Here is a 288,358-nt window from a genome sequence, read left to right on the forward strand (position 1 = left end):
AATAGACTTTCTCACTGTCTATTACCGGAGTGTACTTCTGTCTGGCAGTGTTTCACAGCAAATCATGCAAAACATGTTGAGGCGAGACACAAGATGCACGCAAAGGAGTTTCGAATTTTGGAATATTGACAAGGAGCAGTTGGGATGCATGTGTGCGTCATCTCAATCCTCATTTTGCCCCAAACAGTGTCATTTCAAAACCATGTATCTATCTCTGCTGCATCCCTAGTTGTAAATGATGTGGTTTAACTGTATGGATAAAAGGCAACATTCTGCTGCTCTTTTCATTGACCTGTCAAAGGCTTTCGATACTGTTGATCACTCGCTGCTAATTCAGAGGCTTTCCTCAATTGGCCGAGACCAGGCTGCATTTCACTGGTTTCAAAAATGACCTGACAGATAGAACCCAATGTGTATCTATTGATGGTGTTTAATCAGGTTTCCTGGATACTACGAAAGGTATCCCGCAGGGGCCGATTCAGTGTCCTGCACTGTTTACATAAAAAATATTGACTTGTCTGTAAAAAACTGTAACCTGCACTTGTATGCCGATGATACTGTTGTGTATACTATTGCCCCAATAGTTGACCAGGCTCTATCTGAGCTACAGTCTGTCTTCTTTGTATTACAGAAAAACTTTATTGACCTGGAATTAGTATTGAATACAGATAAAACTAAGTATATGTTGTTCTCTAGAGCGCATACAAATACGCTTATGTACTTTGGATGGTGTCCATATTGATCATGTCCCTGCTTACAGATATCTGGGCATCTGCATAGATGAAATGCTGTCTTTTAAAAAGCATATTGATGAGTTAGTAAAGACGCTGAGCTTTAAAAAGGGTCTTCTTCTATAGAAATAGGTCCTGCCTCTCGCTAAACAGTAGGAAGCAGATTATTCAGTCGACGCTCCTATCGGTCCTAGACTATGGCGAACCTCATCTATGTGAACACAGCTGCCACTTCACTAAAGCTGTTAGATGCAGTTTATCACTGCATTCTCCAGCAGAAAGTTGGTTGGCCCTCTGATGTCACATAGGTTGATTAACGTTGCTATTTTTTCCATTTTTACAAAAAGCCCTTTTACAAAAAGTCCCACTGTACCTAACATCTTTACTTTAGACATACGAGTTACCGCCGCCGGTCTCAGGGATGGCTAACTCTAGAAATTCCTTTGGTCTCTAGGGAGTTATGTAAATCAGCTTATAGTTTTCTTGCACCTTATTTGTTGAACGATCTTCAACATGTTCTTGAATTTGATGTTTGTGTGCCTCTCAGGCAAATTCAGAAAGCTGATTGAGGACCTTATTACTGATGAATGTGTTTTTTTTATTTTTATGACAAATTGTATTTCCTGTCATTTATGTAATTTAGGGCTCATCTGTAAAAGAGACCTTGGTCTCAGTTTGACTCCCTGATAAAATAAAGGTTAAATGAAATTAAAATAAATGTAGCCTACTAGCCAAGTGTTGTGAAAGGTAGACTACACAAATAGAATAATATGTTTTAACATTTACTGTACATTAAGAAGGGGTGGTGGCTTACTGAACTGTTAGAGTTAGACCAATGGTTTTAAAGTAATACAGAAAAATATTGGTATTTTGAGTTGTGATTGGGGTATATTGACCGAAATATCAGGTGTTGGATTTTCCCTGTAACGTTCACCAGAAACAACCATTTCACAGCTACGATAGGCTATTTGTTTAAATAAATGCCCCAGGATCCCTCATTGACCCTGACCCCAAGTTACACCATTGGTTGACTTACATAACCCTTTAAATTCTAACCAAACATAATTTGCCCTGTGGCTGTAGTTGAGAGATCAATTTTAGCACTCCAAGATATCAAAATAAAAAATTGTATTTAGCGCAATACTGTGCCTTATTTTGTGCAAGGATCACTTGACCTTACTGACAGTGTAATGTTTTGACAATTATATGTTTATACACCTATTGTTTTTTTTGTTTTTCGTACCTCCATGTACTGTGAGAAGAGATAATACATTTGGACAAACTTACAAAAATGTATTATATAGATCATACATAACCAATATATATATTTTTTTAGATATTAGGCTTATGTTCTACATGCAAGGTGAAAGGTCAGTCCGTTACTGTGAAAAACGGATTTACCGGTTCTGCACAACACAACACTCCCACCTTGGCCGATGGCCATATAGAAGGAGTTACTATCCTTGTAACTCAGGCAGCTCATCATTTCACAGCAAACAAGGAGGTGTAACTGGAGCGGCTGTTGAGTTGAATGGAGTTCAACAGACCCAAAGGTATTGTGATCTATGCACTTTTAGTGATTTTGATTACCGATTACCGACATATGTTTAAAGCTTTATTTGGTGTAAAAATGTAATGGGTCTCGTTTTTTTAAGTATGTTCCCCTGTAAAAGTAACAATAATTTCTCATTATCACCAACTGTATAATCTACTCCGTTCTACTTTATGCGTAAATTGGGAACATGTAGATATATGACATTTGAAGTGGTGCACAGTTGTGTAAAGCTCTACAAATATTTGTCTTTTTTGGGGTCATGCAGGGGCGTGGTCAAAATAAACCTGAAGTAAAAGTCATGCAATTCTGTGCTGTTGTTGTCACTCAACAGGCATAATTCCGTTATCTGTCAGTTATTCTACTTATAACATACAATATATAGATAGTCAATTTGTTTTGTGCGTTATGGCTACAAATGTACTCTGAGGTGAATGCATCATTACATGGGATGGAGTACAGTGTGAGAAATAAGGAAGTGCATTAGATAATGTTTTATAATATGAATAGACTTTTATGCCATTCACACATGAACAGTAGGCCTATGCATTTGACACTCTGGTTCTAGTGTTTTGGATTGTATTTAATATTGTTTGCACTGCAAAAGCTGTAGGTGATTGGTACAATAGGATACTTGTCTAAGACAACTGAACAAATATTGTAACACATGCAATACAATAAACATTGATTTGTGAATGGAAAATATAATTGTGTATTCATCTGTGCTGGCTTGTGTAGTTCCAGGGCCTGTAGATGGAGCGGGGGGAGAGGAAGGACGAGTGGTCCTGAGCCCGCTGGATGAGATCCAGCCTGGGAGGAGTGAATGGGTGCTTGCAGAGCATGGAGGGTTAGGAGGGCTGTCTGCAACAGACACCACTAACGCAGCCAAGACAGAGCCCAAAGACCCTGCAGGAGGATCTGGAAAGGTATGTCGGAGAGGGTCAGGTTCAGTGGGAGGGCTGGGGAGACAATGAAAGTAGGCCAAAAATGTTGTGATAGGGGGAGAATATAGTGCACGTTTATATTTATGGTTTAGTCAAAGACTCTACAAGGAAAGCAACAAAGGGTCAACTAGTGTGTGCACTAGTGCATGCGTGCAGTAAGAAAGCAATAGTATATTTAACATCTATTTTTACCCCGTCATATCCATCTGTCAGTTGTAACAATTACAGTCTCTCTCTCTCCTTCAGGTTGCCCTGTACTCATTTGACAGCTCCCAGACAGCGAGGATGAGGACAAAGCCAAGAAGGAAAAGAAAAAGGAGAAGCTAAAGAAGAGGGAAAGGAAGGTGAGTCGCCTAAGTGGTTCCAGTTTTAACATTCTTTACTTGGAATCTATTGCTCACTAGAGCCTCTCAAATGTGGTAAAAAGAGACCCGAACGTAAATGCAGTGTCATGTCAGTGTGCAGTTTCAGAACTGTACACTCTACACTACTCGTTTAGGGTGTAGTCGCTCCACAGCTGAGGGCTGATTTTTTTTATTTGACCTTTATTTAACTAGGCAAGTCAGTTAAGGACAAATTCTTATTTACAATCACAGCCTACACCGGCCAAACCTGGATGACGCTGGGGCAAATGTGTGCCGCCTTATGGGACTCCCAATCACGGCCAGTTGTGATACAGCCTGGAATCAAACCAGGGTCTGTAGTGACGCCTCTAGCACTGAGATGCAGTTAGACCGCTGTGCCACTCGGGAGCACAAAAATGTTGATCTCCAAAAACATAGATGCCTATTGTGTTTGCAGTAACCTATTGGAGAGTGGCTCTCTGTTACCTGTCTGTCAACTCTAAGTATGTTATCTAGAAATATTGTTATTTAATAGTGGGGCCTTCTGTAAGACCCTTTTTAAATTCAATAAAGAAGAATGTCCATTACATTCACACATGAAAGGTAAAGTAGGAACTAACCAAATAGGGGAGGTATCTACTGACATGTACTTTACTGGTGTCAATTATGCAATACCATCTTTGTTTTTCTTGTACACAGGATTCCAGTTCATCCTCCTCCTCCTCTGACAGCAGCTCTTCAGACAGTGAAGTAAGCTAGGCAAATCTCTTAACATGTGACCTAATGTTCATCAGCATCACATCAAGATCTGGGCTTGATTGAGCGTGTATTGTGCATTGGAACAAATAGAAAAGTCACACAAGTGTGAACCCTGCCCATCTGGCAGTCCAGTCTAAAGCTGCCTGTTTGGAATGAGTCACTGAACAAACAGAGAGAGAGAGAACGTTTTGGTTGGATTGGGCTGTGCGTTTAGTCTTAGAAAAAATAATCTTGTTCATGCGAAGCCAAAAGGAGACTTGAATCCCCCAATGAAACCATTAAAGTGAAAGGAAGCCAAATTGCTTTATAGAGAGTGTTTTGACAAACGCTGGTATCTAACCTGAAACCAATCCAATGTTGCTTTAATCCTGGGAATACTCTTGTCAAGCGTATCCAAATTCGGTTCCTTGCCATGACACACAGCTTTATAAAGTGGATGTAGTATCGTCTTACTACATTGGGCTGGGCAGTTTTTATTTGATAAAAATGTGACTAATGAAATGGCGTTATTTAATCTTACTCTTCTCACTTTTAGATGTCCAATCATTTAGATTTGTCTTTCATACACAGATAAAAATGTGAAACACATTTTTGGGAAATTTGTCTTGGGAAGAGTGTGCACCTGTTTATTTGAATATGAAATCAGTTAATTTGTTAAGATTTGCTTTGATTATGGATTGCAGGTACTTTGACGTCACAATAGAAACTCAACCGCCAGCACTGTATGCTGGTCTGGAACAGCGGCACTATGTTCTGTCGGCGTTAGTAAGCAGGAGAAACAGGTTTGCATGCTTGAGATATGTGGGGTTGAAAGACTAGCTGAAAGACTAAAAGCCACAATGAAACCCATACGGTAGGCATGCTGTGACCCTCGGGACCCAGATCTAAGATAGGCATAGGACACCCAGTCGTAACCTGTTGAGCTGGTGCCCACATGATCAGGGATCAGAGAGGTCCCTTACCGCTCTTGTGCTTACTCTCTGGAATATGCACCGATATGATCTGTCAAAACACTCAAACTAACAACTATGCATGAATAATAAAACGAGGATGGATACCCCTGGGCTGGTTGGAACCTGAGAACCCATTCTTGTAGATGCTGACTTGTCATGCTTGTTTATTTCTGTTGAATGACCCTTTTTTTTTGTCACGGCAGGTCCTGGAATAAATCTGTGTTAACTACCCAATATGCCTTGAAAGGAAAGTACACCCAGTGATCTAAAAGGAGATGCAGCCAATGTTCCTGCAGGCACTTTTGTCCAACCTGTTAGGGTATTGTTTTGTTCTGATATGTTAACGTTAGGTGAAGGAGTCAAACTCGCTAGTGTAGTAACTTCTGTCTGCAGGAAGAGAAGAAGAAGAGGAAGAAGGAAAAGAAAGAAGACGCTGGGGATGTCATAGTACACAGTGTAGCCTTCATATCTGAGCCTGGTGAGTGACGCCTGTGTTTATTTTTGATGTATTTCACCTTTTATTTAACTAGGCAAGACAGTTAAGAACAAATTCTTATTTTCAATGACGGCCTAGAGAACAGTGGGTTAACTGCCTTGTTCAGGGGCAGAACGACAGATTTTTACCTTGTCAGCTTGGGGATTCGAAGTCCAATGCTCTAACCACTAGGTTACCTGCCGCCCCATGTGTGTTCGTGATGGTGTACTGAAAACTACGCACTGTAGTAAATGACTGTCTTTATACACAAATGACCCACCTTGTAACCAGTGGTGGAAAAAGTACTCAATTCTCATACTTGAGTAAAAGTCAAGATACCTTAACAGAAAATGACTCAAAGTAAAAGTCCCCCAGTAAAATACTACTTGAGTAAAAGTATTTGGTTTTAAATATACTTAAGTATTAAAAGTAAATGTAGTTGCTGAAATATACTTAAGTATGAATATTTAAAAATGCCTTATTAAGCAAACCAGACGGCATAATCGTATTTATATTTTTTATTTACGGATAGCCAGAGTCACACTCCAACAGTCAGACATCATTTAAAAACAAAGCATGTGTTTAGCGAGTCTGCTAGATCAGAGGCAGTAGGGATGACCAGGGATGTTATCTTGGTAAGTGCGTGAATTGGACCATTTTCCTGTCCTGCTAGCCATTCAAAGAATGAGTACTTTTGGGTGTCAGGGATAATGTATGGAGTAAAAAGTACATTGTTTTTAGGAATGTAGTAAAGTAAAAGTTGTCAAAAATATAAATATTAAAGTAAAGTACAGAAACCCCCAAAAAATGACTTAAGTAGTATTTTTTTCCTTGAAAGTATTTTCCTTACCTTTTTCTTTTGCTTCTTCTTCTTTTTCTTCTTCGTGCCATGGATCATCACTGCAGGCTTCGTGCCATGGATCATCACTGCAGGCTTCGTGCCATGGGTCGTCACTGGAGGCTTCGTGCCATCACTGGAGGTCGTGCCATGGATCATCACTGCAGGAGGCATGGGTCGTCACTGGAGGCTTGCCATGGATCATCACTGCAGGCTTCGCCATGGATCATCACTGCAGGCTTCGTGCCATGGATCATCACTGCAGGCTTCGTGCCATGGATCATCACTGCAGGCTTCGTGCCATGGATCATCACTGCAGGCTTCGTGCCATGGATCATCACTGCAGGCTTCGTGCCATGGATCATCACTGCAGGCTTCGTGCCATGGATCATCACTGCAGGCTTCGTGCCATGGATCATCACTGCAGGCTTCGTGCCATGGGTCATCACTGCAGGCTTCGTGCCATGGGTCGTCACTGGAGGCTTGTGCCATGGGTCGTCACTGGAGGCTTCGTGCCATGGATCATCACTGCAGGCTTCGTGCCATGGATCATCACTGCAGGCTTCGTGCCATGGATCATCACCATGGATCATCACTGCAGGCTTCGTGCCATGGATCATCACTGCAGGCTTCGTGCCATGGATCATCACTGCAGGCTTCGTGCCATGGATCATCACTGCAGGCTTCGTGCCATGGATCATCACTGCATGCCATGGGTCGTCACTGCAGGCTTCGTGCCATGGGTCGTCACTGGAGGCTTCGTGCCATGGGTCGTCACTGCAGGCTTCGTGCCATGGATCATCACTGCAGGCTTCGTGCCATGGATCATCACTGCAGGCTTCGTGCCATGGGTCGTCACTGCAGGCTTCGTGCCATGGGTCGTCACTGGAGGCTTCGTGCCATGGGTCGTCACTGCAGGCTTCGTGCCATGGATCATCACTGCAGGCTTCGTGCCATGGATCATCACTGCAGGCTTCGTGCCATGGGTCGTCACTGCAGGCTTCGTGCCATGGATCATCACTGCTGGCTTCGTGCCATGGATCATCACTGCAGGCTTCGTGCCATGGGTCGTCACTGGAGGCTTCGTGCCAGGATCATCACTGGAGGCTTCGTGCCATGGATCATCACTGCAGGCTTCGTGCCATGGGTCGTCACTGGAGGCTTCGTGCCATGGATCATCACTGCAGGCTTCGTGCCATGGGTCGTCACTGGAGGCTTCGTGCCATGGATCATCACTGCAGGCTTCGTGCCATGGGTCGTCACTGGAGGCTTCGTGCCATGGATCATCACTGCAGGCTTCGTGCCATGGGTCGTCACTGGAGGCTTTGTGCCATGGATCATCACTGCAGGCTTCGTGCCATGGGTCGTCACTGGAGGCTTCGTGCCATGGGTCGTCACTGGAGGCTTTGTGCCATGGATCATCACTGCAGGCTTCATGCCATGGGTCGTCACTGGAGGCTTCATGCCATGGATCATCACTGCAGGCTTCGTGCCATGGGTCATCACTGGAGGCTTCGTGCCATGGATCACCACTGCAGGCTTTGTGCCATGGGTCGTCACTGGAGGCTTCATGCCATGGGTCATCACTGCAGGCTTCATGCGTGGAGCAGGCACAGGACGTACGAGGCTGGAGACACGCACTGGAGGCCGGGTGCATGGAGCTGGCACAGGATATACTGGGCCGTGAAGGCTCACTGGAGGTCTAGAGTGTAGGGCTAGCACAACCCGTCCTGGCTGGATGCTCACTTTTGCACGGCAAGTGCGAGGAGCTGGCACCGAGCGCACAGGGCTGTGAATGTGCACTGGAGACACAGTGCGTATCAACGCATAACATGGTGCCTGATGGTGCCTGTCACACACTCCTTAAAGCGAGTGCGGGGAGTTGGCTCTGGTCTGAAACCTGGCTCCGCCAACTACCCTGTGTGCCCTCCCAAAAAATGTTTTGGGGCTGCCTCTCGTGCATGCGTCGTGGTTGCGACCCCCGGAGTCATCGTTGATGCTCCTTGGCTGCTTCCGCCTGCATCCCCGGCAGGCTTTCGTATCTCTCCAATACTTCCTCCCAAGTCCAGGCTATTCTCTCCTCAACCTCCTCTGTAGACCAGGATGCCATCTCCTCCCAGGCACGCTGCTTGGTCCAGTTGAGGTGGGATCTTCTGTCACGTTCATCGATGGAAGGAGTAGACCAAGGTGCAGCGTGATAGGCGTACATCTTTCTTTTATTGATGACACCGAAAAAAAACTAACAAATACAACACGAAATGCACAGTTCTGTAGGGCTGGAAAGCAACAGTACAAAAACAAGATCCCACAATGTAAGGTGGGAAAAAGGGCTGCCTAAGTATGATCCCCAATCAGAGACAACGATACACAGCTGCCTCTGATTGGGAACCATACTAGGCCAACAAAAAAATAGAAACATAGATTTGCCCACCCAAGTCACACCCTGACCAAACCAAATAGAGAATAAAAAAGTCTCTCTAAGGTCAGGGCGTGACAGGTAGTGTATATACCCTATTCCATTCTGCCTAATTTTAGTTTATGCCACACCAACATTGCTCATCCTAATATTTATATATTCCTTAATTACATTTTACTTTTAGGTTGTGTGTGTTGTTGTGAATTGTTAGATATTACTGCACTGTTGGAGCTAGAAACTGGCAACTGCTTGGCATCCGACTGTAAGGTTCTACAGAGTGTAGAGTGTATGGCCCAGTACATCACTGGGGCCGAGCTCCCTGTCATCCAGGTCCTCTAGATCTTCGTGGGCTACACTCGGCCTTGTCTCAGGGTAATAAGTTGGTGGTTTGAAGATATCCCTCTAGTGGTGTGGGGGCTGTGCTTTGGTAAAGTGGGTGGGGTTATATCCTGCCTGGTTGGCCCTGTCCGGGTGTATCGTCGGACAGGGCCACATTGTCTCCCGAACCCCTCCTGTCTCAGCCTCCAGTAATTAGGCTGTAATAGTTTATGTGTCGGGGGGCTACGGTCAGTCTGTTATATCTGGAGTATTTCTCCTGTCTTATCCGGTGTCCTGTGTGAATATAAGTATGCTTATGTAGGCCCACGGACATCACATCATTGGGCTCAAATCATGCGGTCAATAAGGTAGCATGGTCCATTTATTTGCAAATTATGGTGGAAAATAAGTATTTGGTCAATAACAAAAGTTTATCTCAATACTTTGTTATATACCCTTTGTTGGCAATGACAGAGGTCAAACGTTTTCTGTAAGTCTTCACAAGGTTTTCACACACTGTTGCTGGTATTTTGGCCCATTCCTCCATGCAGATCTCCTCTAGAGCAGTGATGTTTTGGGGCTGTTGCTGGGCAACACAGACTTTCAACTCCCTCCAAAGATTTTCTATGGGGTTGAGATCTGGAGGCCACTCCAGGACCTTGAAATGCTTCTTACGAAGCCACACCTTCGTTGCCCGGGCGGCGTGTTTGGGATCATTGTCATGCTGAAAGACCCAGCCACGTTTCATCTTCAATGCCCTTGCTGATGGAAGGAGGTTTTCACTAAAAATCTCACGATACATGGCCCCATTCATTCTTTCCTTTACACGGATCAGTCGTCCTGGTCCCTTTGCAGAAAAACAGCCCCAAAGCATGATGTTTCCACCCCCATGCTTCACAGTAGGTATGGTGTTCTTTGGATGCAACTCAGCATTCTTTGTCCTCCAAACACGACGAGTTGAGTTTTTACCAAAAAGTTCTGTTGGTATCATCTGACCATATGACATTCTCCCAATCTTCTTCTGGATCATCCAAATGCTCTCTAGCAAACTTCAGACGGGCCTGGACATGTACTGGCTTAAGCACGGGGACACGTCTGGCACTGCAGGATTTGAGCCCCTGGCGGCGTAGTGTGTTACTGATGGTAGGCTTTGTTACTTTGGTCCCAGCTCTCTGCGGGTCATTCACTAGGTCCCCCCGTGTGGTTCTGGGATTTTTGCTCACCGTTCTTGTGATCATTTTGACCCCACGGGGTGAGATCTTGCGTGGAGCCCCAGATCGAGGGAGATTATCAGTGGTCTTGTATGTCTTCCATTTCCTAATAATTGCTCCCATAGTTGATTTCTTCAAACCAAGCTGCTTACCTATTGCAGATTCAGTCTTCCCAGCCTGGTGCAGGTCTACAATTTTGTTTCTGGAGTCCTTTGACAGCTCTTTGGTCTTGGCCATAGTGGAGTTTGGAGTGTGACTGTTTGAGGTTGTGGACTGGTGTCTTTTATACTGATAACAAGTTCAAAAAGGTACAATTAATACAGGTAACGAGTGGAGGACAGAGGAGCCTCTTAAAGAAGAAGTTACAGGTCTGTGAGAGCCAGAAATATTGCTTGTTTGTAGGTGACCAAATACTTATTTTCCACCATAATTTGCAAATAAATTCATTAAAAATCCTACAATGTGATTTTCTGGATTTTTTCTCTCATTTTTGTCTGTCATAGTTGAAGTGTACCTATGATGACAATTACAGGCCTCTCTCATCTTTTTAAGTGGGAGAACTTGCACAATTGGTGGCTGACTAAATACTTTTTTGCCCCACTGTATATATTTTCCATAAAATAAATGTTTGAATTTACAAAACTAGATTTCATTGGGAAGGCAGATAATGCATTGTTATAAAAAGCCATTACCTTTGCATGTGAAAACCCATAATCCTACTCATTACTACACGTGCTTGACCAGTCACGTTCGTGGTCGGCCAGAGCTGGGCCCCGGAGGCAGCCGTGTTCCAAAACGAAAGCAATCACGTTTCCCCCGGTTCAAACTCTTCGGGACAGATTAGCGAACCCCCTCCGCGATTGCAGTCTCAGACCAATTTGCCTATGTAGCGGACGACACACTAGCCGAATAATTTAGTTTTAATCGTCATGCTACCGGACTAATGCTCCACCAGGTAAATTCCACACTGGCACTATAAAGGTGTCTCTTTCAAAACCGTTAAATAGTCCCCCTATCAGATAGTCCCTCCATTAAAAACTCATTTTCCAGTTTTGTGCCTCCTGACCAACACGAACGTGTTTTGGTCACGTGGTTGCGGGGTGGGGTTAACATGTAGGCGCGTTGCATGAGTTTTTCCGTTTATAAAGTGCAACATTGCACTTGCTGGTTGTCACTACTGCCGTGTGCTCTCAAGACATCATGGATTTCGATTTGGCTTCAGGTAAATCTTGATTTCTTGAATCAAAATTGCATTGAACTCTAAAATATTGTCTGAAATACAGAAACTACATTGTATGCATTTCTCAATTGATTTGGTGGTTATTAGTCTGAAATGCAGCCTAATATTTTCCTATTATTTGAGCTGATTGAGTGCACTTCACACCTATTAAGCATTTATGTATTCCAAAGACTGCCTTAGTTGAGACTATGCTTACATTATTAATGGCAAATGGACAGGTGGAGTAGGCCTTATGTCCTTTCAGTTGAAGAACGCATAGTGCCACTGTCTATTTATTGCTATTGAGGATGGTAACCTATAATTTTAATGAAAATGTTCTGGTTAGTTTATTAGGCTGTGATTGTTCATGTAAAGATAACTAAGCCTACATGGCCTGTCTCTTATTTTCCACAGCTGTAGGTAAAGATGATCAGGTGAAAAAGGATGATGCCTCTGGCCAGGAACAGAATGCCCTATTTGGGTGGGGGAAGAAGAAGGACAAAGATGGGGATAAGGTAAGAAACATACTGTTGCCATTACCTAAACCAGTTGCTTGATGAGTGTGTCAATTGTATTTCAGCCATGAATGGCAATTTGTGTGCAATTAATGCTGACAATCATACACACGCTGCATACAAAGTATTCTGACTGTATGCCAACTTCCAGAGTGTGTCCAAGGACAAATCAAAGGACCATGACAAATCAAAGGACTGTAACAAATCAAAGGACCGTAAGGACCATGACAAATCAAAGGACCATAAGGAGGACAAAGACAAGTCTAAGGAACATAAAGACAAGAAACATGGTGACAAGAAGGACAAAGGTCACAAGAAGAAAGACAAGAAGCCCAAGGAGCATAAGGACAAAGATGATGGGTCATCATCTTCCTCTTCCAGCAGCGACGAGGTAGTGCACATTAGCCTTGATTTGTTATTTCTGGTGATTGTTCCAAAGAATGTTAATATATGACTGCTATAGAATGGGGTCCAACAAGTCGTGTTGACAACCACACCCTTTGGTTCAAGGGTTACTTACTATCAAGATGGGTAAGGCCATAGAGGCTGTGCAGGTTATACCAGTTGTGTCAGTTTTTTATCAGGTTAAACGCCCTAGTTATGTAGGTGTGGTTGTTGCCATTTATAACACTTGAGACTCAGAACTTTTACTATCACATGTGGTTCCATACACTATCAGCTAGTAAAACATCATTTTAGAAACGTATCTCCTTTCGCAGTCTGTATTCATGCTACCTCTTACTGTAATGGTTCTGTTGTCGCTAGGTATATTAGTAAGACTCATAACCTTGGCCGTGCCTTACTTCAATGTAAAAGAGGAAATGGACAAGAATGCTCCGAGTTACTAGGTGTGTCTGTGAAAACAGATCAGATAGGAGAGCAATAAAAAGGTGTTACCTGCCCTACCTACCATGACAAGTGTTTATTATTAGTACATGTAATGGTTCATACTGGCACTTTAATGTGGCACATAATCACCAGGGATAGTTTTTATTAAATGTATGTCTTTTGTCATTTTTAGGATGAAGGCAAGAAGAAGCATCACTGATTCTGGTGCTGTGAGGAGGTGCTACTGCCAGTGAACTCTTACCATGCAGGCAACACTGCAGTACAAAACATTGTATTTGCTGTGTACTGTTTCCTTGTTGTTCCTGATCATGTTTTGATGTGCCAGACTGTAAAGTAGTGGTTTTACAACAGCACATTAAATAACACAACAACCAGGCTATGTGGTGGATTGTCAGACTTCTTTCCTCTGTAGTAAAAAGTCTAATGTCCACCAGAAGGGGGAGGTGTTCTTCATTGAATGTTTATTTAATATATTGAATTCAATTGCTTTGTTGAAGTTTTTTTGGATAAATTGTCCAGTTCAAAAGATTGAATTGCATTAACTTTTGTTTATTTTAACACAACTTATGGGGAAAGCTCAATGTTCTTTAGTTTGAAATAAAAAGCATAAGGGTGCATATAGCCAAAGGTTTTCTCAACCGGGGATAGTGTTGGGAGTGGGACATAGGTACCGTGCATGTTACTTCAGTACATACGTATTGTATTCCAACTATGCAGAGTTAAGATGGCAGTCCATTCCTTGTCTAACCTGAATGGACGTAGTGAGCAGGTGCACTGGCCTTGAGTAAATTCATTCTACAAAAACTAACTGGGAAAAGCAACGCTGCACAAGACTGGGGTACACGAAATGCATGACATTGCAAAGCCAGGTAGTGTTTCCTTGAACACTGGCATCAATATTGAAGTGGACCTGAACTCTAAGATGGGTTGTCAGGAAAGAGGAATTAAAACATTTAACATACGGAACTTGTTCACATACTTAATATTTTATACCGGGCGGAAAAAGAAAATGGAGCGATTGCAAAATGTATCAATAAATAAAGTGTGGATGCTGCTATTGCTGTACTGTAACTCCTATCACTCTAGGCTGTATCCCTGTTGGGATGCAGAGGAGGGGAAATGAACAGATAATCACCCTGTCTTTCTAGTTGATCTAGTAAACTTGTCAGCAGAACTAGATGGTCACTTTTCATTGATGCTTTCATGGTTTATGAAGTGAAACACAAATGGTATGCTCATATGGTGTATTGGCTCCTAAACTAAGAAAAAAAAAAACGTCCTCTCACTGTCAACTGTGTTTATTTTCACCAAACATAACATGTAAATATTTGTATGAACATTAGATTCAACAACTGAGACACAAACTGAACAAGTTCCACAGACATGTCACTAACAGAAATGGAATAATGTGTCCCTGAACAAAGGGGGGGTCAAAATGAAAAGTAACAGTATCTGGTGTGGTCACCAGCTGCATTAAGTACTGCTGTGCATCTCCTCCTCATGGACTGCACCAGATTTGCCCGTTCTTGCTGTGAGATGTTACCCCACTCTTCCAACAAAGCACCTGCAAGTTCCCAGACATTTCTGGGGGGAATGGACCTAGCCCTCACCCTCCAATCCAACAGGTCCCAGACGTGCTCAATGGGATTGAGATCCGGGCTCTTCGTTGGCCATGGCTGGTGGCATTGTCATGCTGGAGGGTCATGTCAGGATGAGCTTGCAGGAAGGGTACCACATGAGGGAAGAGGATGTCTTCCCTGTAACACAGCGTTGATATTGCCTGCAACGACAACAAGCTCAGTCCGATGATGCTGTGACACACCGCCCCAGACCATGACGGACCCTCCACCTCCAAATCGCTCCCACTCCAGAGTACAGGCCTCGGTGTAATGCTCATCCCTTCGATGATAAATGCAAATCTGACCATTATCCCTGGTGAGACAAAACCGTGACTCATCAGTGAAGAGCACTCTTTGCCAGTCCTGTCTGGTCCATCGACGGTGGGTTTGTGCCCATAGGCAACGTTGTTGCCGGTGATGTCTGATGAGGACCTGCCTTACAACAGGCTTACAAGCCCTCAGTCCAGCCTATTGTGGACAGTCTGAGCACTGATGGAGGTATTGTGCGTTACTGGTGTAACTCGGGCAGTTGTTGTCATCCTGTACCTTTCCTGTACCGTTGTCATCCTGTGCAGGTGTTGTTACATGTGGTCTGCCACTGCGAGGACAATCAGCTGTCCGTCCTGTCTCCCTGTAGCGCTGTCTTAGGCATCTCACAGTCTGGACATGGCAATTTATTGCCCTGGCCACATCTGCAGTCCTCATGCCTCAGACACATTCACACAGATGAGCAGGGACCCTGGGCATCTTTCTTTTGATGTTTTTCAGTCAGTAGAAAGGCCTCTTTAGTGTCCTAAGTTTTCATAACTGTGACCTTAACTGCCTACCGTCTGTAAGCTGTTAGTGTCTTAATGACCGTGCCACAGGTGCATGTTCATTAATTGTTTATGGTTCATTTTATTTATTATTATTTTTTTTTTTAACCTTAGTCAGTTAAGAACAAATTCTTATTTACAATGACGGCCTTAACAGTGGGTTAACTGCCTGTTCAGGGGCAGAACGACAGATTTGTACCTTGTCAGCTCGGGGGTTTGAACTTGCAACCTTCCGGTTACTAGTCCAACGCTCTAACCACTAGGCTACCCTGCCGCCACTAGGCTACCCATTGAACAAGCATGGGAAACCGTGTTAAAACCCTTTACAATGAAGATCTGTGAAGTTATTTGGATTTTTACAAATTATCTTTGAAAGACAGGGTCCTGAAAAAGGGACGTTTCTTTTTTTGCTGAGTTTATATATATATATTTATTTTTTAAATTGTACCTTTATTTAACCAGGTAGGCTAGTTGAAAACAAGTTCTCATTTACAACTGTGACCTGGTCAAGATAAAGCAACGCAGTGCGACACAAACAACAACACAGAGTTACACATGGAATAAACAAACATGCAGTCAATAACACAATAGAAAAAGTCTATATACAGTGTGTGCAAATAAGGTAGGATAAGGGAGGTAAGGCAATAAATAGGCCATAGTGGTGAAATAATTACAATATTGCAATTAAACACTGGAGTGATAAATGTACAGATATACATTCTCACACTTGTGTCAAATGAATTTAAGAATAACTCAAGGATTAGATATCTGTACCTAAAGTCAGGAGTGACAGACATATTCTTTGGAAACGCTGCCAACAACCCCAGGCAGTACGGAAGAGCTGGTTGAAGCGCTGGCCCTTGTCATGCCTTCTCCTCTTCTCTCATACATTTTGAATTTCTAAAGTCTAAAAAGTTGAATAAGAGAAAAAGTATTCATCAAATGTTTGTCTACTAAGCCTTGACAGATTAAAACATATAAAAGTAATGTAAATCTATATTTGGACCAGAAGTGCTCAGGCTCTATGCATGCAGTGTTTAGTGAGACACAGGGAGTATTTTGTGCTGAGCTGTGGTGAGATCACATTTTGTTCAAGAGAACACATTGGCAGTAGCCTCCCTTTGAGAGCTGTTGTTCTGTGATGCTGGCTCTCTAATATGGGCAGTGGTGACAAAGACAACTGTGTTGGGCTTGAAAAACAACTAAACAGTGTTGGTTTGCTGTTACATGCATGCAGAAGACAACTTTTTGAAATTGAATTTGGCTTAAACTTTCTGAAAAGCTTGTCACTTCTGCAGAATTAAGATGTGCATGAAAGCTGGAGCATTCAATCAAACAAAACTTGCAATAATCCAGATAAATGGTAACCTGGCAAGTCCATAGACTTTATTTACTTGATATCAGCTTTTATTCAGCACGTGCATTGCATTGTATGCATAATGCATTACATCCGTACACATTGGAGCTGGCTTGGAGCTGGCAGCCGTACAGTTGCTTTTTTTTTTTTTTTACACCAGAGGGGGGCATTACTACCTCTAGTCTAGACCGGCGTCACTGGTCTCCTGGCAACAGCCCGGGCGAGTTCTCGATCAACGTTCCAAATAGAATGCTGTACAGAAAAGGAGTGCATGTTTCGCGTTGAGAAACATGGGCCAGCCTTGTACAAGAAGAAACAACTACCCTCCAAGAAAGTGTACTGTTTCATGTCTTCTATAAATGTGTATCTACAACAACAAGACTGCCGACAATTTTCAGAACGTGCGTAAATTAATTTAAGGTAAAATACCAAGTGCTGTCAGCAGGCAAAATAGTGCAAGAGTGTGCGACCAACAACAAACAAATAACAGTGAACTACGAAAAGATAGGACGACCAAGAAGAAGCAAAGGTTTGGGGTGGTGGTAGGCTATGAGGAGATGCAACATTTTGTTACTCTTTCGACTTTTAGAAAATTAAACATTTTGTTTTGCGACGTTAAACGCATCTGATTATTGCGTAAACCACTGGGACTGTATTCATGTATACTGTTTCGAGAGACCGTCACTTTCCATCAAATAAACTGTGAAATAACGATTTATTTCATCAAGGCGGCACACAAAACGACTTGCCAAGTAGTTACGAACCATGATGAAATTCCATAATTCGGACCTATGGATTGCTTGGCTGGTTTCATTTTGCATGGAAGGTAAGACAGTTATTTATTACTTGAAACCGTTTTTAGGCCTAGATACTTGAGTGACATTAAACTGTCCCTGCCAGTCTAACACCATGACAAAATGTGATGGAAAAAATAATTTACCACTATTGACATTCATTTGAACAAACATAAAACCGGACTACACGACTTTTTTTTTTTTTTTACATGAGATGTTGTATTATATCAATGTGGTCATAAGTAAGTGATTGGGATACAATATTGCATTTATGTAATCTAAGATTGCAATATAGGCGACTATGGAATTACAATTGTGCCATGGAAGCAACCTCGCCAAGAGCGCATGCCATGCTTACGTTTGATCCTTCCCTTAATATATTTGAATCTCTCTGTAAATCCCCTCCATTTCAGCACAATCTAAAGCAATGATTTAGAATTACTTTGCTTAAATAGTTTTTCACATATCGCATGAAAATCACTTTTGATTGTTTTCATATGCACACGATGTGCGTTGTTTTGAAACATCGGACAGGGAGCCCAAATCTTTATTCTCTGTTATTGCCAATGCCATGGATACGGACTGAAACATGTAGTGGAATATTCAGTGTTTGTCTGAGATAGAAACGAAGATCCGTCCAGACGACAAAAGGGTTGCATCCAATAATCCGCGCGATTAAGAGCACTCGATTCCCTGTGACGACGCGCCCTGGCCGCCTTGTCGTTGTGGCTGTACAACCTCATAAGAAGTTTTCAGAATATATAGATGGGAACTAGGCGGGGGTAGACGACAATAATATACAAAGTAATCTTTATATTACAACAAAGTATGTGCAGAACAAGTTGAAATGACCAATGCTTGTGTAATATATTCCCAATATGAACCTGCACCCTCTGAACCCTTCTCCCTCACATGGTTGTGTATCACAGATAAGTGTCACTTTGAATTCTGGTTTGATCCAATTGAGTGCTAGGTATTTAACATAACACTATACTTTGCTATATGTTGTGTGCGATGTCTGATGTCATCCCTATTAAATAGTGGACAGAGACAGAGCATCCTTCTCCCCATCCCATCCAAGTCTACTCCTGTAATCAGGGTCTCACTTTATCTGCTCTGTACTTAAAGTGATCCAGTGGAAAATGCAAGAGTTCAAAGGGTGAGGTGCAGCAGTTCTCCCTTGTACTCCAAAGAGATGACCGTGAGTGGTTCGTACTGTACAATGTATCCAAAGAAGACACATGACTGAACACAAGTTGTTGATTTACTTTTCAAATATGTCCTCTTTCTATCTAGGTGTTTGTCTCTAAATACAGTGAACTGGCAATAGATGTCTTCTTGTTTCTGCTGTATATTGATATTGACCTCCCTTGGGTGCAATGTGCATCTCAGGCATCATCACTCAGTTATGTGAATTGATCTGATCAACTCATTATCAACTCCCTGAGTTAAGTCTCTAGTATGGTGAAGCTAGCTCTGTTGATATGGTACTACTGGTTTGTTGGGGTAAAGTGTTCGGGTGAAGAGGAGAGATACAGTGCACTCTATTGGCCCGCATTACTTCAGCGTCACTTCCCACTGGGCACAAACTGGTTGAATCAACGTTGTTTCCATGTCATTTCAATGAAATTATGTTGAACCAATGTGGAATAGACATTGAATTGATGTCTGTGCCCAGTGGGTTGTCTCCCCGTGCTGTGCTGTGCTGTGCTGTGGTATCTCTTTAGCTGACTGTGGCCGTTAGTTTCCGCTAGATCTCCCCTGTGTCTGGGAGAAACCGTGTCACAAGGGAACTCTCTCCACACAAGTGACGCCGGACATAGTCCCCTTCACACTGTCGAGTTCACTGAAAGTCCCTTCAAACTGTCAGCCTTAGTTGGAAAAGTAGCCTGTCCTCAAGCCTTCCAACATAAATGTTGCATTCCTGTCAATTAGCTAAGGCCAGAGAGACAGAGTACATACATTCAGATACATGCAGAGCACAAAGTGATGCAGAAAAAGTTTTATGTTAAAACATTTTTTTTTCAGAGCTGGTTCAAGGGACTTTTAAAAGGACAGAATAAATGGTGGATTGGTTCTGCTTGTGAAATGATGCCCAGGGCCATACCCAGAGTGTGTCTCTCCGTGGCCGGCTCTAAAGATTTCACTAGATAGCTGGAGGGCTGGAGAACCAATCCGGCATGCTGATCAATTCTGCAAATTAAATTCATCTGAAGTGGTATCCCTGAACTTTTCAACTAGTTGTTGTTGAATATAATGCATTTTAAATTGCCCGGTTCCACCAGTGCCCCGATGTAGTGGCTTCTCGTTTGAAGTTCTCCGCACCCCATGAGTTAAATGCTGTGTTGGGAAGATGAAGAGTCGGCCAAGGCGAGACGTTAAAAAAAAAGCAGCAATGGAAAAACTCATAATAGCAGTAAGGTACTTTACCTGCATCAATTTAACACTGATTTCTTGGCAATAAGAGTTTCAATGCAGGGACTGTAAGCTTTAACCCTCCAGACATCAACAGGCATTCAGAAATACCATAACCCGGGCAAAAAGTAGGGGTGTTAACCGGTGTCTTGGCTGAATTTACTATCCTGGCCCCTCATAATGCCATGGCCGATTTCCTCTACACGGGTCATTTAGAATAAGTTCAATCAATTTACCTGCCAAAATCGAGGTAAACGAATAGAACAGAATTGAACAGATAAATACGACTGACATGGCAGAGGAATCTCTGAAAAGAGAAGCACTCGGGTGAGAGAGCTGGGAAAGCCGTGCTCAATACAAAACACACAATCTCTGTAATCATCTGTGGTCCTTCAGGATGAGTCTCCCTTCTAAATGATATTGAATATATGATTTCAATAATCAATTATTCTTTAAAAACACATTAGAGTACGATTTATACATTAAATACGTGCTGAAATCATTTGTGTTTTCTCTGGAAAATGTATGCGAAAATAAAAATGTTCATCACTAAAAAGGAGCAGCTGGAATGTGTGTAGGACAGATGGATGTTTCCACCTCGGTTATTTTAAAGCTAAAAATATCTTCTCAAAAATTAAAAGACCTTTGGGACTACTTGCAAAGTGCATGAGCGACAGAGATGAGCTAGGAGGACAAGCCTTCAAAAGACGACTGTGATAGCTGGTTTTGGGGAAATGTATAAATTAATGACAGAGATATTTGAGAGAGCGAGAGATACCACTGGCAGCCTGCTCAGGACACACTAACAGCACCCAAAAGAGAAGCTTGAGGCGATTTGAGCCGAGGTCATGCCAACCACCTCAGTGCAATGTTTGGTTATGGCTGCTTGGATTTGGCGGTTTGGTAGCTTAGCTGTTCAGGGCGTGGTGCCACAAACCAAAAGGTCGCTGGTTCAAATCCCCAAGCTGACAAGGTGAAAAAATCTGCCGATGTGCCCTTGAGAAAGGAACTTAACCGTAATTGCTCCTGTAAGTCGTCCTGGATAAGAGTGTCTGCTAAATGACTAAAATGTCAATCTCATTAGTGTCATCAAACTAAGCTGTGAGAATACACACATTTTAATTGAATAGAGATCGGAGAGAGTTTGTGTCAGAAGGGAAGTGGATTCGAACCCTTGCTGAGACAGTATATGTGTTCTGAAGGTTGTGGCTCTAACCACTAGACTGCACGCATACGATATGAGCAGGGTTGGGAAGTAACGTAATCCGTAACATGTAAGGGATTACAAAAAAAAAGGTAACTGTTACATTACCAGCAAAAATATTGTAATCAGATTAGATACTTTTGAAAGACTAGATGATTACTTCAATGACTTTTAAATTCAGAAAGGAGTTTTGCTAAAACAAATCTTTGACACTTCTCTGTTTTCTCATTGACATTCAAATCAGCATTGAAAAAAGGCGCACGTTTAAATTTGTTCCACCTGAGAGTCTGACCACAAATCAAAAACCACTATGATGACACACCAAATGAGTTTGATGGATCGTGGGAAAGAGCAGGAATAGGCTTTTGTAGGCTACAGTCCAAGCTATGTCTTCCAATGGTGCGACTGCTGTCAGCATCCAAAGATTATCCAATTTGAAAATACGCTTGGAGCTAAGGATGACTGCAGTGATGTAGTCTACGGCGATATGCATATCACTCATTATTGATATCTACATAGCGCATTGATGTGAATCACACTGCTGCTTTCTCATTTAGCTATTTGCGCCTCATGGATTGTGGTTGTTGTGGATGGCCATTCACAAATCGAAATGTGTATCTGAACCCAATAATGGTTGAATTCAAGAAGTTTAAGCTGCCTATCAATCATTGTTTTTGAAACCAGTGGACAGACAATGAAAAATGCGCTCTTGCAATAGCTGCATAGCGCGGATCCCAGCCGATAGAATAAACTTTTTCTTTTTATTGCTCAATCTAATTCAACTACAGATCGCCCTTTTAAGTCTATCACCATGAATTAGATATATATCTAATATATATATATATATACACAATTGAAGTCAGAAGTTTACATACACTTTAGCCAAATATATTAATCTCAGTTTTTCCCTATTCCTGACATTCAATCCCAGTAAAAATTCCCTGTCTTATGTCAGTTAGGATCACCACTTTACTTTCGGAATGTGAAATGTCAGAATAATAGTAGAGAGAATGATTTATTTCAGCTTTAATTTATTTAATCACTTTCCCAGTGGGTCAGAAGTTTACATACACTCAATAAGTATTTGGTAGCATTGCCTTTAAATTGTTTAACTTGGGTCAAACGTTTCAGGTAGCCTTCCACAAGCTTCCCACAATAAGTTGGGTGAATTTTGGTCATTCCTCCTGACAGAGCTGGTGTAACTGAGTCAGGTTTGTAGGCCTCCTTGCTCGCACAACCTTTTTCAATTCCGCCCTCAAATAAATTTTCTATAGGTTTGAGGTCAGGGCTTTGTGATGGCCACTCCAAAACCTTGACTTTGTTGTCCTTAAGCTATTTTGCCACAACTTTGGAAGTATGCTTGGGGTCATTATCCATCTGGAAGACCCATTTGCGACCAAGCTTTAACTTCCTGACTGATGTCTTGAGATGTTGCTTGAATTTATCCACATAATTTTCCTGCCTCATGAAGCCATCAATTTTGTGAAGAGCAATAGTCCCTCCTGCAGCAAAGCACCCCCACAACATGATGTTGCCACCCCCGTGCTTCACAGGTGGGATGGTGTTCTTTGGCTTTGCAAGCCTCCCCCTTTTTCCTCCAAACATAACGATGGCCAGTATGGCCAAACAGTTCTATTTTTGTTTCATCAGACCAGAGGACATTTCTCCAAAAAGTACGATCTTTGTCCCCATGTTCAGTTGCAAACTGTAGTCTGGCTTTTTTATGGAGGTTTTGGAGCAGTGGCTTCTTCCTTGCTGAGCTGCCTTTCAGGTTATGTCGATATAGGATTTGTTTTCCTGTGGATATAGATACTTTTGTACCTGTTTCCTCCAGCATCTTCACAAGGTCCTTTGCTGTTATTCTGTGATTGATTTTCACTTTTCGCACCAAAGTACGTTCATCTCTAGGAGACAGAACGCGTCTCCTTCCTGAGCGGTATGATGGCTGCGTGGTCCCATGGTGTTTATCCTTGCGTACTGTTGTTTGTACAGATGAACGTGGTACCTGCAGGCATTTGGAAATTGCTCCCAAGGATGAACCAGACTTGTGGAGATCTACAATCCATTTTTCTGAGGTCTTGGCTGATTTCTTTTGATTTTCCCATGATGTCAAGCAAAGAAGCACTGAGTTTGAAGGTAGGCCTTGAAATACATCCACAGGTACACCTCCAATGACTCAAATTATGTCAATTAGTCTATCAGAGGCTTCTAAAGCCATGACATAATTTTCTGGAATTCTCCAAGATGTTAAAAGGCACAGTCAACTTAGTGTATGTAAACTTCTGACCCACTGGAATTGTGATACAGTGAATTATAAGTGAAATAATCTGTCTGTAAACAATTGTTGGAAAAATGACTTGTGTCATGCAAAAGGTAGATGTCCTAACCGACATGCCAAAACTATACTTTGTTAACAAGAAAATTGTGGTGTTTGAAACACTTAGTTTGGAGTCATTAAAACTAGTTTATGTAAACTTCCGATTTCAACTGTATATATTGATTCTTGAAGAATATAAGTTATAAATCCTTCATGAGCTTAGTTCTACTGTCACACTCCATGAGAACCCAAAGTATTAGTTTGTTTTTCTCCAATGTTTGTAAACATTGTAAATGTAAACAAACGCTATATAACCTCATAACATGGTTCAAACAATACTTTTGATACCATGGACGGTCAGTCCTTGCATCCATAGCTCTGTCTATTAATCTGAGAGTGGTTACATTTCTCCAGGCCCATCCCTCAGTTTATTACCAAAACAGAGGCGGGGCAACTGTTTTGTTATTGTTTCATCTGTGGAATTGCCCTTTAAACAGCCTCATATTACCAAGATAAGAAAATGTCGCCAACAAAAAGGTAGACAATAGGCCTATAGCAAAAGCAGCATATGGCATTCATTTTTCACATGTAAATGGCACTTTTCAGTCGTGCTTAAAGCATGCCAGTCCATGAGCGCAGCATTTATTTTTCAACTCGGATCAATGAGCCCAGTCAGTCCTCAATAACAACAAAATCATAAACAACAGAGTAGGGCTGGCTAATAAGTCCTTAGTTTTGGGGTTATGCTCAGATAAAACAATTTGGCTAATCAATACTTCCATGTTTCCTATTCTTGAAGATCAAGGGGTATAACATTTATTGGAATGGCTGGAATTCTGATAGACTTTGGGTTTTAATGTAAAGATATCATTTATGTATATGTAGTATGTAGTAGAAAGCGATGGGTTAGAAGATGCCTACTTAACAAACCCATAAAGTAAAAGGTAACATATGGCCAGCTATGTAAACTTTAACATGGATTTATCCTGCAATAGATGTCGTTCAATTGGTAAAATACATTTTTTGTCCTTTTCTAAAGCCTCTTAAGGAGAAAGTAATCTAAAAGTAACTTAATGTAATCAGATTATGTTACTGACTTTGGGTAATCCAGAAGTTACATTACCGATTACAATTTTGGACATGTAACTTGTAACTGTAACGGATTACATTGAGAAAGTAACCTACCCAACCCTGGGTATGATCGTACTGCCACAACTTCCTGTTGTGAAACTGTTGGGAATAACTTTCTGTTGTGACACTGTTGTGAGTGAGGAGAGGGACACATCTGTCGTTCACACACTAACCTGTCTTTAATGTGGATTTCCTGTCCCTGTGCGTTGCTCCCAGGGTTTATGCATCTTTTAGGCGGATGTTGCCCTGCTGTAGTAGCATCCTGAGAATGGCCTCAACTTGCAGTTTTGATTTTCGGCTTCAGTGGCTTGAAATTTGATGGCATTGCAGGGGAGGGTTTAGAAATGTTCCTTGTCTATCTATCTGTAATACAGAAAAAGTCTTGTATCATGCTTTATGAAGATGGCTAATTTAGTGCTGTACCTTGGTTCTCCATTTTAACACCAATGTAAAATGTAAAGCTTGCATGGCAAGCGTTTTAAAGCTATCATTAAACCTCCCAGGTGCAGTTATTATGCATAAGCCACATTCTATAACATTCAAACCTACAACACCCATAAGACACCTTGCCTCCTTGTGCGTTAGCCTATTATAATCCTCCAACAGTGTCTGATAGAGGATTATTATGTATCAGGGCATTAGCAAGGATTGTTTGTTTATAAACCGACGGGTCAGGGGAATCAATGGGTCAGAAGGTATAGTGTGCTCTAATTCCCTTTGGCATGGCAGTGAGTGAGCATCCCAGAGGTTTAATGCTCTCCTGCCCTGGTATGACCACATAGCTGCTGTAATCCACCTCACATACTGGCCACCAACCAGCATCACTTTATGTTTGTATAGTGTTTGCATGTGAGCTTTTTCTCAGGTACAAGCATTCATTCAAACTCAGCTTTTGTTGTATAGTGACATATACGTAATATATCACCATAGTGCCAAAAAAAGCAATATATCACCTCAAGTGACATGTAATTAATATGTCAGTATAAGTGACATACAGGTAACTGCCAAAATAATAGTAACACTTGAATAAATGAGGCATATAAAGTATATTGAAAGCAGGCGCTTTCACACAGGTGTACTTCCCGAGTTAGGGAATTAACATCCCATCATGCTTAGGGTCATGTATAAATATGCTGGGCAGGCCATTATTTTGGCTACCATGGCTATGCTCGCATAGCATGACAATGCCCCCATCCACAGGGCACGAGTGGTCACTGAAGGGTTTGATGAGCATGAAAACGATGTGAACCATATGCCATGGCCTTATCGGTCACCAGATCTCAACCCAATTGAACACTTATGGGAGATTCTGGAGTGGCGCCTGAGACAGTGTTTTCCACCACCATCCACGAAACAAAAAATGATGTAATTTCTTGTGGAAGAATGGTGTTGAATCCCTCCAATAGAGTTCCAGACTCCGAGCATGCGTGACCAACTGGCAAGTGTCTTCACTGACATTTTCAACCTGTCCCTGACTGAGTCTGTAATACCAACTTGTTTCAAGCAGACCACCATAGTCCCTGTGCCCAAGAACACTAAGGTAACCTGCCTAAATGACTACCGACCCATAGCACTCACGTCTGTAGCCATGAAGTCCTTTGAAAGGCTGGTTATGGCTCACATCAAAACCATTTCCCCAGAAACCCTAGACCCACTCCAATTTACATTCCGCCCCAACAGATCCACAGATGTTGCAATCTCTATTGCACTCCACACTGCCCTTTCCCACCTGGACAAAAGGAACACCTACGTGAGAATGCTATTCATTGACTACAGCTCAGAGTTCAACACCATAGTGCCCAGAAAGCTAATCACTTAGGTAAGGACCCTGGGACTAAACACCTCCCTCTGCACCTGGATCCTGAAATTCCTGACGGGCCGCCCCCATGCTGATCCTCAAACCTGGGGCCCCTCAGGGGTGTGTACTTAGTCCCCTCCTGTACTTCCTGTTCACCCACGACTGCTTGGCCAAACACAACTCCAACACCATCATTAAGTTTGCTGACGACGCAACAGTGGTAAGCCTGATTACAGACAACGATGAGACTACAGTATAGGGAGGAGGTCAGAGACCTGGCAGTGTGGTGCCAGGATAACAACCTCTGCCTCAACGTGATCAAGACAAAGGAGATGATTGTGGACTACAGGAAAAGGAGGACCGAGAACGCCCCCATTCTCATCGAAGGGGGTTTTATGCAGCAGGTTGAGAGCTTCAAGTTCCTTGATGTCCACATCACCAACAAACTATCATCGTCCAAACACACTAAGACATTCGTGAAGATGGCACGACAAAGCCTATCCCCCCTCAGAAGACTGAAAAGATTTGGCATGGGTCCTCAGATCCTCAAAAAGTTCTACAGCTGCACCATCGAGAGCTGGTTGCATCTCTGCCTGGTATGGCAACTGCCCAGCCTCTGACCGCAAGGCACTACAGAGGATAGTGCGTGTGGCCCAGTACATCACTGGGGCCAAGGTTCCTGCCATCCAGGACCTCTATACCAGGCGATGCACAGCGAGCGGTACCAGAGAGCCAAGTCAGGGCCCAAAAGGCTTCTTAACAGCTTCAACCCCTAAGCCATAAGACTCCTGAACAGCTAATCAAATGGCTACTCTGAATATTTACATTTTCCTCCCCCCCCACCCCCTCTTTTACGCTGCTGCTGCTCTCTGTTTATTATCTATACATAGTCCCTTTACCTCTACCTACATGTACATATTACCTCAATTACCTTGACTAACCTGTGCCCCCGCACGCACATTGACTTTGTACCGGTACCATTTTTTTATTGACATATCTATTTATTTTTTTACTTAACACTTATTTTTCTGAAAACTGCATTGGTTAAGGTTAAGGGCTTGTAAGTAAGCATTTCACTGTTGTATTTGGCACATGTGACAAATACAATTTGATTTGATTCGACACTTGTAGAATCCATGCCAAGGTGCATCGTGCTGGCCCACCGCCCTATTAAAGCACTATGTTGGTGTTCCCTTTATTTTGACAGTTGCCTGTACTTTGGTTAAATGTCACTATTTTGACATATTCAAATGGGACCATGTTGCTTTTGTATACTGTAGGCAGAGGAAATTCCAACATAAGCACTGTGAGTGTGTTCTTGTTACCATAAATTCCCCTATAGACTAGAAGGAATAGAGACATGACCTCTTGAACCTGGTAGAGCTGAAAATTGGAGGTTATGCCCCTGGCCATAGTAATGGCTTCCAATTCCGAGATATTATGTGGTTGAAGACTATTATGTCTGTTATGTTTGTGACAAAATCACTGAATATTACACTGCTCTAGTGAAAACAGGTAGACCAGGAAAGTGTCTTGACCAGATAATTACGATTCTCTAAAAATACATGGAGGATAATTCATATTATTCTGAATGTAATTTAGAAAAATTGCACATAGTTGCACCCAGCGTGTCGTCTGGCGCTCTGTAATGGTGACTTCCGCGTTTCCTCCCTCGAGGTACGGCTACGGACCTCCGCTTTCATGTGCCTGGGAATTCTTTCACTTTGATATATTTAGTGTGCCAGCGTGAGGAGTGCAAAATTTAAATGCTTTGAAAAGGTTTTTCTGCTTACTGGCATTTCAATGTTAGAAGCTTTTAAATGTGAAAGGGAGGTGGTGTGCTCTCAACTGATGGCTGTTTAGCTGTATGTGACGCAGCCAGTGGCTAGCGTGTATGTTTTCTTTTTAACCCAGAAAACCCAACTCGGGGGACACTGTAGTACAACGTCAATCACTCGCCACTGTACTACAAAATTCGTTGTTTGTCTAGATTCTCATCCTCTGGAGCCGGTCATTCTATTGCAATTTCATGCTGTTCCTCTGACATTAAGCACAATTAATAGATATTCAAACCACCGTTCAAGTGTTTGGGGTCACTTAGAAATGTCCTTGTTTTTGAAAGTAAAGCATTTTTTGCCCATTTTTAAAATGACATCAAATTGATCGGAAATACAGTGTAGTCATTTTAATGTTGTAAATGACTATTGTAGCTGGAAACTGACATTTTTTTAATAGAATATCTACATGGGTGTACAGAGGCCCATTATCAGCGACCATCACTCCTGTGTTCCATTGGCACGTTGTGTTCGCTAATCCACGTTTATCATTTTAAAAGGTGAATTGATCATTAGAAAACGCTTTTGCAATTATGTTAGTACAGCTGAAAACTGTTGTCCTGATTTAAAGAAGCAATAAAACTGGCCTTTGGACTAGTTGAGTATCTGGAGCATCAGCATTTGTAGGTTCGATTACAGGCTCAAAATGGCCAGAAACAAATAACTTTCTTCTGAAACTCGTCAGTCTATTCTTGTTCTGAGAGATGAAGGCTGTTCGATGCCAGGAACTGCCAAAAAACTGAAGATCTCGTGCAACGCTGTGTACTACTCCCTTCACAGAACAGCGCAAACTGTCTCTAACCAGAATAGAAAGAGTGTGAGGCCCCGGTGCACACCTGAGCAAGAGGACAGGTACATTAGAGTGTCTAGTTTGAGAAACAGATGCCTCACAAGTCCTCAGCTGGCAGCTTCATTAAATAGTACCTGCAAAACATCAGTCTCAACGTCAACAGTGAAGAGGCGTCTCCGGGATGCTGGCCTTCTCTGCAGAGTTCCTCTGTCCAGTGTCTGTGTTCTTTTTCCCATCTTAATCTTTTCTTTTTATTGGCCAGTCTGAGGAATGGCTTTTTCTTTTGCAACGTTGCCTAGAAGGCCAGCATCCCGGAGTCGCCTCTTCACTGTTGAAGTTGAGACTGGTGGGGTTTTTTTTGTTGTAATTTTCTGATGCTTAGTTTGAATAAAATCTGTAAAGGAATCATCCAGAGAGATCTTCAGAGAAGCAGTGGAATATAGAGACACTACTGCATTAAACATGCCACAAGTTTATTTTTTTTTACAGCCATAGGTAATTCATAACCTGACAGGGTGTTATCTCTCCATCTTTCCATCTCCATCTCTCTCTCTCTCTCTCTCTCTCTCTCTCTCTGTTGTTTTTGATGACGTGCTTCATAGAGCCATCGATTCGCGTCCACCTAAGAAGATGTATGTTTCTAAACATAGAACTGATGAATATACTGTACATCGTTAAAAGATCTCAGAATATGTATGCAGCACAGGTTCAGTCTGGCAAAAATGTGTTTAAACTAAACATGAATAAGGTTGTAGCTAAGTGATGGACAGCGACTAGCAACGGTATATTTAACATACAGTAGAAGTTTATTACATTATATTTTACTTCTCCACCAGAGGACAGCCAGGTGAATGTGTGCTGAGTGTCTGAATTGATCCCTAATGGTGTGTTGTCTACACAAAGTTTTCACCAGTTCCCTTTCCTCACCAACTTAAACAAGAGCCAAATGGCTTTCCAAGGTCGTGCAACATTACTTGAGTATGAATGAGCATGTCAGGTCTGATGCGTGTCAGAACTGCAGAGTGAGGCTTTGTAAGCATGAACAGTGAGCATGCAGGAGATCCCATCTGTACATGGTTACAGCAGATTTCACTGGCCTCATAGCCGGGGCCCCTGTCATAGAAGGGAGAAGGGCCACTGCAATGTGCGTATTCTGGGGGGGGATATAGCCTACTACATTTAATTGGTCATACGTGCAGAGCAGGTCATACGTGGAGAGCAGCCACACACAAACCTAAGATGCAATGCCAAGAGTCGGCTGGAGTGGTGTAAAGCTCTCCACCATTGGACTCTGGAGCAGTGGAAACGCGTTCTCTGGAGTGATGAATCACACTTCCCCATCTGGCAGTCCGACCGACAAATCTGGGTTTGGCAGATGTCAGGAGAACGCTACTTGCCCCAATGCATAGTGGCAACTGTACAGAGCCCTGACCTCAAAACCATTGAACACCTTTGGGATGAATTGGAACACCGACTGTGAGCCAGGCCTAATCGCCCAACATCAGTGCCCTACCTCACTAATGCTCGTGGCTGACTGGATGTGGGTCCCCTCAGCAATGTTCCTACATCTAGTGGAAAGCCTTCCCAGAAGAGTGGAGGCTGTTATAGCAGCAAAGGGGGGACCGACTCCATATAAACGGCCATGATTTTAGAATGAGATATTCAACGAGCAGGTGTCCACATACTTTTGTCCATATGGTGTATCTATCAGCCCTGATATTAGTTGTGTCCCAGATCCCTGGTCCAGCGGTGTGTTACCTATTAGTGTGTGTTATCCCACAGCAGAAAGGATTTGAAGTAGATTCAGGCTATTGAGGGGCTTTAAGCTAGCGTGGGGCGTAATTTAACAGCCACGATTCGCAAGTACCACATGGACGCTAGACAATGTGTAAAATATTAAAGTGCTCCTCTGTTTATTTGCCCCAAATCGTTCGCTAAGACAGGCTTTTCGGCAGATTACAACCCTCAGTTCCCTATGCAGTGATTTATAGATTATAGATAGCTTTGGGTTTATGTATTCACGAGACTCAGTGGACAGCAAGCCTCTTTGGCCCTACCTCACATCAACAAATTCTCTCCTCTCTCTACTTCCCTTGTTCTCCTCTTTCCCTCCATCTCTCTTCTTCTATCTCCAGCCTCTCATCATCCCTCGGTTTGCTCTGCCCTCATCCCACCACCATCATTTCTCTTTTTCCTCCCTGTATGGTCACACTTCCTGCTCCTCTTCCCTCTCTTCCCTCTGAGCCATGCTTCACTCTTCTCCTGTGGATCTTGAGTAAAAATACAGCACAGTGTTATGGCCATGGGAATGAGCTAATGACTAGAGTTGAAAAGGTCTTTGGTTTGAAACTGTGGTCCTGCGTGCTGTCTGTTTAGGTCCCCTGTGGTTGTTTTTCAGATGTCCAATATGCAATACACAGTGTTAACAATGCAATTAACATCAATCTAGTCAATATGGGTAATTAGCCATGCACAATTAATTATTAATTCATTAATCCCTGCATGTTATCACAGCTGTAATTAGCCCAAACCAACAATAACCATGCAATTGCCATGTTGTCCCATCTCTCAATGCCAACACGAAGAGTAATTCCTGTGTTGATAGATACTGGAGGTAGTGTATGTCATGCATAACAACTGAGATATTCCCTTTTTTAAAAGAGAAAAGGCATATCCCAATAATCTCTCCTTCCTAAAGTGTGCACCACAGGAGGTTGGTGGCAAGTTAATTGGGGAGAACGGGCTCATGGTACTTGACTGGAGAGAAATTAGTGGAACGGTAACAAATACATCAAACAGATGGTTTCCAGGTGTTTAATGCCATTCCATTTGCTCTGTTCCGGCAATTATTATGAGCTGTCCTCCCCTCTGCAGCCTCCTGTGGTGTGCACTCATTCACATCTTCCCACAAACCTAAAAGCATCGGGTTGGTGTTGGAATGGGCTAGGTAGAGTACCTCATGATAAACTGTAGAGTTTTCATCTATATTTTTCGTAGCCATCTATTTACCACCACAAACCGATTCTGGCACGAAGACTGCCCTCAAATAGCTGTATAAGGCCATAGGTAAACAAGAAAATGCTCATCCAGATGCAGCGCTCGTACTGGCCGGGGACTTTAATGCAGGAAAACTTTTACCTAATTTCTACCAGAATGTCACATGCACAACCAGAGGGGAAAAAAACTATAGACCACCTTTACTCCACACACAAAGCTCTCCCTCACCCTCCATTTGGCAAATCTGACTGGAATTCTATCCTCCTGATTCCTGCTTACAAGTGAAAACTAAATCGCTCAATAAGTCAGATGACGCGGATGCTACGCTACAGGACTGTTTTGCTAGCACAGACTGGAATATGTTCTGGGATTCAACCATTTGCATTGAGGAGTATACCACCTCAGTCACCGGCTTCATAAATAAGTGCATCGATGATGTCGTCCCCACAGCCATGGATTACGGGCAACATCTTCACCGAGCTAAAGGCTAGAGCTGCCGCTTTCAAGGAGCGGGACACTAATCCGGACGCTTATAAGAAATCCCACTATGCCCGCAGACGAACCATCACACAGACAAAGCGTCAATACAGGACAAAGCTTGAATCCTACTACACCAGCCGCTTGTCGAATGTGGCAGGGATTGCAAACTATTACGGACTACAAAGAGAAACCCAGCTGCGAAATGCCTTTTATGTTCCCTTCGAGGCAAGCAACACTGAAGCATGCATGAGAGCACTAGCTGTTCCGGACGACTGTGTGATCATGCTCTCCTTAACCGATGTGAGCAAGACCTTTAAACAGGTCAACATTCACAAGGCCAGTGGGCCAGACGGATTACCAGGACGTGTACTCAGAGCATGCGTGGAACAACTGGCAAGTGTCTTCACTGACATTTTCAATCTCTCCCTGACCGAGTCTGTAATACCTAAATGTTTCAAGCAGACCACCATAGTCCCTGTGCCCAAGGAAGCGAAGGTAACCTGCCTAAATTACTACCGCCCCGTAGCACCCACGTCGGTAGCCATGAAGTGCTTTGAAAGGCTGGTCATGGCTCACATCAACACCCTCATCCCGGGAACCCTAGACCCACTCCGATTTGCATACCGCCCCAACAGATCTACAGATGACACAATCTCAATCACACTCCACACTGCCCTTTCCCACCTGGACAAAAGGAACACCTATGTGAGAATGCTGTTCATTGACTGCAGCTCAGTTCAACACTATAGTGTCCACAAAGATAATCACTAAGCTAAGGACCCTGGGACTAAACACCTCCCTCTGCAACTGGATCCTGGACTTCCTGACAGGTCACCCCAAGTGGTAAGGGTAGATAACCACACATCTGCTACGCTGATCCTCAAAACGGGGGCCCCTCAGGGGTGCGGGCATGGCCCCTCCTGTATTCCCTGTTCACCCACGACTGTGTGGCCAAGCATGACTCCAACACCATCATTATGTTTGCTGACAACAACAGTGGTAGACCTGATCACCGACAACGATGAGACAGCCTATAGGGAGGAGGTCAGAGACCTGGCAGTGCGGTGACAGGACAACAACCTCTCCCTCAACATGAGCAAGACAAATGAGATGACCGTGGACTACAGGAAAAGGCGGGCTGAACATGCTCCCATTCACATTGACATTTTCCTTTCCTGCTAAGCATGCAAAATGTGAAAAGTACTTTTGGGTGTCAGCGGAAATGTATGGAGTAAAACTTACATTATTTTCTTTGGGAATGTAGTGAAGTAAAAGTAAAAATTGTCAAAATTATAAATAGTAAAGTACATATACCCCAAAAAACAACTTCAGAAGTACTTTAAATGTTTTTTTTTAACTTAAGTACTTTACACCACTGGTCGTGAAGAGGGCACAACAACACCTTTTCTCCTTCAGGAGACTGATTTCCACCTGTCTAATGTCCATTGCTCATGTTTCTTGGCCCAAGCAAGTCTCTTCTTCTTATTGGTGTCATTTCGTAGTGGTTTCTTTGCAGCAATTCAACCATGCAATTTCTGAGGGCTGCAATTTCTGAAGCTGGTAACTCTAATGATCTTATCTTCTGCAGCTTAGGTAACTCTGGGTCTTTCTTTCCAGTGCAAGTCCTCGTGAGAGCCAGTTCCATCATATCGCTTGATGGTTTTTGCGACTGCACTTGAAGAAACATTCAAAGTTCTTGAAATTTTCTGCATTGACATTCATGTTTTAAAGTAATGATGGACTGTCATTTCTCTTTGCTTATTTGAACTGTTCTTACCATAATATGGACTTGGTCTTTTACCAAATAGGGCCGTCTTCTCTATACCACCCCTACTTTACAACCCCTACAACACAACTGATTGGCTCAAACGCATTAAGAAGGAAAGAAATTCCACAAATTAACTTTTAACAAGGCACACCTGTTAATTGAAATGCATTCCAGGTGACTACCTCATGAAGCTGGTTGAGAGAATGCCAAGAGTGTGCAAAGCTGTCATCAAGGCAAAGGGTGGCTACTTTGAAGAATCTATAATTGTTTAACACTTTTTTGGTTACTACATGATTCCATATGTGTTATTTCATAGTTTACTTCAATGTAGAAAATAGTAAAAAATAAAGAAAAACCTTTGAATGAGTAGGTGTGTCCAAACTTTTGACTGGTACTGTATACTAGGCGGTGTTAGAGGAAATATTAATATAAAAATATTTTTAGCCCATTTTCTCCCCAATTTCATGGTATCCAATTGGTAGTTGCAGTCTTGTCTCATTGCTGCAACTCCCGTACGGACTCGGGAGAGGCAAAGGTCGAGAGCCGTGCCTCCTCCGAAACACAACCCAACCAAGACACATTGCTTTTTGACGCTATTCCCACTTAACCCGGAAGCCAGCCACACCAATGTGTTTGAGGAAACACTGTACAGCTGGTGACCGTGTCAGCATGCACTGCACCCAACCCGCCACAGGAGTAGCTAGTGCGCGATGAGACAAGGACATCACTGCCGGCCAAACCCTCCCCTAACCTGGACAACGCTGGGCCAATTGTGCGCCGTCCCATGGGTCTCCCGGTCGCTGCCAGCTGCGACAGAGCCTGGACTCAAACCTAGAATCTCTAGTGGCACAGCTAGCACTGCGATGCAGTGCTTTAGACCACTGCACCACTCGGGAGGCCAGTAAATATTTTCTTAACTCTATTTCTTGAACTGCATTGTTGGTTAAGGGCTCGTATGTAAGCATTTTACACTAAGGTCTACACCTGTTGTATTCGGCGCATGTGACAAATAGTGGCCTACCACTTTGACTCTGAGCCGCTGTTGCGCTTAGATGTTTCCACTTCACAATAACAGCACTTACAGTTGACCGGGGCAGCTTTAGCAGGGCGTACATTTGACAAACTGATTTGACAAAGATGGCATCCTATGACGGCCACGTTGAAAGTCACTGAGCTCTTCAGTACGGGCCATTCTACTGCTCATGTTTTTTCTATGGAGATTCCATGGCTGTGTGCTCAATTTTATACACCTCCAGACAAAAATAAAGAAACAGAAATGAGTGGCATTGTTGGGTCTGAGGTTGTTTTGAACAGAGGTTTCAATACATTAGAGGTATGCTTCAGCTGTCTTGTTGAAATTGCCTGTTGACTTTTAGCTGTGACTAAGGCTTTAGGAGAGTGGAAGAGGGACTGTAATATGGTGGTGGGTGCAGAAAGGGATGGCTTCGCTATTAGAGGGAACACAATAGAAGGTTGAAAACGACAGAGAGCCCCATTGAGGCAACCACCCCTTTGCTCACACAGCCACAGGAGATGCTATTTTCAATTGTTAAAAATGGTGTCTAGACAAAAGGGTAAACGCTCGCTCGACCCAGCTATAACTGATTATATGGCTATATGCATGGCAAAATGAGTGCAATTTGAATTCATCCTTGTTTAACAGTAGGGTGAAAAATTCATTGCACATTGGTATGCAGATGAGCCTGTGTGAGACTGTGCTGTAGTCATAGTTAATAAATCGTTAAAGGGAGTTGCTTTTAGCTGTGCCGTTAAAGTGTGAGCTCAGGAATAAACTGCATACTTCCCTTTAGATATCTGACAGACACTCCTCAGGAGAGACCAGTTGACTGTAGACGGAGAGGTCAAAGTGAATCTTTTAGAAATGCATACATGGTTGAGAGAGTCACCCACCGAAGCACATTTCACACACGACTGCACAGCGGGTAAGGGCTGTACTGCCTCTATCTTGAGGAGAGTCAGTCAGTCAGTGTACTGGCTGGCACAGTGCAGCAGGATTACAAAGGAAGGAACTACAACACTTTGCTTGAGCTTCCTCTACCCACTCTACTTTCCTCCTTTGTGGTAACAGACCTGTGTTCAGATAATATCTGAAATCATTTAAAATACTTTAGCTGGGCGTCATTGAGCTTGCCTGTTGCAAAGGAACCAATAGAATAGCTTTGAAATGGCAAAACCTGACCATTTGGCACTCCAGGCAAATATTGGAATTTTTTCAAATAGTATTTGAATCCAGATCGGCCATGGTATCTGAAAAACAATTCTAAGTTAACATCTGGAGCATACCACCATGTCTTAAATCCCTGCTCTAACACCATTACCACTTGTTTGCATGCTGTCAGCTGTAATTTTGGGCAGAGGGTTCGAATCCAAAGGCTTGATTGTTTTTGTTGTTGCTGTAAGGTTCTGTATTTAATTTCCTTAGTCAACCTTGTGTTCTGTTTCCTTGTGTTCTTGAACGTAGCCCTGTCTTACATTTTTGTTCATTGATTTCACCTGTGTTCGTTACTCACCTGGTCTCATCAGCTCCTTATTTAGTTCAGTACATTCTGTTTGTGCCTTTGTGAGGTATTGTTCGTTTTGACTCTACTAAGTCTTTTCCTAGCTCGTTTGTGAGAACCAGTTATAGCCTTCAGTCCTAGTTTTGATTCACCTGCCTGTTTGCCTACCTGTGTATGACCATTGCCGGCCTGTGACCACGATTCCTGCCGTCTGCGAAGGCGAATTTAACACCTGCCGCGCCCTGCGCGTGAATCTACACCGTTTTCTCCCTGAGTATTCATTACAGTTGCCTGGGGAGCAGTAAAATACTTTATTTGACATTTTATTTGGTTGTTTTACACCCTGCCTACAGTGCCGAGGACTCGGGTGGACTGTGTGTATAAAATAGAAACTAACAGCGATGACGTATTTTGGAGAAAATCACACATGCCACAGATGATAATCAAAACAGCATTCCAACACAGCCTTTTACAATAGAAAATATACCAAGGGTTACTGTGTGTTTTTCTTTGCTGAAAGACAGTCCTCTGGAAAGCCTCAGTTCGTTCAGAGCTTTGTGGAATCCTTAATGCCCTCACTGTCCCTAGGCACTGTCAGGGTCCCGTTTCCAACTGGTCTCCTTGGCGATGGGTCTTTGAGAGAGGGCTAGTTGGTGCCAGGACACTGGGGGTTTTGATTGTCCTGCTGCATGGCTCATTATCATCTGAATACATCATGTTTTCTGCCACCATGTCAGGGGAACAAGAGGCCCCCTGTTCCACTGGCCAGAGCCTGGGTGAAGCCTGGGCCCAGTGTGGTTGGTTGGTTGGTTTCTTGGCAGCTTGGCTTTTCACTGGCACTTCTTACCAGACATTTGTGAGCTGCTGCTGTATCCTGTCTCCTCCATATTCCGACCTGTAGATCTGGGGCACAATATTAAAGGGATAATTTGCTGTTTTGAAGATTGAGCTTTTTCGACTTTCCTAAAGTGAACTATTCACTTTAACCTGGCTCGGTGGTGTTTCTCTGCCAAAGTGATGGTGTAAGTGCTAAAATACTTCACAACCTTAACTGAAGCCTTATTAACAGATCGTGCCCAGGGCCGGCTCCAGGAATAAGAGCCCCCGGCCCAAAGCGACCACTTTCTTTTTTTTAAGGAACTCAGTCGGGGTTTCAACTTACTGTTGAGAGTTAGAATAGTAGAATACACAGAATGTAAGTTAGAAATGTGGTTGTGCATCAGCAGTTTTTCTCTTGTGTCAGTCACTGACAGTCACTCAATTAGTCATGTCAGCTAACAATTGTTAGATTGTTAAGTTAGTCTAGCCGGTTATCTAAACTTGTAGTAATCATGGCCAAATACCAACCTCCAGGGCCCCCATTGATTTTGTTAGTCACTCTCAGTCAGATATCATTAACATGGCATAAGCCATGGCAAAATGAGTAGAATTGCATTAAAGTTGTTATAAAATTGCAACAAAATAAATCGTCCCATGGCATACAGTGCATTGGGAAAGTATTCAGACCCCTTGACATTTTACACATTTTGTTATGTTACAGTCTTATTCTAAAATGGATTAAATTGTTTCCCCCCCCATCAATCAACACACAATACCACATAATGACAAAGCAAAAACAGTTTTTTAGAAATCTTGCAAATGTGTATATATATATATATATATATATATATATTTTAAAAACGTAATTTACATAAATATTCAGACCCTTTGCTATCAGACTCGAAATTAGGTGCATCCTGTTTCCATTGATCATCCTTGAGATGTTTCTATAACTTGATTAGAGTCCACCTTTTGGTAAATTCAATTGATTGGACATGATTTGGAAAGACACACACCTGTCTATATAAGGTCCCACAGTTGACCTTGCATGTCAGAGCAAAAACCAAGCCATGAGGTCAAAGGAATTGTCCGTAGATCTGGGGAAGGGTACCGAACAATTTCTGTAGCATTGAAGGTCCCCAAGAACACAGTGGCCTCCATCATTCTTAAATGGAAGAAGTTTGGAACCACCAAGACTCTTCCTAGACCTGGCCACCACGGGCCAAACTGAGCAATCGGGGGAGAAGGGCCTTGGTCAAGGACAACCATCTCTGCAGCACTCCACCAATCAGACCTTTCTGGTAGAGTGGCCAGACAGAAGCCGCTCCTCAGTAAAAGGCACATGACAGCCCGCTTGGAGTTTGCCAAAAGGTACCTAAAAGACTCTCAGACCATGAGAAACAAGATTCTCTGGTCTGATGAAACCAACAATGAACTCTTTGGCCTGAATGCCAAGAGTCACGTCTGGAGGAGACCTGGCACCATTCCTACGGTGAAGCATGGTGGTTGCAGCATCATGCTGTGGGGATGTTTTTCAGCGGCAGGGACTGGGAGACTAGTCAGGATCGAGGGAAAGATGAATGGACCAAAGTACAGAGATATCCTGGATGAAAACCTGCTTCAGAGTGCTCAGGACCTTAGTACGGGGCGAAGCTTCACCTTCCAACAGGACAACAACCTGAAGCACTCAGCCAAGACAACTCAGGAGTGGCTTCAGGACAAGTCTCATTGAGTGGCCCAGCCAGAGCCCGGACTTAAACCCGATCGAACATCTCTGGAGAGACCTGAAATTCCCCATCCAACCTGATAGAGCTTGAGAGGATCTGCAGAGAAAAATGGGAGAAACTCCCCAATACAGGTGTGTCAAGCTTGTAGTGTCATACCCAAGAAGTCTCAAGGCTGTAATCGCTGCCAAAGGTGCTTCAACAAAGTACTGAGTAAAGGGTCTGAATACTTATGTAAATGTCATATTTCAGTTTATTTATTTTTTGTTGCAAGAATGTATAAAAAACTGTTTTTGCTTTGTTATTGTGGGATATTGATGAGGGGGAAAAAACTATTTAATCCATTTTAGAATAAGGCTGTACCATAACAAAATGTTGAAAAAGTCATGGGGTCTGAATATTTCCTAATGCACTGTAATGTGTAGAACTGTAGAAAACTTGCTTTAAAACGGCAACATTGTCTCTAAGCTCCTTGGCAAAATGTGTAGAATTGCAGGGAATTAACTTTGAAACTAAAATGTTTCTCTCCGCGGTCAAGGCAGCCGCTACATTTTTAGCTGCTTGGTGAGGGGGGCCCCAACCAAATCTCACTTAGGGCCCACAAAAGGCTAGCGCCGGCCCTGATCGTGCTGACAGCAACTAGTTCTCTTGTACATAAGACAACAGCAAAGGTCATGCCTCAGCCACGGCGGAGGGATTTCACTGCGACCAATTTAAAAGTGTAATAGGTGGATGGTGTTATGCCCAGGGCCTCAGGGGCCCCTGTGTACTGTGTGCATTCCCATCCTCCATAACACTGTTCTATACATGAGGCTATGGATGTGTAGCAGATTGAAATGTTACATATGCAGATCCTCCATGCAGATCTAGAGGAGATCTGCATGGAGGAATGGGCCAAAATACCAGCAACAGTGTGTGAAAACCTTGTGAAGACTTACAGAAAACGTTTGACCTCTGTCATTTCCAACAAAGGGTATATAACAAAGTATTGAGGTAAACTTTTGTTATTGACCAAATACTTATTTTCCACCATAATTTGCAAATAAATTCATTAAAAATCATACAATGTGATTTTCTGGATTTTTCATAGTTGTCATAGTTGAAGTGTACCTATGATGAAAATTACAGGCCTCTCTCATCTTTTAAGTGGGAGAACTTGCACAATTGGTGGCTGACTAAATACTTTTTTTGCCCCACTGTATGTGTTTTGTACTGTCTAGGGGTTTTTGTAGGTTTATGGGGTTGTTTACCATCTAGGTGTTTATGTATGTCATGGTTGCCTAGATGGGTTCTCAATTAGAGGCAGCTGTTTATCGTTGTCTCTGATTGGGAACCATATTTAGGCAGCCATCCACTTTGGGTATTTGGTGGGTTATTGTATATGTGATTTTGCATGTTAGCACTCTGTTTCTATAGCGATCACGGTCATCTGGTTAGTTTGTTTGTTTTAGTGTATTTTGTGTTTTTTTCCGTCTTTCATTAAATCATGCATTCACACCACGCTGCGCTTTGGTCTACTCCATACGACGATCGTGACAGCGCCAGAAAAATGGTGGGTTCCGTACACTTAGGGAGCAAGTGGGGGGGCTTCATGTATAATTGAAAATGGTGTAGAATCGTTTTATATCAACTGCAGATCTAGCACACTAGAGATAGAGGGTGGAGATGGTGCTGAAACCTAGGAGAGCCAGTAGGCACTGTGCATAAGCATGTATCATACACCACCCTGTAGGTTTCCTCTGTAAGCTTCCTCTTCTGTGTGTGTGCGTTTTTGTGTACAGCCAAAGGATTTAAAGCCCAAGGCTCTCTCATCTCATCCTGTAATTAAGACAAATGTAATCAGTCAATCTGACTGTTATTGTAGACTTTTGGAACCAGGCTCCTCATCACCAGTCTTGGCAGATGACCTGGATCCCGTCTTCTCAATATTTTCCTGGCTGTGTCCAAGTGGGGGTCTCACCTTGTGGGGGACTCATCATTGACCTTTGACATCCTTTTCCTTTTAGAATCCCTGTTGCTGATGGTCAATATCTTTTGATATTGGCTGACGATTTTGCAGGGAATACTATTCTGGGTGAAAATACATTTGGGGTGTGTTTTTGGATTAAATTAATGGTGGTGCTGCCGGTCCACACAAAAATAAAGGAAATATTGCACAATGTGTGTTCATTTAGGTGCAAATGTATTATATTTGAGCCATATTAAAAGGTCTGATCATCAATGATTAATAGTCGTCGTGCTGTAATCTAGGTTAGGGCCCAAGACGGAGTGGGGATGCAAAATAAAACAAACAAATCATTCTGTATAAAGAAAACCACATGTTTTACTATCTGGCCCAGATCCTGTTAATTATACAATATAAATGGACATTTGAATGACAAAATGATCAGTAACACGTTTACTGAGGGTTTCTGCATCAGACTGTCATTATTATTGTGAGACATGCTTGCTCACATGCACACACACACACACACACACACACACACACACACACACGCACACGCACACGCACGCACACACACACACACACACACCCACACGCACACGCACACGCACACACCCACCCACACGCACACACACACACACGCGCACACGCGCACACACACACACGCACACACGCACACACACACGCACACACGCACACACACACACACACACACACACACACACACGCGCACACGCGCACACACACACACACGCACGCACACACGCACACACACACACACACCCACACACGCACACACGCACACACACACGCGCACACACACACACACCACACACACGCGCACACACACACACGCACACGCACACACACACGCACACACACACACACACACACACACACACACACACAATTAAACAAACAAGTTAATACTTACTCCTGAAATAAACAGCTTAAATTTTGACTCCTGAAAGAAAACCAGGTGCAAACACCTTGGGTCATGAATTCATGTGTGAAACTACAATCACGTTGTGCTAATCTTCAAACGCTGTTGTTATTCTCAAAATATCTCCTAAGACTACAGGGAAGCTTAGCACACAGGACTGTGTTTTACAGGATTCGGGAGCTTAGTCTGAGCAGAACTTGAAAAGAACTGGAGGAATCAAATGGCAGAATCCCACACAGTAACAAGTGGACCATGGCCCAATAGCCGCTCGTGCTAGTGATAAGATAGCTTTTTAAACCAAACCAATGGGACTTGGTCATGTGCTGAACCTACAGACTCATTGTGGCACCATATGGGATGTGCTTGCAGTTGAGGGATGTGTGGTCAGATCGGTCTCATTCATTGCACCCAGTTATGAGGAGGTCAGTCTGAATGCTGAGAGAATTGACAATAGGAGAGAGAGCATATAGGCTCTTGGAAGCATGAGAATGGTCTGTTTTTAGAAATGAAGGCTGCGTGGACAGAGGGCATCAGGACAGGGCTACCAATTCTGTGTTTGTGACCTGCTTTAAGCTTGCAGGTCACTATCTGGTCTTGAGAAGACTAAGGAACTGACCCGATAGCATCTTACTGAATCTATTTATATTAACTGTACTACCACACTCTGCTGAATCCTGCCACTGCAGTTGTAACATGTTTAAGTCCACTGCCAAACTAAGATTTAAAATGGTTTACCTGGCGATTTCGACCGACAAATACCAGTAACTTTTAAACCAACTACCAAAGTACACTAAAGCCAGTGTCTTCTACCTCTCAAATTATGTCTTTCTGTGCAGGCCATTTGTCTACATTGCCTTGATTCATATGTTTTAATCTCCTTTGAGTACCTCTGTGAACCAAAAAATCAGCTAGGGGAATATTAGCAAAGGGATACTTGTGCTACTTGTGTTGGTAAATATGAAAACAGATTCTCAAAATGAAAACAAACGATGATATCATCAGTTTTGACACTTCTTAAATCATCTCAGTGCTTCGTACTTGTAGTGTGGCGAGGAGGTTAGAGCCAGGGTTGGTTCTACAGTAGCAGCCGTCTCCGTGGCAACTGACATTCTCATTAAGGTGCTTGGCTGTTAGCGGACAGTTGTTTGCCTGGGTAATTGCTTGGAATTCTCACCAACGTGCTTCAAAGGTCGGAATTATATTCAAAGGGGAACTTCAATGAAAATTGCCTTGTTCGGTTGGTATTTCTATCTACAAAGGCTTCTGTTACAGCCTGTGATTGTCAACTGTTTTCAAATATTCATGTTTGCCTCCCTGTTTGGGTTTAACCCTGTTAAAAAGCACTTTTATACATGCTACATGTAATGCGTATAGGTGTAGCAGCTAAGGCGGAGTCAGGCGCAGGACACAGAGATGAGTAATAAACGTAACTTTACTAAAAATAAAAAAAACATATTCCAAGAAGGAACATAATCAAGCTCACAAACGAGACCAACTTACAATGAACAAAAATGCACAAAACGATGGGGGACACAGAGGGTTAAATAAGGAACATATAATTATGGGAATGGAAACCAGGTGTGTACAATGAAGACAAAACAAATGGAAAATGGAAAGTGGATCGGTGGAGGCTAGAAAACCGGTGACGTCGAACGCCGCCGAACAAGGAGAGGGTCCAACTTTGGCGGGAGTTGTGACACTACAGTAAGCATAAGACTGACTCACATTAAGCATAAGACTGACACACCTGAAATGGAACATGATGTGTATGCTGGAGTGAGATTTACACAAAACTTATTATTGAACATTAAATCAGAATTTGTGGTCTAATTCTGTCAGTCATACAATCACATCTCTAAATATCCAAACGACAGTGATTTCTTATGTTTCCTGGCAGTTATCATTCATGGTAGAGGACAGCCTAGCTACTGTATATGCCTGATTTGCACCCGGTAATCTACCGAGATTCCTTCTTTTCCCAGCAGCCAATGCTCTTGAAGATAGCCTATTTCAGTCAGAGCACTCTGGCCCAGCTTGACAGCTGATTAAATGATTGCCCCTTCGTCTCTGAAATGAGAGCACTTTAGCGATACAGCAGGTACTATTAAAATCAACGGTGATAGCCTGTGAACGTTCTCAGTATAGGAGCAGTGAGGCAAAACGTCAGCTTCACATCTCGTTGCCAGTTCATGCAGAAAATATAGAAGATTATTAACGGAGTGCGCCGTGCTTTGGGTGCATGTCCCTCTCCTGAAGCCATGGAGGGTTTCAAAATGCTCATGTACATCAACTAGGGAATTTCTGACGGGCATCAATTGAACACTTGAAGATGCCAATGTCCAGAATATCAAACTCCAACCTTTCTCCAATGGTAGATTATATATTGCATTTCACATTGTGTGTGTAATGGCATTTAAAGTGAGCGGGGAGCGTACTGCGCATTTGAGAACAATAACTTTATCTGAAATGCAGTGGATTGTTTACATTGATAACGATTTATTTGGCTGTCGACGTGGAAAAGGGGGATGGGGAAGTTGTATGTATGATGTTCCCTCCCTTACACGATACAGTAAGAGTGGAACATTTCCCGTAAAAAAAACAACTCAAGTATGACACCCACAATGGTCCTCTCACCCCATGCAGTGTTTTGATGGCATGCCTAATGAGCTCTAGTGCTGTTATTGGTATGCTGGTGCTCACTCCAGTTTCTAAGGATTCTACTCTAGGACTGTACGTTTCGGCTCGGCAGAGAATCAAAGGTTCTGTATACTGTCCCCCAGAGCAGGGTTCATGAAAGCCAGTTTTTCACATGATTCTCTTCAGTTTATTGAGGCTGCCTGGGTTAGAGCCAGCCATAGAGACGCTGTGTGTTCTTCTGGGCCGTTGGATCTATGGGAGGGCACTGAGAGAGGTCAATTTAACACCAGTGGAGAGAGCAGTGAAGATGCCACCATATTGCAATATCTAGTTAGAAACATTCTAGTGTATCAGAGGAGAAGAGCCTGTTATTGGCCAGATATATCAAGCAGCATGCAAAGCTTGAATAGATTTATCACAGAAGAGCTCCATCTCTCTCTTCAGCAGTTACTGTAACTACAAGTAACATGCTGTTTGTTATAATGTATCTCTAGATTAGGGAAATGTTAATTCCAGGAAAATAGGATAAAGGGGAATGAGAAATGGGATTTATGGAAAGATACTCCTTTGACAACATAGGTGATATTGCTTTAGCTTGAATTCCTCAGCGATGCATATTCAATTAATTGCTTAAATGCAGATGCTGTGTATGGAATACATATTTGTTATCATGCACTTTGTATACACAAGCTATGGGGTAGATAGACCCCCACACATTGACTCGGTACCGGTACCTCCTGTATATAGCCTTGTTATTTTTCTGTTCCTTTACATTTAAAAAAAACCTTTAGTTTATTTAGTAAATATTTTCTTGACTCTTATTTTTCTTAAAACTGCATTGTTGGTTAAGGACCTGTAAGTAAGCATTTCACTGTAAGGTCTACCTACACCTGTTGTATTCGGGGCATGTGACAAATATAAATCGATTTGATGTCAATACATATTATTATGATTATGAGAGCCCTCCAGGACTTATATAAACTAGACTTAATATCCCTGTATCATGACGCCTGATTTATGCCTGTAAGGTTAACTCACAATGTGGTCAATTATAGCCAATCGTAATGGCGACAGCGCTGCTGATTGTATTGGCACATTGTGGAAAACCAGTCAGTGGTGCCATCGAGTCATTTGATCTGTTTGGCATATGATTCACTCAGTGGGGCGATGATGCAAAGCTTGTTCCCCATTTGCAATGTGAGCTCTAGGGGATAATGGGGTTGATGGGGGCAGATCTATGAACTGTAATTACATTACCTACTGTACCGGGGGACCTTTTTAATTAAGTGTCCCATGTCAAACAGTATATGGAAAATAAATCGATGTATTCTGACACGCTGCAACAAATAGAGCAGGGTGCATTGAGTTTGCCATCAATGAGTGTTCCTTTCTTTTTTCCAGGGATCTAAAATCACACGCCCTTGACTACATGAGCTCTATAGAGCAAGACCAATTACACTTGACAAGGTGCCCTACCAGGAATTCACTGTAGACGGGGGTGGATTGCCTTTTGAAAACCAACAGCTGTTCACGTTCTTGAAATGCACATTTGCATGACTTTATCTTTACTATGTATAGGCCTAAGCTATTTTTACATGCATGCAAGCTTTTCGCTTCAATACTTAGCATTGTTTTCTTATTCTCTTTTCTCACGTTCAAGATTTGACCTACACACAGGAACAGGTACCTTTTCAACACAGTTTTTGATTATTCAAGAAATAAATACAATGATCGTTGATGTTGTATAATCCATCCACCAAGAATAGGGTGAAGTGGTGGAGATGCATTGAAATGCACGCCAAGATGAGAACGTCGCTCGGATATTCAGGTGTGACACGAGTAGTGTCAATGGCACTGTTTGAATTAATCCCTTTTTTAGGAATGGTAACTCATTAATTTGATTAGAAATGAGTCACATTCTTCCCCTATGCACTGTTAAAGCACTGCACTTAATATAGTCAGGTCCATAATTATTGGCACTTGATTAGGATGAACAAAAAAGACTATAAATAAATAATAGAAATACTGAGCTATATTGTATGCTACATTTTTTGGGGGAAATTATATTTTATACAAGAAGCAAACAAAAACTGGTCCTGGGGCCCTTGTTAAGGTAAACTGCATCACAAACTTTACCTAGTACTAGCACATTTTACCCCAAATCCTGACACTTGGCCACAAGTGGATCTCTTCCAACAAGAAATTGTATATTGGTTAATTGACCACAAAAGCTCCCTGTGAGGAGTCAAAGAAAATCAAAGATCTGGAAAGATTCTTTATGGAGGAATGGTCTAAGATCCCTCCCAACATGTTCTCCAATCTCATATATACAGTACCAGTCAAAGGTTTGGACACGCCTACTCAATCAAATCAAATCAAATCGAATTTTATTTGTCACATACACATGGTTAGCAGATGTTAATGCGAGTGTAGTGAAATGCTTGTGCTTCTAGTTCCGACAATGCAGTAATAACCAACAAGTAATCTAGCTAACAATTCCAAAACTACTACCTTATAGACACAAGTGTAAGGGGCTAAAGAATATGTACATAAAGATATATGAATGAGTGATGGTACAGAGCGGCATAGGCAAGATACAGTAGATGGTATTGAGTGCAGTATATACATATGAGATGAGTATGTAAACATAGTGGCATAGTTAAAGTGGCTAGTGATACATGTATTACATAAAGATGCAGTAGATGATATAAAGTACAGTATATACGTATACATATGAGATGAATAATGTAGGGTATGTGAACATTATATTAGGTAGCATTGTTTAAAGTGGCTAGTGATATATTTTACATTTCCCATCAAATCCCATTATTAAAGTGGCTGGAGTTGAGTCAGTGTGTTGGCAGCAGCCACTCAATGTTAGTGGTGGCTGTTTAACAGTCTGATGGCCTTGAGATAGAAGCTGTTTTTCAGTCTCTCGGTCCCAGCTTTGATGCACCTGTACTGACCTCGCCTTCTGGATGATAGCGGGGTGAACAGGCAGTGGCTCGGGTGGTTGTTGTCCTTGATGATCTTTATGGCCTTCCTGTGACATCAGGTGGTGTAGGTGTCCTGGAGGGCAGGTAGTTTGCCCCCGGTGATGCGTTGTGCAGACCTCACTACCCTCTGGAGAGCCTTACTGTTGTGGGCGGAGCAGTTGCCGTACCAGGCGGTGATACAGCCCGACAGGATTCTCTCGATTGTGCATCTGTAGAAGTTTGTGAGTGCTTTTGGTGACAAGCCAAATTTCTTCAGCCTCCTGAGGTTCTTCACGATGCTGTCTGTGTGAGTGGACCAATTCAGTTTGTCTGTGATGTGTACTCTGAGGAACTTAAAACTTGCTACCCTCTCCACTACTGTCCCGTCGATGTGGATAGGGGGGTGTTCCCTCTGCTGTTTCCTGAAGTCCACAATCATCTCCTTAGTTTTGTTGACGTTGAGTGTGAGGTTATTTTCCTGACACCACACTCCGAGGGCCCTCACCTCCTCCCTGTAGGCCGTCTCGTCGTTGTTGGTAATCAAGCCTACCACTGTTGTATCATCCGCAAACTTGATGATTGAGTTGGAGGCGTGCGTGGCCATGCAGTCGTGGGTGAACAGGGAGTACATGAGAGGGCTCAGAACGTACCCTTGTGGGGCCCCAGTGTTGAGGATCAGCGGGGTGGAGATGTTGTTGCCTACCCTCACCACCTGGGGGCGGCCCGTCAGGAAGTCCAGTACCCAGTTGCACAGGGCGGGGTCGAGACCCAGGGTCTCGAGCTTGATGACGAGCTTGGAGGGCACTATGGTGTTAAATGCCGAGCTGTAGTCGATAAACAGCATTCTCACATAGGTATTCCTCTTGTCCAGATCGGTTAGGGCAGTTTGCAGTGTGGTTGAGATTGCATCGTCTGTGGCCCTATTTGGGCGGTAAGCAAATTGGAGTGGGTCTAGGGTGTCAGGTAGGGTGGAGGTGATATGGTCCTTGACTATTCTCTCAAAGCACTTCATGATGACGGAAGTGAGTGCTACGGGGCGGTAGTCGTTTAGCTCAGTTACCTTAGCTTTCTTGGGAACAGGAACAATGGTGGCCCTCTTGAAGCATGTGGGAACAACAGACTGGGATAGGGATTGATTGAATATGTCCGCAAACACACCAGCCAGCTGGTCTGCGCATGCTCTGAGGGCGCGGCTGGGGATGCCGTCTGGGCCTGCAGCCTTGCGAGGGTTGACACGTTTAAATGTTTTCCTCACGTCGGCTGCAGTGAAGGAGAGTCCGCATGTTTTAGTTGCGGGCCGTGTCAGTGGCACTGTATTGTCCTCAAAGCGGGCAAAAAAGTTATTTAGTCTGCCTGGGAGCAAGACATCCTGATCCGTGACGGGGCTGGTTTTCTTTTTGTAATCCGTGATTGACTGTAGACCCTGCCACATACCTCTTGTGTCTGAGCCGTTGAATTGAGATTCTACTTTGTCTCTATACTGCCGCTTAGCTTGTTTGATTGCCTTGCGGTGGGAATAGTTACACTGTTTGTATTAAAAGCAGTGGTTTGCGCTTTCAGTTTCACGCAAATGCTGCCATCAATCCACGGTTTCTGGTTTGGGAATGTTTTAATCGTTGCTATGGGAACGACATCTTCAACGCACGTTCTAATGAACTCACTCACCGAATCAGCGTATTCGTCAATGTTGTTGTCTGACGCAATACGAAACATATCCCAGTCCACGTGATGGAAGCAGTCTTGGAGTGTGGAATCAGATTAGTCGGACCAGCGTTGAACAGACCTCAGCGCGGGAGCTTCTTGTTTTAGTTTCTGTCTGTAGACAGGGATCAACAAAATGGAGTTGTGGTCAGCTTTTCCGAAAGGAGAGCGGGGCAGGGCCTTATATGCGTCGCGGAATTTAGAATAACAATGATCCAAGGTTTTTCCAGCCCTGGTTGCGCAATCGATATGCTGATACAATTTAGGGAGTCTTGTTTTCAGATTAGCCTTGTTAAAATCCCCAGCTACAATGAATGCAGCCTCCGGATATATGGATTCCAGTTTGCAAAGAGTCAAATAAAGTCCGTTCAGAGCCATCGATGTGTCTGCTTGGGGGGGAATATATACGGCTGTGATTTTAATCGAAGAGAATTCCCTTGGTAGATAATGCGGTCGACATTTGATTGTGAGGAATTCTAAATCAGGTGAACAGAAGGACTTGAGTTCCTGTATGTTGTTGTGGCCACACCACGTCACGTTAACCATGAAGCATACGCCCCCGCCCCTCTTCTTACCAGAAAGATGTTTGTTTCTGTCGGCGCGATGCGTGGAGAAACCAGCTGGCTGCACCGACTCCGATAGCGTCTCTCCAGTGAGCCATGTTTCCGTGAAGCAAAGAACGTTACGTCTCTGGGATGTCCCTCTGGAATGCTACCCTTGCTCGGATTTCATCAACCTTGTTGTCAAGAGACTGGACATTGGCGTGAAGAATGCTAGGGAGTGGTGCACGATGTGCCCGTCTCCGGAGTCTGACCAGAAGACCGCTTCGTTTCCCCCTTTTACGAAGTCGTTTTTTTGGGTCTCCGGCTGGGATCCATTCCGTTGTCCTGGGTGAAAGGCAGAACACAGGATCCGCTTTGCGAAAGTCATATTCTTGGTCGTACTGATGGTGAGTTGACGCTGCTCTTATGTTCAGTAGTTCTTCTCAACTGTATGTAATGAAACCTAAGATGACCTGGGGTACCAATGTAAGAAATAACAAAAAACTGCATAGTTTCCTAGGAACGCGAAGCGAGGCGGCCATCTCTGTCGGCGCAAGGGTTTTTCCCTTTGCCTCCTTGACAGCTTTGCACACTCTTGGCATTCTCTCAACCAGCTTCACCTGGAATGCTTTTCCAACATTATTGAAGGTGTTCCACACATATGCTGAGCACTTGTTGGTTGCTTTTCCTTCACGCTGCGGTCCAACTTATCCCAAACCATCTCAATTGGATTGAGGTCGGGTGATTGTGGAGGCCAGGTCATCTGATGCAGCACTCCATCACTCTCCTTCTTGGTCAAATATCCCTTACACAGCCTGGAGGTGTGTTTTGGGTCATTGTCCTGTTGAAAAACAAATGATAGTCCCACTAAGCGCAAACCAGATGGGATGGCGTATCACTGCAGAATGCTGTGGTAGCCATGCTGGTTAAGTGTACCTTGAATTCCAAATAAATCACTGACAGTGTCACCAGCAAAACACCCCCACACTATCACACCTCCTCCATGCCTCACGGTGGGAACCACACATCCAGAGATCATCTGTTCACCTACTCTGTGTCTCACAAAGACATGGCAGTTGGAACCAAAAATCTCAAATTTGGACTCATCAGACCAAAGGACAGATTTCCACTGGTCTAATGTCCATTGCTCGTGTTTCTTGGCCCAAGAAAGTCTCTTTTTATTGGTGTCCTTTAGTAGTGGGTTAATTGCAGCAATTCGACCATGAAGGTCTGATTCACACCGTCTCCTCTGAACAGTTGATGTTGAGATGTGTCTGCTAATTGAACTCTGAAGCATTTATTTGGGCTGCAATTTCTGAGGTGTAATTTATTTAATTTTTATTTAACTAGGAAAGTCAGTTAAGAACAAATTCTTATTTACAATGACGGCCTGGGCTAATTGTGCGCCGCCCTATGGGACTCCCAATCACAGCCTGGATTCAAACCAGGGTGTCTGTAGTAACGCCTCAAGCACTGAGATGCAGTACCTTAGACCGCTGCGCCACTCGAAAGCAACTTAATGAACTTATCCTCTGCAGCAGAGGTAACTCTGGGTCTTCCTTTCCTGTGGCGGTCGTCATGAGAGCCAGTTTCATCATAGTGCTTGATGGTGTTTGCAACTGTACTTGAAGAGACGTTCAAAGTTCTTGAAATGTTCCGGATTGACTGACCTTCACGTCTTAAAGTAGTGATGGACTGTCGTTGCTCTTTGCTTATTTGAGCTGTTCTTGCCATAATATGGACTTGGTCTTTTACCAAATAGGGCTATCTTTTGTATACCACCCTTACCTTGTCACAACACAACTGATTGGCTCAAACGCATTAAGAAGGGAATGAATTACACAAATGAACTTTTAAAAAGGCACACATGTTAATTGAAATGCATTCCAGGTGACTACTTCATGAAGCTGGTTGAGAGAATGTCAAGAGTGTGCAAAGCTGTCATCAAGGCAAAGTGTGGCTACTTTGAAGAATCTCAAATATAAAATGCACTTTTTTGGTTACTACATGATTCCATATGTGTTATTTCATAGTTTAGATGTCTTCATTATTATTAGTAGAAATGAAGAAAAACCTTTGAATGAGTAGGTGTGACCAAACTGTTGACTGGTACTGTATATATGTTTTTAATTAAAGGCTCATTGTCATTATCCTCGCAAGGGGAGGATGCTAGAGTATTGAAAACAAGAGTGCCAATAATTTTGGCCTAGCTTTTTGAGTTTTGTTTTTTATTACTTGTTAAACAAAATCTCTTTCTCTGAGCAATTGTTTTATTATGAAATAATGTCATTTCCCTTTTTTTTTGCGTACAATTTAGCTCAATATTTGTATTATTTATTTTATACAGTCTTTTTTGCTCATATTCATCAAGGGTGCCAATAATAAAGTACCTTGCTGTACATATTCAGTGTGCAAACAGCCATAATCAGTTTAATCACATTGACTACATAGTGTTTACCATGGTGATGTTGGTTTTAGCATAGAGCTGGTCCTAATCATGGTAAATGGAGAGTGTGTTTGTGTGGACACTAGTAATAGTGCTCTAATAATCTGTAGGGACAGTCCTAATGTTTGGACACTGTTTGGAATTCCCTTCCCCTTTAGTTCCCCTGGGCACGTTATTCTCATATTATTACTTCTAGTATTTATTGTTGTAATGAGTCAGCACGGACGGTGTGAAGCAAAAAAACAACAACAACAACAACAACAGGGATATCTATAGACGCAAAGGCATGCTAGTCGATTGAACGGTTCGTCCTGCCTTTATGGGTATTTCTAGCAGATGGAGTCTTGTTGCGATTTATGTCTCTGGCCTCCCTCAGTGGATCGCTGAGTATTTTAGTCCCGAATAATCCCCACCATCTGCTGTCTCCTGTACTACGGGTTTTCTCCCTCCTTCTTCTCTCTCTCTCTCTCTCTCTCTCTCTCTCTCTCTCTGCCTCTCTCCTTCTCTCTCTCTCTGCCTCTCTCTCTGCCTCTCTCTATGCATCCATCCATCAATCACTATTGCAGATCCAGTCTGGCAAATGTAATCTGGACTCTGGTCAGGGTAGTGTTTCCTCCTGCCAACCCTATAGGCCACTTACTGTTGGCTATTGACCAGTAGCATATTCATGTGCCTGGTGCTTAAGCCTAACTAATGTCTGATGTCTTGTTACTGTTTTACCAGTAGCTAGATTTGAATTGAATGTTTGCTTAGTAAGCGTTATATTTGCTACACTATCAAGTAAACATTGTTATGGCTGTCAATGAGGAACAAAACTGTCAGCCATATGACCTTATGTGTACTGCTGCAGTGCGGTTTGCATATAAACATTCTCGGCTCAAAATATCAAGAGTCTGTACCAAATGCCAGACAGCACTCTAGTATCATAAACAATGGCTGACCATGCACAGGATTGAGTGATTTCAAACAACCAGGCATCCAGGCCTACTGTATACACCTTACATGTTCGTCCGCCATGTTCATGTTCTGAGGAACGATAAATGAACTAGTGGTGACTAGTGGGGGCATGTGAGTATTTGATAAAGCCATCTATACCTCAACAGAGATAGATGTCTCATCATCAGGCACAGCTCTGCTAATGATCGATAGACACCCTCTTGAGTGGATAGGATTCACATTTTCCACCCAAACCTATTATCCATTACCAGGACACAGTCTCTCTGCTCCGTTTCACATTGGCTTTTCTCCGGATAATTCGTTTTTTCCTGAAACGATATGATAAGCCAGAGACCGTCAAAGAAAAACATTAGGGCCTATAAGCTTTTGCAGTGCGGTGTGGATTGTGGATTCCAACTGCCTACAGTAGCTAGCTATCCAGTGAACCCATTGCAGTTTAACAAAGGCCAATATCCAAATGATGTAATTCCGCTTGCCATACAGCAACCACGAGTTAATTATCCTTACAGTCATTTGAATGCTGGATTATTGTAATAGTCATTAATCTATTGGTTATTGAAAAATATGCTCCTTATTGAATGCTGAAAGGCACTTTGGGTAATCAGCTTTCAGCTTGGAAATGTAATAGTTTGGAGATTCCTAGTACACGGAAACCACTAAATCTTTATTAGAACTCAATTCAACCACATTTCATTGTGCTAATCTGCTGGAACAATGGGCACCGCTGCCAAAGTGAAGCAGTGTTGCGATAATGAGGTGATGAATCCTCTATTCACAACATTGAAGTCAGAGGTGTCCGACAGCCGCTCCAATTAACACACTGTCTGTCTGAGGTTGAAATTGATCTGCAATAAATTGCAAATGCTCTCTGTTATACAGTTTGTATAAGCACATAAGCACATTGGTAGAGAACAGGGGAAAGCTCCGCACAACAGGATTTGATGGAAATTATACAACGGGTGGGTTTAATCCTGAGTGCTGATTGGTTAAAACCGCTTTCCAGCCGGTGTCTATTACACAACTTACCACCGGCTAAATCTATGATGTCAAAATGCTTATTAACTCTGTTCCATCTGACTGTGCAATCCACTGTCTCATCAGCCCAGCCAGGCAATTTATAAACTTGATCTCCACTATAAAAAGCATCTATACATTATCTCACATTTCTTTTACACTAACATGTAGCTTTCAACAGTGGAGGTCTCTCCAACATTTGCGACATTGTTTCAATATTCAAATTCTATCTCCAGCTGTCCAGTAGTAATGAATGTGTTGGGAGTCGGGACGAGACAGACAGGCAGGCAAGCAGCGTTTCTCAGCCAGTCATCTGGCATCATTTTTATGGATACATACAAAGAAATGTCAATTGAAAAAAACTAAATGAAGTGCAGCTTGTTTGCAGTCTTTCCAGCTTCAGTTTGAAGTGATTGTGTTAGCTGTGTTGTTGGCTAGCTCCTCTCCACAACAGTGTCCTGACAAGTGAGCAAATTGTCTATGCCAGGCGAAATCGTGCCTTATTAGCTCATTGTTATGGTTGTACCCCAAAAAATGTCACTAGAAAACAGCTTAAACTAATGAAAATGCCTCTACTTTTCTGTTATTCTGGCTGCACTTTTTGACGTGACTGTAAGTTAGCCGTAGTTGGCTAGCTAGCAAACAAGGGATAAGAACGTTGTCAGCCAGTATTGCAATGGAACGTTTGGAAAGAACGACTGGGTCGCTTCCATAGATATAGAACAAAAAGACTGAACGACTGGGTCGTGTCTCTAGCAACTCAACTTCGTCTCGGGCCTAACAACACCCGTGCCAATATGTCTTCCAAACACCGGTTTCTTGCGCATTATCACTTAGATAAAAGGTTGAAACCAGGTCCTTCAGTTGTCAGAGGAAGTGGATGATGACTTCTTAGTTAAATTCATTCCTTGGTAGCTACAAGCCCCATACTCTATCTAAATTCCTTTGCACACCATAGGTTTGTGGAACAGTGTAAAGTATTTGCTGCCATCTCCATATGAGTCATTGGTAGTCTAGCAGACTGTTAGCAGAGGTGCTACTTGGCTGTGTCTCATACCACTCATTCCTCACAACTCCGACCCATATCTGTTAGAGTCCAGCCTCTGGAGAGAAGAAATGTAGAGCAAGACCGCATGAGCCAACACACAACACAGCTGGACTTGGACTCCTCGGCGACACTAAAGAAAACGAACATACCAATCAACCAACCCAGCGCCAGATCCTACTGGAAGAGGTTACATACTGTAGAGAACAAGGCCTACATAGACAACAATACAGTTCACTATTTCCTTTTTGATTACTGCTAGTCAGGGTTGGGTAGGTTACTTTCTAAATGTAATCCGTTACCTGTCCAAAATTGTAATCAGTAACGTAACTTTTGGATTACACAAACTCAGTAGTGTAATCTGATTACATTCCGTTACTTTTAGATTACTTTCCGCTTAAGAGGCGTTAGAAGAAGATAAAAATGTGTGTTACCAATTGAACGACATCTATTGCAGGATAAATTTACATAGCTGGCCATACATGGATGTTACATTTTACTTTACGGGTTGGTTATGTAGGCTTCTTCTAACCCATCGCTTTGTACTACATATTAGAATACAATTAAGGGCCTCCCGGGTGGCGCAGTGGTTAAGGGCACTGTACTGCAGCGCCAGCTGTGCCACCAGAGACTCTGAGTTCACGCCCAGGCTCTGTCATAACCGGCCGTGACCGGGAGGTCCGTGGGGCGACGCACAATTGGCCTAGCGTCGTCCGGGTTAGGGAGGGTTTGGCCGGTAGGGAAATCCTTGTCTCATCGCGCACCAGTGACTCCTGTGGCGGGCTGGGCGCAGTGCGCGCTAACCACGGTTGCCAGGTGCATGGTGTCATCCAACCCTCTGACACATTGGTGCGGCTGGCTTCCGGGTTGGATGGCGCTGTGTTAAGAAGCAGTGCAGCTTGGTTGGGTAGTGTATCTGAGGACGCATGACTTTTGACCTTCGTCTCTCCCGAGCCCGTATGGGAGTTGTAGCATTGAGACAAGATAGTAGCTATTGGATTGGATACCACGAAAAAGGGGTAATTAAAATAATAATAATACGATTAAATTATATCTTTACATTAATATATATATTTTATAAGTCCAAAAATGGATGTAGCAACTTCAGAGTGCCCCTTAAAGTCTATCAAAAGTGTGCGAGTTTGAGCGTGTGTCCATTAGGCCTATGGATGTATTTCTTTTATCAGAGTGAATTATATTGAGCAATAAAAGTCCTACTTTTATTCGATAGGCTGGGATCCACACTATGCAGCTTCACAGGCTGTCCACTGGTTTCTAATCAATGGGCAGCTTAAACTTCCTGAATTCAACAATTATTGGGTTCAAATATACATTTAGATTTGTGAACAGCCATCCACAACAACCACAATCCATAAAGCACAAATAGCTAGATGAGAAAGCAGCAGTGTGATTCACATCAATGCGCTATGTAGATACCAATAATAAGTGATATCTGCATTGCTGTAGACTACATCACTGCAGTCATCCTTACCTCCAAGCGTTTATTCAAGTTGGATAATCTTTGGATGCCGACAGCTTGGACTGTAGCCTACAAAAGCCTATTACTTCTCTTTTCCCGCATCCATCAAACCCATTTGGTGTGTCATCATAGTAGACTCTGACTTGTGGTCAGACTCACTCAGGTCAAACACACTTAAACTTTTGCCTTTTTTCAATGCTGATTTTAATGTCATTGAGAAAACAGAGAAGTGTCAAAGATGTCTTTCGCAGACATCCTTTTTGAATTTGAAAGTAGTCCTCGAGGTAATCATCTAGTTTTTCAAAAGTATCTGTAATCTGATTACAATATTTTTTGTTCGTAACGGATTACAGTTATCGGTTTTTTAATCATCCCTTACATAGGGAACACCCCCCATCCACATCGATGGAACAGTAGTGGAGAGGGTAGCAAGTTTTAAGTTCCTCGGCATACACATCACAGACAAACTGAATTGGTCCACTCACACAGACAGCATCGTGAGGAAGGCGCAGCAGCGCCTCTTCAACCTCAGGAGGCTGAAGAAATTCGGCTTGTCACCAAAAGCACTCACAAACTTCTACAGATGCACAATCGAGCATCCTGGCGGGCTGTATCACCGCCTGGTATGGCAACTGCACCGCCCTCAACCGTAAGGCTCTCAGAGGGTAGTGAGGTCTGCACAACGCATCACCGGGGGCAAACTACCTGCCCTCCAGGACACCTACACCACCCGATGCTACAGGAAGGCCATAAAGATCATCAAGGACATCAACCACCCGAGCCACTGCCTGTTCACCCCGCTGTCATCCAGAAGGCGAGGTCAGTACAGGTGCATCAAAGCTGGGACCGAGAGACTGAAAAACAGCTTCTATCTCAAGGCCATCAGACTGTTAAACAGCCACCACTAACATTGAGTGGCTACTGCCAACACACTGTCAATGACACTGACTCTACTCCAGCCACTTTAATCATGGGAATTGATGGGAAATGATGTAAATATATCACTAGCCACTTTAAACAATGCTACCTTATATAATGTTACTTACCCTACATTGTTCATCTCTCATATGCATACGTTGATACTGTACTCTATATCATCGACTGCATCCTTATGTAATACATGTATCACTAGCCACTTTAACTATGCCACTTGGTTTACATACTTATCTCATATGTATATACTGTACTCGATATCATCTACTGTATCTTGCCTATGCTGCTCTGTACCATCACTCATTCATATATCCTTATGTACATATTCTTTATCCTTACACTGTGTATAAGACAGTAGTTTTTTTGGAATTGTTAATGTGATTTGCATACTACGCATACCACTTACAATTCACATATTGAGATTGTCTGATAGCATTATCCCATGAAACCAAAAATGGGCAGTGCTAGCTAGCCATAGACCCTCTAGGCAGTGCTAATTAGCGCAGGCAGATGCCAACGATGGCAGAGAAGAAGAAAAGAATGTCCTGATTCTCATTCTTCATAACACCTAAGTGTGTGTTCCCACCCGGGTTCAAATCCAAAGACCCGGGCCCCACTCATTAATGAGTCACAATTGGGGTGATATTTTTGCCATAGGCAACACATCATGTGCACTGTTGGAAATACACATCTGTCTTCTGATGACTAGACGAGCAGTAGCTTCTTAATCCACCCTTGTATTTGGTTTTTAGAAAAACAGATAGCAAGTTGGCCTATGTTTGTGCTTTTAGATGATATATTATGTACACTATATATACACAAAAGTATGTGGACAGCCCTTCAAATTTGTTGATTTGGCTATTTCAACCCACAACTGTTGATGATAGCTGTATAAAATTGAGCGCACAGCCATGCAACTTCCATAGACAGTAGAATGGCCTTGTTATAGAATGCCACGTTTCCAATAAGTCTGTTCATCAAATTTCTGCCCTGCTAGAGCTGCCCCGGTCAACTGTAAGTGCAGTTATTGTGAAGCATCTAGGAGCAACAATGGCTCAACCGCAAAGTGGTAGGCCACACAAGCTCACAGAATGGGACCGCCGAGTGCTGATTCGCATAGCACGTTTAAATCATCTGTCCTCGGTTTCAACGCTCACTACTGACTTCCAAACTGCCTCTGGAAGCAACATCAGCACAAGAAAAAACAGCAGCCACACACAAGCCTAAGATCACCATGCGCAAAGCCAGCATCGGCTGGAGTCATGTGAAGCTCGCCACCGTTTTACTCTGGAGCAGTGGAAATGTTTACTCTGGAGTGATGACTCACGCTTCACCATCTGGAGTCCGACGGACGAATCTTGTTTTGGCAGATGCCAGGAGAATGCTACCTGCTTAAATGCATAGTGCCAACTGTAAAGTTTGGTGGATGAGGTATAATGGTCTGGGTTTGTTTTTCATGATTCGGGCTAGGCCCCTTAGTTCCAGTGAAGGGAAACCTAATGCTACAGCATACAATGGCATTCTACACAATTCTGTGCTTCCAACTTTGTGGCAACAGTTTGGGTAAGGCCCTTTCCTGTTTCAGCAGGACAATGCCCCTGAGCACAAAGCGAATTCCATACAGAAATGGTTTGTCGAGATCGGTGTGGAAGAACTTGACTGGCCTGCACAGAGCCCTGACCTCAACCCCATTGAACACCTTTGGAATTAATTGGAATACCGACTGTGAGCCAGGCCTAATCGCCCAACATCACTGCTCGACCTCACTAATGCTCTTGTGGCTGAATGGAAGCAAATCCACGCAGCAATGTTCCAACATCTAGTGGAAAGCCTTCCCAGAAGAGTGGAGGCTGTTATAGCAGCGAAGGGGGGACCAACTCCATATTAATGCCCATGACTTTGGAAATAGATTTTTGCCGAGCAGTTGTGCACATAATTTTGGTCATGTAGTGTACATTATCAAATGATGACATAATGATGACATTATCAAAGACCCGGAGATGGGGTTGTGCATGGGGTTCACTGGGGTGAAGGTGTACAGCTAACTATCCGGCTTGCCCTCTGCCCTCCCCGCCCTGACCCCCTTTACCCCTCACCCATCCTTCCCTTCTCCCCGTGGGCCCCACCTGCTGTTGGTGCTGGCGGTGAGGTATCCCTCACAGCCAGGGCTCAGAGACGATTAGCGTCGCACTAAGGGACAGCTAATTTAGAGCCTGCCGCGTCAGAGTAATAGGATCTGTAAACAAACTGTCTCCACACGTCCCTGGCCGGCACCATTTAACTGAAGCACCTCCTCCTAGGAGAGGGAGGAGGTGGGGGGGGGGGTCTCTGGAGGCGTCTGTCTCCTCCAGTGCCTCTGTGGAGAGGCCTGGTAATGATGTGTTGCAGATCACAGCTCCTTTAGCTAGTTCCTACGCGCCTCTTCCCCCTCAGGAGGTTGAACAAGTTTGGCATGGGCCCTCTAAACCTCAAAAAGTTCAACAGCTGCACCATTGAAAGCATCTTGACTGGCTGCATCACTGCTTGGTATGGCAACAGCACCGCCCTCGATCGCATGGCACTTCAGAGGGTGGTGCTGACAGCCCAGTACATCACTGGGACCGAGCTTCTATACCAGGACTTCTATATATCAGGTGGTGTGAAAGGCCCAGAAAATCGTTAAGACTCCAGCCTCTATGCTTCCGCACGGCAAGCGGTACCGATGCAAGTTTGACACCAACAGGTTCCAGATCATCTTCTATCCCCAAGCCATAAACCTTCTAAATAGCTAACAAAATGGCTTCATGGACTATCTGAGTTGACGCTTGTATTTTTTTGTTGCACTCTCTATGCACACTATATGGACTATATACGCTCACTCACACTGAAACTCCAACACACACATAACATGCACACACATTTATACTGACTCTCCACACGCACACACACACACACACACACACACACCCTTACATACGATCTTCATTAACGCTGCTGCTTCTCTGTTTATCATATATCCTGATGCCTAGTCACCACCCCCTATACAAATGTACCTCTATCACTCCAGTATCCCTGCACATTGTAAATATTGTATTGTTGGATTTTGATCTTGCATGAAAGGCATTTCACTGTACCTTGAAACCTTGGTCATACCTTTGTAGACCCTTCTGGAATCAGAGAGCAGTTAGTGGTAAGCTAATAGCGGTGTTCTGTTACTGGGCAGGCGGTTTAGTCCCTGGTTCTTGATACCAATGTGTCGGTGATGGATATGAATCATAGGCCACTTTACGGAGAGATCTCTGTCAGATCAAGTACAGGTGAACGGGGGCTTTGTTAAACCCTGAGCCATTAAGTAAAATCATTTTCTTAGGTCAGGAAGAGTCACTCAGCTTTGTATCCGAGTCAGCGAACTCACTAAATGTTCTTACACAGACACACATGCACACAGACATTTTTGCACTCCAATGCATTTCTACAAATCTTTCATAAATCATATAATTCCAATTGTTTACATGCGTCCTACATAAATGACCAGGCCCCATAAGAAACACTGTTGTGCCACAGCATAGGTAAAACATACAGTGTTGGTGGTTGTGGTATAGCCCGTTAAGTGCCTTGCTGTAATTTCAGAAACCCAGCCAGTAGCATAAATCTACCATGTGCTTTAAGCCTAGAGTCTTCATGATCTGTCATATCTTATCTGGGAAGGAATGAGTGATGTCAGGCAACACATTGATATACTAAGTAATTATGAAGCAATTTGTTTTGGGGATGATTTGGACCACACCATGCCATAGTGGAATCTGTGAATAATGCATGTCCTCTGCTGCACAGGAGGAGAAAAGCAATAAACATTTGTATCATCTGTTATTCTTGATGGGAAATTAAAGAATATTCCCTTTGAAGCACAGACCCATGGATCATGTTTTCCAGTCATTAATATCTGCTCAAGGCAGAGATTGCATATGTCAAAGTCGCTGTATAGCGAGATGGCAATATTCTGTTTAAAATGAGACTATCCTCCTGCGGAATATAAATTGTACAGAGATTTGTTTTATGGATTCGTTTGGATTAGGGTTGAATATTTTCCCGGTATTTTACAAATGTTCCATCCTGAGAATAAATCACTTTTCTTCCAGGTAACCTGGTGTTTCCAAGCGAGAAGTTGAATTCAAACGCATTATAAAGCATATAAATAGGACACCTACTCATTCAAGGGTTTTTCTTTATTTTTACTATTTCCTACATTGTAGAATAATAGTGAAGACATCAAAACTATGAAATAACACATATGGAATCATGTAACCAAAAAAGTGTTAAACAAATCAAAATATAATTTATATTTGAGATTCTTCAAAGTAGCTACCCTTTGCCTTGATGACACCCCAAAAACATTTCCACTGCATTTCAGCCCTGCCACAAAAAGACCAGCTGACATCATGTCAGTGATTCTCTCTCTCACACAGGTGTGAGTGTTGACGAGGACAAGGCTGGAGATCACTCTGTCATGCTGATTGAGTTCGAATAACAGACTGGAAGCTTCAAAAGGAGGGCGGTGCTTGGAATCATAGTTCTTCCGTTGTCAACCATGGTTACCTGCAAGGAAACACGTGCCGTCATCATTGCTTTGCACAAAAAGGACTTCACAGGCAAGGATATTGCTGACAGTAAGATTGCACCTAAATCAACTATTTATCGGATCATCAAGAACTTCGAGGAGAGCGGTTCAATTGTTGTGAAGAAGGCTTCAGGGCTTGGACTGCTGAGGACTGGGGTAAAGTCATTTTCTCTCATTTCTTCTCTCATTTTCTCTCATTTTCTCTGATGAATCCCCTCTACAATTGTTTGGGGAATCCAGAAAAAAGCTTGTCCGGAGAAGACAAGGTGAGCGCTACCATCAGTCCTGTGTCATGCCAACAGTAAAGCATCCTGAGACCCTTCATGTGTAGGGTTGCTTCTCAGCCAAGGGAGTGGGCTCACTCACAATTTTGCCTAAGAACACACCCATGAATAAAGAATGGTTCCAACACATCCTCCGAGAGCAACTTCTCCAAACCATCCAGGAACATTTTGGTGACGAACAATGCCTTTTCCAGCATGATGGAGCACCTTGCCATAAGGCAAAAGTGATAACTAAGTGGCTCGGGGAACAAAACATCAATATTTTGGGTCCAAGGCCAGGAAACTCCCCAGACCTTAATCCCATTGAGAACTTGTGGTCAATCCTCAAGAGGCGGGTTGACAAACACAAACACAAAAATTCTGACAAACTCCAAGCATTGATTATGCAAGAATGGGCTGCCGTCAGTCAGGATGTGGCCCAGACGTTAATTGACAGCATGCCAGGGCGGATTACAGAGGTCTTGAAAAAGAAGGCTCAACACTGCAAATATTGACTCTTTGCATCAACTTCATGTAATTGTCAATTAAAGCCTTTGACACTTATGAAATGCTTGTAATTATACTTCAGTATTCCATAGCAACATCTGACGAATGTCAGCAGCAAACTTTGTGGAAATTCACATTTGTGTCATTCTCAAAACTTTTGGCCTCGACTAGATGGAGACTGCTATCATCTATGAATGTTTGAGAAATTATAAGGATCATTCTCCTCTATGTATTAGCCATGTGCCTTTTTAGGTTGAAACATTTCCAGTAATCTCACATGGAATGTATCGAGAGATGGTGTGAGTCAGTCGCTTGTATAGATGGCTGATTTGGCTCCTTTGGACTTTTCTGTTCCAGCCAGGCCTGAGCCGTGCTGTGGTGTCCCCGGCCTCTCTCTCTCACTCTCTCTCACTCTATTCATTTACATTTTCTTCATACCCTCTTTACTCTCCTTTCTGCCTTACCCATATTGAAACAATCTATCTGTCTCTGTCATATGTCTCTTATTCTGTCTCTCACTCCCTTTTTCCATCTCTCCACTTTCACCTCTCATCTCTCAATCCCCTCTTTCACTCCTCCCCTCTCCCTCTCCACGTTTCTCTATCTCTTTGATCCCTCTCTCCACATTTAATTTCACAGTGAGACCTCATGCACCAATGAGATCTTGTCGAGGGGCTGGTTTCTAGTTGTCGAGTAAGTAAGATTTAGCATAGGAAGCCTTGATTCATGCATTTGCGGTGTAGCATGCATAATGGAGCAACTTAGTTTGCCAAACTCACGATTATTGTGATACATGCTTCAGCAGTTTTTTTTGTATCTTAACTTTATTGAGTATGTTGAATTCCGTCTGCTTCCTGATCAAGCAAACACACCTCTTATCATCAATACCTTAACCCCTTCAGACACTGAACTGGTTTGATCTTCAGATGCAGTCTCTCCTCTTTATCAAACCCTCCTGCCTCTCTCCTCTCATCCCTCTGATCCTCCCATTATCAAGTTCCTCATTTGTCACACATTGAAAACAGAAATATGACAGATTACCTGCTATTTTTTAGGGAGTCTCATACAGTGCATCATGCCATGCATCTCTCTGTGCCCCGAGCCACTGTACGCGCTTTATGGTTGGGATGCAATCTCAGTTTAACCCAAGTGCACAACCCAGAAGCTTTCTGCTTTTGCCTAGCTGTCTGTAGGAATGCAAGATCTCTTAATAGAGAAATACAGACGATAAGAGATTCATACCATGTTTCTCAGAATGACACCCTTTATAGAAGTCCATGGAGAATAAGAGCACCTCCTCTCAGCTGCCCACTGCACTGAGGCTAGGAAACACTGTCACTACCGATAAATCCACGATAATCGAGAATTTCAATAAGCATTTCTCTACGGCTGGCCACGCTTTCCACCTGGTCACCCCAACCCCGGCCAACAGCTCTGCACACCCCGCAGCAACTGGCCCAAGCCCCTCCCGCTTCTCCTTCACCCAAATACAGGCAGCTGATGTCCTGAAAGAGCTGCAGAATCTGGATCCCTACAAATGAGCTGGGCTAGACAATCTGGGCCCTCTCTTCCTAAAATTATTTTCCGTCATTGTTGCAACCCCTATTACTAGTCTGTTCAACCTCTCTTTCGTATCGTCTGAGATTCCTAAAGATTGGAAAGCGGCTGCGGTCATCCCCCTCTTCAAAGGGGGAGACGCTCTAGACCCAAACTGTTACAGACCTATATCCATCCGATATCCAACGATATCATAACTACCATCGCTAAAAAAAAGTACTGTGCAGCCGTCTTCATCGACCTGGCCAAAGCTTTCGACTCTGTCAATCACCGTATTCTTATCAGCAGACTCAACAGCCTTGGTTTCTCTAATGACTGCCTCGCCTGGTTCACTAACTACTTCTCAGATAGAGTTCAGTGTGTCAAATCGGAGGGCCTGTTGTCCGGACCTCTGGCAGTCTTTAAGGGGGTGCCACAGAGTTAAATTCTCGGGCCGACTCTTTTCTCATGATATATATCAATTATGTCGCTCTTGCTGTGGGTGATTCTTTGATCCACCTCTATGCAGAAGATACCATTCTGTATACATCTGGCCCTTCTTTGGACACTGTGTGAACAAACCTCCAAACGAGATTCAATGCCATACAACACTCCTTCCGTGGTTTCCAACTGCACTTAAACACTAGTAAAACTAAATGCATGCTCTTCAACCGATCACTGCCCGCACCTGCCCGCCCGCCTAGCATTACTACTCTGGACGGTTCTGATTTATGTGAGTATGTGGACAACTACAAATACCTAGGTGTCTGGCTAGACTGTAAACTCTCTCCTTTCAGACTCATATTAAAAATCTCCAATCCAAATTTAAATCTAGAATTGGTTTCCTATTTCGCAACAAAGCATCATGCTGCTAAATATACCTTCGTAAAACTGACTATCCTGCCGATCCTTGACTTCGGCGATGTCATTTACAAAATAGCATCCGACACTCTACTCAGCAAATTGGACGCAGTCTATCACAGTTTCATCCGTTTTGTCATAAAGCTCCATCTTAACTCAGCACACTGGTCACCATAGCAACCCCCACTGGTCATCCCCAAAGCCAGCACCTCTTTGGCCGCCTTTCCTCCCCGCTCTCTGCTGCCAGTGGCTGGAACAAATTGCAAAAATCACTGAAGTTGAGACTTAAAGTTAAAGTCGGAAGTTTATGTAAACCTTAGCCAAATACAATTAAACTCAGTTTTTCACAATTCCTGACTTTTAATTCCAGTAAAAATTCCCTGTCTTCGGTCAGTCAGGATCACCACTTTATTTCGAGAATGTGAAATGTCAGAATAATAGTAGAGAGAATTATTTATTTCATCTTTTATTTCTTTCATCAAATTGCCAGTGGCTCCGAAGTTTACATACACTCAATTAGTATTTGGTAGCATTGCCTTTAAATTGTTTAACTTGGGTCAAACGTTTTGGGTAGCCTTCCACAAGCTTTCCACAATAAGCTGGGTGAATTTTGGTCCATTCAGAGATGGTGATAGTGACAGAGATGGTGTAACTGAGTCAGGTTTGGAGGCCTCCTTGCTCGCACACGCTTTTTCAGTTCTGCCCACACATTGTCTATGGGATTGAGGTCAGGCCTTTGTGATGGCCACTCCAATACCTTGACTGTGTTGTCCTTAAGCCATTTTGCCACAACTTTGGAAGTATGCTTGGGGTCATTGTCCACTTGGAAGACCCATTTGCGACCAAGCTTTAACTTCCTGACTGATGTCTTGAGATGTTGCTTCAATATATCCACATAATTTTCCTCCCTCATGATGCCATCTATTTAGTGAAGTGCACCAGTTCCTCTTGCAGCAAAGCACCCCCACAACATGATGCTGCCACCCCCGTGCTTCACGGTTGGGATGGTGTTCTTTGACTTGCAAGACTCTCCCTTTTTCCTCCAAACATAATGGTCATTATGGCCAAACAGTTCTATTTTTGTTTCATCAGACATTCATCATTCATCTTTGTCCCCATGTGCAGTTGCAAACCATAGTCTGTCTTTTTTATGGCGGTTTCGGAGCAGTGGCTTCTTGCTTGCTGAAATGCCTTTCAGGTTATGTCAAAATAGGACTTGTTTTACTGTGGATATAGATACTTGTGTACCTGTTTCCTCCAGCATCTTTACAAAGTCCTTTGCTGTTGTTCTGGGATTGATTTGCACTTTTCTCACCAAAGTACGTTCATCCCTAGGAGACAGAATGCATCTTCTTCCTGATTGGTATGACGACTGCGTGGTACCATGGGGTTTATACTTGTGTACTATTGTTTGTACAGATTAATGTGGTACCTTCAAGCGCTTGGAAATTGCTCCCAAGGAGTGGAGGTCCACAATTTTTTTTCTGAGGTCTGGGCTGATTTCTTTTGATTTTCCCATGATGTCAAGCAAAGAGGCACTGAGTTTGAAGGTAGGCCTTGAAATACATCCACAGGTACACCTGCAATTGACTCAAATGATGTCAATTAGCCTATCAGAAGCTTCTAAAGCCATAACATAATTTTCTCAGTCAATAAACTCTTACAAGGCAAAATAGCTTAAACATATTTGCCCCCCCACCAGAACAGGAGGGATCTTTTCTGTCAAAACCGGCCTCCATTTAAGCTATCATAAAATGAGGAACATATGTTGGTATTAAAATTAAAATAATAAAAAAAGCTTAACAAATGTAAAATGGGCCATTATGGCCTCATAAACTACTTAAATCTCCAAAGACATTGGAGTGACACAACTGCACACATCATCACATCTGTTTTTTCCTCTTTAGAGGAGGAGAGGACAGAGCTTTTAGGAAATGATCTGTCCTGATACATTTGTGTACGTGCAGGCCATTTGGCAGAGAGCGCACTGCACAGCTTTTTCTGAATACGGATGATTACTTTACATTACACATGGTTTTACTGTAATGTCTGTTGTTTTACAATCTCCCGTGTCTGTCCCCTATGGTCAATCAATATGAAGATAGTCAAGAGTCAGAGCTCGCTCATAACAGATGAGAATACAAATATAGGATCTTAATTCGTTCACCCTGTTGCAGGAGAACTTCCCTACAGTACAGGACAGCGTGAAACTTGTAGTGTATTTAAGGTTTAAAAAGGCATCTGAAGTTTGTAATTTCCCATTTGACTTGATTTTCCCTTACGAAAAATGAATGATCCCCTACAAAACATTGAAATGTCCATGAATTATAATCCACTGAATAATTCACATTTCCTGTTGCTGCAGGAATATTTGACTCAAATGTAGATCTTACATGTGTACTCATATTGCTCTCTCTCTATTTACTTGTTAAAACCTGTTAAGGAGGCTGCGAATTTTCGCAGCTTTTTGTTAAAAATCGCGCAACATTTCAGCGTCCTGCTACTCATGCCAGGAATATAGTATATGCATATGATAAGTGTGTGTGTATAGAAAACAATCTGAAGTCTCTAAAACTGGTTAAATCGTGTCTGTGGCTATAACATAACGTGTTTATGAGTAAAAATCCTTCGAAAAACTGTTCACCAAAAACACAAAAATAATATTCATCCGCCAGTCAATGTATTGTCTAAGGCTAAAGAAAATACATGAGGATCCCTTGTAAACGCCTACAGCTTCCACACGATGTCGCCAGTACTGGCATTTTTTGGCTGCTTTATCCTTGGTTTGATGACGTATAGGCACTTCCTTTCTTGGGGCTCACCGCAGGATGTTATGAAAGTGAAAACATGGAGTATGATTTCAAGACTTGCTGCTATCGAATACAGATCGCCCCGTGATCAATTTGATAGATTATTAACGTTTATTAATACCTAAAGTTGGTTTAGAAAAGTAGTTTGAAGTGATTTGTAAAAGTTTATAGGAAACTTTTGTCATTTTAAAAAGTGATGTTGCGTCTTGTAAAGGGGCATTTTTCTGGATCAGACCGGTCTTCAGCAAATCACATTTTGGGTATACAATGACGGATTTAATCGGGAAAAAGACCCAATTGTGATATTTATGTGACATATAGGAGTGCCAAGAAAGAAGCTTGTCAAAGGTAATGAATGTTTTATATTTTATTTCTGTGTTTTGGGTAGCGCCGGCTTCCGCAAAATCTGTTGTTTTGTTGACGGTCTGGTATTAATAGCTTAATAATAATAATAGCTTCTCAGGCTTTCGCCAAAAAGCATTTTACAAATCTGACTTGGTGGCTAGATTCACAACGAGTGTAGCTTTAATTCAGTACCTTGCATGTGTGTTTTAATGAAAGTTTGAGTTTTATCGAAAACTATAGGTGGCGCTCTAAAATTTCCACTGATTTGATCCCGCCACAGGGACCAAGTCCCAAACAAGTTAATGGTGAGGCAGCCTGTGATATTTTCCATCCTTCTTTCTATTCAGCCCACATTTAGAAAACGGGGATGGCTGGAATTTCAGGAGTTATTCCACCATATTACTCAGAGAAAGTATCACTCTGCACATCATCTTATATGCATTCTAATCCTCAAAGGAGTGTGTTAGAGGCACAGGCCAGACTGAAATGGAGAACCTCCCCTAGGAGGTAATTGATGTTATCGCATACGTTTTCATCAAACCAAGATACGGTACCGCACGCTACCCCTCTCTTGGAATCCTAGAGATTAATACAATTTCTACATTTCAAATTAGATTTTCTTTCTTTGCCAGAAGCAGGTTTTTTTCTTCCCCCCCGACAGGCTTTTGTTAGAGTGCAAGAATATGTGAGGGTGCCTGGAGACTAATTGAAGGCATAAAACTATTCCTTTTCATGCAACGCAAGAAAGGGAGCTCTGTTAGCCCTTGACATTCCACTTAATTTCATTCGTTATGGGATGCTGCACATGCACAGTAGTTCCAGCTGAATACAGGCAACGTCTACTTATAGAATAAGGTTCCTCAGTTCTCCATATAGGCTAGTGGTCAGCAGAGAGATAGTCAGCTGGGGATCCACATTCCAAATAACAGCATGGCGTATTTCAGTAAATCTGTTCACTGTAGTAGTCATTTTCTATCTGAGGGCAGAATCAGGGTGATGGATATTACTGGTGGTACAGTACATTGGCACCAACCACCGTCTATTTGTCTGCTTGGTGTCTCATGACTCATGAACACACTCGTTTGCATGCGGAGGCTGCCAAGCAGTGTCAGTTCATTTACCAGGCAGTGGAGATACAGAGAGAACCCCCCCACGGAAAATGAAAGATCTTAGGGAGGTCCATGCAGTATGATATGAAATTGGATGGAGTGTGATTGAACATTTTATTTGAATATTCGCTCCCCTGACTTTGATGACCAGACAATCCATGAAATGTATCTGTATAAATGTCCTTTATGTCCGTTTGGAAGGAAGAGCCAGAACGCAGAGTGTCTTTAGGCTTCATATTGGTCAGCAGTGTCAATGGAATCAGTGTACAGGCTATTCTCTGACCAAAAACCTGTAGTGGACAATGAAGAATACAGCTTTTCAGCAGCCAGTCAATATCAAACGACTTCCTGTCACTGGCATCCCAAAGAGTTAGGGATGGAGAGTTTGCTACTTTTCTCCATGACAACCCACAAATCCATTTCATACCCAAACAGAGATAATTGGAAATAGGACTTTGGTGTGACTCTGTCTACTCTGAACCTCGTTTTTTTTCTTCTTCATTTTGTATATTGAATGTAATAACAAGCCTAGTTTCTCTCTGTGTTCAACATACCTTAGCGGATCTTACCCAGAATGCCGATGGTCCACTGTCTTTCTGTACTGTAGTACTCTATTTAAATACCATACAGTACCACTACTGCTGCTGCTCTCCACCATCACCACTTTAAAGTCATTTGATTTCTACCACCTCCTCGGGTGTGCCATAAATCACCCTATACAATAAATCATCCTATAACGTAGGCCACCGAGGCACCGGCAAGGTGACACATATCCACCTGGCACAAACCCAGCAACACACCACCGCACTGGAGGTAGGAAGATCATTACCCGTAGAGGAGTGTAGAAGCCCTTCCCAACCCGTCTCAGTGGGTGGGTTGTCTTTCAAACAAACTCGATTCACATGTGAACATCAGAGAGATAAGAGACATGGAGTAGACTTTATTAAATCCCAGTGGGATCTATCTACCTTTTTAGGAAAATGACTTGTTTTCAGTTGTTGAATTGCAGGCTTCCTATGGGCATTAAGGGCACTGGTGCACAATAGAAGCCCGTTGTCGTGTGTTAATCAACTCTGATCTTGTGATTCTCACATTATTTAACCAGTGTGAACTACTGAACCATACAGTGTATGGCCTGTGAAGCAGGACTGTCTCTTTGCTGTATAGTTCATGTCTAACACCCATGTACACCAGTCAGTCTCGGTTCCACGCATTTAATCATTGGGACTTGAGAAATATGCTAGTTTAACCTGTTTTTTAAATTTTATTACTATTGACAAGTGAATTTTAGGTCAGTATTTCAATGTACATGAATAGCCTACTGTACAACTTGCATCACATTCACAACATAATCATATCACTCTTTTGACTGTATTTTGATCTTGTGAGCTCTTGCATCCTTTATACAATCCAAAGCAGGGTTCTACAACTGGTGGCCCGCGGGCAGAATTTTGCCCACAGTTGATTTTTTTTTTTGTTGTTGCTGTTAGACATAACAAGACTTAAAACATCACTAAATCACCTACAAGTGATTTTAATTTTGGAAATCTTTTCCCAGGTATTCCCAAGCATAATAGAGAGAGATGTGATTGTATAAAAATGTAAGCAAGGTTTGAAATGGTTATGTTTTAGTCAAATGTTATATCTGTTTGGGATCCTTGCAGTCAATTTGCAGTCTACAAATTATTACACAAATAGAAATATAACATGCAATCATTTCAATGTTTTTATTGAGTTACAGTTCATATAGGAAATCAGTCAATTGAAATAAATTCATTAGGCCCGAATCTATGGACTTCACATGACTGGGCAGTGGCGCTGCCATGGGTGGGCCTGGCTCCCCAGTGGGTGGGCCTATGCCCTCCCAGGCCCACCCCAGCCAATCAGAATGAGTTTTTCCCCACAAAAGGGCTTTATTACAGACAAATATTCCTCAGTTTCATCAGCTGTCTGGATGGCTGGTCTCAGACAGGTAAAGAAGCCGGATGTGGAGGTCCTGGGCTGGCGTGGTAACATCTGGTGTGCAGTTGTGAGACTGGTTGGACATACTGCCAAATTCTCTAAAATGACGTTGGAGGCGGCTTATGGTAGAGAAATTAACATTACATTCTTTGGCAACAGTTCTGGTGGACATTCCTGCAGTCAGCATGCCAATTGCACATGTTCTCAAAACTTGAGACATCTGTGGATTTGTGTTGTGTGACAGAACTGCACATTTTAGAATGGCCTTTTATTGTCCCCAGCTCAAGGTGCACCTGTGTAATGATCATGCTGTTGAATTAGCTTTTTGATATGCCACACCTGTCAGGTGGATGGATTATCTTAACAAAGGGGAAATACTCACTAACAGGAATTTAAATAAATTTGTGCACAACATGTGATAGACATTTTTGGAATGTTTCTGGAATGTTTTTTTCTGGAATGTTTTATTGCAGCTCATGAAACATTGGACCAACACTTTACATGTTGTGTTAATATTGTTTCTAAAAAAGTGTCTCTCCCCCCTTTCACCTTCACTCAATCTTTATCTGTGCATAGTGTGTATCTCACACAAAGTGTATATCAAAGTCAGACAATGGGAGTACAGAAACCAGCTTTCACAGTGCTACATTCAACACCTTGAAGTGTAATGAACTCAGCCCAGTAAAGGAGGGAAGGTTATGAGAATAGCTCAGCAGTAGGTAGCTATGCAATCACCACCACCTCCACAGAGGGTATTATAGTACCATTTTCACACTACTGAGCCAAACGGAGCTGAGCCAAGCCAAGCTGTACTAGGATGGCCTGGTTACGCATCCAACATAGTTGCTGAAGAGGGCGTAAAGAAAATAAAATATCTGAGCCAGCACAGTACAGTTCGGGTCAGCCCTATAGTGGGAACCAAGCACAGGATGGATGTTAAAAATAAACTGCAGACTATTCTCTGTAGTTGATGGTTGAGGGTCAGGTGGGGACTCCAGCTGGTTCTCCAGTTCTCGATGAAAGGCATCGTAGATGACAGGATATGCACAGCTGATTAAGCCTCCAAGTTTTTTCTGTTGGTGTCAGCTTGACATCAGCTCACGCATGGCTTCCTCTCAACAAGTAACCCCCCGAACTGGAACACAGCACAAAGAGCAAAGCAAGTTCTTAAAACCATTCCTCTAAAACCATTCCCATTCCTCTGTGAAGATTTTATTTTTATCTCATTGTGTTTTTTTGTTATACAGTACCAGTCAAAAGTTGACACACCTACTCATTCCAGGATTTTTCTTTATATTTACTATTTTCTACATTGTAGAACAGTGAAGACATCAAAACTATGAAATAACACATATGGAATCATGTAATAACCAAAAAAGTGTTTAAAGAATTCTTTAAAGTAGTCAACCTTTGCACACGCTTGGCATTCTCTCAACCAGCTTCATGAGGTAGTCACCTGGTAGTAGTAGTCACATTTCAATTAACAGGTGTGCCTTGTTAAAAGTTCATTTGTGGAATTTCTTTCCATAATGCGTTTGAGCCAAGCAGTTGTGTTGTGACAAGGAAGGGGTGGTATACAGAAGATAGCACTATTTGGTAAACTACGAAGTCCATATTATGGCAAGAACAGCTCAAATAAGCAAAGAGAAATGACAGTCCATCATTACTTTAAGACATGAAGCTCAGTCAATACGGAAAATTTCAAGAACTTTGAACGTTTATTCAAGTGCAGAGGAATAGTTCATTAGAGCCTCAGAAATTGCTGCCCAAATAAATGCTTCACAGAGTTCAAGTAACAGACACATTTCAACATCAACTGTTAAGAGGAAACTGTGTGAATCAGGCCTTAATGGTCGAATTGCTGCAAAAAAAACACTACTAAAGGACAACAATAAGAAAAAGAGACTTGCTTGGGCCAAGAAACACGAGCAGTGGACATTAGACCGGTGGAAATCTGGTCTGATGAGTCCAAAGTTGAGATTTTTGGTTCCAACAGCAATGTCTTTGTGAGACGTGGAGTATGTGAATTAATGATCTCTGCATGTGTGGTTCCCACCGTGAAGCATGGAGGAGGAGGTGTGGGGGGTGCTTGCTGGTGATACTGTCTGTGATTTATTTAGAATTCAAGGCACACTTAACCAGCATGGCTACCACAGCATTCAGCAGCGGTATGCCATCCCATCTGGTTTGCGCTTAGTGGGACTATGAATTGATTTTCAACAGACCCAAAACACACCTCCAGGCTGTGTAAGGGCTATTTGACCAAGGAGGAGAGTGATGGAGTGCTGCATCAGATGACCTTGCCTCCACAATCATCCGACTTCAACCCAATTGAGATGGTCTGGGATGAGCTGGATTGCAGAGGGAAGGAAAAGCAGCCAACAAGTGCTAAGCATATATGGGAACTCCTTCAAGACGATTGGAAAATCATTCCTCATGATGCTGGTTGAGAGAATGCCAAGAGTGTGCAAAGCTGTCAAGGCAAAGGGTGGCTACTTTGAAGAATCTCAAATATGTTTTGATTTGTTGTGTCATGTTCTGACCTTTATTTCCTTTGTTTTGTCATTATTTAGTATGGTCAGGGCGTGAGTTGGGGTGGGCAGTCTATGTTTGTTTTTCTATGATTTGGGAATTTCTATGTTTCGGCCTAGTATGGTTCTCAATCAGAGGCAGGTGTCATTAGTTGTCTCTGATTGAGAATCATACTTAGGTAGCCTGGATTTCACTGTGTGTTGGTGGGTGATTGTTTCCGTGTCTGTGTTTTTCACCACACGGTACTGTTTTGGGTTTTGTTCATTCCACGTTTATTGTTTTTGTATTCAGTTGTTCATGTGTAGTATTTCTTATTAAAAGAACCATGGACACTTACCACTCCGCATATTGGTCCTCTGATCCTTTTTGCATCTCCTCTTCGGAAGAAGAGGAGGAAATCCCTTACATGTTGAACACTTTTTTTTGGTTAATACATGATTCCATATGTGTTATTTCATAGTTTACGTCTTCACTATTATTCTACAAATGTAGAAAATAGTATAAATAATGAAAAGCCCTTGAATGATTAGATGTGTTCAAACTTTTGACTGGTACTGTATATTTCCTGTTTATGACAGCCCTTGTGATACATGTCTGTGCTTGCTCATGGCTTTTATTTAGCGGGCTATGGAATGGAGCGATGCCCAGCTCTGTCAGGGTGTATTGGGTAAAGCACACACAACACACGCACCACACACACACACACACACACACACACACACACACACACACACACACACACACACACACACACACACACACACACACACACACACACACACACACACACACACAGTCGTCTTTCTTGCTGTAGTCATTTCTTCTGCATGGCTTGAAGTGCTTCTAGCTTGCTCGATGGAGACATGTCGTTTTACAAATTCATTCTACGTACAATAACCCTGTATACTCAACCTCTCCTTCAAATGAGACAGACTCTAACCCAATCCCATACAGAACTCTAAATAGATCTGAACAAAGCAATTCTCTCTCTGGTTGTCTGCAGTGCGTCTGTTCTCTTCATACCACTTTTGTAGTACTACTTTTGTGTTTACATTTGATCAGAATTCTAAATGTAAAAATAGAAAATGAAAATATCAAAATAGCTACTAGCTAGAGACGCATGGACACTCTCACGTACACACACACACACTCACGCATGCACGCCCATGCACACATACCTTGAATGACTGTTCTCACCAATTACATCCTTGCTCGTTGCCTTGCTGTGTTGTGCCAGACAAATATCATTGAGAGTTTCAAACCTAGGCATTTCATGACTTTTGCTCGACAAGTGGTTCTGTTTATAGCCTTATCCCCACATGATCACACATGTGTAGCCTAGTTGACAATATTTCAAAGCAGTTTGGTTCTGCCAAGTTATTAACCAAGGCAGAATTGTAAATATTTTGCCTGATGATAGTGCACAATAATAAAGTGCCCAGAATTGGAAATGTTAGATTGAAAATGAACTCATATTTCCTTGGCATATTCTCCTGGGCTATTTAATACACACATTAAAGTTTGCACTTAAGCTGCAAGTTGTCTTCACTTCATACTTAGTTTTTCCTCAGGCAGATGCTAGTTTCTATATACAGACTGTTTCTCCTCAACCCTCAGATGCTAGACTCTATTTGCAGGCTGTTTCTCATCCATCCTCAGATGCTAGACTATTTGCAGACTGCTTCTCATCAATCTTCAAACTGGGATGTCAGTGAATTCTGTATGTGGCACGTGGTGCTCCAAAATACACTGTGGAGCTCCAAAATACACTGTGGAGCTCCAAAATACACTGTGGAGCTCCAAAATACACTGTGGAGCTCCAAACTACATTTCTGCATATAGAGGATAGTCTAAAACCACTAATTTGTACCGATGAGGCCCTACAGCTACGAGACTAGTGTGTACAGTATTGTAGAGTACATCAAAAGTACAACTGAATCTTACTCATGAAAAGCCTTCGTGGCTGTGTACAGCTCTGCCAAAGATGTCCGGGGAGGGGAGTGGAACAAATATGAATTAATTGGCAAGTGTTCCATTCCAACTTTGGAATGCACTTCAAAGACTAGGGCTCATGTGTTAAACAATTAGTGCCTAAAGTGAAATAGGTTGAGGGAGCACATACTTGAGGATGACTGCTGCGCTTCTAGGGGAAAGGCATCACACACGCGGCTGTTGTTGTTATTGTTGTCGGAAAAGCCTTCAGGAGGCATGATTGTTCTCGCTGCATGGATCATTTAACGCTAGTGAAGCGGGAGCGACTTAAAGCACTTATATTGACTTATTGGTTAACCAAATATGCATGTGGGTAATGGAATGTTTTGTGCGGAATGGTTTGTTTTAGAGCTTACTGTTTTGCATAGTTTTGTAGTGGAATTTGAAAAGGGGGTCAAAGTTGAGGAAAGTTTGTATACCGGTGTAACAGCTGCCCTATGCTATTTGACAAAGAACAACGTCCCATACAGCACTAACCCAAATATACAAAATATTTAAAAGGTCAAAACATTTAGGATACTAATGCATGCTATGATTTACATTGATTCCCGAGAATGTAGTGAGGGAGAAATGATCTACTGCACTGTACAGAGAGAACGGCTTAGCTATAGCCTCTTTTTCAGCAAGACCCAGTTCCATCTTTCAGACAGTCGAGAGGTTTCTCCAATTTCCCCACCAATAGCCTACTGTTTCTGTTTCGTGTTTCCCTGGCTGTATCTCTGACCCAGCTGTCCCATGTTCCTGGCCTCGCTCGCTCTCTGACTGTGGCTCACAGTGGCTGTGTGTTACCATCACACCTGGGTTCAAATATAATTAGAAATAATTAGAAATACTACATCTGTGCTTGTTTGAGCATGCCTGAGGCAATGACACCAATAGAAAAGTCTCAAAAATGCAAACACCGCCCACATTGCATTCCAGGCAGGGTTAAGCAAATGCTCAAAGCATTTGAAAGATTTTGAATAGTATTTGAACCCAGGTGTTGTTACCATATAACTCTTTTTTTGCTGGGCATTGGTGTACATCTATTCCAGGGATCTGAAGAAAAAGGTCAGCCACGTAATCTACAGTCTGGGCAACCAACGTGGGTCACATAATTGGTCACATGATCCCTCCTCGGTCTACTCCCCATCCAGTGGTGCCAGCTGTCGCTTTAGTGTGAAATAGAAACAGGCCAAAACAAAAAAATCTCTCTCCCTCTCAATCCTTAGTGCACGCTCTTCTTCATAGCTCACTCTCATTTCACTCTCTATTTCTCTCTCTGTCTGTATAGACTCTCCACTCTGCTCTCAATCTCCTCTTACCCATGCCTGACAGCCCCTCTCTAGACTCACTGGCTTCTCAGATGATTCTTGGTCCTCTCCCTTCTGCTCAATGCAAACTCTTTGCCTGAAACCTAATCACAGTAGAGAATGATAACTACTCAAGGGCTGGAGGGACTATTGCGAAACATTACAACATGGTTTATTTTCAAATATATTAATCTGTTCAACACACCCCAATCAAGTAAGAACCTTAAATAACAGGTTTTAACTGCATATGTTTCTAACAGTTTAATATTTAAGCCATAAATATATATTTGGACCTTTTTGGTGGTTTGTAGAGCTGGCAGATAAGCTCCAACTGATCTAGGCAGCCTTCAGGAAATTACCAAATATATCTTCCTCCATTCGTAATGGACATCCCAGGAAAAGTATCAGTCGAGACACGGTAGTGATGACACCATAGGCCTTGTTGATCTCTGCACCAGACATGATGCTCTTGCCAGCATACTTGGGGTTCAGGTTGGTTTTAGGTAGCCATTTGATTTAGTCCACATTTGTCAAACTCTACAGGTTTTCGTTACTCCCTTGTACTTGATTGATGAATTAAGGTCACTAATTAGTAAGGAACTTCCCACACCTAGACTTAATTGAAAGGAAAAAAACTATAACAAGCAGACACGCGGCCCTCCATGGAATGAGTTTGACACCCCTGATTCAATCCAACAACAACTATTCCAAAACAACTGGAACTGAGGATCATGAAGCATGTTGATCCATTATATTTCTACACATTCTATTTCTATTAAAACAAATCTATACATTCTACTTCTACACATTCTATGCTGGTGACTAGGGTTGTACATTTTGGGGAATATTCAGAGGTGGAAACTTTCCGTGGGAATTAACGGGAATATAGGGGAATTAAAGGGAAATATATGCAAATTAATATTAATACCATTTAAATATAGATGTTTTTGCATTGGATATATTTACCATATCATATGGAGACAGAAACATAAACCTTTTATCTTATCATAGGTAGACATAATTGCAAATTATTAATCCTTCCAATAGAAATTTAAAAAACAATTTTGTTACGAATTGAACTTTAATTATATTAGTTGACTCTTCACATGGGATGATTTAACTGAACAACAAAAGAAAGGGAATATTGAATGATCCCCAATGATCCATCGCATCTCCCAAAAACATTTTCAACATACATCTATCTGTAGAATGATAGTCTAGAAACTACAGCTTTGTTTGTCTTCCATGTCTTCTCCCTGGACCTCCTCAATATCCACCTCTTGAAAATCAGACTCTGAGGCCTCATCGTCATTGTCATTTTCCAACCTTGTTGAGGATGGCTTGTTGTAAAGCCTCAAATTTACACCTGTATTGGTCAGCCTGTTGCGTGCTTTGGTGTGTGTGTTCCCAAACAAGGACCAGCTGCTCTCTGAGGCGGCTGATGTTGGTGGAATTTGGAGGATGATGGAGGCAACAGGGGAAAGAGCCTCAGATACACAAAGTCCCTTCCACCAGGTGGCTGATGAGATATGTTGGCACGACTGCAATATTGCATCTCCATCCCAAAGCCCTTGCTTGGAAGTGTACTTCGCCAGACTGCCAAGAACCTTGCCCTCAAGGTCGACACACGGTAGTGATGACACCATAGGCCTTGTTGATCTCTGCACCAGACATGATGCTCTTGCCAGCATACTTGGGGTTCAACATGTACGCTGCGGCGTGTATGGGCTTCAGGCAGAAGTCTTCATGCTTTTTCATGTATTGCAGAACTGCAGTTTCCTCTGCTTGGAGCAACAGTGAAGTGGGCAGGGCAGTACAGATTTCTTTTGAGGCTCCTTCCCCTCCAGGAGACTGTCAAACATGATGACAACACCAACCCAACGGGTGTTGCTGGGCAGCTTCAATGCGATGCTCTTATTCTTCTCACTTTGCTTGGTGAGGTAGATTGCTTCTATAACTTGATGACCCTTGACATACCTAACCATTTCCTTGGCTCTCTTGTAGAGTGTATCCATTGTTTTCAGTGCCATGATTTTCTCTGAGGAGCAGATTCAATGCATGAGCAGCACAGCCAATGGGTGTGATGTGAGGTTAGAATTCCTCCAATTTAGACCAAGTAGCCTTCATGTTCGCAGCATTGTCTGTCACCAGGTCAAATACCTTCTGTGGTCCAAGGTCATTGATGAATGCCTTCAGCTCATCTGCAATGTAGAGACCAGTGTGTACGTTGTCCCTTGTGTCTGTGCTCTTGTAGAATACTGGTTGAGGGGTGGAGATGATGTAGTTAATTATTCCTTGACCACAAACATTCATCCACCCATCAGAGATGATTGCAATACAGTCTGCTTTCTCTATGATTTGCTTGACCTTCAATTGAACTCTGTTGAACTCTGCATCTAGCAAATTAGTAGACAAAGCATGTCTGGTTGGAGGGATGAATGCTGGGTGTCACGGCTGGCTGAAGGACTGGACCAAGGTGCAGCATGGTAAACGTACATTTTCTCTTTATTAAAAATGATGCCTACAAAACAAAGCACAAAACCAAACCGTGAAGCTATGTGCCTTGAACAAAGTCAAAGTTAACTTCCCACAAAACAGGAGGGGGAAAAGGGTACCTAAGTATGGTTCTCAATCAGAGACAACGATAGACAGCTGCCTCTGATTGAGAACCACACCCGGCCAAACACATAGAAATAGAAAATCATAGAACATAGAACAGACTGCCCACCCAAATCTCACCCTGACCAAACCAAAATAGAGACACAAAACGCTCTCTACGGTCAGGGCGTGACACTGGAGGAAGAGCATTCAGAAATATCTTCCAATACACATTGCCCGTGAGCATCAGAGGTGAACCAGTTGCATACACAGCTCGAGCAAGACATTCATCCGCTTTTCTCTGACTATGTTCCTCCATTGAGTTTAAAAAAATGGATTCCAGGAGGACCATGAGCTGTTGCTATCGATAACATGTCTGATTCATCCTTTTAACCTTGAATAGAAGTAGAGGACATATTCAATCAATCCTTATCCCAGTCTGCTGTTCCCAAATGCTTCAAGAGGGCCACCATTGTTCCTGTTCCCAAGAAAGCTAAGGTAACTGAGCTAAACGACTACCGCCCCATAGCACTCACTTCCGTCATCATGAAGTGCTTTGAGAGACTAGTCAAGGACCATATCACCTCCACCCTACCTGATACCCTAGACCCACTCCAATTTGCTTACTGCCCCAATAGGTCCACAGACGACCAATCACAACCACACTGCACACGGCCCTAACCCATCTGGACAAGAGGAATACCTATGTGAGAATGCTGTTCATCGACAACAGCTCAGCATTTAACACCATACTACCCTCCAAACTCGTCATCAAGCTCGAGACCCTGGGTCTCGACCCCGCCCTGTGCAACTGGGTACTGGACTTCCTGACGGGCCGCCCCCAGGTGGTGAGGGTAGGTAACAACATCTCCACCCCGCTGATCCTCAACACTGGGGCCCCACAAGGGTACATTCTGAGCCCTCTCCTGTACTCCCTGTTCAACCACGACTGCGTGGCCATGCACGCCTCCAACTCAATCATCAAGTTTGCAGACAACACTACAGTGGTAGGCTTGATTACCAACAACGATGAGGCGGCCTACAGGGAGGAGGTGAGGGCCCTCGGAGTGTGATGTCAGGAAAATACCCTCACACTCAACGTCAACAAAACAAAGGAGATTATCGTGGACTTCAGAAAACAGCAGAGGGAGAACCCCCCTATCTAAATCGACGGGACAGTAGTGGAGAGGGTAGTAAGTTTTTAAGTTCCTCTGCGTACTCATCACGGACAAACTGAATTGATCCACCCACACAGACAGCGTGGTAAAGAACCTCAGGAGGCTGAAGAAATCTGGCTTGTCACCAATAGCACTCACAAACTTCTACAGATGTACAATCGAGAGCATCAGGTCGGACTGTATCACCGCCTGGTACGGCAACTGCTCCGCCTACAACCGCAAGGATCTCCAGAGGGTAGTGAGGTCTGCACAACAACGCACAACAACGCATCACCGGGGGCAAACTACCTGCCCTCCAGGACACCTACACCACCTGATGTCACAGGAAGGCCATAAAGATCATCAAGGACAACAACCACCCAAGCCACTGCCTGTTCACCCAGCTATCATCCAGAAGGTGAGGTCAGAACAGGTGCATCAAAGCAGGGACCGAGAGACTGAAAAACATCTTCTATCGCTGCCGACATACTGACTCAACTCCAGCCACTTTTAACAATGTAAAAATTGATGAGAAATGTATCACTAGCCACTTTAAACAATGCCAATTCATATAATGTTTACTGTACTCTACACCATCTCCTGCATCTTGCCATCTTGATGTAATCCATGTATCACTAGCCACTTTAAACAATGCCACTTTTATATGTTTACATACCCTACATTTCTCATCTCATATGTATATACTGTACTCGATACCATCTACTGCATCTTGCCTATGCCATTGTGTACCATCACTCATTCAGATATTTTTATGTACATATTCTTCATTCCTTTACACTTGTGTGTATAAGGTAGTTATTGTGAAATTGTTAGGTTAGATTACTCGTTGGTTATTACTGCATTGTCGGAACTAGAAACACAAGCATTTCGCTACACTCGCATTAACATCTGCTAACCATGTGTATGTGACAAATACAATTTGATTTGATTTGAGGGATTTTTGTCTGAGTGCTGAGGGAACTTTATGCACTTGGCCAGATGATTCTGCATCTTTGTTTCCTTCTTCACATATGGTCTGGCACAGTATTTGCAAATGCACACAACTTTTCCTTCCTGCAGTTAAAATGTCTCCACACATCAGATAGTGCCCGTGGCATTTCCTGTAAAGATTTTTTTTAAATCAGTAAAAAAAACTCAAATACAATTCCATGTACAGATAAATAGTTAACTCCTTTGTAAGATAAATGTTATGAAATGAAACATGTATGGAAACAGGTGAATTAACACTCCTCAGTTAGCAGGCTCAAGCAAGCTAAAAACCCACATGGTAGCAAAATAACTAGTAGAAATGGTTAACAAGTTAGAAATGTTTTAAACACACGTTGCTCCATGTTACTATTTACTAGTTAACAAAAAAGAATGTATGTCATGTAAAATATATTCACCCCACCCAGTATTGTAATCAAAACGTACCAGAAAGCATATAGTCATTGGTTCAGACAGTGTAGTAGTGTGGGCTCAATAGCATCTCATTAGTGTGCAAGATCGTGAGAATCAGCTGTACATGTGATGGAAGAGTGGACTGCACATGTGATGCATGCAGAGGGATGCAATTCCATTGAATGGGGGTAGTTTAACCAAAATATGCCACAAGACGTAGAATTGCCTTATGTGTATCCCACCAAAAAGGTTCACTGTTATAAGCTAACTTTTTTGATGAATTTAAGCAAAATGACACAAATTCCAGGGCTTAACGTCCCTTGGAAATTTACCAGAAAGTTTCTGAACCTTTGCAACCCTAGTGGTGACCTCTCGATTGATCCGTGGTGCAAATGCTTGTCTTTTGGAAAGCACAGAGTAGCACTAACAGGAATAAGCTTCATATAGCAGACAGGGTATCAACTGGTTTCATGCGAGTATACACTGCAAAAACAGCAAAGAGTTTAATGGAGAAAGCCAGTATGGTCCTATGCATGGATTTTCTTTCCCGGCAAGCTAAGTTACCGTATGTAGCATTGCCTTTCAACTGTAATTCACAAAGTAAGTTTCACAAGATAACAGAGAACGGAGAAAGATGATCAAACACATCTCATGTCAACTAGATACTAGCCCAAAAAGAGATCAGATATTTTGGGATTTTAACTATGCCCTCTCTACTTGTCTGTGGACTTTCATCATGCATTTTCCAGCAAATGAAGTAGCATTCTATCATTGATCATCTCCTTATGTGTGACTTAGCCTAACATTTTTTTTGAGACACCTCTAGACTGTTTTTTTTGTAAGTCCCAACAGTTGTGGCACTTGAAAGATTGAGAAATTGTGTAAACAGTTATTTACAGCAAAGGGAACCAGTAAGGCAGGGATCAGACTTTGAAGGCCCGGCCAAACCACTGGGGTAGGACCAATGACTCCCCAGCCCGGCCTGTTATGTGAAGCCAGGGAAGATAGAGTTTCACATGTCGCTGAGTGAGGTGGTTATTCCAAGGATACGGTTTAATCTTTACGATGTTCAAATACCAAGGCTGTGACTGTCTCAAGAAGTGAGTTCTAATTCGGAGCCCCTTCTCAGATAGTGTCACATGCCGGTGGATGTGTGTCTCTTTCCCGGACTTGCACTTTATGAGAGCCAGTCCGAGTGGGGGAATTGAAGGTGTCAATCAGAGTGTCAAGGTGCTCTTGGTTGGTAAATATTGCAACTTAAAGTCCCGTTTTTGTCAATTACTGGATCATTGCCTTGATGATTCCTCCTTGTAATGGATAGGAGACTTTTGACATGATCCGTTCTGTTGATTGATCATTATGACAAAGCTGTGAGAATTGTTTTCTTGGGTTGATCCTCTCTTTAGGTCTTTGAGAACTACGGTGCATATGATATGATTTGCAAGCGATCGCTTTTAACCAATCTCGCTGCATAGAGAGAGGTAGTGTTATGCACCTCACGTCAGCGCCAATTAAGCCAGTGCAAACCGGAGTCCCTTAAGTGTGATTTTTCACAGAGGGAGCGTGAAATCCCGAGGATGAGATCCAAATGACACAAAATCTATATTCAGACCCTAAACCTATCTGCTGCCCTTATACCTCCCCATGCCTATGAGTCAATATTTCCCACACATCCTTGTAGAGGCCCCTCACTACCATACAAGTATATCTGCTCTGCTCTCTGGTGACACTCTGGATGAAATGTCTGACAGGTTCTATGGATAGTTTTCTAGCAGAATCACTAGATGGATATTCTCAAGTCTGTTCATGTTGGTAACTCTGTATGTAGTGTGGTTAGCTACGGTGTGAGCTGACAGTGTTTTTAGACACACAGTTCTCTCTCTATCTGATTGCACTAATGGAGTTCACACGTGTGGTATCACACTCCGAGGTGTGAATGTCTGAGCCAGGTGTGTAGACAGTGCGTGGTTCCAGCGAGAGACGGGACTCAACATGTGATTAGGAAATAAAGTGTCTTAAATGATTTCTGTACTGTTGAGTGATCGTAAAAGGCTCTTTAAATTGCGAGGAGACACGATGCCCTATTTGAAGTAGTATTAATAGCAAACAGTCTTTTAATAGTTCACCGTTGCCTGAAATAAAAATGGCCATTTGTCTCAATGTTCTGTCTGGTGTAGAGGAGGTCATATAGGCTGCAGTCTTGTCTTCTTCCTATACCCAGGGATGTAGTCATTACTGCAAACCATAGAAAATAGTTTTGTGTTGCAAAATTTGAGTTTCTATTGGGCAAATTCTGACAGGTCCCTCCCTGTTTCATCCTGTTTGGGTTCCTTTGTCCCAGTGAATACATCCCAGGACTGTGTTCTTTAAATAAGACAGCATAGCCCTGTCGAATAGACTGAATCATAGGACAGTCACGACCCAGTCTGGCTCCATGAATGAAGACTACAGAACTACTAACAGAAGAAGACAGTGGGACTGTCATGTAGAAAGAGAAATCAAATCAAATTCAAATCAAATCAAAGGACTCTATGGGTTTCTGTGTTCATTCTTCAATTAGGTTAGAGCTTTCTTCGTAATATTTGGCTGGCTTGGAAGGGCTTGGATTTCAAACCAGTGAATATGCTGTTGAGGGCTTGTCACAGACGTGTATACCACACCCAATAAGCAACAGAAACCCTTGGAAATGTGTAACTCTAATCTGCCTTATGTTGATCAAGATAGCAGTGCAGCTGATGTGCTGTTTACATAAATTCATATTACAACTGTTGATCCTTTGGTCTGCCTCCTTCTCACTGTGTAGTATGTGTTGGCCAGATTCATAATCCTCACTGTTAGTAGCAGAACTGTGACGTCCTTGAAACAGCCCATGGGTCAATCATGTGAATTGTCTTTCATTTAACAGTGAACAGTGGCCTTATTGTCCGACACCCACACATCCAAAATACATTAGTTACAGTCTACAGTCTCAAATACTTTTTTCTTAAAATGAGAAAAAGACTCTCAAACCCTTTTTTTCTTTCTTTTTTTTTAAATGGGCGGGGGAGAGAATTTAAGAGAATCAGATTATGCTAATTGATATTCTAAACTTGCACATCCCATGCCGTTGGCAAGACCAATTTCTATTTCATTATATAGGATAACTAACAAAACTTTTTTTGGTCTATCTAAGCATAACTTTAGATTGCACTACTTTTTAGCAGAAAACCTCCAGAGGACAGACTTCACTTATTTCTCTCAAGAGCGTTATCATCAAGTTTTAGGAAACGATCTTGAAAATAGTCACTCAGCAGACAAGTTACCTTACAACTGGCAAAAGCATGGCGAACAGCCAGATAAATGCTCCAGTATTGTAATACGACTTCACCTCAACATAGCCCACATGCAGTAAACAAGTTACTCTAGTTGAAGAAAACAATATATTTTCCTAGTACTGTAATGTTGTTTCCTGAAGTCTGAGAAAGACCTTCTGGCATGTCTAGAATCTTGGCTGTAGCTGTCGGCCAATCTGTGCCATTATAGTGATTTCCAACATGATCAGGAGCATGGTACAATAGAAAGGTAGCTATTTTGGTAAGACAATAAAGCCATATGGGGACAGTCCTCTTTCTAGGACTATCCCCAAGACAAGACCTCTCCAGCAGAGTCTTTCTGGAACTATCCCCAAGACAAGACCTCTCTCACAACTGTTCCAAGGTCATCCATTTTTATTTCTGCCTCGACAGCTCCGTGGTAATAATGTGGGTCAAGGTGTTCGAGCACGTGCTCAGTTTCACCTTCATTCACTCATCTGGAAATCTCATTGGTTTAGATAATGAACCCCGTTTCATTGACGTACTATAGTGTCACGTTCTGACCTTTATTTCCTTTGTTTTGTCATTGTTTAGTATGGTCAGGGCGTGAGTTGGGGTGGGCAGTCTATGTTTGTTTTTCTATGATTTGGGGATTTCTATGTTTCGGCCTAGTATGGTTCTCAATCAGAGGCAGGTGTCATTAGTTGTCTCTGATTGAGAATCATACTTAGGTAGCCTGGGTTGCACTGTTTGTTTGTGGGTGATTGTCTATGTTGATTGCTTGTTTCAGCGCAGTTCGCATTAGCTTCACGGTTGTTATTTCGTTTATTGTTTTTGTATAGGGTTTCAGTGTTCAGTGTTTTCTTTATTAAAATGAATGATGAACACATACCACGCCGCATTTTGGTCCTCCGATCCATCTCGCCTCTCCTCTTCAGATGAAGAGGAGGACGACCGTGACATATAGTGTCAAGACATGCCCTTTACCATAGACATTCTAATTCAATGTGTCCCTCTAGATTTCCTACATGTCATTGTCAATCATCCCTCAAATCTGTCTTTACCAATGGCATCTCTCATTTAGCCACACTCATTGTGGTTATTATTCATCAATGAAGTAATACACGCTGAACGGTGATCTCAACACTAGACTGTAGTGTTGATTCGTCTTCTGTCTTACCACATAATAGACATAATAGTACCCATGAGTCCATTATTAGAGAGCAGTGAATGGAGACGATATAGCCACACACATTCCAGCTTGCTTGTTTAGTCATTTAGTCATTGTTTAAAGCCGTAGATACCCGTGTGTTTACAGTAATTCAGTGAATATTATCTGTTTGTTTGTATGTTATTCACAAGTAGTGTACTTGGAGGAATGTGAATACACTATTATGGTAGTCTTGTTACGTAACCATTAAGCTCAAAGGGAAGAGTAATTTCATGTTTTCATGTGTATCTGAGCTATTGCCATTCAATCAGGCAGAAATTTGTCCGGTATGTTGAGAATTGCGATAAAGCCCCTCTCACTATACTGGAAGAGATATGACTTTAAGATTGCGAAAACGTCTATCATACATGTCAGATTTCAATAGTGGCCAATGTCAGAACAAGGTGGGTTGTCTTCTCTCGAATGAGCCATTAATCATATTTTTTGCGATATTCCTACCTAAAGAAATATGTAATTTAACAGAGGGTTCACCACATTTCTCCCGTTTGTCTGCCTCTTCAGTCCAGGGCGCATTGCATGGTGCCTTTGCATGGCCATTGCGAATGTCAGACTCCACTCTGTGAGGCACATTGATCTGCAAGTTGAACATGGTGAGACATTTGTTCCGTTTTCTTTAGAGATATATGCTTTTTGTGCGTATGGAACATTTCTGGGATCAAACATGGGACCGATACTTTACATAATGTGTTTATATTTTTGTTCAGTGTATTTTATCATTTTAAACATGTATTTTGAAGTTTGAGGTGGCATATACATGATTTTGTTCTCGTCATACCTGTCATCTATTTAGGCATATTTTACAGCATACTGCACTTTCATGTGATCCTAACTCACGAAGCATGTTCAGAGTTACGTAACCTAGAGTTAACCATATCAATTTGCAGCCTCATCCATAATCCAAAGGGAAAACATTAGCTAGCTCTCTCATGTCCAACTAGTCTATGTTCAGGCTCTCTGACTGCCTCTGCACTGTCCCAGGCAGTGGTGATTCAGAGGAGGAAACACAGGAGTAGGATGGGGAGCTACACTGAGAATACAAAACATTAAGAACACTACCTCAGTTCATGACATAGGCTGACCAGGTGAATCCAGGGTAAAGCTATGATCCTGTATTGATGTCACTTGTTAAATCCACTTAACGAAGGGGAGCAGACAGGTTAAAGAAGGATGTTTAAGCCTTGAGACAATTGAGACATGGGTTGTGTATGTGTGCCATTCAGAGGGTGAATGGGCAAGACAAAAATATATATAAGTGCCTTTGAAAGAGGTATGGTAGTAGGTGCTAGGCACACCGGTTTGTGTCAAGAACTGCAACACTGCTGGGTTTTTCACACTCAACAGTTTCCCGTGTGTATCAAGAATGGTCCACCACTCAAAGGACATCCAGCCAACTTGACACAATTGTGGGAAGCATTGGCGTCAACATGGGCCAGCATCCCTGTGGAATGCTTTCGACACCTTGTTGAGTCCATGTCCCGATGAATTGAGGCTGTTCTGAGGGCAAAAGGGGGGGGATGGTGCTAGGATGGTGCTCCTAATGTTTGGTATACTCCGTGTAGGTGTTCACTATGTCAGTGATTACACCTCTGTGTGTGTGTGTGTGTGTGTGTCTGTGGATCTGGGTCGATCAGGCATCCCCCCTACACACTCCAGGGTGACGGCACGTTCTCAGCGATGATGAGATTACGTAACAACAATGTTGCGGAACCTTGATAGTTGATAAACCCAGCTTATTGTGGATTATTTTCTACCCCCTCCACCCTTCCTCCCCTCTCTGTGGTCCTCTGTGTGGGGAAGAGGGGGGGGGGGCAGTGGTGAATGACGCCGTAAACGCTAAAGCCAGATGGGACAGGCCTAAGCTGCTTAGAGTCACATTAATCATGGGGCTAAGTTGCCATCAACGGTGTGGCATCTCATGCTAGAAGGGGTACACAGTGCACACACCCCCATATCAGTGAAAAGCTAGAGAGAGGGAAAGGGAGCAGAGCGGTAGGAAGCACAATTAACATATTAGTGTGTTAAAGAGAGCTAGAGAATGACAAAAGAGACAGTATTATGCTCATCCTCATGCTACCAAGCTATTAGACACGAGAGTGTGGGAATTACATGGTGAATGATGAAGAATGATGAAGAATGATGAAGGCCTTAGGAAATTGAGAAAATCAATATTGTTTTGTCAACAGCAATCTGTTTGGAATTGTTTTAAATTGTTTAGTTTTTTTTTAATTAAGGAGAAAAAGATGCAGTGAAATGTTCAGTGACTCTAGTCTTCCGTCCATTCCACAAATACACAGCGGACATGGAGCATCAAATCACAAGGCATGTGTTTTGGCGTGCTGACTTCGTTCCGGAAATACATGAACCGTACCCATTGTTATGAAATGTTCTCTTTCAAACATTTTCTTTTTTATCTGCACATCCACTCTGAGGGAGAGCCTTCGCCATAGAAAAGCTGCAATACCCACGAGAGTGTGTTGCATGAATGTTTTTACCTCCATCAATATTCAATAACGAGGCAGTAGCACTTCACAAAGGGAAGTAATCACTCGTTTATTTATTCGTGTTTTTGATATGCCGTACAATCACACATCCTTGTTCTCAAGCTCCCCAAAAGCAGTATAGGAAATTACCGTGGTTCACAGTAAAACTGACCGACGTAAAGACCACTATCTATACTACTGTAGCCCGCTAGATCAATGATGGACATTAGAATAAGGTTTTTATAGCACTTTTCTATGGTCTGTGTTTATAGTGACTGAGCTGCCGGAGAGTATCGTAGTCTTTGAAGGTAGAGTGATGACAACCAGTCCACTCTCCCCTCATTAAATATGCAGCTTGCTTTTGATGGTTTTCATTTGAATTCAAATGTCCTCCTGATGAAAAGCACTCATTGCCTGGGTTAAAACGTTACCATAGTAATAGTAACGCACTCATTATCCTGGAGCTATTGGAGGTGTAATCTCACATTCGTTAGGAATGTCCTCAAGCTGTCACGCCCTGGCCATGGAGAGGCTTTTATTCTCTATTTTGGTTAGGCCAGGGTGTGACTAGGGTGGGCATTCTAGTTTCTTTATTTCTATGTTTTCTATTTCTTTGTTTTTTGCTGAGTGTGGTTCCCAATCAGAGACAGCTGTTTATCGTTGTCTCTGATTGGGGATCACATATAAGTTGTCATTCTCCTTTTGGTGTTTGTGGGATCTTGTTTTTTGTGAGCTCTGTGAAGCCTGCAGAACGTGACATTCGATCGTTGTTTTTGTTTGGTTTCCTAAGTACACTTACTATGCTGCACCTTGGTCTCCTTCTGACGACAAAAGTTACACAAGCAGACATTTTGATTTAAAATCAAGAATCTATTGGAATTGGGGAACCCATTAACACACTAGCATAATGAAATTCCTTATCAGTCTATAGAATTGATCAATTAATTAATCAATACATGTTTTATTATTATTTCTGAATTGTCAATAGAAAGCCAAAGGATCTAGATGACATTGTGTGTGTATCAACATCCACAGGGCAAAATAGTGTGAAATGTCACATAGAATACCAATTGCTAGCTACAGTAGCCACATTGCTTGGTGGTTGTAAGTGGAAAGGTTGAAGTAGGTGTTCTCTAAATATAGTTAGTTAGATTTGAGGGAATGGCTTTGTCTGTGTTCAGTACGTTCCACTCTTTGTCTAAAACGACTACTGTACTCCTGGAGGTTTTCGAAGTGTGTCAGTTGACTCCTGAATTCAAACTCTATTTTTCTGTACCTTTCACCCTATGGCTTCACCCCCCCCTCCCCACCTCCCTTCATGTCCTATCTAGCCCTCAGGACTTCTCTTCCCAGCATTGTCTTCTTCTTTTCCGCATGCCTTTTGCCCTCTTTCACTCTTTCCTTAACTTGCTGCTTCATAGAGTCATTTTCTAATTGCGTTTAGGGTGCATGCTAACTTGCATTTCAACCCTTCCTCTGCTCTCTTCTCTCACTCTCTAGGGTCTCCTTCTAGATGATATTGTGGTTAAATAAAATTCCATCATATACAACGTATATTTGAAGAAGTGTATCCTTCTATAACCACAATGAATCACTATGCATGTTTGATTGTAGGAGTCATCTACAATCTACATTGTAGGCGTCATCTACATCTACATTTGATTGCAGGAGTCATCTTCCAACCAGATGGTGCTCCATCCAACAGGATATAAGGACTGTCCTGTAGTCTGCTGCACCCAAGGCTTATCTCTGACCTATATTGATACCACCTATCATCGGGTGGTGAAAGCACTCCCGTGTTCACCCCACCCTCATATACTGTATCACCTGGCATTTAGCCTTCACAGCTCATATCTCCTCCATTATGTCACCTGGGCCTCAGGATGATGGGCCCTTCCCTTTTTACCTCCATATTTCATGTTACAGTAGCACTCTTCCTGAATCTACCCTTCTTAGTCTGTCCAAGAGCGAAAGTTATTGAACATAACCGATTTTATAGTCCATTCAACATGATAGTCTTACATCTGTTGTTATTTTAAGAAATTTGCAACACTATGGATTTCCATTAGATTAATAGATGAGGGGAAATGGCAAATGAATGAAATTGGACTGAGTACTCAAAGTTGATACTCAGATTTGCTACTGAATAGGCTACGTCCTTGATATCGTAAAGACCATGGACCGTTAATTGGATTCAGCCGCAGGCTGATTTTTTTTCTGGAGCGAATGGTAGGTAGGCTGGAACATTAATTTGAAGACCTTAATTAAGAAGCCAAAACAGATATAATATTTGACAAAAACATAATAATTTCAAACCTTGCATACATTTGCACACGATCACATATTTCTCTGTTATGCATGGGAATAATTGGGATCATATTTCCAGAATTAAAATCATTTGCAGCTCATTTTTACAGTCTTTTATGTCCCCCAAAAATGATAAAATAGAAAATAGTTGGGCCCAGAAAAGTGGGGGGTGTAACGGTTTTCTAGTGGTGATGAAGGAGAGTCGGACCAAACTGCAGCGTGTCGATTGAGATTCATGTTTAATCAAACAAAGAAACACGAACACTACACAAAACAATAAACGTAGTCGAAACCGAAACAGCCTATTAGTGCAAATATGAGAGTACAATAGGACACTAAGGACAATCATGACAAACTCAAAGAAGGGTAACTGTTCCCAATTAAGCATCTGCCTCTGATTGAGAACCACTCCAGACAGCCATAGACTTTGCTAGATAACCCACTACAATCCCAATACCACCACCAAAACCCCAAGACAAACACCACAATTACAAAAACCCCATGCCACACCCTGGCCTGACCAAATACATAAAGATAAACACAAAATACTTTGACCAGGGGTGACAGGGGGCTAAACCCGGGGTGATTGAAGGAAAGACAACAAGTTTAATGTCCTCTTTGGCATATGAGACAACAATAGAATATGGAGGGTAACACAGTCACAGCGGAATAGCACTCCTGCAGGAGATGAGTGTGAATAGCTCAAGTGGTTATTGAAGACTAGGTGATTGAAGGAAAGGAAAACAAGGATTCTGAGAGATTTAAGGGCACAGTCAGCCACAGCAGTGTTAGCAACCACGGCTAACACAGTAATTGTGTCGGGCATCATACGGTCAACCATCAATGCTCTGCAGTTATAAAGTGTCATAGACGTCTTATGAGTGGTCATAGAACCCTCTCACTTTAATATCCCACCACAGTGCAGTTTATATATATTGAAACAGAAGCATGATTTGTAGCAGCACTTGTAAAAGGGTGTAACATATCACGTCTTCAACATTTAACCCCCAGATTGGATTGACTCTGGGTGAAGGCTTGGAGTCTGGCCTCATAGGGGCCTATATAATGGGATTCTCTCTGCTCTGACTGGTGTGTTTGGCAGGTGATAATCTATCTGCCTGTGGAGGCTATGAATGCTGGGTAGGGGTGGTTTAAGAGACAGATCCTGCTTTCTGGGACCCCCAGGGTCCTAATATCTTAATACCTCCATGCCGTATGTCAGCACTCCTAGCACCCGTCTCTCGTCTCCCTCATTCCCCAAGCTTTCAGTCCAACAAGCTCTCAGTCCAACAAGCTCTCACAGTCTCACTGCAGAATTAGAAGTTTATCCATGTTTCCTCAAATGTCAAATTTCTAAATGATTTTGAGACCCTGGGTTCCCCCTGCTGCTCTGTGTCGTTCCTTTTCTCCAAACATAAATGTTTCTAAATGGATTGTTCTACTGTGCATAGGGTCCTTTGAGGGGGGGTGGATGGATGGATGGCTGGATGTAATTTACACCACCTTTGTGATTAATCTGGGCTACAAATGACAGGAAATCGGAGGAACGTTTGTCTCTTTCAGAGTGGATACATCAGCTGTTGTGATGTTTGCAGCCGGCCATCATGATGCACCTGGATTGTGGCTCGGGTTCCTGTTTCTTCTCGCTCTCTCTTATCCCCCTTTCTCTTTCTCTTCTCCCTCCTCTCTCTTATGCGGAGGAGTGCTTACCAGCCCATATGGCTTTGCCACAGGCTCCGGAGCAGATGTGCTTGGCATAGGGCTCCGCAACCCTGTGCTGCACGCCTGTTACCGACTGTAGAGGTCACACACTTACAAAAGCACATACTACCCCCACTGCACTGGCTGTCATGTACATGCAGAGCAAAGCACAAAGAGCGGCTCACACTCATTAGCTAGCTTTGTAACAGGAAGCGTTTTCCCCCTCTAATAGAAGGCTATACACTGAAAAGAAAAGACAGTCAGATGCAGAAAATTCACAAGCGTGCCGTTGAGTGAGTGGTTTATGATGTACTGTAACCGGAAAATGAAAGTCTACTTTCTGTGTGGTACTCTATGGGGGCTCCATACAGTGTTTTCTCATTCAGTTTGGGTTGTAGGCTAACAGGCTAACCCACTGCTGGTGGGTATGTTTTAAAAACCATCCAAAGAAAGTGTCGGTTGTTTCCGTGTACTTAGAGAAGCAACCCGTTAGTGCAGCAAGAGAGATAGCCGAGTCAGCTTATTTGTGTTGATTTTCATCCCTGTTTTTTGCTGAATACTGGGAGAGAAGGAATGCAAATTTTGACACACTGGTATGAGAAAGTTCCCCTGAGCCGTTTGATGAGGCAGCGTTTGGCCTGCAGACCTCCAGAGCAGGCAAGGTGCTGAAAACCTTAAAAACCTCCTCATGGTCAACACATGGAAATCCAGGCCTCAATCTAACATCACTTGCTGTACAATGCCTTCGGAAAGTATTCAGACCCCTTGTGTCAAGGCTGTGGGTAACTGGTAAAAGGAGTCAGGCGCAGGAGAGCTGAGATGCGTGGACAAGGTATTTAATTCAAGAAAACACCAGTATAAGCACAATACTATGGTGGTGGAAAAATACCGGTACCATGAAATAAACGGGCATAATAACAAAACCTGGCAACAATAATACCAGCCGTCAGATACAGCCTTACAATAAAACAAACACTCACACAAACGTGGGGGAAACCAGAGGGTTAAAGAATGAACATGTAATGGGGGAATTGAAACCAGGTGTGTAAAAAACAAAGACAAAACAAATGGAAAATGAAAAGTGGATTGGTGATGGCTAGAAGGCCGGTGACGTCGACCGCAGAACAAGGAGAGGGACCGACTCCGGGCGGAAGTTGTGACAGTACCCCCCCCCCTTGACGCGCAGCTCCAGCAGTGCACTGACACCGGCATCGGGGACAACCCAGAGGGCGAGGCGCAGGGCGATCCAGATGGAGACGGTGGAAATCCCGCAGCATCGAAGGGTCCAATACGTCCTCCACCGGCACCCAGCATCTCTCCTCTGGACCGTATCCCTCCCTTTCCACGAGGTACTGAAGGCCCCTCGCCCGAAGCCTCGAGTACAGTATGGATTGGACTGCATACGCCGGGGCCCCCTCGATGTCCAGAGGGGGCGGAGGAACCTCCCCCACCTCAGACTCCTGGAGTGGACCAGCTACCACCAGCCTGAGGAGAGCCACATGGAACGAGGAGTTAATTCGGTAATCTGGTGGAAGCTGTAAACTGTAACAAACCTCGTTCACTCTCCTCAGGACTTTGAATGGCCCCGCAAACCACGGACCCAGCTTCCGGCAGGGCAGGCAGAGGGGCAGGTTTCGGGTCGAGAGCCAGACCTGATTCCCCGGTGCAAACACCGGGGCCTCACTACGGTGGCGGTCTGCTCTGGCTTTCTGACGCCTCACGGCCCGCTGAAGGTGCACATGAGCGGCGTCCCACGTCTCGTCCGAATGCCTAAACCTGTCATCCACCGCAGAAGCCTCAATCTGGCTCTGATGCCACAGCGCCAGAACCGGCTGGTACCCCAGTACGCACTGGAAAGGGGACTGGTTGGTAGAGGAGTGGTGGAGTGAGTTCTGGGCCATCTCTGCCCAGGGTATGAACGCCGCCCACTCCCCCGGACGGTCCTGGATATAAGACCGCAGAAACTTACCCACATCCTGGTTACTCCCTCCACCTGCCCGTTACTCTCAAGGTGAAAACCTGAGGTAACGCTGACCGAGACCCCCAGACGTTCCATGAACGCCCTCCTGACCCTTGACGTAATCTGGGGACCCCGATCAGATACTATGTCCTCAGGCACTCAGGGAAGTAGGGAGACTGGGCAAAGGGAGCAGACGGCAGGACTTAGGAAACCGATCCACAACGACCAGGATCGTGGTGTTACTCTGTGAGGGAGGCAGATCCGTCAGGAAGTCCACCAACAGGTGCGACCACGGCCGTTGTGGAACGGGTAAGGGTTGTAACTTATCTCTGGGCAGGTGCCTAGGGGCCTTGCACTGGGCGCACACCGAGCAGGAGGAAACATAAACCCTCACGTCCTTAGCCAAGGTGGACCACCAGTACTTCCCACTAAGACAGCGCACTGTCCGACCAATGCCTGGATGACCAGAGGAGGGTGACGTGTGGGCCCAATAGATCAAACGGTCGCGGACAGCAAACTGAACATACAGACGCCCAGCTGGACACTGGGGGGGAGTGGGCTCTGTACGTAACGCCCGCTCGATGTCCACGTCCAGCTCCCACACTACCGGTGCCACCAGGCAAGAGGCCGGGAATGTGGGAGTGGGATCCATGGACCGCTCCTCTGTGTCATACATCCCGGACAGTGCATCTCCCTTCGCGTTCTGGGAACCTGGTCTGTAGGTAAGGGTGAAAACAAAACGGGTAAAGAACATGGCCCACCTTGCCTGGCGAGGGTTCAGTCTCCTCGCCGCCCGGATGTACTCCAGATTGCGGTGGTCCGTCCAGATGAGAAAAGAGTGTTTAGCCTCCTCATGCCAATGTCTCCAAGCCTTCAAAGCCTTGACGACAGCCATCAATTCCCGGTCCCCCATGTCATAGTTTCGCTCCGCCGGGCTGAGCCCCTTCGAAAAGAAGGCACAGGGGTGGAGCTTTGGTGGCGTACCCGAGCGCTGAGAGAGCACGGCTCCTATCCCAGTCTCGGACGCATCCCCCTCCACTATGAACGCCAAAGAGGGATCCGGATGAGCCAGCACGGGAGCCGAGGTAAACAGAGCCCTCAGCTGACCAAAAGCCCTGTCCGCCTCAGCTGACCACTGCAAACGCACCGGTCCCCCCTTCAGCAGTGAGGTAATGGGAGCCGCTACTTGACCAAAGCCCCGGATAAACCTCCGGTAGTAGTTGGCAAACCCTAGAAACCGCTGCACTTCCTTTACCGTGGTGGGAGTCGGCCAATTACGCACGGCTGAAATGCGGTCACTCTCCATCTCCACCCCTGAAGTGGAAATGCGGTGCCCTAGGAAGGAGACGGACTGTTTAAAGAACAGGCATTTCTCAGCCTTGACGTACAAGTCATGCTCCAACAGTCGACCAAGCACCCTGCGCACCAGGGACACATGGTCGGCGAGTGTAGCGGAGTATATCAGAATGTTCTCGATATACACCACTACACCCTGCCCGTGCAGGTCCCGGAAAATCCTGTATACAAAGGCCTGGAAGACTGATGGAGCATTCATCAACCTGTATGGCATGACGAGCTTCTCATAGTGCCCTGAGGTGGTACTAAATTCCGTCTTCCACTCGTCCCCCTCCCGGATACGCACCAGGTTGTAAGCGCTCCTGATATCCAATTTTGTGAAGAAGCGCGCCCCGTGCATTGACTCGATCGCACTGGCTATGAGAGGCAGTGGGTAACTGTACCTCACAGTGATTTGGTGATGCCTCGATAGTCAATACACGGGCGCAGACCTCCATCCTTCTTCACAAAAAAGAAACTCGAGGAGGCAGGTGAAGTGGAGGGCCGAATGTACCCCTACCCCAGAGATTCGGAGACATATGTTTCCATAGCCGCCATCTCCTCTTGCGACAGGGGATACACGTGACTCCTGGGAAGTGCTGCGTCTACCAGGAGAGTTCTCTCACTCTGTGAGAGTGGTGTCCCTGCAGGCCAATGGACGTCCTCGCGCAAACTGCACCGGTAGTGATCAATCAGGTCCCTGCCTCAGGTGGATGAGATGTTCACCTGCCGCTCTACCCTCAGGCGGATGGTCAAAGACTGCCCAGAAGCGGCGGGTGAAATCCTCGAGGTGGTCCAACACCGCTTCTTCTTCCCCCCCATACGGCGTTGGCCCACTCCAGGGCTTTCCCTGAGAGGCAGGAGACGAGGGAGGCCACGCTCTCTCGGCCCTGACGAGGTAGAGCTCTAGCTGGAGCAAGAACCCCTGACAACCCACCTCAGATACAGCCTTACAATAAAACAAACACGCACACAAACATGGGGGAAACCAGAGGGTTAAATAATGAAAATATTATTGTGGAATTAAAACCAGGTGTTTAAAAAACAAAGACAAAACAAATGGAAAATGAAAAGGGGATTGGTGATGGCTAGAAGGCCGGTGACGTCGACCGCCGAACGCCGCTCGAACAAGCAGAGGGACCGACTCCGGCGGAAGTTGACACCTTGACTTTTTCCACATTTTGGTACGTTACAGCCTTATTCCGAATTTGAATAAAAAAGTTTTTATCCTCATTAATCTACACACTACATAATGACAAAGCAAAAATTCAAATTTATTACAAATAAAAAACTGAAATAACCATTTACATCATTTTTACATAATCAGACCCTTTACTCAGTACTTTGTTGAAACACCTTTGGTAGCAATTTCAGCCTCAAGTCTTCTTGGCTATGACACTGCAAGCTTGGCACCTGGGCTCCCGAGTAGTGCAGTGGTCTAAGGCACTGCATCTCAGTACAAGATGCGTCACTGCAGTCCCTGGTTTGAATCCAGGCTGCATCACATCCGGCCGTGATTGGGAGTTCCAAAGGGTGGTGCATAATTGGCCTGGGGTTAGCCGGGGTAGGCCATCATTGTAAATAAGAATTTGTTCTCTATTGGGGAGTTTCTCCCATTCTTCTTTTCAAGCTCTGCACAGCTATTTTCAGGTCTCTCCAGATATGTTTGATCGGGTTCAAGTCTGGGCTCTGGTTGGGCCACTCAAAGACATTCAGAGTCTTGTCCCGAAGCCTGTGTTGTTTTGGCTGTATGCTTAGGGTCGTTGTCCTGTTGGAAGGTGAACCTTCACCCCCAGTCTAAGGTCTTGAGCGCTCTGGAGCAGGTTTTGATCAAAGACCTCCCTGTGCTTTGCTCCGTTCATCTTTCCCTCGATCCTGACTAGTCTCCCAGTCCCTGCCGCTGAAAAACATCTTCACAGCATGATGCTGCCACCACCATGCTTCACCGTAGGGATGTTGTCAGGTTTCCTCCAGATATGACTCTTGGCATTCAGGCCAAATAGTTAAATCTTGGTAATCAGACGAGAATCTCGTTTCTCATGGTCTGAGTGTCCTTTAGGTGCCTTTTGACAAAGTCCAAGCCGGCTGTCATGTGCCTTTTACTGAGGAGTGGCTTCCGTCTGGCCATTCTACCATAAAGGCCTGATTGGTGGAGTGCTGTAGAGATGGTTGTCCTTCTGGAAGGTTCTCCCATCTCCACAGAGGAACTCTGGGGCTCTGTCAGAGTGACCTTCGGGTTCTTGGTCACCTCCCTGACCAAGGCACTTCTCCCCCAATTGTTCAGTTTTGGAAGCCACTGTGTTCTTGGGGACCTTCAATGCTGCCGAAATGTTTTGGTACACTTCCCCAGATCTGTGCCCCGACACAATCCTGTCTCGGAGCTCTACAGACAATTCCTTCGACCTCATGGCTTGGTTATTGCTCTGACATGCACTGTCAACTTCTAGTTCTGACAGTGCAGTAATATCTAACAAGTAATCTAACAATTACCCAACAACTACCTAATACACACGAATCTAAAGGGGTGAATGAGAATATGTACATGTAAACATATGGATGAGCGATGGCTGGGCGGCATTGGCAAGGTGAAATAGATGTTATAAAATACAGTATATACATATGACATGAGTAACGTAAGATATGTAAACATTATTAAAGTGGCATTATTTAAAGTGCCATTGTTTTATTAAAGTTACGAGTGATCCATTGATTAAAGTGGCCAGTGATTGGGTCTCAGTGTAGGCAGCAGCCTCTCTCATTTAGTGATTGCTATTTAGCAGTCTGATGGCCTTGATAGGAGCTGTTTTTCAGTCTTTCGGTCCCAGCTTTGATGCACCTGTACTGACCTCGCCTTCTGGATGTTGTGAACAGGCAGTGGCTCGGGTGGTTGTCGTCATTGATGATCTTTTTTGGCCTTCCTGTGATATCAGGTGCTGTATGTGTCATTGAGGGCAGGTAGTTTGCCCCTGGTGATGCAGTCTGCACACCACCCTCTGGAGAGCCCTGCGGTTGAGGGCGGTGCAGTTGCCGTACCAGGCTGTGATACAGCCCGACAGGATGCTCTTGATTGTACATCTGTAAATGTTTGTCAGGGTTTTGGGTGACAAGCCAAATTTCTTCAGCCTCCTGAGGTTGAAGAGACGCTGTTACGCGTTCTTCACCACACTGTCTGTGTGGGTGGACCATTTCAGATTGTCTGTGATGTGTATGCCGAGGAGCTTAAAACTTTCCACTGCTGTCCCTTTGATGTGGATAGGGGGGTTCTCCCTCTGCTGTTTCCTGAAGTCCACGATCATCTCCTTTGTTTTGTTGACATTGAGAGGTTGTTTTCCTGACACCACACTCTGAGTGCCCTCACCTCACCCACTACTGTTGTGTCATCTGCAAACTTGATGATTGAGTTAGAGGCGTGCATGAACACGAAGTTGTGGGTGAACAGGGAGTACAGGAGGGGGCTGAGCATGCACCCTTGTGGGGCCCCGTTGTTGAGGGTCAGCGGGGTGGAGATGTTGTTTGCTACTTTCACCACCTGGGGGCGGCCCGTCAGGAAGGACGGGACCCAATTGCACAGGGCGGGGTTGAGACCCAGGGCCTCCAGCTTGATGATGAGCTTGGAGGGTACTATGGTGTTGAATGCTGAGCTGTAGTCAATGAACAACATTCTTTAATAGGTATTCCTCTTGTCCAGATGGGATAGGGCGCTGTGCAGTGTGATGGCGATTGCATTGTCTGTGGACCTGTTTAGGTGGTATACAAACTGAAGTGGGTCTAGAGTGGCCGGTAAGTTGGAGGCGGTAGTCATTTAGTTCAGTTATCTTTGCCTTCTTGGGTACAGGAACAATGGTGGCCATCTTGAAGCATGTGGAGAGAGCAGACTGGGATAGGGAGTGATTGAATATGTCCGCTAACACACTACACACGCCAGCTGGTTTGCACATGCTCTGAGGACGCAGCTAGGAATGCCATCTGGGCCAGCAGCCTTGCGAGGATTAACACATTTAAATGTTTTACTCAAGTTGAACATGGAGAAGGGAGGGGGGCGCAGACCTTGATAGCGGGACGCGACGGTGGCATGGTATTATCCTCAGAGCGAACAAAGAAGGTGTTTAGTTTGTCTGGTAGCGTGATATGGCTGGTTGGTGTCCGTGACATGGCTGGTTTTCTTTTTGTAGTCCGTGATTTCCTGTAGACCCTGCCACATATGTCTCGTGTCTTAGCCGTTGAATTGCGACTCCTTTGTCCCTGTACAAGGATTATGCTTGTTTCATTGCCTTGAGGTGGGAATAACTAGACTGTTTATTTTCAGCCATATTCCCAGACCTCTTTCCATGGTTAAATGTAGTGATTCGCGCATTCAGTTTTGCACGAATGCCACCATCCATCCACAGTATCTGGTTAGGGTAGGTTTCAATAGTCACAGTGGGTACAACATCTGCAATGTACTTTCTTATGAACTCACTCACCGAGTCAGCGTATAGATTGATGTTGTTCTCTGAGGCTGACCGGAACATATCCCAGTCCGTGTGATCAAAACAATCTTGAAGCGTGGATTCCGATTGGTCAGACCAGCATTGAATGGATCTAGTCACTGGTACATCCTGTTTGAGTTTCTGCCTATAAGACGGTAGGAGCAAGATGGTAGGAGCAAGACGGGGGCATGGTCAGATTTGCCGAAGGGAGGGTGAGGGAGGGCTTTGTATGCATCGCGGAAGTTAGAATAGCAGGGATCGAGTGTATTACCCCCGCGAGTACTACAATCAATATGCTGATAGAATTTAGGTAGCTTTGTTAAAATCCTCAGCTACAATAAATGCAGCCTCAGGATATATGGTTTCCAGTTTACATAGAGTCCAGTGAAGTTCCTTGAGGACCATCGTGGTGTCTGCTTAAGGGGGAATGCACACATCTGTGACGATAACTGACGAGAATTCTCTTTGGAGGTAATATGGCTGGCATTTGATTAAAAGGAATTCTCAGTTGGGTGAGCAGAAGGACTTGAATTAGTGTATGTTGTTATGATTACACCATGAATCGTTAATCATGAAGCATAGACCCCCCGCCCTTCCTCTTCCCAGAGAGGTGTTTATCTCTGTCTGCACGATGCATGGAGAAGCCCGGAAGCCCGGTGGCCGAACCGATTCCGGCAACATATCCCGAGAGAGCCATGTTTCTGTGAAACAGAGGATGTTACAATCCCTGATGTCTCTCTGGAAGGCAACCCTTGCTCGAATTTCGTCTACCATGTCAATATACTTGACATTGGCGAGTAGTATATTCGGGAGTGGTGGGCGATGTGCACGTCTACGGAGCCTGACCAGAAGGCCGCTCCTGGTCATAATGTTGGTAAGTTGACTTCGCTCTTATATCCAATAGTTCTTCCCAGCTGTATGTAATAAGACTTAAGTTTCCTGGTGTAACAATGTAAGAAATAATACATAATAAAACAATATACTGCATAGTTTCCTAAGGACTCAAAGCGAGGCGACTATCTCTGTCGGCACCATCTTGTGAAGCTTGATTCACTCCAATGTTTGTAAACGAAGTAAATGTAAACAAACACTGTATAGCCTCAAAATATGGTTTAAATTATACATTTGATATCATGGATGGTCAGTACTTGCATCCATAGCTCTGTCTATGAATTTGTGAGTGGTTACATTTCTCCAGCCCCATCCCTCAGTTTCTCCAGGCCCATCCCTCACACATACATACAAAATATACACTGCCAATTGGTCTACCAACCAAGGAAACGCTTATTACTCACATAAACGTGGGCTTGTTTCCTTCCTTTCTGCTGTAGTGCATTCAGAATAAGGCAAATCAACCTGGAACCTTAATGCTTAATTTAATTATTTGGGGATTTCATAAGACCTACTACCCATTATATATACTATTTTTTGGGAGTGTATTTTTTTTAACCAGATTTCATCAGAACTAAACCGGATCACATCCATTGTCTGATGCTAGACCACTAGCATTGCGCAATCTAAATGAGATTATTAAAATAGCTTGACAGGAAACCCCCAAACAATAACATTGCATTGCATGGTTATTTATCAACAGGATTTCTGTATTCAGTGGAACCAGTTGTCCATAGGGTCTCATGACCTTTGCCCTCTGTACATTTGACCTGCTGTGGACGAAGGTCACAGGGGTCGTGTGTGTGGCTATGCCTGTCAACTCTTAGAGGACTAGAGGGCAGTCAGAGACGCAGTCAGCCTTCTGCTTTCTCTGCTACCTACCTTGTAATGACCACTGATCTGACTTAATTGAGCGAGGTTACTACAATACCAAATTACTTTGACTAGTTCAGTCAAGTCAGATCAGTGGTTATTACCACAATGAACGAATGAAGGGAGAAGGGTTTGTAATAGTATCTGAACAGGGCTGGTGACTTCCTTTCTGGAGTTGAATAGTGATGACCGTTGGGATTAAATGGTAATGTCCATTGTCAGATCCTTTGGTTGGTGGCGTTGCCCTTGTCTGATCAACAGTCCCTGTGCACCTTTCAGTCCTTTGACTCTCTTCTGATTGACACTGATCTTGTTCTGTAAAGTATGCACTCAGCCTCTTTTCTACCCTCTCTGTCAATTTCTCTGTCACTCAGTCAACTTCTCTTTCTCTGTAAAAAAAAATGAAAAGCTACAACCTTCGGTACGGGCATTTTCTCCCCCACTTCTCCCCTCGGTCCTGCTTTTTACATTCAGTGCATTTGGAGGCTCAGTCTAAGTTTTCCCCATTTGACAGAGCCTGGGGAGAAGATTGCTACTCCTCCTGACTTTTAAAGTAGTTTCCTCTTGTCTTACTCATGTATTTCATGCCATTGCTTTAGGCGTTCGGTAGCTAGATCACTAGCGGTTTACCTGTCATGGAAGTGAAAGCAAACAATTTCATCATGCATGCTAGGCTATGATTAGTCCATGAATGTGCTATTACAATGTGTAGAATAAGTAGGAGTTGAGGTTGAGATTGAGTTCATCGACGAGTTAAAGTAAGACTCTGATAAATACTGTTGGCCCTGACGACTTGAGCACTACTGACCAACTCACCTGCAGACAGTCAGCCATTGCTGTGAGGCTTGGCCAGCCCAGGCAGGCAGTGAGAGGGAGAGCCAAGAGGTATTTTACAGGAGAGGCTATTATCTACAGGCAGTATGGAGGCCAGCCAGAAAGGGAGGGAGGGAGGGTTTACCTGCAGCCACAGTAAGGAAGGAGGTCGTTCCTGGAATAGCCCCTTATCTGCAGGTGATGTGAAGGCATGCCAGGCCGAGAGGCGAGAAGAAGCGGCTTACCTGTCCTGTCCTGCAGATAGACAGTGTGGAGGGGAGGTCCTATCAGTACCCAATGGCAGCAGCCCCAGTCATGGAGTGGTTGGCTTGGCAGGGATACTGTCTGCCTGTCTCTGTAGCAGTACAAAGAATGGGGAAGTCCCTATACCGACCAGCCATTGGAGGAGGAGACGGAGCTACTTTAGTCACGTCGCGGATGATGCGAAAGCCGTGCTGACCACTGCTAGCTGCGAGGATAATGCTGTGCTTATTCAAGCATTGCCTCTAAAGACCCAGGAGCACATGACAACAACGCATTCGTTTTTCTTTTATTGGGTTGCCTCACTATTCTGATCCAGTGGTTGTATGCAGGCCTGTTGGTTGTATGTATTAGTTTGTATTACAGTATGTATTACTCTACCCTGTTTGTCTTCTGCAGGTGAGGCTGAAGCTTGGCGACAAATGTCGTGGTCCTATAGTGTTAAAACCTGTACACTGCACTACTGCACAAAGGCAATGCAGTCAAGGCAATAATACTCATGCACACAGGCAATTTGTGGCTGTGCTCTGTCCAAACTGCGCTCCCTGTGTTAACAGTGGTGCTAAATAGCACTAGCCTACTGCTGTGTGTGTGTAAAGCCACAGACACTCTCTGGCCAGGCTGCATGTGCGGGAGACCAAGCCATCTGTCTGCAGCTTTAGCAGTCTTCTCTTCCAGCACTAGCTAGCTGGGGTTAATCTGGCCATGAGGGGCCCTGGCCTACTTTAATGTTCTGCTCCACTCACTGTCGCTGGCCACTCACTGTCCCTCGCTGCAAGGCTCTTGTGTTCACAGTCTCACCGGTCTGAAGTGCTGAGAAAGACCAGGATAGAGTGGATCGCTGGATGCAGTCCCCTGAGAAAGACCAGGATAGAGTGGATGGCTGGATGCAGTCCCCTGAGAAAGACCAGGATAGAGTGGATGGCTGGATGCAGTCCCCTGAGAAAGACCAGGATAGAGTGGATGGCTGGATGCAGTCCCCTGAAAGACCAGGATAGAGTGGATGGCTGGATGCAGTCCCCTGAGAAAGACCAGGATAGAGTGGATGGCTGGATGCAGTCCCCTGAGAAAGACCAGGATAGAGTGGATGGCTGGATGCAGTCCCCTGAGAAAGACCAGGATAGAGTGGATGGCTGGATGACCAGTGGCCCCTGAGAAAGACCAGGATAGAGTGGATGGCTGGATGCAGTCCCCTGAGAAAGACCAGGACAGAGAAAGACCAGGATAGAGTGGATGGCTGGATGCAGTCCCCTGAGAAAGACCAGGATAGAGTGGATGGCTGGATGCAGTCCCCTGAGAAAGACCAGGATAGAGTGGATGGCTGGATGCAGTCCCCTGAGAAAGACCAGGATAGAGTGGATGGCTGGATGCAGTCCTGAGAAAGACCAGGATAGAGTGGATGGCTGGATGCAGTCCCCAGGAGAAAGACCAGGATAGAGTGGATGGCTGGATGCAGTCCCCTGAGAAAGAGGAAAGACCAGGACAGAGTGGATGGCAGATGGATGCAGTCCCCTGAGAAAGACCAGGACAGAGTGGATGGCTGGATGCAGTCCCCTGAGAAAGACCAGGACAGAGTGGATGGCTGGATGCAGTCCCCTGAGAAAGACCATCCCAGCTTTGAGCACCTGTATTCGTAAAGTGGCTAGTGCAGATAACAGTATATAGTAGGTAGATTGGATGGCTGGATGCAGTCCCCTGAGAAAGACCAGGATAGAGTGGATAGCTGGATGCAGTCGGTCCCCTTTGAGATAGACCTGGATAGAGTGGATGGCTGGATGCAGTCCCCTGAGAAAGACCAGGATAGAGTGGATGGCTGGATGCAGTCCCCTGAGTGCTTTTGGTGAAAGACCAGGATAGAGTGGATGGCTGGATGCAGTCCCTGAGAAAGACCAGGATAGAGTGGATGGCTGGATGCAGTCATCCCTTAGTTTTGAGAAAGACCAGGATAGAGTGGATGGCAGATGCAGTCCCCTGAGATAGAGTGGATGGCTGGATGCAGTGGGGCCCCTGAGGATCAGCGGGGAAAGACCAGGATAGAGTGGAGGGCGGGGTCGAGACCCAGGGCTGGATGCAGTACCCTGAGATATTCCTCTTGTCCAGATGGATGGCTGGATGCAGTGGACCCCCAAGGGTGTCAGGAGAAAGACCAGGATAGAGTGGATGGCTGGATGCAGTCCCCTTGGGAACAGGAAAGACCAGGATAGAGTGGATAGCTGGATGCAGTCCCCTGAGAAAGACCAGGATAGAGTGGATGGCTGGATGCAGTCCCCTGAGATAGAGTGGATGGCTGGATGCAGTCCCCTGAGAAAGACCAGGATAGAGTGGATAGCTGGATGCAGTCCCCTGAGATAGAGACAGTTTACAGCGAGCTCTGTCTCCTTCCACCGGGGCCTGTGTTTACACATAAACAACATCTCTCACAAAAGCCCCTCTTGTCACTGATTGTCAATAATATCAGTGAAAGGGGACATCATGGCCGAGCCCTGCACTAGAAGGCTACGTTTAACTGCAGTGATGCTTCACTGTGCATGTTGTTAGAGTGCAATTACTTGTTAGAGCATGGCTACCAGCCCTTTCTCACCAACCACCACTCTCTCTGACCTGTGTGGAGACTGGAGATGATAGCCTTCTCAGCCCTGTGAGGGCTAGCACAGTAGTGTGTGGGCTACTTTCAGTGTAGGTGGAGCAGTGTGTGTTAAAGACTGGTTGGTCAGTTGGTCAGTTGGTGCGTAGTAGTAGTAGTAGTAGTAGTAGTAGTAGTAGTAGTAGTAGTAGTAGTAGTAGTAGTAGTAGTAGTAGTAGTAAATAGGTTATGTTGAGCAGAATACTTCAGCATGTGTGGGCTGGTGAGAGGGGTGGCTGGGGGTCACGCGGGCTGGGGCCGGGCGGGGGAGGGAGGGTGAAGAGAGGAGAGGGTTTATGGTTCTTTCATTGGGCTAGGCATAGCGGGAAGAGGGTGGATTAGGCCTGAACAGTCATGTGAAAAGTTCTGGCTGACATCATCCGGTGACCAGCTGAATTCACCAGCCAATCAGCATTGCCATTGTGCAGGGCAGACTGAAGACACTAGGGCCCCGTTGTTTTGCAACAGCCCAGCCGCGGTTGTGTGCAGCAGCTATGGGGGCACCTTGATAAAATATGAATTAGTGTCTTTAATGTCGTCCCTCAGGTGGCTTCAGAGTGAGCGACTCGAGTCTCACCCCGCACTGTTCTGTTCCACACATCATGCAAGGAGCTGCATGTTCCTCAGAAACAGCTTTTAGAACACTGTTTATACATTTTGTTTTGTTCATGTCAAACATTTATGCCACTGTGCTTGTTGAGTCCAATGAGGGATTCTGTGATGAGGAATTCACAGGTTTCAAAATCAGAGACGGGATGGGTAGTCATAGTCCATTCATGGAGAAGTTCCTTGATATATAGGACATCTTAAAAGGTTAGCAAGTTAAAAAGGGAGCTTGAAAGATGTCAGCTAAAGCAGAGACAAAGCAAACATTGTTGCTTGTTAGAGATCTTGTCCCCCCCTCTGCGACGCTTTGAGTGGAGTCATTTGTAAGGTGCCAAGAAGCAGCTGGGCCCAGCTACCACCTGAGTTTCACACGGTAGGGCCTCGCGGGGCCCTCACAGGCCCTCTCTGTGAAAGCACCGCACTGTGAAGCCCCTGGGCCCCAACAAGGCCAGGGACAAATAACCCTTTGTTTGTTTGTGTGTGTGTCTGTGTGTGTGTGTGTGTGTGTGTGTGTGTGTGTGTGTGTGTGTGTGGTGTGTGTGTGTGTGTGTGTGTGTGTGTGGCTCCATGTTTCTGCCTCCTGCTGACTTTTTTTTGTCTTTGGGAACTCTTTGGTCTGGTTCCTGTCGTTCTGTTGCTGTCCAGAGGTTCAACAGTCTTGGTAAGGTCAGAATGGTGTATATGTGAGAAGAGATTGGGGAAGCAGGGATGTGCCCAACACAAGCAATGTGGTGCCATTCACATCACATCAGCTTTCCTTCCTTTCAAGAGCAGTAGAATAGCACTCATTTTTGGGTGCTGGTGAAGAAATCCCAAAAGGGACTATTTTTCATAGATGAATAAGAAAGGGTCTATGTTTCCGTAGTGACCCAGCTGAGTGATGAGGTCAGATCTTTCCACCATCCTCGAGTGCTGTGTTTGTTTTAGCCTCAGGCCACCCAGTGATGGTACAGCAGCAGTGTACGCCAGCCCAGCAGCAGTAGATCAGAGCATCAGGGCATCTGTTGGAAACAGAAATGAAAGTAGCAACATGAATAAAAGAAACCCATGAATAAAAGCATGGGCCTGTGATGAAAATGAGCTGGCTGGGAGAGAGATGAATTTAGAGTGAGGCTGACTCGTCCATGGCAGAGGTGCTACTGTGATGGCATGGAGAGCTGTACACAGAGCGAGAGAGAGAGATAAAATGACGTGTTTTCACTTCCATCCCCTATGCTCATTTGTAGCATTGCAGGCTTCCAATAGACATCAAGGGCACTGGCGCACAATAGAAGACGGTTGTCATGTCTTAATCAACTCTGATCCAATGACTCCTTGTGGATTTCTTTTGATCTCAGTAGGATATTCTCACATCATTTAACCACTGTGTGTGTGAGAGAGAGAGAGAGAGAGAGAGACATATCTCTCCTCTCAGTGGTATGGCTCCCATGCATTAATAAACAGGAATTCTTGACACTCGGCTCCTGGATGAAAAGAGGAATCTGTTTGAAGCGAGATGTCCGCTGCAGGCACTTTTAGGACTGCCTAAGGTGACTTTTTCCATTAGAGTTCCCTAGGAACACAAGCACAGCCTCACTCCCACTGTCAATGAATGGACATGTATACAGTACAGTATAGCCGGCCTCCAGAGAAGAGGGGTAGTGCATAGTAAAGCCCAGTTAGCGGTAGTAGTGGTGTACTCCACATCCTTCCAGGCTGGCTCCGGGGGCTTCAGCGGTGGAATGGAAGACAGGATGTCTATTAAAAAGTCATGGGACGAAGTGGGGTAAACAAAATGGGTGTGACATTTAGCTCATTAGCATTACACACTGTCCTACACAAGCCGAGAGAGGGGGAGCACATCGATGTACAGTACTTAGCACTCAAGCGTGAGTGGTTCAACTCCAAACTACAAGACTAGGTTTGAGCAAATATTTTTTCATAAAAAGGACAGTTCCCTTACTCTTTCTGTGGACACTTAATTTATGCATGAGCATTTCATTTTTCAGAGCTTCCCCACTGGCTACAGATGACCCTTAAATGTCTAGTTTTGGTAGAGTTGTCAGCTGACGTGAAATCAACAAAAAAATGTCACCATGTCAGTGGATTTAGGTTAAAAAAAGACTAAAAGACTCAATTATCTTGCGTTAATGACTTTTTGCAATTTCCAATCAGTTTTCCAAGTTGATTCAACATCATCACATGTCATTTTTGTTGTTGAAATTACATGGAAACAATGCTGATTCAACCAATTTTTGCCAAGTAGAGCCAGGCTGTATCACAACCGGCCGTGATTGGGAGACCCATAGGGCGGCGCACAATTGGCCCAACGTCGTTTAGTGTAGGCCGTCGTTGTAAATAAGGATTTGTTCTTAACCGACTTGCCTAGTTAAATAAAGGTGAAATACATTTTAAAAAATAAAGTAGGGCTGGTGCAGCTCTCTCTCACAGAAAAGAGATACATGAAAAAACTAAAACATGTGAAGTGGTCAACTGATTATTCATGTAGTTTTTCGAACAAACATTCACATTCTGGTGACCTTATGAGGGTTTAATAAAATGGGCCTACAGGAATCCATTGCCAAACCATAAATGAACATTTTTTCAGGTGGTACTGTACATTTCTCCTTGAGGCCTCTTATCTAAGGATGGCGGGGGGAATGGGTGTGGGAGTGGATTCTGGCTGGTATGCTGGGGCTGTTCTGACTCCTCATCAGCCCATTACATTTTAAGATACATCACTAAGTACTTTTAGTAGTCCATTATGCACCATTAAGTACTCACAAGTTTGGGTATACCATTTAACAGTCCTGGTCATGGCCATTTTCACTTTTCCACCAACAGGTTAAGCACTGCAACACTATCAGGCATGCCAGCCGATCACTTTTCCTTTCTTTGGCGTTAGATAATGTCTATCTAGCAACTCAAATGTCATTCAGTTTCCCCAATGCTTTGTGTGTTCCCAAGGGATGGCCAGGCCATGTGCATACATCTCTCCAGGCAGTAAGATTTGAGTGTGGTGCATTCTGCAGTCATGAGGGCTTAGGCTCTTGAGCACTTGTCCCTATAATCCAGTGTGTTGACAATGAGACTCCAGCTGTTCGGGGCAGAAAGATGCAGCCTTGGAGGAGTTTGGAAAAGATAAGCGCTTGTGTCTTCCATTTTGCCTCAAGGTCCTTTTTCTTCTCGCGCGACTGGCTTTCTTTCTTTCTTTGCACTGCTTTATCTACTTTGTAGAATACACTTATTATAGGGCTGAGAAAGTGTAAAAATGTATGCTCGGCCTCCCGAGTGGCACAGTGGTCTAAGGCACTGCATCACAGTGCTAGCCGTGTCACTATCCTGTTTCGAGTCCAGGCTCTGTCTCAGCCAGCCGTGCCCGGGAGAGCCATGGGGTGGTGCACAACTGGCCCAGCGTCGTCCGGGTTAGGGGACGGCTTGGCCGGCAGGGATGTTTTTGTCCAATCGTGCACTAGCGACTCCTGTGGCGGGCCGAGTGCGCAATGCACGCTGACACGGTCGTCAGGTGTACGGTGTTTCCTCTGACACATTGGTGTGGCTGGCTTCCGGGTTAAGCGGGCATTGTGTCAAGAAGCAGTGGGGTCTGGCTGGGTTGTGTTTCAGAGGATGCACGACTCTCGACCTTCGCCTCTCTCGAGTCTGAGTATGTGAGTTGCAGCGATGAGACAAGACTGTAATTACCAATTGGATACCATGAAAAAGGGGTAAAAAAATAAATAATAAAACATGTGTTCATGTCTTTTGAGTTCAGAACAGACCTGGGTTCAGATATCATTTGAAATCGTTTAAATACTTTGAGTGTTTCATTGTGGTGGCCTGGAGTGCCAAATGGGCTGGGTTGGCACTTTTGGAACAATTTCATTGGCTCCTTTTGCGCCAGGCTAGCTCACTAAGGGCAGCTAAAGTATTTGAAATTATACAAATTCTACTAGAATCCAGATTTGGTTGTTTGGGTTCAGAGGTTTGAGTTGTTCCATTGAAATGGGACCTCCATGGCTTTGAAAAAAATCTCCTGAGGTCAAGGATGGATCACCGTCACCTAAGGCCATACATAGCCTTCGTTATATTAATTTATATTCTTGTTGTATTAACTTCCTTAATTTCTCACTAATCTGAGATAAATGTAGAGATTGATTTAGAAACAGATCATTGGAGTTTCTCAATATTATGGGGACACTGCCCTGTGTAGGGTGCCGTCTTTCGGAAGGGACGTTAAAAGGGTTTCCTGACTCTCTGAGGTCATTAAAGATCCCATGGCACTTATCGTAAGAGTAGGGGTGTTAACCCCGGTGTCCTGGCTAAATTCCCAATCTGGCCCTCTAATAATCCCCAGTTTACAATTGGCTCATTCATCCCCCTCTCCCCTGTAACTATTCCCCAGGACGTTGCTGCAAATGAGAATGTGTTCTCAGTCAACTTACCTGGTAAAATAACGGATAAATAAATAAATAAAAAATTTGAGATGAATAGACTGACCATTAAAATTACTGACAGTGACCTTTTTTTAGATTATTTATAAACTTTCTCAGATTTGACCTGAAAGACAATAATAGCCTGACAGCCACATTGTAAAGTAGAAGCAAAGCTTGAGAGCAATGGAGTGGCAGTAGCCACAACATCTTAATATAGTTTGTAATATTGCAGAGAAGTGTTTCAACCAGTCCTACCTTTAAATGCTTTAGTCTATATTCCATTGGGTTTAAAGGCCAATGCAGGCATTTTTATCTAAATATCAAATCATTTCTGGGTAACAATTTAGTACCTTTCTCTCCTAGTTTTCCCTTAAAATGGTCAAAAATAAACAAAAATAACAAAAAATAATTTCTCAAGCAGAACTTTTGCTGGAACTGGTGTGAGTGGGGAGGGGAAAATTAAAAACTAGCTGTTACTGACAGAGAGGATTGGAACTCTTTGTTATTGGTCTATTCAAACTTATACCAGGCAAGCAAAAATCCTTTCAGTACATGAAAACCTGCTGATTATAACGTCCTGTGTGGAGGATCTTTTCAACCAGAAATTATCAGGAAATAACTCTGATACAATTTTTTTCACACTTTTACAAGTGTTAGTTTCAGCAGATGTACGATATGATACAACACAGAAAAAAGGAAAAACACTTTTTACTGCAATGAGCCTTTAAAACTCTGTTGCTAGCCTGTGTGGTGCACTGTCTCTCAAGACGTGCTCACTGAGATTCTCGTGTTTCTCTCCTTCTGGAGCTTGGGCTCCAGGCTGAAGTGTGCTTGCCAGAGGAACAACGCGTAGGAAGTGATTTTAGTCAGACAAGGAAGGAGCAACGTGTCAGTGATAATAACGTGGCAGCTGGCTACATGCATACTCCTACCTATACAATTGGTTTATGTCAGCATCATCATCCTGCATTATGGTAGACAAGGACTCAGGACATGCCAAATTTCTCTAAGTTGATTATGGGCATTGTGTTCCTCACTATGTCCAGATAAGATTACTCCCACCGGGCCTTGAACATAGATAGATACATTTTACGGTAGGATGTAACCCAATTGAGACTTTAATATGTTTAGCGGCTCCAGAAATAGGTTGTTGTACATCCTTTCCCCCCCCATCTATCTATTTCATGACAGCTAAACAGGATACCGATTGGTTCATTTGGGATGATAGGAAACCGATCCTACTGTTCGTATAGATAGAAAGTTTGTGGCCTATAGAGGGTCGGCAAAAGTACCCATGATATAGTCATTAGTATTCCTGCTTTTCTTGTATATATTTAGTTTGTACATATTTTTTGTGATATTTCAAAATAGACTTGGATGTTTGTTTAGCTGTGGAGAACATTTGAAAAGAGTAGCTTTGATATGACATTGTGTTTATTTTGCTGTGCAGATGGAAATGTTGAGATAGGGTTGAGTATAACGTTGTGCCATTAGATTAAACGTGACCTCAGATACAGGAAATGTCTCTCAGAAATCTCTCTCCACCCACTAAATCTCTCTCTGTATGTTTTTCTCTGTAGTGAGCGTGAGGGCGTTGGATGTCACAGTGACCCAGAGCAGCATCCAGGTAGCCCGCGGCCAGGCGGCCATCTTGCCCTGCTCCTTCTCCACCAGCGCTGCCCTCAACAACCTCAACATTATCTGGATGGTCATCCCGCTGTCCAATGCCAACCAGCCCGAACAGGTAAACCTCCTCTAAACATGTCTATGTGATCTGCGTAGACTGTGTGCCTCAAAACCGTGTTATCCCTCTGAGCTAAAGCCTAGGCATCAGCTGTAGAAAGCTAAAAATGTCTTCAGGACTCAGGCAAGGTTACCAGCCCATACACCACCATCACATCCTTCTCCACAGTCCCATACACCTACACACTCCCTAACCAACAAAATCTCTCAACACAACTTTATTGACACGCCCGACTGGTCACCTCAATGAGGATTTGTGAATATACCGTACTGTTTTCCCATGGGATCCACATGCGTCACACTCGGGACAACAATCACACTGCATGCATCTGTGCCAGGCCACCCGGGTATTGTAGTGTTTGGAGCGTGGCGTACGGCACAAACAGCACACGCCTGGCACACCAGACTAGTCCCTGTGAACATGAAGCATGTGCAGACTTTATCTATAGCCAAGCCAGAACCGGATGTAAGCGGCTGCTCCTGTATGCCCAAAGAAGGTCGCTGTTGTGTTGTAAGGCCATGAAACAAAGCACGCAGGTTTCTCCTGGCCCTTTGATTCAGTCTGATTTTCTCTCATCTGCAGCTGCAGGCGTCACAACCTCACCTGCCTCCAACACGTTTAACCTCATCCACATAACATAATAATCTTATGCACTAATTAACCTGGAGCAGCTGGTCTCGCCACACACACAGGCACACATGCACACACACACTCAGATAAACACACGGATGAGTGGGAGCACGCACACACACACTCACACAATCAGGCAGACAAGCACACACATGCGTGGACACACACCACACACACACGCACAATGAGAAGTAATAACAGGGGTGTAACTTTGGTTTTAGAAGTGGGGGGGACATAATTATATGTATTTATTTATCCAGTCAGATAAACACTCCAAACAGACTACCTGTAAGGGATTTCCTCCTCTTCTTCCGAAGAGGAGAGGCGAAAAGGATCAGAGGACCAATATGCGGCGTGGTAAGTGTCCATGGTTCTTTTAATACGAAAATGGACACATGAACAACTGAATACAAAAACAATAACTGTGGAATGAGCAAAACCCAAAACAGTACCGTGTGGTGAAAAACACAGACACGGAAACAAACACCCACAAACACACAGTGAAACCCAGGCTACCTAAGTATGATTCTCAATCAGAGACAACTAATGACACCTGCCTCTGATTGAGAACCATCCTAGGCCGAAACATAGAAATACCCAAATCATAGAAAAACAAATATAGACTGCCCACCCCAACTCACGCCCTGACCATACTAAATAATGACAAAACAAAGGAAATAAAGGTCAGAATGTGACACTACCCGACCGCTCGGAGGCGTCCGCATGGTCCTAAAGCACACTGTTGCCTCGTTTTGTATCACAATGATAAAACTGGGTGTGACAAAAATGCAATTTCAAATCAAATCAAATTGATTTGTCACATACACATGGTTAGCAGATGTTAATGCGAGTGTAGCGAAATGCTTGTGCATCTAGTTCCGACAATGCAGTAATAACCAACGAGTAATCTAACCTAACAATTCAAAAACTACTACCTTGTACACACAAGTGTAAAGGGATGAAGAATATGTACATAAAGATATATGAATGAGTGATGGTACAGAACGGCATAGGCAAGATGCAGTAGATGGTATCGAGTACAGTATATACATATGAGATGAGTAATGTAGGGTATGTAAACATTATATTAAGTAGCATTGTTTAAAGTGGCTAACGATATATTTTACATCTATTTCCATCAATTCCCATTATTAAAGTGGCTGGAGTTGAGTCAGTGTGTTGGCAGCAGCCACTCAATGTTAGTGGTGGCTGTTTAACAGTCTGATGGCCTTGAGATAGAAGCTGTTTTTCAGTCTCTCGGTCCCTGCTTTGATGCACCTGTACTGACCTCGCCTACTTGATGATAGCGGGGTGAACAGGCAGTGGCTCGGGTGGTTGTTGTCCTTGATGATCTTTATGGCCTTCCTGTGACATCGGGTGGTGTAGGTGTCCTGGAGGGCAGGTAGTTTGCCCCCGGTGATGCGTTGTGCAGACCTCACTACCCTCTGGAGAGCCTTACGGTTGTGGGCGGAGCAGTTGCCGTACCAGGCGGTGATACAGCCCGACAGGATGCTCTCGATTGTGCATTTGTAGAAGTTTGTGAGTGCTTTTGGTGACAAGCCGAATTTCTTCAGCCTCCTGAGGTTGAAGAGGCGCTGCTGCGCCTTCTTCACGACTCTGTCTGTGTGGGTGGACCAATTCAGTTTGTCCGTGATGTGTACGCCGAGGAACTTAAAACTTTCTACCCTCTCCACTACTGTCCCATCAATGTGGATAGGGGGGTGCTCCCTCTGCTGTTTCCTGAAGTCCACAATCATCTCCTTTGTTTTGTTGACATTGAGTGTGAGGTTATTTTCCTGACACCACACTCCGAGGGCCCTCACCTCGTAGGCCGTCTCGTCATTGTTGGTAATCAAGCCTACCGCTGTAGTGTCGTCCGCAAACTTGATGATTGAGTTGGAGGCGTGCATGGCCATGCAGTCATGGGTGAACAGGTAGTACAGGAGAGGGCTCAGAACGCACCCTTGTGGGGCCCCAGTGTTGAGGATCAGCGGGGTGGAGATGTTGTTACCTACCCTCACCACCTGGGGGCGACCCGTCAGGAAGTCCAGTACCCAGTTGCACAGGGCGGGGTCGAGACCCAGGGTCTCGAGCTTGATGACGAGTTTGGAGGGTACTATGGTGTTAAATGCTGAGCTGTTGTCGATGAACAGCATTCTCACATAGGTATTCCTCTTGTCCAGATGGGTTAGGGCAGTGTGCATTGTGGTTGAGATTGCATCGTCTGTGGACCTATTTGGGCGGTAAGCAAATTGGAGTGGGTCTAGGGTATCAGGTAGGGTGGAGGTGATATGGTCCTTGACTAGTCTCTCAAAGCACTTCATGATGACGGAAGTGAATGTTACGGGGCGGTAGTCGTTTAGCTCAGTTACCTTAGCTTTCTTGGGAACAGGGACAATGGTGGCCATCTTGAAGCATGTGGGAACAGCAGACTGGGATAAGGATTGATTGAATATGTCAGTAAACACACCAGCCAGCTGGTCTGCGCATGCTCTGAGGGCACGGCTGGGGATGCCGTCTGGGCCTGCAGCCTTGCGAGGGTTAACACGTTTAAATGTTTTCCCCACGTCAGCTGCAGTGAAGGAGAGTCCGCAGGTTTTGGTTGCAGGCCGTGTCAGTGGCACTGTATTGTCCTCAAAGTGGGCAAAAAAGTTATTTAGTCTGCCTGGGAGCAAGACATCCTGGTCCGTGACGGGGCTGGTTTTCTTTTTGTAATCCGTGATTGACTGTAGACCCTGCCACATACCTCTTGTGTCTGAGCCGTTGAATTGTGACTCTACTTTCTCTATACTGACGCTTAGCTTGTTTGATTGCCTTGCAGAGGGAATAGCTACACTGTTTGTATTCGGTCATGTTTCCGGTCACCTTTCCCTGGTGAAAAGCAGTGGTTCGCTCTTTTAGTTTCACGCGAATGCTGCCATCAATCCACGGTTTCTGGTTTGGGAATGTTTTAATCGTTGCTATGGGAACGACATCATCAATGCACTTTCTAATGAACTCGCTCACCGAATCAGCGTATTCGTCAATGTTGTTGTTGGACGCAATGCGGAACATATCCTAGTCCGCGTGATCGAAGCAGTCTTGAAGCGTGGAATCAGATTGGGTGGACCAGCGTTGAACAGACCTGAGCGCGGGAGCTTCTTGTTTTAGTTTCTGTTTGTAGGCAGGAGCAACAAAATGGAGTCGTGGTCAGCTTTTCCGAAAGGAGGGCGGGGGAGGGCCTTATATGCGTCGCGGAAGTTAGAATAGCAATGATCCAAGGTTTTACCAGCCCTGGTTGCGAAATCGATATGCTGATACAATTTAGGGAGTCTTGTTTTCAGATTAGCCTTGTTAAAATCCCCAGCTACAATGAATGCAGCCTCTGGATATGTGGTCTCCAGTTTGCAAAGAGTCAAATAAAGTTTGTTCAGGGCCATCGATGTGGCTGCTTGGGGGGGAATATATACGGCTGTGATTATAATCAAAGAGAATTCCCTTGGTAGATAATACGGACGACATTTGATTGTGAGGAATTGTGAGGCGGCCATCTCTGTTGGCGCCGGACGTAGAATGTGTGGGTGGTGAAAGTTGCGCCCTTGAGTAATAAATACACTCACACACACACAAACACACACACACACACACACACACACACACAGAGTAACCATACTCAGAAAAACATACAATACTGTACTTCGAGGTGCATTCAACTGAAAAATACTTATCCAAATGTGCACACGTGCACACACATGCACCATGCTCACACACCACACCTACACACAAGGTTGCATTGCACAGGTATCTACATGCACACACACACACGCAGAGGCTGTTTTGACACAGTCAAACGCACAGATGGAGAGTGAATTGCTAACATCAAGCAATCGGCTGCCTTAACCTCCTTCACGCCTGTCTGAGCACCCTTTTGGTGTAAACGGCGAGGCTCGGGAAACATTGTGTGTGGATGATTCTAGCAGGAAGGAATTATTACACCACATTCATTTGGTGACGTAGTCTCAGAGGAGTACAGATGTGCTGTGTGTGTATATGTGTGTGTGCGCGCCACTTCAGGCTTTCAGGTACCACTAAAACAGGATGAAGACAGAGTCAGCTCTAGGCTAGAACGACAACACCTCATCAGAGCTACAGTACAGTACATTATAGAAGGCACCTACACTCATCAACTTGGGTGAAGTAGTTTGAGTGCAGCACAAGCGTGTACAATTGTCCACCTGTTACAATAGATTGGTTCAAAACATGGGTCAATACCAGTAGAATAACCAGTTGTAATTACCCGGTAACACGCTAATAAATACATACAATTATGACCTAATGTACTTCCCACTTCACTTTGATAAGTACTGGGTCATTGTCTGTAGTTGACATGCATATTAAAGGGTAGTTACAGAAGTTATTCCCTAAGAGTCATCGTGGAATAGTACCAGTGATATAAAGTAATGCCGTTAACCATAACAACATTTCGTACGGGTGCAAGTTCAGTGAATGCTTCAAAATAGAGAAACTTTGCCATTGTTCCCAGTTCTATCACAAGCGTGCTAGTACTGCTTCTTCCTGTTGTCTGGTGGGCTGTCTGAAAGGTTCACTGTGGTTTGAGTGTACACCGCTGCCAGTGTTGCGACAGCGCAAGGCTACTCTGTAGGAAATGGCTGTCGTGAATGATTACGGTCCGAGCCGTACACACCGTGGATCATTTCTGAAATGATCTCATGAATGTAAGTTTATGACGCACGCATCATTTAAAAAAATCGAAAATAGGCCATAATGAAAAGTGTACAGTCATTTAAAGTCCAAAGTTATGTCACATGTGAAGTTTGATCACAGTGTTCCATTTTATGATTTTATATGATATAAAAATGATGATGTGAAATGAAAATGATTTATATTAATTTATTTGATAACTCTTTCGAAAAGAACCACAGGAGTGTTATCGCTGGAAATGTCAGGCCTCGTGGGACCCCTACTTTGAGCAGATGACGAGTCTTTTTATTCTAATGTATTCTAATGTTGGGACCGGTATCCATTGTATGGACTGAAAGGAAGCCTTTACAATGCACACTAACTCTTCCTTTCCTCACGTACCAGACATAGCCCTATGCATACTTGTTTGTTTATTAGTGCAGACTCTCTCTGACTGCTTCGTGTATTTGGTATCTTTAAGACCATCCCTGAGGTCATGAATAAGATGTAAATAAGTTGTTGATAGAGTTTCGTTCACCAAGCTTTAGATTAAACGTGAGAACATCAGCCGAGCTCCTCAAAGACTCAACACTTAGCAAGCATCAACCTTTTAGGCTAACTGACGATCATATCCCTCTGCTCACTTCGCAAAGAGAGCGCTTCTAATTCTTCTGTTTGTTTACTCTAATCTTCCATGTTTAGCCTCAGATCAAAAGGGCAGTCTGCAGTAGCTACATATACTTTGGGACGGATACAGTGGATACAGACCCTTTGCCTTTTTCCACATTTTGTTAGGTTACAGCCTTACTCTGAAAGTGATTACATTTTTTCCTCATCAACCTACAGTGGATTGTACTTTAAAAGATGCAGCGTACTGCAGCACAGCTTGCATGGTGCCGCAGAATTCTGTGGCACGTTATTTAAGTGTCAGACATTTTTACCATTAATGCTAGTTAGTGCTAGTTTGACCACCAGAGGACATATTTGAGAAGGCATTTGATAGGCTTCAATAGTGGCTGTACTAGGGAATTAAAAAAACTTTTTTCTAAGAAGATAGTATATAGGTCGGATTTTAAGAAATGTTGTACACACAATACCCCGTAATGACAAAGCAAATACTCGTTTTTAGATTGTTTTTGCTAATTTATTAATAATAGAAAACTGAAATATCACATTTACATAAGTATTCAGACCCTTTACTCAGTACTTTTGTTGAAGCACCTTTGTCAGCGATTACAGCCTCGAGTCTTCCTGGGTATGACGCTACTAGCATGGCACACCTGCATTTGGGGAGTTTCTCCCATTCTTCTTTGAAGATCCTCTCAAGGTTTGTCAGGTTGGATGGGGAGCGTGGCTGAACAGCTATTTTTAGGTCTCTCCAGAGATGTTAGATTGGGTTCAAGTCCGGGCTCTGGCTGGGCCACTCAAGGACATTCAGAGACTTGTCCCGAAGTCACTCCTGTGTTGTCTTGGCTGTGTGCTTAGGATCATTGTCACGTTGGAAGGTGAACCTTCGGCCCAGTCTGAGGTCCTGAGCGCTCTGGAGCAGATTTTCATCAATGATCTCTCTGTACTTTGCTCAGTTCGTCTTTGCATCAATCCTGACTAGTCTCCCAGTCCCTGCCGCTGAAACATATCCCAACAACATGATGCTGCCACCACCATTCTTCACTGTAGGGATGGTGCCAGGTTTCCTCCAGAAGTGACGCTTGACATTCAGGCCAAAGAGTTCAATCTTGGTTTCCTCAGACCAGAGAATCTTGTTTCTCATGTTCTGAGAGTCTTTAGGTACGCCTTTTGGCAAACTCCAAGCGGGCTGTCATGTGCTTTTACTAAGGAGTGGCTTCTGTCTGACCACTCTACAATAAAGGCCTAATTGGTGGAGTGCTGCAGAGATGGTTGTCCTTCTGAAAGGGTCTCCCATCCCCACAGAGGAACTCTAGAGCTCTGTCAGAGAGACATTCAGGTTCTTGGTCACCTCCCTGACCAAGGCCCTTCTCCCCTGATTGCTCAGTTTGGCCGAGCGGCCAGCTGTAGGAAGTGACTTGGTGGTTCCAAACTTATTCCATTTAAGAATGGAGGCCGGTGTGTTCTTGCGGGCCTTCAATGCTGCAGAAATGTTTTGGTACCCTTCCCCAGATCTGTGCCTTGGCACGATCCTGTCTCTACGGACATGCACTGACATGCACTGTCATCTGTGGGACCTTATAAAGACCGGCGTGTGCCTTTCCAAATCATTTACCACAAGTGGACTCCAATCAAGTTTTATAAACATCTCAAGGATGATCAATGGAAACAGGATGCACCTGAGCTCAATTTTGAGTCTCATACTGTAGCAAAGGGTCTGAATACTTATGTAAATATGGTATTTCTGGTTTTAATACATTTGCAAAATTTCTAAAAACCCGTTTTCGCTTTGAATTATGGGGTACTGTGTGTAGATTGCTAAGGAAATTGTTTTATTTAATCTATTTGAGAATAAGGCTGTTACGTAACAAAATGTGGAAAATGTCTTTCCGACGTCACTGTATATACCGATTGATTCTTGTAGAAAATAACTTAAATGCCTCATGAGCTTAGTTCAACTGTCGTACTTCATCGGGACTCAAAATACAGTAGAAGCTTGCTTTACTCCAATGTTTGTAAACAAAGTAAATGTAAACAAACACTACATAGCCTCAACATATGGTTTAAACTATACATTTGATATAATGGATGGTCAGTACTTGCATCCATAGCTCTGTCTATGAATTTGAGAGTGGTTACATTTCTTTAGCCCCATCCCTCAGTTTTTATGCGAAACAGTGGTGAGGAGGGCGCTTTGTTATTGTTTCAACTGCTGCTTCCCGCGTGCAGACGGTGAGGCCTGGTGGGTAGAGCCTTGGAAATGAAGCTGTCCATTCTCCTTTACTCCCTAATAAATCACTGCTGTATCCTGATGCTGTGTTTTATAGGAAGTATAGGAGATGATCCAGACCAGAGTCGTACACCAGGATCCTGTTCACTAGGCACGAAATGGAAGAAAATGGGCCGATACTATCTGAACTTGCCCAATGAGAAACGCTTGTTTTCAACATTTTGCAACGTTTTGCCCGAATGAATACAACCCATGTCATGGCTGATGAGAATGTTGGGAGGGGGGGTTGTTCATTGGTTTACAGGGAGAGGGGATGGGATAGCAAGAGGAATATGGCAGTGGACATGGTCTTTGGGTCCATGCCAGTTCTTACTAGGGATCACTGCGATTTGCACACTGGAGCGTACATCGCTCAGGAAACTGCGGCGCCGCAATTTACATGCAGTTAGGCAGCCGGTTGGAGGGAGGGATACAAGGAAGGGATGGAGGGAGGAAGGGAGGGAGGGAGAGGGGAGAACATCACGCAGCGTTACTGAGATGGTTCTGTGAATCCCTGGTTCCTTTGAACAGGACAGTTCAATGGGTGTTCTTTCAAACACAGCTGAATAGCTTCCCTGATTCCCCAGCATGCTTTTGTGTGCCTGGCTGAAGGGTTAGGTGTTTATTTATTTAGAAGGTGCGCACAAATGGCTGCTTCTATCAGAGTTCAAAGCAACAAAAAGCTTTTGAACACCTCCGACTCTCAAACCTGCAGAGCTCAAATCAACAGGAGGTTTCATTTCAATAGTACTTATTTTACGTATAGTACGTATTTTTCTGGATGTTTTTCCACTTTGGCATCACTTTACTGAGGAGAAATTGCATTGCAGATGAATTGACCATGTCAATGGGGCTAGGCTTCTTCATAGTATTACCATAGTTACCATAGGTGTTTTAGTTCCTTGTTGTGTGTGATGGAAACAGTATGTTGACTATTGAGCTGTGTGTGCCCCTCTTTTTGCTCACAATTTGAAAGCTTGTAAGCTGCTCTTGAATTCATGCTTGTTGTAATGTAACATACTTGTATAGTTCAGGATATTTTTATATTGTCATATTCTGTGTGTTATCATTCAAGAACATCTATGTTATACATGGATGGACCACCTTCCATCCTTTCAGTTGTCAAGTGATGCTTCAGTATATACTGCAACACTAGGTCGCCCTCTTGTGACTGTTTGTTGCACCTGCACCCTTCAGTATCCAGAATCCTCATCCACTCACTTGCCTGGCTGTTGATTCTCTGTTGTTTGGTTTTTATTTAACTGTGGGATGAAGTATTGCATTTTAATTAATTTAATTAAACATTGCTTGTTGAATTATCTCTAGCGTGTAGCAGAGAAAGGTTTTTGATTAACTTTCTACGATAACATTTAACCTCAGTCATTGTTTTTCCATTCACATTTAAGATATTGTCATACCCTTTATTTCCTCAAAATTAATCAACTCATTATGTTTGTACCCCAATATAAAGCTCTGCATCAATTGACATCTAGGTAATGCACTTTCCCCTGCTGACCCAGGATGGACACAGTTGGCCACAGTTTCACGAACTCGCATCCGGATGTACAGTGGACAGAAAATCTCCGATGTTCCATTGAAATAGAAGTGGTCATTCGCACATGCTAGAAAAATAACAGAAAGGCCTGCACACTGTACGTTCCTAATGACCTCCTAATGACCAACATTTCGATCCATAAGATCTTTGTTAGGTCAAACTAATGATATTCCATAGAAACGGTGTGAGTGAATCTCTGCCTTTTGTCTTTCTCATCTCAGGTGATCATCTACCAAGGTGGCCAAGTGTTCAGTCTAGCCAACCACTTAAACGGCCGGGTGGGTTTCGTGGCCACCATGCCAAGTACAAGTGCCTCTATCTTCATCAACAACACCCAGTTGTCAGACACGGGGACCTACCAGTGCCTGGTCAACAACCTCCCCGACAGAGGGGGGCGCAACATCGGGGTCATCGGCCTCACCGTGCTGGGTAAAACACACTCTGCTGCGTTAGAATTACAATTAAGGGGTTGCATACTATGCACATATAGCCTGGCAACTCTAACTTGACTACAGACCAGGCTACAGTGCATAGCCTACTGTGATGAAATGGATGCATTAAAACTAGGAAGAGTAAACGCATTGCATATTGTAAGAATTCTATTGTATGACATTTATTTTGACAAATGAGTGTGCTAAGCTGGTTTTAAAGATGACTCTTATAGCATGTTGGGACACCACAGTTCTGTATGTGTATACTATAAGAACAAGACCTGCTTTAGATAGGAGCATCTGTTAAATTACTCAAATGTAACGTAACATGTAAGACCCGATGCCTCTTCAGGAGGCTAGGACCTGTCTGTGCTGATTGCTAAGGTACTAACTATACCCCTCTATCTCCTTTCTGTCTCTCCAGTGCCCCCGTCAGTGCCCTCATGCCGTGTCCAGGGCACGCTGGACGTGGGCGCTGACATCATGCTGATGTGCAGCAGCGAGGAGGGGATCCCCACGCCCAGCTACACCTGGGTGAAACTGGAGTCGCTGCCCAAGCTGCCCCACACCGCCATGCAAGGTATTAAACCCCTGGCCGTGGGCGTGCCCTTTTGCCCCACCTTCGCTGGTAAATCAACAAGTATCTTTGGTAACGTCACCGTGGCTTCCGCCCACCCGCCCCCCAACTCTGCCCCTCAGGGTGCCACCACCCACCCTGGTCCAGTTCAGGGCTTGCATTCACAAAGCATCTCAGAGTAGGAGTGCTGATATAGGATCAGCTGGTCAACAGTTCCAGTCATTTTATTCATTATGATCTACAAGGCAAACTGATCCTAGATCACCACTCTACTCTGAGACTTTTCTTCTGAATACGGACCCAGTTTTGTGTGTGTGTGTGTGAGCCGTGCAGTGGCCTCTCCTCTCTCTCTCCAGCTGTGTCATCACAGCACAGTGTGATTCTTACCGTACTACACTACTGCTCACTTCAACACAAGGCTACCCTCCACAAGGACTAATCGGCTTAGGTTTCCTTCATCACTCCTCCTCCTGCCTGTCTGTGTTGTTTTACACAGTAGATATCAACTGTACCAACACTGCCACCATGATATCTGTCTGCAAAACAGCCCATGTTGCAGAGAAGAGGTTAGGGGTGAAATCTAGGCCAGGAATCTGGATTAAGTGCTTATGTGGTTTGTTCCAAGCTCCTATGGTAGCCTTTTCTTAAAGGCAGTAGTGTAATATAACGTAATACTCCATCAATTATCAGACGTATGAACAACGGCGCTGTAATTTAGTTTATATCAGCAAGGCACAGAAATATAATGCGAATATATAATGTACACCAGCCATTTTACGGTAAGTGATTTGGCGCCCTCTATTGGGTTTTTGCCAATAGTCCCAGTTACAGTACCATATCCTAAAGCTAGTTGAATAAAGCTGTTATGTAAAGTAACATATCTGCATAATACTAAATAAGATGTGCTCAACAATAATTTCCACTGCCTAAATGATTTTGAAATGATTTTGGTTATTTCAATTATGTAAGTAATGTATGAATGTTTTGGAACACGTTTACAAGCAAATGGTTACATGAATTATTAGTCCTAAAGGAATTTCATTCAAATTTAATCCCAATGTATTTGAATGAGATGTTTTTATGTCTTGTCTATTTGTTCTGGGGTTGTGGATGGTGTTCCCCGGTGATGTTTTAACCCTAGACTGGCATGGTTTGTGTTTAAACCCCAGACCAGATGCAAGGGACCGTAACACTGAGGAACATCAGTACCAGTACCTCTGGTCTGTACCAGTGTACAGCCTCCAACGCCATCGCCAAGAGCACCTGTCTGCTCAACCTGCAGGTTGTGGCACGTAAGTACCCAACATAATGATGACATAAGCAGGGCTTTGTGCAGTACCACTCGAAATAAAACATTTAAAAAAAAAAAACACTAATCGGAACTTATCAATGTTAAATCCTTGGACCTCACCTTAAAAATATTGATTTTATTGTTCAAAATGATTTCACTCTGGATATACTCCTCAAGGATTTATTTTTCTTTTTTTTCCTTTTTTTTTAAGGGGTAGATCAGCTTTATTATTGCAGATAGACTGGGGCTTCTATCAACGTAATTGTCTGCATCATTTACAATACCCCATATATATTTTTTGTAAATATATACAGTACAAGTTAAAAGTTTGGACACACCTACTCATTCAAGGATTTTCTACATTGTAGAATAATAGTGAAGACATCAAACTATGAAATAACATGTGGAATCATGTACACTACCATTCAAAAGTTTGGTGTCACTTAGAAATGTCCTTGTTTTTGAAAGAAAAGCACATTTTTTTGTCCATTAAAATAACATAAAATTGATCCAGAAATACAATGTAGACATTGTTAATGTTGTAAATGTCTATTGTAGCTGGAAACGGCTGCTTTTTAATGGAATAGTTACGTAAGCGTACAGAGGCCCACTTTCAACAACCATCATTCCTGTGTTCCAATGGCACGTTGTGTTAGCTAATCCAAGTTAATCATTTTAAAAGGCTAATTGATCATTAGAAAACCCAATAAAACTGGCTTCTTTAGACTAGTTGAGTATCTGGAGCATCAGCATTTGTGGGTTCGATTACAGGCTCAAAACGGCCAGAAACAAAGAACTTTCTTCTGAAACTCGTCAGTCTATTCTTGTTCTGAGAAATGAAGGCTATTCCAGGCAAGAAATTGCCAAGAAACTGAAGCTCTCGTACAACGATGTGTACTACTCCCTTCACTGAACAGCGCAAACTGGCCCTAACCAGAATAGAAAGAGGAGTGGGAAACCCCGGTGCACAGCTGAGCAAGAGGACAAGTACATTAGAGTGTCTAGTTTGAGAAACAGATGCCTCAAAAGTCCTCAACTGGCAGCTTCATTAAATAGTATCTGGAAAACACGAGTCTCAACGTCAACAGTGAAGAGGCGACTCCGGGATGCTGGCCTTCTAGGCAGAGTTCCAAAGAAAAAGCCATATCTCAGACTGGCCAATACAAAAAAAAAGATTAAGATGGGCAAAAGAACACAAAAACTGGACAGAGGGACTCTGCCTAGAAGGCCAGCATCCTGGTGTCACCTATTTTAGAAGAAAGTTCTTTGTTTCTGGCCATTTTGAGCCTGTAATCGAACCCACAAATGCTGATGCACCAGATACTCAACTAGTCTAAAAGTAGGCCAGTTTTATTGCTTCTTTAATCAGAACAACAGTTTTCAGCTATGCTAACATAATTGCAAAAGTGTTTTCTAATGATCAATTAGCCTTTTAAAATGATGAACTTGGATTAGCTAACACAACGTGCCATTGGAACACAGGAGTGATGGTTACTGAAAATGGTCCTCTGTATGCCTATGTAGATATCCATTAGAAATCTGCCATTTCCAACTACAATACTCATTTACAACATTAACAATGTCTACACTGTATTTCTGATCAATTTGATGTTATTTTAAATGGACAAGAAATTTGCTTTTCTTACTAAAACAAGGACATTTCTAAGTGACCCCAAACAATTGAACGGTAGTGTAGTAACCAAAAAGTGTTAAATAAATCAAATCAAAATATATTTTAGATTCTAGATTCTTCAAAGTAGCCAAACTTTGCCTTGATGACAGCTTTACACAATCTTGGCATTCTCTCAACAAGCTTCATCTGGAAGGCTTTTCCAACAGTCTTGAAGGGGTTCCCACATGCTGAGTACTTGTTGGCTGCTTGTCCTTCACTTCCTGGTCCAACTCATCCCAAACCATCTCAATTGGGTTGAGGTCGGGTGATTGTGGATGCCAGGTCATCTGATGCAGCACTCCAACACTCTCCTTCTTGGTCAAATAGCCCTTACACAGCCTGGAGGTGTGTTGTGTCATTGTCCTGTTGAAAAACAAATGATAGTGGGACTAAGTGCAAACCAGATGGGATGGCGTATTGCTGCAGAATGCTGTGGTAGCCATGCTGGTTAAGTATGCCTTGAATTCTAAATAAATCACTGAGTGTCACCAGCAAAGCACCACCACACCATCACACCTCCTCCTCCATGCTTCAAGGTGGGAACTACACATGCAGAGATCATCCATTCACCTACTCTGCGTCTCACAAAGACACAGCGGTTGGTACCAAAAATCTCACATTTGGATTCATCAGACCACAGGACAGATTTCCACCGGTCTAATGTCCATTGCTCGTGTTTCTTGACCCAAGCAAGTCTCGTCTTCTTATTGGTGTCCTTTAGTAGTGGTTTCTTTGCAGCCTTTTGACCATGAAGGCCTGATTCATGCAGTCTCTTCTGAACAGCTGCTGTTGAGATGTATCTGCTACTTGAACTCTATGAAGCATTTATTTGGGCTGCAATCTGAGGTGGAGTTCACTTTAAGGAACGTATCCTCTGCAGCAGAGATAACTCTGGGTCTTCCTTTCCTGTGGTGGTCATCATGAGAGCCATTTTCACCATAGCGCTTGATGGTTTTTGCGACTGCACTGCACATTTTCCATATTGACTGACCTGTCTTTAGGTAATGATGGACTGTCATTTCTCTTTGCTTATTTGAGCTGTTCTTGCCATAATATGGACTTGGTCTTTTACCAAATAGGGCTATCTTCTGTATATCACCCCTACCTTGTCACATCACAACTGATTGGCTCAAACAAGACAAACATGCTAATTGAAATACATTCCATGAAGCTGGCTGAGAGAATGCCAAGAGTGTGTAAAGCTGTCATCAAGGCAAATGGTGGCTAATTTTGAATTATCTAAAATATATTTTGATTTGTTTAACACTTTTTTGGTTACTACATGATTCCATATGTGTTATTTCATAGTTTTGATGTCTTCACTATTAATCTACTGTAATGATGTGCGCTGAGAGTCGGGAAGCAAGTTCAGGGAGTGAGTGTTTTAATAAAATAAACAGAGCATAATACAAAACAAGATCCTCAAACAACGCACAGACATGAAACAGAAACAATGACGACTGAGGAAGGAACCACAGGGAGTGACATATATAGGGCAGGTAATCAAGGAAGTGATGGAGTCCAGGTGAGTCTGACGACGCGCAGGTGTGCGTAACGATGGTGACAGGTGTGCGCCATAACGAGCAGCCTGGTGACCTAGAGGCCTGAGAGAGAGCACACGTGACATCTACAATGTAGAAAATAGTATATATAACGAAAACCCTTGAATGACTAGGTGTGTCCAAACTTTTTTACTGGTTCTGTATATTCTTTTGTAAATGTTCTTTATTATTTTCCCCTCACCATACCCCCCCTCCCCAAATTGGAGTAAATTAATGGACAACAATAATTTGTCTTCCACTTCCAGCTTATACATACTACATACATTTCATGGACAGTCAATTTTACATTAGTTATATTTTGTTTGTTTTTTAGTCCTATCCTTCAGCGACTCCAGGGAAACGTTGTTCCCACGCTCCCCCTCTCCCAATTCCACCCCTGCCAGTGGGTAGTAACACTGTCACCTGAGTTATTATGCTGCTACTGCACTCGCCTGACCCTGCCTTAGAGTAGTCAGTCGCTGACACCAGTGGCAAATTTAGTGACTGTCTCATTTGGGGTTTGTGACTGTCAAGGAGTAAATGGCATGCCACCGGTTGTCACCGTTTGTCACCCGCGGGGCAGCTGTGGCTGTGGTGAGTGCTCTGACAGAGGCACGGGGGGCTGTCTGTATGTCTGTCTGTCAGGGAGGGGACCCACTGTTAGATCAGTAGAGTGATCCTATAAAATCTTTATCGCCACTCAGCAATCCGTTCAGCTGTCAACAACGACAGCATCATTCTCCCAGCGTATGTTGCAGCATGTATGGTTAAACACCTTCCACTGTACTACTCTCTCTGATCTGTAGAACAAAATACTGACCTAAACGGCCCTCATAGTGGAAATGGCTAGTATTAATACACATCTGTTGTGGTTTTTAAAACTCACTAACACATCGTTTTCTGATAAAAGCACAATGGTACAGGTATCATAGATATTATGGTTCAGATATTATGCTAAAATTCAAACATCCTAATAGACAAATGAAATCCCACTTCAGTCCAAGTAAATCTTTCCTCCAATCCACTATGGTAGCATAATAGAGCCATTTGCATCCATGGATATATTCAATGTACTGTATTAACATATTAGTGCATGTAGCTTTGTTGGCACAAATGAAAAGTTGCCTGATCAAATAGACAGGGACCGCTGTATTTAACTCATTAAGAAATATTCACAGACAGCACAAACTCCCTGTGAACACAGCTTTTCTTCTCCATCCCTCCCTCCGTGCTTCCCTCTTCAAAGTGTTTACCTGGGGGGGGTGGTGAGTGAGGACATCATTATAGGTCCTGGAGAACCACGGGGCATTTTGTTGGCGTTCAACCAAAGCTCCTCAATGTTTTATTCATGTCATAATGCAGGGCTTACTCGAGTGGCTTCATGCCACGGATGAATAGGTGTTTGTGCTGAGTTTCAGGAGCTAGCAGTAGCTGTTGTAGAGGCATGACCGATCGTGTGTGATCTAGGTCCCGTTCATTAGGGAAAACCGAACAAAACGTTATGTATTGTTAAACAAGCGTGTCATATTTGAGAGGTTCAGGTAGTTCATTTTTTTCTGTTTTGTACTTAATGAACATGATCCCAGGACTTAGTCTCTCTCTCTCTCTCCATCCCCTGGTCCTTCAGCCCAGCCCCAGAGTGTGGGTCTCATAGCTGGCACCATCGCCACGGGCGTGTTGGCTGTCATCATCTGCTCTCTACTGGTGCTGGTGACACTCTTCTACTGGAAGAACAAGAACAAATACGAGGAGGAGGAGATACCCAACGAGATCAGGTGGGTTTTCCATTGACTTCCTGCTTTCTTCCATTTCCCGCACCTCTCTGTCCATCTATAGCAACACACTAGTCTAAACATTAGACTTTGAACTCACCGTATCTGTTCTGGTGCTACATAGACTATGTAGTCGACAAGTGTTGAAAATATACGGAGATATACTGTATCTTTGAAATTGGATGATTACCCTTTTGAAGTTAGTTTTATCCAGTTCTATCCATTTGTTAAGGTGTTCAAACTTTTCTTCATCGCACCCCAATTTGTCATTTCAAATACTATGTGAATTCTCTGTCGTTTGTATTAATGGCCTGCTATTCTTCCTCTAAATTACTTCATAAATCAATTTGAAGATAAATCATTGTTGAAATGTTTCAGCTCTGAGCGAGTGGGATAACATCTGCCTCATTTGGGTGTTGATAATGTCCCTGAATTTAAATGTGGTCTCAGTGTGGTGCCTCTGCACTTAATACCACTGACAATTCAAACAAAATGGAAACTGTGGAAGTGAATGTCACTCCTCATAGAGTGATACAAAGTTTAAGAATGGACCTCTTAAACCATTTTTTTATTTTTTATTCGAGTTTTAACCACTTGTCTTTATTTTATTTTGCAATTTTACAATCATTACAAGCACTATTCCGACTAATAGGATACCAAGTATTGCATTTATAATATCATGAAACACAACAGGCCACTGTGGCTCATCTGAGGCCAGAAGTAAATATTATCTCTCTGGCTAATGTAGGTGTGCCAAAAGGTGCCCCATACTGTAGCTGTTTAACTATACATTTGTAAGATAAGTCATGCACATTGCATGTTCATTAATAGACTGTCAGACTTAAATCCCTTTTGATATCAGAGACATCCACATCGGTATCAGGTCCACTAAGTTTTATCTGCGACGAGAGAGTGTTCAAAACAGTGTTCAATCTAATTAGTGGACACAAAACAGTCTTGGAAATGTTTTTACAAGGAACACTGACTGCTCAGACTGGTGTTGCAAATGGATTTGCTTATTTAAATGTTCATAACCTTGAAAGAAACTTTTTTTAAATTTTTTTAAACCAATCCCACTATAACAAATTCTGAGTCCATTTCCGACTAGCGTTTTCATTGACAGCTCAGTCAAACATGAAGAAGACAAAAAAGAAAACCCAGTAGAACTAATTGTGTATTAAGATGATATTTGGATGTTGCAACACACTTGTTAACGTAAAAAGCACCAAATATATACACTACCGTTCAAAAGTTTGGGGTCACTTAGAAATGTCCTCGTTTTTGAAAGAAAATCACGTTTTTTTTTGTCCATTAAAATAACATCACATTGATCAGAAATACAGTGTAGACATTGTTAATGTTGTAAATTACTATTGTAGTTGGAAACAGCAGATTTCTTTTAATGGAATATCTACATAAGCGTACAGAGGCCCATTATCAGCAACCATCACTCCTGTGTTCCAATGGCACGTTGTGTTCACTAAAAAAAACAATTTTGCAATTATGTTAATACAGCTGAAAGTCCTCAACTGGCAGCTTCATTAAATAGTATCTGCAAAACACCAGTCTCAACGTCAACAGTGAATTGGCAACTCCGGGATGCTGTCCTTCTAGGTAGAGTTGCAAAGAAAGAGCCATATCTCAGACTGGCCAATAAAAAGAAAAGATTAAGATGGGCAAAAGAACACAGACACTGGACAGAGGAACTCTGCCTAGAAGGCCAGCATCCCGGAGTCGCCTCTTCACTGTTGACGTGGAGACTGGTGTTTTGCGGGTACTATTTAATGAAGCCAGTTGAGGACTTGTGAGGTGTCTGTTTCTCCAACTTGACACTCTAATGTACTTGTCCTCTTGCTCAGTTGTGCACCTGGGCCTCCCACTCCTCTTTGTATTGGTTAGGGCCAGTTTGCTCTGTTCTGTGAAGGGTGTAGTTCACAGCGTTGTACGAGAGCTTCAGTTTCTTGGCAATTCCTCGCATGGAATAGTTTTCAATTCTCAGAACAAGAATAGACTGACGAGTTTCAGAAGAAAGTTCTTTGTTGCTGGCCATTTTGAGCCTGTATTCGAACCCACAAATGCTGATGCTCCAGATACTTAAATAGTCTAATGCCAGACAGTTTTATTGCTTCTTTAAATAAGAACAGTTTTCAGCTGTGCTAACATAATTGCAAAGGGTTTTCTAATGATCAATTAGCCTTTTAAAATGATTCACTTGGATTAGCTAACACAACATTCCATTGGAACACAGGAGTGATGGTTGCTGAAAGTGGGCCTCTGTACACTTATGTAGATATTCCATAAAAAATCTGCCGTTTCCAGCTACAATAGTCATTTAATACATTAACAATGTCTACACTGAATTTCTGATCAATTTGATGTCATTTTATTGGTAAAAAAAAGGTTTTTCTTTCACAAACAAGGACATTTCTAAGTGACCCCAAACTTTTGAACGGTAGTGTGGAAATACGATAAAGAGTGACATATTACTCTTACAATTCAAGAGATTGAATTGGATATGAAAAACTGTTAACCCTATAGTGACCTCCCTGTGCCCTTTGTGCTTTACAGGGAGGACGACCTGCCCCCTAAGAGGTCGTCTTCAGTGAAAGCGTTTCACGCCGACGCCTCATCCTCTGAGAACGACACCCTGACGTCCACCAACACCTACAACAGCCGCTATTGGCACAACCCCAAGCCCAACTACGACACCAACTCCTACACCCGCTACAATGGCGACACGCGCCAGACGTTCTCTACGGGGCAGGCAGGTCACACAGGTCAAACGGGGGGACATGCAGCGCACACAGGACACGGGACGCTAGCTCCGCCGGGCTCCGCACCCCTGGCCCGCCAGGCCTACTCTAATGGTAGCCACACACTCCCCCCGCCCAAGACTCTGGTGGTCACCACCAACTCCGCCCCCTCCCCTCCCACCATGGTGCGCAGCAATGGCTCGGTGAGCCTGAAGCCCGTGACGGTGGCATCGCATGGCGGGTACACACACTCGTACGCCGTAAGCCAGGCCACGCTGGAGCGCATGGGCGCCGTGCCCGTCATGGTGCCAGCCCAGAGCAGAGCAGGCTCTCTGGTCTAAAGTAAACTGTTACTGGGCTGAACCAGCCTGCCTCCCCACTTCTCTGATTCTCCCTTTTTAACTCATAAACAGGATTTTACAATACCGACTTCATCTAATGCCAACGTCTCCAAGTACAGGACCCCATTTAAAAGCAGCTCCAGGTGTTCTATTCCTATTGGTTGGTTTTGTATTTCTTCTTGGGTGTGGTTGTCTCGCACTGGTTCCTTGGATTAAATGGCTGTAACCAATGGGATTATCGCACAAAAGTTACACATAATCTTCGGACTTTTCAGGTGATTGTGGCTGTGGGTTTTGGACTCATCACGACAGTGAGCATTAACCGTTTAATGTCTGTTTTAACCACATCTAGACACTCCGAATCCTGCAAGTCCCCAGGGAGAGGCATCCGATCGTGCATGTATATTCCATTGAAAACTAACAGCCAGATTCTTGCTATTATTTCATATCACTCAGCTAATTGCGGTGATAATAATTGTTTCGTATCTTCAAAAAATGACAGAGATGTTCTTTGATTCACTGCAGTGGTCTTACATGAACAGAACCATGATGGTGGGAATGGCCTTAGAAGAGCAGAGAGTTACGGAAGGGATTTCTGCTGAAGTACCAAATAGCAGAGACACAGAATGGCACAACACAGTAGGCTGGTCCCGTAATTGGACAGGGGTTTTCGGATTCTGTCCGGTTAGTTCCAACTTCAGCATGTTCATTTGTTTTTGCACAGTAGCACACTTTCATCACCAATTCCTCTGAAGAAATGTCTTATTATAGAACAGTCTTACTGAATGCGTCCCCTGACCTCTACAGTGTGGGAGAGGTATACCGTAGCCGCTCCAGCGCAAACTTGTAAGGGTTCAGCATTTTATATTGATTAGATCCAGTATTGATAATTATGGTTTTACCTCAAGATTCTATTATATATCAAATAAAAAAAATTAACTTTCCCTGAAACTTGAATCTGCAGTTTGAGATATACTGACAGTGTCTATGGAAGTATGTGCTTTCGTAAACATGCTGCTGATTCGTTTTTAACTAAATCCAAATCTCACATCGGTGCTGCTTTGACAATAAAACATCTTATTTCATACATCCTTTCTAAGAAAAATGCTATTTAAGGGGGATTTCCCTTGAGAATGCTAACGGTCACTGTTCTGTACCTACTGTCAATGTTGCAACTACTGGTAGGCTAGGTTGTGGATTGAAAAGAAATACTTTTATTTTATTCCCAATGGATGCATATTTTACAACTCGTGTGTCTTAACTCAAGAGGTCTTTTCATTTCTGTCAACAGACACTGAACTGGGTTTTGTAGACGGTTGTCTTGCGTTTGTTAAGAAGGGATGTCTGTAGGAGCCCTCTGAGGGTGGAGCTGCAAGTTTGGGCTGTGCAATTCATACAAAATGTTTCGCAGAAACCCGTATACTAAAACGACTGTCTGCGTCTCTTGATAGTAATAATAATAATATTAATAATGTAACCCTAGTGTAAACAAACGTATACTCTACCAATTGTTTTCCAGGGCAGTTGGATTTTTTTTTACAGCTCCAAAATCCCAGCACTAATTATCCACAATGATAGTTGAAAATAAAGGGAATACCACCTGTTTGAAATATCTAGGTTTGTTCCAGCAGTGTTGTAAAGTGTTGCTATTGAGGTAAGAATCAGAACGTTTCGGAGGGCCATATTTTTGGGGGGACAGTTTTTAGACCTGAAAACGGCCGATTTTATGTTTTATGTGAATTTTACAATATTATCTATCCTGCTCTTTGCATCGAAAGTCCTAGTAATATTCAACTTGATCTTTCACTTGATAGACAATATTGATATTGTGTGATATTAAATAAAATAAAATGTTACAGTTCATTTTCGGGTAACCAAAAAAACACTTCACTCTTGAGAAAAAGCGTCTCCTGTATTTGGTGTCAGGATCTTTCTCCGTTCAGTCTACATAGACTGTACTCAATGATAGCTGTGTTCTCTACAGTATGAATTTGGCCATTCAGTGTGCTCAAAGCTGAGTGTTATTGAAGTTCATTGAAATACGCTCCAGTAAGACTCCATTAGACGCATTCAATTGAACCTCCTCAAGTAAATCAACGAGGATGGTGAGCGCAACTTTCCGTCCTGAAGCAATAAAGACCAACCAGGTGAACCACATTAGGAGGACTTGTTGATGTACAAGATCTTTATCAAACGGTTCCTTTTCTCTCACACTCTGCTCATTGGCTGAGGTCCCTGCTCATTGGCTTATGTGTTATGTCTCATTCCATCTGTCAGGGAACCAAGATTATATTCATGACTTAATCATTCAAAAGATATTGCTTGATTTGAACTCAAATCGGCTATGACTAAAACACTGCTGAGTATGATCAGGTAATACTCACAACTTTGGAGCGTATTCTTTGCGCATGTTTGGCGTTCGGAGACTTGTTTCAACATCAGAGTGCATCCATATGATTTATGTATGTACTCTTATGTACAGTGCCTTCAGAAAGTATGCATACCCTTTGACTTATTCCACATTTTGTTGTGTTACAGCCTGAATTTTTTGAAAAGGAAATACAGAAATATCTCATTTACATACTGTATGTATTCACACCCCTGAGTCAATACATGTTAGAATCACCTTTGGCAGTGATGACAGCTGTCAGACTTTCTGGGTAAGTCTCCAAGAGCTTTGCACACCTGGATTGTACAATACTTGAACATTATTATTTTCAAAGTTCTTCAAGCTGGTTGTAGATCATTGCTAGACAGCCATTTTCAAGTATTTCCATAGACTTGAAAGCATACCACTGCATACCAACCTGCATACTACTGCTGGCTTGCTTCTGAAGCTATGCAGAGTTGGTCCTGGTCAGTTCTTGGATGGGAGGCCAGATGCTGCTGGAAGTGGTGTTGGAGGGCCAGTAGGCGGCACTCTTTCCTCTGGTCTAAAAAAGATATCCCAATGCCCCAGGGCAGTGATTGGGCACACTGATCGTGTGTAGGGTGCTGTCTTTCGGATGGGACATTAAACAGGTGTCCTGACTCTCTGAGGTCATTAAAGATCCCATGACTCTTATCGTAAGAGTAGGGGTGTTAACCCTGGTGTCCTGGCTAAATTCCCAATCTGGCCCTCAAACCATCACGGTCACTTAATAATCACCAGTTTACAATTGGCTCATTCATCCCCCTCCTCTCCCCTGTAACTATTCCCCGGGTCGTTGCTGCAAATGAGAATGTGTTCTCAGGCAACTTACCTGGTAAAATAACAGATAAATAAAAAAGATGTTCAAGCTGATTTACTGTCAGCTGTCAGAACTATAACTTGGCCACTCAGGAACATTCACTGTGTTCTTGGTAAACAACTCCAGTGTAAATTTGGCCTTGTGTTTTAGGTTATTGTCCTGCTGAAAGTTGAATTCATCTTCCAGTGTCTGGTGGAAAGCAGACTGAACCAGGGTTTCCTCTAGGATTTTGCTTGTGCTTGGCTGAAAAACTCACTTGTCCTTAAAGATTGCAAACATACCCATAACATGATGCAGCCACCACTATGCTTGAAAATATGGAGAGTGGTACTCAGTAATGTGTTGTATTAAATTTGCTCCAAACATAACACTTTGTATTCAGGACAAAAAGTACATTGCTTTGCCACATTGCAGTGTTAATTTAGTGCTTTGTTGCAAACAGGATGCATGTTTGGAGTATTTGTATTCTGTACAGGCGTCCTTCTTTTCACTTAGCCAATTAGGTTAGTATTGTGGAGTAACTAAAATGTTGTTGATCCACCCTCAGGTTTCTCCTATCACACTAACTCTTAAAGTCACCATTGGCCTCATGGTGAAATCCCTGAGAGCTTTCCTTCCTCTCTGGCAACTGAGTTAGGAAGGACACCTGTATCTTTGAAGTGACTTGGGTGTATTGATCCACCACCCAAAGTGTAATTAATAACTCCACCATGCTCAAAGATATTTAATATCTGCTTTGTTTTCACCCATTTACCATTAGGTGCCCTTGTTTGCGAGGCATTGGAAAACCTCCCTGGTCTTTGTGGTTGAATCTGTGTTTAAAATTCACTGCTCGACTGATTGTATGTGTGGGGTATTGTATGTGTGGGGTAAAGGGATGAGGTAGCCATTTTAAAAAATCATGCTAAACACTATTATTGCACACAGAGTGAATCCATGCAACTTATTGTTGGTATTGGTATTTTATTAGGATCCCCATTAGCTGTTGCAAAAGCAGCAGCTACTCTTCCTGGGGTCGACACAAAACATGAAACATTACATAATACATAATATATGTGAGCACATTTTTACTCCTCAACTTATTTATGCTTGCCATAACAAAGGGGTTGAATAGTTATTGACTCAAGACACTCCTAATTTTCAGTTAATTAATTTGCGAACTTTTCTAAAAACACAATTCCACTTTATGGAGCATTGTGTGTAGGCGAGTGACAAAATAAAAAAATCTAAATTGAATCCATTTTAAATTCAGGCTGTAACACAACAAAACATGGGAAAAGTCAAGGGGTGTGAATACTTTCTGAGAAGGCAGTGTGTATGTACTCTGCTGAAAACCCGGGGTTGTTCACTAGCTTGTTGTGTCTGGTCAGACAGACAGACACATCTGCTCTTTATCTCTGAAAACTATTTTTAAAGAGCCACAGGTTCATGTCAGATGAGGCAAGGGTATCTGTTTCCTCGGTTAGACATCTCTTGGGGCGAATCCTAACTTCCACTTAAATGTTTACTTAGTCAAGCATTGATGTCAATGGGAGACTAAGTCAAAATTCAACTTAAAAGTTAGGATTTGTCCCTTAATGAACCTGGCCTGAAACACAACTACTTGAACTAAACCCAGACAAGTGATGGTGGATTGTCTGCTGTGGCCATAAGTTCATGTGTATATAGATATATTGCCAATAGTAAACATTGTAAATATGTAAAATATATATTGTGTTTAAAAGTTGGATTGATATGAAATATGACATTAACACTGGAAGTTGTAATTAATAAATATTGTTAATACATTCTAACTGTAGTTGTGTTAATTGACTTAGTCATTTTAAGACTTATTATTTTAGGAATACAGCTGATCTTATTGGTAGTATACACTGAGTATACCAAACATTAGGAGTGTAACAGTATAGCTTCCGTCCCTCTCCCCGCCCCTACCTGGGCTCGAACCAGGGACCCTCTGCACACATCAACAGTCACCCTCGAAGCATCGTTACCCATCGCTCCACAAAAGCCGCGGCTCTTGCAGAGTAAGGGGAACCACTACTTCAAGGTCTCAGAGCGAGTGACGTCACCGATCGAAACGCTATTAGCGCGCACCACCGCTAACTAGCTAGCCATTTCACATCGGTTACAGGAGCACCTTCCTAATATTGAGTTACACCCATTTTGCCCTCAGAACAGCCTCAATTCGGCAGGGTATGGACTCGAAAAGGTGTCGAAAGTGTTCAATAGGGATGCTGGCCCATGTTGACTTCAATGCTTCCCACAGTTGTGTCAAGTTGGTTGGATGTCCATGCCATGAGACAATTGAGACTGAATTGAATGGATTGTGTATGTGTGCCATTCAGAGGGTGAATGGGCATGACATAAGATTCAAGTGCATTTAAATGGGGTATGGTAGTAGGTACCAGGCTTGTGGTTGGCTGGGTTTTTCACACTCAACAGTTTCCTGTGTGTATGAAGGATGGTCTACCACCCAAAAAACATCCAATCAACTTGACACAACTGTGGGGAGCAATGTCAACATACTCATAATTGTTATTCACTGTGTATTTATTCCTTGTGACACTATTTCTTATTTGGTTTAATGAAACATTTTAAAAATAAATACAATTTAAATAATTACGAATGAATCTGGATCTGCAATAATTCTGAATAAGTAAGTGAATAGTTGCTGATGGATTTAGATTAGCCAAACACCCTGCAGTTAGTTTGAGTAATCAACTATATTTATATATTGGAGCAACGGCAAAAAGCATATTTAAAACACAATAATCCTCAAGGTGTTGCTCGCCATACTATGTCCTGTTCTTACCTTCCTCCTCCAAAGGAATCCTATGAGGGATGGTTTGTAACAGAGGCACTAGCTCTGCTGTGATAAGAGAAATTGGTATTCTTAGAGATATTGCTCAATTAGTGAATTTGCACTTGAGACAAGCGGTGTGAGCTATTGGGGGGGGTGAAGATTTTTGTTATTTATTGGGGACTTGGATAGCATGAAGCACAACATATGATCAACGTCCACACAACATATTACAACCTTCACACTGGGCCATAGCTCTTAAAGGGTTGGTTATGGCTGTGTTTTTATCCTCCTTGATCTCCCTGCTCTCTCCTTAACCCTTATAAATGTATTTACAGCCAGGAATGACAATCTGGAGTATAATTTAAGCACCTGCCACTGTTGATCACTGCAGAAACCTTTTAACTTTATTAAACTGTCAGAGCATGGCCAGTCTTTTATGCCTGTCCATGGACATACAGAGTTTTACATGAGATGCCATAAATGTGGCCTTGCTGCTTCTATAAATGAGACTGATGGGACACTGCATATGGGGCTTTTCTACATTGGCTGGATAAGACCCATTTTTTTTATAGGTCTCAGTGTATCATATCATATTTAAATATATAGCTCAGGATTTACAAGTAAATGACAGACTGTCTTGATATTTTCAAAAGGCTCAAAGTATGTTTTGCTTATCAATGTTGATGTAGAACCTTTCCTCACATTGAATGAACATTTAGACGACATTCTCAAAACTCTAAAGGCCCTATTGAATAGATTTTCCATGTATTTCTTTCTCAAAGAGAAAAGTTGTGTTTATGTTTGATTTGGGTTAAATGTAAATGTCATCCATCCTGAGGCCATTGGAAAGTGATGGCTGAACAAATAGAAAATCTCTTTCATCTGTTGTGCCAAATGTTAATTCTAGTGTAACTTTCACCAATACTTGAATAACATTAGAATAACTTTCCCAAACACTACCCCCAAAGCGACACACCTCACCTTCATCCATCACATGATCTCAAAAACAAATGGGTAACCAGGGACGAGGTGAGCAAATTGAGTCCATCAAATGGCCTCGCGTTTCAATTTGAATACACTGTGGTTCTCTCAGGGAAGCACTTGAACATCCATTACATGCCCAAATCCAAATTTCTGCTAGCAGCAGCTGTGTATCTACAGAACACCCAGCATGTAATAGCCTCCATTTTTATTCTCCTGGCTGGCTGGCTGCTATGGCCCTATTTAGGCCTTTGTTATTCATGACTTGGGGATGCAGAGGAAGACTGCTGCCCGGTGCTTGGTGATGCAGGGGCAAAATAATTGGCCTCTAAATGAAATTGCCATATAAGAATGCACTCTCTGAATACCTCATCAACCCACGGTGCAACCCACATACATTAAACAGTAAGGTGCATACAAAGTATAAATTGTTTTCTTGGGTGAAAAATATATTTCTTCAGTATAAGTGCCAGCTGGCATATCATAATATGTGATAATACAATGCTTTATACAAATGTGACTAGTTACAAGATCCTAAGGTGAATGTAATTTTTTTGAACAAAAACTGTTCTTTACAGTTTATAAAAGTACAGACTCAGACATTCAAAATGGCATATCATACACTGCAATCGGAAAAGGTCATGGGAAAGTTATGCTGCTATGAAAGAAGGCGAGGTCAGTACATGTGCATCAAAGCTGGGACCAAGAGACTGAAAAACAGCTTCTAAAACAAGACCATCAGACTGTTAAATAACCATCACTAGCCAGCCTCCACCCAGTAACCTGCCCTGAACTTACACACTGTCATTAGCCCGCTACCACCCGGTTACTCAACCCTACAACTTAGTGGCTGCTGCCTAATATACATAGACATGGAATCACTGATCACTTTAATAATGTTTAGATACTGTTTAACTAATTTCTAATAATAATGTGTATATACTGTATTCTAGTCAATGCCGCCCTATTCAACTATTGCTGTATACACACACACACACACACACACACACACACACACACACACACACACACACACACACACACACACACACACACACACACACAGTATTCTAACCTACGTATTCTACAGATATACTAAATACTGTATCCACATACTGCCCATAATGTCTATAATGTCGTCACATCACATAAATATATACAGTTGAAGTCGGAAGTTTACATACACTTAGGTTGGAGTCATTAAAAATAGTTTTTCAACCACTCCACAAATTTCTTGTTAACAAACTAGTTTTGGCACGTCGGTTAGGACATCTACGTTGTAATTTTTCCAACAATTGTTTACATACAGATTATTTCACTTGTAATTCACTCTATCACAATTCCAGTGGGTCAGACGTTTACGTACACTAAGTTGACTGTGCCTTTAATTTAAACAGCTTGGAAATTCCAGAAAATGATGTTATGGCTTTAGAAGCTTCTGATAGGCTAATTGACATAATTTGAGTCAATTGGAGGTGTACCTGTGGATGTATTTCAAGGCCTATCTTCAGACTCAGTGCCTCTTTGCTTGACATCATGGGAAAATCAAAAGAAATCAGCCTTGGGAGCAATTTCCAAACACCTGAAGGTACCACGTTCATCTGTACAAACAATAGTACGCAAGTCTAAACACCAAGGGACCACGCACCTGTCATACCTCTCAGGAAAGTGACGCGTTCTGTCTCTTAGAGATGAACGTACTTTGGTGCGAAAAGTGTGAAGATGCTGGTGGATACAGGTGTAGAAGTATATATTTCCATATTAAAACGAGTCCCATATATCGACATAACCTGAATGACCGCTCAGCAAGGAAGAAGCCACTGCTCCATAACCGCCATAAGAAAGCCCGACTACGGTTTGCAACTGCACATGGGGACAACAATCGTACTTTTTCTGGTCTGATGAAACAAAAAGAGAACTGTTTGGCCATAATAACCATCGTTATGTTTGGAGGAAAAGGGGGAGGCCTGCAAGCCGAAGAACACCATCCCAACCGTGAAGCACGGGGGTGGCAGCATCATGTTGTGGCGGTGCTTTGCTGCAGGAGAGACTGGTGCACTTCACAAAATAGATGGTATCATGAGGTAGGAAAATGATATGGATATATTGAAGCAACATCTCAAGACATCAGTCAGGAAGTTAAAGCTTGGTCGCAAATGGGTCTTCCAAATGGACAATGACCACAAGCATACACCCAAAGTTGTGGCAAAATGGCTTAAGGACAACAAAGTCAAGATATTAAAGTGGCCATCACAAAGCCCTGACCTCAACGCTATGGAAAATTTGTGGGCAGAACTGAAAAGGCGTGTGCGAGCAAGGAGGCCTACAAACCTGATTCAGTTACACCAGCTCTGCCAGGAGGAATGGGCCAACATTCACCCTAATTGTGGGAAGCTTGTGAAAGGAACTCTGCTTACCTCGTCATGAGCGCTACGTTGGGGACCCTGGAACCTGCCAGGTGTTTCTTTCCCAGTGCTCCTTCATCTTTGAGCTGCAGCCCTCTTCCTTCCCTTAGGACCATTCGAGAATAGCGTATCTTATAATGCTCATGTCTGGTAGGGCGCTCTCCTGGGCTACGGCAGTTTGGGAGCAACAGTCCGTCATTTTCCTTCGTTTGGAGGATTTCATGGCGGAAGTGAGGAAGGTATTCGATTCTCCGGTGTCCGGGAGAGAGGCAGCCCGAAAGCTACTTTAATTACGTCAACAACCCCGTAGTGTGACAGACTACACAGTAGACTTTCACACGTTGTGAGTACCTAGAACCCAGTGTCTCTGTTCGATATCTTTCTTCATGGATTATCCGAGGAGATTAAAGACTAGCTTTCTGCTCGGGAGTTACCCCTGGACCTCAACTCCCTCATAGCCTTAACCATAAGGCTTGATGAACGTCTACGGGAGCGCAGGAGGGAGAGGTCTGTTTTCGGCCCCACTCATTCGTCCACGGCTGCCGGCTTGCCCCCGAAGAGTGATTTGCTTTCTACAGTGCTTACGCAACGGGGCAGAGCTAGATTATCGCCTCAGGAACGACTACAGAGGCTTAACTTCAACATTTGCCTATATTATGGTGCTACAGGGCATTACAAATCTACCTGTCCAGCAAAAGACCAGACTCAGTTTTATGGACGCTATGCTGGTATCGGAGCTTGGTATCTCCACACAACCCCTCTCCATTCCCATGGATGCCAGAGCACTGGATGGATGCACCACAGGCGGTGTCACTCATTGTACGGTGCCCATTAACCTGCATTTGTCGTGCAATCACAGTGAGTTCATATAGCTTCTTCTCATTGAATCTCCCAATATTCCTGTTTTGGGATTTTCATGGCTCCAAAGGCACAACCCCGTGATTGACTGGACCACTTGTTCTATCCTGGGTTGGAGCCCGTTCTGCCACTCACAATGCCCCAAGACGTCCTCCTGCAGGCTTTGGTAAAGCCTCAGATTTCTCTGCTATTCCTGCAGAATACCAGGACCTCTTGGAGGTTTTCAGCATGATTCGCGCCACCTCCTTTCTCTCCACATCATCCCTACGATTGCGCTATTGATCTCCCCTCGGGCACAACACCACCTTGTGGGTGGCTATATTCCCTGTCTGGCCCTGAGACCAAGGCCATTGAGGAGTACATTGAGGACTCTCTAGCTGCTGGGAGCATCTGTCCTTCCTCCTCCCCTGCTGGCGCAGGGTTTTTCTTTGTGGAAAAAAATTACAAGACCCTGCGTTCATGTAGCGACTATCGGGCCTCATCACGGTGAAGAATCCTTACCCTCTACCACTCCTCTCCTCGGCTTTCGAACCTCTCCAGAGGGCTACCATCTTTTTCAAGTTGGACCATTGGATTGCCTACCACCTAGTTTGAATACGCGAAGGAGACGAGTGGAAGATGGCCTTCAACACAGCTAGGGGATACTATTAGTACATGGTCATGCCGTTTGGACTCACCAACGCTCATGCAGTGTTCCAGGTCCTGGTCAACGGTATGCTCAGTGACATGTTGAATAGATTTGTGTTTGTCTACCTCGACGACATCCTTGTTCTGCTCCCGTTCTGCTCAAGAACACATCCTCCATTTTCACCAAGTCCTTCAGTGCCTCCTAGAGAACCAGTTGTTCATGAAAGCTGAGAAGTGCAAATTCTACCGCTCCACTATCTCCTTTCTGGGATACGTCATCGCTGAAGGGAATGTTCAGATGGATCCTGAAAAGGTGAGAGCGGTGGTGGATTGGCCTCTTGGGATTTGCTCATTTCTACAGCCGCTTAATTCAGGGCTACAGCACCCCGGAGGCTCCCCTCTCTGCACTCACTTCAACAGCATGGTCCCCAGCTGTTGACAGGACGTTTTTGGACCTCAAGCATAATTTTACTACAGCCCCCACCCTCATCCATCCAGATCCGTCCCGTCAGTTCGTGGTTGATGTCGACGCTTCTGACGTTGGAGTGGGGGCCAACCTGTCCCAGCGGTTTGCCCAGGACCAAATGCTGCATCCCTGTGCCTTCCTGTCCCATCGTCTCAACCCCGCTGAGAGAAACTATGATGTAGGAAATTGGGAACTTGTCGCAGTCAAGATGGTGTTGGAGGAATGGAGGCACTGGCTGGAAGCGGCGGAACATCCATTTTTTTGTGTGGACTGATCATACGAATCTAGAATATCCCCACACCGCCAAGCACCTTAATTCTAGGCAGTCCCGTTGGGCCCTGTTATTCACCAGGTTCAATTTGACCATTTCCTACTGCCCAAGGTCCAAGAATGGTAAGATGGACACCCTCTCTCACCTGTATAGCTCCACTGCCACACCGCCTGACTCTAATACCATCCGCCCTACCTCATGTCTGGCAGCTCCAGTTGTCTGTGGAATCGAGAGCCTGGATAGCAAGGCACAACATTCCCAGTCGAACCCTGGGGGGGCCCGGCTAACTGAATATTTGCCGCTGATTAGGTCCGAGTTCAGGTCCTGGAATGGGCTCATTCCTCCTAGATCACCTGCAATCACAGCTCCCGTCGAACCCTGGCCTTCCTCCGACAACGCTTCTGGTGGCCCACTAGGGTTCCTGACGTCTCAGCCTTCGTCACTGCATGCACTGTATGTGCTCAGAACAAGACTCTGTGGCATGCTCTGGCTGGCTTCCTTCAGCCACCCCCTGTTCCTCCTCGCTCTTGGTCCCATATATCCTAGATTTTGTCACTGGGCTTCCTCCGTCTGATGGCAACACCACTATCCTGACAGTAGTGGATAGGTTCTCTAAAGCCGCCCATTCCATCCTTCTCCCCAAGATACTTTTAGCCAAGGAGACGGCGCAGCTCATGGTGCAGCATGTCTCCCGAATCCATAGACTCCCTTAGGGCTCGCTTAGGTGCCTCGTCTCAACCAACCCCACCACCTGAAGCCGCCACGTGGAGTACGCCCGGAACACTTTTCCCTGCTCGGCCATTGGGTTTTCGCCCTTCGAGTTCTCATGGGATATCAGCCTCCGCTCTTCCCAGAGTAAGGAGAAGTCAACATACCCTCGGCCCAAATGTTCGTCTGCCGCTGTCGGAGTACCTAGAAGAGAGCTCGGTCTGCTCTTAAGGCCACCTTCAGGTATCGTCGACAAGTGGACCGTCACCGGACTCCCTCTCCCTGCTATATGGCTATCTACGCGGGACCGGCCCCCCTGGGTGGAATCCTGTATACTTTACCCCCGCTTTGTTGGTCCTTTACCCATCTCTAAAGATCTTAGTCCCACTGCTGTTCCTCTTCTGTTGCCCCGTACCCTCCGTATACATTCCACTTTTCATGTGTTCAGGATTAAGCCCTTGTCTCACTGTCCTTTGTCTCCTGTTTCCAGGCCCACCCCTCCTCCCCGTCTTATCAACGGCCATCTGGCGTACACAGTGAGACGCCTTCTGGCAGCTTCATTAAATAGTAACTGCAAAACACCAGTCTCAACGTCAACAGTGAAAAGGCGACTCCAAGATGCTTGCCTTCTAGGCAGAGTTGCGAAGAAAAAGCCATATCTCAGACTGGCCAATAAAAGATTAAGATGGCCAAAAGAACACAGACACTGAACAGAGGAACTCTGCCTAGAAGGCCAGCATCCTGGAGTTGCCTCTTCACTGTTGACGTTGAGACTGTTGTTTTGCAGATACTATTCAATGAAGCTGCCAGTTGACAATTTGTGAGGTGTCTGTTTCTCAAACTAGACACTCTAATGTACTTGTCCTCTTGCTCAGTTGTGCACCGGGGGCATCCCACTCTTTCTATTCTGGTTAGAGACAATTTGCGCTGTTCTGTGAAAGGAGTAGTACACAGCGCTGTACGAGGTCTTCAGTTTCTTGGCAATTTCTCATATGGAATAGCCTTCATTTCTCAGAACAAGAATAGACTGACGAGTTTCAGAAGAAAGTCTTTGTTTCTGGCCATTTTGAGCCTGTATTCGAATCCACAAGTGCTGATGCACCAGATACTCAACTGGTCTAAAGAAGGCCAGTTTTATTGCTTCTTTAATCAGCACAACAGTTTTCAGCTGTTCTAACAATTGCAAAAGGGTTTTCTAATGATCAATTAGCCTGTTAAAATGATACACTTGGGTTAGCTAACACAATGTGCCATTGGAATCACAAGAGTGATGTTTGCTGATAATGGGCCTCTGTACGCCTATGTAGATTTTCCATTAAAAAGCAGCCCCTTCCAGCTACAATACAACATTAACAATGTCTACACTGTATTTCTGATCAATTTGATGTTATTTTAATGGGCTAAATGTTTTATTTACTTTCAAAAACAAGGACGTTTCTAAGTGACCCCAAACTTTTGAACGGTAGAGTACGTATTTGGTGCTTTTACATTAACAAGTGTGTTGCAACATCCAAATATCATCTTAATACACAATTAGGTTTCCCTTCTAATTCTGACTGTTCAGTCATTGCCCTATGAAGTCATCTGCAGCTTACGTTCTACTGGGTTTTCTTTTTTGTCTTCTTCATGTTTGACTGAGCTGTCAATGAAAACGCTATTCGGAAATGGACTCATAATTGCAAATAGTGGGATTGGTTCAAGGTTATAAACATTTAAATAAGCAAATCCATTTGCAACACCAGTCTGAGCAGTCAGTGTTCCTTACTGCAAATGTTTAATGTAATGTAATTTAATGTAATGTAGTGTGCGTGTATTTAAATATATATTTCAAACAGCCCTACTTACTGTGAAATAGGAACTCGCATCAAATTTCCACCTTCCCGAATCCGTTCTCAATGGTTTTCTTTGAAGGCAGCATTGGGAGAACCATGCTTTTATATACAGTATGCAATATATGCATTCTGAGTATCCTGGAAAGAGACATCACAGCCTACTCTTTAACTCACAGTTGATCAATTCTTCATTACCTTGTGCCTGCTTTATGAATATGGATTCTAGCTGCAATTATTCAGTGAAACGTAACACTATTCTGTAGTGAAAAATCAGTGGAGCAGAAAGAGCGTTTTGTAATTACTCTTCTTGAACTAACTCTTGTAATTCTCCCTCCCTCTCTGGCTTGTTTCTTCCCCTTAGCCTGATTGCTTCTCAGTCCAGGCGGGAGAAGAGCAGACAAATCCCTATAGTCTAAAGCTTGGTGACAGGAAGCACAGCTCTGTGGCTTCAATTGAAACAGGGAGCCGAAATGGCCGCCTAATAGTGTTCTCTGTGTATTGGGGCATTGACTGAGCCGCAGCCCTCTGGAGAGCAGTGTGAAACTGTTGGAGCTGCTGCATTGGACCGTTGCTGTGACCAGAGGCGAAGTGGTGCAAAGTGTCCAAGTATAACAAGAGCAAAACACTCATTAATCAAATGCTCTCAACAGAGTCGGAAATAATCAACTGTGGGGGCCATGTGACCGAGCCCACGGGGTAGTTTCACTGAAAATAGACAAAGGAATGATTTATCAAGAGTTTCAATTGAAACTGGAGTTTCAACACTCATTAGTGTTATGCTCTAACTACTGTGCATCTCCGAGATGAAGATGCGGTCTCCTCTTTTGTCGTAAATTACACATTGTCAGGGTCAGCACATATGCTGAATGTATAAGTATAAATCTAGGTCATGTGTTTCTCAGGCTTTAAAAGTTCCTAAGGAACATTTGATAAATCTTTGTGATACAATTTAAAGATGACTTGTGTTTATTGATGAGGTTGCTATATTAGCAATGCATTTCACAGACGCGGTATGTAAATCGCTGTATGTAAAATCAAAGTCGAGCTGTACAATGTTGAAGAGGAGGATCTAGAGATCCACCAGCTAGACAAGAGACTTACAGCCAAAGCCAAACCAAATGGCGGCTGAAGCCTACTTTCAGGGCATCGAGCTAAAGCATTTTCTGTTGCCTTCTAAGTCTGACTGACACAATGAATAAAGTGATTTAATATCAATTCACAAGCATTGTTTGCATGAGGTCATGCACCTCCAATCTGAATCTTTAATTGCTAACAGGAAGTGGAAGACAGCCATCTTTAAAAGAGGAAATCTATTTTTCATTGATAGTGGAGGAAAGATGATGAAACAAAAAAAGAGTGGGATTTAAAGAAAGCGACATCCATGAAGTCTTTAGGTGAGCTTTCCCTTGAGTTGGCAAAAAAAGGAGTATGTCTTGTCCTAATAGCACTGACTTTGCTGATAAAATGCGTTGTTGAGGGAAATGTACTTTATACGATTGTCTCACCTAGCTTGTCTCACCTAAGATGAATGCACCAATTGTACGTCACTCTGGATAAGAACATCTGCTAAACTACTAAAATGTCAAATGAACTATTAACAACCAGGAAGTCTTGAGAGAGGAAAATAATCACCATTACAGCAGGCGCAACAGTAGTTAGTGAGATATAAGAGAAGCTAACTTCTGGCTGATTTTAAAATGGCAGGCCCATGAATGCCTTGTCTCTCAAAAGAGAAAGGGTATAAAACATGCACAATGACATCAACTTGACAACAACAACAACAAAAAACATGATTTTTCAGTGATTTGATTATACGATTACGAGCAGGAGACAGATGAGTTCATGTTTTTGATTTGGAAACTGTGATTGATTGTAATGCCCAGACGGGTTTCTAGGTTTCTACTCAGAGGCAGCCAAACAACCTTCCTATAATGCCGACATACAAATGAATGTTACATCAACCAACCGCACAAGCAGCCCAGCATAAGGCCCATACCCACTCAAGTTGTACATCTGATGTACAATGCATTTGGAACAACGGTTGTAAAAATGTTTGTGTAGCTAACTCTCCATTACAAAAATATCCGTTGCATCACAACCATTGTGTCAAATACGTGGTACATCAGTTGAACAACCTGAGTGTGTACAGTGCCTTGCGAAAGTATTCGGCCCCCTTGAACTTTGCGACCTTTTGCCACATTTCAGGCTTCAAACATAAAGATATAAAACTGTATTTTTTTGTGAAGAATCAACAACAAGTGGGACACAATCATGAAGTGGAACGACATTTATTGGATATTTCAAACCTTTTTAACAAATCAAAAACGGAAAAATTGGGCGTGCAAAATTATTCAGCCCCTTTACTTTCAGTGCAGCAAACTCTCTCCAGAAGTTCAGTGAGGATCTCTAAATGATCCAATGTTGACCTAAATGACTAATGATGATAAATACAATCCACCTGTGTGTAATCAAGTCTCCGTATAAATGCACCTGCACTGTGATAATCTCAGAGGTCCGTTAAAAGCGCAGAGAGCATCATGAAGAACAAGGAACACACCAGGCAGGTCCGAGATACTGTTGTGAAGAAGTTTAAAGCCGGATTTGGATACAAAAAGATTTCCCAAGCTTTAAACATCCCAAGGAGCACTGTGCAAGCGATAATATTGAAATGGAAGGAGTATCAGACCACTGCAAATCTACCAAGACCTGGCCGTCCCTCTAAACTTTCAGCTCATACAAGGAGAAGACTGATCAGAGATGCAGCCAAGAGGCCCATGATCACTCTGGATGAACTGCAGAGATCTACAGCTGAGGTGAGAGACCCTGTCCATAGGACAACAATCAGTCGTATATTGCACAAATCTGGCCTTTATGGAAGAGTGGCAAGAAGAAAGCCATTTCTTAAAGATATCCATAAAAAGTGTTGTTTAAAGTTTGCCACAAGCCACCTGGGAGACACACCAAACATGTGGAAGAAGGTGCTCTGGTCAGATGAAACCAAAATTGAACTTTTTGGCAACAATGCAAAACGTTATGTTTGGCGTAAAAGCAACACAGCTCATCACACCATCCCCACTGTCAAACATGGTGGTGGCAGCATCATGGTTTGGGCCTGCTTTTCTTCAGCAGGGACAGGGAAGATGGTTAAAATTGATGGGAAGATGGATGGAGCCAAATACAGGACCATTCTGGAAGAAAACCTGATGGAGTCTGCAAAAGACCTGAGACTGGGACGGAGATTTGTCTTCCAACAAGACAATGATCCAAAACATAAAGCAAAATCTACAATGGAATGGTTCAAAAATAAACATATCCAGGTGTTAGAATGGCCAAGTCAAAGTCCAGACCTGAATCCAATCGAGAATCTGTGGAAAGAACTGAAAACTACTGTTCACAAATGCTCTCCATCCAACCTCACTGAGCTCGAGCTGTTTTGCAAGGAGGAATGGGAAAAAATGTCAGTCTCTCGATTTGCAAAACTGATAGAGACATACCCCAAGCGACTTACAGCTGTAATCGCAGCAAAAGGTGGCGCTACAAAGTATTAACTTAAGGGGGCTGAATAATTTTGCACGCCCAATTTTTCAGTTTTTGAGTTGTTAAAAAAGTTTGAAATATCCAATAAATGTCGTTCCACTTCATGATTGTGTCCCACTTGTTGTTGATTCTTCACAAAAAAATACAGTTTTATATCTTTGTTTGAAGCCTGAAATGTGGCAAAAGGTCTCAAAGTTCAAGGGGGCCGAATACTTTCGCAAGGCACTGTACGGTGCCACAGTGAAGAACTCCATTTGTGTGTCATTATATTATATATAAAGTCCTGTTTCCTTGATACATGTGCAAATATTAGCAGTAGATTCATAAATGGACAGCAGTTCATCCCAACTTTGTATTTAATATATTCTAATGGCTATTCAAGATGTCTGTGGGTTTTTAGGAGTTTCTGCTCATCTGTGACATTTGAATACATCACAGCTCACACGTGGTCTGCTCTGGCTTGATTTTTAGACAGCTACTGGAACATGAGTGCAAAAGAGAGGTGCTTCATTACACACAGTCTGCTCCAGAAGCTTTAAAGCCGAGTAACACATTAATAGCTGATTTCAAAGACAGTGGCTGACCTGTTGATGAATCAGTATCGTTTCATCTTGCCATGAGTCAGCGTTCCATAATGAGGACTAATAACAAGCAATGCGCAGACAAAATAGTTATTAACAAGATCTTCTGGCTTTAGAAATGATTATGGTGAGACAAAAAGTGTAATATCTGTACATTCTCACACCAGAAGATGAGTTGAAAATGAATTTGTACTGTAGAACATTGTGGAACTTTCAATACATGCGGTAAAGAAAGCAACGATGCCGTCATTGGTACATAGTGAATATTTATCAAATCGGTCATTATGATTTTTTTCTAAAGCCTTGTTCACACTATAGGCCTTAATGTTCAAATCAGTTTTGTTTTTCAAATCCATTTTGGAATAGTGACTGTCCAAACACCAAGTTACAAGTGACCAAATGGGATTTCTGTCGTTCTGCCCCTGAAAAGGCAGTTAACCCACTGTCCCTAGGCCGTCATTGTAAATAAGAATTTGTTCTTAACTGACTTGCCTAGTTAAATAAAGGTAAAATTAAAAAATTTAAAAAATTGTGTCACAGTCATTTGCTGACATGGCTACACTAGTTTTCATAGTAATGTCGCGTGTGTGCGCAGTGGTATAAGTTGTTTGGTGGTGGTGCTTGTGTTTCCTATCACTCAGAACTTGTAACAAGCTAAGGTGAAAACAATACCTGTCATGGATGTTTCCCAGTTTCTTTGAATGTTCAAAATCATAGTGTAAGAACACTTTTAAGGCATCCAGCGAGTCCTTTTTGGCTAGCCACAGCTAGCTAGCTGTTTAGCTTTCTAGCTCATTCACTAATGTGTTTGTAAACACTTAACAAGTTAGTTAGCTACCACATGTTCTTGTCAAACATTCAACAGAGTAGCTAGCGAGCAACAAAATATGCCACTTCGTGGCAAATAAATCAGATTTTAAGGTTCAGACACAATTTGCATGGCCAGGAATAATTTGTATCTGAATTCAAATCACCTATGAAGGTGGTTTGAAATGTGGCTTGAAATATACGATTCCGTGTGGTTTTTGGTTGTTCAGACTGCAGGAAAATGATCAGATTTGAATAGGATTTGAGTCATTTCGAACTGCCAATGTCAACAAGGCTTAACAGGCCCACAATGTGGTTACTTAAATCCAATTCAGATATATTTGGCTATTTTCACTGCATAATATTTTGAAATAGTCCTTTTTGGGGTTAGAAAACAAGTCTGCTAAATGCTTCTCCTGTTCGTATAATCTGGCAGCATAGCTAGCCATATGGAAATCGATGGTGGTACTTGAATCTGTTTTTAAGTGTAACGCAGTTGATTGGTGACTGACATGAACATGTATTGGGGTTGACATCCATACAAGCATTATACTGCAATTTTTACCCTAAAATAATGTAGGCAAATTTTGATTCTGAATATACGCCTGAGTAGCATTACCATGGCATTTCCATTGTTTTGGTCAAGTTCCATTGATCTCTTTACAGCATCTACTGTTACATCTGCTCCTGCCATGCCCACTAGTGCTCATCCTGTATCTCCTTGACCTGCTGCCTCTCCCCCAGTGCTCTCTCCCCGTGTCTGTCTGTCTGTCTGTGCCTGTGCCTGTGTGTCTCTGTGTGGGCAAGACAAGTGTGCTGGAGTCAGAGCAGATCCCCACCAGCACAGGTGTGCTATCTTAATTTGATCAGTTTCTCACAGCAGGAATATAATCCTGCGGCAACAGGAAATGCAAATTATTATGTGGCTTGTAATTATTGGACAGTTTTGTAGGGGTTGATAACATTTTTGTTAGGGCAAATTTAGTCTGACTTTTTTTAATGGTAAATTACAAAATTTAGAAGCTTTAAAAATAACTTGAATAAGTTTGCATTTCCTAGGAACATTCTCTCTGACAACAGTGCGATGAAATTATAATACCCGAGGGGTATACTACCAAGCAAGATCAAGGACTTAGCCAGCTAACTTGCCTGAATATTCTGAAATAACGTTTTCATTTTTTGAACGATGCGCTTGTAATGGGCATGGTCTAATTGACTCAACAACCAAACCCACGTAACCATGTTTAGCTTTCTTAATGAACAGGAAAATCAACTGTTATTTCTGGTTGTTTATCAAAGTTAACTGGCTAACTCATTGATCCTGCTTTGTAGTATACAAACCTACCAAAACCAGAAACCGTGGATAGACGGCAGCATTCGTGCTAAACTGAAAGCGAGAACCCCATTTAACCCTGGAAAGGTGACTGGGAATATGGTTGAATACAAACAGTGTAGTTATTCCCTCCGTAAGGCAATCAAACAGGCAAAAAGTCAGTACAGAAGTCACAATTCAAGGGCTCAGATGCTAGACGAATGTGGCAGGGTTTACAGACAATCACAGATTACAAAGGGAAAACCAGCCACGTCGGGGACACCGACTTCATGCTTCCAGACAAGCTAAACATCTTCTTCGCCCGCTTTGAGGATAACACGGTGCCACCTACGCGGCCTGCTCCTAAGGACTGTGGTCTCTCGTTCTCCATGGCCGACATGAGCAAGACATTTAAGCATGTTAACCTTCGCAAGGCTGCCGGACAAAAAGGCATCCCTAGCCGCGTCTTTAGAGCATGCGCAGGCCAGCTGACTGGAGTGTTTACGGACATATTCAATCTCTCCCTATTCCAGTCCGATGTCAAGATTTCCACCATTGCTTTCTTGGGTACAGGAACAAAAGTAATTTAACTAAATTACTATTGTCCCGTAGCACTCATTTCTGCCATCATGAAGCGCTATGAGAGGCTATTTAAGGATTAATTTGCTTACCGCCCCAATAGATCCACAGACAAATACATTTAATTAAAGGTTACACATCCACAGACAATGCAATTGCCATCGCAATGCACACTGCACTATCCCGTCTGGAGAAGAGGAATACCTACATCAGAATGCTGTTCATTGACTATAGCTCAGCCTTCAATACCATAGTACCCTCCAAGCTCATCATTAAGCTTGGGGCCGTGGGTATGAATCCCACTCTGTGCAACTGGGTCTTGGACTTCCTGACAGGTTGCCCCCAATTGGTGAAGGTAGGAAGCAACACCTCCACTTCGCTGATCCTCAACACACGGACCCCACAAGGCTGCATGCTCAGCCCCTTCCTGTACTCCCTGTTCACCCATAACTGCGTGGCCATGCACACCTGCAACCCAGTCATCAAGTTTGCAGACGACACAACAGTAGTAGGCCTGATTACCAACAATGACGACACAGCCTATAGGGAGGAGGTGAGGCCGCTGGTGGAGTGCTGCCAGGAAAATAACTTCTTCCTCAACGTCAGAAAAATGAAGGAGCTGATCGTACGACTTCAGGAAACACCAGAGCGAGCATGCCCCTATCCACATCGATGGGACCGCAGTGGAGAAGTTGGAAAGCTTCAAGCTCATCGGTGTACACATCACTGACAAACTGTAATGGTCCACCCACACAGATAATGTGGTCAACAGCACCTCTTCAACCTCAGGAGGCTGATCAAATTTTACTTGGCCCCTAAGACCATCACAAACTTCTACAGATGCAAAATTGAAAGCATCCTGTCGGGCTGTATCACCTGCACCACACGCAACCGCAGGGCTCTCCAGAGGGTAGTGTGGTCTGCCCAATGCATCAGTCTATTCTTGTTCTGAAGCAGTCTATTCTTGTTTTGAGAAAGGAAGGCTTGAATGTAGGGTGTTCCAGCAAGAGTGGACATCAAAATACTTCTTCATTGAGGTATCAGGGAAAGCTGTGTGCTTAGTGGGCAAAGAGAACATTGCTGTCTTGAAAGACTACAACTTGTCCTGAAACTTCCAGACGAAGCGTGCAGAGAAAAATAGGGATATGTCTTCTGAGCAGAGGGCAAGTGCATCGAAAGAGTTGCTTTCTCAGTTGCAGAAGCAGCAAGGACTTTTCACAAAACTGCATTCAGCAAACGACGGAATTGTGAGAGCTAGCTATGTACTGTCCCACGAAATTGCTAAACATAGCAAGCCATTCCCTGAAGGCGAATTCATTAAAGAATGTTTAATTGACTCTGCAGCAATACTTTGCCTTGACAAGAAAGAGCTGTTTGAACATGTTTCCCTGTCAAGACGAACAGTGACACGACGTGTTGAGGACATCGCAGAGAATGTGGAACAACAGTTGAAAGACAAGGTAAAGCATTTCACCTGTTTCTCCTTGGCCCTGGATGAGAGCAGTGACACACCAGACACGGCGCAGTTGTTGATGTTCGACCGAGGCATAACCCCAGACTTTGAAATGACAGAGGAGCTTCAGTGCAGTCAATGAAGAGCACAACCACAGGGAAGGATTTATTGGAGGAGGTTAATAAATGTGTGGCAATGTTGGGACTGAGTTTTGAAAAGTTATCCAGTGTGACAACTGATGGGTGCCCAAACTTGACAGGAAAAAAATGTTGGCCTTTTGAAAAGGATAAAAGATCAAGTAGCTGAGCTGAACCCAAGATCAGAAAATTATTTTCCTGCATTGTATTATTCATCAGGAGGTGCTCTGTAAATGTGTTCTGAAAATGAGTCAAGTTGTGGACAGTCACTAAAGTGGTAAACATCATAAGAGCAAAATCTTTAAACAACAAACAGTTTGTCTCGCTGTTGGAAGAGACAGAGTCGGGTCATGCAGACCTCCCCTATCACACAAACGTGAGATGGCTGAGTTTGGGGAAGGTGCTTAAAAGGGTGTAGGACCTGAAGTTGGAGATTGTTTTTGAAAATGAAAGGAAAGTTTGTGGATTTCCCTCAACTGCAAGATAAAGAATGGCTGGCTGATTTTGCCTTCACCGTGGACATCATGGCCCTCATGAATGAACTGAATTCCAAACTAGAAGGGAAGGGCCTTTTTGTGCATCAGATGTACAGCCTTGTCAAAGCCTTCAAGGGAAAATTCCTCCTCCTGACCCGACAAGTAGAAGCCAACAATCTCACCCAACATCCAACACTACTAGTCTGTTCCCTGTCAGATGACCTTCTGACACCACTAGTCTGTTCTCTATCAGATGACCTTCTGACACTACTAGTCTGTTCCCTATTAGATGACCTTCTGACACTACTAGTCTGTTCCCTGTCAGATGACCTTCTGACACTACTAGTCTGTTCCCTGTCAGATGACCTTCTGACACTACTAGTCTGTTCCCTGTCAGATGACCTTCTGACACTACTAGTCTGTTCCCTGTCAGATGACCTTCTGACACTACTAGTCTGTTCCCTGTCAGATGACCTTCTGACACTACTAGTCTGTTCCCTGTCAGATGACCTTCTGACACTACTAGTCTGTTCCCTGTCAGATGACCTTCTGACACTACTAGTCTGTTCCCTATCAGATGACCTTCTGACACCACTAGTCTGTTCCCTATCAGATGACCTTCTGACACTACTAGTCTGTTCCCTATCAGATGACCTTCTGACACTACTAGTCTGTTCCCTATCAGATGACCTTCTGACACTACTAGTCTGTTCCCTATCAGATGACCTTCTGACACTACTAGTCTGTTCCCTATCAGATGACCTTCTGACACTACTAGTCTGTTCCCTGTCAGATGACCTTCTGACACTACTAGTCTGTTCCCTATCAGATGACCTTCTGACACTACTAGTCTGTTCCCTATCAGATGACCTTCTGACACTACTAGTCTGTTCCCTATCAGATGACCTTCTGACACTACTAGTCTGTTCCCTATCAGATGACCTTCTGACACTACTAGTCTGTTCCCTATCAGATGACCTTCTGACACTACTAGTCTGTTCCCTGTCAGATGACCTTCTGACACTACTAGTCTGTTCCCTATCAGATGACCTTCTGACACTACTAGTCTGTTCCCTATCAGATGACCTTCTGACACTACTAGTCTGTTCCCTATCAGATGACCTTCTGACACTACTAGTCTGTCAGATGTTGACACTACTAGTCTGTTCCCTATCAGATGACCTTCTGACACTACTAGTCTGTTCCCTATCAGATGACCTTCTGACACTACTAGTCTGTTCCCTATCAGATGACCTTCTGACACTACTAGTCTGTTCCCTGTCAGATGACCTTCTGACACTACTAGTCTGTTCCCTGTCAGATGACCTTCTGACACTACTAGTCTGTTCCCTGTCAGATGACCTTCTGACACTACTAGTCTGTCAGATGTTACTAGTCCTATCAGATGACCTTCTGACACTACTAGTCTGTTCCCTATCAGATGACCTTCTGACACTCAGATGACCTTCTGACACTACTAGTCTGTTCCCTCAGATGACCTTCTGACACTACTAGTCTGTTCCCTATCAGATGACCTTCTGACACTACTAGTCTGTTCCCTATCAGATGACCTTCTGACACTACTAGTCTGTTCCCTGTCAGATGAACAGCGGGAGAAGTATACATCGCTGCTGTGTGCTTTGAATGGCGAGTTTTCTCATCGTTTTGAGGATTTCAAAGTGTGGGAAAATGACATGCTGTTGGTTTCACCTTCAATGTGGATAACGCTCCCACTGACCTGCAACTTGAGCTTATCGATCTTCAGTCTGATGCAGTGATTGGAGAACTATTCAAAACAATGTCACTGATGAGGTTCTATGCATCTCTCGATTAACAAAACTTTCCAAAGATTCGGAGTCATGCTCAGAAGATGTTTGTACTGTTTGGGTCAACCTATGTATGTGAACAGATATTTTCAGTTATGAAATATACCAAGTCGGAACTAGAAGCACAAGCATTTTGCTACACTCGTATTAACATCTGCTAACCATGTGTATGTGACAAATAAAGTTTGATTTGAAGTCAAGTCACAGATCTCTTATTGACTCTCACCTCTCAGCAATCCTGTGCATAGCGACGTCAGAAACTATCTCTGTCTTCACTGCTCTTGTCAAAGCCCATCAGAGACTTCACTCCTCACACAGATTGAGTAGTTTAAAATGTAATGTCGAGCTCTTGCTCTCCTTCTTGTGTTTTTGTGTATACCCGTTAAGTTCTGTCTGTGGTGCTGAATGTACTTTTCCCTCCGTGTAGTTCATTGCATAGCAAACCGTTCCCAAGGGGCGGTAAGTAGCCTAGTGGTTAGAGCATTGGACTAGTAACCGCAAGGTTGTGAGATCGAATCTCTGAGCTAACAAGGTAAAAATATATTGTTCTACCCCTGAACAAGGCAGTTAACCCACTGTTCCTATGCTGTCATTAAAAATAACAATTTGTTCTTCACTGACTTGCCTAGTTAAATAAAGGTAAAATTGCATGTTTTAATAATGAAGATACCAAAAGAACATGGATGTGGTTTATTTCTGTGCATGTTAAAAAAGTAAAATGAGTACCATATCAGGATGTGATTTACAGTAGATATATCTGTCAACACAGTCATACACATGATGTATAATCTTGTAACATGATTCTGGCCCGCGATGGCAAAGATATATTCTAATTCACCCCCCATGGAAAGTAATTGCACAGGCCTGCTCTAAACTCAGTGACAATCTCAAAACCAACATGAAGCAGTTAAAAGGGGAAGTTCAGGATTTTACAACTTAGTCTATGGGCCAGGACAAAACTATAATCAATGTTTTGGTTTTCTTTCATTTGGACTGCTCATGAATTGCATTGTTTTATTACTCTGACAGTTGTGGGTGGAGTGTCTAGACACACTTGACTCTGTGGCTCGTTTTTACTTAGATCCCTTTCATGCCCATCCTAACCCTGGTTCTGTTTTCTCTAAACAGCCACTACAAACATTAGCTAACATTAGCCACCACTACGGGCCTCCCGGGTGGCATAGTGGTTAAGGGCTGTGCCACCAGAGACTCTGGGTTCGCGCCCAGACTCGTAACCGGCTGTGACCAGGAGGTCCGTGGGGCGACGCACAATTGGCATAGCGTCGTCCGGGTTAGGGAGGGATTGGCCGGTAGGGATATCCTTGTCTCATTGCGCACCAGCGCCTCCTGTGGCGGGCTGGGCGCAGTGCATGCTAACCAAGGTTGCCAGGTGCACGGTGTTTCCTCCGACACATTGGTGCGGCTGGCTTCCGGGTTGGATGCTCGCTGTGTTAAGAAGCAGTGCGGCTTGGTTGGGTTGTGTATCGGAGGACGCATGGCTTTCAACCTTCGTCTCTCCCGAGCCCGTACGGGAGTTGTAGCGATGAGACAAAATAGTAGCTACTAACAATTGGATACCATGAAATTGGGGAGAAAAAAGGGGGTATAATTAAAAATAAAATAAAAAACAGCCACCACTAGATAACAATTAATGTGTGCATGTTTTTCCATATAACATCAAACCAAAAAGGGAGATGATTTCAGCTGAAATATTGACAATTGCACACATGCCTCTATCACTCCAGTTGATGTTTAGCTAGCGGTGACTAAAGTTAGCTGAAGTTTGTAGAGGCTGTTTAGAGAAAGCAGGGTTAGGATGTAAAAACAAGCCATACAGTCAAGTGATCTGGATACGCAATAGACAACTTGAAATGTATTGAAGAATGAACTATTCCTTTACTAATTCAATATGCTCTTAACCTGTTAAGAGCAGCCAGTGATCGTTATCCCCACCTCCCAGCCTCTCGAAATGAAATACTAAAGAAAACATGGTTAGTGTTGACTTAGGAGTACTCACATGTTGCAGAGTCGGTAAACCTCAAAGTGTCTCTGAGAGGCCACAAACATTATGTTACAAACCTGACTGGAAAATATTGGCTTGCCATTGCGTGGTGAACCAAAGCTAATTAATTAGAATAATTGCAATACTCCTTCTGGAATGAGGATTTAATGGAGTGCTCAGCCAATTGATGACTGACAAACAAAAGTTCTCTCGTCATTAAGAGAAAAACAAACACCATCTACGACGACACAGAATACACAGTGACAAATTTAATGAAGACGCATGACAACTAATATTTGACAACAGGGTCGGTCCCGGTCTGTCATTTACATAAGCTTCCATATTAATAGGCTGTTAGTCAGTATAGTGATTGAAGGAAGGTCGACTCCTGTCCGACTTTACAGAGCCTGAGAATAAACAGCAGGAGAGCGGAGAACAAGTTCAGCCAGGAGATGTTGAAGGTGAATGAAGAAAGGTGCTGGTGCAGAGGCTGGTAATCATGGCAGAGCAGCTGAGGGACACAACAGGCTCCAGAGTAAACCTGTTGACAAGTGCCATCCCCAATTACAGTCCCCATACACAGCCTGCTAATTAGTGCTAGCGTGTGTGTCCGTGTGTGTGTGTGTGTGTGTGGGTCCCAGAGAGGCTGATATTTGGGCTAGCCACCTCAGGGACGCTGATAAATTGTGACACCAGAATAGAGCTCCCCTACCTGACAGGGCCACATCTGCCACGGACCCCTCTGACAGTGCTAAGCGCTCCATTTTACATACATACACATAGGTATGCGGCTGGACGTACACACAGTCTTGTACAACTAACCATGTGGGGACACACAATTCAGTCCCATTCAAAATTATATTTTTCCTAACCCAAATTCTTACCTTAAACCAAACCTAACCTAACCCAAGCTCCTAACCCTAACCCTAGCTCTTAACCCTAAACCTTAATAACGTAATTCTAACCCTAACACTAATTCTAACCTGAACCCTAAACCCCTCAGAAATAGCATTTGACCAAATGGGTCAAATGCTATTTCTAGGGGGTTTAGGGCTCAGGTTAGAATTAGTGTTAGGGTTAGAATTACGTTAAGGGTTAGGGTTAGGAGCTAGGGTTAGTGTTAGTGTTAGGGTTAGGAGCTTGGGTTAGGGTTAGGTTTTTGGGTTAAGGTTAGGTTTTGGGTAAGAATATGGGTTAGGAAAAGGGGACTGAATTGTGTGTCCCCACATGGTTAGCTGTACAAGACTGTGTGTACGCCCAGCCGCATACCTATGTATGCAAAATGTCCCCAGTTGGTCAAATTTTTGTTTGTTTCCTACTCTTGTGGGGACTTTGTCAAGAATAGTTACACACACACACACACACACACTTTTGTACTCTCCGTATCTCCCATAATCAAACAGCCTATACACCCACAAACATCCTTTCAGATCTATGCCTTCTCCCATTTGGGGTGGCGGGTAGCCTAGTGGCGGGTAGCCTAGAGTGTTGGGCCAGTAACCAAAAGGTTGTTGGATCATATCCCTGAGCTAAAAAAAGGCCAAATCTGTTTTGCTGCTCAGGGGCAGAATGACCCCAGTAGGCTGTCATTGTAAATAAGAATTAGTTCTTAACTGACTTGCCTAGTTAAATAAAGGTTAAATATAAATAAAGGTACACTGCCATGACCTGGATACATGGATGCTCACACGATCTCCCCTGTAAAAAGCCCCAAACATTTGTCACTCAGGGTTCTTTCCCCATCGGTTAGCCTTGACACTTTTGTTTACTGAGAGGAGACCTCAAACAAACCTGTCAGGATCCCAGGGAGGATATTAACGGCTATCTGTCTTAACCAGGAGCCTTCCAGGAGAGAGACAGGCAATTAGCACTTCAGACGGTGCCCAGGCATGACTGTTGACACGGGCAGAAGAGACATGCTCAGCGGTGGCGGGTGCCATTCCCTCTGTGTGTGGTCAAAGCGGGCACGTTTCAGAAAGTCACATTGAGCGCTTGATGTAGGCAGTGACACGGCCGGCCTGCATCATTAAGGGGGACTTGAGGGAGGGCCTGGTGATGTGCTTGTCTGTTATCATTAGTCACTTGACTCTGTTGGCTCCTTCTCTCCCATACAGAGGGAGACTGACATCTGGCCTGTCTCTGAGGCTCAGTATGTGTCTGTGATAAACACACAGCTACTGTAGCATCAACACAAAGAATCAACCTTGGCATTGACAGGAGGACCATGTCTGGGGCATTTGTTTACATCCTTAAACACGTGTGGACACACCTACATACACACTGCATAGGTGTCTGCCCTGTAGATACTCTTTACTTTCACCCTGATACCCTGCTGATTTAGTTTGTCACACGATGCTTACAGTTGAAGGATTTACAGTATTTTACACCTCGCTAATACTGCCCTATTATCTATTTGCCTGCAGTCAAATCAGCCATGGCTAAAGTCAACACGGCACTGTGGGGAGACTGGAGAGACAGTCTTGTGAAGGTGGAGAGGTGACAATCTCCTCTCTCTCTCTCTCTCTCTCTCGCTCTTTGAGCGGCCCATGGTTTATGAGGTGTGACAAGAGGCAGACTGGGTCACTATTAGGGCCCTTGTCAGCTACAAAGATCTGGGGCTGAATGGCATGAAGGGTCTGTCATGGCAGCGGCCTAATGGCCATTCAACAGCCATGCATGCACAGGTTAACTAATTTAATCAAGAGAATATGCTGGCAGTCAAAGCAGCCTCCTGCACAAATCAACATGGGCGGGAATGTTGCTCTGGCCATTTTAGCCCCACTGGGTAAATTCAACCTCGTTGCAGAGTTGAGCTTTATTCTCCAGTCGATATACTGCTTCTCTGGCTAATGGCGATGGAGCTGGTCCAGGCCAGACACGTTGACTGGCTGCATAAGTCCTCGTTAATAACATGACAGGGATCAAATGTGAGGACTGTGTTTGGGAGTTTATTCAGGGGGTGTCTGAATAGTGTGGGTCAATATGTATAATGGACACAATGACTGGGCAGCCTTGATGTGCCAGTCATGGTTGAATTATAAAGAGCCAATGGGATATCGGACAGCAATAGTTCTGTCGTCATCCAGCAAAAACAAATTAAATTGATTGTTAACTTGGAAAGGCCAAACTTTTGTCTTTATCTCTGGCTGTTGAATTTAGTGAATTTTTCGCAACGTATTATCATAATCTACCTTCTTTACCACATTTAAGTAGTCCCCTTTGACTTGAGGGAGGGGTTAAAGGCAAGCTCTGCATAATGAAAGGTGAAATGAGTAAGGAGCTTGCATACCAGCTGACTGCACGGATTACGCAGACGGCTTGTTGCTTGTCATAAAATATCTAATTGAAAATCTTGACTGTTGGGGATTGCGACAACCTGAGACACAATAAACGTGTTTGAAATTGGGTTGCAGACTTCTAGTGATTGCTTTGTCAGACAGGATTGGATTCCACCTCAAGCTGTGAGGGAAAATACACTGAAATGTACACAGAGGACTGTACTTAAATAACTCTTGAGGCAGTTGAAGCTTCATCACTGCATTTATAAGTTCTCTCCATTGGAGCAGGCAGCCATGCTTTATCACGAAATTACCCGAGAAGGGTTATAACGACACAGGGCGAGACCCAGATGCAGACACAGGAGGAAGAACCACCTTGGAAATTGTCTGAAAACTTCAACTCTAGTCAAAACTACCTTTTTAAAATTGAATTTGTTTTACTACCTTTCTGCATATCAGAATGAGCTGAAGTCCTTGCAACAGGTATCAGTCATAGCACTACCCTAGATGCATTGAGACTAGAAACATTTAGAATATTTCAGACAGAGGTTTTTTGGACACCAGACAATGGCACTGTTGTCGTCCCCAGGTTTCCCTTGTATACAAAGGAGCTCAGGTGGAGAGGGTTGAGCAGGTTGTTAACCTGAGAGCAGAGGTCGAGGAAGTCCATCTGAATGTCTGAGATTAAATGGAATGGAGTAACATTAGATGGGATGAACAAATTCAGCACAGGAATGAACAAGACTGTAGTTTTGGAGAGATTGCCTCTAAGATGTCCCTAGAACTATTCAACACTGTGCAACAAGGATCTTTGGAATAATTATATCATTGCTGTACATAGAGATTTGATTGCAGATGACCGTTACGTGTAAGACTAGTTATTCAATAATTCATTCCATATCTACCACTGCTGACTACAGAGTGACCTAATAAACACTTGCTGTGTCTGAAATGACACCTTTTGACCATTAGTATTGGGAATACTAACGGTCAAATATGAATTGGGAACACAAATGTTTTGGACACAGACAAAGTGCACTGATTTCCTGCATGATTACAATCTGTGTACATCAAGGGCAGCAGCTCTGTTACCTTTTAGCTGCAAAGGGACAGAAAACGTGGGAGTGTCTTTTGTCTTGAATAGATACGTAAAAAGGGTTGATTGAGTTTATTATGAATATTTTACAAGATCAGTGATGAGGTTCATTTGCCTTTTACCTTGGAGAAATGGAAGAATGTGACATGCATTCATATTACAGATTAAGATATCACGACAGTAACTCTTAGCCAACATGGTATCATTACAATAATGTCAAAATAGTGACATTTAACCATTGCAGTTATATCACCCGCATTGACATGACTTATAGTGAGATATTACGTGATGCCTCAAGCTACACTGAGTGCACAAAACATTAGGAACACCTGCTCTTTGCATAACAGACTGACCAGGTGAATCCAGGTGAAAGCTACGATCCCTTATTGATGTCATCTGTTAAGTCCACTTTAAATCAGTGCAGAAGGGAAGGATTTTTAAGCCTTGAGACTATTGAGACATTGGATTGTGTCTGAGGCCAGCAACTCAGAGAGGAGTGCCAATTTCGGTAGCCTGTGATGTAGGTAGTGTGTGTATGTTTGTGCTTGTGTGTGTGTGCATGTGCGTTCCTGTGTATGTGGAACATTCTCTCTCCACCATCTCCAAACACATTTTGCTTATTGTAGTCATACTGCCAAACTTCCCTACTGAGCTCTCTACAAATAAACAGGGTGGTGACTGGATAGTGCTGTTCAAGCTCAAAGACTATGTCAGGGTTCCCTAGCTGGCGGCTGATTTTATTTGCCCGCCCTAAAGAAAAGGTTGTATTTTTTTAGTTTTATTGCTGGACTGTAAATACACCAACAAATCTGCTCCAAGTGATTTTAATAGAGAGATGTATGTAAATGTATACAAATGCAAGGTTTGAAATGATGTTTTAGTCAAATATTATATCCGTTTGGGCTTCTTGCGGTCAATTTGTAGTCTACTAATTATTTGTAATTATGTTCCTGCCCCCTGACCATCCACTCAAGAAAAATCAGCCAGCAGATTAATCTAGTTGATGATCCCTGGCTTATGTCATAGAAGTCCACACTTTAAAAAATATATATATATATTTCACCTTTATTTAACCAGGTAGGCTAGTTGAGAACAAGTTCTCATTTACAACTGCGACCTGGCCAAGATCAAGCAAAGCAGTTCGAAACATACAACAACACAAAGTTACACATGGAATAAACAAACATACCATCAATAAAACAGTAGAAAAGTCTATATACAGCATGTGCAAATGAGGTAGGATAAGAGAGGTATAAGGCAATAAATAGGCCATGGTGGCGAAGTAATTACAATATAGCAATTAAACACTGGAATGGTAGAATGTGCAGAAGATGAATGTGCAAGTAGAGATACTGGGGTGCAAAGGAGCAAGATAAATAAATAAATACAGTATGGGGATGAGGTATATTGGATGGGCTATTTACAGATGAGCTATGTACAGGTGCAGTGATCTGTGAGCTGCTCTGAAAGCTGGTGCTTAAAGCTAGTGAGGGAGGTAAGAGTCTCCAGCTTTAGTGATTTTTGCAGTTCGTTCCAGTCATTGGCAGCAGAGAACTGGAAGGAGAGGCAGGCCAAATTAAGGATTGGCTTTGGGGGTGACCAGTGAGATATACAGGGGGGGTGACCAGCTTTGGGGGTGATCAGTTATGATTGACAGAGTCGAAAGCCTTAGCCAGGTCGATGAATACGGCTGCACAGTAATGTCTCTTATCGATGGCGGTTATGATATCGTTTAGGACCTTGAGCATGGCTGAGGTGCACCCATGACCAGCTCTGAAACCATATTGCATAGCAGAGAAGGTACAGTGGGATTCGAAATGGTCGGTGATCTGTTTGTTAACTAGCTTCGAAGACCTTAGAAAGGCAGGGTAGAATAGATATAGGTCTGTAGCAGTTTGGGTCTAGAGTGTCTCCCCCTTTGAAAAGAGGAGAATGACCGCGGAAGCTTTCCAATCTATGGGAATCTCAGACCAATACGAAAGAGAGGTTCAACAGGCTAGTAATTTCGGCAGATAATTTTAGAAATCGAGGGTCCAGATTGTCTAGCCCGGCTGATTTGTAGGGGTCCAGATTTTGCTGCTCTTCAGAACATAAGCTATCTGGATTTGGGTGAAGGAGAAGTGGGGAGGTTTGAGCGAGTTGCTGTGGGGAGCGCAGGGCTGTTTACCTGGGTAGGGGTAGCCAGGTGGAAAGCATGGCCAGCTGTAGAAAATTGAAATTGAAATTCTCAATTATAGCGGATTTATCAGTGGTAACAGTGTTTCCTAGCCTCAGTGCAGTGGGCAGCTGGGAGGAGGTGCTCTTATTCTCTATGGAGAATTATTCTCTATATTCTCTTATTATATTATTCTCTTATTCTCTATACAGTGTCCCATAATGTTTTGGAGTTTGTGCTACAGGATGCAAATTTCTGTTTGAAAAAGCTAGCCTTAGCTTTCCTAACTGCCTGTGTGTATTTGTTCCTAACTTCCCTGAACAGCTGCATATCACGGGGGCTGTTCGATGCTAATGCAGAATGCCACAGGATGTTTTTGTGCTGGTCAAGGGTAGTCAGGTCTGGTTCAAATTTTTTTGAATGGGGCATGCTTATTTAAGATGGTGAGGAAGGCACTTTTAAAGAATAACCAGGCATCCTCTACTGACGGGATGAGGTCAATATCCTTCCAGGATACCCGGGCCAGGTCGATTAGAAAGGCCTGCTCGCTGAAGTGTTTTAGGGAGCGTTTGACAGTGATGAGGGGTGGTCGTTTGACAGCAGACCCATTACTGATGTAGGCAATGAGGCAGTGATCGCTGAGATCTTGGTTGAAAACAGCAGAGGTGTATATGGAGGGCAAGTCGGTTAGGATGATATCTATGAGGGTGCCCGTGTTTACGGATTTGGAGTTGTACCTGGTGGGTTCATTGATAATTTGTGTGAGATTGAGGGCATCAAGCTTAGATTGTAGGGTGACCGGGGTGTTAAGAATGTCACAGTTTAGGTCACCTAGCAGCACGTGCTCTGAAGATAGATGGGGGGGCAATCAATTCACATATGGTGTCCAGGGCACAGCTGGGGCCAGAGGCTGGTCTATAGTAAGTGGCAACAGTGAAATACTTGTTTCTGGAAAGATGGATTTTTAAAAGTAGAAGTCCGAACTGTTTGGGTACAGACCTGGATAGTAAGACAGAACTCTTCAGGCTATCTCTGCAGAATAGATTGCAACACCGCCCCCTTTGGCAGTTCTATCTTGTCAGAAAATGTTGTAGTTAGGGATGGAAATTCCAGGGGTTTTGGTGGACTTCCTAAGCCAGGATTCAGACACGGCTAGGACATCTGGGTGGCAGAGTGTGCTAAAGCAGTGAATAAAACAAAAACAAACTTAGTGAGGAGGCTTTTAATGTTAACATGCATGAAACCAAGGCTTTTACGGTTACAGAAGTCAACAAATGAGTAGGAGTGGAGCTAGGCAATGCAGGGCCTGGATTAACCTCTACATCACCAGAGGAACAGAGGAGGAGTAGGATGAGAGTATGACTAAAGGCTATCAGGACTGGTCGCTTAGTGCGTTCAGAGCAGAGAGTAAAAGGAGCAGGTTTCTGGGCGTGAGAGAATAGATTCAAGGCATAATGTACAGACAGAGGTATGGTAGGATGTGAGTACATTGGAGGTAAACCTAGGCATTGAGTAATGATGAGAGCAATATTTCTCTAGAGACGTTTAAACCAGGTGATGTCACTGCATACGTGGGAGGTGGAACTAAATAGTAGTTTAAGGCATATTGAGCAAGGAAAGAGGCTCTACAGTGAAATAAGACAATAATCACTAACCAGGACAGTAATGGACAAGGCATATTGATAATAGAGAGAAGCATGCGTAGCCGGGTGATCAATAGGGGTCCAGTGAGTGGTTGGGCAGGCAGGAGACACAGCGATTCAGACAGTTTGCAGGCCGGGGCATGCAAGCTAGCAGACCGGGGCTAGCAAGCTAGCAGAAGTGCCTCAGACGTCTCGACGGAGGAATGTCTGTTTGGCCTCCGGTGGCATCGATAGACCAGTCGTGATCGATTAGTAGGGTTCCGAGTAGCAGAGGGGTAATCAAGACTTATGCTATGCAAATCATATTTAAATCAGCCCAATAGTAGACAATTTCATGTTTGTCTCCCTTTTACAAAAATCAAACATTCAAATAAAGTCAAGTCCTCCAGGTAAGTGAATAAATGCATCCTTCGTGTCCTTGTCCTTCCAAGCGATTGGAAAGGAAGATAGTCATTCGTTAGTCGGTGAGATATTTACTCAATCTTGAAAATATGATAAAAGTATGCATGATAAAAGAAAAATGGGCCATCCAACATATATATCAGTGTTGCTTAGATGTTTAGCCCAGTATATTCTATTATTTACTGCCTTAATTAAGTATACTTTGAGTTAAACTTTCCCTTCAAACTTACAGTACCAGTCAAAAGTTTGGAAACACCTACTCATTCCAGGGTTTTTCTTTATTTGTAGTATAATAGTGAAGACATCAACACTATGAAATAACACATATGGAATCATTTAGTAACCAAAAAAGTGTTAAACAAATCATATTATATTTTATATGAGATTCTTCATGATGACAGCTTTGCATGCTCTTAGCATGATGTAGCCCTATTTGGTAAAAGACTGAGTCCATATTATGGCAAGAACAGATCAAATAAGCAAAGAAAACCAGTCAGTCAATCCGAAAAAATCGAATAACTTTGATTTGCAAAAGCCATCAAACGCTAAGCTAATTTATAAAATAAAAAAACTGATATATCACATTTACATAAGTATTCAGACCCTTGACTCAACACTTTGTTGAAGCACCTTTGGCAGTGATTATTGCCTAGAGTATTATTGGGTATGATGCTACAATCTTGGTACACCTGCATTTGGTGAGTTTATCCCATTCTTCTCTGCAGATCCTCTCAAGTTCTGTCAGGTTGGATGGGGAGTGTCGATGCACAGCTATTTTCAGGTCTCTCCAGAGATGTTCGATCGGGTTCAGGGCTCTGGCTGGGACATTCAAGAACATTCAGAGACTTGTCCTGAAGCCACTACTGTGTTGTTTTGAGTGTTTGCTTAGGGTCATTGTCCTGCAGGAAGGTGAACCTTTGCCCCTGTCGGAAGTCCTGAGTGCACTGGATCAGGTTTTCATCAAGGATCTCTTTAATCTTGGTTTCATCAGACCAGAGAATCTTGTTTCTCATAGTCTGAGAGTCCTTTAGGTGCCTTTTGACAAACTCAAAGCGGGCTGTCATGTGCCTTTTATTGAGGAGTGGCTTCCGTCTGACCACTCTACCATAAAGGCCTGATTGGTGGAGTGCTGCAGAGATGGTTGTCCTTCTGGAAGGTTATTCCATCTCCACAGAGGAACTCTGGAGCTCTGTCAGAGTGACCATCAGGTTCTCACATTTCTGACCAAGGCCCTTCTCAGTTTGGCCTGGTGGCCAGTTCTAGGAAGTGTCTTGGTGGTTCCAAACTTCTTACATTTAAGAATGATGGAGGCCACTGTGTTCTTGGGGACCTTCAATGCTGCAGAAATGTTTTGGTACCCTTCCCCAGATCTGTGCCTCGACACAGTCCTGTCTCGGAGCTCTACGGACAATACCTTCGACCTCATGGCTTGGTTTTTGCTCTGACATGCATTGTCAACTGTGGGACCTTATATAGGCAGGTGTGTGCCTTTCCTAATCATGTCCAATCAATTGAATTTTCCACAGGTGGACTCTCATGAAGTTGTAGAAACATCTCAAGGATGATCAATGGATACAGGATGCACCGGAGCTCAATCTCATAGCAAAGGGTCTGAATATTTCTGTAAATAAGGTATTTGTTTTTTATTTTTAGTATATTTGCAAACATTTCTAAAAACCTGTATTTGCTTTGTCTTTATGGGGTATTGTGTGTAGATTGATGAGGAAAAAATGTTTAATCGATTTAAGAATAAGGTTGTAACGTAACAAAATGTGGAAAAAGTCAAAGGTGTCGGAATAATTTTCCAAGTGCACTGTATATCATATTGTTTGAGTTATGCTCGTTAAATTATGTGTGTATAGGAAGATTAAAGTGTTCTGGATAGGAATCCCTGTACAAAGTCTTACCAAGTACAATCTTACCGATCCTGTCTGAGGTTCAGTGTTTATTGATGTTTATCACTGAGGGGCAGACATGTAGCTGCTGTAAATTGCTGAATTGAACAGCTTTCACATGCATCAGACAGCAAACAGCATGTTTCCCAAACAGTTAGTTTAGAGTCCAGACTCACCAAGGTGCTGACTTTTCACTGTCAAAAAGAAGACTACATGGAGTATTTTTTACCACCCCATTTTCATCAGAAATAGTTAACTATTATACTTGTAGTACTTATTGAATCATTCATTAATTGTCCACATTGTGCCAGTATAAGACGGCACATTCACATTCAGCCCAATGGAAATGACAGATCTTCAGAGGGTACACAAACGACGTTGAGAAGCTTTCCCCCCTGAGGAACATGATACCTTATATTAACTTTTTAAAGAAGTCTACTTGATTGCCTTCAACCCCTAACTGACATGGAGGGAAATCATGTCTTTGATAGAGCTAGAATCTAACTCCGAGAGGAAGCTCTCAGTCACAACCAGCCCAGGTACATCTGTCTATCTCTATCTATCAAGTCCACCACATTGCAGAGAGCTTAAACTCTGCTTTAGAGAGGTGATTTGGGCCAGGCCAATGACCCATGTCTTCATTCATTGGGCTGACTTCTTTACAGGCCCATTGTACCCGGCTCTTCCAATCAGTCAAACAGCAGTGTGGGACAATGGCATCGCTCAGTTGTAGGGGAGCCACTCCAGCGCAGTTCCTTTCGTGTTCGTGTTCACCAAGTTTCTTGAGATCACAAACTGTCTGGCTGAAATAGAAATGTGACATGTATAACCTTATATATCATAGCTGATGTTTAATTTCATTTCTCTTGTTGAGGATTTACCGTTAGTACTAGCCCTACATCAGTAAGGCCAATGCAATGGTACTATGTGGGGAGGTGTAAGTGAAACGTTTCACCTATTGGGCCAGCAAAGGGCTCGCCTTCTGCCTGTATATTATAGTTTGTCTTGATATATCGTTAGTCGACAGAGGTGATGGCAATACACAATATCATTTTCCCATAATTCTATTTATCTGGGGACACTATGCATAGCAGGGTTAGGTAAGTGGGAATGTGTTACAATTTAGGTGTAACACCGTCGACAGGCTTGGGTTGTTTTAGCCTCTTAGTTGGGGAGTGAGTAGAGGAGGGGGGTGATACTTGCTCACACAGGTTGGGGAGATATAGGCATATATTCCTGTTATTGTACCTTTTCATTTGTTTTACATTTTTGTCCCCAATCAATATACTGTATATCTCATTTTAATATTCTCTAATCTAACCCCTAAACATGTCTGCTACTAACACTCATAATCCCATAATTTGGAATGAAATTAAAGCAGCAGAAGGTGGATATAGCCCTTCTACAGAAGACCAATTTAACAGATGCTGAGCACAGCAAGTTTAGAAAGGAATGGATTGGTCAGGTCAAGTCAATGAGTCAACAAGCACTGTGCCTTTCAATTACAATCACAGGGTAGGTTTGTCATTATACAAGGCTATATTGATTCTGTGCCCATGTGCATTATCAATGTTTATGGGACAAACTATGATAACCCCACATTTTTATCAAGATTAATTTTTTTAAATTAAATTGTCCATCGCCACAGCTTATCATTGGAGGATACCTTAACCTAACCTCACACAAGCAGCTCGGATGTTGAAAAGAGAAATTAAATAATTTGGACTCAGACATATAGAGACATCTCAACAAGTCGGCCAAAATAGCGACTTGAGAATAGACCTTTTTCTATTACTTGTGGGTAAAGGACACTTGATTCACGTTTGTGAATATGTAGCTAGACCCATATCGGACCATTTATCGCCGCTAATCTCTATATACCCATCACTAAATTACACTCCCCTCCTAAACGTTACAGGTTCATATCTACTCAATGACACTACCTTTGTAACATTTATAAAATACACACATGTATATATTGTTTTAAGTACTAATAATAATTCTGCATCCCCTGCAATTGGGAGGCCCTACAAGCATATTTAAAGGGAACAGATCATCTCGTGTACAGCCAGTGTGCGGAAGATACAGTATATACAGCTGAAGTAGAGTCCTTGAAAAGAGAAATTAAAGACCTTGAGAACAAACACATTTGAGGACTCAACAAAACAAAAACTGATCTCAAAATAGCTAAAATACAACAACTTAATGACCCCTAAAGTAGAAAATGTGCTCTCTAGATTTTAACAGAACTCTTGCGAACATGGGGATAAGAGCGGGTCGATTAATAATTTTTTTATAGAACATTCAGATGTAAATCTGGTAACTGGGAAAAATACACATTCAGAGAAACAGTTATGTTGTCCTGCTGTGGTAATTACATAAAACATTTGTAAGGAATTCGACATGATTGTTCTTTAAGTACCCACAGACAGATTCAACTGGTTGAAATATTGTTACATTATTCAACCTTTTGTGGTTACCGTACTGCAAAGTCTTTCTCTGTGGTAACAAAGGGATTCTCAACCTTCATTTTGGCTGAGTGGAATAACGAGTTTTAGGTATTTATGACTGTGATAAACCTGTGGTGGGAGAGAGAGTGAGAGAGAGGGCTGTGAGGGCTATGCTAAAAAGGGTGCGTTGTGACAATTGTATCAAAATTAATATTTTGCCAAAAATGTTATATCTGTTCCAAACTCTACCCATGCCTCTGCCTAAACACTTTTTCAGACAAATTAAGACTGATTTCTAAATTCTTATGAAAATGGATGCTCCCCAGAGTTAAACTAACTACTTTGTGCAGACCTGATTCAAAGAGTGGTCTTTCTTTGCCCGATATTAGGATTTATTACTGGGCATCGCAACTGAAGGTAATATGGGCGTGGCAGGACACCAGAAAAATGATCTTCATTCCATATTACCTGGCAACATTGCCTTACATATCACCACCCAAAGCATTTAGTATCTCCATAGGTCATTCCTTTATAAAACATTCCCTTAATATATTTACAGAATGGAGGAAATATATCCGTATAAGCAAACTCCATTTCATGAAAATCCTACGTTACCAAAAGCCTTAAGAGATGTTATCACTCTTTTCTCATTCAATAAAGGTATAATGTCATTTGGTCAATTGTATGAGGACGGGGTGATGCTCTCTTTTCAAATAAATAACTTCTCCAATCTCACCTTTTCAACTATTTACAGTACAGACGCTACATAACTTTTCAACAGAGGTAGATCACAACCTCTGATCTCACCTGCAGCTGACAAACTATGGCAGGATAGAGTGGGGTGAAAGGCTTCATTTCCTGCATATACTCTGGTCTACAGACCTTGATAGGAAATGAATCCCTAAATGTGTGTTCTGAATGGCAAGACGACCTTGGCCTCATTATTGAAGAAGAGATGTGGGAGAAACTTTCCTTAGATGCCCAATAATTGTCTTTTAGCACTAGTGTCACGCCCTGGCCTTAGTTATCTTAGTTTTCTTTATTATTTTGGTTAGGCCAGGGTGATTTATGTGTTTTGTCTTGTCTAGGGGTTTTTGTAGATTTATGGGGTTGTGTTCTTTTAGGTGTCTAGGTAAGTCTATGGTTGCCTGGATTGGTTCTCATTCAAAGGCAGGTGTTTATCATTGTCTCTGATTGGGAGCCATATTAAGGCAGCCATATTCTTTGGGTATTTTGTGGGTGATTGTTTCCTGTCTTTTTGTTTTATGCACCAGTTAGGACTGTTACGGTTTTCACGTTTATCGTTGTAGTTTTTTCATGTTTGAGTTTTCTTATTAAAGAACCATGAACTATAACCACGCTGCGTTTTGGTCCGCCTCTCCTTCCCAGGAAGAAAGCCGTGACAGAATCACCCACCACAATAGGACCAAGCGGCGTGGTGACAGACAGCACCAGCAGGAGCAGCGCAATCAGGACTTCTGGATGTGGGAGGAAATCCTCGACGGGAGAGGACCCTGGGCAAAGCCAGGGGAGTGTCGCCGCCCCAAGGTGCAGCAGGAGAAGCAGGAGCAGCGCAAGGAGGAATGGACATGGGAGAACGAGTTGGACGGTGATGGACCCTGGACACAGCCGGGGGAATATCGCCGCCCCAAGGCAGAGTTGGAGGCAGCCAAAGCGGAGAGGCGGCGGTTTGAAGAGGCACGGAAGCAGGGCTGGAAACCCGAGTGTCAGCCCCAAAAATGTATTGGGGGGGCCACACAGGAAGTATGGCGAAGCCAGGTAGGAGACCTGCGCCAACTTCCTGTGCTTACCAGAGAGCGAGAGAGACCGGACAGGCACCGTGTTATGCTGTGGAGCACACGGTGTCCCCAGTGTGGGTGCATAGCCCGGTGCGGTACATACCAGCTCCTCGCATCGGCCGGGCTAGAGTGGGCATCGAGCCAAGTGCCATGAAGCCGGCTCTACGCATCTGGTCTCCAGTGCGTCTCCTTGGGCCGGCGTACATGGCACCAGCCTTACGCATGGTGTCCCCAGTTCGCCTGCACAGCCCAGTGAGGGCTATTCCACCTCGCCGCACTGGCAGGGCGACCAAGAGCATTCAACCAGGTAAGGTTGGGCAGGCTCGGTGCTCAAGAGCTCCAGTGCGCCTGCACGGTCTGGTCTGTCCAGTGCCACCTCCACGCACCAGCCCTCCAGTGGCAGCTCCCCGCACCAGGCTTCCTGTGCGTGTCCAGAGCGGGCCCAGTACCACCAGCGCCGGCACCACGCACCAGGCCTACAGTGCGCCTCGCCTGTCCAGAGCTGCTAGAGTCTCCCGCCTGTCCAGAGCTGCTAGAGTCTCCCGCCTGTCCAGAGCTGCTAGAGTCTCCCGCCTGTCCAGAGCTGCTAGAGTCTCCCGCCTGTCCAGTCTGCAAGGAGCCCCCTTTGTCTTGTCTAGGGGTTTTTGTAGATTTATGGGGTTGTGTTCTTTTAGGTGTCTAGGTAAGTCTATGGTTGCCTGGATTGGTTCTCAATCAGAGGCAGGTGTTTATCGTTGTCTCTGATTGGGAGCCATATTAAGGCAGCCATATTCTTTGGCTATTTTGTGGGTGATTCCTGTGTTTGTTTTATGCACCAGTTAGGACTGTTACGGTTTTCACGTTTATTGTTGTAGTTTGTTCATGTTTGAGTTTTATTAAAGAACCATGAACTATAACCACGCTGCGTTTTGGTCTGCCTCTCCTTCCCAGGATGAAAGCCGTGTAAACTAGGCATAGAATGATGCAGTTTAATTTTCTGCACAGGGTGTACGTCACCCTGGTGAGGCTTCATAAGATTGACGCAAAATACTCTATATACTGCCCTCGATGTGAGGCAAAGGTGGGGTGCATTTTGGGAGGCCATATTTCAGATCATACTGCATCTCAAGTGATCTCTTTGACTATTCCAATAATTCCCTCCCTAGTATTTTTTAGGAGATGAGTCTCGATTGCCAATTAGAAGTCAATATAAAGCTACATTCGATAAATGAACAATTATATCTGCTAATAAATAATTCACCTCTGAGCAAACAAATGTGGCAAAGGGAGTTGTCCTCGTACATTCCGTGTGAAAGGATAACTCACAAAAGATAATATAAAATATTCTGAAGAAGGTTTTGGGAGACTTCATAGACTTACTAGATTATGCTGCATAGGGTGTGTGGAATTTGGGGTGACTTTGGATGTGGGGCTTTAAAACGGATCTATTTTTCTTGTTTCTATACCGTGCATTTAGACCCCTTCCCTTTTGTTACATCACAGCCTTATTCTATAATGGATTAAATAAATGTTTTTCCTCATCAATCTACACACAATACCCCATAACGACAAGTATTGCAAGTATTCAGACTGAATGCACATATTTTGTTTATTTCACCAGGTAGTCCAGTTGAGAACAAGTTCTCATTTACAACTGCGACCTGGCCAAGATAAAGCAAAGCAGTGTTACAAAAACAACAACACTGTAACGGTTTTCTAGGTGTGAAGGAGAGTCGGACCAAAATGCAGCGTGTAGATTGCGATCCATGTTTAATCAAACGTAACACGAATACACACAAAACAATAAACGTAACGAAAACCGAAACCGCCTATACTTGTGTCAACTAACACAGCGACAGGAACAAAGACACTAAGGACAATCACCCACACCAAACTCAAAGAATATGGCTGCCTAAATATGGTTCCCAATCAGAGACAACGATAAACACCTGCCTCTGAGAACCACTCCAGACAGCCATAGACCTTGCTAGATAACCCCACTAGCTACAATCCCAATACATACACACCAAAACCCCAAGACAAAACACACCATAATACAAAAACCCCATGCCACACCCTGGCCTGACCCAATACATGAAGAAAAACACAAAATACTTAGACCAGGGCGTGACAAACACAGAGTTACACTGTGAGTTAGCTAGGTCGATTTGTGATAAGTAATAAGTGATGTATATAAGACACGTATTCATGTGTAAATACGATCTGATCACTGTGTACATTTTACTATCTATTTTGTTTGATAATTTTTTTTCCACTGCAATTCTTTTTATGTAGGTTTATCTGTTGAGCTAGTACTGGGGGAATATGGATGGGAGGGGACTGGGGAAGGGTTGGGAGGGGACTGGGGAAGTGTTGGGAGGGAGCCCTACGTGCTGATAGGACACTAGGGACTCTGGGAGGGGGATATAGAAACTAGTTGTTCATGTTCTGGTTGTACGTCTACGTATGTTTATATTGGAAAACGTGGAATAAACCAAATGTTCAACAACAAAAAACAACAAAAGAGATAATGCTTCTGTATTATATTTTGTTGGTCTCCAAAGGTAGCTTTTCGGTTGCTGAAGGAATTCCATTGAAGGTACTGCATTATTGGATGTGCCTCTCCAATCTCCTTCTTCCATTCATTGAGGATGTTATATTGCCAGTTTGAGGTTTCTTGTAATTCAGCTCAATGAGAGAGCATGCTGTAATTCTGAGCACTACTGCTTAACAAAAGTATTATTGCAAATAATTCCCTTCTCTGAAAACCAATCAAATTTAAATTCATCATTAAGTCTGTCATCTTTTACAATTGATTGATTCATTTTCTATAGTATCATCATTTAAAATGTGAACACGTACACTAGTCTAACAATGGGTAATTCTTTATAAGACAGGATATAACAGCTGGCGGCTTGTTAATGAAATAAAAAATGCTTCCGTAAGTATCTAATTACCAATACAGTAGGTCTATGTATGCAGAATACGTTTCAAATCATTGTGATATACTGGTCTGCTGCCTGTGTGCTTCTGAGCAACACACAGATCTAGTCACAACCTTGTATACTCACTCTGCACTGTCAGTGGCAGCTACCTCCCCACACGAGTCAATTTGAATTGGTAATGTACTGTCGTACTGTAGCAACCATCTCTTAGCGGCAGAACATTATTCTATGAAGATCTGAGACTAATCTCCCTTTCCTCTCCTTGCTAATTAGAGATGTAAATGCACCAGTGTATGGATTCTACCCAAATCCCACGACACTACACTTACACATAATCCAATTCTCCAAGGACTAGTACTTCTGCATTCATTTACCGTACCATACATCTACATTGAATAGGAATACGTGTGCTCTTCCTCGCCTAGTGTGTAATATGCATAACAAGAGGAGAAAAATCCATCTGTATCATACACAGCAAGGGGGAATCTCCTCATTGTGGCTAATTTCAGATTTCAGGGGTCCTCTCCTGGGTGAGAAATAGAGAGACTGAGATTGGGCTGGAGTATACAAAGCCACAGCTACTAGGTGTCGGCCTGTGTACATTTTAGTATGCATAACTGTTCACACAGGGAGAATAATTGGTCCCAAAGAAATCAGGTTTAGATGGAGGCATTAATAAAGCATATACCTTCACATATTACAGACTTCAAATCCTAGAAATGTCCCCCAATATTAGACGAGTGGCCCGGTGTTAAACCAAGCAGATGTTCCCAGCTTTCTTCGAAGTAATTCATATCTCGCAGTAACACATACCATCAACATTTAGGTAGTTTGTTTCTATATTGAGATGTTTTTCACATCTCTTGGTGACCTGATTTCAATTTGTAATTCTTTAGACATATCTATCTATGATGGTTAAATACCGATTTGAGATACAGACTAAAGCCCTTAGGAGTCTTCATCTGACTGACAGTAGATAACGGAAGGTCTCTGAGACCTGTGGTTGTTATGTTGTTAAGATTCTAAAAAGCTGGAATATTTGCCCCCCTCAATGAAATCTGGTCTACCAGGATGGATATTCCGCGATTTTTGAATTTTGTGAAAAATACTTGACACTACTCTTCTGGTACCGAAGGACTGATCTGCACGAAACTTGATATGTGGCATCCATTGCCAAAGGTCCCTCAATGCAATATTTTCCAGACTAGTACCTAAATTGTGTGTGTGGGGTCTGGCACATAAATTAGTCAAGGACATTTGTATTATGACACAATTTGGTACACATGTTGCAAACACTCCATACTCCACATATGCAAGAACAGTCATAATTAACACACCGTGGAAGGTGTTAAAATCTCTTGATCTGTTTGACTTAGACTGCTGAAATTTGGCACACATTCTCAGGGATATGAGTCTAGCTAACCTACGTGATCACAGACACCACTGTCTCTGATTCTAATCAAACTTGATGTGTCTTGACATAAATAGCCGTCATTTACAAAATTATACTGATTTGCCCAAGGGCTGCATCATTCATGGGGGACAAAATGTTTACTGTTGCCTTGTTATTGACTGACACAGACACTGGTCACAAATACACAATGAATCAATAGTTACAAAAAGATACAATTACTCTCAAGGATTTTTCCTAAAGTTTTTGTGGATCAAGATGAACAGTTCAATGAGGTATGGTTTATGATTGAAAGCCAACATTGAACAACAATACTGTGACACAGTCAGTGTAATTGTTTTTCACTATATATTGATGCTGTAATGCACTGTGTACAGACAAATAGCAGAAGTGATATCTTTCGATGACCCAAGAATAGAGAATGAAATATGAACATTAAAAAAAACATTATGATTGAAATTAGTCTATTTTTTTATGGCAAGTTTTTGGGGGGTTGCTGTAGCCAAGAAACATTATTTTCCTTCATTGTCTTTTGTCATTTTTTTGTCTGTTCAAAAATGTTTCTGCCTTCTCAGTCTATCTTTTCTCTCTGACAGGTCTGAGTGTTCCTCTCAAGGCTGGGCTCCCTAGTTCCCAGACACACTACTGGTCAAACTCATTCAAGGGTTTTTCTTTATTTTTAAAATGTTATACATTGTAGAATAATAGTGGATATAACAAATGGAATAATGAAGTAACCAAAAAACACATAGAGATTCTTCAAATAGCCACCCTTCCCCTTGATGACAGCTTTGCACACTCTTGGCATTCTCTCAACCAGCTTCACCTTAGATGATTTTCCAACAGTCTTGAAGGAGTCCCCACATATGCGGAGCACTTGTTGTCTGCTTTTCCTTCACTCTGGGGTCTGACTCGTCCCAAACCATCTCAATTGGGTTGAGGTCGGGGGATTGTGGAGGCAAGGTCATCTGATGTAGCAGTCCATCACTCTCCTTCTTGGTAAAATAGCCTTTACACAGCCTGGAGGTGTGTTGTGTCATTGCAAGACAGATGGGATGGCGTATCGCTGCAGAATGCTGTGGCAGCCATGCTGGTTACGCGTGACTTGAATTCTAAATAAATCACTGACGGCGTGGGGGTGCTTTGCTGGCGACACTATAACACCTCCTCCTCCATGCTTTACGGTGGGAAATACACATGCAGAGATCATCCGTTCACCCACACCGCGTCTCACAAAGACATGGCGGTTGGACTCCAGACCAAAGTACACATTTTCACCGGTCTAATGTTCATTGCGCGTGTTTCTTGGCCCAAGCAAGTCACTTCTTCTTATTGGTGTCCTTTAGTAGTGGTTACTTTGCTGCAATTTGGCCACAAAGGCCTGATTCACACTGTCTCATCTGCAGAGTTGATGTTGAGATGTGTCTGTTACTTGAACTCTGTGAAGCGTTTATTTGGGCTGCAATTTGAGGCTGGTAAATCTAATGAACTTATCCGCTGCAGCAGCGATAGCTCCGTGTCTTCCTTTCCTGTGGTGGTCCTCACGAGAGCCAGTTTCATCATAGCGCTTGATGGTTTTTGCGACTGCACTTGAAGAAACTTTCAAAGTTCTTGAAATTTTCCGAATTGACTGACCTTCATGTCTGAAAGTAATGATGGACTGTCATTTCTCTTCGCTTATTTGAGCTGTTCTTGCCATAATATGGACTTGGTCTTTTACTAAATAGGGTTAAATTCTGTAAACCCCCCATACCTTGTCACAACACAACTGATTGGCTCAAACGCATTTTAACTTCTCTAGGGTAGGGGGCAGCATTCCGAATTTTGGATGAAAAGCATGCCCAAATTAAACGGCCTGCTACTCGGGCCCAGAAGTTATGATATGCATATAACTGGTAGATTTGGATAGAAAACACTCTAAAGTTTCCAGAACTGTTAAAATAGTGTCTGTGAGTATAACAGAACTGATTTGGCAGGCGAAAACCTGAGAAAAATCCATTCAGGAAGTATTTTTTGTTGGTTTTGTAGTTTTCTATTCAATGCCATTACAGTATCCACTGACTTAGGACGCAATTTGCAGTTCCTATGCCTTCCACTAGATGTCAACAGTCTTTAGAAATTGTTTTGAGTGGACCCTGACGTGTCACAGAGCTTTTTCATGTGCAATCCCAAGAGAGTGCATTTCTTGTTTACCTTTTATATTGACGACCTTATTGTCCGGTTGAAATATTATAGATCATTTAGGCTAAAAACAACCTGAGGATTGAATATAAACATCGTTTGACATGTTTCTATGAACTTTACGGATACAATTTTGATTTTTTGTCTGCCTGTTTTGACTGTGTTTGAGCCTGTGGATTACTGAAAACGCGCGAACAAAACTGTGGTTTTTAGATATAAAGAGACTTTATCGAACAAAAGGAACATTTATTGAGTAAATGAATGTCTTCTGAGTGCAACCATATGAAGATCATCAAAGGTAAGGGATTACTTTTATCTCTATTTCTGAGTTTTGTAACGCTTCTGCTTGGCGTTTGTAATAATTTGTCAACTGGGCTATCTTCTCAAATAATCGTAAGGTATGCTTTTGCCGCAAAGTATTTTTTTAAATCTGACATCGTGGTTGGATTGACAAGAAGTTAATCTTTAAACCTATGCAAAATATGTTTTGTTTCCTGAATTTGGCGCTCTGCAATCTCACTGGATGTTGGCCAGATAGGACGCTAGCGTCCCACATACCCTAGAGAGGTTAAGGAAAGAAATTCCATGAATTAACCTTTAACAAGGCACATCTGTTAAATGAAATGCATTCCAGGTGACTACCTCATGAAGCTGGTTGAGAGAATGCCAAGATTGTGCAAAGCTGTCATCAAGGCAACGGGTGGCTACTTTGAAGAATCTCAAATATAAATTCTATTTTGATTTGTTTAACACTTTTTTGGTTACTACATGATTCCATATGTGTTATTTCGTAGTTTTGATATCCACTATTATTCTACAATGTAGAAAATAGTCAAAATAAAGAAAATCCCTTGAATGAGTAGGTGTTCTAAAACTTTTGACCGGTAATGTAATTCCATAGCTCTTTTTTTATTTGTATGCTTCTTATGTTGAACAGTCATGCATTTTCCCTGCTTTGGTCTCAATCGCACATCTGCAAAAATGAGTTTCAGTTCCCAGCTGCCAATTCCTGAGTTTCAGTCATGTACACACTCCATCCCAGAATCCAATTCAAAACCATATAGTATTAGGTTTGTGATCTTCCACTTATGGAGAGCGATTGTAGTGAAAACATTTTTGAATAATGTCATGTTAGCTTTGCAATGTCAATAAAGTAAAGTGGTATGACATATTTTTGAAATGGTAACTATTCCTATCCATAGTATACCTTTCAAGAATGGCTATTACATGTGAAAATAACCCTAATTTGTGTGTGGTAATTGAGCCAGGGAAATAATGTGGGAAAATGCTATAAAGTAGCTACCTTCCTTGTGAAATATGGTTATGCACATTATTGAATTACTTTTCATATTACACCCACCATCTTCTTTTCCTTTGAGTTGATATTCCGTATAGCTGTTATAAGTGGGAAGTCTCAATCTGACAAATCACAGGATGCACTCTTCCTTTTAGAGGTTCATTTCAGAAGCCATTGACTTCCTTCCTGGCAGAGAACAAGGACAATGGGATGATTGAATAAAATGGCTACGAGCTGATCCTTTCTGACACCTTATCAATGTACAGGCAACAGCACTTGGCTGAGATACAGTAAGGTTATTGATCAATTGTTGTGGTGATAGAAATGTTTGTTGCTAGAACTCAAGTATATTTCACTACTGACTATGCATCTTACAGGGGCCCATACTAAAACATTCAACTGAATGGAGCAAGGGTTAGAGACAGCCAGGACAACCGTTTTAATGTGGGGAACCAGGTTTCTAACAATGGGACTTTGAACACAGATTTGGGGTAAGCACTAAGGTTTGCTTGTTAGAACTTCTCTTCAACTTTGCCTTGCCACACTTGGCTGGGGAATATGGTGCACATAGGGTCTGCTGTAACAGCAAGGCTGCTTGAGAGATGGAATGGCAAGGATGCTTTAGAGCTGTCCAGGGTCCTGACTTCTCTAGCCTCTGTCTTCTGGTGGTGCTGAACAGACAGCTTGACTTCTCTGCATGTTGATCGAACCCTCTACATATACAGAATCTGGACTAAGGTGGCGACTAGCAGTGGGGTCAAGGAGAGACTGTTTATAGTGGTAAAATACACCAGACTAAACTTTCATAAATGTTCAATAGCATAGGGACTAGAAGGGGAAGTCCTGCCCTGGTTGTTAGCGTAGCCCGATATACATTCTACAGCCCATCAATGTTTGGCAGTTGGCTTACAGAAGGAATCCATGGAAAGTAGCCTTGATTTTACCATTTTGTAATTGCATTGACGATTATCTATCAAATTGATTTTCTTTTACAAAACAAAGCAACAAGTCTTATCCAATTGCAAAAAAATTAAGGCAATAAGAAAAAAAAAATTAAACTGTCGTTGCTATACGTCGCATGTATTAGCCAACAAGCAAAACACCTAGAATGGATAGTTGGCTAAGATCACAACTGGATGGGACTTCTTCTTCTGCTCCCTATTTTAACCTGATTCAAGCAGTATGCTATTTGTGATACAATTATTATGTATCATCCTGTGCAGATCAAGACAGGTTAACCCTGGTAGCCAGGCAACTGGTATACTTTAATAGCCATAGCGCCTCTATTGACTACTGTATCCCAATAGGCACACATTGACTCGAAGCACTAAGCAAAAACACTCTTGTCTCAGAACACTCCATAAGAGGTCACAAAGGAAACATCCTCCATAAGACATGACAGAATCAGAGCTGTGTGTCTCCAGCACGAGCATGACTGATCTGGAGACACAGCAGTTCAGAATGTGGGCTAGCATGCATCGCTCACTCTCTCCCTCGCTCTCTCTGATGAGAGCCCCAATCTGGAGGAAACTAAAGTGTTCCAGTCCAGTGTCCCAACCCCTGAGTACAGCGTATTCTCAATGTATCGTGGCCATGATGAATTACCTGTCCAAATGCATCCCACTCTCACAGTCGAATGCATCTCCAAACTCTACAACCAAACCCTCAGATGATGGTTTTCTGTTACGAAAGCTTTGTCTAATGGCTGGTTCAAACAGAAGGAGATCAAAAAGGGGATCAAAAGCAAGACCCAGATGCAGACACAGGAGGCGGATAGTACGAGTCTCCGAGTTCATTAAAGGGGCAGGCAAAAGGGAAGTCAAGGCAGGCAAAGGGTCGCAGTCCAAATCAGAGTCAGGCAGGTACAGGAACGGAAGGCAATTGGTAGGTCAAAGCAGGCAAAAAGGTCAGAACTGGGAAGACTAAGAAAACCAAAAACTAGAGCACAGGACCCCGCTGGTAGGACTTGACGGGACGAGACGAACTGGAAACAGACAAACATAAAACACAGATATAAATACACAGGGGATAATGAGGGGAGACACCTGGTTTGGGGGTGGAGACAAGCACAAAGACAGGTGAAACAGACCAGGGTGTGACACTATTATACAAGTATTATACAAGTATTTTGCATCCAAAAATGCTTTTAGAGTGATTAATAACATGTTATGGAGGTCTTACAGCAGGTTTTATAATGGGATTAAAGATAGTATTATTGGACTGTACACAGGTGGCCCGGAGAACGTGAGCCCATTCCCATTCCAGCCCTCTGTGGAGTATCCCGTCAATATGTATGTCCAGATAACATGAACACTATCTTACACTGTACACACACCCCGTTGAGCAGTCTGCATATACAGTGCTCTTTCAGATACCAAGTCGACTCATGAATTGTTCATGAAAGCATATATGCCAGGCATGATTTACATTGAATTCACAAGACTTGCTCTTTGAATCTATTTTCTGCCTCAAAGAGAAACATACAATTTCTTTGGTCATGCAAATATTGCATCTTCTTGGCAATAGACATCACTTATAAAACATGAGATGTTTTTTCATCCTTGTTTTGATGTGTAAACTGTACTCTCTTATCACCTCGTCGTGGTAAACTGGGATTATTTTGAACCACAGAACATTCCTATATGCTCCTGTACGTTTGTGCCAAACGTTCCTAGCTCTCTGTTCCTAACTAACAGAAAGTTAACAACTCCCCCATACTATTCCCCCTCTACCACCGTAAGAAGTGAGTTTAACAGTCATTTGGTTAAATTATTTTCCCTCTAATGACCAGCTTTCCTGCATCAGCCCAGTCGGCCGCCGTAACTCAGTGGGAAAGAGCAGATGATTGATTTAGATAAGGCACATTGTGCTTTTCCATACTGCCTTATTTCCATAGCAAACTCCCTCTGTGTCTTGGTTACATTTGTGTACACTGACAGTCACAGCAGACTGACAAACACTTTATAGCCTTGAATAATTCAACTGTCACACATCTTCCAGACTCCAACCAAATTTACAAGCAAGCTGTAAATATTGTGTGTATTTAGAGTGTACGTCCTTGAGAATGTCTTTCTAAACTTCACATTATTTACTGTATGTCATAACTGAAGTTTTTTTTTTACTTCGCTCGTCATCTCAAAGCAATCCCTGAGGGATTCACGAGTTAATGTAAGATTGACATTTTTGTAATTTAGGAGACGCTTTTATCCAAAGCGACTTACAGGAGCAATTAAGGTCAAATGCCTTACTCAAGGGCACCAACAGATTTTTCACCTAGTCTGCCGTGGGATTCAAACCAGCAACCTTTCGGTTGGCCCAATGCTCTGCAACCTGTCAACCTTTTGATCAGCCCCACATGAACATTCTCCCTAAAATGAATCACCCATGTGGAGCTTGTTTTGTTATAATTTTTTACTTGTGTACAAGTACATACCTAATATAATATTTACTGGTTTACTGGTTAACAGTTTGATGGTTTGAGACATGGATTATTGACCAACTGTCAGAGAGAAATTGAGGAATTTCGGAAATGAAGCCGAGGTCCTCCAGCCGACGAAAACTTTGCAACATTTGAGCATTTGATTATTCAAATGTGGTGAGTATTTGTTTCAATTGGATAATTGGATGGATTTGGATTTCTTATGGGTACTGCATGCAACAACACACTATTGGGTACTGCGGAACAATATGGATGCCCTGGCCCCTGGTTGCAATTAGCCTGGTCTCAGATTGGTTTGTGCTATTATGTCAATTCCTTGTCATACCAAACAAGGGTACCAGTCTGATACGACAAACAGATCTGGGACCAAGCTAATGGCACCCACAGTATCTGTAACCCGCTTCAGGAAGCTAGGCCATGTCACTACTTCACAAAAACAAATGTTTTTTTGGGGGGCAGAAATGCATTCTGGAACGTGTGAACTTTCATGTGCCTTAATAACAAACTGTATCTGTAAATACAAATAAAATTGTTAAATTACGAGCCTTGTTGGCTTAGCCATGGAAAAAGTCAGGAACTTTCCCGCTAGCCATGATTCGCTGAGATAAAGGATGGGCTGGACATGCCAGGAGATGAGTTTGGATTGGTCTGCCATGTTGCATGCTTCTGTCTATAACGTGAGTTGCTCAATATGTGTTGATAATCCTTTCTACTGCAGTTTTTTTGAAAGATAAATGATTTACTACTTTTCTCTACAACATTGATGCCCTGAATTTAGCAGGCACTATCGACAGATCAGTTGGAAAAAGTTGTGATGGGCTACTGACTTGACACAACGCTAGCTAAACAAGATGTAGCTACGAACAAAACAGAGTTAAATGGTTCCAGTCTGCCGTGAAGTGTTCATCCAAGTAATGTATATGGGTAAGAGTCGAGCTACATTTTCAGGTATTATAAGTTTCTAATTTTGTCAGGAAGTAATTTCCATTGCAAGTTACTGCGTATTGTTCGCTAAAGTTATGTGTATGATCTGTGTAGTAATATTATTTGAATCAGAAATCCATTTGCATTGCTAGTTATAGCTTAATGTTAGCTAGCTAACAACAAAAATATAAACACAACATGTAAAGTGCTGGTCCCATGTTTCATGAGCTAAAATAAGATCCCAGAAATGTTCCATACACACAAAGTGTATTTCTCTCAAATATTGTTCACAAATTAGTTTACATCCCTGTTAGTGAGCATTTCTCATTTGTCAAAATAATCCATCCACCTGACAGGTGTGGCATTTCAAGAAGCTGATTAAACAGCATGATCATTACACAGGTTCACCTTTTGCTGGGGACAATATAAGGCCACTGTAAAATATCCAGTTTTGTCATACAACACAATGCCACAGATGTCTCAAGTTTTGAGGGAGCGTGCAATTGGTATGGTGACTGCAGAAATGTTCACCAGAGTTGTTGTCAGAGAATTGAATGCTCATTTCTCTATCATAAGCCTCTCCCAACATCATTTTAGAGAATTTCGCAGTACGTCCAACGGGCCTCACAACCGCAGACCACGTGTAACGACACCAACCCAGGACCTCCACATCTGGCTTCTTCACCTGCGGGATTGTCTGAGTCCAGCCACCCGGACAGCTGATGAAATGGAGGAGTATTTTTGTCTGTAATACAGCCCTTTTGTGGGGGGGGAGGGGGGTAAAACCCAGTCTGATTGGCTGAGCCTGGCTCGCAAGTGGGTGGGCCTATGTCCTCCCAGGCCCACCCATGACTGCGCCCCTGCCCAGTCATGTGAAATCCATAGATTAGGACATAATTCATTAATTCATATGAACTGTAACTCAGTAAAATCGGAAAAATTGTTGCATGTTATGTTGTTTTATATTTTTGTTCAGTATAGTTGGTTAGCTTTAGCTACCTGCTTATTCATACTATAGCTAAGGCAATCAATTTGGAATGGTAGTAGTATGAGTTGAGATTATGACGGTTCATTGTTTAGCTAGCTAGCTACATGTCTAAACAACAGACTCCACTTGGCCAGATGATTACATGACGCATCAAATTAGCCAGGTGTGTCTGCGGGTGATTACGGCCACCTATTATATTTCATGAATACAGTATGTGTACATGTCTAAACAATAGTGACCCATTCACTTGGCTAGATACTGCAGGAACCTTTTCTTTTTAGAGTGTAGTGTGAAGAACAACATGGCCTGCACCAAAATCAGATTAGGATTAGATAGTGAACTAGAGTTTGTCCTTATTGTAGGCTACTACTTTTACTACTTTTTAGTCTTAATATTTGGTTGTTTACAGTAGGTGTACCGAAACAATCAAGGGCAATTTTCTAAAAAGTGGGGCTAGAAGTTTATCAAAGCAGAATTACTTTCCCATTGTTCCTCAACTGCAGTGTATGATATACCATTTTGTAGCTCTGAATCTCTACTTTTATCCAAAGTAAAAAACACAATTTAAAATGTTGCTACATAGGACCAAATCCAGGTGTTGGTCCAAATATTGTTCAGTAGTACCCAACATTAGTGTGATGCATTAGGGTATTGTCGCGTACAGCAATCCCGATTCATTATGAATATGACACATTTGTGACAACACTTTTAAACGTGAATTGGAGCTGGCCCACTAGCATCAACCAATATACGACCAGGTAAAGTGGGAGTTGAGACACCATGTAGAGATTGGTAGAGGACAATCTAAATTCGAAATGAATCAGTCAGCCAATAACTGTAACAATCCCACTCTACTAGGTCTCATACAATAATGGCATGAATTAAGCTCCAGTCCAAAGTTAAAAATAAAATAAAACGCACATTAGAATTTGAAAAATTCACCAGACTGAATTGGCTCCTGCGAGTCTCTCATTTATTTATCTATAGTCTCCTTAGTCTTTTGATTGAAAGCAGCATTCAGAAGCTATCAGGAGTCAAGTCCCGTATGTGTCGTGGCTAAATGTTGTTAATATTCTAATTTTGATCCATAACCTGTGAGAAAGGGTGTTTTGACATGATGGTAATTGGGGGAAACATTTAGTAATAGATTGTAGTAGAATAACTGGAGAGAATAATTTGTTCAACCCATTTTGATTCATTCATTGGTGCCTTCATTCATTTACAGTTCCTAAAAATGTATCCTCAAAACATACGTGTTGGCCAAAAATACTTTCCACACACACATACAGCAGATCTACAGAGAAAACACATTCTGCAGAAAAAGTAGCAAAACTCCAACAGGCTAGAAACGGTATGGATGTTACTTACAGTAACTGACAGTCCTCCTAATTAATTTTCTACTTTTAATTTACTTGGCCATTTCCAAAGATTGATGATAGGATTACACTATCCCAGTCCTAGGAAGAACAAAGTGTCTTTTGAAAGAGCCTCAGACGACTTACATGTGTATATTCCTCATTGCTCTCTGAAGGGGTGTCGTTGGGAATTAGTTACTCTGATCACAGTAGCCTTTTATGTTTAGTGCCTCTAGTCCTAACAGAAGGAATGTGCTTAAAATGTACAGAAATCCAGTATCTGGTTTTTCCATATAGCTTTCAAAAAGCTCTGAATACTTGATCAACTCTGTTTGGGTTATCGATCTACTCTAGACTAGACTAACATATAGTGCTCGACTGACTCCACAAACTTCTTAGGCCAGCAGGACACCTGTCGACAATTTCTGGTGAAATTGGAGGGTGCGCAATTCAAATAAATAATAAATAAAAGGATGGATATTAAACATTTAGGTACATACAAGTGTCTTATATCGGTTAAAAGCTTAAATTCTTGTTAATCTAACTGCAATATCTGATTTACAATAACCTTTACAACGAAAGCATGCCATGCGATTGTTCGAGGACAGCGCATCACATCAACATTTTTCTACCAGCACAGGTTTCATAAATTCACAAATAGCGATGAAATATTCACTTACTTTTTGAAAATCTTCCTCTGATTTGCAATTCAAAGGGACCCAGCTACAACATGTGGTGTCGTTTTGTTAGATAAAATCCTTCTTTATATCACAAAAAGTCAGTTTCGTTGGCGCCATCGATTTGAGTAATCCACTCGTTCAACATGCAGAGAAAGAAATCCAAAAAAGCTACCGCTAAACTTTGCTAAAACAAGTCAAAATACATTTCTAGGTAATCCTCAGGTACCCTAAAATGTAATTAAACTATAATATTTCATACGGAAAGAAGTATGTTCAATAGGAAAGCGATATTAGCAGGTGCGCGTCCTCTTCATCACGCGCGTACAGACTGATTTTAGTACTGATTTCCCAGTACTAACACTCATAATTCTTCCTCCTTTTGGAAGAAACAAGCCTGAAACCTTGATCAAAGACTGTTGACATCTAGTGGAAGCCATAGGAATTGCAATCTGGTTGCTGGATTTTGATATGCCCCTATACCTTCCATTGTAAGAGCATGGTCCCTCTCTCAAAAAAAAACCCAATCTGGTTGGCTTTTCTTTGGATTTTCTCCTACCATATCTATTGTGTTATAGTCTCATACGTTACTTTAACATTTCTACAAACTTCAAAGTAGTTTCTATCCAATGGTACCAATTACATGCATATCCGGGCTTCTGGGCCTGAGTAACAGGCAGTTTACTTTGGGCCCGTCAGTCAGGTGGAAAAAAGGGACCCTGGCCTGAAGAACGAGTTTTTCCTTCATGGCTAACTTGATGGAATTGTCTGCATGCAGTTTCAGGCTATCCTTATTCCTTTGATTGAAGTAGGCCGTGAAGCAATCACTGCTGAAGGCAATTATCATAAGCTAAAATGGGGGGAGGAGGGCTCACAATAATGGCTGGAATGGAATGGAGTGAATGGAATCAAACACGAAAACCATGTTTGATACCGTTCCACCAGGTCATTATTATGAGCCGCCATCCCCTCAGCAGCAAACTGCAATTTGTCATTACTTGAAGATTAGTGCTTGGGGCGGGCAACCTGAAAGATCTCAGAGAAGCATAGTCAGTGAAAAAGTCTTAAGATAAATGGTCTTAAAGAAGAAGAAAAAAACGTAACACTCTTTTGAGTGTTCCTTTGAGTAGACTCACTATGGCCATAAAATTCAAATCTGTACCTTCGAAAGCCAATTCCACTGCTTTTTAAACTCTTCACCTCTAATCGGGGACTGATTTAGACCTGGGACACCAGGTGTTTAAAATGAATTATCAGGTCGAATAGAAAACCAGTAGTACTCTGGACCTCCATGGTAAACTTTGAGTACCCCTGCAATTTGGGTGGTCTCCCACAATTCCAAGCACTTTCTTCACACCCCCTCAAATAGTTGCCACTCAAATTGCATTCACGTGTTTGTCCCACTGAGCCTGTCTGTATGGTTGTGAACAGAAGAAATGTAGATGGACCCCCCCAAAAATGGGATCCAGCCATGAAAAATGCAAACCACGAAAGGAATAGCAGTAGACACTTTGGGATTTTGTGTCCGACAATTTCGGATGAAGCTAATGCTTTTCCAATGGGAGACATTCATTGACGGAAGAATGACTACAAAGATGACTGTCCTACAAAAAACACAAACGGTCTGTCTTTTGGCAGATGCAGTTCGTCTGAACTTGTCCATCTGCATTCATTCAGCTAACATTTTCCATTTTAGTCATTTAGCAGACACTCTTATCCAGAGCGACTTACAGTGCATACATTTTAATACTTTTTTCATACTGGTCCCCCATGGGAATCGAACCCACAACCCCTGCGTTTTGAGATTGTCCCCATCATGGCAGATTCTTTTTAGGTCTCAATTGTCCTATTTGCGTTCAAAGACAAGGTTTGGGTATTTCGATGACCGTTTTCAAAATCATGTTTCTTCCAAACAATAGTGCACAAACTATATATATATATACACACACAGTTGAGGTCAGAAGTTTACCTACACCTTAGCCAAATACATTTAAACTCAGTTTTTCACAATTCCTGACATTTAATCCTAGTAAAAATTCTCTGTCGTAGGTCAGTTAGGATCACCACTTTATTTTAAGAATGTGAAATGTCAGAATAGTAGAGAGAATAATTTCTTTCATCACATTTTATCTTTATTTAACTAGGCAAGATCAGTTAAGAACAAATTGTTATTTTCAATGACGGCCTAGGAACAGTGGGTTAACTGCCTGTTCAGGGGCAGAACAACAGATTTGTACCTTGTCAGCTCAGGGGTTTGAACTTGCAACCTTCCAGTTACTAGTCCAACGCTCTAACCACTAGGCTACCCTGCATTCCCAGTGGGTCAGAAGTTTACATACACTCAATTAGTATTTGGTAAAACTGGCTTTAAATTAAATTGTTTAACTTGGGTCAAATGTTTTGGGAAGCCTTCCACAAGCTTCCCACAATAAGTTGGGTGAATTTTGGCCCATTCCTCCTGACAGAGCTGGTGTAACTGAGTCAGGTTTGTATGCTTCCTTGCTCACACACGCCTTTTCAGTTCTGCCCACATATTTTCCATAGGATTGAGGTCAGGGCTTTGTGATGGCCACTCCAATATCTTGACTTTGTTGTCCTTAAGCCATTTTGCCACAACTTTGGAAGTATGCTTGGGGTCATTGTCCATTTGGAAGATCCATTTGTGACAAAGCTTTAACTTCCTGACTGATGTCTTGAGATGTTGCTTCAATATATCCACATAATTTTCCTATCTCATGAAGCCATCTATTTTGTGAAGTGCACCAGTCCCTCCTGCAGCATAGCACCCCCATAACTTGATGCTGCCACCCCCGTGCTTCATGGTTGGGATGTTGTTCTTCAGCTTGCAAGCCTCCCCCTTTTTCCTCCAAACATAACCATGGTCATTATGGCCAAACAGTTATATTTTTGTATCATCAGACCAGAGGACATTTCTCCAAAAAGTACAATCTTTGTCCCCATGTGCAGTTGCAAACCGTAGTCTGGCTTTTTTAAGGACATTTTTGAGCGGTGGCTTCTTCCTTGCTGAGCGACCTTTCAGGTTATGTCAATATAGGACTCGTTTTACTGTGGATATAGATACTTTTGAGCTTGTTTCCTCCAGCATCTTCACAAGATACATTGCTGTTGTTCTGGGATTGATTGGCACGTTTCGCACCAAAGTACGTTCATCTCTAGGAGACAGAACGAGTCTTCTTCCCGAGTGGTATGACAGCTGCGTGGTCCCATGTGTTTATACATGCGTACTATTGTTTATACAGATGAACGTGGTACCTTCAGATGTTTGGAAATTTCTCCCAAAGATGAACCAGACTTGTGGAGGTCTGCAAATTGTTTCTGAGGTCTTGGCGGATTTCTTTTGATTTTTCCATGATGTCAAGCAAAGAGGCACTGAGTTTGAAGGTAGGCCTTGAATACATCCACAGGTACACCTACAATTGACTCAAATGATGTCAATTAGCCGATCAGAAGCTTCTAAAGCCTTTTCTGGAATTTTCCTAGGTGGTTAAAGGCACAGTCAACTTAGTGTATGGTAACTCCTGACCCACTGGAATTGTGATACATTGAATTTGAGTGAAATAATCTGTCTGTTAACAATTATTGGAAAAATGACTTGTGTCATGCACAAAGTAGATGTCCTAACCGACTTGCCAAAACTATAATTTGTTAACAAGAAATTTGTGGAGTGGTTGAAAAACGAATTTTAATGACTCCAACCTAAGTGTATGTAAACTTCCGACTTCAACTGTATATATATAAATACATTTGACAGTAGCTTTTTGAGCCAGGCAATATATTAGCCCATGATGTTCTCTTATTAAGGAGACAACCATTACGCTGTTACAGGCTTTGTTTTTTCCATTTATATCTTGAGTTTGGATGTTAGGTTAGTACTTAGGGGACACTGATTGGTGTTGCCTCATTAGTCAGAATGTGTTACACCTGTGCTGGATTGTCCATCTCGTTAGTCGGAAGGCGTTTCAACCTTGCTGTTCCAGGTGATGTTTAAGATGTGGCTGGCCCAGTGCTCCAGTTGTCTTGAGAGATGTGGAGGATTAATGCCTTAGGTTGGTTCTCCCTGTTTGATTTCTAGAAAAACAATCCTATATCTGATCTTCCCTTTTCTTTGGTTTGCTTCCGGTCTAAGTTTGGTGTGGGTTTTTCTTTTGTTAGCCTCTAACTGGGCACATTTATTGGGCGCTCACGGTGGGTGTCTTATGTCCCAGTCGTTAAAACTCACCTGTTTCATTTTGGTTGTTGTCACTGACTCTTTTAGTTCCCCATTCTGTGAGTGACTTTTTTTGGGGGTTTTCTTGCTGGGGACTGTAACAACCCCTTAACCCTGGAGTCTATTGATGCACTTGTCAGTTTAATCTAGAGAGATCTGGGATTTTGCATGGGCTATGTCTCAATCCACCGCATCCACCTATGTCGGCCTTCCGCATTTGCGGTGGAAGGTGCTGCGATACATGGTGGTGTATAACAGGTAGAGAACAATATTCAACAAGGTGTTCCGCATCACATCCAGACATCCTCCTGAGCCACTTTTGTTTTTCTTTTCAATTATTGAAGCTGTAATGTCTTTGGCATTCATACTTAACAAATGACAAATTCAGCAACACCAGTCATTTAGCTCACCAAGGTTCACAAGAGGAAACGGATCTAGAAGTGGGAAAACAACGGCATGTTCAGGCAGCATTTGCTTTCATTGCCATCACAATCTAGTAAGATTCAGTAAGAAAAATACATTCTTCATCACAAAAAAAAGAGAGTTGCCACACCGAATAAAATTGCAGGAATAGTCTGGATTAGCCTCGCTGTCAGTCGTGGACATGTACAACGGTAGATGAGAGGGCCGTGTTGGGTAGGCAGTAGAGAGAGAGAGGGATAGAGCACAATAAAGGTAAGAGAATGTTACCTCTCCCTCTCTGCGCCGCCACTCTCCCTGTCTGTTCCTCTCGCTCTCACAGGCCATTTTCTAGTGAGTAAGGTCCCCTGGACTTTGATTAGTCTCAAGTGTCTTCACAAACAGCCCACCTTCACCTTGCCTGCAGGATGAATGAAGAAGGTCTCTAACCAAATGTCACTATTGGGATTCCACAGATTTCTGTGCTGCTTTCCTCCTTTCCTGTCCTCTGCCAAGTTTCACCTCTGGTAGGGACACAACTCATGTGGTACAGAGGACTGTAGTTGGTTTACAGAGGGTAGCCAAAGGTCATCCCTCTCTTGAGAACTGCTGTGTGGCTGTTGAAGGGTTCATAGTAGGTAGCTAGAGATCTCTTTCTACTAGTATGGGTTATAGTATGTTTTTGGACTATATATTGGAAATAATGGTATTATCATTGCACATCACATGCAACAAGAGAATCAATCTGGATTAAGTTTCTGATATAACTGTAATTGTGTGCATTTGCCCTGATTTATTGTCTTGGTTTTGTAGTAGCTAATGCATCAGAGAGACCTGGAAGTAATGGCTGGAGTAGCTACAGCGCTGTTAAGAGGCAAAATAGAGCATGGAAGTATGTAAAGTGGATCTAGACACCGAGACACACATTCCTTAGAGTATGTCAGATGTGAAATCATTAATCAAATTTAACAGGTCATGTCAGATGTTATGCAATGTTTCAGAATGCTATTCTAGACGACAGGCACCCATGTGACTGTCAATCCATAAGGCGTTGCTGAAATACAAATTCAATTGCACAATAAACAGTTGGAACCTAGGCTGACCGGTTACACCCCCCTTCAGCATAAGTCCCATTCTTATCTTTTTCAGAAGAGTATATCAAACTTCCTTTTCTAGGTACTTGCTTAACCACTAGGTGGCATTGAAGGACGAGGGAGAGGCAAGCGCTGAAGCGCACAACTCGTCGTGATCGCAAAAAGGCTGCGTTTAGAGCTCGCGCACTTGAGTGAGTTTTATAGTGCTCTGCAGCATTAGGACATAGCCTTGGAGCTATACGCCCTCAGCATCATTTCTATCAAAAGACGATACTGCCTGCGCACGAAATTATTGCAAGAGACCTGCAGTAGACGTCCAGGAGAGGTTTTGGAGCTGACGAGGACAACATGAATTGCTTCTGGATACACACAATTTGGATCCCGGGGTTCTTTTTCTTCTTTGGATTTCAAGGTACGGGTTGCAATCTAGTTACATTTTTATATAATTATGTTACATTATCAGACACATTGCGTTTTTCAGTTTGGAGTTAGAGGAATTCCTTTTATGTACCTACGCCTGCTGAGCCTCTGCTTTTGGAGCTGCTCCCTCTGTCTAAGACTTATTATTTATCCCACGTATTTATGACGTTCATCCTTGCCGATTTTATTGCTCTCTTGACACGGTGTACTTACGCGCACAGGGAAGTAGGCTACACTTACACCCGCAGAGGGGGAGATATTGAAAAGTACTTGAAGATAGCACCCATACGATTCAGAGTGGGTGGTGGAGGAGGAGACGTTCAGTTGCGAGAGTTCAAGCCACCAATTATTATATTATTTCTGAAGTTACTTTTCTGCGATGTCCCTGCTGAGTTTGAGTCTTGTTGCGATATTTTTTCTATACTGTCTTTGTGGTTGTAGAGCTGACATTCCTCATGTCTGACTGAGAATGATTTTAGTATCCTTCGAATCTGATGGCTTCATCTGTCACCAGTGGCGACCCTTCATTCAGGGAAGGTGGTGCAACAAAATAATAATGTTATTTTGAGATTAATGTGTCACACATCACTTTGCAAACAATGTAATAAATAAATAAATGGAAGAAAAAATGTGTTAATAAAGCCGCATACAAACGTGGTCTCTTTTGCTTTCTTGAGTAAGGCAGCTCCAAAAATGCAAAAATGCAGGTGTTTCAGCATAGCTCAGTACCTTCTGTGGTGGTAGGGCAGCCAGCAGAAAATACAGAGCGTAGGGGTTGGTAATGTTCTCTAGTTGCGCCGTGATTGGCTTAGTGTTCTGTCACGCATGGGGACACTACGTCACCGCCAAATCTAAGGGTAAAGCTCAAAAATTCAAGCCCCTTGTTCTGCCATATTATTACATTAGAAGTGCCCATCCAAGAAGGCTCAGGGTCAATGGCCACAGATAAAATGATGTCAAATCACGTTATATCTACAGCAGCTTTGATTGGACTGATCATAATTTCAACATCATACTTTCAATATCTAGCTAGCAAGCTAGCAGTCATCATTATGAGTCACGTCGACAATCTACTGGCAAATCCATTTTAATCATTGTCATATGAAGAGAAATAATAGATCAAATGTATCGGTGCTCATCGGCCATTGGACAGAAACATTACACAACAAGTTAGAAATGGCAAATTCAACAGTAAGTGGTCTGGAAGGAATCAATGGCTAACTGCAAGCATTGCAAAGCAATCACTAGCCTGTTATTCAGTGGAGTGGCTGTATGGTCCCAAGTCTGGGTTTAAGGGTCTCTTTTTCAAGCTTAAAAGGTTATAAACATTCAACATTGGCCATGGTGTCAATCCAGCATGACTTCTGCCGCGCTCAAAACAACTGAAAACACAGAACTTGGAAATCTGATTTAAGTGAGTTCAAGACAACTGGGAACTCGGGGAAAAAAAACAAGCTCCAACTGGGAAAATACGTTTTGAACGGTCATCCAACTCGGACTTGCGAGTCGGGAACTCGGGCCTCTTTCTAGAGCTCCGACCTGATGATCACTGACATCATCATGATTCAACCTGTTTTTTTCCCAAGTTCCCAGTTGTCTTGAAAGCACCATAAATCCAGAGAATGCCAGACTTTGATGACAAAATTTGCCCACGAAGTGCCGCCGCGCCACCTTCCTGTTTCAGTGAGCACAGCACAACAAGGTGAGTCCAAAAATGTATTGTATGCTGCTGCATAAATTCTGTAATATGCCAGGGAGATATGTATACTGTAGCTAAGAAAGTAATATTAAGTGTATGTTGTGTAGTAAGCTGTAAGTATCCCATGTGCCTCATCCTAATAATTTGGTCCCGTTTCACCTTCTAATTTTGCCTCCTGTTCTGATTTGGTGGTGCACATGTAGCCTGTTTTAGAGAAATGTAATATTGTAAGAGCTTTCATTGTCTGCTTATATGCCCCCTTTATTTATTCTACGGCCCTGACTGGTGTAAGAATGGCCCATGTTCCGAATTGTCGCTGGACATTTCCAAAGTGTTGAACAAATAGTTACATTCACTACGTCCATCCTAGCTCGCTCATTAATGTCTTAATTGAAATGACGGATTGCCACTTATCTGCTCGTCATCCACTTATGCCATAGTTTGTACATCTAAATTGTCAGTAGAAACAACTTTGTTTATGCATAACAGCAATAGGCCTCCCTTGAACAGATGTCTGGTATTGTACTACGGTAATGTCCACTAGTATGTAATCCATCTCTTTCCACATTTCCTTATGCCTGTGCACATCCCTGATGGCCTGATGGCAGCATCCCACTTCTAACACTAATGTAGCAAATTTGAGGGATAGCCTCCACAGGATTTGAACCAGCCTTATTCTAAAATTATTTAAATAAATGTTTTTCCTCATCACAATAGCCCATAATGGCAAAACAAAAACTGGTTTTTGTTTTGCCATTTTATTACAAATAAAAAAACAGAAATACCTTTTTTTTTTACATAAGTATTCAGACCCTTTGCTATGAGACTAGAAATTGACCTCAGGTGCATCCTGTTTCCATTAATCATCCTTGATGTTTCTACAACTTGATCTGAGTCCACCTATGGTAAATTCAATTGATTGGACATTATTTGGAAAAGCACACACCTGTCTATATAAGGTCCAACAGTTGACAGTACATGTCAGAGCAAAAACCAAGCCATGAGGTCGAAGGAATTGTCCATAGAGCTCAGAGACAGGATTGTGTCGAGGCACAGATCTGGGGAAGGGTATTAAAAAATGTCTGCTGCATTGGTCCCGAATAACACAGTGGCTTCCATCATTCTTAAATGGAAGAAGTATGGAATCACCAATACTCTTCTTAGAGCTGGCTGTCTGGCCAAACTGAGCAATCGGGGGAGAAGGACCTTGGTCAGGGAGCTGACCAATAACCTGATGGTCACTCTGACAGAGCTCCAGAGTTCCTCTGTGGAGATGGTTGTCCTTCTGGAAGGTTCTCCCATCTCTGCAGCACTCCACCAATCAGGCCTTTGTGGTAGAGTGGCCAGACGGAAGCCACTCCTCAGTAAAAGGCACATGACAGCCTGCTTGGAGTTTGCCAAAAGGCACCTAAAGACTCTCAGACCAGGAGAAACAAGATTCTCTGGTCTGATGAAACCAAGATTGAACTCTTTGACCTGAATGCCAAGTGTCACGTCTGGAGGAAACCTGGCACCATCCCTATTGTGAAGCATGGGGGTGGCAGCATTATGCTGTGGGGATGTTTATCAGCGGCAGGGACTAGTAGACTAGTCAGGATCGAGGGAAAGATAAACAGAGAAAAGTACAGAGAGAGCCTTGATGAAAACCTGCTCCAGAGCGCTCAGGACCTCAGACTGGGGGTGAAGTTTCATCTTCCAACAACCCTTTACACACAGCCAAGACAAAGCAGGAATGTTTTCGGGACAAGTCTCTGAATGTCCTTGAGTGGCCCAGCCAGAGCCCGGACTTGAACCCAATCGAACTGGTCTCTGGAGAGACCTGAAAGTAGCTGTGCAGCCACGTTCCCCATCCAACCTGACAGAGCTTGAGAGGATCTGCAGAGAAGAATGGGAGAAACTCCCCAAATACGGGAATGCCAAGCTTGTAGTGTCATACCCAAGAAGGTGCTTCAACAAAGTACTGAGTAAATGGTCTGAATAATTCTGTAAATGTGATATTTCAGTTTTATTCATAATACACTTGCAAAAATGTCAAACCTGTTTTTGCTTTGTCATTATGGGGTATTGTGTGTAGATTGAGGGGGGGGGGGGAATATAGTCAATTTAATAAAAAGGCTGTAACGTAACAAAATGTGGAAAAAGTCAAAGGATCTGAATACTTTCCGAATGCATTGTATGTACTTTGGATGGTGTCCATAATGACAGTGTCCCTGTTTACACATTTCTGGGCTTCTGGATTGATGAAAATCGGTCTTTTTAAAAAGCATATTAATGAGTTTGTTAAGCTGAGAATAAAAATGCCTTCTTCTATAGAAATGGGTCCTGCTTCTCGCTAAATAATAAAATGCAGATTATTCAGTCGACGTTCCTATCGGTGCTAGACTATGGCAACATTATCTATATGAACGCAACTGCCACTTCATTAAACCCATTACATGCAGTTTGTCATAGGGCACTATGCTTTATTACGGACCAAATTGTTAGTACTCGTCACTGCATTCTTTACCAGGAAGTTCATTGGCTCTCTGATGTCACATAGGTTGATACATTGCTATGATTTCATTTAAAATGCCCTTTAACAAAAGTCCTGCTGTAACTAACGTCTTTACGAAACTTTGAGACATACTGTACGAGTTACAGCAACCGGTCTCAGGGATGGTAAATCAGCTTTTAGTTTTCTTGCACCTTATTTGTGGAATAATCTTCAAAATGGTCTTAAATTTGAGGTTTTGGTGCCGCTAGGGCAATTCAGAAAGCTTATTACTGATGAATGTGTTTGTTTTTTTATGACCGTGTTTTTCTTTCTGCTTGCATTTTGTATTACCTCATGAAGCTGGTTGAGAGTGACAAGAGTGTGCAAAGCTGTCATCAAGGCACAGGGTGGCTACTTTGAAGAATCTCAAATATAAAATATATTTTGATTTGTTTAACACTTTTTTTTGGTTACTACATGATTCCATATGTGTTATTTAATAGTTTTGATGTCTTCACTATTATTATACAATGTAGAAAATAGTCAAAATAAATAAGTAGGTGTATCCAAACTTTTGATTGGTACTGTAGGTAAATTAACTAATCTAAAGGAAACATTTTTATTATTTATTATCCTAGTGGATATAAGTATTTTAAGCATATCATGAGAATTAAGCTTCATGTAAAATCATTGTCAAAAGCGCAAGAGATACTGTTTCATGACTAACAGGTGCTGTTAGATTACAATATAATTTAACTGCCAGTTTGGAACAGTGTAAACAATACTAAATCAAGTTTAACTAATAAAAAAAGTAAAGCCTTTAATATAGCAACTTTTAAAAACAGATGGATTTGGGATGTCCAACATTTTGCGGTTGCATGAGGCTTGGTGATCACAGACTCAGTAGGATATTAAAAAAACACTCTAATGGGCAACAGAAGAAGGAACGGCATAGGGCTGAGGGACTCACTCATTCCTGGCTTTCGTTCAAAATACGTTATATTATAACGCAGGATTAAAGACATATTCTTTCTGATGCGGTCTCCTCTCACTACAGCTAATTTCGTTAGAATTATTATGTGGATTATAATAAATTAATATATTTGTAGGGGTTGATGCATTTTTTGACAGGGTTAATCTGGTCTGTGATACTGAGTTAGAAATGTAAAACTTCAGACTTACTTAAGCATCGAATACTTTGCAAGTTTGCCCTTTTATGGCCATTAGGCTACACTTTACAATAGGACTCAACTCTGACTGACCGCAGCATCTATTGGTAGTCTAAACTGTGGCACAAATTGGGGAATTTTTCACACCTAGCTGAGCTATTAGACTATGCTTTTGTAAATGAATGGAGGTGTGAATGTTTCAGTAAGTCTGTCTCCTATTGCACTAGAGTCCTGCACCAGGCAAAAATGTATCAGCTGGCGGGTGGTCCCGGAGTTGAGAGAGAACTTTGGTAAATATAATGGTGCACTTACACTTGGCATAGGATACTTGTGCCTTTACAGCCCATTGCATAAACAACGAATGGATGTTCTCCACCACGGAGTGGGACAGTGCAGCTCAAAACTGCAGATAACAGAAGACCAGCTATTGAGATAGAATACTTGTGGATCTTGTTGCTTTCCTCTATCGCGTCGAGGCCTAATGTCCACCTGGTAATTGTGTGGTTCCAAAGGATAAAGCCTCACCTACAGATGGATGTGTGGTTTCAGCCATCTGCGAGCCTGTGACCAGGCACGGTGGATGACGTTCTTTTCCTGCGCAGCAATTTGTAGAAATTCAGTGATGAATGGACTGTTTTTGAAGTAGTGTTTTGGTATATTTATTTGTTGTCTAATATTAGAAGGCTCTTTAAAGCGAGTGAGTTGTCAATGTGCAGCATTGCATTGTGAAATATATCTGTTCTTAATTCATGGCGTGGTTTGTTTTTAGCCAAATTTTGAATAGACATGCAGACAAATTAATGCTGGTAAATAGGAAAATTGGCCTAGGGTCTGTAGTCATAAAAACAATTAGTCTAACTAAATTTATATATTGTTGGGTAATGGATCAGCTCTCGGAACTCATTGAGGTGGCTTCTATCTTCAATATAATCATTCGTTCAGAATGTTAAACCCATAGGTTTTAGGCCTATAAATGAACTTTTTAATCCGTCTGTCTGCAGTAAATTAAATTAGATTACCAGGTTCATTTTTCATTTAGATTATAATAATCCATGCCTTCTGAGAATGTTAAAGTCCAAAAGTTATGGGTGGTTTAGAAATTTGGCTGTCAGAAGTATTACAATGGAAATTAACTTTTTAATCCGGCTGTCTGCATATTTTAAGAAATGGCATATAGGTGTGATGGGCGATAGTTTTCTCGTCAATCACCTTGAAAAAACGTATACTTAACTGAATCAACCAATGTCACTCTTTAAATGCTTTATTAATCCAAATGTTGAAAGTGCATGTGGGCGCTAGAGAGAAATAAAATGGTGCAGTATGAGGCCATGTGACCGAGAGGGATGTGGGCGCTGGAGATGGGGGTGTGAGCAGGTGGGTCAGGGCAGGTGTTATGTACAGTGCCTTGCGAAAGTATTCGGCCCCCTTGAACTTTGCGACCTTTTTCCACATTTCAGGCTTCAAACATAAAGATATAAAACTGTATTTTTTGTGAAGAATCAACAACAAGTGGGACACAATCATGAAGTGGAATGACATTTATTGGATATTTCAAACTTTTTAACAAATCAAAAACTGAAAAATTGGGCGTGCAAAATTATTCAGCCCCCTTAAGTTAATACTTTGTAGCTCCACCTTTTGCTGCGATTACAGCTGTAAGTCGCTTGGGGTATGTCTCTATCAGTTTTGCACATCGAGAGACTGAAATTTTTCCCCATTCCTCCTTGCAAAACAGCTCGAGCTCAGTGAGGTTGGATGGAGAGCATTTATGAACAGCAGTTTTCAGTTCTTTCCACAGATTCTCGATTGGATTCAGGTCTGGACTTTGACTTGGCCATTCTAACACCTGGATATGTTTATTTTTGAACCATTCCATTGTAGATTTTGCTTTATGTTTTGGATCATTGTCTTGTTGGAAGACAAATCTCCGTCCCAGTCTCAGGTCTTTTGCAGACCCCATCAGGTTTTCTTCCAGAATGGTCCTGTATTTGGCTCCATCCATCTTCCCATCAATTTTAACCATCTTCCCTGTCCCTGCTGAAGAAAAGCAGGCCCAAACCATGATGCTGCCACCACCATGTTTGACAGTGGGGATGGTGTGTTCAGGGTGATGAGCTGTGTTGCTTTTATGCCAAACATAACGTTTTGCATTGTTGCCAAAAAGGTCAATTTTGGTTTCATCTGACCAGAGCACCTTCTTCCACATGTTTGGTGTGTCTCCCAGGTGGCTTGTGGCAAACTTTAAACGACACTTTTTATGGATATCTTTAAGAAATGGCTTTCTTCTTGCCACTCTTCCATAAAGGCCAGATTTGTGCAATATACGACTGTTTGTTGTCCTATGGACAGAGTCTCCCACCTCAGCTGTAGATCTCTGCAGTTCATCCAGAGTGATCATGGGCCTCTTGGCTGCATCTCTGATCAGTCTTCTCCTTGTATGAGCTGAAAGTTTAGAGGGACGGCCAGGTCTTGGTAGATTTGCAGTGGTCTGATACTCCTTCCATTTCAATATTATCGCTTGCACAGTGCTCCTTGGGATGTTTAAAGCTTGGGAAATCTTTTTGTATCCAAATCCGGCTTTAAACTTCTTCACAACAGTATCTCGGACCTGCCTGGTGTGTTCCTTGTTCTTCATGATGCTCTCTGCGCTTTTAACGGACCTCTGAGACTATCACAGTGCAGGTGCATTTATACGGAGACTTGATTACACACAGGTGGATTGTATTTATCATCATTAGTCATTTAGGTCAACATTGGATCATTCAGAGATCCTCAGTGAACTTCTGGAGAGAGTTTGCTGCACTGAAAGTAAAGTTGCTGAATAATTTTGCACGCCCAATTTTTCAGTTTTTGATTTGTTAAAAAGTTTGAAATATCCAATAAATGTCGTTCCACTTCATGATTGTGTCCCACTTGTTGTTGATTCTTCACAAAAAAATACAGTTTTATATCTTTATGTTTGAAGCCTGAAATGTGCAAAAGGTCGCAAAGTTCAAGGGGGCCGAATACTTTCGCAAGGCACTGTAGTTGTTGTTTGTATGTGTATGTTTTGTATTGTCTAAAAAGAGCAAATCAAATCGTACAAAGAAATTAAGGAAAAATGACAAGCTTGCAACATGCATCTGATTATTCATTATGAATAGATTTATTTTGTTTACATTCTTCATTGTAACCACAATGCCACAAATTATTGAACACACAACATGAGCAAAATAAGTTATTCAAAACATTTCTGTATTAGACTATCAGAAAGAATGTTGGTACTTATTTATTTTGATCCAAAGCCACAAATGAGTGAGTCACACAGCTTTATGCAGCAAAATAGCTTACTAAATAGGCCAAGCCTAAACTAATATATAAAATTGCCTAAATAAACTAGTACATTTCATAAATAAATGAAGCAGCTCAGGTCTTGAAAATATGGGCAACCGTTTTCACCTCCCTATCCTCGCTGGACTCTCGTTCATTCTGTCATGTCTTTGGCTATGCCGGATTAAGTGATATGACATGCTATTCTATAAAATAATTTCTCTGTAATTAGTATTACCTAATTAAGCTAATCAGGTAGATAATTAACTAGAAAGTTGGGCACCACAAAATAATGTTAATAGAGCTGTTAACTTCTGAATAAACTCTTAAAGACCTAGTAATCTTTTACATCAATAGCAGTCAATATTTAATCGTCACCTTATTTAGTCTCATCTGAAAGTTGTAAATTCTTGGTTCTCTTCACGATCCCTGGCTAACAAGTTGAATCAGCAATACAAAATTTGGTTTTAATTATTACTAAATACCTAACTAATCACACAGAATTACATATACACAGAATGTATCATACATTGATTACAAATTGTGTCATAAAGAAAACATCCCTGGTGGAGCTGACATGACAGCTGGTTACACAAAGAGAGGGTGTTTGGGTTTGAGTGAAAGAGCGGGAAGACTGAGGAACAAAGGGAGAAGCTATGCCATTGTAAATACAGTATCTTATGCATTCTAAATTACCACCCATTTGAAAAAGGAGAATGCAATACATTTTTACTCGGAGCTGCGTTTCAGTAGATGGGAGGCCGGGTGGTCCAGCATGGATCTCTGGTCCTCTGAAGAATATCTGGTGGTAGAATGGATACTTGGTAGTACCGTTGTCGTGTGGTATCACAGTTACTCTGTCCGTCCACTCCTAGCCCACGTCTACAGTGTCTGTGCTAACGCGATGGCTAGGTGGTATCACTTCTTTTGTGAATAAGAGTTTAAAGTTCATACCAAGTTGCAATACTTTAAGCTCATGCTATGTTCTGGCTGGTATAGTCGAAATTCATCCTTCCGGGGTGTAGGTTGTCACCTTCACATTGAAATTCGACGCTAATTTCGTTAGGTTCTCTAAGGTTGGCTTAGTTCTGTAGTTGGTCTTTGTCCTTTCAACGTGGGGACCTCAAGTCCACACATCCTTGGAACAGCTTATTATCTGAGCCCTTTTAATGTAGGACTGTCGCCCAACTTCCTCGGAACAGAAAGTTACTTTTTCGTCAAGGGCTTTATATAGGAGGGGAGAGAAGGGCGTGTTTCATAGTTTATAACCAATGTCTGTTCACATGGGCACGGCAACTGAGTTGAGCATAGTTCACTCATGAAAACCCAATTCTCTCATTTGGAAGCTAAAATTACATTTAATCTTTTCACAAATAGTTTCATATTTAAAAATGTAAATTGCACAACAATTCCATGTGAATCTGATAACTAGAATGTGTAGACTTTCCAAGATACAGTTTGTCGTCCTATCATCAGTATTAATGTCTCAGACGCCAACTGATCTGGCATCATATCATATCAAATCAAATCAAATTGATTTGTCACATACACATGGTTAGCAGATGTTAATGCGAGTGTAGCGAATGCTTGTGCTTCTAGTTCCGACAATGCAGTAATAACCAACGAGCAAAGTGCAGTAGATGTTATCGAGTACAGTATATACATATGAGATGAGTAATGTAGGGTATGTAAACAAAGTGGCATAGTTTAAAGTGGCTAGTGATACATGTATTACATAAAGATGCAGTAGATGATATAGGGTACAGTATATACATATACATATGAGTAATGTAGGGTATATAAACATTATATTAAGTAGCATTGTTTAAAGTGGCTAGTGATATATTTGACATACATTTCCATCAATTCCCATTATTAAAGTGGCTGGAGTTGAGTCAGTGTGTTGGCAGCAGCCACTCAAAGTTAGTGGTGGCTGTTTAACAGTCTGATGGTCTTGAGATAGAAGCTGTTTTTTAGTCTCTTGGTCCCTGCTTTGATGCACCTGTACTGACCTCGCCTTCTGGATGATAGCGGGCTGAACAGGCAGTGGCTCGGGTGGTTGTTGTCCTTGATGATCTTTATGGCCTTCCTGTGACATCAGGTGGTGTAGGTGTCCTGGAGGGCAGGTAGTTTGCCCCCGGTGATGCGTTGTGCAGACCTCACTAACCTCTGGAGAGCCTTACGGTTGTGGGCGGAACAGTTGCCGTACCAGGCGGTGATACAGCCCGACAGGATACTCTCAATTGTGCATCTGTAGAAGTTTGTGAGTGCTTTTGGTGACAAGCCGTATTTCTTCAGCCTCCTGAGGTTGAAGAGGAGCTGCTGCGCCTTCTTCACGACGCTGTCTGTGAGGGTGGACCAATTCAGTTTGTCCGTGATGTGTACGCCGAGGAACTTAACTTACTACCCTCTCCACTACTGTCCCATCGATGTGGATAAGGGAGTGCTCCCTCTGCTGTTTCCTGAAGTCCACAATCATCTCCTTTGTTTTGTTGACGTTGAGTGTGAGGTTATTTTCCTGACACCACACTCCGAGGGCCCTCACCTCCTCCCTGTAGGCCGTCTCGTCGTTGTTGGCAATCAAGCCTACCACTGTAGTGTCGTCTGCAAACTTGATGATTGAGTTGGAGCCGTGCATGGCCACGCAGTCATGGGTGAACAGGTAGTACAGGAGAGGGCTCAGAACGCACCCTTGTGGAGCCCCAGTGTTGAGGATCAGCGGGGTGGAGATGTTGTTACCTACCCTCACCACCTGGGGGCTGCCCGTCAGGAAGTCCAGTACCCAGTTGCACAGGGCGGGGTCGAGACCCAGGGTCTCGAGCTTGATGACAGGTTTGGAGGGTACTATGATGTTAAATGCTGAGCTGTAGTCGATGAACAGCATTCTCACATAGGTATTCCTCTTGTCCAGATGGGTTAGGGCAGTGTGCAGTGTGGTTGAGATGAGTACCACCGCATATTTTCAGCTGGTTGGATTACCAGCTTACCGAAATATGGTTCCGTTCCCAACTTTTCATGTCACCAGACTCTCTCTCAGTGTTAACCAAGGGATTTTCAATAGTCACATCGACAGAGTAGAGAGGAAAAGGGGGAAAGGTATTTATGGGGGTCATAAACTTTCCCCACTCAGGCCAATGTCATGACAATTCTGTTTCTTCTTCACATCAGCAAAGAAGGACCCTGTTTCAGAAACTCACTTTATATAGAGGGTCTATCACTCTTTCACACTGTGGTAAATAAAGCCAGTTTGTTATTTTAAATGATTTCTGCCTGTTTTTAGAGGCAGAGAAACCAAAAGCCCAAACGTACCTATTTTTTGAAAATTGTCTGCCCAAGTGTAAGTGCGCCATTGTATTTACCCATGTTCTCTCTCAACTCCTGGACCACCCACCAGCAATGATTTTTTTTGCCTGATGCAGGACTCTATTGCAAGAGAAGAGACTCTTGGACTGAAACATTCACACCTCCATTAATTTATGAAAAGATCATCAATTTGTGCCACAGTTCAGAGTACCGACGTATCAGCGTTATAACTTCCCCTTGTGATAGTGCAGTGCAATGATAGAATGACGCAATTTACCACAATCTGCCACCATCACAAATGTTTGCAGCATAAGCTAAAAAAAATAATTGAGGAACCACTATAATAGCAACAGTGCGCCTAGAAAAATGAAAGATTCAAGCTTTAATATCTTACATTTCTTATTGTGCTCCTACATTTCTTTGTGTGCGGCTGCATTTTTCAACTTAGGCGCACACGTGCTCCTTGTAATAAAGGTCAGCGTAGAGCCCTCACTAGGTCTGTCAACATGGAACCCCCAGCAGGAGAGACACAGCAGAATTTTGACATTGATCTCCAACAGAACCCTGTATGCTTAACCAGTCTGGCCATGTCTCACGCCTTGGGGCAGTGTCATAGGTCGGTGGTGTTGACCACATCGGGCCCACCTCGCTGGCCCACTTTTCCTCTTCATCTAACATTCAATTACCCTTATTAGTGTATTAACATAATGCTCTTTTGTTTAATGAATTGGGGTAGGCAGGGAAAGATGCTGCTATAAATGCCCATGGTTCATTTCTCTGTGGAGATGGAGCACCTTCTGAGTGCAGTGCAGCCAGCATGGTTAACTAGTAATGAAACTGTACCATAGATTACTATCGTAGTCAGGAGAAAGTCAAGTTTTTAGTATGGCTGCTTCATATAGCACATGTACTGTTTGGGGCTGTCATAGCAAATATAATACTATACAATAGTGTATTGTTCCCGTATATTGAAAAAGAAACATGACTTTGCAGTTGAAAAATAGCAAGAAAATAACAGTTTGGCCTTAACATTACCTTATATGTACAGTTGAAGTTGGAAGTTTACCTACACCTTAGCCAAATACATTTAAACTCAGTTTTTCACAATTCCTGACATTTAATCCTAGTAGAAATTCCCTGTTTTAGGTAAGTTAGGATCACCACTTCATTTTAAGAATGTGAAATGTAAGAATAATAGTAGAGAGTGATTTGTTTCAGGTTTATTTTCTTTCATCACATTCCCAGTGGGTCAGACGTTTACATACTCAATATTTAGTAGCATTGCCTTTAACTTGTTTAACTTGGGTCAATTGTTTCGGGTAGCCTTCCACAAGCTTCCCACAATAAGTTGGGTGAATTTTTGCCCATTTCTCCTGACAGAGCTGATGTAACTGAGTCAGGTTTGTAGACCTCCTTGATCGCACACACTTTTTCAGTTCTGCCCACAAAATGTCTATAGGATTGAGGTCAGGCTTTGTGATGGCCTCTCCAATACCTTGACTTTGCTGTCCTTAAGCCATTTTGCCACAACTTTAGAAGTATATTTGGGGTCATTGTCCATTTGGAAGATCCATTTGCGACCAAGCTTTAACTTCCTGACTGATGTCTTGAGATGTTGCTTCAATATATCCACACACTTTTCCTATCTCATGAGGCCATCTATTTTGTGAAGTGCACCAGTCCCTCCTGCAGCAAAGCATCCCCACAACATGATGCTGCCACCCCCATGTTTCACAGTTGGGATGGTGTTCTTCAGCTTGCAAGCCTCCCCCTTTTTCCTCCAAACATAACGATGGTCATTATGGCCGAACAGTTTTATTTTTGCTTCATCAGACCAGAGGACATTTCTCCAAAATGTACAAGCTTTTTTATGGCGGTTTTGGAGCAGTGGCTTCTTCCTTGCTGAGTGGCCTTTCAGGTTATGTTGATATAGGACTTGTTTTACTGTGAATATAGATACTTTTGTTCCTGTTCCCTCAAGCATCTTTACAATATTCTTTGCTGTTGTTCTGGGATTGATTTGCACTTTTCGCACACCGAAGTACTTTCATCTCTAGTAGACAGAACGAGGCTCCTTCCCGAGCAGTATGACAGGTGCATAGTCCCTTGGTGTTTATACTTGCGTACTATTGTTTGTACAGATGAGCTTGGTACCTTCAGGCGTTTGGAAATTTCTCCCAAGGATGAACCAGACCTGCGGAGGTCTGCAATTTCTTTTCTGTGGTCTTGGCTGATTTCTTTTGATTTTCCAATGATGTCAAGCAAACAGGCACTGAGTTTGAAGTTAGGCCTTGAAATACATCCACAGATACGTCTCCAATTTACTCAAATGATGTCAATTAGCCTATCAGAAGCTTATAAAGCCATGACATAATTTTCAGGAATTTTCCAAGCCGTTTTAAGGCACAGTCAACTTAGTGTATGTTAACTTCTGACTTACTGAAATTGTGATACAGTGAATTATAAGTGAAATAATCTGTCTGTAAACAATTGTTGGAAAAAATGTCTGTCATGCATGAAGTAGATGTCCTAACCGACTTGCCAAAACTATAGTTTGTTAACAAGAAATTTGTGGAGTGGTTGAAAAACACTTTTTAAGGACTCCAACCTAAGTGTATGTAAACTTCCGACTTCAACTGTACATTATTACTTCAATTACCTCGACACCGGTGCCTCCTGTATATATTTTGTTATTTACTGCTGCTCTTCAATTATTTGTTATTCTTATATATTTGTTTCTTTTCATAGGTATTTTCTTCACTACATTGTTGGTTAAGGGCTTGTAAGTAAGCATTTGTATTCAGCGCATGTGACAAAAACAATTTTATTTGTGCCATGCATTGTCTTTCTTTTCTGATGGAAAGTATTAGGAACCTTGAGCTACAGTTGTTTAAGGGTGTTCATGCATTGCTGTTAATCTTTTCAGAGGAGAAATGTATTTTGTCACTAATCCAGAGATGGCATAGCAGAATTGGAATAGGATAGCCGTGGATAGAATTGAATTGATTTCTTATTTTTCTGTTCATCCAAATAATTGCATTTCATGTGGTGATCAATGCACACTAGGCCCCTGGGACGAACACAATTGTGAAATATGCTTATTCAAAGGAAAATAGCACAATTTCCTCGTAAACAAGAGAACGCTCCTTAGATTCTGTAATCTGCTTGGAATGGCCTCTAGGATTGGCCCCAAAACAGCCATGGACAGAGAACTAAGAAGCATTACCCAATACCCATTAAATAAACCTTCAGAATTTCAGGCACATAGGGAATACACACTCATTCAGAAATTAACTGGAAAGATTGAGTTCAACAGTCCGAATAATTAATGCAATCAGAAGACTTGTATGATGCTCTCTCTCGCCGGGCCTTTCACTGGAGTCCACGATGATCTCTCTTTGGGGACTAGTGATTTTCCTCCCCATGCTGGAGTCCACAGACTCCCTCTATTGAAACTGATTCGACTGAATTGACTCCAGTGTGTTTTGTTGGGTCTTCTTGTATTCCAACCATGTCTCTGTGGTTGGTTTTAGGCAGGATGTGCTGGGGGTTTCTCTTACGTAGGGCTGTTGCGGTGACTGTATTACTGCCACACCGGCGGTCACAAGTCATGAAGGCAGTCAAATTCCACGTGACCATTTAGTCACGGTAATTAGGCTTCTCCAAGCTCTGATGCTGCTAATGGTCATTAGTAGCCTACCAAACTTGCTAACTGCCTGGTATCAGCACTGTCTGTATAATCACTCTGACATCAATGCAAATGTAATCGAAAATCTAATCAAACACTTAATGAGAGCCCATTAGCTAATTTTGCGCAACATTTCTACAGGCTATGCAATTGTGTGAGAAAACTGAGTGATGGCCTCTATTAAAAAGAGAAGGATCCCATCAGCTTTTTATAGGCTAGGCCTACTATTTATTTCTCAACTTTCCTAATGTTAAGCACATTGCTTCTCTTTTCAACAGGGGTACAGCCTACCTGGCTGGATTATATATGATGCCCAGCGTAAGGCAAGAAACAATGCCTTTTTTTTGTGCAACTTTTTAAAATTGTAGTCGCACACCTCATGTAGCCTAGCTCATAGGCCTATGCGTTTTGATAAGGTTTGTATCACAACTAAAGTGGCCAAATAACTTCTTAAAATTAAGCACACTAATCCACTTCACAAGGGTTCTAGAGCCTGACTAGCATACAGTACATAAGCAGTGTGTTTCAAGTTTGGGGAAGATCATTTTCACCATAAAAATGCACCTTTTATAATAAAAGCATTACATAAAAAAATTGAATTTGCAGTCACTTTTGATAATGGTTTTCCCACTAATGGAACATTTGTGCTTATAGCCTACTGCCGTGTGCTCATTGCTGCACTTATAATGTGAATAAATATCCCATCAACATTTTAAGCTAAATGTTATGATCTATTGCGTAAAAAAGGCATGCTGATGCTAGTGGTTATATTAACTGTCCCAGACTATGTTTGGAATATTTATTTCTCGCACAGAATAGAATAGGTCATCTTGTGTACTATGGTGGATAGTAAATTGACATAGGCTAGTGCTTTTGCTGTTCGTTAAGCCTACTTATCTTGTTGGTTGAAGAAAAGTAAATGGACGGTTCTTCCAATATCTTCAAAATGCACCTCGGAATTGGAGGATGTACGCAGTTGTGTGTCCGATGCTTCTTTCTTCACTTCTAGCCTGTGAGAAAGACCGATCACGTGATGAGAGCCATGTGAGTGAGGGGTGCTTCGGAGCACGCAGCACTCAGGGAGAAGGGAATTCTGAATTATATCTTTAGCCCAAGGGCTCAATGGCCACTGGCCACAAAAGGCATGGATTTTTTAGTGTGCATTGTGGCCACACAGGGGATGCCGCTGAGAAATTAGAGGAATTATCAAGTGCTTGTCATTTTGTGAATAAGAGACTGATGAAGTGTGTACAGCCTGCACAAAAAAGAGACTGGGCCTGAGTTGGGTCTGGAATAAGACACAGTAGAGCGGAACCACAGCAAATACACCTCTATACTCCCTCCGTGCCACCTCGCTTTCATCCTCTTTAATGTCTGCAAAGCTCCACTACTCAGAGCCACATCCCAGGAAAATTGCAATTATCTCTGTGTTCCCTGTACAAGGCTTCTGGTGCCTGTGATCCTCTGGTACTTTTGGGTGAAACATGGATCTCTAAACATAAACATGGTGTCTGTTGGTGGGGCTTTTCCCCTCATCCCTTCAGGTCAATGTTCTCAGTGTGGTTGTTGTTGGTTGTCCAGAGCGCAGGCTTGCCTCCCTTGAGCAGCTTACACTGAACTCTCTTCAATACCTCCAGTGGGCACAGGAGAAGGATCTGTGCACTTTGGAAATGAAAACTGCTGTATACAGTCTTAGATTATAAGCCCCCAGACCTTTATAATATACAGTTGATAACGGAAATTTACATACACCTTAGCGAAATACATTTAAACTCAGTTTTTCACAATTCCTGACATTTCATCCTTGTAAACATTCCCTGTCTTGGGTCAGTTAGGATCACCACTTTATTTTAAGAATGTGAAATGTCAGAATTATTTCTTTCAGCTTTTATTTCTTTCATCACATTCCCAGTGGGTCAGAAGTTTACATACACTCAATTAGTATTTGGTAGCATTGCCTTTAAATAGTTTAACTTGGGTCAAATGTTCCAGGTTGCCTTCCACAAGCTTCCCACAAAAAGTTGGGTGAATTTTGGCCCATTCCTCCTGACAGAGCTGGTGTAACTGAGTCACGTTTGTAGACCTCCTTGATCACACACGCTTTTTCAGTTCTGCCCACAAATCTTCTATAGGTTTGAGGTCAGGGCTTTGTGATGGCCACTCCAATACCTTGACTTTGTTGTCCTTAACCTCTCTTGGGTAGGGGGCAGTATTTTCACATCCGGATGAAAAGCGTGCCCAGAGTAAACTGCCTGTTACTCAGGCCCAGAAGCTAGGATATGCATATAAGTGGTAGATTTGGATGGAAAACAGTCTAACGTTCCTAAAACTGTTAAATGGAAGACCCATTTGCGACCAAGCTTTAACTTCCTGACTGATGTCTTGAGATATTGCTTCAATATATCCAAAATTTCCCTATCTCATGATGCCATCTATTTTGTGAAGTACACCAGTCCCTCCTGCAGCAAAGCAACCCCACAACATGATGCTGCCACCCCTGTGCTTCACAGTTGGGATGGTGTTCTTCGGCTTGCAAGCCTCCCCCTTTTTCCTCCAAACACAACGTTGGTCATTTTGGCCAAACATTCTATTTTTGTTTCATCCGACCAGAGGACATTTCTCCAAAAAAGTACGATCTTTGTCCTGCAGTTGCAAACCGTAGTCTGATTTTTTTATGGCGGCTTTGGAGCAGTGGCTTCTTCCTTGCTGAGCGGCCTTTCAGGTTATGTTGATATAGGACTCGTTTTACTGTGGATATAGATGCTTCTGTACCCGTTTCCTCCAGCAACTTCACAAGGTCCTTTGCTGTTGTTCTGGGATTGATTTGCACTTTTTGCACCAAAGTACGTTCATCTCTCAGAGACAGAACGCGTCTCCTTCCTGAGCGGTATGACGGCTGCTTGGTCCCATGGTGTTTATACTTGCATACTATTATTTGTACAGATGAACGTGTTACCTTCAGGCGTTTGGAAAAGGATGAACCAGACTTGTGGAGGTCTAAAAAAAATATTCTGAGGTCTTGGCTGATTTCTTTTGATTTTCCCATGATGTCAAGCAAAGTTGCAGAGTGACAGGTACACCTCCAATTGACTCAAATTATGTCAATTAGCCTATCAGAAGCTTCTAAAGCCATGACATAATACAGTGAATTATAAGTGAAATAATCTGTCTGTTAACGATTGTTGGAAAAATGACTTTTGTCTTGCACAAAGTAGATATCCTAACTGACTTGCCAAAAACTATAGTTTGTTAACAAGAGATTTGTGGAGTGGTTGAAAAATGAGTTTTAATGACTCCAACCTAAGTGTATGTAAACTTCCGACTTCAACTATATAACAGTTTACTGCATTTAGTTATATTACCAACACATTTTATTGTTAGCACCTTGCATTTATCTGACATTTCCTTCAGAAATTGAATGCACCTGAGGTGGATGGGGGTGGAGAATACATTATATGTACACTACCATTCAAAAGTGTGGGGTCACTTAGAAATGTCTTTTTTTTAAAGAAAAGCAACAATTGTTGTCCATTTAAAATAACATCAAATTAATCAGAAATACAGTGTAGACATTGTTAATGTTGTAAATGAGTATTGTAGCTGGAAACATCTTATTTTTATTGGAATATCTACATTGGGGTACAGAGGCCCATTATCACCAACCATCACTCCTGTGTTCCAATGGCACGTTGTGTTATCTAATCCAAGTTTATAATTTTTAAATGCAAATGGATCATTTAGAAAACCCTTTTGCAATTATGTTAACACAGCTGAAAACTGTAGTGCTCATTTAAAGAAGCAATAAAACTGGCCTTTAGACTAGTTCTGTATCTCAAGCCTCAATATTTGTTGGTTCGATTGCAGGCTCAAAATGGCCAGAAAAAAATAATTTCTTCTGAAACTCACCAGTCTATTCTTGTTCTGAGAATTGAAGGCTAATCCATGTGAGAAATTGCCAAGAAACTGAAGATCTTGCACAATGCTGTGTACTATTCCCTTCACTGTGCAGCGTAAACAGGCTCTAACCAGAATAGAAAGGGGAGTGGGAGGCCCCGGTGCACAACTGAGCAAGAGGACAATTACATTACAGTGTCTAGTTTGAGAAAGATACACCTCACAAGTCCTCAACTGGCAGCTTCATTAAATAGTACCTGCAAAATACCAATATCAACGTCAACAGAGAAGAGGTGACTCCGGGATGCTGGCCTTCTAGGCAGAGTTGCAAAGAAAAAGACAATACAAAAAAAGATTATGATGTGCAAAAGAACACAGACACTGGACAGATGCTCTGGTCTGATGAAACCAAGATTGAACTCTTTGGCCTGAATGCCAAGTATTACTTCTGGAGGACACCTGATAACATCCCTACTGTGAAGCATGTTGGTGGCAGCATCATGCTGTGGGGATGTTTTTCAGCGGCAGGGACTGGGAGACAAGTCAGCATCGAGGGAAAGATGAATGGAGCAAAGTACAGAGATATCCTTGATGAAAACCAGCTTCAGGGTGCTCAGGACCTCAGCCTGGGTTGAAGGTTCACCACCAAGACAATGCAGAAATGTCTTCGGGACAAGTCTCTGAATGTCTTTGAGTGGCCCAGCCAAAGCCCGGATTTGAACCCGGTCGAACATCTCTGGAGAGACCTGAAAATAGATGCGCGGCGAAGCTCCCCATCCCTGACAGAACTTTAGGGGATCTGCAAAAGTGTCTAAAATGTGTTTGCTTTGTCATTATGGGGTATTGTGTGTAGATTGATACCTATCAATTTTAGAATAAGGCTGTAACGTAATAAAATGTGGAAAAAGTCAAGGGGTCTGAATGCATTCCGAAAGCACTGTATGTTTCTGTTTGGTACCTGTGCTAATACGACTCTTTCTCTCAGCCTTTGTTTTACCAGTCCTCTCTACAACACATGGCATACTTAGTGTGCTTGAGTGACTCCAGAATAGGGTCGGAAACATGTTTCATCTGTCAGGTTCCAGCTCACTACCAGAGTGTAGTTTTTACAACGTTAAAATATCAAAACACTCTTTCAGTGGAGGACTTAAAACCCCACTTGTTTACCGGACCACATACTACATTTTGTCTCTTTATAATGTTTGACAAACTCTTCCTTGGCTCCATTTCTTGAGTTCCAAGCCTTCTGGTTTCATCTTGGCTTTACTGGCAGATGCACATCTCCAGCATTCCCGGAAGTCAGTTCTCTATTTGTCAATGCGATAAGGGGTGAACATTCAAACTGGAATTGATTCTGGTACTCTAAAGTGACTTTATGGACATGTGGCTGGGAAATGTCAGCTAATAATAATAATTAATCTCTATGGATTATAAATTATATTATGTCTCATGGGGTGTGGTGAACCTTGCAGGGAAGCAATTTGTCTTATGTTTCCTTTAATATCCACCGCTATCCTTCTCCTCTGGAATCCAGACCCTTAACTGTTTTCCCAAAGCTCCCTAATTAAGATGGACATCATAATTGTGAATGGATCTGTTTCAGACTGCGGTTTCCCTTGTAATAGACTATGAGAAACAACCACTGACACACCGATAGTGCTGACTTGTTGAGTGTTCTGTTTGCAATATTCAGACTCTGAGCTTTAGAGAGTTGTTAGTTCTGTTTCCAGAGTCTTTCCACCAGCCAGACAGCATGTTGGTTTGACATGCGTGTAGCAGGGAGGTTTTTCAATTTTCTTGTTTATCGGGATGCCAAACCTGTCCTCAAGAGATTTGAGATTTAATATGAGGAAATTACACTTGGTAATTTTAATTAGTATATTTTTTCGCTTTGAGTTCAGTCGTAGGAAAAAATGGTTGTAAACTCTGTTTTCCTTGATAGGGTAATCTTGTTACCAGTCCCATAATGAATCACCAACTCCCAATGCACTAATGGAATTGCGTCAACGAAAAGTGGGACACACACTGACTGCCATTGTAAAGATACCTGGGCTGTGGAAATCTGGTCCCTACATTCGAGTGAGTGAGACATAAAATGGATCTCTGAGAAAGAAGTGATGTAAAGTCTGAGTTTCTTGGTGCTCCAACAACTTGGTTACCAGGAATTAGTCCTTTTTGAGATGTTTTTCTTGGGTAAACTCTATCACTGGATTATTGTCATTGTTGAGCACCCCTCCAATTTCCCTTGTTTGCTGAAGCACAGAGGCCTACCTGGACTATTAACAATATAGAGTTTCACACAGGGGAACATAATTATGATTGCCCAGATATCTCTAGGTACTACACAGCACCTGTAATGGCAATTCATTCTGATCATAACTCTTTCTTTCTTGCTCAGGGAATAATTGATACGGTATCAATTCATGTAATGACGTTATTTGTCGTAGTAATTAATCTTCCCGTGATCCCTTTGTGAGGTCGGCTAATTGACTGAAGATAAATCATTGGCAGTGTTAAGGAGTGAAGCGAATAGCTGGTTTAGATTTACAGTGTGTGTGTGTGTGTGTGTGTGTGTGTGTGTGTTTGCCAATGCTACATCAACACACGGATGAGATTTCATTACCTTCTCCTGCAGAAACGACAATATCCAGAAGGTATGACTGTAGATATCTTCAAACAGGGTAGTCTATCAAAGGAGCACAATCTGAGGTAACCTGACAACAGAGCAGTACGTCTGAGAAGGATCAAGAATCTATGAGCTTTATTACCATATAACATCTGCATAAACACATTTTGTAGAGTACTATTGTGAGCACACTGAAGGACAGACCTTCCTCTGAAAGAACTATGGGGTGTTCATTTTCCTCTCTCTCTCTCTCTCTCTCCTTCTTTTGCCCTTTCCCTCCTCCCTCCTGACACAGTGATCCCGTTAAGAATTTCTCTGCCATTTCGTTCGGCGGTCTAATGTTCTTAATTTCTTCATTATGAAGCTACTAAAAACACATTTGAGGTTTTATTATATTTCCCAGGCATGACTGCTTTGGGCCTGCTCTTTCTCGTGCCTACAGGGAGTGGGAACAGAGAGCAGGCAGCGGGAATGCGGGAGTAATCCTTAATTGGTTTGTGAGGAAATTCTGGGTGAGCTTGGATGACATCATGCCCAGCATTCCTCCTCCAGGAGCTAAAATGAGCCTGGGAAAGGCATTTGGAACCACATGCAAAATTAAAGAAGCAGATTTTTTTGCTTCCTCCGCCAGTTATCACAGAAATCTAAATGAGGCTTCCACCTCATATAGGGCCAGCTGTTATGGTCCTTTCTTTTTGTATATTTGACACTGCCCTGCAGTGCCTCAATGAGCGAAGTGCATCTACTAAAAGAGAACACCCTCGGTGGCTTGAATTAGCCCCCGTTCACAAAGCCCCCGTTCTCAAAATATACAAGCATTGTAACCCCAGAGTGGTCAGTGGGGTTTTATTACTAGAGGCGCTGACTTTAAAAATTAAAAAATTGAGGCCTGGCACTTCCTTCTCCAATGAGCTTTGAGGAAAAAGGAAGCAAGGATTTGACAGCTCCTAATGTTTTCAGACATACATAGTTTATCCTCTGATGTGCTTGGCATTCCCATGAGTCCCTGTGTTTGGGTCAGGGGTCAAAGGCAAGCATTGTGCATTAGCGGTCATTCATTTGAGCACCAGACACACACAAAAAAAAATGTGTGAAAAGTTTTTCAGTCAATTTATCTATTAAAGAGGTAAATTCACTACATAACACAAAACGTGTTCTAAAGACTCTCTTGGGGGTCATTTGTCTTGTCTTTGTTCTGTTTATGTCCAGAGAAATACAAAAGATGATCACATTTAATCATGATATCTTCCCCACATTTAACACTTCTGGCTGGTCTAGCTTGTTTTGGTGATAAAACTTAAGTCTTGCTCATAATATTTTCATCACCCGTTACATTTCCAGAAATCATTTGATTTGTTTACCATTAGCCAGCATGATTGTAGTCTTGAATAATTGACTGACTTGTTTATGGGAAACTCTTACTAGCGGCCTCCCTACAGTATGTGACACTAACAAACCCTGGGCTTTGAAATGTTAATCAACATGAGAATCGGGAACTAATATGACTCCATCATGGTCTTTTATCAGGATTTTGTCACTTAACAGCCAAATTAGCATCATGTTTTCCGGGAAGCATTCATTTGACTGTGGAGATTTGAAATTGATACATTATCAGATGATGAATATGGCTGCAAGCAGCGATGACAGTCACCAGTCGATCTGCTTTAACATGAGAATTCTGTATCATATTACATTCAATCATGATGATTCAAACATACTGCAGTATTGGATCCTGTTGTCAGAAGATTTAGTTACCCAATCTAACCTACGGTATTCCCTTTTGGTAGCATCATAGCCCAAAATATGTTTATCTATTGGTCTGTGTTTTTTGTGGTCACACAGGTCTTACTGATGAGAATGGTGCTGGTGGGAATGGCCACCATTTTACAGGCTCCTGACCAATTGTGCTATTTTGTGTGTTTTTTGTGTGATGTTTCTTATGTCCGTAAATAGCTTATGGACATCAGAACAGTGATTGCTCACCTCGAACTGGACAAGGATTTTTTCTTTAATGAGTCCGGCGTGAAGGATATACTACTCATCCCGGACCAGGACCAAATCCCTGTCATTGGTATGAAGAGGAGACGCCATTACAGAGGTCGAAGAGCCGGATGCCTGGCGAGACTGCGTCGGCGAGTGGAAAATGTCTCTTTGTCAACAACAGCTGATGCGCGATCTCTAATATTAAGGAAGTCTCAAGGTTTTTTAGAGTACCTCGTGATCAGCTGTAAACCACACTATTGACCAAGATAGTTTTCATCTATATTCTTCATAGCTGTCTATTTACAACCACAAAAGATGCTGGCACTAAGACCACACTCAACCAGCTGTATAAGGCCATAAGCAAACAAAAAACTGCTCATCCAGAGGCGGCACTCCTAGTTGCTGGGGCCATTAATGCAGGTAAACTGCATTAACGTTTTACCTCATTTCTACCAGCATGTCACTAGAGGGGAAAAACACCTCAATCACCTTTTCTGCACACCTTTTCTCCCTCGGTGTCCATTTAGAAAATCTGAAAATAACTATATCCTCCTAATTCCTACTTACAAGCAAAAGTACAAACAGTAAGTACCAGTGGCACGCTCAATACGGAATTAGTCCTATGAAGCAGATGCTGAGCTACAAGACTGTTTCACTAGCACAGCCTGGAATATGTCTCAGGATTCATCTGATGCCATTGAGGTGTATTCCACATCAGTCACCGGCTTAATTATAAGTGTATCGACGACGGTCTCCACAGTGACCGTATGTGCATACCCCAACCAGAAACCATGGATTACAGGCAACATCCTCACTCAGCCAAAGACTAGTGCTGCCACTTTCAAGGAGCGGGACACTAATCCAGATGCTTATAAGAAATACCGCTATGCCCTCCGACGAGCCATCAAACAGGCAAAGCATCAATACAGGACTAAGATTGAATCCTACTACACCGGCTCCGATGCTCGTCATATGTAGCAGAGCTGGCAAACCATCCCGGATTTCAAAGGGAAACCCATCTGTGAGCTGCTCAGCGACGCAAGCCTACCAGACGAGCTAAGTGCCTCCTATGCTTGCTTCGATGCAAGAAACACTGAACCATGCATGAGCGATCCAGCTGTTCTGGACGACTGTGTGCTAACCTGCTCCGTAGCTGATGTGAGTAAGACCTTTTTAAACAGCTAAATATTCACAAGGCCGCAGGGCAGACAGATTACCAGGACACATTCTCAGAGCATGCTATGACCAGCTGGTAAGTGTCTTCACTGACATTTTCAACCTCTCCCTGACCCAGTCTGTAATACCTTCATGTTGCAAGCAGACCACCATAAGCCCTGTGCCCAAGATTTCCAAGGAAACCTGACTAAATGACTACCACCCTCTAGTACTCACATCTGTAGCCATTAAATACCTTGAAAGGCTGGTCATGGCTCACATCAACACCATCATCCCGAAAACCCTGGATCCACTCCAATTGGCATACTGCCCCAACAGATCCACAGATTACACATTCTATATTGCACTCCACACTGCACTTTCCCACCTGGACAAAAGGAATAACTGCGTGACAATGGACAATGCTTTCCATTGGCTACAACTTAGCGCCTTCCAAACTCATCACTAAGCTAAGGAGCCTGGGACTTAACACCTCCCTCTGTAACTGGATCCCTAGAAATTGACAGACTCCAGCCACCCTATCTGTCATAGACTGTTCTCTCTGCTACCGCATGGCAAGGGTACCAGAGCGGGAAGTCTGGAACCAAAAAGATCCGGAACAGCTTCTACCCCTGAGCCATAAGACTGCTGAACAGTTAATCAAATGGCTACCCGGACTATTTGCATTGACCCGCATATTTTATTGTTATTTTTTATAATCTCTTGCAAAGGCTCGATGTACGCTCATTGGACTCTAACCACATACTACACTGACACTCCAACACACATACATTCACATTCCTTCACACTCTTCACATACACTGCTGTTACTCTTTGTTTATTATCTATGCATAGTCACTAACTCTACCTACATGTACATATTTCCTAAATTACCTCGACTAACCCGTACCCCTGCACATTGACTCGGTACCGGTACCCCTTGTATATAGCCTCCTTATTTTGTGTTACTATTTTTCCTTTAGTTTATTTAGCTCATTTCTATTTATTTAAAATAAAAATCTCTGCATTGTTGTTCAAGGGCTCATTAGCATTTCATGGTAAGGTTGTTGTATTTGAAGCATGTGACAAATACAATTTTATTACACCGTGTTTATATGGGGTTTTATGACTCATCTCAATTTCAGTGCTATTTGGTTTAGACCCACTTTCTCTCAAACATTTGTGGCTGATTTGTTGATTTGGAGTGAGTGTATTGAAGCTCCTCATCCCAGTGCGGCATATCGCTGCATCCAGAATCCAATCGAAATCTTGGAGAGGATATCTGTGACCATGACGAGAGGTGTTCCCTGGCGTGTGTCCATTGCGTTGACGAGAGTCACACTGGCTTTATGCAAAACAGAGGAACGATTACATTCTTGGCAGGTAAAGTGGCCGACCATGCGCACTGGGAGGGGGGGATTGGGGGACGGAGGAAGGGGGTGGGGGAGACTTTGCCAGGCATTGATCACACAGCCATGTGAGACCACAGAAACAGAAGGCATCTCAATCTGTGGGATGGCGTGGGTGTTTTACTTTTACTGCGCAAATGTCCTTGGCTCGGTCTGGCGCTTGCTGTCCCCTGCAGTGCTGGCATTCTATTGTGTGAAAGCAAAGAAGTGGAGAACAGAATCCCTTTCACCAGGAGACACACAACACTGTGGCAAAGCTGCACCGCTCTGTCCTTGAACTCTGACACGTTGGCTCGGGTCGGTAGGAATAGGGAGAAGGTGGACCTATGGATGGAGCTTTGTTTACGTTTGGGAGGAGCCCCTGCAGGGACAGTATTGCTTTGCTGTTAGAGAGGAGTTAATTTTAATTTGATTTTTACAGGTGAGAATGAATTACAAAGTTGTAGGGTTGTCATGGAAGAAAAAATATATTTAAAAAATAAGTATTTTTTTAAAGACCCTTGAAGAGTTAAGAAGGCCCTTCTTCAAAATCACGAAGTGTCTTGCACTAAAGACCTGGGTAATATACAGTGGTAAGAAGTGCCTATTTCTGTAACTAACCAGAACGACCACAGTGTTATAATGATTTATATGTATTTGGCTTCTACGACAGTGACAGTGGTTTGCTACAGACCTAATTATATTCCATCGGAGTTGGCCACACTGGCCACACCTACTTTGTATCTCTGTTATGTTGGCAGGTATATGATTTGTATTGACAGTCCAAAGCCCATGTTGTGGGAACAATGGCTTGTTAGCCTCTGAAATGGATGTCTTTAATTGTTCACTTGGCCTGTTGCCACATTGCTGTCCTGGCACAGTGAAGCTGTAAAAGTTGCAGAGCACAGATGATGTGTGCTGCTCAGCAGCTCTCTAGAATATCTGGACAGGCTGATAGTATGAAAAAAGTTCTGGTCCATATGGTTGTACTTTGCATCTGAATGCATGTTAAAGCCAGTGTTGTTGTTGCTTCCCTGGGTTGGATATTGTGGGATCCAGTATTGTTGAATTTTAAGATGAATGTTCCTATATCAAGTACCTATATGTCACACTGTCTTTGAGAGTCATTGTAATAAGGAAAAATCAGTCATTGGGATTTTCCAATTACCTATGTAAAAGATGGTGTCTATAATACAGTGGGGCAAAAAAGTATTTAGTCAGCCACCAATTGTGCAAGTTCTCCCACTTAAAAAGATGAGAGAGGCCTGTAATTTTCATCATAGGTACACTTCAACTAAGACAGAGAAAATTAGAAAAAAAATTCAGAAAATCACATTGTAGGATTTCTAATGAATTTATTTCCAAATTATGGTGGAAAATAAGTATTTGGTCACCTACAAACAAGCAAGATTTCTGGCTCTCACAGACCTGTAACTTCTTCTTCAAGAGGCTCCTCTGTCCTCCACTCGTTACCTGTATTAATGGCACCTGTTTGAACTTGTTATCAGTATAAAAGACACCTGTCCACAACCTCAAACAGTCACACTCCAAACTCCACTATGGCCAAGACCAAAGAGCTGTCAGAGGACACCAGAAACAAAATTGTAGACCTGCACCAGGCTGGGAAGACTGAATCTGCAATAGGTAAGCAGCTTGGTTTGAAGAAATCAACTGTGGGAGCAATTATTAGGAAATGGAAGACATACAAGACCACTGATAATCTCCCGGGATCTGGGGCTCCACGCAAGATCTCACCCCGTGGGGTCAAAATGATCACAAGAACGGTGAACAAAAATCTCAGAACCACACGGGGGGACCTAGTGAATGACCTGCAGAGAGCTGGGACCAAAGTAACAAAGCCTACCATCAGTAACACACTACGCCGCCAGGGACTCAAATCCTGTAGTGCCAGACGTGTCCCCCTGCTTAAGCCAGTACATGTCCAGGCCCGTCTGAAGTTTGCTAGAGAGCATTTGGATGATCCAGAAGAAGATTGGGAGAATGTCATATGGTCAGATGAATCCAAAATATAACTTTTTGGTAAAAACTCAACTCGTCGTGTCTGGAGGACAAAGAATGCTGAGTTGCATCCAAAGAACACCATACCTACTGTGAAGCATGGGGGTGGAAACATCATGCGTTGGGGCTGTTTTTCTGCAAAGGGACCAGGACGACTGATCCATGTAAAGGAAAGAATGAATGGGGCCATGTATCGTGAGATTTTTAGTGAAAACCTCCTTCCATCAGCAAGGGCATTGAAGATGAAACGTGGCTGGGTCTTTCAGCGTGACAATGATCCCAAACACACCGCCCGGGCAACGAAGGAGTGGCTTTGTAAGAAGCATTTCAAGGTCCTGGAGTGGCCTAGCCAGTCTCCAGATCTCAACCCCATAGAAAATCTTTGGAGTGAGTTGAAAGTCCGTGTTGCCCAGCAACAGCCCCAAAACATCACTGCTCTAAAGGAGATCTGCATGGAGGAATGGGCCAAAATACCAGCAACAGTGTGTGAAAACCTTGTGAAGACTTACAGAAAACGTTTGACCTCTGTCATTGCCAACAAAGGGTATATAACATTGAGATAAACTTTTGTTATTGACCAAATACTTATATTCCACCATAATTTGCAAATAAATTCATTTAAAAAAAATGTCCTCATTTTGTCTGTCATAGTTGAAGTGTACCTATGATGAAAATTACAGGCCTCTCTCATCTTTTTATGTGGGAGAACTTGCACAATTGGTGGTTGACTAAATACTTTTTTGCCCCACTGTATGTGCTTCAGTCCCAGGCACGTTTGAGATAGATAGGAGGATATTTTAATGCCCAGGAGGAGGCTTTGAAGAGAGTGAAGCTGTGTGGCTGAGACAAAGAGAGGAGACTTTTCACTGTGACAGACATCCACCCAGGGCTCAGTTTTCCCTCTCCCAGCCCAGCAGGCAAGCAGGCCTTGGGGTATGGGACTCCGCTGGGATGAGGGCTCAGGCATTAACCCCGTCTCTCTGTTCTGTAAGGAGCGGCTCGCTGGAGCTCTGGTTTCCTTCCCTCCCCTCCATTAAGGGCGCACACACACTAACCTTGTGGGGACACAACATTCAGTCCCATTCAAAGTCCTCTTTTCCCTAAACCTAACCTTAACCCCAAAACCTAACCTTAACCCCTGACCTTAAACCTAAAACTAACTCTAAACCTAATTCAAACCCTAACACACACTAATTCTAACCTTAACACTAAACCCCCTAGAAACAGCATTTGACCTTGTGGGGACAAAATGTCCCCAGTCTGTCAAATGTTTGTTCTTTTACTATTCTTGTAGGGACTTCTGGTCCCCACAAGTATAGTTAAACACGTCACACACACACACACACACACACACACACACACACACACAGTTTAGCTGTTAGGGCCCCTGTCAATAGAGAGGAGGGTCCGATCGATGGGAGCGAGGCAATGACGTGCTGACAGATAATAGACGGGTGTGTTCGCCAGCCTCTTGCAAGACTGCGTGTCAGATATCACAGTTGCATGCTGTCAAAGTACTTAATGATGCCTGCTTTCCCCTGTTGTTGCCTCATGCGGCAGTCTTAATGTTATGTAAATGCTCCTGACAACAAACTGTCAAGCTCTGTTGATTTGTACCTGGGGGTTTGTTGTCACAAACACTCCCCTGACACCATGACCAACTTCTGTACATTTAAGTGATTATGGAGTTACCCTTGTACCAATAATATGGAGCAAAAGTGCATTATTTAATCTAATATTGAAAATAGAGGTTGACCGATTAATCGGAATGGCTGATTAATTAGGGCCGATTTCAAGTTTTCGTGACATTCGGAAATCTGTATTTTAGGACACCGATTTTATTTTTATTTTTATTTAAATTGAATTTTTACACCTTTATTTAATCTTTATTTAACTAGGCAAGTCTGTTAAGAACACATTCTTATTTCCATGATGGCCTAGGAACGGTGGGTTAACTGCCTATTTCAGGGGCAGAACAATAGATTTTCACCTTGTCAGCTCGGGGGATCCAATCTTGCAACCTTACAGTTAACTAGTCCAATGCTATAACGACCTGCCTCTCTCTCGTTGCACTCCACAAGGAGACTGCCTGTTACGCGAATGCAGTAAGCCAAGGAAAGTTGCTAGCTAGCATTAAACTTATCTTATAAAAAACAATCAATCAATCATGATCACTAGTTAACTACACATAGTTGATGATATTACTAGATATGATCTAACGTGTCCTGCGTTGCATATAATCTGACTGAGCATACAAGCAAACAAGTATCTAAGTATCTGACTGAGCGGTGGTAGGCAGAAGCAGGCGCGTAAACATTCATTCAAACAGCATTTTCGTGCGTTTTGCCAGCAGCTCTTCAAGCCTATCAACTCCTGGGATTAGGCTGGTGTAACCGAAGTGAAATGGCTAGCTAGTTAGTGCGCGCTAATAGCGTTTCAAACGTCACTCACTCTGAGCCTGTGGTTGTTCCCCTTGCTCTGCATGGGTAACGCTGCTTCAGGGTGGCTGTTGTCGTTGTGTTCCTGGTTCGAACCCAGGGAGGAGGGAGGAGAGGGACGGAAGCTATACTGTTACACTGGCAATACTAAAGTGCCTATAAGAACATCCAACAGTCAAAGGTTAATGAAATACAAATGGTATAGAGGGAAATAGTCCTATAATTCCTATAATAACTACAACCTAAAACTTCTTACCTGAGAATATTGAAGATTCATGTTAAAAGGAACCACCAGCTTTCATATGTTCTCAGCAATGAACTTAAACGTTAGCTTTCTTACAAGGCACATGTTGCACTTTTACTTTCTTCTCCAACACTTTGTTTTTGCATTATTTAAACCAAATTGAACATTTCATTATTTATTTGAGGCTAAATTAATTTTATTGATGTATTATATTAAGTTAAAATAAGTGTTCATTCAGTATTGTTGTAATTGTCATTATTACAAATAAACAAACAAAACATTGGCCGATTAATCGGTAGCAGCTTTTTTGGGCCGCCAAAAATCGGTATCGGCATTGAATAATCATAATCGGTCGACCTCTAATTGAAAAGGATTAGAATATAGGTTACCACAGAGTTATTTATTTTGTATCACTTTCCCAAAGCTTTATCAATACACCACAACATTAACAAAAGCTTGTTTTCAGATCTTTTGCTTTTTGCTCATGAATTCCATTTTCAGTAGCTAGAAAACACTAACGGGCTATGCTGCATTGATATATTTACACTGATCCTTTCTTGCAATGTTAAGAACATACGGAAACTGCAGAGAGAAAATCTGACATTTCAATTGGCATTATATTTCACTGAAGTTCTTGGCTGGGTGGCTCTCTGGCACTTTCAATGTCACATTCTTCACGTGGCTCCAAATATAGTGAGGATTATATTTAAATTATTTTTGCAATTCTGGTCGCTGTTCATTGGATATAGCTCTTTATTGATTATGATTTTAAAGGCTTTAGGGAAAACAAGGGATTTATGTCTCAAGCTTTGCAGACAGTTGGTTATATCATTACTTTTCAAATTTGTCTGTTTATTTACCACTAACATTGTCACCTAAGCTGACATATTAGTTACGGTTACTTACAGTAAAATGTGCTATATAAATGGTCCTCTGTAGCTCAGTTGGTAGAGCATGGTGCAACGCCAGGATAGTGGATTTGAATTCCTGGGACCACCCATACGTAAAATGTATACATGCAAGTTGCTTTAGATAAAAGCATCTGCTAAATTTAGCCTACAGTATGTTACTAAACTCAGCAAAAAAAAGAAATGTTCCTTTTTCAGGACCCTGTCTTTCAAAGATAATTCGTAAGAATCCAAATAACTTTACAGATCTTCACTGTAAAGGGTTTAAACACTGTTCCCCATGCTTGTTCAATGAACCATAAACAATTAATGAACATGCACCTGTGAAACGGTCGTTAAGACACTAACTGCTTACAGACGGTAGGCAATTAAGGTCACAGTTATGAAAACTTAGGACACTAAAGAGGCCTTTCTACTGACTCTGAACACCAAAAGAAAGATCCCCAGGGTCCCTGCTCATCTGCATGAATGTGCCTTAGGCATGCTGCAAGGTGTCATGACGACTGCAGATGTGGCCAGGGCAATAAATTGCAATGTCCGTACTGTGAGACGCCTAAGACAGCACCACAGGGAGACAGGATGGACAGCTGATCGTCCACACAGTGGCAGACTACGTGTAACAACACCTGCACAGGATCGGTACATCTGAACATCACACCTCCGGGACAGGTACGGGATTGGCAACAACAACTGCCCGAGTTACACCAGGAACGCACAATCCTTCCATCAGTGCTCAGACCGTCCGCAATAGGCTGAGAGAGGCTGGACTGAGGGCTTGTAGGCCTGTTGTAAGGACGGTCCTCACCAGACATCACCGGCAACAATGTCCCCTATGGGCACAAACCCACCGTCGCTGGACCAGACAGGACTGGCAAAAAGTGCTCTTCACTGACGAGTAACCGTTTTGTCTCACCAGGGGTGATGGTCGGATTTGCGGTTATCGTCAAAGGAATGAGCGTTACACCGAGGCCTGTACTCTGGAGCGGGATTGATTTGGAGGTGGAGGGTCCATCATGGTCTGGGGCGATGTGTCACAGCATCATCGGACTGAGATTGTTGTCATTGCAGGCAATCTCAACGCTGTGTGTTACAAGGAAGAACTCCTCCCTCGTGTGGTACCCTTCCTGCAGGCTCATCCTGACATGACCCTCTAGCATGACAATGCCACCAGCCATTCTGCTCGTTCTGTGCGTGATTTCCTGCAAGACAGGAATGTCAGTGTTCTGCCATGGCCAGCAAAGAGCCCGGATCTCAATCCCATTGAGCACGTTGGGACCTGTTGGATCGGAGGGTGTGGGCTTGGGCCATTCCACCCAGAAATTTCCTGGAACTTGCAGGTGCCTCTCACAGCATGAACTGGCAAATCTGGTGCAGTCCATGAGGAGGAGATGCACTGAGGTACTTATTGCAGCTGGTGTCCACACCAGATACTGACTGTTACATTTGATTTTGATCCCCCCCTTTGTTCAGGGACACATTATTCAATTTCTGTTAGTCACATATCTGTAGAACTTGTTCAGTTTATGTCTGTTGTTGAATCTTATGTTCATACAAATATTTACACAAGTTAAGTTTGCTGAAAATAAACGCAGTTGACAGTGAGATGATGTTTCTTTTTTTGCTGAGTTTATAATCACATATTACCAGTGTCAGTGAAATGACTGTATCACCACCAGTGGTATATTGGAAGATAAACGCATGTAAACTCTGTTTACGCCCTTTTATTGACCGCAAACTGACACCAGCATTTTCCAGCCATTTCCACCCTCTTTTTTTTACCACTACTTCACTGATCACTACATGTAACATGGCTTTTCCTGTTCAGATATCTGCCTTTCATGTCCTCTGAGATTGACTGTCTGTGTAGTTTTCTGTTTTACTGTGTTGATGTTCTCTTTTCATTCTCTAAATGAGATCCACACAGCCTGAGATCAGAAGTGAGCGGCAATGGATGTCTGCAAATAAACATCAAGAAAATCAACAATTTATGGCAGACAAAGTTCCTTTGGATGTAAAACTATTTGTTTGTTCCTAATTGTTTCCCAGGATTAGTCCCGATCTTCACACATCCTGCTCTGTAGATAATACATAGCGACAGAGTAGTACTGAATACTGCTGAACTGCGGTTTTCGGAGAAGGACAATGTTGTCGATATGGTTTGAATAATGACTGGTAATTATTCCAATGTCAATACTTTGGAGATATTCATGTCATATTTATTTTCATGTCATAATTATCCAAAATCATCGGTTCTCAATAGCATTATGTAAAAGTACCTTGTCAAGTTGAACCGTGGGCCCCTCCTGTTAAATGTGTTTGTCTCCGGGAGAGTGGATCATTTGAATAATATACCCATGGTGAAATTACGATGTTAGGGAATGGAAGCGTTTTGCTGTTGAAATGGTGTATGGTAAATCAATATGATGGAGCAGCTGAGATGTAGCAGGTGTGGCTGGGCATGTGCCTCAGCATACAGATCCTCATTAGCTATCCCCAGCTAGCTAGCTATCTTAGCCCTCAATCTGGAACAGCTGATGGCATTTCAGGAGGTGCTAAATTGCCTCCGTGGGAAAACAAAGGAAATACAGGGAGATCCGATAGCTCCAATCAACTGGCTGAAAGGGCCTGCCACACAATGGCATACTGTGACACAGCTCTCAATTATTTTCAATTAACTGATATTATGTGGAGGCCATATCAAGTGGGTGTGTTATATCAAGACCTGTTGGAGTTATTTGAGACATAGAACACACTCTATAGCACTGATACAGTACAACAACACACATAGTATAGTCCACATAAGAAAATAGTATGATTTTCTACAGGTATACGAAGTATAATATAGTCTTTCCTCAGCTGTAAATGCTTTCAGTTGTTCGTCTGTACGTTTCTCTTCGTAAGTAAGAGTGAGTACTTTTAAGTATGTACAGTATGTCTGTGTGTGTCAGACACAATCTGTGGGAATGCAGCCACTGTCACCATTGCTATAAAAAAGGCATCACAGTAAATTTGAACATGGAGGAGGGCAACTGTTTTAAGCCTGTCTGGAGGCCATTTCCTCATTTTTAAATGTATATTCTTGTAAACACAACAGCGTTCACAGAGAGAACGCCAAATTCATTTAGATAAATCAAAATAGAGCTCTTTATACAGGGTATTCAGAAAGTATTCACCTTGACATTTTCAATATTTTGTTACATTACAGCCTTATTCTAAAATGTATTAAATAGTTTTCGCCCCTCAACTCTACACACAATACTCCATAATGACAAGGCGAAAACATTAGTTTGCAAAAAAACAAAACAGAATCACCTCATTTACAAAAGTATTCAGACCTTTTGTTTCTGTTTCCATTGATCATCCTTGAGATGTTTCTACAACTTCATTGGAGTCCACCTGTGGTAAATTCAATTGGTTGGACATGATTTGGAAAGGCACACACCTGTCTATATAAGGTCCCGCAGTTGACAGTGCACGTCAGAGCAAAAACCAAGCCAAGAGGTCAAAGGAATTGTCTGTTGAGCTCTGAGACCAAATTGTGTCGAGGTACAGATCTGGGGAAGGGTACCAAAACATTTCTGCAACATTGAAGCTCCCCAAGAACACAGTGGGCTCCATCATACTTAACTGGAAGAAGTTTGTAACCACCAAGACTCTTCCTAGAGCTGGCCACCCGGCCAAACTGGTCAATCGGGGGAGAAGAGCCTTGGTCAGGGAGGTGACCAACAACCAGGTGGTCACTCTGACAGAGCTCCAGAGTTCCTCTGTGGAGATGGGAGAACCTTCCAGAAGGACAACTATCTCTGCAGTACTTCACCAGTCAGGCCTTTAGGGTAGAGTTGACAGACAAAAACCACTCCCCAGTAAAAGGCACATGACAGCCCGCTTAGGATTGTCAAAAGGCACCTAAAGGACTCTCAGACCATGAGAAACAAGATTTTCTGGTCTGATGAAACCAAGATGGAACTTTTTGGCCTAAATGCCGAGAACCATGCCTGGAAGCATGGTGGTGGCAGCATCATGCTGTGGGGATGTTCTTCAGCGACAGGGATTGGGAGACCAGTCAGAATCAAGGAAAAGTTGAACGGAGCAAAGTACAGAGAGATTCTTTAGGAAAACCTGCTCCAGAGTGCTCAGGACCTCAGCCTGGGGCAAAGGTTCACCTTCCACCAGGACAACGACCCTAAGCACAATGCCAAGACAACGGAGGAGTGGCTTCGGGACAAGCCTGAATATCCTTTTGTGGCCCAGCCAGAGTCTGGACTTGAACCCGATTGAACATCTCTGGAGAGACCTGAAAAGAGCTGTGCAGCGACGCTCCCCATCCAACCTGACAGAGTTTGGGACTAAACGTGGAATAAGTGAAGAGGTCTGAATACTTTCCGAATGCACTGTATGACTATAGAGTATGTAAAAAAAAATGTTTTTATTCAACAGTGCTACCCACAAATAGATAGGGCCAGGAGATCAGTTTTATCCAAGACTTGATAGGACCAGGAGCTTACTGATTGTATGACCTGACTGGTTGTAGCTTATACTTGGGGCCCAGAGTTTTTCCTGGTCTGGCCACTTAGTCAGAAACTCCTGGGGCAAACTATTTCTAACATCAAGATGTTCAATCACTCTGTGACAGTCCTACAAATTGGAATGTGTGCCATTGTTCCCCATATATCTGTAGTAATGCTAGCATTAACACCATTGATAATGACTATACTAATATTGTTGCCAGCAAAGGTTTGTTCAGCCATAAGTCATGGTTAGTGCTACATTTCCATCACTGGTATAACGTAGGATGATGTGGGATAAAAGGAGCTTTGTAGAAATCTGTATGTGTGGGAGTGAGATGACCTGATGTGCCATGTGGATTCAGGCTTGGGTGTAGCTTTCTCTGACAGTAAGGTAGCATGATATCACATAATATTTGTTTAATTGTCTGTGCTTCAACCTTTTAAACTTGACTAAGCTCTGTATCAGCTCCTCTGTGAAATAAGTTTGCACTGTGTGCTCGCTTCATACTTTCCTACCAATAAACTATGAAAAGATGAGGTCTTTCAAGTTAATTTGTTGTTTATTCAGAGTAATCTAGCAAAGCAGTATGGGGTCCTGATTATTTTACTCAGATAATTGCCTTTCTCTTAGATAGATAAAAAAATATGAGCTACATGTAATGGAAGATCATAAGAGTGGAACATTACCGTATAGCTTAAACCACTTTTCTAAGTGTTTTTCTGAGCGCCCAGTCTCACTCTGTACCATCCCACTTCTGACACCAATGTAGCGACAGTTCAATGCCCCTTGCGGGTCTTTAGCCTGGATCTTCCATCTGGTAGGCAAGAATTAGCCCTTGATTGTGCAGTTAAAAATTGTAGGTTTTGACCTCCCATTGCATTGTTTTTGTATCAAATTTTCATACATTACCACTGCGTGCCTGTACATTCTACCTCTGAAATTAAACCAGTCAAATTAGGGTCAGAAAGAACCTTTAATAATACTGGAGAAAGGAACTGCTTTTCTCTGTACTACCATCAGAAATAATTAGTGTGATTGTGGAACTCACACACTTAAACATGGAGGAGTATCACACAAGGTCCCAAGTATTCTTCTCGCCTTGCTGTGTGTGTGTGTGTGTGTGTGTGTGTGTGTGTGTGTGTGTGTGTGTGTCTGCTCCACTAACGCCTGTGCTGATCGTCTGAAACGGTACTGTGCTGGAGGGCGGGACTCCTGACATGGCAGACCTGATTGCCTTTCTGCCTGTGGAACTATCCCCATCGATCCTGTCTCCCTCCTCTCTCTCCATCCCCTACTACACGGTGCTAGGGGAATCAATCGGCCACTATGACATTCTTTGGTTGTAAGTCCTACACCGTGACAATAGACTTTACGATGAACCTGTTGTTCATCGTAAAACACTCTTTCATCCCACCGCCTGTCTTCTGACTCTGTCTGATCACACTGTGGCGTGGTGTAGCACCTGAGTGTGTGAAGAAACAGAGCTGCAGGGTTAGAGGATGTAGCCGTGGTGGCACAGTGCTACTGTGACCTCTCTATGACCTTTCTGTCATGCCCTAATGCCAGGCTTGTAAACTAGTATTGACATGCTACTGTGACTCATACAGTTATACAGAATTTGAAGAAATGTATTAGATTGTAAAGATGATGTTTTCCAGACAGTTTGCCAAACTGAGCTGAGCTGTACTGGGCTGGCCTAGTGGTTACATTGCCATCATCCTTGCTGGAATCATGTTCAAGCATAATATGAGAAGAAAATATCCAGCTAAGTACGGTTTGGGTCGGCCATATTGTGTGAATCAGTCATAGCTTTTCTGTTGTGGTGGTGGAATCCAACCTTGGTTCATCCTCAAGAGGCTAATGGAAAAATATTATATTTCCAAACTAGAAAACAGCTTGTTGTCATTGCCAGTGTGCGTCAGCTAGGTTTTCATGTTGGCAACGTATGGTCTCTTGAAAGAAGAGTCAATTAACCTGATTTTCACCGTCAATGGCAGAAAATCCGGTAGTAATAATAGTGAAACCAATTTTCTTTTTCATAACAAAGATAGTGGCTGCAGTCCAAACTCAAAGTAGGCAGTCCTCTGCCCTAAACCCTCAGTCCTTGAATGACGCTTTACATCATCACATCCAAGTGTACCTTAAATGTCCCCTGCCCAAGCATGGGAGAGTGATGATCAGAGAGGCAACGTCCTTGGTGGAAATCGTGAAGTTGAGCTTAAAGACAACCAACCTAAAGCTATTAATGTACCTAGCAAGCCAACGTAGCTAGATAGCACTCCTGTCAGGTAGCTAGCTACCCATAGCTGGCAAGCTAGTTTTATAGTTTGGTAATTTATTCTAATACATTTCAGAATCTCTCCCCCCAAAAAATTGTTTAGTTAGCTATGTTTTATTGGCGCTTCACTACGAGTCTAAGCCAATTTGCCAATGCTAAAATCTATTTCATAGATTAAACTACCATTCAAAAGTTTGGTGGTTATTTAGAAATGTCCTTGTTTTTGAAAGAAAAGCAAAAAAAATGTGGCCATTTAAAAATAACATCTAATTGATCAGAGATACAGTGTAGACATTGTTAATGTTGTAAATGTGATATTCTTTTAAAAACAAGGACATTTCTAAGTGACCCCAAACCTTTGAACGGTAGTGTATACATTGTTTAGCAAGCTAGAGTCATAATTTAACACTTCGCGGTCACCGGAATTGGACACGTGACGACAGTTTGCATTGAATTGTGGGTCATTTCTACGCCACAAGTGAATGAAGTTCTTCATTCGCTCCCTCAAGCTGGGCCGAGGGGGCACGTTTGTGAATTGCACCTCATCTTAAAATGGCAATCAAACTGCATCCGGTTTCGACAGGGATTCTCCCGAAGGAAAGTGGCTAGTGTGAGGGATGAGGGTGTAAAAATAACGTGTTTGGACTGCAGCCAGTGTGTCACGAACAACATTGAGAGGTTATTCTGCAGTGGAAGGATTACTCCAACAGTAGCCGGGATGGGGAGAAGTCTTTCCATAATAGAGCGCTGCTCTGCATTTTTAACAGCACTATCAACAAGGCAGGTCCTACAGGCCTTAGTTTTGTAACACCTGGACTACTGTTCAGTCATGTGGTCAGGTGCCACAAAGAGGGACTTAAGAAAATTGCAATTGGCTCAGAACAAGGCAGCATGGCTGCCTCTTCTGGCTGTGCCGGGTGGAGATTATAACAGAACATGGTCAAGATGTTCAAATGTTCATAAATGACCAGCATGGTCCAATAATAATAAGGCAGAACAGTTGAAACTGGAGCAGCAGCACGGCCAGGTGGACTGGGGACAGCAAGGAGTCATCATGTCAGGTAGTCCTGAGGCATGGTCCTAGGGCTCAGGTCCTCAGAGAGAGAGAAAGAGAGAATTAGAGAGAGCACACTTAAATTCACACAGGACACCGAATAGGACAGGAGAAGTACTCCAGATATAACAAACTGACCCTAGCCCCGCGACACATAAACTACTGCAGCATAAATACTGGAGGCTGAGACAGGAGACACCCATGCACACCCATGCATACCCCACAAGACATGCCACCAGAAGTCTCTTCACAGTCCCAAAGTCCAGAACAGACTATGGGAGGCGCACAGTACTACATAGAGCCATGACTACATGGAACTCTATTCCACGTCAAGTAACTCGTGCAAGCTGTAAAATTAGATGTAGAAAACACCTTATGGAACAGCAGGGACTGTGAAGCAACACAAACATAGGCACAGAACCAGGGTGTCTGTAGTGACGCCTCAAGCACTGAGATGCGGTGCCACAGACCGCTGCATCACTCGGGATTCCAGCCAGAGTGATGACACAGTATGTGGTAGTAGAGTCGGGGCCTGAGGGCACACACTTAATATGTTGTGAAACCGTTTCTGAAGTTATTGTAATGTTTAAAAAATGTTATAACTGCCTTAATTTTGCTGGACCCCAGGAATCCTCATTAGCTGTTGCCTTGGCAGCAGGTAATGGGGATCCATAACAAATACAAATTGCTCCTTTGCCTATACTTTGCCATTTATCAAAGAGGTTGTTTAGCTGTGTTTTTGTTACTTGCTTGGTAATGAAATGTATTGACTTTAATTGGAATAAATTAATTAACGTCCATTTAGAATCACATTATTTCAGTTGAAAGCTCAGAAAGGAAATGTACTGTTTTCCCCCCTTTATCATTGTTCAGTGCATAATTTAAAGGACTCTTATGTTCAGCTCAGCATGAAGCCTGAGAGTCACTTGACTTCACTAATGTTCCCGATCCAGTGGTATAGGTTCTGACGAGTGTTGTTTGGCTGTATTTAACAGTGTCGTTCCTATGTCCCGGTGGTTTCTGGAGTATGGCACTGATTAAACGGGTGAGGACTCTTTTACTGAGTGGTGTTTGAGGGTGTAACATGCGACTTAGTTAAGCAACTGATGTCCTTCATAGTTTGTTGATGTGTTTTTGGGTTAAAGTCATTTTAAATGGCTTTTTTTATTTACGTATTGGCAAAGCAGATGTACAAACCTAGGGCGCCGTCGTTCTACGGCTTACGTTTGAATAAATTATGAATTTACTTGGCTGGATATTTACAAAAGCAATTAGGGTACCACCTGGGCCTGCGATCAGCAGCCTTCTGATCACACACCGCATTCCATCTATCAGTGCCTCATACCACCACCACCACCCACACACACCCACACCCCACACATACACACACACACACACACTTACAAGCAAATCAACTGGAAAATGAAGGCTTCTCCAAAACAACTTGGCAACTCCAGTAACGTTGCCTATTTTCTGTTCACCTCATACTCACCTTTGAGGGTGAGTGACTGTTAAGTTCTTAACAATCAGCATCTTTCTCAAAATAGAGATTCACCACTAGTTCGTTTTTGCTGCTGTGAACTGCACAAACCCACTGTCGTTTCATTTTTTTAATGACAATTCAATTGTCTGTATCGTCGTTTTCAAGTGTCGCCAATACTCAATGAACCTGACAAAGGATATCTTGAACCTCTGTTAAATGTAAGCAATTGCTCAAGGGAATATACTGTTGATATCATAACAGTTGTTTCTTTGTTTCCAGAAGGATGCTTACAAATTCCACACAACTCACGCTAATGATTTAGCAGGGAAATTGTGCTTACAGCTAACACCTGTTGAGTCAGTTAACATCCCCCTGAGAAAAGCAGCATATTCATTGGAGCTGATTGTGCCTAAATTTCCAGATAATTTGTTTTGGGCAACGTCACATTAGTACTTTTATTAGATTTTTCATTTTAGGATTTAATTCTTCGCAGTGCACTGAGAACATCAGGAAACGTTTAATTTCCCCCATTTCAAAAAATGTAAATAGCATTGAAATACTCTCAAATCAGGTTGACTAATATACATGTAACTGCCAAAATAATGGAAACCCCCAACATAAAGTGTCTTAACAGCTTCAATGCGCCTTGCCATAGATTCTACAAGTGTCTGGAACTCTACTGGAGGCTTCCATGAGAAATTCCATCATTTGGTGAAAACACTGTATCAGGCGTCGCTCCAGAATTTCCCAGAAGTGTTCATTTGGGTTGAGATCTGGTGACAGACACACACACACTCAAAATATCAAAAACACATGCTTGTAAAGCAGGGCAGGATGTCAACAAGGCTACTTGACTACAAACAAACCATAACCTTGTGACAAGTCTCTCTTGTGAAAAAGTTGCTCCTCTCATTTAGATTACATGTGTTGCTCTAAAGATGTCCCCTTAGAATAGGAAGTCCCTTGTGACTGGCAGCTATGGATTAACCTGTGTGTGTGTCGCAGGGGGCCTGGCTGTCTATTCTATGGCAGGTAGATGAGTCAACAACTTAGCGACCGCTGTCCATGGTCTTGAAGTTAGCTAGGCCATACTGCAGGGATCAACTAGATTCAGCCACGGGGCAATTTTTTCATAAGCGGATGGTCAGGAGGCTGGAACATAATTACAAATAATTTGTAGACTGCAAATTGACCAAATTGTCCATTAAAATGACATCAAATTGATCAGAAATACAGTGTAGACATTGTTAATGTTGTAAATGTCTATTGTAGCTGGATTTTTAATGGAATATCTACATAGGCGTACAGAGGCCCATTATCAGCAACCGTCACTCCTGTGTTTCAATGGCACGTTGTGTTAGCTAATCCAAGTTGATCCAAGTTTATCAACACCAGTCTCAACATCAACAATGAAGAGGCAACTCCGGGATGCTGGCATTAGGTTGTACAACATCACAACATTAACAATGTCTACACTGTATTTCTGATCAATTTGATGATATTTTAATGGATAAAAAAATGAGCTTTTCTTTCGAAAACAAGGACATTACTAAGTGACCCCAAACATTTGAACGATAGTGTATGTCCAACAATTTATTTTTGCTCAGAAAACATGGGGGAACCTTGCCCTAGTGATTCACACCAGCCTCGTGGCAGAACATGTTTCTGTGTGTGGACAATGGGTCTCTGGGAATGCCTGTGTCTCCTTTCCTTTCAGTTACACCACATTGACCATGAACAAGTACATGTGTCAAAGTCAAGTTGTGCCAGTTCATGGTCCTGTGTGTGGACATGTTTTACAATGTCTCTTTGACAAGGTCTGATCATGTCACCTTTCCTTTCATTTACACCATGTGAAACTATCTCAATGGAACGTAGACAATGTTAACACGTCAATGTTCCTTAGTTAAGTTATGTCATGATCCTGTGTGTGGACATGTTTTACATTGCGTCTGTCACCTTTCCTGTCATTCATAGTGTTAACATTGCCTACGTTCTACAGTCATGTCCGTCCAGGTTGATAAGGGTGGTCATGCTTTCGACAGTGTGGTGCTACTGCCTGCTTACACACCAACTCACTCACTCTACCAATGAACCAAGGTCATCTGGCTGGCTGACTGGACACACTCCTGACTGTGGTTATGTCTATCGATCATCAGGGTTTCAGCTCTACTAATGTAGGCTAGCAGGTGTGCGTCATTCCTCATCCTCCGTCCTCACCTGTCAAGGAGGAATGATTGTTCCTAATATGGATTCCGTACAGCTCACAATCTCGGTAGTGTGAGACTGGTGCATGTGCGGCAAGCAAATCTGATTTGTTTTTCCAATCCGCTATGAGTTGTCGTTCTCTGACTGTCTATGCAGTAGCAGTGCTTTGGTAAGCTCACTGTGAATGCTAATCCAGGGGGGAAAAAAGTCATATTACAACCTATGTGTTGTGATAATTGCATTGTTTTTGCTATAACCTGTTAGTTCATATGCCTTGACACCATGATATAAAGGCCTAAGGCTAGACAATAAGAAGAGACAGCGGTAGAATAAACTTAATCTGCCTGGTGAAGTCCACAAAACATATTGCATGACCTACATTATGGTCATGTGAGGTAATGTTTCCGACATTTCTGGACTACTAAACAACTATTGATTTAGAACGACGGAGAGTTACTGCAAGTCGCAAAAAAAAAAACAGGAGCTTCCTCCACTATTCCAGCATTCATTGAACACTTCAACATCATCTAATCACCTATGCTTAGTCTAATACAGTGACAACTAAAAGATACCAAAAACAATTTAGTCCAATCAACGTAAGCTAAGTATGTGGCTGTCCATGGTACTGATTTCTGTGTGTGTGCGCATGTGTGAGTGCGCGCATGCGTGAGTGCAAGTAGAATAGACATGTTGACTCACCCTACTTGTAGAGAAACGCCAATGCCTAAATGGTATATGACTCTGTAATATAGTACACACTTTTAGTTTTTGTTGTCCTAGGCTACCTGGCTAAAATGCTTGCTGCTAGCCTAACTTACTTTCATTGGCAACGAAGCGCCAGGACAGCTAGTTAACATTTGCATACTAGATCTAGATCAACCTGGTCTCAGAGCATTTCGTATTACTCTGTAACTAAATCCGAGACACTTCCTTTAGTATGATATGTTACGTTTCGTATGGTACAGTTGAAGTCGGAAGTTTACATACACCTTAGCCAAATGCATATAAACTCTTATCCAGAGCGACTTACAGTGCATACATTTTAATACTTTTTTCATACTTGTCCCCCATGGGAATTGAACCCACAACCCTTGCGTCAACCCTTGTCCCCATCATGGCAGATTCTTTTTAGGTCTCAATTGTCCTATTTGTGTTCAAAAAAAAGGTTTGGGTATTTCGATGACAGTTTTCAAAATCATGTTTCTCCCAAACAATGGTGGACAGACATATATATATATATATATATGTATATGTATGTATGTTTACCTACACCTTAGCCAAATACATTTAAACTCAGTTTTTCACAATTCCTGACATTTAAACCTAGTAAAAAATTCCCTGATTTAGGTCAGTTAGGAACACCACTTCATTTTAAGAATGTGAAATGTCAGAATAATAGTCGAGAGAATGATTACTTTCTGCTTTTATTTCTTTCATCACATTCCCAGTGGGTCAGAAGTTTACATACACTTAATTAGTATTTGGTAAGATTGCCTTTAAATTGTTTAATTTGGATCAAACGTTTCAGGTTGCCTTCCACAAGCTTCCCGCAATAAGTTGGGTGAATTCTGGCCCATTCCTACTGACAGAGCTGGTGTAACTGAGTCAGGTTTGTCGGCCTCCTTGCTTGCACATGCTTTTTCAGTTCTGCCCACAGATTTTCTATAGGATGAGGTAAGGGCTTTGAGATGGCCACTCCAATACCTTGATTTTGTTGTCCTTAAGCCATTTTCCAAAACTTTAGAAGTAAGCTTGGGGTCATTGTCATTGTCCATTTGGAAAACCCATATGCGACCAAGCTTTAACTTCCTGATTGATGTATTGAGATGTTGCTTCAATATATCCACATCATTTTCCTATCTCATGATGCCATATATTTTGTGAAGTGCACCAGTCCTTCCTGCAGCAAAGCAGCCCCAAAACATGATGCTGCCACCCCCGTGCTTCACGGTTGGGATGGTGTTCTTCGGCTTGCAAGCCTCTCCCTTTTTCCTCCAAACATAACGATGGTCATTATGGCCAAACAGTTCTATTTTTGTTTCACAGACCAGAGGACATTTCTCCAAAAAATGCGATCTTTGTCCCTATGTGCAGTTGCAAACCATAGTCTGGCTTTTTTATGGCGGTTTTGGAGTAGTGCCTTCTTCCTTGCTGAGTGGCCTTTCAGGTTATGTTGATATAGGACTCGTTTTACTGTAAATATAGATACTTTTGTACCTGTTTCTTCCAGCATCTTCACAAGGTTCTTTGCTGTTGTTTGGGATTGATTTGCACTTTTCGCATCAAAGGACTTTTATCTCTATCTCTACTTTTATCTCTATGTGATAGAACATGTCTCCTTCCTGAGCGGTATGATGGCTGCGTGGTCCCATGGTGTTTATACTTGCGTACTATTGTTTGTACAGATGAACGTGGTACCTTCAGGCATTTGGAAATTGCTCCCAAGGATGAACCAGACTTGTGGAGGTCTACAACTTTTTTTCTGAGGTCTTGGCTGATTTCTTTTGATTTTCCCATGATGTCAAGCAAAGAGGCACTGAGTTTGAAGGTAGGCCTTGAAATACATCCACAGGTACACCTCCAATTGACTCAAATGATGTCAATTAGCTGATCAGAAGCTTCTAAAGCCATGACATCATTTTCTGGAATTTTACAAGTTGTTTAAAGGCACAGTCAGCTTAGTGTATGTAAACTTCTGACCCACTGGAATTGTGATACAGTGAATTATAAGTGAAATAATCTGTCTGTAAACAATTGTTTGGAAAATTACTTATGTCATGCACAAAGTAGATGTCCTAACCGACTTGCCAAAACTATAGTTTCACAAGAAATTCGTGGAGTGGTTGAAAAACGAGTTTTAATGACGCCAACCTAAGTGTATGTAAACTAGTTTTAATGACTCCAACCTAAGTGTATGTAAACTTCCGACTTCAACTGTATGTATTAACCTGTGGATGTTTATCACCAATGATTTTACGTTACCGAGGAGGGGGGGCGCGGCTCTGTTGCGACCTGCAGTGTGTGTGATGTTTGGTGTGGCGTTGTTTTATGTTTTTAATTTGTACACTTAGTTTACAAACAATCTGCCAACCATGGATTTACAGTGGTGGGGTGTTGGACTGATCTTGTTGATTGTGTACATACCCGCTACGAACAGACTAAATTATGAAAACACTGCTAGCAGCGGAATCCAATACAGCAGAGAGTTCTTACTACAATGCAACTCAAATACGAACACGATGGATATCCCAATGGCCCATCTAATACCCGATTGTCTGCGAGTGGATTACAAGCCCAAATGCAAACGTGGAAAACGCGGGGGAATCAGACAAAGACTTAAAACATTTAAGAACAATCTTCCCTTACCCACCACCTTGCTGATTAATGCCCAGTCACTGAGGGGGAAAGTGGATGAGTTGTCAGCGAATTTGCACTTCCAACACGAATATCGGGAGGCCTGTTTTGCTGGCGTTTACTGAGACCTGGCTGGATGACAGAGTCCCGGACAGAGAAGTGGAGCCGGCCGGCTTCACTCTGGTCAGAGCGGACTGTGATCTGACAGTCACAGGGAAACTTCACGGCCTGCTTGTCAGGGACCAGTGGTGTAAATCGATCCTGGTAAGAGAGACACTCTGTACCCACGACATTGAACTGCTTTCTGTGTCACTGCAACCTTACTATCTGCCCTGTGAGTTCCCACAATTGTTTGTTACCGTTGTGTACATTCAACCTAAAGCTAATGTAACAAAGGCATCAGAGGTTATTTATAATCTGTCACAGAAACTGGAATCCATCTCCCCGACGCATCCAAATTTATTTTAGGGGATTTTAACAACTGTACCTTGCACAAAGTCTTGCGTACATCCCATCATTATGTGAAATGTCACACTAGGAAAAATAGGACTCTTGACTTGTGCTATGGGACAATACCAAAGGCGTTCTCTGCCACCACCAGACCTCCCCTGGGGACATCAGACCACAATGTGGTCTACCTCAGGCCAACCTACTGTCGGCTCCTGGAGAGGGAGAAACCCACAGTTAAAACTGTCCAGATCTGGAATGACAACAGTATCACTTGTCTCCAGGGTGTTTTGACTGCACTATGTGGGAGGTATTTGGTCTCCAGAGGTGTTTTGACTGCACTATGTGGGAGGTATTTGGTCTCCAGAGGTGTTTTGACTGTACAATGTGGGAGGTATTTGGTCTCCAGGGGTGTTTTGACTGTACAATGTGGGAGGTATTTGGTCTCCAGGGGTGTTTTGACTGTACAATGCGGGAGGTATTTGAGGACAGCAGCTCTGATCTGGATGAACTCACAGATGTTATTTCAGACTATGTAAACTTCTGTGTTGAGTCAGTTGTGCCTACTAAGACCTGTAAAATCTTCCCTAACAACAAGCCTTGGGTATCAAAACATCTAAAATCACTACTTGATAGGAAGAAGGCAGTTTATGCTGGGGGTGATAGACAGGCTTTAAGAGAAGTACAACGTGAGATCAAAAGACAGATACTGGTGGACAAGGAGGCATACAAGCAAAGGGTGGAGAGGACCCTCTCCTCAGGAAATGCAACGGTGGCCTGGCAAGGGATTAAATCCATGGCTATAGTGCCCCCCACATAGGCAGGGGAAAAACAGTGCTGACCTTGGGGGATATGAGGGCCAGAACATGGCTAATGAACTGAATGTTTTATTCGCAAAATTTGAATGACATCTTCGTGTCAGATCATTACAAATGTTTGAGAGAGTTGTTGTTTAACAGTCTGATGTTCTAAAGTTGTTCAGGGGCAAAAGCCCAGGCCCAGACAAAATAAGTGGACATGTGTTAAAGCACTGTGCTGAACAACTGGCTGGTGTTTTTACAAACATTTTCCAATCCTCACTTGACCAGCAACACGTGCCAGTGTTGTGGAAAAACTCAATAATTATACCAATTCCTAAAGCATCTAATCCCACTGTGCTGAATGACGACCGCCCTGTGGCCTTGACATCCTTTATGGATTATGAAAAGTCATGTTCTCAGTGTCACCCAGAAGCTCCTCGACCCATTTCAGTTTGCCTATCAGCCTAGCAGAGGAGTTGATGATGCTATTCTTACCCTCCTTAACATGGTCTATAGACATCTAGAGGGTGCCAAATCCCATGTCAGGGTTCTGTTTGGTGTCATTTCTTCTGCCTACAACACAATCCAGCCTTACATTCTGTCTCAGAGACTCATTCAGGACTTCTCCTTAGATGGGGGGCTGGTTTTGTGGCTGTTGGACTTCCTGAGCCAACGCTCACAGCGAGTCAAAATAGGTCCCCACGTGTCGGATATACGCAGGATCTCCTCAGGGATGTGTTTTGTCCCCACTTCTGTACATCTTGTACACTAATAGTTGTACTAGTTCCCATACTGACAGACAACTCGTTAAGTTCGCTGATGACACTGCCTTGATCAGCCTATTGCATGATAATGAGGAACATCATGGCCCGGTCCTAGATGACTTTGTAGAGTGGTGTGAGGAATCACACTTGGTCCTCAATACCAACAAGACCAAAGAGATGTGCATAGACTTCAGGAAGCGTACAACACCTACCTCTGCAACATCTATCAGAGGTCAGAATATAGAGATTGTAGAGGAATATAAATATCTGGGTGTCCTTTTGGACAATAAGTGAAGTAAATGTACAGACCTGATCTACAAAAAGAGCCAACAGAGACTGTACTTTCTAAAAAAGTTGGGTTCTTTTAATATAGACTGTACTATACTGATTCTGTTTTACAAACCCTTTATTGAGAGTATTTTAACTTTTTGTATTGTTTGTTGGTTTGGCAATGCCACTGTCAGCCAGAGAAACATGCTGAGAAGGATTATCACCACAGCAAGCAAGGTACTTGGAGTCAAACAGACAGGCCTCTTTAAGGTCAGGGCCCTCCGTAAGGCTCTCAAAATAATTTTAGACCCAAGTCACCCCCTGTACCTGGACTTTGAATTACTCCCCTCTGGGCGCAGGTATAGGGCACCCCTCATAAGGAAAAACAGAACGAGTCAATCATTTGTGCCAGGTGTGATATCCCTCCTAAATAGCTTGGCAAATGTTCCCATTGACTCCGTAAGGCCAGCGGGCTAGTCTTTTCTTCTTCTTTATTTCATGTTTTATTACTCATTTCTTACTATTATTATTTTTATTGGTGCGTAACTGTTATGACAGTTGTATTGTCAATTTTGTTTTGTATTTAAACGCCACTTTCAATGTGTACATGACACTGCATCTAAATTTCCCCATGGGGACAATAAATTGAGTAAGTAAGTAAGAATTTGCAAAAGTCAAATGTGTTACGAATTTGCTAAATGTACGAATTTGCGAATGTATGAAATGTTACAAATTCTGTCTAGCTGGCTAACGTTAGCTAGGCTAGGGGTTAGGGTTTAGTTTTGGACTTAAGTTAAAGGGGTTAGGGGTAGGGGAACATTTAGCTAGAAGGGTTAAGGTTAGGGTTTGGGGGAAGGTTAGATAACATGCTAAGTAGTTGCAAAGGAGCTAAAAACTTTTAAGTAGTTGAAAAGTTGCTTATTAGCTAAAATTGTCCAAGATGAGATTTGAACTTGCAATCTTTGGGTTGCTAGGCATTTGTGTTATACGCCCACACATCTACCCCAATCAACCATCCTAGTTTCTTTTTGCTTTAAGTATCCATACTAAACATAGCATATACTAATTTGAGTGTCCCAGATTTACGATTACTATGTTACGTCTAATCTGAGACCAGGTTGTCTAGCTACGTGTTGAACTTCCATCCACTAATGCCAGTGTCCCAATGTATGGATTTATGGTTGGATCAGAATTACCGTTATAATCACTGACCATTGACGGAGAATTAAAACCACAAGTCCAAATCTCTATCTCCATCCATGGCTAATTTAGCAAATGGATGATTTTAGCTAGCTAGTTAGCCACCGGAGGGCAACAACACGAGATGCAACAATTCAAGTTTTTTTTCCTGACAATAACGATGTTTGGCTTGTGATGTGATTGGTCTGTAGCCAAGTCCAAACTTGCTTACATTGACACTTTTTTTTGGTGCGCCAGGACCATTCACAGCTGAGCTCACTCTGTTTAGCTCAATGCTGATTGGCAATATTTTGGGGGGGAGGCCAAATGCTTGCTGGCTTCCCTTGCATTCAATGCTACAGGTACTCTTTCTGACCAGACAGCATCAGATAGATATGCTACACATACTGAGACAGAGGGGCGCTGTTTCGTTCCCTCTGATGCCTTCTCTGATGAGATACATTCCGCCTCTTGCGAATTAAAGGAAATGTAGAAATCACAGAGAAATGAAAGATAAATTATTTTTAGTTTTTTTTCTTGTCTTCTTGGTCAATATTTTGGGAGAGCCTGGCTTCCCTTGGCAAACATTAATACACTCCGCTGGTCTAATGGAATGTAATGCCTCATGCCAATCACTTCTGACACTTGACGAAACATGTAGCTGATCCATTGACAAAATGATATTCCAGAGCAACAGAGGCCTAATGCACTACATTAGGTTTGTAGATATTTTATGCAGTGGCTGTGTGAGAGGTGAAATCCCCCTACAGCACACATCTGCCACATTAAATGCCATTTTAATCAGTCAGTCACACCCACTTATACCCCCTCCTCTGCCTCAAGCTGCTAATAGCTAAATGTTATGGAGCTTTTCGGAACCTGCCCGGCCTGCTCTCTAGTGTAACACCCAGTTCAGTTGTGAATGCATTTTAAATAAAGGATTTTCTAAATGGGCTGCTGGATGTGAATATTCCATGTGTTGGGTGGGTAGACAGGATCTCAGCAAAACACAAGGCCTGAGCAACAGACTGACCACGATTACAGTAATACCTGTGTGCCTGGAACTAAGTGCATCTACAGTCTAGTCCATCAATCACTGTCAAACACATATCTATAAAGCATTATTCACACAGTAACTGGTTGAAATCGTCTGCAGTACTTGATTATTTCTCTCACAACAGCATTGTTAATGTCTAACGGGGAAAGCTCAGGTTGAATAACATTATGTTTTCTGTTCATGTCCCATCTCTGTTTGGGACTAGAGCTCCTGACTCAGTAAAAATCATGGCAACTTGGGAAAGCATTTCTCTTATATAGATTTATGGCACCATGTGCGAATTATACCCATTTTTATAATCCAGACATGAAAATTAGTTCTCCCAGTCAAAGCTGACATTAAACCAACCGATTGTACCACTGTTATACCCCCTCCTCCATCTATAAAGATACATCTCGCTCATCCATTTGTGGCGATTGAAGTGTGGGCTCAACCTTGTGAACGCTGTGTGGTTGGTTGTTGTGTCATATGAATACATGCTTAGGTCACTCCAATGTTATCATCTATAAAATAAAAGCCTCAGGTTAAAAAGTGAAACGATGCCACCCGAGTGGTGCAGCGGTCTAAGGCACTGCATCACAGTGCTTGAGGCATCACTACAGACCCGGGTTCAATCCCAGGCTGTGTCACAACCGGCCAGTCCCATAGGGTGGCGCACAATTGGCCCAGCGTTGTCTGGGTTAGGAGATGGTTTGTCTGGAGGGGCTTTACTTTGCTCATCGCTCTCTAGCAACTCCTTGTGGCGTGCAGGGCGCCTGCAGGCTGACCCCGGTCGTCAGTTGAATGGTGTTCCCTCCAACACATTGGTGCAGCTGGCGTGGTTTGGCGGGTCATGTTTCGGAGGATGCTTACTTGACCTTCACCTCTCCCGAGCCCATTGGGGAGTTGCAGCAATGAGACTCGATTGCAATTGGATATTCAGGAGAAAAAGGGGTAAAAATACACAAAAATATATATATACAACATTTATATATTGCTGTGATAAAACTACCTTTAAGTTAATAACTCATTATTTCGTTTGTTGCCACCTATTTTAGAGTTTTGAAAAGCTGTAATCTAACCCTACTGGGACTTTGCTTGTTGGCTGAGTTTAAGAGAAACACATTCCAGAGAAGTTTCCACAATATACAGTCTGAGGGGAGATGTTTCCACAAGGCCTAGTACAGAGGGCTGTTTGAGAATAGCCAAGAGGCAACATGACTGTGTGCTGGTGCCAGGTTCAGAAAGCACAGCTCTTTATCATCACTCCATCTCCGTTATAAGGCCACCTACCCACTACTAGGAACTCCACTGCATCTTACTAACAGACTAAAACACTGTCTGAGTTTAGATAGACAGGGATTTTCTGCTGCATGGGAAAGCGAAGTAGGTCTTTACTTTAGACTTCAGTCATTTTTTTTTGTCTGCATAAGTTAATGTCGCGACATCAAATCAAATTTTATTGGTCACATACTGTACACATATTTAGCAGATGTTATTCGAGGGTGTAGCAAAATGCTTGTGTTCCTAGCTCCAATAGTGCCGTAATATCTAACAATTCACAACAATACACATGTCTAAAAATAAAACAATGGAATTAAGAAATATATACATATTAGGATGAGCAATGTCGGAGTGGCATTGACAGAATACAGTAGAATAAAATACAGTATATACATATGAAATAAGTAAAGCAGTATGTAACCATTATTAAAGTGACTAGTGTTCCATTTATTAAAGGGACCAGTGATTCCATGTTTATGTATATAGGGCAGCAGCCTCTAAGGTGCAGGGTTGAGTAACCATGTGGTAGCCGGCTAGTGATGTAATCAGACCTCTCTTAAACTTCTTATGGCTGGGGGCAGTATTGAGTAGCTTGGATGAATAAGGTGCCCAGAGTAAACTGCCTGCTACTCAGGCACAGTTGCTAATATATGCATATTATTAGTAGATTTGGATAGAAAACACCCTGAAGTTTTCTAAAATGGTTTGAATGATGTCTGTGAGTATAACAGAACTCATATGGCAGGCGAACACCTGAGAAAGAATCTAACCAGGAAGTGGGAAATCCGAGGTTTTGCCTATCCAATATACAGTGTCTATGGGGTCATATTGCACTTCCTAGGGCTTCCACTAGATGTCAACAGTCTTTAGAACCTTGTTTGAGGTTTCTACTGTGAATGAGTCAAGGCTCTGCCAGAGTGGCATGAGCTGATCATGCGTGTTCATGTGAGAGTTAGCTCTGTTCCATTGCATTTCTAGAGACAAAGGAATTCTCCGGTTGAAACATTATTGAAGATTTATGATAAAAACATCCTAAAGATTGATTCTATACTTCGTTTGACATGTTTCTATGAACTGTAATTTGACTTTTCATCTGAAATTTCACCTGGACTTGCCCGCGCGTCATGAGTTTGGATTGTGTACTAAACGCGTGAACAAGGAGGAGGTATTTGGACATAAATGATGGACTTTATCAAACAAATCAAACACAAATAGTGGAACTGGGATTCCTGGGAGTGCATTCTGATGAAGATCAAAGGTAAGTGAATATATGGTGTGTTTTGTTGTCTGAGCGCTGTACTCAGATTATTGCATGGTGTGCTTTTTTTGTTTAAAAAATTTGAAATCTGACACAGAGGTTGAATTAAGGAGAAGTGGATCTAAAATTCCATGCATAACAGTTGATACTTTTATCAATGTTTATTATGAGTATTTCTGTAAATTGATGTGGCTCTCTGCAAAATCACTGGATGTTTTGGAACCCTTGAACAACGCGCCAATGTAAACTGAGATTTTTGGATATAAATATGAACTTTATCGGACAAAACATACATGTATTGTGTAACATGAAGTCCTATGAGTGTCATCTGATGAAGATCATCAAAGGTTAGTGATTAATTTTACCTCTATTTCTGCTTTTTGTGACTCCTCTCTTTGGCTGGAAAATGGCTGTTTTTCTGTGACTAGGTACTGACCTAACATAATTGTTTGGTGTGCTTTCGTCGTAAAGCCTTTTTGAAATCGGACACTGTGGTGGGATTAACAACAAGTTTATCTTTAAATGGTGTGAAATACTTGTATGTTTGAGGAATTTGAATTATTACATTTCTGTTTGAATTTGGCGCCCTGCACTTTCACTGGCAAATGGATCCCGTTAACGGGATCTTAGCCGATCTCAGCCATAATTAAGGTAATGTCCATAATTTGTCAGTTGAATTGGTATCCATGTGCGCTTACTTGATTAACACACATTTGCATATTGGCAGAACAGGCCCATACCGCTCACCATGCATATGCTCCAGGTGTTTCTCGAGTCAAAAGTAATTTGCTCTTAATTAATTTAAAGTAATTTGTTCTTACTTTATGCTCAATGTCCATAAGGTTCTCCAACATTTATTATGTACATTTAAGTTAGGTCCCCACATGCCGCGCCCATGCTTCATCTGCCCGTAATATGTTGAAATATTTGAGGCGTAAGGAATTTGACCTTCAACAGATTGCAATGCATAATGCATGGCTGAACAACACAGAAGACATTTAAATAGCTCCAGGTATACATAAACTGAGGGACACTGTGTCGCACACTCACAAAACAAATGCATTTTGAATCCAACAATTTAATAGGCCCCAGTAACTTTACTTCCTGTCCAATGACCTTTCCGTGAGCGACTCCAGGCAGAATTGGATAATACGTGCAATATGAATCTCTTGGTACGTGTGATATTTTGAGCAAAGCATCATAACCAAATTATAAGAGGAAACAGTTATGCTGTTGAACTTTTGGCCTTCAAAACAACATCATAAGTCAAACAACAAATATTGCTTTAGTCCCCATCCTATGTTGTCATGATGATACTCTACCATCTTAGCCTACTTTGCCTTAAAGGGATGAATTACTAGGGTTTTGGTTCCATGATGAACCGTTAATGCATTTCAGGAAGTTTCTTCTATATTTCATTCTACTTTTAACTAACTTATATATATCAATTGTATTTTGAGAACAATTTCCTATATTTGAAATGAGGTTATTCCTGTGTCAATAATTCATTCTATTCTATATTTTTCTTTGCTCAAAAAATACGTTGATTACGTTATTAAACTAAGAACAATTCATTCAAACTTTTTAATAAAAGGGTATAAGATTTTAATCTAAAATAAGAAATGGTAAAATAATGAACATGTATGTATTTAACTAGTGCACAGACATGAACGTGTCAAATGTAGGCTGCTAAATGATCTAAATTACACAGAGGAAATATAAATAAAATGCATTCAAGATATTGGTTTGTTTTGCTTCCCCTGTATAGTAGAATCATGTCATAACTTTTCTCTCATGGACAGATTCACATGTCAATGAGAAGTGACTTTGCAAGAATTGTACTAATAGGTAACAGAGATTTTATGCCAAAACAAACACAAAAATAAAATGACTTACTGGAATATATGTTACAGGGAAATGTACATGCATGAGTGGTGTACATGTCTTTGGCTGAGGCACCATTTAAGCGGGTAAAACTTGGACATGGCAACTTTAGTTGACCTAATAGTGATTGCTCACCACATTTTTCCAGTGCTGTAGGTAGTGAATATACCCAAGTAATGTCCCATAAGAGTTAGTTGTTTTCATATTCACTGGTATTGTAAGCCTAAACAGACAGAGGAAGTGTGATGCGTCCTAGGCCTAACCTCAATAGAACACTTAATTCCATGACCAAAGGAAAAAGGTGAGTGTGAAAATGAGGTAGATAATATATGGATATATTCTCATGTTCTACACCAAGTTAGATAAATCTCAGAAGCAACTATCAGTGTTTGTATACGAATTCATAAAGCCCTTTCAGCATGCCCATTCTGTTTTAAGATGATTGCACACCTCTATCCACCAGGGAACAAATATACTATTTTGTTAGTGGATTCTTCCACTAACAAGACGCAGTGGTCTAAGGCACTGCATCGCAGTGCTAGCTGTGCTACCAGAGACTCTGGGTTCGAGCCCAGGCTCTGTCGCAGCCGGCCGAGACCGGGAGGTCCATGGGGCGACGCACAATTGGCCTAGCGTCGTCTGGGTTAGGGAGGGCTTGGCCGGTAGGGATATCCTTGTCTCATTGCGCACTAGCGACTCCTGTGGCGGGCCGGGCGCAGTGCACGCTGACCAGGTTACTAGGTGTACGGTGTTTCCTCCAACACATTGGTGTGGCTGGCTTCCAGGTTGGATGCTCGCTGTGTTAAGAAGCAGTGAGGCTTGGTTGGGTTGTGTTTCAGAGGACACATGACTCTCGACCTTCGTCTCTCCCGAGCCTGTACGGGAGTTGTAGTGATGAGACAAGGCAGTAACGACTAACAATTGGATACTACGAAATTGGGGAGAAAAGGGGGGTAAAAAAAAGAAAAAAGCTGCAGCCGTCGAGAGCATCCTGAGCTTGCATCAGACGTAAGGCGCTACAGAGGGTAGTGCGTACGGCCCAGTACATCACTGGGGGCAAGCATCCTGCCATCCAGGACCTATATACTAGGCGGTGTCAGAGGAAAGCCCAAAAAATTGTCAGACTCCAGTCACCCAAGTCATAGACTGTTCTCTCTGCTACCGCACGGCAAGCTGTAGCAGAACGCCAAGTCTGGGACCAAAGACTACTGAACAATTAATGAAATGGCCACTGGACTATTTACATTGACCCCCCCACCATTTGTTTTTACACTGCTGCTACTCGCTGTTTATTATCTATGCATAGTCATTTCACCCATACCAAATTTTCTCGACTAACCTGTACCCCCGCACATTGACTCGGTACCGGTACCCCCTGTATATAGCCTCGTTATTGTTGTTTTATTGTGTTACTTTTCATTCATTTTTTTGTTTATTTGGTAAATATTTTCTTGAATCTTTCTTGACCTGCACTGTTAAGAGGTTGTAAGTAAGTATTTCACAGTAAGGTCTACTCCTATTGTATTCGGCGCATGTGACAAACTTTGATTTGATTTAATGGGGACCATTTAGGTAGTTAGTCCTAAAATGGACACCTTATGAAGAATAGAAAATTACATTAAGGCTTGCCAGGTCAGCATGGCACTGAAACCTATCCAATTTACTGCAAATGTAAGGAAAATGTATTTAGTAACTCATAAAAGGGTACTCTCTTCTATGTTTTCAAAATCCATTCACTTATCCATTTGTATAGTAAAAGCTTTTAGATAGAGTACTATGCTAGGCATATGTTCTTTAACCAGTGCATGCAACAGCTGCTGTTCTGTAAATGGCAGCAGTCGCTTGATGCATAGTTATGCAAACATTTATAAATATATGCATAACTGATCAATAGACGTGTAGTGTTTTTCCAGGCATCACTGACATCTCTAGTACACAGGACTAATGGGATGCGTGGCAGGTACAGCATCGTGGGGGATAAAGAGCCATTTAAAGGGGATTGGTAATAACAATTAGTATGGTAGAGCCCGGCCTGACTAAAAGTGGGGAACTCAACTTAAATTATGATTAGTCGTGGCAAAAGTCTCCTTTGCATCAGTATTCAGATGTGCTGCGGTTGGCTGCCTGCGCCTACGATCCACCATAAAGGATCATAATGACTCTGTCAGGAGAGATGAGGGGGGATGCAGCGGTGCAGTATGGGGCCTGGTCGACCCACACAGGCTAGGCTCCTGATGGTCACTGATCTGGAAGAGATGGAGACACTGTAATCTCGTAGTGAGGACAACCATGGCTACTTCCCTTTATTGATGACACATGCGTGTGCACGCACACACCACAGTTTGTAGTGGTAGGCTCATTTACATGTTAGTTATTTTTCTCTCTGTCTGTGAAATATATCTCCGAGAATGTCACTTGTGATTTACATCAACGGCACCTGGCAGCCTCAGTGATCACTTTGATCGGTCAGGATCCCGTAGTAAAGTGGGAAAGGTTGGTCGCCAGGTAATTTGGGTGACGCTCTGTAAATTACATCTGAAGATAATATCTCTCGCTTGTTGTTGTCAAAGGCATTTTGACCCGTGTGTGTTACAGCATTCTCATTTCTAACAATATCTTATGACTACCTGAAGCCATAGATACCCCTCTGAATCCTCTTATACCACCTAAATATAACAACACATTTTTTTTCATAGCAAAACTATCACTACTGGCCATAATTTACTCAGCATATGGGTAGGTTCATTGTTCAGCCCAGTCCTTTTCTCATTGCCTGTGCAGCAAGCAGATAATGCAATGAAGGGAAAGGGGTTTGGGGGGGTAAACCTGATAAGTCACCCATTTGATTCCTATCTCATTAGTTTGTCATGGAGGCTGATGTAATTGAGTCCCTCTCCTCCTCTTTAACTGCATTTATGTTTGATATTCAGTAAACACCCTTGGGGGACAATAACTGCCAGGGTTTAAGGCAGGGATAGATTTCCTCTTTGCAGTTTCACACAGTTTTCAGTTGTTGTTCCCCCTCTTTCTCAGCTTCCTCTGCAGGGGATAGATAAATGATGTGAGTAAGCTTCACATTTCAAATCATCCTAATGGCTCATAATGGCTCAGTGAAAGTTGTGTCCTGACGTTTTCCACCTATCAAGGCATGGTGCACAGCATTACTTTCACGCTAAACAAAGAGACAGGCTTACGCTAGGTGTGACAATAGGTGTGGGTGCCCTCATAGCCACAGTGCTGACACATGCCTGGTATTTTTGAAGCAAAGGCGCATTCTAGAATATTTAGCCTACAGTGTCTGCTGCCCACAAGGCATTTAGAGATATGATTTGGCGAACCATGAGTTTTTTTGTCGTCAGAATAAGTTATTTGTACTGTAGTATACTTGAAGAAGACGACTTAATGGCCCATTGTCATGTTCAGATCACATTGCTGCTTTTTAAATTACTTATAACTATCAAGCATCAACAGCATCTCAATACTGGGATTTGCCTTGGCATGAATTGCAAACATTTCAAAATGAGCTTGTTGTAGTCTCGATAAGAAAGGCTATTGTTTTTAAATCTCATTGATATTTTTGAAAATTACTGTCATACTCACTGTGTCATTGCAGCTTAGGGGATATAGGGAAGATGTGATGCTTGGAAAAAGATTTCACACACGTGGATAGGATGTACACCAGTGACGGTTAAGATCGAAGACAAGATCGAAATTGGGGGGGATACCACAAAAATATGAATTAACGCATTAGTAAACCCACTACAATCATGCAATGCAGTGTACAGTCAGCAAGCAGTTTATCAGTTATACCTTTGGGCCCCAGTGGCAATCAATTCATAAAACCAAAAGTTTACCTTCACTTGGAAGAGTTCCAGTGTTGGATAGACATAGCCATCTAAGCCATCTAGCTAACATAGCATCCCGCTCTGCTTTAGCCAGGTGTTTGAGTTGGCTAAACTAGCTAGCTAAGTAAGTGAAAAAATACAACAAAATACAGCTAGCTCTCTCTCACTTGCTTCTCTGTCATTTTTGAAGAAATTTATTTGTGACTTATTTCAGGAACTAGGTGTATGTTGTCCATCCCTACTTCAAAGGAGCGGCATTTGAACGTAAATATTTGTTTTTATCAAAATGTGTTTTTGGTCAGAAATGCCTTCTGGAAAATGTGCCTTAATAACAAACTTGTATTCCAGCCATGAATATGAATACAATTCTTAAATTACTAGCCTAGTTGGTTTAGCCATGGAAAAAGGCAGGAACCTTCCTGCTAGCCACGGTTGGCTGAGATAATGGATGGGCTGGATGTGCCAGGAAGCAGGTTTGGATTGGTCTGCCGTGTAGCATGCTTCTGTCTATAATGTGAGCTGTTCAGTATGTGTTGACAGTCCTTTCTACAGCACCATCATTGAAAGATATAACGTTAGCCATCGAAAACTCCAAAAGTTTTGTAACTTTTCTCAACAACATTGATTCCCTGAATTTAGCAGGCGATAGACAGATTAGTTGGTGTTTTTATTGCAAGCTATACTGTACTGTTAGTTAGCTAGCAAGCGTTAGCTATGATCTGTGTAGAATGTGTAGAATGTGTAGAATGTTATTCGAATCAGAAAGAATTTCCATTGCTAGATATAGCCTAATGTTAGCTAGCTAAAATTGAACCTAGTTTGTTAGCTTTAGCTACTTGCAGATTCATATTACAGCTATGACAATGTTTGTATTGGTAGTAGTATGAGTTGGGATTATGCCGGTTTATTGTTTAGCTAACTACACATATAAACAAAAAACTAGACTTTGGCCGGATTATTACATGACCCATCAAATTAACCAGCTGTGTCTGGGGGTGATTACAGCCATCTATTGTATTTAAAGAACATGTGTACATGTCGTCCAAATATATTTATATATTCTTAATTCCATTCCTTTACTTTAGTTTGTATGTATTGTTAGATATTACTTGTTAGATATTACTGCACTGTTGAAGCTAGAAACACAAGCATTACGTGACAAATAACATTTGATTTGATGTCTAGACTATAGTGACCCATTCACTTAGCTAGATGTGGCTGGGGAGTGGTTATAGCATTTCCTTCACATGACCCATCAATTTAGAGAAGTGTGTCGGGTAAGCGTCATCTAATAATGTTTTTGATATTGACTTTCTGTTTTTGATATTGCTACTCTGAGAGTAACCACTTCACTGTACCATTTACACCTTCTGTATCCTGTGCGTGTGACAAATAAACTGGGATTTTATTTGATATAGCGTGTGTTTACCACATGGCCTCACATGTGAATCCTTAAAGAGATGGGTGGGGCTAAGGGTTAAGAGGGTGTGAAATATGCTGAATGGTTGTAGAAAAAGAATAGCTTTCCAGTAGGTGTTCCACAACATTCCAGGGTCGTTCTCAAAAGTGAGGTTACAAGTTTATCAACTTTCAAAGCAAAATTACTTTCCCATTGTTCTGTAGTGTATGAATAACATCTCCAAGTCTCTACTTTTATCCAATGTAAAAATTGCAATTTCAAATTTTTGCTACATATTATTGAGGCTGTCGGGCACGTTTGTTTAAAACTGTTCAACTGACGGGATCACGTGACCCTTGAACGAGATGGCCGCATGAACTAAGAGCTCCGCACAAGTAGTTTCCAATTCCTAATCTTACCTCCACTCCACGTTCAAACTCATTTAGCTTTAGTAAGAAAAAGTCATGGCGGCTACAAAAGGCGACACTACAGGTGACATTTTTACCCGGACTCGAGTATTAGCGACGGAAAAAGCCTCCAAGAAGAAGCTAGCTTCAGAAAATATTCGCGCCATTAACCAGGAGCAAGAGAACCCGCTCCCCCACGAGGCACAACGAATGCCAACCTCGCACTCTGTCGAAGACATCCTTTCTTAGTTGAGATCCCAACGTACAGAACTAAACACTAAATTAGATGCCATTAACTCTCAGCTCAGTGCGATAGGGGGCAAGGTGACAATCCTGGAAAACGCTTTGTCTGACATCAACAACAAGATAACCATAAACGCGGGGCGCCTGGACGAGGCAGAGGGGCGAATCCTATCCATGGAAAACTTATTAACAGATGCCATGGAAACAATAGCATATGCTAAAAAGAAAATCGAGCATCTGGAAGAGAAAACAGAGGACCTGGAAAACAGGGGGCGAAGGAATAATTGTGTTCTATTCAATCTGGGCGAAAAAGAAGAGGGAAACATGCCACTGATCCGCTACCTGCAAGACAAACTTCCCGAGTGGCTCCACATGTCCACCGACAGGCCCATAGAACTCGAGAGAGCTCACCGAGCACTGAGGCCCCCACCAGCAGCCAGACAACCACCGCGCCCAATCACCATACGTTTCCTGAGATTCACCGACAAGGAACGAGTCCTACAGGCGGGGAAAAACAACACCATCACAGTGGGAAACGCCAAACTCGCTTTACACCAGGACCTGTCAGCTAGAATACGCCAAAAGCGCCGAGAATTTGACGAAGTGAAGAAATACTCAATTGACCGAGGCATCTTCAGGGGATTCAAATACCCAAACGAGCTCAGGATTCTTCACCAAGGAGCCTTGCGACACTTCAAAACTCCCGAAGAGGCAAAATGTTTTTTGAAAGACAATCCTGGCCAATGAGAAACAGACCAATGACTAAATGCGATTATTGCCATTACTAAAGGAGGTAAGACGACATATAGCCGATATCCAGAGACCCACCCCCTAAATGTCATTATAGCCGTCCAATTTATATTTATTTTCCTTTAACTGAGAGGGATGGGCTGTATAGCCTAACCTAGGCCTACTAATGTTTCAGCCTACTTTTATTTCCCAGTTTTTTTTTTTTTGTTGCTATTATTACTTGGGGTTCCCTATGTCCCTTGGGGAGGTATATGTAGGCTGGGCTATTGATTTTATTTTTCTCCCCTCTTTTACTGTGGTCTGGACGAGGGCAACTGTGTCATTTACTCAATGCGGGGTGGAGAGGATGAGGCATTTCTTTGGCGGGGAGAGGGAGACGTTGTGCGTTGCTAACTGTTCCCGGTTTCTGTTTTATTCGGAACACAGAATTGAGACTGAGCGGGAGGGGGGGGTAATAGATCCAACGGGATGTGTCGAGTTGTTTGGGAACTCGGCTGTGGTGTTCAGAGATTATTATTTTATGTACACCATTTATTTTCCTTTTATGTGAACGCAGCTGTAATTACTATCCACTTTTACCCAGCGATGACTTGCACTAAAGTTCGATTACTGCTCGATGACGATGACTAGTACCTTAAATCTATCGACATGGAACTGCCATGGTCTAGGTCATGCAATAAAACGAAAAAAGATACTATGTGCTCTAAAAAAGGAAAAAGCAGACATCGCTATTACAAGAGACACACCTCTGTGATGCTGAACATGCCAAACTCCGCAGAGCTTGGATGGGACAGGTGTATTTCTCATCTTTCAAATCAAACAGTAGAGGCACAGCCATACTTATCCATAAAAATGTTCCATTCATAATTGACAAAAACATATCTGATCCGGAGGGGAGATTTATTTTGATAACTAGGTCACTATATGGTCAACCAATACGCCCCTAACACAGATACTCCTGTCTTCATGTCAAAAATGATAACCCTGTTCAATGAGCATTGTGTCTCCTTTGGCGTGGTGGCCGGAGATTTTAATTGTACCCTTAACCCAACCCTAGACAAATCATCTCAAGTCCCCACCACAAATCCTAGATCTGCAAAGATGTTGAACTCTCTTACTAAAGAGATGGGACTGATAGATATCTGGAGAGAGACTAATAGCTCATCTATGGACTATACATACTACTCTAATGTCCATAACACCTACTCCCGTATAGATTACATTTTTATCCCAAAGAGTTTCATAAATTCAGCCACTTGTACAATCGGACCCATAGCACTTTCAGATCACGCCTTTGTCCACCTCCGCTTTGACCTCTGCAAAAACATCCCGAGGTCAAAGAGCTGGAAATTCAACACCTCCATGCTATCAAATGACGTGTTCCATACATTGGTAACTACATGGATAGACAACTACACACAAGACAATAAAGATTCTCCTGTTTCTCCGGCCACAATGTGGGACGCTGCTAAAGCCATACTAAGAGGTCATCTAATTGCATATGCTTCCTCTAAGAAAAAAGCAATGGAAGCACACAGGCTAGATCTTGAGAGGGAGCTGCTGTGAAAAAATACATAAACAATCCCTAGACAGCACCTCCTGGAGTCATCTTAAAGCAGCCAAAGCCAAACTGAATTTGGACTACACTCGGGAGATAAGAAAAAAGTTTTCTTTACTAAACAGAAATACCATGAGTATAGCAATAGGCCTAGTAGATTGCTTGCTTACCAATTAAAAAAGGAGCAGTCAGAGCGTACAATCATGGCTATCCGAACAGCAGAGGACAAGGTCACATATGACCCAAAAAATATCAATTTGACTTTTCATGATTTTTACTGCAAACTATATACCTCTGAGAGAAAACACACGGAGGCAGAACTCCACTCTTTCCTAGAGGGAATCTCGCTACCTAAACTATCAGAGACCGACCAAGAAGATCTCAACTCCCCCTTCACTCCTGAGGAGATCCTGGAGGCAATTACCTCCATGCCACCTAATAAGTCCCCAGGCCCAGATGGATTCCCCAGAGAGTTCTACAAAGCTTTTTGGCCCCAGCTCAGCCCTATCTTCATGCCAATGCTGGAGGATTTTTGCAAAGACAGAGTTCTCCCAGACTCAATGCACACAGCTCGCATTACAGTGTTGCTAAAAAAGGACAAGGACCCCCTATCCTGCTCGTCCTTTCGGCCCATAAGCTTGTTGGATTTCGACTATAAAATAATTACCAAATTGCTCGCCAAAAGACTAAACACTCTTCTTCCCAAAATAATAAAAGTGGACCAAACTGGATTTATTAGAGACAGATACTCTTCTGATAACATTCGCTGTCTTTTTGATATTATTGATCAAGTAAACGCACAGAAGACCCCTGTCCTGCTGGCTTCACTGGATGCTGAGAAGACGTTTGACAGGATGGAGTGGAGCTTTCTGTTTTCAGTCTTAGAAAAGTTCAATATGGGCCCAAATTTTATTAAATGGATCAAATCACTATACTCTCATCCAAATGCCATGGTGACTACTAATGGACTGAACTCTGACAGATTCCCTCTGGAACGGGGCACAAGACAAGGGTGCTCGCTGTCCCCACTGCTCTACTTGTTGGGGGCGGAGCCTCTGGCAGAGCTGATAAGGAGCAATCCAAGTATTATGGGTGTTTCTGCAGGCGGCCTGCAGCACATGATTTCGCTTTACGCGGATGATGTCTTGCTCTACATATCCAACCCTGAGAAATCCCTCCCTCTCATTTTAGACACAATTGCTCAGTATGGCAAGTTTTCAGGTTATAAGATCAATTTTAACAAATCCACTGTCTGCCCTCTCAATATTACACTCACCAGCTCTATGAAGACACTTTGTCCTTTCCAATGGAAAACACAGGGGTTTCAATACCTCGGGATCTTCATAACACCAGATCTGAATAGCCTTTTTAAGGAAAATTATCTTCCACTTCTGGATCGAATCAAGAACGATCTCCAAACCTGGATCTCCCTCCCAATTAGCTTAGTAGGAAGAATTAATGTAATCCGTATGAACGTCCTCCCTAGACTGAACTGCTTATTTCAGATGCTCCCATGCTATCTCCCAGTTTCCTTCTTCAAAACAACTAACCAAAGCATCACCAAATTTATATGGGGCAATAAAAAACCTAGGATCAAGTTTTCCACTCTATCGAAACCTGAATCTAAGGGTGGTCTTGCCCTTCACTCCCTTCAATTGTACTACTGGTCTGCCCAAATCCGCAACATGCTAACATGGATCACAAACAGACAAGAGTCAACGTGGATTCAGATAGAAGCCCAATCCTGTGGTTCATTGCCCCTAAACTCAATTATATTCATTAATAACTTTAGTGAAGTGGGCAACATAGCCAAAACCTTTGTGATTTACAGCACCCTACTAGTGTGGAGGGACTGTAAGAAATACCTGGGCATTTCCTCCCAAATATGTTCTCACTCGCCTATAGTAGGCAACCCAGACTTGCCAAAAGCCCTGAGGGATGCCAACTTTAATCTTTGGCATACTCTAGGAATCAGGACCTTTTCAGACCTATTTCATCAGAAAACCACAACACTGAAATGCCAAGATCCCATTTAAAAAAAAAAAATCTTCAAATTAGACATGTAATTTCCTCATTTACCTCCTAGAGGAGGTTTAGAACTCAGTTGAATGAAGTTGAAACCCTTCTTGTCACAGCACAATCCATTAAAGGCAAAATATCTTACATCTATAGACTCCTTTCTGAGAAAGGAAGCTCCTCCTTTACTCCTTTGAAAATAATCTGGGAAAAGGACCTAGGTCTGACTATCACTGATGAGTTATGGGCGGAAGTTTGCGACAGGGTATACTGCTCCTCTACCAGTGTAAAAATGAAAGAATCTAATTACAAATTTTTGTACAAATTTTATTATACCCCTTTGAGACTCCATAGAATGAAAACAGATATGTCTCCTAACTGTAAAAGATGTACCTCTGAAAGTGGAACCTATATGCATGTATTTTGGAGCTGTAGAGAGATTGCCAGATTCTGGCACAGAAAATACTAGAGGTACAGTTTGATATGACCCCGTGTATCTATCTTCTTAATGCCCAGCAGGACTTTGTTCTTGATCCTGACAGAGAAAATTTGCTTATGACTATTACATACTTTGCTAAGAAATGTATTCTTCTATTGTGGGCCTCTAATACCCCTCCTACATTTAAAATGTGAATTGACCAGATTGTTGACTTTCTTCCTCTTGAAAAGCTCACTTATGACCTCCACAAGAGACAGCCCAAGTTTGATAGACTCTGGTCTCCACTATTCAACTATATTTCAAACTGGACAGAGTGAATGGGGTGACTAGGGAAATGCGCAGATACATGTTGTGTAAGGTACTGTAAAACCTAAAAACGAATTATTGGTCCGTCGTCTCAGCGAATGCTTGAAATAGCTGATAAGAACCTTGATAGTGCTGCTGCAAGTGTTATATGTTTTTTGTGTGTTTTTATTTTAATTTAGTTTTTGCGTGTGTGTGTGTGTGTATGTATATGTGTGTATGTATATGTGTGTACGTATATGTGTGTACGTATTAATGTATGTATGTATGTATGTATACATATATGCACCAAGGAAAATAAATAGATTAAGAAAAATAAATGTTTTTATTTGACTTTATCATTCATTTTAATTGTATTTGTATTTTTTATTTTTTCAAATGTATTATTATTTTTTGACTTTTTTTTTAAGCCTGTCACATCTGTGAATGTGGAATGTGTTTTGTTGGTTGATTGAAAAACAAGAAAACTTAGTAAAACTTTAAATTGAAAAAAAAACTGTTCAACTATTGTCTTTCTTGCTCTTTGTGTCAGGTTAGAGGACGTCCTCAGGAAGTTGTCATAAATACCGTGTAAGTCTATGGAATGGGATGAGAACCAGGAGCCTCCTAGGTTTTGTATTGAAGTCAATGTAAACCAGAGGAGGACGGAAGCTAGCTGTCCTCTGGCTACACCATGGCGCTACGATACAGAGTGCTGTTGAGGCTACTATGGATCTTAATTGCAAAACGTGTTTTAATCCATTATTCGGTGACATGAATATATTTTGTATAGCTTTATAAAAATGATAGCTCTTTTAATGTTTCACCATTTAAATTTTTATAATAAAATTCACTGAGGAGGATGGTCCTCCCCTTCCTCTGAGGCTCCTCCACTGATGTGCAGTGTATATTAGGGATGACCCCAAAACCTGGAAACGTTATTAGTTTTACTTTGATTCAAATCACGTTTTGCTAATTCACATGTTCACATAATGTTTTTGCATGGAGCACATCTCTATCAATATCTCAGAGAGAGCCAAGAAGCGCAAAATGTTTCTGTTGCAGAGGGAAAAGAAAAAGCCTTACTGTAAGAACAAGTTTTGATCAGTCATAATGTTGATTTTTGGAAACATATGATGCCAAGTTGTTGGCTCACCATTTTAAGAATTTATCATATAGAGAACAAGCAATTATCCGACTAGAGCTAGCTGTTAGCAATCATGTCTACTTGGCAACAAAAAATATTTATTTTATATTTTTTTGCCGAATAGTTTAATATTTCTTTCAAAATGACAAATCTGATTCCAATCTTACAATTTTGATTGGGGGACAGCATACTCTGACATATGCCTGTTTTACTTTTAGTACTGTATCCAGCATACATACTGATGTTTTTAAAGGAGCATAATGATAATTACTTTTCTCATTACACTTTAAGCAGTGGGTATACTTTCCCAGCATTATAACCTAGCTGCAGGTGTTTGTGGCTGGTTGTTTATATTTCATATGACTAAATTTGATCCACTGTTTTTAATGATTTGGTTATGAATTAGTTATGTTGATTTCAAATGTATAAAATTAGCTCCTAATAAATGACTGGGCATACAACAAATTCAAATAATAATAGTATTTCATTTCTCTGAAATGCTTTTCATTCATTGTACCAGGGGAAATACAAGAGCCTTTTATGAATGATAACTTGAGGACACAACTTGTCTTTTTTTTAAGATAACTTTTATTTTGGGCCTCTTGGCAGCTGTTACAGCAGCTTTTGTTTTCTAGGTCACTGAGACACTACAGCATGATGCTAGTGACATCTCCCTTGCACTCTGAAGTTGCCTGAAAAATGCCTGATAAATTCCCAAATCTCAACATGACCAAAAACAAATTATTTTGCTGACTGTATTCTCTCAGTGTACAGTACTGTATGTTGAAATGAAATGGACTGTCAGGAAGGCATACTATGAATAAATCCTGGCAAGAAAAAAGGGTAGAGTTTAAAAAGCACAGTATGCATTCCTGATTGTCCTTGCCATTTAAACACTGAATAAATCTTGGCAGGAAAATACATACTGTTAAAAAAGAAGTGCAGGTTTGAACTGTTTTCATTGTGAAGTTTATCAGCAGAAAATAGCAAGTTCTCTGCCTTTTTGTTTATCTGAGTACAGGTCACTGAGATTTGTTATACTAATGCTGTTAAATTCATGGAACGGCTGTTGAATTCTTATAACATGCATCATTATAGTATTATAGTAAAAATAAAATCCAGTTGTCTGAGTACAAATTCAGGGCGAGGTAGCAAACATGATCTTTCAACATCCACCAATATTTTTTGCCATTTTATACTTCACTTCTCACTGTATACCACCTACTCCCTATGACAACAGTCTCTATTGAGGTCAGAATTTATACATTTTATTTGTACATTGATGTGTTCCCCCCACAATAAGCTCCACAACACATTGTGAATAACGATGAGTCATGAGCAGCAGTGACTGTGGCCCAGTCCCCGGAAAGCAGAGCCAGTCTTCTAACCATATTGTCCCCACAACTAGCTGTGTTCTAGTGGTGAGCAAGGACATAATTGCATGCTGGGAACTTGGCATTAAGAGAGTGGGGGGATTAAGCTGGATGTGAGACACTGAACATGTTGTCTGTCCAAAAATGCCTTTCTTCCTCACTGTATGTCCTTGCTGGGTTGGAGACAGGCACACAAACAGACTGCTTGTCCTTCCCTAGCTCTACAGCCAGTACATTTGTGTAGCAGAGACTTGAGGTATTCAAACTAATTGTCTCAGAGATAATGTTTGTGCTGCCACAGAATGTCTGTCTCCTTTACCAACAGATTAACTTTTCGGTGTAGGCCCACTTTGCTTGTGGAAAGTGTTTGCCTCCCTCAGAGAAAGACTAATTCTGTTTGTCAGCAGGTGGCCATCAAAACACAATTCTAAGTTCTTCAGTACTTCAGTTAACCAAATATAAATCACAAAGTAATTCAAACATAGGCCTGCAGTATTCTCTGGACCTATAACCAATCAGGTGTCAGACATGAGCTTTCTCAACAAGTCAAGGCTGTGAAGCCTTTGACCTCCTCCTACACGGTAACCTCAGCAGAAGATGGACATCAGCTGTGTAATTTGAGTCCTGGCACCAATGTAACCAACTGGGTATCAAACCTGGGTGTTTGGTGCACCTCAAGACAACAGTGTTAGCCTGCTGGTCTAAACCCTATAGGTGTTAAGCATGGCTAGTGTTGATATTGTTATTGTTGATAGTGTTTTGACCTGCAAAAATGTAATTCAAAAGAATCATGTTATTGTGAAGGCACAATAATTAGATGGTGTAAGGAATGCATCAAGTAGAATATATTCATCAATCCACTAGTTCTCTATTTATTTCCTTCTTTTAATCTATAATAAAATAACATGAATAATGTTGGAGCATAATGGAGTATACGATTCTTCATCTATTGCCAGGACTTTGGGAATAATAAAGTTTGTTTCTACAAGGAAGCTGCAATAGGACCAGGAAGTAAGTCCCTGTGGAGACTGTGATGTCATCACAGAGTGACAGGCACTCTTCTTTTAAACGGGGAGATAAGGGGCAACTGGGCCCAGATCTGTGTGACGAACAGAGTGACAGGCGTCTCTCAGCAGCTCACATGTGATGGCTAGAGGCCTAATGGGCTCTTCTCCTCCACACAGCCTCATCCTGCTGGGGAACACAGTCGCAGAAATCAAGGACATGGTGTGCTGTGCAGCGCAACATGGGATTAGGAAATGGGAATGTGTCTAAGATGCATCATTATTACCGTGCATTCCATCTGTATTCACCCAGGGCAGTGCTTTGATATTGGCCTCAATGGTTTGGATGAGAGCAGGTTTTGGGTTTTGCCTTTTTAATGATATTGTGCAATTGAATTGTGAGGTAATAAGATGATTTCCCTATTTGGATGACATAATGCACTGACAGCTCTGCATTGATCAGTCATTTATGCTTCCTCCCACAGTCAAGAAATTCAATACAGTCTAAAAAGCCGAACCCATAATGTTCCACAAGTGCATAAAACAACAAAACCAATGGAAATTATATGGCTGATTTGCCACTCAGACTGACCTGAATGGTATCATTGTTAAATAACCAATAACTGAACATTGGTGCCCCTCTTTCTTTTCTCTTCCCCTCTTCAATGCTTAATGAAACATTCTAAATATGCGCCATGAACGAATAAATAAAAAATGCATATTCTTACATGAAATGCTTAACTGAGTTATTTGTGATAAAAGGAAGATCAGCTTGTGTTAATAAAGTCCTGCTTATTGTTCCTCATTACCATTAGATATACAGTGCATTCGGAAAGTATTCAGTTGATTGGACATGATTTGGAAAGGCACACACCTGTGCATGTCAGAGCAAAAACCAAGCAATGAGTTCCAAGGAATTGTCCGTACAGGATTTTGTCGAGGCACAGATCTGGGGAAGGGTATCAAACAATTTCCGCAGTGTTGAAGGTCCACAAGACCACAGTTGCCTCCGTCATTCTTAAGTGGAAGTTTAGAACCACTAAGACTCTTCCTAGAGCTGGCCGCCCAGCCAAACTGAGCATTCGGGGGAGAAGGGCCTTGGTCAGGGAGGTGACCAAGAACCCGATGGTCACTGACAGAGCTCCAGAGTTCCTCTGTGGAGATGGTTGTCCTTCTCCCATCACTGCAGCACTCCACCAATCAGGCCTTCATGGTAGAGTGGCCAGACGGAAGCCACTCATCAGTAAATGTCACATGACAGCCCGCTTGAAGTTTGCCAAAAGGCACCTAAAGGACTCTCACACCATGAGAAATAAGATTCTCTGGTCTGATGAAACCAAGATTGAACTCTTTGGCCTGAATGCCTAGTGTCACGTATGGAGGAAACCTGGCACAATCCCTACCGTGAAGCACGGTGGTGGCAGCATCATGCTGTGGGTATGTTTTTCAGCGACAGGGACTGGGAGCCTAGTCAGGATCAAGGGAAAGATGAACAGAGGAAAGTACAGCGAGATCATTGATGAAAACCTGCTCCAGAGCACTCAGGACCTCAGATTGGGGCAAAGGTTCACCTTCCAACAGGACAATGACCATAAGCACACAGCAAAGACAACGCAGGAGTGGCTTCGGGACAAGTCCTTGAGTGACCCAGCCTGAGCCCGGACTTGAACCCAGTCTAACATCTCTGGAAAGACCTGAAAAAGCTTTGCAACGACACTCCCCATCCAACCTGACAGAGCTTGAGAGGATCTGCAGAGAAGAATGGGAAATAATCCCCAAAATGCAGGTGTGCCAAGCTTGTTGTGTCATATTCAAGAAGGCTGTAATCGCTGCCGAAGGTGCTTCAACCAAGTACAGAATAAAGGATCTGAATACTTATGTAAATGGTATATTTCAGTTTTTTATTTTTATATAAGTTTGCAAAAATGTCTGAACCTGTTTTTGCTTTGTCATTATGGGTTATTGTGTGTAGATTGATGAGGGGGAAAAACACACACACTTGAATAAATTTTAGAATAAGGCTGTAACGTAACAAAATGTGAAAAAAGGGAAAGAGTGCACTGTATGTAATCCAGTAGTGGTCCGTGCAGTTTAAGATGAGGAAAGACGATGATTTTTTATAAGCATGGCCTTATTTCTATTATAGCATATTGAATGACTTTCATTCATACTCCATTCACCCAGTTCAATGTAACCTTCAAGAGTGTTGGAAAAGCATTCCATGTGAAGCTGGTTGAGAAAATTCCAAGAGTGTGCAAAGCTGTCATCAAGGCAAAGGGTGGCTACTTTGAAGAATCTAAAATATATTTTGATTTGTTTAACACTTTTTCCATGTCTTCACTATTATTCTACAATGTAGAAAATAGTAAAAAATAAAGAAAAACCCTTGAATGAGTAGGTGTCCAAACTTTTGACTGGTACTCTATATATAGCTAGCTCTCTCTCTCTCGCTATTCAATTTGCTAGCTAGCTATAGAGTATGCTTTCAGTACTAGATTCATTCTCTGATCCTTTGATTGGGCGGACAACATGTCAGTTTATGCTGCAAGAGCTCTGATAGGTTGGAGGACGTCCTCCGGAAGTTGTCATAATTACTGTGGAAGTCTATGGAAGGTGGTGAGAACCATGAGCCTCCTAGGTTCTGGGTCAATGTACCCAGAGGAGAACAGAACCTAGCTGTCCTCCGGCCACACCGTGGTGCTACCCTACAGAGTGCTTTTGAGGCTACTGTAGACCTTCATTGCAAAACAATGTGTTTTAATCAATTATTTGGTGGTGTGGACATATTTTAGTTTTTAGTTTTATAAGAAATGGTAATTGTTTTAATGTTTCACCATTTTTATTTTTATGAAATTCAGCGAGGAGATAATTTCCAAGACTTGAGTCATACCACAGCTCACAGAGTCTCTCCCAATCTGCTGACTGGGGCTGGGAGGTAGAATACAATAATTTGTGACAAGCTGTCTTTGGCTTGCAACTGTTTTTTTCAGGCGAACGTGCGTGGAACCTACACATGTACATCTCCTTGACGCCACGGAAGTTAGATGGTTAATTCCCGAACTTGGACATGTCGGAGCTAGGGCTGCTTAAAGATGATAACCATGTTAAATAACACCGTTTGTCTTAAATAACACCGACCGTTAATGTATTCAGGTGTTGTAATACAACTTTTGAAAGACATAAAACTCAAACAGTCTTGATAAGTGTTGTGTAAGGTAAACTAGGAGGGTACTAATTAGGGATGCCGATATTCGCTAAAAATGCCAACATCGTTATCGGCCAATGTCTAGTTTAACGCCGATGTTCAAAACTGATGTCAAAGCTGATGTGCATACCTATATAACGTAGGTACATGACGTAATGACGCCACGTAAAATGTTGCCCTACACGTGCAACACAGCATTCCTAACCTAGCCCACAATGTCTGCTGTGTGGATCGAGGAGTCGAGAAGTCGAGCGAAGAGTAAGAAAATTTCAGCGAGACAACTCAAAGGCTAAATCCATTAAGCCAAGAAAATGGAACGGCTACTAGTCCAACACTCTAACCACTAGGCTACCCTGCCACCCCAAGAAAATAGTTGCCCTACCAGAGTTACACAGTAGTAGTGTCACTGCTATTAGCTTCACGACATACTTACTGTAACGACCCTGGCTTTATAAACGTGGATATTGACTCTGCCGCTCGAGCATGCTTTTGGGGCACAGTCGATTAGCGCATTGGACTTCGGGCTAGAAGGTTGAGCGTTCGAGATCTGCTCCCTGCCTGTTTCATTACATTGGTGTCAGAAGTGATTGGACCTTGCATCCACGAACGTGCGTGTGCTTGGCCAGTGAGCGCGTTCCTGTAAGACGGAGATTCGCAAGCTAGCGCGAGAAGACACTCTTGAAAGGAGGGAGTAGTGTAACGACCTTGGGTTTATAAGCGCGGATATCACCTCTGCCACTCGAGCATGCTCATGGAGCACAGTCTATAGCCCGCTGGACTTCGGGCTAGAAAGTCGAGGGTTTGAGACCTGCTCCTGCTTGTTTCATTACAATACTATGGAACACCGTTTGGCTCTTTGCGTATCAAAAAAGATACAGAAGCACTGTCAAAGCTGTACAAAAAAAGTCTGCAAACGTGTGTTTACAATACCGGGTTGGTAATAAAGCATCATTTTTTCGCAACTTCTAGCTTTAGCTTGATATCTAGCTAGCACTAAGACAATCAGCCTGAAAACAATGACCAGTAGAAACTGCAGTCATTTTCATTATTCTTAGTGATGATTTAGGAATCCTTGTGAGTAAGTATTAACTAGGTTGCCACGTGTTGTTCGCCTATTGAAATTGAACTTTAGTTCATGAAAATAAATAGCTAGCCAGCTACTTAAACCTGTTGCCCAAAGCTAACGCTATAAGCAGCCAGCTAGCTTCATCTGACTAGTGAGGCTCGACCGGACCGGGTTATGTGTTGTGAAGCTAACCACAATAAGGATTAGGCACAATAGTGGAATTTGCGGTTTGCCTTAAAAGTACATAAATGTATGTCATTGACAGTGATGCAAAATGAACACAAACGGCATAATTTTGCCATGCTTTTATTTTAAAGGCTAACCGCCAAGTCCACTATTGTGGCCAATCCTTTCTGTGGCTAGCACATAGATGGGTCTGACCACAATTAATTACATAAGAATTGTCTTATAAATTAGGGTTATTTTAGCTAGCTAACTATAGCTACTGAAACAGATTGTTGTTTTGCTATGTTTTTGGGGAAGAACATTGTTTGCATCCATGATCTAGCAAGCCTTTTTTTATGACCAGCACTGTACGTGCGTGAGACAACTTTAATCGATACGTATGCTATGACGCTGGTAATCGAAATTCGAGTGATAGTGCAATCAATGTGTAACAACTACATACACAATTAATGAACGAGTTAAATTATTATGTGGTGTGCAGTCATGTTCAGGTCCTGATTGGTCAACAAGCTTATTTGACACGTCAATTTGTCACACCCTGGCCTTAGTTATCTTTGTTTTCTTTATTATTTTGGTTAGGTCAGGGTGTGACATGGGGGATTTATGTGTTTTTCCTGGTCTAGGGTTTTTTGTATGTTTATGGGGCTGTTTCCTTTCTAGGTAGTTTGTAGTTCTATGGTTGCCTAGATTGGTTCTCAATTAGAGGCAGCTGTCTATCATTGTCTCTGATTGGGAACCATATTTAGGCAGCCATATTCTGTGGGTATTTTGTGGGTGATTGTCTTCTGTCTTTGTACCAGATAGGACTGTTTCGGCTTTCACATTTATTATTTTGTAGTGTTCTCGTTGATCGTCTATATTAAAGATGTTGAACACTAACCACGCTGCATTTTGGTCCTCTCCTTCGACGGAAGAAAACCGTTACACAAAGTGTTTTTTGACAAGTCAAATAGTGTTAAATAGTATACTTTATGACACGCAAAGACCCAAACGGTGTTCCATAGCAATGACCCAAACGGCGTTCCATAGAAATCCTGGTTGAGAATGAAATGACTGAACAAATGAACAATGAAACAGCACAACAAGTAAGTGAAAGAAATAGGTTTTGATTATGTTTTACTGGTAAAGGGGACGTACGTAAATGCCAACAATAACTTTTTTTGTCTTTGTGTGTGTAAACTTTATTTAACTAGGCAAGTCCGTTAACATTATTTACAATGATGGCTTACCCCGGCCAAACCCGGACGATGCTGGGCCAATTGTGCGCCACCCTATGAGACTCCCAATCATGGCCGGATGTGATGCAGCCTGGATTCGAACCAGGCACTGTAGTGACAACTCTTGCACTGAGATACAGTGCCTTAGACTGCTGCATCCATGTGTGTTAACTATTTAACTCTACTAGAATGCTTAAATATCAGTATTGTTTATTTGGGCAAGGAAAATATTGGGTATCGGTCAAAAATGTCACATCGGTGCATCACTAGTACTAATGTGTAGCCTATATTTAGTGTGTATATTTCAGGATTGCCAAATTAATCGTAACCTGAGGAAGCTCAATCTGTATTTAATGCAGTTAGATGACTCTGCACTGTCATGGTTATAGTAATCACTGAAACATGTGGCCATTTGGCCCTTTTTGGCCTAGCGTTCATTACTTATTTTGTATTCTTTTAGGATGTATAATCTCTCATTACAGTGCCCTTTTCTAACCAGAATGATTTAGATTGACCAAAGATGTCTCTTTATTATTGAAAACCCAAGAATAGTATTAATTCCTTACTTTACAGTGTGTCTAAAGCAAAAAGCTTTGCAAGCTTTGCTTTGCAATGACACTCCCCATCCAACCTGACAGAGCTTGAGAGGATCTGCAGAGAAGAATGGGAGAAACTCTCCAAATACAGGTGTGCCAAGCTTGTGTCATATTCAAGAAGGCTGTAATCGCTGCCATTGAAAACCCCCAGAATAGAATTAATTCCTTACTTTACAGTGTGTCTAAAGTAACACATTCATTACTATGCTTTTTTTCCATGGGTCCATAACCTTTTGTTAGCATAATGTAAGGTAACTGACATGCATGAAATCCCTATTTTAGTTTATATGCACTGCATATAATGCACTGTTAGGAAAGTATTTCCCAATGTGGTGAATAATGAAGTCAAGCACTGTTTTCAACAATTAGAAGCGCCTCGTGCAAACATTTATCTTGTAGACGTCCCCAATCAATATGCTCGATAGAGGTCATTTGTATGTAGAGCAGAAAACATATTTCATGCAGTTTCTATCTACAATGGGATCTGCAACAGAAGCTCTGGGGTGTAAAGTGCGATCATTGTAACGCTAGGGACAGAGATATTTTCACAGCACTGATTTCAAACTACAGCTCTGCTGGTTTCAGAAACCCTTGTCCGTAGTAATCCTTTACGTGTTTAAAGAACATGCTGAACTGAATGAAGAGTCAAACTGTTTTCTTAAAAGACCAGGGTGCATTTTGGCATGCAGTACATTTGCAGTTTAATGATTTAATTCAATACCATTTAATAGTATCATAAAACAAAAACTAGATCACTTTCAGTTGCAGTACAGTATAAGCTAACCATTGTCCATTGAAAAAGGCCTGAGAAACTAAAGATGATCCTCTGGCTCTAGTGAGCAAAAAAGGGGGAAAAAAAGCAAATCGAACTGTCTGGTAACACAGGAAAATACATTTAGTTGTATAGTTTTGTTGTCCTTTTATAACATCAACTATAGCAAATGTAACTTCATAGTGGGAGTCAGTCGAGGTATGGTAAATGGCCATCCGACTGGCGAAGATGGGTACTCTAGAAAGGTACTCTACCATAAAGAGACATGATGGAATAATCTATTCAGTGATTATACCTCCTGCTTGTTTTGTTCAAATGCATTTGCGTAACGTTCCCTACAAAAACCTATTCATGTTTTGTATTTTTTTATGATTGCACCCAGCATTCTCACATAATACAGTAGCCCACTATTCCAAATCACATTTCTGTTCTCGCAAGGTCAGTTTGTTCTTTTTAACTTCTAATTCTTTTTAAAGCATAATACACCATTACTTTGTTTCTGACATTGAAAAAAAACACAGTTGCTACTTTACGTCAGTAACTTTTATATTCAAGCAAGTAGTAATTCAATTAAACCTTTGTCTATGTACTAAAACTTGGCGATATGGACAAATATCTCACCTGCTCTGCTATGTACCCATTCTGAAGTGATTTTCAGTCCATAGTTTCTGTCTCTGACTCTTATCTGTTGAGGTCAGCTTCCTTTAACCGACACGTCTAGTTCTGACAGAGTGCCTCTTCTCCCCTCACACACCACACACAGTGGACGGCCCCTGCCCCTCGCACCTTGACACTGAATGTTTCTTCCCAGGAGTTGACCTCCTGACAACATACCCTGTCTCATAGCTGTCTTTCCAGAGGACATGTTGTCATTTTGTTAAACTCTTCTTTCCTTTTCCCTGTCAGTCAGTTGAAAGGGTGATTTATAAAAAATAAAAAAACAGCCACTCAAGCCCAAATTGGATTTGTTGCCTCGTGGAAAATAATTAAAGCAGGAATTATTGAAGGCATTTGCTTACATTTGTGCACTCGGGGCATGCTACGGAGAGTCCTTTCTAATACACATTAATTAGAGCCAAAGTACTCAGCCTGGCTTCTAAGATTCAAATTGTTTGAATTCGGCGAAAATATACCTGCAACGAGGTCATGTCAATGACATTTTCTATGTGATCACTATTTCAAAGAACAGAAAGTTATTAAGATGGCGAAACGAGTGCTGAAAGCAATCACATTGAGGTTTTAAAGATACAGCCCTACTGTATCAATAACGTCAGTGGTGGATGAGAACACACTGTGTTTAGAAGAATGCATGTATGAAAGGACGACGTTTACTTCATTAAGTTTGCTATACAGAGCAATTAGTAGTAGTGGTGAGAGTATTGTAGGCCCTTTCAGGCAGGGAGTCTGTATAGCTTTCTCTTTGAAAACCTGTACGAAGCCTGCAGAGAGCTCAGAGATCGTCCTAATGGGCTCTGCTCAGAAAACCCACAGGATCAGTCTGGAAGAGATATTACGCATGAAATGTTTGAGATGACAACATTTCTAAATAATTGTGCTCTGTTCTATATTGAGAGGGTCAACGCCTCCTAATAAATATTTTCGGTAAAATATAACAGTTTTGGGCCAACATTTCTTAGATCAAATGGGTGTCAGTGGCCTGAAGCTAAGTTGAACAGGAGTGATGTAGCTTAGACACAGTATTATTAAATGCAAAATAGAACAGTAAAATGAACAGTCGTTTGTAGCTTGGCATTTGCACTCCAGAGGTGTGACATTATGTCAACAAACAACCCATTGACTTTCTTAATGTAGCGTATTCCTCTGTAAGACCCCTAACAGAGAGGACTTGTCAGTATCCATAATCAGTTCTTGGAACCAGCCCGTGACATCACTCCTCAATATATGATTTATTCTACTGTTTATTCTATTATATTTGTTACAATACTATATTGAACATGGAATCTAGGCTATGAGGACCAACACCAAGTTGATCAGGAACAGAACTACAGTCAAAACCCCTTCCACCCTTGGCTTATCAAATAGTTGCATACTGAAGTGGACTTTCTTCTTCATAGTGCACCGGTCTCTATGGCAGCAGCCGTGCAGTTTAGAGTCGAGCTATGGCCTCTCTTTCAGACGGATGTCCAACTCTCCTAATTACGAGCAGAAGGAGGATCTGCTGTTCTCGGCTTTCAAACAGCTCTACTCTTGTCCTGGGTATCTAGACGGACTTCAGTATTATTAGGTGTGCAGGGTTGGATAGAGCATCTGGATAAGGCATGTTGGACAGTCAGTGCTGAGAGAAGGGCTGACTGGTTAGAACTGGATCTTACTATTTAAGGACATATAAAATGTTTCCTATATTTCCCTGAAGCAAAATGTCTTTGATTTGATTCATTTTTTTGTCTCCAGCAGGGTGGGCTAGTGTGGAATATAACTTTTAACATCTGTTGATCTGGCTTTTAGAGCCCTTTCAATCGCCTTTGAGGTGTTATTGTTCATGTGAAATTACAAGTAATGGTTTTGTGGTCAATATCTCTGCACTAGTGCTCTGTATTAAATGGCACTAAAGCAGACCACTGAGCATTAAGGCTTATAGTTGTGTGGAGTGGCGTAACAAATGCTTGTTGGCACAGTTGCCTGAAAAGGACCAAGTCCAATTAGGGTATAGCCTGTAGAGTATTGTCAATGTTATCATTATTAGTGCACCATATTTCAGTAATACAGAAAGACAGAGGTGTCAATATTGTAATTTGTGTTTACTTTCCTTTACCTCAGATGATACTTTTTGAAGGCCTCTGTTTCTCCTCACTTCCTTGCTCTGTACCATCTGGTCAGGAGAGAAAATGTCACGATAGCAGGACCAGCAGGGGAGATGCCAGACGGCCTTTGTGTGTGTTCTCTGACAGGTCCTCACAGCAGGGGAGCTGTAGCAAACGCCCTCGTTTTGACTATAACAACATACAACTCTCATCTTTGGCAGATACTGCCGGCTTACTGTCTTTCAGAAGTAGAAGTAAAGAATGTGTCGGGGGAGGGAAACCTGTTGGAGATGGATGTGTTGTGTATTGTTGACTGGGCTAGTTTTCTTGGTAATGAAAAAACAATGCATTGTCCCTGAAGTAATGTGTTCTAATTAAGGAACTCCCCAATGATGTACGACTTGAAATACTGTTCCTAAAGGCAGTGGTGCTATTTTCATCGCTTTGGTGCCAGTTTATTCCTGCTTTGTGGGATGAACCATTCTCTCCATAACTGATGGAAGTTTGTCTCATAAGGCTAACATTCCCTCGACAGACTGTTGACATGAGGACTAGTTCCAGACTGTCAGGCAAGGCAACGATGTTCACTGTAGGAACAGTAGGGCATCCAGATGTATATTATCTGATACCCAACCTCCTGTGCGTAATGAAAGCATCCAGAATGACCAGTTCAATAGGAAATGGGTGGACATGTTTCCCCACATCTAGTCCTCTACCAGGGCAGTCATATTCTAAGTAAACTTGGGAGGGCCTTTGCTGCTTCCTGCAGTTAAGAGTGATGTATTAGGGCTGTTATAGACCCAATAAAATTATGGAACGCTCTATTCCACCCAGTTACATCTGAATATCAATTAGCTGTAATTTAGTGAATAACACAGGTGTTTTTATCATCTCAATAGGTTACATAAGGATTCATCTAGGCGGGTTCACTGAACTTTCATGACGGTGCATTGGTTTCATGCTGCTTTCTCACACACCAACCATGCCAATATCCATTTCTATGAATCTTTATAATAACAGATTGGGAATACTCAAATTGCAGGGGAATTATTCTCATGCTTTGAGTCAGAGTTGTTTAATTTTCGGTATGATAATTGCCATTTGATGAAAAACCACTCGGTGGGGCTATGACAGGAAGTGTTTGTAAATAGATCATTCCGGCCAATGGAATGAAGGCGGGAGTTGGTATTTGGGATTGCTGATGGTAAATGTGAAGGGAGAAGCCCTCGACGCAGCGAGGAGAGAGAAGGTTGGTCAGAATTCTGTAGAATTCTGGTCAGAATTTGTGCACTACATAGGGAATAGGGAGTCATTTCAGACACATCCAGAGAGTGCGAGGCCGGTATAGGAGAGTACCTTATCCATCACTGCCATACAGGGTAGCTTCATCTCTGCACTGCCTGGAACTGAATATGTGCTTCCGATCAATAGTCCTCCTACCAATGATGGATACTCTCTCCCGGACGCTTCATAGAATCACATATTACCTGTCAGTCCACGGCCTGCTGCTCACCTGTCCGTTTTACTCCTGACTCACAGTGCTCTCTCTCCATGGAATTGAGAGAGAGAATGTTCCGTGCAGTGTGTGTGTGAGTACACGTGGTTAGGGGGTCTTCTCGATGTTCGGAGAGTGAAAATGACAGAGGTACTAAAAGTATTTCTGCATGGGCAGGATCTGATTTCACTGTTTCTGCTCTTCCAGTAGGTCTATTCTCCCTTTAGTTTTTTTCATTTGTAGCCACAGTTCCCTATTGTTGATATCCAGATGGTGGTCTTGTCTTGTTAAATGTACCTTCACTCTATCACCCTCTAAATCCACACATTACCACTCATTGTCTGAGGTGAAAAAAAATGGAAATCCATCACAGCACACCGAGCACAATCCTAATGCGAGATCAATGCCCGATTTATGGAAAGTTCTAATGACACATGGATTTCTCAAATTAGGACTTGGCCCATTGTTTGGATTAAATAAAAATGATCAATCTCACACAGTGCTTGTTGGCTTGCAGCAAGCATTGGATTTCATTTTTTTTGTGTGTGTGCATACATCATCATCCAAGATGGTGGATGGAGAGGTGGGATGTACGCCCTGTCCTGAAATTCTAATGTGTCCTTATGTATTTCTGGAACACATGACCAAGACCACCCCTATGGCAAGGGACTTCCTAATATGGATGGATGTTGTATACCCATCAAGCTAGCTAAGACTTCCTAATATGGATGGATGTTGTATACCCATCAAGCTAGCTAAGACTTCTTAATATGGATACTGTATACCCATCAAGCTAGCTAAGACTTCTTAATATGGATGCTGTATACCCACCAAGCTGGCTAAGACTTCCTAATATGGATGCTGTATACCCATCAAGCTAGCTAAGACTTCTTAATATGGATGCTGTATACCCATCAAGCTAGCTAAGACTTCTTAATATGGATGCTGTATACCCACCAAGCTGGCTAAGACTTCCTAATATGGATGCTGTATACCCACCAAGCTGGCTAAGACTCCCTAATATGGATGCTGTATACTCATCAAGCTGGCTAAGACTTCCTAATATGGATGCTGTATACCCATCAAGCTAGCTAAGACTTCTTAATATGGATGCTGTATACCCACCAAGCTGGCTAACAGAAGGTAGTTCTGGGTTTTGATAGTGAGATATGATTTCAGAAAGGAATGCCACACACTGGCAATCAAAGTCCCTCTCACTAACAGGCCTGCACATTGTTGGGCAAGGATAATAGTGTTTGACATAGTGTCTTTGTGTGGCTGCTCTGTTTTTGGTCAGTTGATGCACTTCACAGAAGTTTGTGATGCTGGAAATAATGTTCCGATTTGAGCTGCAATGACAAAGCCATTAAGCCTGCCTGACACAGAACACCTACGCTCGGGCTTCGTCCCTGGGAATAGAGGGCCTAAATTAGCATAGTGAATTAATTTAAAGTACAGCTTTAGCCCGTCTCCTCACTCCAAAGCTCCAACTGTTTTATCTTTATGTCCCCTGATGACAAAATTAGCATGGACCACACATCCTTACAGATCTACAGGATGATGATTCAGCATGCATCGTTTTAACCCATGATTATTTCATTTAGGTACAGTATATTTTGCACATATCCATATGCTTTAATAACCTCAAGGTAAGCAGAAGTTAATTGCAGTATGTATAAGATGTATTTGATACACCCTCATGGTAATACAGACTTGCAAGGTACAAACTGTATATCGGTTATACCATAACTTAATACCTCATGGATACAACATGATGTGTTTGTAATGTTATTACTAGTATTACTGATAAGTAATTACCAGTAAGAAGTCTTAATCTTCTTTTTATCCATTATTCAATTGTGTGCGTCTGGTATTTAGGTATCGGCATGCAGTATAGGGGAGTCAGTGTTTTTGTATGGTGTTTGAAATATACTGTTAAAGTTGAGCACCAACTGTAAGCGCATCCAAGGAGATTATGAGACTTGATTAGCTTCTGTAGCTCTCTCACTGGCATAGTAATCAGAGCACTGTCTCCCCGACTAGTGCAATTATATAATTAACATGTACTTTTTGTCCATTGTGATTTAGGCAATGACATTTCTGTACCTCCTATGATATACTTAAGCAATAAGGCACGGGGGGGGGGTATATGGCCAATATACCACGGGTAAGGGCTGTTCTTAGGCACGACGCATCACGTCGTGGTATATTGGCCATATACCACAAACCCCAGAGGTGCCTTATTGCTATTATACACTGGTTATCAACGTAATTAGAGCAGTAAAAACATAACTTGTGTCATACCCGTGGTATACGGTCTGATATACCATGGCTGTCAGCCAATCAGCATTCAGGGCTCTAGTCCCCCAGGTTATAATGTGTGTTTGTTAATCTTGCAGCACCACAGCAGTATTTTTTTTTTTAATCCACTGTATTATTGAATCTTAAAAAGACTAAGATTAACTTTTCATTTTTAAATATGTTTTTATTGTTGAGCTCTGATAATGAGCACTTTGCGACAAGGATGATCACAATGTTCTTAGTTTTTTTAATCAAATCTATTTTTGTAATACGGTATTGTCTTCTATTTGAGGATTTCTGTTTCCTTCTGTCCCTTCATTACAATTACTTTGTCATTAACATTCCTTTGGAAAAGGATGATTTGCATAAAACAGTGGGTGGATGGCAACCCCTATCTGGATGAACAGATTTCCTTGATTTGTTGTGCAAGTGTACGTCTTGTAGGATGAGAGTGACCATGACACCGTTGTCTATGGACGGTGAAGTACTTAAAGTGTTAGATCTCAAACCAAGTTCTCCTCTGTTGCCAAGATTAACTTCATGTCATCCCACAAACATTGAAAACAATAATTTTGTAAGATAAGCAAAAAATATACAAAAAAATGACATTCCACCATTTTATAATCCAATTATATTTTTGTCGCTGGTGGATTATAAACAAATGTCCCTGAGTGCACTTTAATTTGTGTAATCCTAAAACCATTGAGGAAAAAGGTAGTTTTTTTCCCAACATGATCTCATTACAAGAGGAAGTCAAATGAAAAGTAGTAAATCGTTACAGAGCGCTGGGTTAATTTCTCTGTTTTGTCTCCAGATAATCTTTGTATGGCAACTGGCAAGGGCCGTTCGATCTATACACGGAGGAGCTCAACGATTATTTCAATGGCATACATCCAAAAGAGTCCTCTACAAAACACTTTCTCTCCCCATCCATCTCAATCCATTTCTATGCTAACTAATTACCAGGAGGATTTCTCATTTCTACTCTCCTTTCAACAAGTTGGCTTACAAAAGACAAGAGTACAGGAGAAAAACCTTGACAAATGAGGGACAACTTGATTGCGAGCCTGAAGGCATGCATTCATCTATCATTTGAGATAAGCTGCAGAGAGATAATTTTGCTATTGCAACTCAGAACCGGGCACTAGAGTTGTCTAATTTCGTAGGCACATAAATTACCAGGCAGTGGACTTTCACTTTGAAAATGAGAGTTATGCTCATACATCACATGGTCTGCTTTGAGTCTAGCACTGAAGCATATTGATGATCCCAATGCACATTCCACTGGTGTGTTTAAAAAAAAATGAAATCACTGTATTTAGTCTATCAATATTGCTAATACTACTACCTGTAATGCTGTATTGAGAAGATACGATGAGATTAACAAGATTGTCCTTGACAAAATTGCCTTGTAGGCCTACATACAAGGCTGCTACAGTATATCAAAATGTGCAAAGCTGTCAAGGCAAAAGGTGGCTATTTTGAATTCTCAAATATATTTAGACTTGTTTAACTTTTTTTGTTGTTGGTTAATACATGGTTCCATGTGTTATTTCATAGTGTTGATGTCTTCACTATTATTTTACAATTTAGAAAATAGTCTGAATAAAGAAACACTTGAATGAGTAGGTGTGTTCAAACTTTTGACTGGTTAAAAAGTTGACATGCAAGAAATGATCTGTGATAGAAAAGATGAAACAGCACAAGAAAGTCTCTTCAAATTAGATGAGTCAGTTGATGGTTGGAATTCCACAGTTGATGGTATATACAAGATATGTATTTTCTGATGATATCCAGGAGGAATTCATTTCCTGTGACCATTTACAAGCAACAACGAGGGTAGAGGACATTTTTCAGGGTGGTTGACAATCACCTGAAAGACTTGCAACTTGACAGGGCAAATTGTGTTGGGATTTGCACTGATGGTGCAAGATGCATGACTGGGTGCAACTCTGGATTCATAGCTCATGTCTGCAAAGTGGTGCCCAACGTGAAGCTGACATATTGTATACTGCACAGGGATTCTTTGGCCAGAAAAGCATTACAACCTAACCTAGGGGCTGTTTTCGACTCAGTCGTAAAGTTGGTGAATCTGCGGGGTGATTGGAGCAGACCATGAGCACGTGCTCTTTCGTTGTGAGGTTAGGTGGTTGTCTAGGGGGAGTGTCGTGGAGACGCTGTGGGAAGTGAGAGGAGGTTCTGGAATATCTGGAGAAAGGACGGCGACCTTGAAAACCTCTTCCGTGACAAACTGTGGCTGGCTAGGCTGGCGGACATTTTCTGAAAGCTCAATGAGCTAAACAAAAGCCTCCGGGGCAAGGAATCAACCATTTTGGAGCTCGAAGAGTTTGAAGATTGCATCGGCGGATTCACTGCATGTCTGGGATTGTGGCAGTGACAGCTGAATGCTGGAGCATATGGCATGTTCCCTCTTCTGTCAGCTCACCTGGAGCAGATAGATTCACCCGTGTGAAGATGGACATGGCTGAGCACATGGCCATCCTGCAGCAGAACTCTGACCGGTACTTCCCTAAACCACTGGGATCTCAACTTCAATGGGTGAGGTATCCCTTTCAAGCAATGTCATCATCAGATCTAGGACTAAGTCTGCCAGACACTGCAAGCAAGTAATGGCAGCAAGATGCTTTTCGAGGCAAACACAATCACACAGTTCTGCCTTGCTCATCTACAGCAGGAAGAGGTCTCCCGCCTGGCTGAGAAAGCAGTAATGTTCGGATCCAGTTTTGCATCACATACCAATGAATCAGGGTTTTCAACTCCGCCATACTGAAAAAAACAAGTACAGAAACAGTCTCAATGCTGAGCATGACCTCAATGTTGCACTGTCAAAAACTAAGCCCAGAATAGACCTGCTTGTTGAAAATTACAACAAGCCACATACACACACACACTCTTAATGAGAGGTGTCTGTTTTTCTGGTCTAAATCTGTGTTATGTGATTAGTTTCTCCCAGTTCAGAATAAAAACAGCAACAGTTCCAAATGAGACTTTTTTAAACAATAATTTCTCCATAAAGATGTACAGTAGGCCTGATCATTTTGTATCTGTACTGTTCCTTAGGGTTGCACTATTAAAAACCTGAGCCTGTGTGTGTGTTCTGTTATTCATCTGTGTGATGTGATCAATCAGTTTATTCCAGTTCAGAATGAGAAATTATTTATTGCAGCAGTTCCAACCTAGACAGATAATTTTTCTCTATTAAAAAAACACTAACATGCAGTGCTATTTATATGGGTATTTCATTTCATTGTTATTTGTTTGTCTATATTACATTTGTTTTAGTCATAATGGGAATGATATGTACGTATAGTTGCATGTTTTTATAAGCTTGGGTCCCAGGAAACACCGAATTTCTCATTCTAATAGAGAATTTTTAAAAATGCTGTAGGCTAGTGTGTTGGTCCACATCCAGAACTGTTATCAAATGACCAATCTCTCCTCTCAATGAGCCTGCATTTAATAGAATTGGGGAAGTTGCTTATTTATTCACTAACACTTTTAATAGGGTCCCCAAACAGGCATGCATAAATCAGCAATTATTTAGTCTTTAATTGCCCTACTGATAGTGGTGTCAACACATCTGCAAAAGCCTTTCACTGTTGGGACATCAGCGACAGATTCACATTAACATAACAGATTTGTTTGGCTCCATGTTCTCGGGTTCTGGATGAGGCGGCTTCCTTTTGTGTGAGCCTTTTTAATTTACTTTTCTGAAATACAAGTCAACCTGTTAGCCAGCCGTCCTGGCTATGGGAGTGTGTAATCAATAATTATTACACCAGAAAATTGTACAACGTTATTAAGTTCTCTGTTCTGGGCCACAGAGCTTTATGTAAGGGCTCTGTCCCCTTGCCTTTTGTCCAAATCATGAACTACACACTTCCCAGGCTCCCTGATGAACACATCCTGGGCGAACGCTGTCTTGCTCAGCAACTCACAGGGAAGTACAAACATGTGTGCTGCCAAACTCGGGCTCCATGGGTGACTGAGCGGGCCTCATTTCTAGTTGAGCAGCCATGTAAGCCATGTCGTCTTTGGTCCCATGACCCCAGTCAGTCAGGAAACACGTAGAAGAACATCTTTACCAGCACAGGTGTTGATTCCTTTTGAAATCCTGTCAAGCTGGCGGTTGTATTTGTCACAACAATTGCAGAGTTTACCCCAGATTACCCTATTCCTAAATGTTTGGGGTGTGTCCTTTAATCTTTATTGCTGATAAATGTCTTGGTCTAGAAATGTAGGGATTCACAGGGTCTTGTGCTCCACTAAATGTCAAAATGGTTTATAGAGAGTAGTGTCAAAATGAATGCCAATAATGTGGTCATTAATCTCATAATGCCCCGAGGGCGTCAATGTAGATGGTAATGTCAGGGCAACCATGATCACAGGCAGACAGGTTATATAAATCACATATTTTATGATTTCATCTTTCAAATCTACTCTCTACTGGGATGCATTTGGGGAGTTTTTGCCATTCTTTATGATATCTGTAAACTCAGACTGCGAGGCATGCCTCCTAACCTTATTAACTAGGACTGCATTTTCAAATAATAATAATAATAATAATAATAATAATGTCAGGAAGATAAAGAGTGATTCTGACTGCCACCCAGCATAACCAGAACACCAATGAACCATGTACTGTGTTGCATTAATGACATTCCTGTCCACCGTTTTCTAGTTTACATTTTAGTCATTTAGCAGACCCTCTTATCCTTTTTCAAATTCTTCCAGACAAATAGTTAAGACATACTGTAGCGAGGTAAGCAATAATTGTAGCTTTTGTTGTGCGTCATTGAAGCATGCTTGATATACTGCAGAGAAGTGATTATTTTTCTTGGAGCATTGGTAGCAAATACCAAGGAAGATTCCTCAGGAGGGCTGACGGAGACAATCGAGAATATCTATGTCAATGAAAGCGAGCAGGGGAGTGTGTTTTAACATCTGCATTAATAAGAGGTAACCATGCTGCACTTCCTTTGTTTACAGTAATTATTCCAACCTCCTTGTGAAGGTGGATCTGATTTAATGAGACTCGTTCTGTGGGTTGGATAACAGAGCTAGAGGAATCTACAGTTACAGTAAAACCCTCTATCCAATATACTGTACACAATATAATTGTAATGAATTTGTTTATCATCTGTAACGATTGTCTTCCTCTTCTGATGAGGACTAGGATGGATCGGACCAATGCCCAGCGTGGTAAGTGTTCATGTTATATTTATTCAACCGAACACAAAAATAACAAAGGAGAAAACACGACAAAAACGAAACAGTTCTGTAAGGTGCAACAAAAACACTAAACCGAAAATGACTACCCACAACCCATAGTGGGAAAACAGGCTGCCTAAGTATGGTTCTCAATCAGAGACAACGATCGACAGCTGCCTCTGATTGGGAACCATACCAGGCCAAACACAGAAATACAAAACCTAGAATACACAACAGAATGCCCACCCCAACTCACACCCTGACCAAACTAAAACGGAGACATAAAAAAGGAACTAAGGTCAGGACGTGACATCATGAAAACTACCAGACACTATGAACTTATAGACTTACTCGGTTGTACACTCAGTGGCCAGTATTAGGTACACCACCCTGTTCACAAAAATGCTTTGCTCCTACAGACTGTGAGTCATATGGCTGTGGCAGGCAGACTGGTGACTTTCAGCATGATATGAATGTCAGTGCCAGGCGCACCGATCCAATATCTCAAATGTCCAGCCTCCTGGGCTTTTCACACACAAGTGACTAGAGTTTACAGAGAATAAAATAAACATCCAATTGGTGGCAGTCCTGTGGAAGAAAACAGTTCATTGATGAGAGAGATCGAATGAGAATGACCAGAATAAGCTAACATCTGGGACACAAACAGGCAAATAACAGTGCAGTACAACAGTGGTGTGCAGAATGGCATCTCGCAACACACAACTCGTCGGTCCATGTCACGGATGGCCTATCGGAGCGGATGACCACACCAGGTTCCATTCCTTTCAGCTAAAAAGAAGCGGCTCCAGTTGGCATGTGATCACCAACACTGGACAATTGAGTGGAGAAACATGGCCAGGTCCGACGAATCCCGGTTCATGTTGCGTCATGCTGATGGCAGAGTCAGGATTTGGCGTAAGCAGCATGAGTCCGGGAAATGTTTTCCTGGCACACGTTTAGTCCCTTGATACCAATTGAGCAAAGTTTGAATGTCACACCTTGTAGAATCCAAGCTCGAAAAATGTAAGCTGTTCTGGAGGCGAAGGGGAGTCCGACCCGGTACTAGATGGGTGTACCTAATACACGGAGTGTAGATATTCTGGCTACTATCTGTGTTAGTATGAATCTGTCTATTCAGAGCTATTAGTCTTAAAGATATAACTTGACCTTGCTTAAACCCATAAAATGCTTTAGAACAGGTGTCAAACTAAACAACCAGGTGAGGGGAGTTCACTAAATATTAAGGATCTTAATTCATCAATCAAGTACAAGGGTGGAGCGAAAACCTGCATACTCTCGGCCCTCCATGGAGTGAGTTTGACACATGCTTTACAACTACTCTCCAGGGTATGTAAGGGGATTCCGGTCTTTTTTTTTTTTCATTCAACTTTGGGATTTAGGCAATGAAGCTCTTTATCTACTTCCCGAAAGTCAGATGAACTCATGGATACCATTTTTATGTCTCTGCATCCAGTAAGTTAAAGGTAGTTTCGCACGTCAATGGTAACTAGCGTTAGCGCAATGACTGGAAGTCTATGGTATCTACTAGCATGCTAGGAGTTACCATAGACTTAGTCATTTGGCTCCTGTTAGTTACCAGATGCATGTCCTTTTTTCTTTCTTTGGTCAGTATAACCTCCGGTCGAGTTGTCTACTATCTGTTGCTCCACTTCTCTCATTGTTTATTAAGCGTGAGTTCTTTGTAGGCAAACATGCAGAATTGCTGCATGTCTGGGGCCTTCCGAGTGGTGCAGCGGTCTAAGGCACTTCATCTCAGTGCTAGAGGCAT

The 288,358-nt window shown here is 42.5% G+C and overlaps 3 protein-coding genes and 1 long non-coding RNA gene across 9 annotated transcripts in view; all 4 read left to right on the top strand.

Annotated features, from left to right (window-relative positions):
• Positions 1-2,176: 2,176 nt before the first annotated feature.
• On the top strand, positions 2,177-7,790 carry LOC112266831. Of its 5 annotated transcripts, none has more exons than XR_006078819.1 (5): positions 2,177-2,284; positions 3,022-3,209; positions 3,474-3,571; positions 4,271-5,761; positions 7,730-7,790. It is a non-coding gene; the product is annotated as an uncharacterized LOC112266831 (long non-coding RNA). The 5 variants fall into 5 exon arrangements; XR_006078818.1 differs by lacking the exon at positions 7,730-7,790 and adding an exon at positions 7,353-7,392; XR_006078820.1 differs by lacking the exon at positions 7,730-7,790 and adding an exon at positions 6,835-6,851.
• Positions 7,791-8,119: 329 nt separating this feature from the next.
• LOC112266832 (putative uncharacterized protein DDB_G0292636) lies at positions 8,120-13,500 on the top strand. 2 transcript variants are annotated; one of them, XM_024444686.2, is made up of 4 exons: positions 8,120-8,783; positions 12,175-12,275; positions 12,427-12,666; positions 13,297-13,500. In XM_024444686.2, exons 1-4 carry the CDS (start codon positions 8,765-8,767, stop codon positions 13,321-13,323), a joined length of 387 nt encoding a protein of 128 aa, XP_024300454.1. In that variant the 5' UTR covers positions 8,120-8,764; the 3' UTR covers positions 13,324-13,500. The 2 variants fall into 2 exon arrangements, with proteins under 2 accessions (XP_024300454.1, XP_024300453.1); XM_024444685.2 differs by lacking the exon at positions 8,120-8,783 and adding an exon at positions 11,133-11,763.
• A 3,627-nt stretch (positions 13,501-17,127) lies between these two features.
• On the top strand, positions 17,128-136,794 carry LOC112266833 (immunoglobulin superfamily member 11). Its single transcript, XM_024444688.2, has 7 exons — positions 17,128-17,741; positions 113,922-114,085; positions 124,068-124,275; positions 124,702-124,857; positions 126,024-126,146; positions 130,986-131,133; positions 133,699-136,794. Exons 1-7 carry the CDS (start codon positions 17,681-17,683, stop codon positions 134,222-134,224), a joined length of 1,386 nt encoding a protein of 461 aa, XP_024300456.1. The 5' UTR covers positions 17,128-17,680; the 3' UTR covers positions 134,225-136,794.
• A 60,137-nt stretch (positions 136,795-196,931) lies between these two features.
• The window catches only part of LOC112266834 (limbic system-associated membrane protein), a 1,006,051-nt gene continuing 914,624 nt past the window's right edge, over positions 196,932-288,358 (top strand). Inside the window, exon 1 of the mRNA XM_024444690.2 lies at positions 196,932-197,162. Coding sequence (XP_024300458.1) covers positions 197,099-197,162 — 64 coding nt within the window. The 5' untranslated portion in view covers positions 196,932-197,098. The remainder of the gene's footprint in view (positions 197,163-288,358) is intronic.

The sequence above is a fragment of the Oncorhynchus tshawytscha genome, linkage group LG14, assembly GCF_018296145.1.
Source record: "Oncorhynchus tshawytscha isolate Ot180627B linkage group LG14, Otsh_v2.0, whole genome shotgun sequence".
In the NCBI taxonomy this organism is placed as follows: Eukaryota; Metazoa; Chordata; class Actinopteri; order Salmoniformes; family Salmonidae; genus Oncorhynchus; species Oncorhynchus tshawytscha.

Excerpts from the sequence above, each read along its gene's own strand:
- LOC112266832 (XM_024444685.2), top strand. The coding sequence starts at position 11,742 with ATGGATTTCGATTTGGCTTCAG. Across the intron at positions 12,276-12,426 it reads AGGACAAAGATGGGGATAAG|AGTGTGTCCAAGGACAAATC; the intron begins GTAAGAAACATA and ends GCCAACTTCCAG. Across the intron at positions 12,667-13,296 it reads CCTCTTCCAGCAGCGACGAG|GATGAAGGCAAGAAGAAGCA; the intron begins GTAGTGCACATT and ends TGTCATTTTTAG.
- LOC112266833 (XM_024444688.2), top strand. The coding sequence starts at position 17,681 with ATGATGAAATTCCATAATTCGGACCTATGGATTGCTTGGCTGGTTTCA. Across the intron at positions 17,742-113,921 it reads GGTTTCATTTTGCATGGAAG|TGAGCGTGAGGGCGTTGGAT; the intron begins GTAAGACAGTTA and ends TTTTCTCTGTAG. Across the intron at positions 126,147-130,985 it reads CAACCTGCAGGTTGTGGCAC|CCCAGCCCCAGAGTGTGGGT; the intron begins GTAAGTACCCAA and ends CTGGTCCTTCAG.